Raw genomic sequence first — 251952 nt, 5'->3', positions numbered from 1 at the left:
TTGAGATCTTTTGATGCACTGTAGAAGAGCTGGGTAACTGCTGATGTTATTTCAGGAGTACTTGCTCTCCTAAAATGGACAGGGCACTATTGTGTGCTGCCAAACACTTACCAGGGCTCTTACTGAATGTTTAACTGGTGCTTGATGTTTTTCATCTCTGACAAAGAAAATCAGTCTCTCTTCACAAAGCAGTATATGTAAGTCTTTTTCTAAAGCAATTTGCAATGCTTTGATTTGAAGGGTTTGAAATACTTCTGACAGGAGGTGACTGGGATATTTTAAAAAGTATTTATTAGACATCCATCAGGGGTTTGATTTCTAAAACTGATATAATTTCACAGGATCATAATGCAGTTTCACCTTAGTGCTCTGGTCAAATATTTCCCTCACTCAAAAGTTACGGTAATTTGGTTTAAATTAATTAAATAACTGATTAAAACATTAAATGAAATGTATGTGCTCAAGGTTTCTAGGCACTACCTGAAAAAAAACCCCCACCTCATCGAAATGAGCTGTGGTACCTAGTGGTGTGCAATGACTTGCAGTCTGGATTTGACTTGCAAATCTTGCAAATAATCAGAATTGTTTCCAAAAGCTTTAATTTTTGTGAGGCACGGCGAATTTTTAAGTGGTTTTCTGTTTTCTTTTTGGCTCAGTTTTTAATCAGTTCAAATACCAAGTTACTCAAGGAATCATAGAATAATTTAGGTTAGAAGGGGTTTCAGTGCCATGCTCGGTAGGCTCTTCAGTTGCCTTTCTACAGAATAAGGTAGAGTCTTCTCAGTTTTCTTCAGGGGGACATCTGAGTTACTTCCATAATTTAATTACCAGTGTAGTCAAAGAAAATTGGCATATTCTTGCAGTAAATTATGCCGGGCAGAATTGGCAGAGCAAAAATGCAGTATACAAACTATAGGAAAGATCATCTGCTTAATTCACTCGTTTCATTTCAGAACTTTTGCCAGAAAAGGACACATACAGAATTTCTCTGCCTTCTCCCTGCTGCTCCCTCACCAAACTTCTGGGAGGGACTTTCTGTCCCTCAGCAGTGGACATCTTTCTCTAGGAACAGTATCTCCTCAGGCCAGGGGTCATTATTTCAGTCTTGGTTGTGATAGGAAATAGTTGGAACCATCAGGACAGGTGTAATTTTCATACATATGTCATTTAAGCATTGCTAGCACTTCTTCCAGTGCTTTCAAAATAAAACCTATTAAAGGGTAATCAGTGTAAAACTCTGGATTTGAAGGCAAATTATTCCAAAGAAAGAGGTGGTGGGGCGTGTTGCCCTTGGCCATATCTGAGTTTTTAAATATTTTACATGAGAATGGGGATTCTCTCATTGTAATAAGAAACCTGATGCTCTGAGGTTTTCACTTGTTAACCTGTCAGTTACACAGTTAGAGCTAAGTTCTCATAGTCAATTTTAAGTTTCCATCTTCATACAAGTGTGGCTTTGTTTCTTAGCAGACATACATTTATTTCTGTTTCTTTGTGTCCTTTGCTGACTGGACTGTACAGCTTTCATAACAGGAAGGCTGTTCTGAGAATGTACTTTATAAACTACTAAATTAAGACTTTACTACTCAACAAAACTGAATTTGAATAGCTGTTTCAGAAGTTTTCTAGAGCAATCTTAAACAGGAAAAATACTTTATGTAACAAATCTTTTCTGCACATGCTGACAAGCCTTTAAGTTTTAGAACTGATAAATAAGAAATCCTTATCTAAAATGTACTTCCAGCCATTGGATACTTCACACAAGTTGTTGGACCATGTTCAACTGGCTCTTGAATTTCAAGTTAATGCTGGGGCTGTCATTGCTGAACTGTCTCCTTGTCACGATTTAACACTGGCCCGGCAATGAAACCGAATAACAGACGCTCTCTATTAATCTCTCTCTCCTTGATAGGGAGAGAGACTTATGGGTTGGAAACTAAACTACACAACTTTAATGAAACAGTAATGATAAATAGGTAAAATTACTAAATATATACAAATATACAGGAAAATGGAAACCACATTCCTCCCCCCTTTCTCCCAATAACTCTCACGTCACCACCGAGGCTGTAGGGCAGCCCTGGGAAAGTCCAGGCTGGACTCCTGGAGTCGGCAGCAGTCGGGAACTGGAGGCAGGAACACACAGATATGGGCTGGCACGGATCAGGACCACAGGCAGACGAACGGACAGGATCCTTCCAGGATGCCGGGTGAAGGAAGGGAAGCAGGAAATCAGGAAAAGATCTGGCTCGGCCCTCGTGATGCCTCAAATTTATACTGAGTGTGACGTATATGGGATGGAATACTCTGTTTTGTCAATTCTGGCATCTATCTTGTCTGTTCCTCCCTAAAGGAGGGCTCAGGTGGGACTTCTGTATCCTCCTGGACGGTAAAATGTTTTCCTCAGAGCTGAGCAGTGTCCTTGGCTCTGCATACCAGTCTCTAGCAGTAACTATAAACATCAAGTGTTATCAATCCTAGAAACACACACTGTCTGAGAAACTTGCTGTTAATTTCAACAAGTGCAACTACTTACAAGAGACTTAGCTAAAAGTAAAAGTACAAAACAGAAAATCACCTTTATCCTGGCCCAAACCAGGACACTCCTCTAAAGATCCAAAAAGATAGAGACCACCAAACATTTGCAATACACAGGAAACTTGCTGCTCCAAGAAATCATCCTTGTGGATCCTGGCTCCCTTGCACATGTGCCCCATGATGGTTTTCTCAGCAGTAAGAGGTTTGTTTGCACACAGAAATCGAGTCCCAAGTTGGTGCTCAAAGAATAAGAAGCTGGACTCTGGCAGTCTGCTTGCCAGCCAGGCTGCAGGTGTGCACAGCTGATAACCAAGCATTAGTCTCAGCCCAAGGATTGTACCTCAGTGCTGGAAACAAGTTTGGTTTGCATGGGGTATAGCAAGGTGTTAACAGCTATTTACAAAATCCTTCTCTACAGCAGCACTTGGTGTGCCCCTTGAAGCCTGCCCTTGCTTGAATTTCTGACAAGGAAAGGAGGGAGTTGTCCTGACATAACTGTCTCAGGTGCTCAGATGGTCAGAGGGAACATCAGATCACTATATAGCAATACCTTAGATACTGCTAAACTTCAGACACTAACAACAGCTTCCATTTATTAGAATTTTAAAGTCTGATATTCCCCAAACCAATTGACTTGGTTCCTAGAAGTCTGTAAACAAGACCAGATTTCTTCAGAAGCAGGACTTATATAAGATGGCTGACATCCTCTCCTTTCTCTGCTGCACAGCCTGAGTCAATTGAGTGAATCCAAAATTTCTTATTCCTACAGTTTTACCAAGAGAGACCAAAGGGGGTGAGTGACCCAGTTTCTTTCTTAGATCTCACACTTGCGTTTCTCACTGAAGGTGGCCAGTCCTGCAGCTCCAACAGAGATTCCTTAGCACAAAGTCACTGTGGTGACCCACATGATGACTACTTTCACAAATGTGACTCATTAGAAATGGTTTTAATTCAGAGTAGGAACATCTCTCACTCTTGGGCAATCTCACAGTCTTATTTTCTGCATTACAAAAGGAAATGAGCAAGTCTTGAGCATTCGCAGCTTATTGTAAAGAAATGAGTGGGACCACAGCAAGAGGTCTGTTCAAGCTGGTTCCATTTCAGACAAACTCCCCCTTGCTTGGGCTACAGAAGCTGAAGAAGCAGCTGTGCTTACTCCAGTAGCTGGTAGGAGCAGCATTGAAGGTGAACCCAGCATCACATTGTCCCTAAAGACATCCCTAAAGACAATGTGACCATTGGTGTCACTCACAGGTGCTTGACACAAACTGCAGGTGGAAAGCATCTGGAATTACTGCCCACAACAGGCAGAGTACAGTCATTGTACCATTGCCCTGGAAGAAGTTCTCCTCCTAACCTGATGGAAAGACATTTCTGACCTGCAAGAAAGTAACTTCTCTCTTTTAGCCTAGCAAAAGTCATAGCAAACTTTTATCAGGAAGCTGTCTGGCTGTGCAGTGCCCAGGTGTTGCAAACCAACAGGAGAAAAGCCAGCAAAGCCCTTAAGCTTTGGCAAGAACTGATTCTGTGATTTTAAGTTGTTCAGCATGGAACCTGGTGGATTCACCACTAACTGCACAGCTTAGGCCCATGATCAGCAGACCAGAGCCATCCATGGGCAACGCAGACCCCTGCTGAGGAGGGACAGCCATCAGGAGCCAGGTCTGCTCTTCAGGGGGAGCACAGAGGTTACCTGAGCAGATTTATAACTCAGTGGAGTTGTGCTGGCAGCAGGGTAGTGTCTGCTGCGTGTCAGCTGAGGCAAGGAGCATCACCCAACAGCTTTGCATGCACTGAGTGTCCTCCTACAACTGAAGTGTTACTTCAACAGCCACAAGAGCTCAGGTGTGTGTTCATAATGCTGCAAGGGGGGTGTGTCCCAGAACAAGAAATACACGTTTTGCTTCTGAGGTTCAGGTCTTTAATTCTCCTCTTGTCCTGGAAGCAGAGACTGATGTGTGTTGACCCTGATGCACCAAAGCTTCTGAAGCAAGAGGTGATGGGCAATTGTGGCAGTCCCAGGCATGAGCTGAGCTGCTGTGGTGTTGGGTCCAGTTGCTGCAGTGCAGGTGGGATATTGTTCTATGCTCTAGAAACTGCATAGGCAACAATCTGATTTCTTACCTCAGCCTGGCACAGTTGCAGCAGCCAACATCTGTCTGGGCAGTGGGTGCCTGGTCTGGCACTCTACCCCAAGGAAAGCTGGGAATATTTTTCCTTGCAGTACAAGTCAGGACTGAACAGGCCATTTGCTTTACTCAGCATTCAGGTGCCTCAGCCACATCCATCTCAGGATGAAATGGGGCAGAGGTCTGAGCCATCAGCCTCCTCCTCTAAAGAGGTTTATGGGCCTTCTCCACAGTGTGTGCAGGGAGTCCCTGCATGGACACCACACCTTGCTGCCCACCAAGTAATTCACATCTTGGCTGCTTCCATCCCTGAGTGTTCTCAGGATAGGAGAGAGCAATCTGTAGTCTGGATAAATTATTGTGGATGGTGGTAGCAGTGGTGATTGTTCATCCTTCCTCATGCTGTTACACCAGGACAGAATTTGGGCTGAAGCATGGACAAAGAAGCCACTCTGCAGACCCTGGGTGTGGACATGACCCCAGTGGCTCTGGACCTGAATGCCCTTTTCCCCATTCTCTTTTCTCAGCCTTCCTGCCACAGCATGTTGCTTCCCAGCTATTTTTCAAGGCCCTTTTTGCCAAATCCACCCATTGCTACTCATGGCATCTTCTGCATTACCCTCTCACTTTCCTCTACATCAGCCTAGCTTCTAAGCATAAAACGATTTGGGGCCAAGAGGACCCCATGCCATGATTCATTTCAGTTGCTTCTGGGGAGATGCATTCACAATTTATTAGGCTCTGCTTTACTAACAAGATTTTAAACTCCTCTTTTCCCACAAGGACTTCTCCACATGCTGAGAAGGTGCCCTTCCTTATTCAGCACAGGTTGCTCCTCTTACTCCCTGCCTTCAGCAGTCAGGGAGTTGTTTCTCACAGTGCACCTTCCATGCAGATTTTTGGCTCCAGTTACCATAATGTCACCCATGAGCCACATGTAGCCATCTCAGGAGGTGCCCCAGAGTCTGTCTTTGACATGCACTCAATGACCAAATCTCTAAATGCTTCAGGGACATTTTCTTGTCATCTGGACTATTACAAGCTATCCCAGGAAATCCAGCATCCCTCACCCAGAACCAGTGTGTGGTTTTAAACCTTTCAGTTCCACAGCTGTGTGAAACACCAGACCCTCACAGACTCTACATACCAGGTCCTGGTGGTAGTTACAGTCCTGCTGTGCTGGCCATGAGGCAGACATGGTCATCTCTGGGTTTTCAAGTTTCAAAGGCATCTTCCCATTAAGAATATCCCTGAGAGCATGACAGTGTCTGTAAATACCTAAATGCGAGCACTAAATCAAGTGCAGCCAGGCTCTTCTCAATGAACACACGTGGCTGGAGGTACATCACTAGAGAAATGATTGATTAATTTATTTATTTTAATAATCTGGCTGTGAGTTTTCTAAAACGATGATTGACTGTTCCCACTGAGCATTACTTGAGCTTGGTCTTCCATATCCAAAGCTGTGTCAGTAGCTTCAACTCACAGCAGGAGCTTTTCCCTCTCATTTTATTTTCCTGCTGATCTTGTTTTTTGTTTTGCCACAACATTGGCTCATAACACCAAGTTCAGCACCTCAGTGGCACTCAGGTCCAGTAAGGACAGGGTGTGGGAATAACACAAAGGGTTGTGTTTTTTTTTTTATAATCTCCTGCAGCCTTCAGGCACTGGTCCTGCCAATGCACTGACACAGCAGATGCTGCCAAAATCCTTCTAAGTAGGATAATGGAGGGAGCTTTGACCTACTTAAAAAAATAATTAAAACAATATGTTTATTTTATTACAGGTCAGGCTGGCAGCAACTTCTTTAGTGTCTAAGCAGTTGTGTGTAGAGGAAGCTGGTGCAATAGGAGAGCTGAGATGGCAGAACCCTGCTCTGGCCTGGCAAGAGTAGTGTATGGGTGCCAGGCTCAGCCTCTTGGTGGGCTCTTGCCTCTCTGTCTGGGCTGCTGGACTCTCAGGGCTTTTTTAGGCTTTCAGTCCAGCACTGCCTGGCATGGGGCAGGCTGGGCTTACACTGGACAAGACTGGTGGCCCACTTGGTCAGACCGCACAGAAGAAGAGCCCCATGTCACCTTCATGAGTGATTTGGGGCAGAGAAGCACCTCCCTCCCTCTGTGCACCTCTGTGTGCTTTTAAATGCATCCACAGGTCAGTGCTTATCCCCCAAGCCACAGATCCTCTCAGCACCCGTTCAGCATCACGGCCACTGCATGGCCAGTCCTGAGCATCTGCTGGGGCCACAAGCCTGACCCAACCCACAGCAGAAATGGGAAGAGGTGTCCCCTCTGAGGGAGCAGAGGGCTGGAAGGGACCTTAGGAAAACTTTTCCTGTTTCCAGACCAAACTTATTCCTCATCAGTGTCTTTGTGATCCTGAGACTGTCTCCTGTATGTGGTTATAGCAGAAAGCCCATGGGACTCTGTTCATCCACTTGAGTCACCCTCTCCTTGGGGTCTCTGCAGGCTGCTGCTCCCTGAGGCTTTTTGCTGTCCTTGGGACAGGAGGATGGGCACCACCAGTGCTGTGGCACCACCAGTGCTGTGGCACCCACCACCTTCACCCCCTCTGCTGCACTCCATCTCCTTATGCACTTTCTCCAAGCATGTTGAGTCTGACCAACACAACCCTTTCCCATGTAGCCATCAGCTTTTAGATACTTTCTGGCCATTTAGAGGGCAGCACTCCCCTGCCCTCAGAGCCACAGTCACAGGGGCAGCTGCCTTCCTATTAAATTTACCTAGGCAGACTCACCATCTTGTTTGGACCTCAGCAGCTCACAGCTGTGTATTACTTGGTCACTCTTCAGCCTTGAAATCCCTTAACAGCCTTGTCCATGTGCTCCTCCTCCAAAAGACCACTTGCCCTCCTCTGCCCAAGCCCTTTCCCACCTACCCTCTGTCCGGGGAGCTGCACCACACTGGGAGGACACTCATGGCCTCTGCCAGGGGCAGGAGGGAGGGTTTCTGGGCTTAGGCCTCAGCCTTGCACACATTTACCTTGAGAATGTTTTTGGAAGTTGCCCAAAGCAGTTAAGGAAGATACCAGAATTTCATTTTGCTCAGTATCATTGAGCTATGTCCATTCACAGCATCATTACTTTAAGCCAAAATGGTTTGTTGTTTTTTTACCCTTTTCCTACCAGTGTCAGTTCACATCTACAGGATGTGTCCCTTTCTCCCTTTTGTATCTGTCCATCTGCTTCTTTTGCAGACACCCTGCCAGATGCAGCCCCCCTGATGCCCCCAGGCTGCCTCCAGTCCATCAGACCTGGACACCCCTCCCCAACTTCACCTCTGTGGCCTCCCCAGTGCTGAGCAGCAGGGCAGAAGCAGCTCCCTGGAGCTGCTGGCAGCACTGCCTAATGCAGCCCAGGACACCACGTTCTGCCTTCCCCACACAGGCACATTGCTGCCTCATCTTTAACCTGGGGTCAAACAGGACCCCAGGTTCTTTTTTTGTCCAGCTGCTTTCCAGTTGCCCCAGCATGTACTGGTGCACAAAGTTGTTCCTTCCCAGGTGCAGGACACTGTGCTTCTCCTTGCTCAACTACCCACAGGTGGAGAGAAGGCCAAATAAACAAGACACAGAACCCTCTCCTTCTTTTTCTTGAGAAAACTTCAGTGTTTTCTTTCACCTCAGCAGCATCTGACTCAGTGAACCTTTTGTAACTACCCTGTTCATACATGTCTACTTCTGAAGAGCTCTCTCTTCTGACAAGTACAGCCTAGAGACACTTAACTCCTGGCATTTTTATTTTTTTTTATGTGGTGCAGAGTATTTAAAGGACTTGAATGTGGAAGATGTTCTAATGGGAAATGTGCATGTAAAGCAAAAGAAGGAAAACATCCCTCCCCTACACTCCCATCCCTGTGGGCTATTCACCTCTGGGAAGCTCACACATAGACTTCATTTCTTGGAGTTTGCCCCTTTACAGTAAAAGCCACAAACCTGAGGGGTTTTCATGCCATTTGACCTGACAGCTTCATTCACACTTTATTCACAGATAAACTTCATGTTCAACACAGCTTCTGGCAGTGCTGTGAGGAGGTGTTGGGCACCACTTGAAGGAACACCTGGGCCTCTCTCTGTATCTGATATTTGTTCTTGAACCCTTGCATTTAGAGAAATCTAAGCCTGTGGCAAGGGTATGACTTCCAGTGCTCTTGCTGTGTTACTGAACAGGCTCATCTGCCAGGCTGTTCCTGACTGCTGTGTGGAACAGGACCAGCCAGTTCTAGGTCTGCTTTTTGAACCAAACTCCACTTTGGAATATACCTGGCTCTTGGGTTTTGGGCTGTGATCACAGCAAGGCGTTCCTGCTTCAAGGAGGCCACCTCATAGCCAGCTCTCCACCCAGAGATGTTTAACATTGGGACAGGAAGCTTTGCCCTGATACACGCAAGGGCTGCTCCATGATCCAGTAACAACTCCATGCCTCAGCTATGGGGAACTTCCCAAGCCTCTCCAACAGGATCAGCAGGAGCCTTGACTGCTCACCAGCTATCATGTGCTTAACCTGCTGGCTGGGAGAAGTGCTGCTTGGGGAAAGATGGAAGATGGGAAGAGAGCAGGGCAGAGAAAGCAAGGGAATGGTCCCTTTTCCCACCCCCCCATAAGAGCAGGGGGGGGATGAGCCAATCCCCTGCCCCACACCTGTAAGCAAAGGCTGCTGCACACCAGGGACTCTGGGACTCAGTCAAGGCTCTGGCGGCTCACAGAACATCAGCACAAACCAGCTTCAATCCTACTTTCCCCCCAGCACCTCCAGACTTGTTTTTCCCTCACCATCCCAGACAATCAATCACCCTTTATTTTCCAGCAGGCTGTCACAAACCCTCCTGAAGACTTCACGTATTTCAACACAAAGCAGCCACTAAGTGAAGCAATGTAATTTATTTGACATTATACCAGACATGGATGCTCCAGATCCAGACTTGACCTTAAAACAATTAAAAGTCCTGGGTTTGCTGTACTGGCAGTGTCAGAGTTACCTGCCTGACAGCTCAACGTGTCAGTATTACAGCTACCAAAACAGAAAATGAAGCATGGGAGGCATTGAGCAGGTAAGCACTGTTAGTCCATTTCAGTTGTGAACTTACTTCATTTCAGGGTGCTGGAAGGAATGACAAGGCTGTAGGACAACTTTGCAAGTATTTCAGTAAAAAGGAGCTCTCAGTTACTCACATCAAGTAGTCTCTTAACTACCACAGAAGGGAATACAGATAAATGTGGGTTTTTTTAGTTTTTCTACATTAATGGGCAGGCTCAGAGAAGCAGACACCACCACCCCCCTGCAGTAGTAGAGGGAGCAGGTGAGTGCTCCCTCTCCCTTCCCCTTAATGAACAAGGTACCAAAATACATCATCTCTCCTCATGATAGTAAATTTAAACAAACAAACAAACAAACAAAAATCTCTTATACAGCTGCTTTAACATGATAAAACTGCAGCACTACCAGAGCTGGTAGAGCCTGCCTGGAAACCTGCAAAATTCACCCCACCCAGGGACACAAATACACCCAAGTATGGGACACAGACCAGAAGCAGAGCATTAAACCCAGCTTCACAGCTCTGCTCCCTGCTCACAGCTTCAGCTGGGCAGACACAAGTCTTTCAAACTGCTTTACTACATCTAACAACCATTGAACAATGCCAAAAAAAAGTGAACAGTATGTACCGGTGGCAAACCAAAATATTCACCCTCTCTACCAGGTTCTTCCCACTGCCAGAACCAGCAGTGTTCCCACCTAGCAGGCTGTCATCTCCCCCTGTTAAGAGCCCACTGTAGTTTGCAAGAAGTACATAGTTTAAAATGCACAAAGAAGAAATAAGCATGAGCAGTGCTGGAAAAATCCAAAAAAACCTTTTTTTATCCACAAGTTACTGACCAGGAGTTTCTGCAGACACAGCCTCTGGAAGGAGACACAAGGTGTTGTATATGTATATATATATATATTATATATATGTATATCACATGAGGCAGTCCTAGTGAAAATAACACACACTTTCATTACACAGCTTATTTACACAATTTTCTCCTTAAATTGTTTTCATGTGCATTGATCCTCCCTTTCTCTCATTACTGACAGAGGAAACATACCGTGTGAACTCAGAACAATTTCAAATACCAGAAATAAAATGAAAGCTGTTTTCAGGGAAACATGCATTTATTGTTAAGCATTCCCAGTGAAAATCAACATCTTTTAAAATGTGTGTTTATTAAAAAAATCATTTGTGTACAAAAGTGTTTGTGTAGTTTTTATTTTCAAGACAAAAAAAACACTGATGCTGCATTCCAGCCCACCCGCTCCTCCTGTACAGGAAGGCTCATGCTCAGGAACCAGCCTCCTGCAGTATAGTTTATTGGTAAATTTTCTTTTTTTTTTTTTTTTAATTAGAAAAGTCAATTTAGGATGGAAAAGGTAAGTGAAAAAGCAGGGTTCTTCAACAGTTGACATCAGCATTCATATGATGGCAGCCTCCTTCCGACACCACACCAGAGCACCAGCGGTTGCCGCAAATGGTAAACCAGACAAGTACAGCATTTTCACAGTACATTTCCTCATCTGTGGAGTCACATATTGTAACTTACATCATCCACGAATGGCTCAGCACCATATGTGACTGGCTATTTCGATGCCTACAAAGCAGGTAACAGCAGAGAAGGAACATCACACAGTACAGTGCAAATGATTTGATAAAGAGGTTCTCCAGTGAGAACAATCCGAGAAGTCAAGTTGCTACCTACATAGCACTGCAGCTGGATAACCAAGCAAGAAGCAAAATGCCTGAAGGACCAACTGGTCTTGAGTCTAATGATGAATCAGCTGATGACACCAACACCACAAGTGAGAAGAGCAAGCTACATGATTTACTGACAGGTTTGGAATAGCTTAGAAAACTACCAAGAAAGCTGTGACTGCCCCTTTGCCTTGCCACAGGAGAAAGCTGTGCCTGGAAAATGAGGATGGTAACAGTGAAAAAGATTCTATGTGGTCCTTAGTTCTGTGGCTCAACAGGCAGCATGATGGAATGCTCAAAACCTTAGAAAACCAACCACCTGATCACAAATCAGTGACCTTGCTCATTGAGATGCTTCTCATCAACTCCACCAACAAAACATCACACGAGAGGAGCGCTCATCATCTCATTGCATCTGCTCACAGGCAGACATGAAGTAAAACTTTCACTGCTAAATTATTTAACATTTCCCCCGTTGGGCAAGGCTCCAAGCCTAAGCTTGCTTTTCTTGGTATTGAGGAAGGAAGCAAGGGACACACACACAGTGAGGTTTCTCCCTGCACTGAAAATGGAACACTTCACAGTGTATGACCAGTGTGGTAAACAAGAACTCTTGCTTGAAACTGTGTTTTGGTATTTTCCCCCCTCCCTTTCTCCCTTCCCCCAATAAATAAGCAATCCATATTCTCTGAAGTGCTTGGTCTGATTCACAGCTGTTAAGCTTATATTTGCATAGTTTAAATGTTTGTTACCCACACCATATAATGCAGATTTGGTATTACAAAGTAAGCTTCCTTCTGGCTACTTATTTCCTCCTTTCAGACAACAACAACAAAGATCCTATATTCCTTATGTCAGTGTTCCAGTTTACTTGACACTTTACAATTTAATTGAAAAACAACAAAAAAGAACAATAATTTTAAGAAAAAAAAGAACAAAATGTATTCCTACATCATTAGTACCTACTTGTTCAGATAAACACTACCAAACCAATTATAGTCAAGGCCCCATGTACTCTGTGGCAGGCTTTTTTTAAAAGAAAATATCAACAATTTAAAAGTTTGGAATATGCAGAACGAATAGCACTAAGTGCAGCATCTTTCCAGAATAATACACTCCTAAGTTTCTGTCTCCAAAATGTACCAGTTTGTCATACTGAGAACACAGCTTGCTTGCAGGAGCAATGGGACGAAGCTGTGAAATTGGCGAGTGGGGGTGAGAACTGGTTGAGGCTTTTGGCACTCATGGGAAAACAGAGGCTACTGGCAACAGGAAAGGGCATTTCTCTATCTTCAGACAAAGCTGTTGTTTACATTTTTTTGAGGAACTGGACAAGAAAGGAGTTTCTTGTTCCCTACCAATGAAACAAAACAAGGAGTAAATCACTTTGCTCAATTCATGTTAAACGTTCAGCAGTGAAATCTGACGGATGTTATCAACTGGTGAGCATCATGGCCAATACCTTGTTTGGAAAAACAGGGGCATTTAGACTTCAAAACTAGACTCAAGCTGTCTTCTGGTATGATAGAGGAAGACAACGCATGATTTATTTGTTGTTGGAAAGCAACTGTACCCACGTTTTATGTTCTTGTTGTAAGAAAGTGGTAACTGCAGCCTGAGCCTGCAGCTGCAGAGAACTGCATGGCAACTCCAGGTCTGCAAATGCTCAGGGCCCTGAATATTGTGATGTTCAGTCACACAGAAAACAGAACTACCATTTTGTATGTACAAACTCACAATGATAAACTGAACACTAACAGCAAAATTCCTAGGGCTCAGCCCTAGCTGCAGAAACTAACCTCAGACAACATTATCCCTATACTCAACTCTGATAATTACCAAGAATACAAAAACATTCCTTATAAAGGACTTGCGTGTCAAAATTCAGAGGGACTTAAGACACAGAGGTCTCCTTAATGCTGGGTCATGCTTCTTCCCAGTTCTTGAGAAACTTTCCTCCTCCCAGTGCCTGAGCTCGCATCAAGATCTCTTTACTACCAAGCACATGGATGGGAGGCAAAACCCAGTATCCAACATTGATACATGAGGGGAAAGGGGAAGATGAGTGCTCTGCCATAGAGAAGAAAATGAGGTAACTTCATGAGAGAAGTAAAAATGAACAGGGCATTGTTTCAGAGGTGACCATGCTCACCTAAAGCCATTTCCTCTTTCCTCCCCCTCCCCCTTTCCATGGCTTCCTTCATCCCTTTACATACCGGTGTAAAAACCCATGCTCCTCTCTTACCAAAAGACACCTTCAGGAGCCTGTAACTGAAGTTTTATGTTCCCAACAATGATTTCCAAGTTTTTTTGATAAATAGCAGCGAAGAACAAGGGAAAGTAGTCAGCAATTTATAATTACCACCAGGGTAAAAAAAAAAAAAAAGTGTTGATGTAATCAAGAAAATCTTAGCCTGTATAACAGAAAAGACAGCAACTTGATATTAACACAAGTGGCATTTTGCCATAGTTTCCTACTGCCCCTGGTTTTCACCTAGTAAACCAGCTGAACAGCAGCAGCTTCTTGTTAAAAAAAATAAATAAATACAAGGAAGGACAACACATCTCATTTCCTTTGGCATAACTGTAAATGATTTAACTCAAGAAACTGTTCACTGACTACACATTAAAAATAGCACGTATAAAGACTAAGCAAATGCATTTAGTATTGCACTGATACGAATTCAAAGTATTTACTGTCTGTGCCCTGAAACATTTTAAGTGTGGACACATCAGACAGAACAGTACAGGGAACATCCCTGAACTAGCTAGGTCTCTACAGCTCTGTTTTCTGGTTCTGTTCCCCTACCACTATGCTCCAAATATTTAACAGATACAATAATGTTCCTGATTTATTCTAACATGATTTATAAACAGACTGTCTATGAAGTGTGAAACTATTTCAACTTGTACTTCATATTTCCAGAAAAACCCAGACATATTCCCCCACCCCATTAATCCACAGTTCAGGAGAAAAAACATGTCATGGAAAAGGTGACTTATACAGTACTCCATTATCCACAATCCTCACTCTCTAGTCTCAGGATTTTTCTGACCTTCCTTGTCAGATAAGTTAGCATCATATTCACAAAGACATTATGACTCTCTTTAAATAGATGTACTAGTGTTTGAAGTTGCAAAACTAATAATTTTCAAGCTTTTGCACTCAGGATGAAATGTCCATTTTAATACGAATCAAAAGACTGACTGTATGTACACGCCAAGGTAAGATTTCAGTTCTCGTTTATCAGAAACATCAATCCAAAAGAAAGCTAAAATTGAAAACACACTTCTACTTCTATGTGCATTTGAAGTATGTACAGTAAAAACACCAACACAGCCTCCATGTGTCAACTAGAGAAAAAATGCAAGCAAGGATGTATTTTAATGTACCTGGTAAGCAATCCTTATATTGAAGCCCAAAATAAAGCTATAAAGTGGCTGCAAAAAACAGCTGATTGCATCATGTCAAGTACTCAAAGAAAAACTTTTAATTCTCAGTATGCTAGAGAATCAGCTTTTTCCTCCTTCAAACCCAGTCAAATCATATGATCCAGAATGTTCTGAAGAACATTTTACATCTACTTATGACCAAAAAACAAAAAGGAAAGAAAACCAGCTCCATCTTTTTGTGCTACATGAAGGCACACTCCTTACGAGATTGTGTAGAAAACACGATGGATGAAAATCATTACTGATAATCCAAAATATTTTTTTAAAGGGGAACCTAGACTACTGTAAATGGCACGCATAATACCCATAGATGATGAAACATAATCTAGTGAGGATTTTCAGCTGTATGCTGTAAGGGACAGGAGAATCAGGTTTCCCAATTAATAAGATAGAAAGAAACTGGTTCTGAACAGGTCACCATTTGGAACTTTGGGTATGTCTTCAAAGTCTTTCAGGAAAAAAGTTGCAAGAACACTCAAGTATTTCAATGGTGCTCTCTTCAGCGACCCTACCTAATATGTCTATTAAGTACAAGCATGCAAACATAGGTCAATCCACAGGCACATAGGATCTGTGTTAAAAACAGTAAGATAGCTGTGATGAGTGGCACCAAAAATTTTGATGACCAACACTCAAAAATGTTGCTTTCTGAATTACTAGATCAAAATCCTGAAGCAAGTTCCTGCTAGTCTTCGTCACACTGCTAAACACTAAAGTAGGCATGGTTTTCCCCCATTATTTTAGCTGAGCTCAAAGAATTTTTACAATATTTAGTAAGAAAAAAAATTAAAGTATTTCCCCTTTTTAAATTTACACAGACGTTTAATTAGCTTTATTTACAGAGCGGTTTGTTTTTTTTTCAGTCTCCAATAGTGCCTAGATAGCATCATCAGGCAAGAGTGCCAGTTTTAAAAGAGAATCTATATAGAATCCTAAAAATAACAGATGGTGATGCTCCTCCAGAAGGGGCAAGCTGGACTACTGAAGCAGCTCTCTCTACATGGCTCAGTTACTCAGGAGTAATTCTGTTGCAGTCTCTACATCCCATGATTTTGAAGACAAGGCCACTATTACTGCATTCTGCAATGAGAGAAAAAAAAAAAGCAATATTTTCAGTGTGTGAACCTGCAGCTGCAGTGGACCGAAAAGTTCAGATTAATCATAACACATCAGTTTAGCATTTGTTAAATCCCAACTAATAATTTATAGAAAAAGTGTTTAAAAAAAGGCAGGGTTAGCAAGATTTACTAATAAGGCAGTAGTTTAAAACTCCGATTCTTAAAAAAATAATTAGCAAAACAGAATCTACAAAAAGTCATGGAAGCATTGAGTCTACTTTAATTTAATAATGATTCCCTGTGTTTATATACATATACTTGTCCTGCCCCTCCTGAAAAAATTTTTAAGTTACATATACTTACCCTATCAAAGCCCATAGCACAAAGGTTTTCTATTTTTTTGGTGTATTCTGGACTAGAAACTGGTGCTCCAGCATACACATGTGCCCAAAGCCGAGCTGTCTGTTTAAACATTTCTGGATTTTGTTTGTACTACACAAAAGAGAAAGGGGGGGAGAAAGGGAAAGTTAAATCAACTCGGCAATCCAACCGAAAAGCAAACGGATACGGCCGGTTCCAATCCATCACTACTTTACCATCATCTTCAGCAGTGTTCACACTGATCATGCTGCTGTTTCTTAAATGAAATTTGGAGGTGAGGATTACAGAGTAAACCTATGCAAGCACTTGATTTAATGTGGCTGCCTTTAGGTTAAATTACACACTATAGGTATTTTATGTGTAGAATCAGGTACTGCTTGCTCTTAATTGCAGTGATCACAAGCAAGCAGCTGTATTTTGCACAGCTACTGAAAAATGATACTCAGTGTGGCAGAGCACAAATTATCTCTGTATTAACATCGTGTACATACCACACACTAATGCATTTCTCTGCTCACGTTAAAAATATGCCTGGTTTTATCCACTCCAGTTTTTCAGGCAGGACTGACATTTTACTACCAGGCTTCCCCCTGAGAACAAGGATATTGGTAGCATGTGTGACAAAAGAAGGGATGGAAAATGGGTATGAGCAAAAAGCTAGGAAGTTAGGAACTTTTCATGCAAGCTATAATTTATCAGGAAAAAAATTGTGCAGGGTATGGAAATATTATTTAGCACTACCAAGTTTCCTAATAAACAACAAAATGGACCTAAGAGAGTTTTCAGCCTGCGCCAAGAACTCAAAAACCAAGGAAGGCAAATTATACTCAGCAAACCAAGATGAGTTTCCTATTTTAGCAACTTTTGTGTGTAATGTTTTCTGTAAAAAAAAAACAACAACAACAAAAACCTACCTCAAAATAAACACCACCAAAACCCACAACTCTCCATTAATTATTACACTTCTAAAAATAAGGTACTCCTATTTTAAGATATATGTTTTAGCATCAAATAGTAAGAAAAGATATTAGAAAAAATATTGAAATATTGTTCAATTACTGAATACCCAGGGAAGTTGTGGTTCCTCCCTCCCTGGAAGAGTTCAAGGCCAGGTTGGATGGGGTTTGGAGCAACCTGGTCTGGTGGGAGGTGTCCCTGCCCATGGTAGGGGGGTGGAATAAGATGACATTTAAGGGCCCTTCCAACACAAACCATTCTAGGATCTTGTGATTTAGATGTATCTTAGGAACAAAACCATGGTTGATTATCATTCTAAGCATTTTGTTCATACATAAAACCAACAATTAAATCTATACCACTGTAAAAGCCCATACAATACTTTTTACTGCTGCACATTTCATTTTACCTCTCCTCCAGCAACATGCACCAACTACACTTCATTGGGTGCTTTGGACCTCTCCTACTAATTCTGCTCCACATGAAGTGGGTTATTTATTATCTGATTATTAATGGCATTAAAACAAACATAGAAGACAATCTACTACAACAGTAGAGAAACAACTCACTATGTTATAAATACACTGGTCTGTAATAAATTTCTTTGGCTGTAATGACAGAAGGAAGGATTAAGTCAAGCATCAGTAGCATCCTGAAGAATTATAGTCTTCTGCTCTTAAAATTTCCCCCATTTTTTAAAATATTTTTGAGAACACTACAAAAACTAGAAAGCTACTAGCTGATATGCAAAGGATTTGTCATAACTGCATAGCTGCATTCAGAACATTAAAGTAGTAGCTTTCAGTGTTCTATAAATAAAATTCCTTTACTTAGGTATCCATAAATAATCTACCTTCTCAGTGAATTCAGAAAAGCTTAAAGGCATCTTTTGCTGATGTCTCTATATCAGGAATCTGAGGCAGTTAATGTTGCTGTACTAAAAAACAAACAAAAAAACCCAAAACAAAACCAAAAAAACCCCAACCAACCAAACAAAAAAACCACCCTCCAAAATACCCAAAACGAACCAATAAAACCAGCAGCTAGCTGAAGTGGTTTTGACACCAGACAGCTGGTAGCTGAAAACACAGCCATGATTCAAACAGGACTTCTCCCTGGAATTCTGCTCCAGAGCTTGTAGGACACTGTCATTTACCTGAACAGTTGTGTAGTCTCACACGTAGTTTAGTAAAATAACATGAGAAGTATGAATGTGGAGAATAATTGCAGGTGAATTTTTGCTATGGAAAAACAAAAAATCAACCAAACAAAAAAACCCCAAACAAACTAAAAGAGATTCCATCACCAAATAAAACTCATGAAGGAATGTGGTGTTTATCACATCTCTCAAAGATGTTATAATCACTTTCTTTTTACATACACATGCTTGCAACCCAAGGACAAACTCCAGAGTTTTTGCACAGGTATTTGCATGGAACAGGAGGAACTGAATTCTCCCTGCAACAGCCATGCCATGGTCCCATCAGACATATGCCCAACAAAGACCTGAGAGCAGCCTGAAGGACTGCTCTTCACAATCTAGGAAGTTTCATGAAGTGGGTTTTTTGCCTGGAAAAAACCCTCTTTCCAGCTCAAGTACTTCTATGAGACTGTTACAATTCCCACACAAAATTCTACCAAGAAGGTCAAGATGGGAAACACTATTCTTGCCCATTGTAGGAGAGGTAATGGTGGTTTTGTTTAATAAAGAGAGTGTGACAGCAAGGGCATGCACCTGACAAGAAAAACCAGGGACTTGCCTGATGGCCTTGCTGGCCTCTGCAATAATTCTCCCTCCATAGAGCAATTCAGTCTGACAGAAACATTTGGGGACAATTAATCAGAGCAGCCTTACAGTGTAGCAGGATCCCAGGAGCAAGCCTGCTGGACTTACTGAGTATGGTAGCAGCAAACATCTCTCCCCCACCCAGCAGTGCAGTGGGCTACCTCTGATCTCCATGCTTCCCTTCAAATCCTGACAGGTTACAAACACTGCTAAGCAATCACCCTACAAGGGTTTTTAGAGGGAGGAAGTAAACACTTTGTCACCCTACCCTGGAGAGTACTCACTTGCAAGAGATAGTGCTGAAGTATCTTCTTGCTTTGCTATTTTGTTATAAACCCTTCCTACCAGTCACTGGGAAAGCCAGGCTTTCCCTCTCTTTCCTCAGGGCAAAAAGGAAAGCAACACGCCCAGACTTGGGACTTTGTTGAAAACTGTCAGACTATTTAAAGTTAAGGAATGACTGTTCCTATCTTTCATTGAGACCTGAAATAGAACCATGTCAGCACTGGTCTGGCATAAGATCCACCTGACATTTTATTGCTCCTGCTTTTTAAAAGCTATTGCTACTGTTGGAAGTACAAACCCTGCTCATTACAAAATTCTACTGATATCAATTCAAAAAGTGACTAAAATAATTATTCCAAATACTTGCAAAAGTAAAATACATAGGATGTTTCATTCAGATAAATTGCTCCTCAGCGTTAAATGCAAAAGGAATTAATCTGAAGTCATGATTCATAAAATTTTGAGATTGAACAAATACAATGCTCAACAACATCCATTCTTACCTGGAAAAGGAGCTACATATCAAGCCAGATCCAGCGAACATCAAATTAAAACCAACCCAACACTGCCATTCTCCTAAGGTTTCTAGTATATTTTAAAAATCAAGTTATACCAGAACTCATTTTACTACACTGTTATCTTCTGACATACTGACAAGCTAAATAAGGAACTAAGATTAAAAAAAAACAAAAAAAAACAACTCCTGACACTGTAAAATAATTGCTACCTACTCTGGAATCCGAAGAGTAAAAAAAACCACAAAACACCATAGTAACTCACACTTGATGTAAGGCAATTTTCCAATATATTTTCCAAAAATCTCCAAAATTTGTGTCTTAGCCAAGATTACAGAAATATTTCACATTGACAGCCAACTGAGTGTCTTACCTGGTTTGCCACTACTGCATCTTGTGGATCATCTGGTTCTGCAGCTGCCAACAATGCTTGCAGTGATAACAACACTGTCCTTAGAGTCATTGCTGCTGCCCTAAAATTAAAATTTTGAAAATTACTTTATCAAATTTCATGACTGTACTCACCTTTACTACTGTACTAGTATCACAGAAGATACAAGAGTACAAATACAGATTGTAAGTCAAAAATTGTGATTTTAAACTGCTACAGCATTTAGGTATTAGAATACCCTTCAACATAATTCTTTAAATAGGGTTTTACATGTGAACTTTGTTATTAACAATGCTTTCTTAAGGATATGGAAAATACAGTCTTTCACTAATACATTTCACCCACTTAACAGAATTCATGTAATCTGAAAAAAAAAATTAGAAAAAGGCAAATTTGAAGTTTGATTCATCCTTTCTTTCATCCTTTTCTTCTTCATGCTTTCTTACAGCACCTTGCATAAGGTCTAGGTACTGAGCTGGTAGCCAATATGTGCTCCCTCTGCTGGCACTCTTCATACCAAAACAGCACAGACATATGACCTATATTTTAAAAACTTGTAACAGACATGAAATTTTTTACATTAGCTATCTTTTGCATTGCATCAGTTTTAATGATATTTTTCAATAAAATTTGACAATTCACATAATTACTACTGCAATTTAAAAAGGTTTGGCAGTTACAGAATGCACAGCTGGAAACAATCTCAGCTTCCTCTCATTCCAATCAGACACCTCTGTTGGAAGAAGGAAAGCATGCTGTCATCATGGTGATGTAAAGTCACTCTTTTGCCCCTATGAAAGAACCTTGTCAAAGGTAGCATACTTCTAGAGTCATAACTTCTAAGTATATTCTCATAATTTATCTTGTTCTCAAAGTACATCTAGAGTAAGAGACTTCAGCAGTTTAGTAAGGGAAAACATCAAGTATGTTCATAAAAGTCAAACAGAAAAGTCAAAGTATGAAATTGTTACACATATAGAGTTGGAAAATACATAGTTAAATTTGATTTTGATCTTGCATAGCATCTCTGATCTACCATTTCAGCTGTCACACACTGGAAACCAAACAAAGACTCCAAAGAACGTGTGAAAGTTCAGTATTTCATCTGATTTGAAGAGGTAAGTAGACTCCTAAATGTTGTGACAAAGGCACAAGCAGATGTCCAGGCTAAAACATGTAGCTGCTTATTCTACTTAAGTATTACTGAAAAGGTCAGTGGGGAAAATGTCACATGATTATGGCACATGACATGCCAGAGGAAAGTTATGAAACACAGGCATCCAAACACAGAAAACTGCTCAATTTTCAAATCAACAGAAAATAGTTTTTTCTTTTCAGAAGACTGCAAGTAAATGCAGAGTCTGCTGGAGTGGGTGGGGGAGAGTTTGACGTGATGGTCTAGATACAAAGGCAATAAGCTTGCAAGTCTATTACCAGTCTCAGATTTCAAAAATTAATGCATTTTCCAGTACCAAGGCGCTGAACTGAGGGACAGTAGCAGAGACACTTGAATATTGTATTCCTAGATGCTTACAACTTTCCTGCTAGGTCACTAACCATTCAAATATGGCATTCTTCTCTAATTGTTTCTAATTCTGGAAGATTTTTCCTAGAAACGTACCTTTTTTTTTTTTTTTTAGCTTGCTAATCATCACTGAGCTTTCACAGTGCAGTGTTCTCTACATCAAAAAGCTAGTGAGAAACATCCCAAGTGACAAAGATTTTAATTAGCACATCTTGTCTCATTCCAACTGCTTCATCAGCTTAAAGTCCCTCAAGCTGAACTTAAAAATAAAAAACTCATGCTTTTAGGTCTGAATTCTAACAAATCACAAAGCCTTCACAACACATTTCTTTTCCAAATCTATTCCTCAGTAACAAAATAATCATCTTTTTAAAAAAAAATTCAGATTCTCTAACAGTTAAAGTTATGTATGTTAGGTCCCAAGCTGAACGCTTCTTCCAAGTCAAACATCATTTCTTTAAATTCCAAAGCAAGCTAGAAATTAACTAGTAAGATTTAATCAGATAAAGAACTCTTAGTTACTCAAACACACCCTCAGTTGCATGAAGAGAGCCTGGCTAACACAGTACACTCATGAGTACAAAGATTCTTGTTTTTCCACACCTCAATCACACACACAAACACCTCAGTGAAAAACAGAAATATTTTTGCTTTACATGTACCTATGCTATTTTTCTCTTACAATTTCCTGTTATTTGTAATCTCTATTGGTTTACACTGTGTTGAAACTAATCTATTTTATTTAAACATTGATGATCGAGTGGTATCTGCCAGCATTAAATGAATATAATGTGTCTACTCTTCCAGCATTCAGGTGTCAAAGAATGCAAGGTCTTTCAGGCCTTGCTATGCTCAAATAGATTTAGCATTTTTATTTTTGTGCAGGGAACCTCAGAAATTACCAGACCTACCACACATGCTAAAAAAACCCAAATACTTTTGTCCCAGTTAAGTAATTTTTATGCTACTTAGTGTATTTTTAAAGGTAGATATGAAATATCTATCAACTGTAACTGATACTGTAGTTATATTCACCAAATAAAAGCTGTTCTGCACTTTCCTTTATAGAAACCTTTCTACTTTAGGGGAATCTGAAAATACTGCCATTATTTAAAGCAGACACAAAAGGAGTTAGGGCCACATTTACACAACACCTTCTAGGAGTGAAAAACATACCTTGGGGACCTGGTGTCATTAACAAGAACCAAAGGTGCTATTGACACCTAGAATTCAAGTTCTGTGCTGGCTTCAGCTGTCTCTGACTTTCAAGACTGCCAGGCCCTTCCAGCCCCTGCTCCTCTGAAATGTATGAAGATTTTTATATAAGGAATACTGGGACTTAATGCCTTGTTCTGACATTCCTGTTTCTAAAGGTCCATTTGGATATGCAAATGCAAAAATCATTTATAGACGGGACTATTTCAGCTATGTATGGAAAAAGGTTTTAAAATTTAGCTTAGAATTTATTTTCAAGCCTCATGTCTCAAAATGCCTGTCACACCTCATGCATAAGAGTTTCCACTGGACACAAACATTTAAATAACAGAAAATCCTAACAGAAAACCAGCTACAGCATCAGCTGTTGTTTGTATTTACAAAGTTAATTCCAGTTTGTGATTAAGGGTAAAGAAAATCTGACACATTTCATATAAATGTTGTATACTCATGTAATATCTTCTATCTTTAGGACACCAATTATCTTTCCTGATCAAAGAAAGTAAAAAAGCCTAGTTATCTGCTATGTAACTTAGCCTCAATTTTCCAGACATAAATTAAGATTCCCAGAAGAACTGGAGGCATAGCTAAAAATAGATTCTTATTTCCCACGCACCTTAAAAAGCTCCTCTTCCTTTCCAGTACCTCCTTCTGGGAGAATAAACTGAATGGAGATGACTGCCCAGAACTATATTTACAGACATCAGGTAAAGCAGGATCCAATCCTCATCAGCAAAGAGCAGAAACAATTCCCATCACCAGTTCTGGAGGAAAATCTATGCTGATAGTGGCACAAACACTAGAAAACCAACATACACCCCACATGACATCCCCACAAGCTAGAGATTAATGTGCTGCAAAGAAAGAATTGTATTTCCATTACAATGAGCTTCCAGTGGAAAGATAAATGGTCTTCTGCACTTTCCAGTGCTCTTCAAGGGTTCATTTTTCCAAAATAGAACCCTGAAATAAAATAAGTATTTCCAACTCTTCTTATACATGAAGTTTATTTCTAGGTGTGGACTTAACACGCAACATTTCATGGAGTTCAAGCAATTCCCTTTGGTAGCTCAAGCTGGCTTAAATGCTTGGGGTTTAGGTTTTTTCTTTGCTCCTTGCCAAGGGCAAGGTTTTGATTTACTCCTGACAGACTTCTGCCTAATCTGTTCTTAACTGGAGCCTCACAAGTTTCTCAGAAAATCTACTTTACACTATATTCTGCACATTCAAAAGGCTTTCCAATCTATTTGCTTAGACTATCATTCTTGTTATTTTACTCTGTATTCTTCGTACAATTTCTTGGCATACAACACTCAAAGTGAGAACACTACTCCAAGTAAAGCCTGAACAGTCTTAAAGGAAAAGCAGGCAGTTTGGATCATGAGTTTTGCTAGTAAAACCTCCAACATCCCAGCATCCTATTTGCCTCACACATGACATTACTGGCTTCTGTGTTCTTCTAAAACTTACAATAACCCTTGATTAACACTCCCATCTCAAAGAGCTGCTTGGCCACTACGCAAGCTTGGAAGTTTGACATCCACAAAATGGGAGAAAAGGCCAGCAACAGGAGTGAGTTGCAGAGAGCTCACTACAGGGAAACACTGTCCCTCTGAGAGCTTCAAACTAAAAGCTTTCTTTCTGTGACTCCTAAGCAAAAAACAGGCTGTCTATAGGCATTGCATTTGTTAAGTAGCAAGGGAAACCTGAAGTGAATCACAAGAAAGCTGATTTTATATATGTATATAATTTTTTTTTCTTAAGGTGATATCTTGGGGCATTTCCATTTTAAAAAGCAATATTTAAAAGCCCAGCAAGCCAGCTGTGCCCAGCACGCCTGAGGTAAGGAATCTCTTACCTTTCCATGAGCTGAAAGAGTCCTAACAGGATTATGAAACAGTGCCAGATTTCCTTTTTCTTCTTCATTTTTAAAGGCTGAGTATTCTTCCACTTAGGAAGTTTTTACTTATGTTCTGTATATTTGTCTCTGGAAACACTCGCTCTAGTTACACTGAAAGGTAGCCCAGCAGAACAACAGCAAAAGCTGCAGCCAGCAGACTGCTGCTTCTCTCTATTTCTCTATCAAATAAACATTGGTCCACTAAAAAAAAAATCTGCAAAATTTATTCTATTTGTGAAATAACTAAGCTTGTTAATTGAAGAGAGAAGCTCTGGGAATTTGAACCAAGAGCTTACAGAATCTGGAAGGAGGGAGACAATGAACAAGGCCTTTGAGTGGAAGCCTGTTGTACAGTCACTATTTAGAGGAGAAATACAACACTGGGCACCCAGTAATGGAAAAAAAAATAAATAGAATAACAGAATAGCTTTCACATAGCACAAGGGGGAAAGATAGTCTGCTTGCTGAAGGGTTCCCTCAAAAAAATGTTAATATTCTCTGCATTTTTCTGAAAGCTTTATAGGCTCAGTGGGAGGCTCCCCAAACACCCTGAGCAAACCCAGCATTCTAGATATCCAAGACAATGATTAGTAAGAGCTGGCTGTTGTTTATGTATTTATTACAATTGTATTGTCTTGTATAATAAGGATTATTATCTTATATAATAAGGATCTCTGCATCTCAACTAGAACAGAGTGTGAATCCTCTAGTACATCCATAATTTTTCCATTATGAAAAAATTATTATTCATTTTTATTTTCAGAGTCAAAACCACAACAGCCAAGGGGTTTTGCAGACCTATGCACAGCTATAACACATTCACTCAATAATCACTGCTCAAGGGATTTATGCAGAACAGCTTTCAAGTAATTTAGTTGTCAGGTTTCAATGAATAGTAGATAAATTTAAGAATAGAATTTTGAGACAGAGTACTAGCCTGGAAGATAAATATAGGCTACAGTAGGCAAAGCCACATAATAAATATCAGATCAGCATAAAAACTATTCCTTCTACAAAAATCACACCCCCATTTTAATTCTACCAGCAAAGAGTAGCTGTTTTGCAAACAAACTGGCCTGATGTATTTACAAATCTAAACATGATGAAAATCCACAGCTGCAAAGCATTTCAGTATCAAGCATAAACTGTGGAGAAAGAATTAAAGTAATTTAAAAAATCATTTAAAGACATTACTTTGCAAAATGATAAAACCTCCTGCCACTATGTAGAAGAATATCTCAACTATGCTCATTAGAATAGAAAATCATTATAATGGGATGGGTGAGTGGAGACTTTAAACTACACAAACACATTCAAATCTTTGTATTTGTATAAAACTCATTTACATGTGGTGAATATCAGTTTATTAACTCTTTAAAAAACCCTACTAAGTCCCACAGGCCCAAATTCAGCCCTTCAGCTCCTACTAGGCTCACTGAAAAACCTCACAGGCATTGGAATTTGAGTTACGATTAAACACAGCAACAAGAGCAGCATTATTCAGTTAAGAGCATTACATGCCAATGAAGTGGCACTCCAGAAACAGCTTGTTACTAAAAGATTTGACGAGAGAGACTGCGGAACTAAATACATTTACTAAAAGACAGCTATTAGAATATTTCCAAATTACATTTGTCTCACTTACCTCTGAATACCTAGTAAAATCCATTAAACACTAAATTATAAAGGTTGGTGGGGTGTTGCTTGCTTTCTAATGAAGCTATAATTTTATTCAAATCATTGTTCAACCTAAACATGCAGAAGACTTAAACATGGTGATGTGGGCATTACTCAATTTAAATAGCTAAAGCAGCATACACTGAAGAACGAAAAGCAACTAATTTAAACAGTACCTAACCATTCATTTGGCTTAAAAAGTTTTAAGAAGCTACTCAGAAAAAATATCTGAAAAAATACTGAAACCTTTCAAATGAGAAAGCACAGAGGTAAGCCACAACAGTTTCCTCTTCTCCAAAGGACAAGATGCTTTGATACGCACTTCAACAATGCTCAGGCAATTTTCATTTACCATTTCATGATTAAAAAAAAACAACTTGTAGCATCACTAGAAAATGAAGGGATCATTACATAAAGAATCATTTGTAATGCGTTTATAGTCTATAGGAAGCCTTCCCACCTCCACACCTGCCAAGTTCTGTGACATTTTTTCCTTAGTGATTCCAAAAAAGTATTTCAAAGGAGGAGTTTAACAGTATAAAAGTGGCATAACACTGGTACTCCTTGTGTGAGCCCAATTAAATACACAGAAGATAAATTTTTGTTCCAATATTTCTATTTTGTGTAAATCTTGGTGAAGGAAGGTACTAATTCATTGGTTTGGGTTTTTTTGTCAGGCAGTACTAAACACACAGATTAGATCTGTGCAGGATCTAATTTTCCAAGATTACATGAACACAAGCCAAATCACCTCTCCTGTTCTTCCTTTTCACATCTCAATGGTTTTGACTAAAAAAAAGAAATAATTAAGTTGAAGCTTATTACTTCTTAATTCACAATGTTTGGCAGTGCTGAAATACTGTAAGACAACCTGTTCTGGGGTTGAAAAACTCTGGATAAATTATTCCAAGGCGAGTATTAATTACACTGGGATAAAGTTCCACATTAAGTACCTTTGCTTCTAGAAATAATTTTTCCCTTCCCAAATCATCATTACTTTAACCTTGTCCTGAGTAAAATTAGCCTAGCTGGGAAAGCAGGTTTGTGTGTCCTAGTAAAGTGATCCCTGTTGAAAACACTCTCTGAAATCCGTTTTGCCAAAAAACCTGGATAACCCAAAACCAACCCACAAAAACACCCCAAACAAAACCCAATGCACAAACCAGCCACACTCATGTGTATTTCACAATTTGGAGTATGGTCTCCCAGGAATCTGAACTCCTCCTCACATTGTTAGTCATTAAGTTTCAGTATAATTGTAAGATGGTAGGAGTAACTAGGTGCAGGTACAAAATTTAATTGACTTCACTAATAGAAAATGTATACCATGTACCATACACATGTATGTTGCAAGATTTCACTACCTGAGAAAAAAACAAGTGCTCTGAGACCGTAAGAAAAAATACGCAATTTCAAAAATGAAAAAAGACAACAGATTATTAGGATTCCATTTTAGTAATTTACGCTGCTTTGTGCTACACAATTCCAAAATCTTCTCATCCTGCAAAAGATTAACAAAGTGGAACAGACATAAAGGAAAATAACAAAAATTAATTCCACCTATGTTAGATATCACGTCTAACATACAATTGATGCGTATGATCTTCAACCCACAGGAAATGTGGGGAGAAAAAAAAGAAAACAGTTTAGCTGTTAAGAATCTATTCCACAGGTTTTGGCTATTAAAACTTTTTCAACAGCACTACGTAATCAAAAGTCAGCAGCTGAATAGCAACCAATAGGCAAAAGGTTTATAGAGGTGCAAATTATAAATATCATCTACTGATTCTGTCACACAGTTATCACAGTCAGTCTCTTCTCCCTTTCCTCTTGCTGACCTGTTAACTTTTATACTCCCAGGATAACCTCACACAATTGTTTTAGCTCTATTTTAAGTAACTTCTACTGGAAGTAGAAGTCAAGAATCAGAACAAAAGTAAATACCTCGGTTTTTTCTGCTTACACTTCAGGTGGCAGAAAGAACAAAAATTCAGGAGGCAATAGGTAGCATTTGCTAATGGAAAAGAACTAAATAAATTAAAAAAAAACAAAAACAAAAACAAAAAACCATCAACAGCCATGAAACATTCACATTAACCCTACTGTAGAATTTTTGGAAAAGCACTCTGTATAATATTTTGATACTTTCCAAAATTGCCACCTCATAATTTCATTTGCATCTTTTCAACTCAAAATACTATACTAAAACATTGTAAGCTTTAAGGACATCTCAAACTACAAGTGCAAAGTGAAAAGCAACATGAGCTGTTGCCTCCTATCCAACATACTGGTATATTTGATTCTGTGCATTTAAATCAACGCAGAAACTTACCACTGATCTTTCAGAATATCCAAACAAATGGCCCCAGTGACTGAGCTAATATTAGGATGCCATATTTTGGTAATAAACCGCACCTAGAAGACAAGACAATTTTAAAAACCCAAAAGGGTTATTAAATGCAGTATATTAAAGTAAGCATTTTAAATCCACAATTTCTAATCATATCACAAAGAAACACTAATTTAGGAAATATCAAGCTAGAAAAACAGAGCTAGAATGAGATACCACTCATTTTAGGAGGCTTCCAATTTACAAGGCCGTTTATTAGACAGAGCCTCGTTACTTAAAAGCAGACTACTGCTCAGCTCAGGACACCAAACTCATCCCCAACTTCTTCCACTATTATATATGCACATCCCTGCACCATACAAAGACTTTTAGAAATGTCCTCCAGCAGTACCAGTGTTTCAACATAAGCAGATGATCAAATCCAGACTTAAAAATTACAACATTGTAAATACCAGAAAGTCTACTTTTAATAAAGTTAAATAGTCCCTCAATGCTTAATGCAGTCACTGGATCTCTGTTAAGCTAAACTGTAGGTAGCTATAGAAGTATAAAAATTTCCTTGGTGGATACTATTACTTCTATAACTATTCAGTCTCATTACCCATCTGCAGAAAGCTTTTCAACAAAGAAAAAATTAGATTACTGTTATTTTTCTTTGCTGTTGAAAGGATCAAGTCCTGGCATTCATTCATTGATCATGTTCATATTTTTCCAATAAAATAAAGTGTATTCATGGTCACAAAGTATGAATAAAACCAAGTTTGTTTTGGTGTTTTTTTTAAGACACAGAGAGTTAAAAGGATTTTCTTTCAAAAGACTCAAAACCCAAAGCTGGCCTCTGAAAGGAATAAATAAATGACTTTAAAAACTTCTTCTTCATTTTCTTCAACCCCCTTATTTGAGGTTGCACTTTAACTGCCTTCTAGTGACTTTGACCTATCTCTTTGTTTTTCATCTCTACCTCTTCAGCAAAAACTCCTGACAAACATTTTACATGTAGCATAGACCTTTCAACTTTTGCCCCAATCTGCAAGCAAATGAGTGCAAAAGACATATTATTTGTCAAGCACTACAGCTAAAGACAGTGCTTATAAGGCTTTAATAAAATCAGTGCAATCATGGTGTATAAATACACAAGACCATAACAGTTTTGCTTTCCAGGACAGAAAATAAGAGATCATGTCAGCTGTGTCACTTATTAACTAACCCAACTGCCTAAATCTCTTGGAAAATGTAAAAAGCCATGTAAATACTAGGTAATTTTTCACAGTGAAAGAAGGCTAACAATAGCTGTCAAAGCACATCCTGAATAAGATAAAGAAATCTTTCAGATGAAAGGCAGAGCTAGACACAAGCAAGAAGACTACAGGCTCCAGAATAAGCAGTACCATGCTACAGTGCAGCTGTCTATAGGCTTTGGAAAGGGAAACCACCAAGCCCTAAAGCATCAATTAAACCATGGTCCATAGATTCATCTTGCCATGTCTATGACCTGTTTCAGCCCTCCTTATTTTAGCTCCTGCCAGAGCACATGCTGATGAAATAAGTGAAACAAAACATTTCATTAAGACCTTGCGTTTTTCACTCCAGCTTCTACAAAGTTATTCAAAAGATACAAGCCAAGGAGCTGTGAGCTACTGGCACCTCTCCATTCCTCCTCTTCCCAGTTCTTTCCCAGCATTACATACCAGGGTGAAAATAATCAGGATCTAAGACCTATTCTTAGTTCAAAGACACCTTTCAGACAAAAAGAAAGCCAATCAAGAAGTGAGTCAGACAACTCAGGAGTCTGCTGATTCATCAGAATCCACTAAAGCAGGACACAGGAATAGAGAGTACCAGTTGCACATGGCTGGGAAAAACACTATCCAGACTGATCCAGTTAGGACAGAAGCAGCAAAGTCACAAATTTAAAGTACTAGAAAGATACAGTGAAGTCAAAAGGGCAGTAAGTTGCTAAAGATGTGTAAGTGACAAAGCCACAGCCACTTCTCATCTCTCATCCACATGCACATTTTATGAAGTCCTTCAATAGAGCTGCAATAAGCCCATAATACTTCTGCATTGGTTCTTCATGTCTCAAACACCTTTACACCTTTTGATTTTATTATAGCAGAAACCAGAAACTTGGCAGGTTAGACCCAAGACTCTACTAAGCATAGGTTATGAAGCCCAAGAAATCAAAAGAAACAACAATTACCTATTACAGCGTTTCTTTAATGATATTTAATGGGAAGGAACATAGCCATACTGTCTACATTACATAAAATCATCTTAATAATTATATTGCCAAAAAGAAATCTATATAAAGGGTCCATAATAAGGCACAAGGTCCCATGGAGAATTTACTGGTTTGTACTTTAAGAAATAATCAGAGTGTACTTTTGATTAGATCCAGCTATGCATCCTACATTATCTCTACCGAAATATGACAGCTCTAATGAGAAGAATGAAAAAAATTGTAAAACAGGTACTGCAAAGAGACTGCACATGAAAACAAATAAATAAGAATACTCAAAACCAACTTCGTAGCTAATTTATTTTATCAAAAAAAGTGTTTACAGTACCTTAGGAGGATTAAATGGATATGTTTCTGGAATTTTTATTTCTAGCTGATACCGTCCACCTGTGAAAGACAAGAACATATTAGAAATTAAACAAAAAAAACTTCACCCAAGCTTAGCATTTCATTAAATAAAGCTTGTTTCTAAATGGACAATTTTTTTTCCGCTATGTTGTACACTACTGCCTGAAGTAATTACTTTTATTTCAGTTCTGCAAACACTTTGGCATACTAGTACTGTTAGCAAAGTTTGCAGGATTACAGCATGCAATAAAGGATACTATGAGCTTGGCAGACAGAACCACCTCTTACTGCCCTTTTCTAAATATTTGTTTTCTCTCCCTGTTTTAATATCTTTATCTATGTATATTTCAAATACAGTTTTGTTAACGTTCAAGTATACCATCAATACTTATGTCTTCTGGAGCAATCTGAAGCTACCTCTGCCTGCCCGCTGAAGATCACCTGCCTGGAATTTAATGACAAAAAGAACTGCATATAAAAAAAACCCCCATATATACCAGTTTAGGCATTTAGAGACACTGGAAGCATTTCTCCACACATGCAATTTTTGTCCTCATCCTACTGTTTTTCTTTCATAAAGAAACCTTCTCCCTCCCTCAATATACTTTGTTACAATTTATAAATTTCCTTGAATTAAAGTCAAACTACCTGCAATCTATTTTCTCTGGGATTTCAAGAGTTATTTACTCTATTCCCAAAGCACTCTATAACAAACCAGCACTCAAGTAGTCTCAACACAGACAGCAAAATTCACATGCAGGGAAAAACAACCAACCAACCCTCAAAAGGAATACCCTGAAGAGTTACAGCCTATGGCACCTTTATCTGTGCCAAAATGCATCTCAGCACCTACTAACAGCTCACTTTCAAAATGTAATTTAGTCTAATTCACTCCAAAATTATAATGGTTAATGTCTAAGCTGATTGCTTGTCTGTTTACAGGACAGTACACAAATATATCTGAAGACATGCATTGAAACCAGACCTTCAGTAAGTTTGTTTTTCATTTTGCCTAAACTGAAGCATAATTCAGAAGCAATTTTTCCTAAGAAACAAAGTAATTACCTGTTTCCCAGATTCCAAAAGTTCCTCAGTTCTTGTATGATGTTACTGACATAACATCTTGTAAGGTATTACAAAACCTGTCCTAGTTATTACTACTTCTGTTTACCACTAGAACTTGCCTTTAAAAGACAGACTGTTACAGCCTTCTGCATTACAGGCTGTTCAGTCAGAAATTTTTTCCAGCTGGAAAGTACAAGTCCAAATTTTTTTAAAACTGCAGCTACTGGTAATATTATTCATACAGTGTTGTTGTGCACTGAAGTTTACAGTTAAAAATAAAGACTTGAAGACTTAAACTGAACAAATCTAGATATTAAACTCCTTTATACTACATTGGAAATGCAAATGACTAACATACTATCTTTTGCATGCCAATATTTGTGACTTTTTTAAAAGAAGTATGCATATGTATGGCTTCTTCATAGCTATTTAATCCTTGAGATCTAACTATACAGTAATGGCAGAATATTTATTCTGTACTCTTACTGTAGCATATATTAGAGCAAGTTTTAACAGCCTCTCAAAGAAATATCCTATTATAAATTTAAAGTAACTGCAGCTCATGTGCAAACATGGCGTGAAATTAATATCATGATTACACACTGTTTAAAAAACAAACAAACAAACAAAAGCAATTAAAAAACTGCAGCCTATCTGTTGAAAAGCTCTTGAATCAAGTAAAACTCAGCAGCCATTAATCTAGATATACATGTTTTATCACAGGATGTAAATGTGTTTCAACTGAAATTTTGTCTTGGAATATTCTGATAATTGATCAATATGAGTTGACACTACCGACAAAAAAAAAAAAAAGCATGCTGTAAAATTTGACAACAGGTGATATTCTTCCGCTCATTCATACTTCACATTTCCCAGCATCACCTATGAAAGATTTTTTGCATCTGCAATTTGCTTTCAGATACCTTTCTAAGTGTGGCCAACAATAAAAATTACTGTTACTTTGCTTTACTATAGCCCTAGAATTCCCTCTTGTATCACAGAATTGTCTCACTTGAACTACTGCATTAATTAGCTTTTCTTCATAAAACACTTCTTAGGATCATAGAATGGCTCAGGTTGGAGGGGACCTTCAAGATCATCCAGTTCCACCCCCCTGGCATGGGCAGGGACACCTCCCACAAGACCAGGATGCTCAAGGCCCCATCCAATCTGGCCTTGAACACTTCCAGGGAGGGGGCAGCCGCAACTCCCCTGGGCAACCTGTGCCAGTGTCTCACCACCCTCACAGGAAAGAATTTCTTCCTAATGCCTAACCTAAATTTCCCCTCTTCAAGTTTTAAAACATTTCCCCTACCCCAGCTTTCTTGCTGTGTCACTGTTCAGACTGTAGATGACAGATCAGTCAGTAATTATGCAGCATGCATTACTGCATTAGTCATGAAATGTAAAGTACACACACTAGCAAACCCTTCATAATTATGTAATGGAATAAATGCCTAAAAATATGTTACCAGAATATTAACATTACAAAGTAAATTTATCAAGAGTCAGGAAATCCCAGAAATAGGGCTGCCAGTAACTTTGATTTTGCTCCTTGGTGCATATGCCTACTAGGTAAAAGTAAGCATAGGATCAAATTACTTGCCCATGAGATCCCTGCTATAATCAGAACAGATAATAGTTTTATCTCCCTAAAATGGATATTTAATACATCCTTATTGTTTAGTATACTTATTTGTATGTAGGTTTGTATACATGCATTTCACATCATCAAATTCTGCACTAAGCACATACTGCTGATTTTCACTAGCTGTATATGCTGATTATGTGAATACACAGTGCTTAGCTTTTGAAATTTTGTCTAGCTGGATTATCCAGTGCCACACAGAACCCAGTTCTGTAGACAGGCTTTCAATTCTTCTTTTACCCTCTTCATGAACTGCTATAAAGTTTTTAACTTCTGTGACACATGAATACATCTTTCATTTCAAATAACACTCAACACATACTTTAAAAAAGGTCCATTTTATAAACTGAGGTTTATAAAACTGAGGTTTGTAACTGAGGCCGTGCTGGCCTGGAGGGAAAAAAAAATTGCAAGCCATGACAAACCAACTCACCCGAGCAGGATTAATAGTTTGAATGGGAAAAAAAAAACAAAACACAAAACAATACTCAAAAATCTTTCAAAACAACACCCTCCCCACATCATTCAGACCAACTATACCTGCAAAAGAACTATTACACAAAACAGAATGATGCCCTTCCAAAGAGGTCACCAGCATGACTGTGTATTTTAGGTCCACAGCACAGTTACCTTTTTAAAGTGAAGGCACACGTCATGAAGATAAGAAACTACCTTCTTTGCAGACAATGTCTTCTGTCAATTAAACACTAGTGGCTGATGAGATGATACACAAGGGGGAAGAGAGGGAGGAACTCTGGGACTCAAGTTCTAGAAGGGAGCACCCCTACCATTACAGATGCCTCTATTCTACTCTCTTCTTTCCAGGCTCATTTAATTCCTGCTCAGCTTCTGAAACCACCGTCAACCTCTGTTAATCTTATTTCCCTCATCCTTTATCTGCCCTGGGCCCCAGTATGGGAAGGGGTGGAGGGGTAGGGTGCCATCGAGAAGACTTCCCATGCTCTCAACTCCAATGCTGCTGCACCAGCAAGCAGCTCCTAGCCTGGAGAAGCAATCACAAGAGATGTCCTCCTAAGCACAGGATTCAACAACCACATTTTCAGCAGCAGCCACTGACACTTTCAAATGCTTGTACACTCATACCTGCAAAACAATACTCAGGTATTTTTCCCCATCTGCTGACAATTTATTTTTCAAAATAGTGACAAACAGCATGTGTCTGGTCTCTGGACAATACTCAAGTCACACTGATAGCTCCAAGGCATGGAGCAACTAAAGCAACTGAAAGCTTGGAAGAATTTCCAACAAAACAATTTATTTTCCCTAAGATATTTTTTTGCTTACTGGAAGTTCAAATTCAAACAAAATATCCGGCATGGAAACTTGGAATAAAAGACCATTTTAAAGTAACCATTTTTTAAAAAAACAATTTAAAAATTACTTAAAAATAGTCCTCATCATTAAGGAACTTTAATAGAAGGTTCATCTAGTAACTCCATGTATACTACACACAAAAAAAGTTTACAACTACGGGCACTATTGAGTGATTTGGTATCTCTGATGAAGTATGCTGTATAAGCTTCTGTTAAAGCTTCTACATTTAATAAGTTATCTTTTCCAGTCTGGAGAGATGCACAATTACCTAATCAGCTTTAATAAACAAGAAAGCCAGTAAGGTGTAACTTCTAAGCAGGGCTAGAAACAAAGTTCTACTACATAGTCCCCCATTCAAGTATAAATTAAGTACTGAGACCTATGGATTAATGCCCAAGATTAATCACAAATTTCACTTGCAATGACACCTCTCCTTGACAAAGAAAAATATTTTTTTAACAACCACTACATTAGATCACAAAAATGCGTGTACAGTTACGTTAGATTCTGAAACTCAGTTTCTTGATGCTTAATGGCTAAGGAGCTTAAACTGTCAAGACTCCAAACAAAGAACTAAAAGTCAGCATTGTATCAATTATACTGCAGAGCTTGTGTGTGTAAATTAACCTTTGGTTTGGGATAGCCTGCGATACTCAGAGAAAAGATCTGTCTTCCAGCAACAGAGGTTCAACTGTTCAATCTTAAAATTATTTTTAAATAAATAGATAAATAAATCACGCTACTTCAAAACACATAGTTCTACATTTTTATGCTATACATTAACCTTACAAATTATCTCAAGACACATGATCTGAAGTGTACAATGATTGCATACACAAAAATATTACTTGCCTTCATATGGTGTGTCCGGAGGTCCTGCTATTTCTCCTCTTAATTCTGTAAAATTCTCATCTACAAGATCTACTTTAATTTGATTTTTGCTCGTCTTAAAAATAAAGAGAGAAACAAAGAGTCATAAATAAGCATTTGACATACAGATTTCCCCAAAAATACAGTATTCTATATTTTTGGAAGAGTTGTTCTTTAAAAAATATAGAAACAAAAATTTTAAAAATACAGTAACCTAAAGTTGAATAGCAGTCTTCCAGTTGGAATTCTACTTCATTAAAAATATACTACTTGTGAAGCATTAGAAATTTCAGTATTATTTATATCGTCACCAAAATAAGCCAAGCAACCCAGCAATGTAACAGCAAAAGTTCTGTTTTTAAGTTGATCACATTTAAAAAGACTGTGATCCTACAAATCAGTTATTGATTCTATGCATCTTTAACTATAAAATTAAATTGACCAAGTTACACATTGTGGGTTGTTTCCTTTTAGAGCAATTTAATTAGTAATAGACATGATTGTAACCTTTACTGGAATACAGAAAGACTTCCCCAAATGGAGTGTTCACTGGTTTTAAGCCATATCTGAAGCATGATCTGAATAGAATACAGTAGCCTTGTTTAAGATCATGTTTATCTTTAATATTTAGGCATGAGGTGCCATTTATTTTTACACTGGCATTTCATTGTCACCTCCTCAACAGTTGCACACACCACAGCAACTTGCCTACAAAATAAAAACTGTATTTTGATAACAAAAAACCCCATATGTTTTCCAGAAACTGATTCTCTGAAGCCTTCGCCAGAGCTACTCATTCCATTTAATTTGTTTTCCAAGTCCTGAGAGCAACATTTGTAAAATTCATACAAATACTCCACCTTGTAGCTTTTTTCCTGGGGGTATTGCAAAACAGAATCTCCTTTTGAAAAAATATACCATGAGGTTTTTAGAGGTAAGTAATTACAGGTTTGTCCATTCTGCCACTTCTGTACACCATGCACTCACTGGCTGCAATGCAGATTTCCCATGTTATTATTTTCAAGAACTCGCATCATCTTGCCAGATCCAACTATTACCACCATTCTTACTTCATGGTGTTAAGAATACACCATGAACCTCCAAAATCAAATGCCAGTTAAAAACTAAATGTGATGGTTCTGCTTACTAAGTTATATCTATAAACTACCTTTTTGTTTTCAGTTCAGCATCAGATCTTGTGTTGTCTTCCAAGACCTCAGGTAAGATATCAGGGCAAGGAAGTTACTAATAGAGGTTATAAAATTATGGTTTTGAACATATTTCAGATTTATTTTCTTTCCTGCCTGACCAGAGAGCAACCAAGACAATTATCTTTCACAGTTTTGTTTCCATAATACTGAGACAGAGAAGGACAGACAGTCCCAATGAGACAGCCCTCCTGACAGCCAGGCTGGTAATAAACTCTCTCTCTGTATCCAAACTCAATCATAGACAACACATTCCTCTTGCAAGTGGCAGCTCGTTCCACAAACTCATAATTGTTAAAAGCTTTCCAAGCTACAACTTAGGTCAAGTTATAATCTATTTACACCCACTTGTGATAGCATTGTTGCCCACTTGTGACAGCATCGTTTTTGAGCTTCAACAAATTTCTTTGCATCCCTAGTATTTATTCCCTTTGCATATAAGTGGTATCTGTGCAACTTCCACTTTCCAGATTCAATTTTGCTCTAAAGAAGCCGAAATTTTAAACTCACCATAATGTTTTTTTCTGAATCTCTCCACTCTATATCCATCCCACGATGACTTAACTAGCCCTACATAAACGAATCTAGATGAAAGCTCAAGAAGTATCACAGACCTGCTGTTCTACTCACTGAAAATACATCACCACCAGCATAACCTGAGATCAAATTTGCCCCCTTCCACAGCAGCGTGACACATGGCTCAGAACAAGTGACAGAGCCCCAGGAAAGTCTCCTATGGAAGCTTATGTCAACTTCAGGAGCCCCAGGAAAGTCTCCTATGGAAGCCTATGTCCACTTCAGAGACTGCACTGTGCTTTCTCAAAAGCACTGCACCTGTGCATTACCTCTTAGTTCACAATGCAACACATCAGCTTAAATAACCAATACAGCTAACGAGTGATCAAAACTACTGCTTGGGTAACAGTCATTCTAAGGTATTCAGGTTCTTCTGCTCTCCTTCTGTCACCTATTAAGTTGCCAACTCCACCTGGTAAGCTCCAAGTTGATGGCAGTTCTTGCTCTTTGCAAATAAACCTGCAACTTTCCATCTTAAGGACTTGAGCAATGACAAAAAGGATGAAATTCAATGATTGACCCATGCTGCAGCTTAACTTTCTGCAAAGCATTTTACTTTTCCTCAGTGCACTGTACAGTATTATAGCAGTGCTAACATTCGCCTTCACAATCAATTTCAAGTAGCTCCACACACTAGTTATTTTCACAACAAATCCTTCCTGACTGGATACATTTGGTAAAAACACAACAAATCAAACAAAAACCCTGCTGCTAAGCTCCGTTTCTTTCAAGAGTCAATGATCCTGGTTCCCCCAACTGAGATGACTGCTTTTAGTACTACAGCTGAAGCTCTCTCCAGAGCTTTATTTCCTTTGTAAAGCACCTTGAGGAAGAATGGCAGGCAGAATTATCCTGTTTCACTGTAAAGATCCTGTAAAGATTAAATTAATATCATCTTCATGCTTAAATTCTATCATGGCCTTCCTACAAACACATTTTTTTATTTACATAGCTGAGGAACCTTTTCAGTGCTTTTCAAGGTAGAATTAAGCTTGACCATGCCAATTCTTACTTTTTTCTTCATCCCTGGAGCAATAACAAATATTTAACAGTACTTAAGTGATTATTCGTCCAATTAAATCTGGAGTATATTCCCTTTAACGAGGATCATATAGGATAAAATCACTTCATTTTAGCAGCTCTAACAGAGTAATACTCTGGCTTCCACAGTAACCATCTTGACTGCCACTAACATGTTACCAACAGCACAGTTCTTCAAAAGCATGCCTCTGACATCAACCATCTTAGCACAGAACTTGTGAATCAACTTGTGATCTCACAACACAAGTTGATTTTCCAGAAGCAGTTCTTCCACAAATATCTCATTACATTTCCATACCAAGTCTAAAATAGCATCACCTCCTGTTGATTCAGTGACAATTTGGTGACTAAATCACTGGGTTAGCAATTCCCGAAATATGAGCCACGCCATCACTAGCAACATTTATTTCCACAATCTCAAAGTTAAATTCTGTAACAACACAATTCCCACTAGCATTTCTTGCCAATATAAAAACACTCTGCTAACAGCAAAATCCTTTTACAGGAATCTATAAATCCAACACTACAACATCAGAACTTCCCATCATCACACCTGAAAATTATTTTGATCAAGACTGACACACAAAGAAAAAAAAAAGTGTTAATGCAATGTATTACACAATGCATGATGCCATTCCTTCATCTTGTTTTTCTCCATATTCTAGTTGGATCATGCATAGACTTTTTTTTCTTTTCAAATGCATCCCCTGCTTCACACTAGGCCTCTAGTCAAAATTTTTTCATTTTGTAGACCATCCCAAATGCTGAGACTCTTTATGCACTGTTATAGCTATGCTTACCCAATTTTATTCTGCTGTGTTAAACCCAAGCGTGGATACTATAGAGGCAGAAAAGTTGGGCAGGTTTCTTTCAAGGCACTTTCAAGGAGAAAGCCTTTTCTCTAAAAAGAAACCTGAAGGACTGCAATAAAAGCAGCTAAGTATTAAAACTGGAGCCATTTAGTGCTTTAAGACTAGCAACTTACACATTAAGGAAAAAGTTTTAAGGAGGGCCAGAAATATTCAAGAATATACATGCCAAGATTTCCAAAAAGATTAAGGAAAAAAAAACTGAAAAATTGCTCCAAAATTTTGTCAACCAAGAACGAAGTCTTCTACCTGTACCTTGAGGGAGTGTGCATTTAAAAGAAAGTTTTCTATCACTAATTACCTGGCAATTGCACCAACAGTAAAACGCTATCCTTCAGACAGATTTAAGTATTGTTTGACTCCTCTATGAGATAAATTGATAATAAGCACTTTTTAACCTACCTAAGAATCTAAAATTTAGTTACTTTAATGAAGCTATGACTTGCAAATATAAAGTATGTGCATTTGAACATACAAACATTTTACACTGACATTATACAGATCAATATTTAATAAGCCAAAGTAAGAAAAAAGTAGTTCACCCTACTCTGAAGTTGTGCCAGCAAAACTAATCTATGGTACTATAAAATTAACAGTGTTTTATGAAGATTCTTTTTATCCTCCTCCTTCCCATTTTATATTCTACCACAATAGCCCCACTCTACATCAAATTCTGATATGAACATACCTCAGAGTTACAGAAAAAGATCATGTGATTGACTATCATACACCACTATTTTTGCAAAACTCCATGAGCACTCCAGGTCAACACCAGCACTGAGCAGAAAACTCCAACCTCTCAAATGCAGTTTACCCCATTAAACAATTATCTAAATGAATAATCTAAAAAACAGAAGCAATTTCATTCTTACCCTATTTACCAACCTCTTGCAAATCTGTGATATTCAAAGTGGGAAATACAGGCAAAAGAATTTCCTTATATTCTTTTGTTATGAAAACTTTAACTTTCTCAATTTAGTCCAAATCATTCAGCTCTCTCTATTCTACTACTATGCCAGAAAGGGAGGATCCTACCAAAAGCTCACTTCTTATGCTGCTGTCTAAGAAGTCAACTACCACCCTCTCCTCACCTCCATGGGCTTACTTCTTTTCAAACCAAAGACTCTTTCTTCTTAACCCTTTGCTGCTCCAGCACAGCTCAGGATTAGTACCTTGCATCCGCTTAGTTCACTCTTTTTGCAAGAAATGGGAAAACAGCAAAAAGGCAGGATACTTCACTGTACTAGGAAGTGAAGGGTGGGGACACTTCTGCAGCAAAATGCCAAATTCAACATCAAAAATATTGTTGTTACAATAATACTGTTCTAGGTTTTTTGGGTTGTTGGGTTAAGGGAGTTGTGCAATACTCTGGAAGTATTCCTTCAGACTCACACCAGCTTAAGAGTATCTCCAGAGCTTGAGCTTATTATTATTAAAAAGAAAAGCAGAGACATCACATAATTAACACAGTCAGGGCTATGAAGTACACACACCCAGGCACTGCACTATCAGTTCAATCAGTTCAGATACAGGGATCATATTTACATTCCCAGAGAGAGCCCTTGCTGACCTTCAAAGCACAGAGCAACACTCACTGGTGAAACAATCAAATATTTGGGGCAGAGTTAAGAGAGGAAACAAGTCTGCCTAAAGCACACTTAAGTACATTGTACAAGAGAAGATACAGTCTATATAAAGTAAAGCATTTTCTCAAAAGCACCACACTCTTTGACCCTACTATCAATTTTGGTCTTAAAGATCTTCCACATTTCACATTCTATTTCATCTCACTATAGTAAGACATATTTTCTAGAGTTACAATTTTTTGAGTAAAACCATGACTTATCTTTGCATTCCATATTATTAATTTTTTAGTTTACCAATTAATTTATGGTGTTACTATTAGGGACCTTGTACTTTAATATATCTAAGGAGTTACAAATTTGAACACTGTGAATTCCACAGTACTGGTAATAGACTCAAACAATTTTTTTCATTTCTCAGTTTTACTTATTAAACACATGCTTATAAGATTCTTTAATAAAATGTCCTAAGAGAATAAACCTGTGCCATGCTTAAAATTCTGTATTATTACCTGTGTTTATATACAAGAACAATACTGAGATTTCCTTTTTTTATTCCTGTCAGAACACAAAACATCTCAATTTTTTAAAATGTCCTAATTTTGCACAGCAAACATCTGAATTAAAACTGCCTCAGTAGCAAAGTTCTCCCATTTTAACCTAACTCCCTGATTTGATTCACCACAAACATCGCAACTAAGAGAAGGAGCAGAGAAGTGGGAAGAGGAGACCAGGCTCCAGGAGGAATGTGACACTGCTGCTTAGGACAACTTCAAAGAATTATGAAACTTCAGCTCTTGAGTCTAAACTATTTCTGATAAAATCATTGCAACAGTCACGCACACGCAGAGGTGTAACTGACACAGCTATGCTGGCATAAGCCCTAGGTGGTTATACAATCATTGCTTGTCTCACTAAGGGACAGTGTGATTAAACTAGTGATGCTACAACTCTGAAAGCTGTGCACAAAGCAGCATACTTAGTCTCATACTGGTGTACAAGCTCCTACACAGTCATAGGCTATGACTAACTACAAAAACTATTTACAGAACCTAGGTGCATTAATCATGGGCAAAAATTGCCCAAACCTGAAGTGCCACAGAGATATTCAACATCATAATGGGCACAGTGCAAGGGATTCCTGTTCCGGGGAACTGTTAAGAAAAGCCTAAGTGAACAACCAATTTTTCAGGGATGCAAGATGCATTTTCCTTATCTTTTCCTGCACAGTTCTGCCTTTGATGCAAAACAACTGAAAAACCCTGCAGATAAAGTATACTCTAATAATCAGTTTGAGCCATACTTGGAGTTGGGCATTCTAGAAACACACAAAATCATCTGATGCAGATTCTGCAGTCAATTCCCTAAGTCTACCCTACTTAGGTTGCTAGTAAATCCACATATAAAGGAATCACAGTATTCAGCTAATGTTAAATTGATTATGCTGACTCACAGTCGAAAAGCTTGAAGACTTGCTGATGTAGCTCAGACCAGTTTTTCTGTGCTCCCTTCCCATATGCACACCCTTATTCCATAGTGGAAGAGCGTACCTAAACACCATGAAGGCTCTAAGAGGTAGGGAGCAAATACAAGACAGCTGCATGATTTCCCTTTTGTAAAGGCTACTTTATTACTTTATTTACTTAGGATGTGTAGTTAAACACATCCTAACACAGCAAAAACTTTAGACGGCTTTCTCAGAGTTCACTTTCAGCAAAAATTATAATGCAATATAAACTAGGTTTGAATTAAACTAAGTAAACACGGACTAATACATTTGTGGGTTTGGTGGGGATTTTTTCCCCTTTATAAAACACTGTAAAAATATGTTTTAAAATCCAAAGACATGTCACCTTAAACTTTGATTTTCTTAAGTAACTAGACTTATACAATCACTAGTCTTTCCTTTCCCAGTGAACTGTAGATCTTGCTGGCTAATAATGAATAGGAAGGATGAAATAATAAACACAAATTAGCTTCCTATGTGTCTTGTGACAACAGACAAACGTAGACAGGATAATCCCAATTAGCATTCCAACAGAAGAATGACACACAGTATGAGCTCAGCTCTCTTAGACATTGCCAAACTGGAGTTATACTGATGTATGATTGAGTTTTCTAGTGTTCAATACAGTTTAAGGGCTGAATGAAGTTTCTTCTGTTGCCAGTGTTCCTCACATTGCTCTCCCATGCAGACACTTTGAAGACTAGAGAAGGAATCCACAGCCTTAGTACAGTTTGGCTACAACATAGCAGATTAACACTTACATATCTAGTCCTAAAATAAGATTATTTTTTGCTGCTCACAGAGGTATTTTATTTAGAATGTAGATAGTATCTTATCAAAATATTCCTGGTGAGTATTTAAGTGCTCCCAATTCAAATATTACAAGTATTAACACTGACATAATCTGAAGGGAAAATGCTACATCAATCAGGAGTGCAAAAGTGGACTATAAGCCTAGAGCACCTTACAGAATACTGTTTCTCAAAATATACTCTCCTTGCCACAAAAAAAAGAAATCACTTATTTTCCTATCTTAATAGCATTAAAGTTTTACCTAGTCAGAGACAAAATGATAGTCTACACATTAATGACAAAGTTTAAACAAACATATTTTCTCAATTTAATAGCAGCAGCAGTTATTAGTGTAAAAGTGATGTAGTAATGACAACAATCCTGCCTAAGATTATGATACCAGTTAGATACAATTTATAAAAGAAGAATAATTTAAGAACTACTTTAAGTACTTGCACTAGTTTAACAAGTTCAATGCAGAAAGAAAAAACTTGGGATTGGACAGTTAACCAGGACTTTCTTGGAGTTTATAGTTACACAGATTTGCTACAACAAAACGTTAACTTTATTTTAATTTCATACTGAGTAAAGTGAACTAACCTTAGGACTCGTACACTTCTTTCCTATTAAAGCCAAACTCCTGGAAACAAGCACAGAAAAATGAATGGGAGACTGAGAAAGTTAACGGATTTGCTAATTCCCACTACCCCTTAGCTCCATGAAGAGTTGTGGTCAGAGGGTCTCGTAGTGGCAGCCTAAACCCTAATCCTAAACTGACCAACCCAGTCCTGTATCCAGTGATTGCTCTCTTTCCTCTGTATAAGAGATTACCAAAGACAACTAAATGAGGAAAGTGGTAAGGGTAGAACATTCACTAGAAACCTGGACTCAACAGGATACATGTTAACATGAAAAAATGCCACTAACTGAACACAGGAATGTGCAACAGATCTTGCCTTTCCTGCACAAATAATTCTGACTATCTGTACTTGGCTAACTCATAGGTCTGGTCAAACAATCACTAACATTGAATCACAGACTTAATTCATAATACTAGTGCTTATTAGTACCCATGTAATACTACAAAACAGCTGCACTATTGAGATTTCATAGAACTTGAAAAACTACATAGTTTAAATTAGCAGGTGTAAAACTACAAGTAAAATAACAATTCAGAAAAAGACCTCAGAAGTGAGAATAGTAAGATGTTTTCTGAAAGCATCCTAGTAAATGCATTTTTGTTTGAGTCAATTATTGCTTAATTACCAAAAAAGTGACTTAGAGACAAATTCATTTGAATGCAAAGATCTACAGATCCATGCTGAACTATTTTCCAAAACAAACTGTAAGATATGACCAAACACACCATAGATAAAATTAAGAAAACCAAAGATGCACAGTCATGGCATTTCGGTATCCTTTTTACATAATTATAGGAAACAGCTATAAACCTTGCCTTGCCTAAAATACAGGCATGGCTTGAAATATGTAGTAGACAAAATTCTTACGGGCAATCTACAAAGGATCTCACAAACAACTACTTTAAAGTTAAGATTATCTTCACATTTCAGAGAAATGCAGCTTAAATAGGCATTATAGATCTAACATCTATTCTACCTTCAGGGTTCCAGCACAAAACTTTTTCAACCTAAAAACCCTGACAGCTTTGCATCCACCAGAAAAACCCAGCCTCTTATTTAAAGAGGATTGATTACTGTCTTCCAATAGTGGGAACTTCTTAACTAAACAGTCTACTTCAAAATTCTTCAACTTGTTTACAGGGGTAAGTTTTATCAGGTGTGGCAACAGAGTTGGAGACTTGTCTGTGAGTTTTCTCTCACAATCAGGAAAAAAACCCCAACACAGTCATTAAAAGAAATCTTATCCTAGAAATAGAGAATGTAGGAAAAGACACTTGGATGGCCTCTAGTCCTATGTCCTGCTCAAAGAGGGTACAAGGAGAGCAGGCTGCTCAACAATTTGTTGAGATTTGAACACCTCTAAGGATAGATTCCACAAGCTTACTGCTCCATCTGTTTAAATGTTTGACTACTATCGTGGTAATTTTTTCCCCAGTGTCTAGTCTGAATTTCCCATAATTCAGCTTGTGTCTGTTGCCTCTCATCCCCATGCACTTCTGAGAGTACTCTGGCTTTTCTCCAGAGCTTTTCATTAGGTATTGTGGATGACAGGAATATGTCCCTTTGAACAGTTCTCATAATAACACCAGTTCTTTCCTCACTTATCCTGTGCTCCAGCCTTCTAACCACTTTGGTAGTACTGTGATAGGCTTACTCCAGTATACCAATGTCCTACCACTGGACACAATGTCCACCAATCCCAAAACTGGACACAGTACACCAGATACAGTCTCACAACCATGGAATAGAGGTTAAGAATCAGTTCCCTGCAACTCACAGACCACATTTTTGCTAATGCAACCCTACATGTGGTTGGGCTTCTTTGCCACAAGAGCACTGCTGAATAATGTTCAACTTGCTCTCTACTAGGTCATGCAGATGCTTTTCTGCCAGCCTGCTTTGTTTCCAGTCTCCAGTCTGTATGTACTAGTGGTGGTACTTCCCCACAGATGCAGGACTTCGTACCCACCTCTGTTCAACAGGTTTCTGTCAGGCATTTCTCCAGCTTAAGATGCACTAAAAACCCCACCATCACCAGTTTTTTAGCCTATGCAAGCCTTCCGAGAGGTGGTACCAGTATAATAATGTCAGTTTAAAAGTCTGCATCTTTATCAGGTTTTTATCTTTAAGCCTTTTAATTATCTAGGCACACTCCAGCTTTATTCCCACAAACAGTCCCACTGCACTCAATCTCTACTGACTTCAATGGGACTATTCTTATTCATCAAAAGTTAAGCATATTTATTAGCAGAAAATGGACACTGCTTAAAAAAAACATGCTGCCAATTCAGAAGCCATAATAGAAGACATCTCATTCTTATATATCCGCATTGTTTCTACATGATTAATGGAAAGAGTAGATGCTTGCTTTTCTTCCTAATAGGCTTTTCCAGTAACACTAAAGCACAATAGCTACTAAAAGTTTCAGTATCAGTGAATTCAACTTCCACATGGATATAAACAAAGTAATGATGTTCCTCTGAGCCTGAAGATCAAATACTTATGGCTTTTTCAAATAGCAAAAAAAATTCAGAGATGTCACTTAGCACCTTACTATGAACTGACAAATCACAAAACCACTACTGGCAATGATAGAAGCAGACACCACAGCGACTCACTAGAATTTTTAAAAGCCTAAGAAAAATGGTATGGCAGACTACCATTACCTTTGCCTTCTCCCTTTCTCCTGTAAATAACAAAAACTCCTACTCCAAAACAAGTAACCACTTTCTTCTTGAAAATTAAGTGCTTCAAATTTTGCCATTAACCTACTGCCTTCACTTGAATGCTATTTTGGATCTGAGCAATTTACAAATTTTAACTGTTACTTCAGATACCTGTTCATACAGACATTCACATACCATAACAGCAACTGAGTTTAATTTATTCTCAGCTCTATCTAGGCTTACTTCCCATGCAGATAAACCCCCGCTTCTTGATATCTGTAAGAGAAAAGCGTATTGTGTTAGAGATACCAGCAACTCCCTTCTTGCTAGGATGAAGCTCTGTTTCTCAGTGGGTTACCTTTTGTACCAAAGCTGTAAGGTACATATTTTCCTCTGACTTTTAAAGATGGCCAGGAAACACCTTACATTTCTACATTAGAAAAGAAACTAGAGGGTAAATTAAACATTGACTCCTTCAGTGATAGAATAATATATTTAAGGCTGTATTAAAATATGAAAACAAGTCACACATTTTTAACATATCTGATGAACTAGAAGCACTGCTCAGCAGTCTTCAAATGACGAGATTTTAAACATTTCTCTTCATTGTTAAATGACAGGTTCTCCCTCTCAAAAGACAGATGTTTATAAACAGAGTAGCTAAGTATATGGCTACCCACTGCAGCATTCCAGTAACTCTTATTCTGAAATATCAGCTAACCTTAACCCAGGCCTTCTCCCACCTACCAAAAGTGGGATACTATTCTCACCACCTACTTATTGGTTTCATTATCATGCTGCAATCTTCTACTTTAGTTCAAAAAAACCACTCTGCAGCTTTAAAATTTCAGACCATAAAACCAACCAGACAACAGAATAATTAAATGACAGAACAAGAAAGGAGATAAAGTTGAGCTACCTATGACTTGCCTAGACTAGGATATGGAATATGATGACTTAATGTACTGTTTACTCATTTTGGAATTTTCATACAAGCATAGTGCAGTACCTTTAACACATATTTAAACATTAAAGTTATTAACTAGACTAACTTAACAGCTTCAACTTTGTTAAAGATGCAGTACCTCATCTAGCTTTGAAAATCCAAAGCTTTCTTCGCTCACAAAGCTACGTTTTATTTAAATCATACTCTGGAGAACACTTCTGAGAAATTTATGTTAGAATTAAATAGATGAGTAAACACTGAATTTGCAAGGATCTCTTTTAAATATACAATATATCACTTATTAGGGTAATGTGTAAGGGTCATAAAAAACTTAGAAAAGGGTAAAGCAAGCGCAGAAGAAAACTTCTGTTGCTCAAGTGAGAAAAGACTAAATGCTTTTTGAAAATATGCAGAATCCAAAACCCAATATTAAAAACTTAAATTTTTTTCATCTGTAAACCAGGAAGTAAGACAAGTCTAAAATTCACATTTTAGTGATTTCCCAGAAATGCCATTTAAGTCAAGGAAACAGCACTAAGTAATATGAAAGGTGTATTTGCTATGAACAGCAAAGATCCATATGGATCCATAAGGATCCATAGCATCCTTATCCAAGGATCCATAGATTCTTATCCATAGCAAGGACAAAACCATTTTTCAGAACTCTTTCTTCACTGGTATTTAGAAACGAAATTTGGTGCTTCCAACACACACTTCAAATGCAGAAGGAATTAATTGCTATCCAGCTGCTCCCTTTTAAAAACATTTCTGGTTCTGCCACTCCATTTCAGCCCAAAGGCAAGTACTAGAAGACAAGAAACCAAACTTCCTATTTATCTTTTCCAAGTGTGCCTGCCCCCTCCTCCAAGCACCTGTGCTCATACTGCATCTTCAAGGAAACAAGGGGGCTGCTCTTCACATTTAAGTGAAAGTCAAAGCATCGAAAAAAAAAAATTGTGCAGATAATGTGAGCCATTGTCTTCAGAAAGGGACTTAAAACTTCTAAAAGATAAATTTAGCAACTTCATTTATTAAAGTTTTCCTTTTTAAAAAAAAAAAGAAACCAGGTTGAACAATTATTTTAGAACACAAATCGCACAGAAAAACACATTTTCCCCCTGTGATTTGCAGTATGTAATTGCATACCTCCATTCACCATCTCACTCCATGTTTTCATTCTCAGTTGTACTGACACTATAGTTTGACTGCCCTTGAATGTACAAACATTCACAAAACAATTTGCTTTCAACTTTGACAACCAGAGTAATGCTGAAATTTTGCATTCAAGATGGGGGAGTTAGTATATTCTGTGAACAGCAATTCTATACATACTGCTGTACCAGTATAATACTCACGCATAGCTTGGGAGTGACAGAAATAAGACTTACCAAACTTTTCTGTATTATAATTTTTAAATTCCATAATTTTAGTTTCACAATAATTATTTCTGTGAAGCTTCAGGCAGCTTAAAGCTCTTTTGAAACATTATTTACCTCTAACATTTTGTACTTCAATGCACAGCCTAAACAAACAAGAATACTGAAAAATGTGCTTAGTAGATCCAATCATTAGAGTAAGAAAATTTAGCATGGATCTTCCCCAAATGCTTATATAAGTTAATGTTTCTTTTTTTCTACACAAAGCAAAGCAAAAGGGGCTTGAAGCATTTTAAAACACTTTGAAATAAAGACTTCTTTGTTCCCACAATATCAGCTACTTATATGTGGCGCGAGGTGTAGATTTTCTAACTCTGATATAAAGGTATCCACCTAGAAATTTCTCTTAGTTTGCATGCAATTCTGTATTTGCTGTGCAACAGCTTGGCAAAATCATCCTGGGCTTTGAAGGCATCTGTAAAACAAGGCCCTTATATTTTCTAGGGGCTAGTTCAAGCTGCATAGCAACAATGCTGTTAGCACACACTTAAATTTAAAAGCACATCAAATACTGCTACCCTAAACATGCTTTCCTTAAACCATAAGTATCTTTCAAAATTTATCCTCCCCATTTTTCCACTGTGAATACGTTCAGATTACCAGAACACCAGCTGCAAGAGTTACATACTCACATATTTCACAAGCATCTAACCTGCAACATCATCCCAAGTAGAACGACAGTGACGACACAGCCATTAAAATCTCTCTGGCTGACGTCCACCAACTCAGACACAGACACAGCAAAAGCTGGACTGAAGGAACCCTGCAAATGCTGCTGTGTGCTCCCCCACACTGATCAGAACTTCTTTCATGTCCCCCTGAAAGCACTCAGCCTCTCTTACTGACCACCACATCCCTCAGAACATACTGTTCAGGAAACATGAACGAAATTAGTGAGGCTTTAAAAGCATCCACCTGAAGGTGAGTAAGCATGCAGTAGGATAAACGAAGTTCTGTATAAAGTAACCTAAATAAACACGGGTTTACTTGCATCCTTTAAAAAGGGAAAAAAAAAAAAAAAAAAGAAAGCAGTAATCAAAACCACACTCCGCAGCCTCAGGCACTGGCTGACCAGAGGGGTGAGCTATAGGGGATGTGTGAGACCACATACCCCCTTCTCGGCCTCACCGATCCGCTCCATCACCTCCCGGCCCGCACAGAGCGGCCTCCCCCAGTCCCCCCACCACCGGAGGGGCGCGGAGCATCAGGCGGGTGCAGAGAAGGGGGGGGAGCGCAGGCTGGGGGCGGCGGGCGCCCCGCAACGGGCAGGCCCCACCCCGCCTCGCACCCTTCGGGCATCGGCCGCCCGACGCGGCGACCCCCGTCGGGGTCCGGCCTGCCTGCCTGCCTCCCCGGCCTTCTCGGCCCGCATCCCCCCCCACCGCCACACTTCCTGGGCCCAGGCCGCCGGCCCCGCTCCCCGTAGGCCACCGGAGGCTCCCGCTGCCCGCTGGGGGAGGGGCTCCGCGGCCCCCTCCTCCCTCCTCCCCCCTCCCGGCGGCTGGCGGGTCCCGTCTCCCCGGGAATCGCCATTCCCCTCCCCGAGGCCGTGGGACGGGCCCACCCCCAGCGCGGGGAGGTGGGGCCGAGGGGGAAGCGGGGTCCCCGCGCAGGCCGGCGGGGCGCCCGCACCTTCCCCCGCTGCCCACACTCAGATACATACACACGGGGGAGGGTAGCGCGGCACGCAGGGGGTGGGGGGATAGGCTCTGACCTCCTCGCTCTTCAGCACCTCCTTGAACTCCCGCTTGATCCTCTGCACCGCGATGTTGGCCATCTCCGCGGCAGGCACCCACTCACCACTGCCTCCGCGCCGGGCCCAGCGAGCTCCGCCGCCGCTCGCACTGATAACCCCGGCCCCACCAAAATGGCGTCCGCCACGAGCATGCGCGCTAGGGCGGTCGGGTCTGCCGCGGCCGCTGCTGCTGCTCAGGAGGGGCCGTCGTGTGCGCGGAGCGGAGCGGGCACCGGGGTTCCCGATGGGAGGGGGAGCGGGTCGAGTGCTGGCTGGCGCGGGCGGCTGCGGTACGCGGTCTCAACCGCCTCTCGGCCTTCTCGCCCCTGCCCTCGAGGGAAAGACTGTCGCCGCCTCCTCCTCCTAAGGAGGCACGGGGGGTTCGTCCCGCTCGCTGCTTGCCCCGGGAGACACCCGCCTGCAGCTGCCGCTCACCGTGGCACGGTCTAGGCGGGTCCCCGGCAGCGCCTGGGGAAAGCCTGAGGAGAAACGCCCGGAGGCAGAGCCCTGCCGCTGCCCCCCGCCACTGACAGGCCCCGGGGCAGGGTTGAGGCCCTTGTGTTGTCAGGCGGGCGGCGCGGCCCGCCCGGCCCGGCTCGGCCTTGTGCTTGCAGAGCGTAGCACCTTGGAGGCCTGAGGCATCGGCTGAGGAAGGGGTGACCGAGTGCCCTCAGGAGGTGTGAGCCAGTAGCTGGGCTGGGCCGGGGTGCTCCGAGGTAGCAGAGGAAGTCTGAGGTGTCCCTGAGGAAACAGCTGGCTCAAGGAGCAGTCTGGTGAAGCCCCTGAGCGAAAATAGCCAGCAGACCTCTCACATGCCTTAGGAACTTGATCAACCCGACCATACAACAGTTCCCCTTTATCATTTTCCTCCTTTATGCTCACTGGTGAAAACCGCAGTTCCTTACTGTCCTGGCCCAGCTCTTTGTCCTCTTTACACCCTTGTCCTTCCCCTGGAGATGCTGCTGTGTCCTTACACAGGACAGGGCCTGGCAGGGTAAGGAACTGTTTCTTTGTATGCATTCTGCTACAAGATTTTAAAAGGTAAACAGCAGTTCTGTCTTATAGACTGTTATATTTTATTACAGAAGCAAACATGGCAAGCCACAGATGTTCGCTATAGAAAACCGAAGGAGGATACCAATAACCATCCCAGCTATCCTGAGGTGCACAAAACACAGTATGGTATGGAAGAGTTTAGATGCATTTTCACAGGGGACTGTGAGATTGCATTTACAGCTGCTGTTTATGCAGGAAGAGAGAGGGTTTCAAGATGTTAAGATCCACGGAAAGATTTTATAGTGCCTCCTCTTAATGATGCAGCGCAGGACTATGCATGACATAGACATTTATCTCAACAAATGTATGGCTGTCATCTGCAAGTGTTGTTTATTTATGTCCATTAGTATGCACACAATTTTGACTGCCATATACACAGTAAAGAAAGTATAGGCCCAACTGAAAAAAAAACCAATCTGTCAACCAGATACAGATGCGAATGTGTGTTTACTTTCCCCCTGTGGTTTGAGTAGAAAAAGTTAATCTTTGTGTAAGAATGTTGTATCGTGTGCATCTGTTCATCAACTCAGATCTTCAGTCTAAAACTTTTAAATGCAACACACAGTGCAGGTTTTCTGCTGAGGTTTTTAGTACCTTTTTGAGAAGGATCATTTTGCATTAGGCCTTATTTCTTTTTAATGCCTTATAGTGTCATCTTGGGCCTTCATCTTCAGAATAACTTAGACATCTAAGTCCCACGTGTATGTCTTAAGTTCCTTTTGAGAAGGTAGGCCATAGCTTCTCTGTGCCTTAGGCCATCACCTGTAAAATAAGGGTAATAACTCTCTTCTCTTCCTCTTAGAGCTCACAGATGGAAGTTAGTTTTATGGTGTGATGAACTCCTATTGAGTACTAACGACAAAAATTACAAAGGCAGCACATAAAATCTCCACACCAAATGCCTCATGTCTGTTCAGACAGCTCATAGAAAGAAGCTGAACTAATAATACTCAGATTTTGCTCTGGCTGGAGTAGAAAGCTTGAAAATAAGTGTCAGAATCCTTTGTGTTCCTGTGAGTGTGCTTGTATATTATAGGTAGTACACATTCAGTAATAGCCATAGTAAAGGGCAATTATTTTGCCTGGTTTCTCTCTAGGTTAATTTTCATGTGCTCATTTGGATTACAAATGTCAGAGTCTGTTACTGCAAAAAGCAAAGAAAATTAATATGAATTACTGTATCTGTTTTTCTTAGTATACCCCACTCTTTTCCCTTGTCCTTAAATAGGCATCTTTCACTTATCTCACAGCTGCTCCATATTCACCATATGCTGTGTTAATTTTCTCCTTGGTAAAACATAGAGCATGTAGAAAGGCTTTTTGAGGGTAGAACAGAGTAATCACAAGTTTTACAAGGATTAAAATACTACATAAAATCAGTACCTCATCAGCATGCTGGGGTTATCAATGTATACCTCATATGCTGCTTTATGCTTTACTATAATTTCCTGTTTTACAGAAGACTCTACAGGGATTTAGGCCAAAACAGGACCAATCTTTGAATAGATGTTTTGGGGGTTGGTTTTGGTTTGCTTTAGGGTTTGTTTTAGTTGTTTTTTTGTGAAATACAAAAATGCTTGGAAAAATAAAAGAACGTATCTGCTGTGTGATTCCAGCAACTTCCGTGTCTGACTTCATAATATATTTTATAGTACGTTTTACTTATGGTACAGTCACCACGTGCATGGTTCATCTACCTTAGAATACAGATGCCCCTCTGCCCTGGTAATACTGCCCAGGGACTCTAAGATACTTATTAACAGCAGTAAATATGATTATATTTCTGTTCCTGAAGTTAAGATTCATCATGATCTTTTGTCTTTTCCATATTTTCCTAATTTTATGTTGTTCATATAGGAAATTTTTCTGGTACAGTTACTGGAGAGAATTTGAAATCACTGAGATTGTTCCCTGGCATTAGAAGAAAATGCTATTTTTGAAACCGTAAGTTTCCAGCATGCAACATTCTGTTCCTCTTTTGCTACTTTGTGTCTTGTGTAACAAGACTTTCCCCCTCCTCATATTGGCCTCCTTAAATTAGAGAAAATAAAAAATGTCATGCTTGATCTTCTTCCATTATTGCTGGAGAATTCCTTACTGGAGAGAAGTCTCACGGGATCTACATATTGATTTAAAACACTCTAGAAGTAGGGGCTGAACCTGTAACATTTTTAATTCTTATTTTATTTAGTTCATGAGGCATCCATACAAGGATTGACTTTACAGATGGTATTAGGAATAGATAGTATGTATGCACTTTGCATTTGAATCTTCATATGCTCATTTATAATAATGCTTTATTTTTAACAAGTCAGGAAGAAATAATATTCATAAAACCAAGTTATTTTAACGTTCACCCTAATTTTTCCACCAAACTTACACCTACAGCTCTCTTTCTGTCATCCCAGCTTTTAATGGAGAGGCCTACATGCCTGAAGTTGTCTTTTTTATCTGCATATCATTTAGCAAATTTCAGAGACTACCAAAATAGATTTAGCCTGCACGTTTGTTGCCTGTCATTTTGTATTCCTGTTGTGGCAGCATCTGGATGACTCAACTCATTCCGAAGATTAGCACTATCATAAAAATGAGTAACTGGTTGTGCAAGTTGACCGAGTGTTTAATTGCCACCTAACTTTCCTGTTCCTCCCCATCCATGTCCGCGTCCGGTTGCGTGGACAGGTGTCAGAGTGCCCTCTCCTGGGTGGAACCGGGCAGATTGGCTTCCCCTGCCAGGCGGATCCCTCTTGTTGGGGAGCGCTTCGCTTTACAAAGAGTGCACGGGATTGCTAGGTCCTGGTCCAAGCTTTCCTCTAGAGGCGTGGAGGAAGAACTTGTAGGAGTTCTGGAGCCAGAAATGCCTAACACAGCAGGACAGAAATTGTTGGCTGTTCTGGTAGAGAGGGGAGGTGTTCACTCATCATATCTGTACTTCCCAAGTCTCATTTTTTAATGTCACTGGCAGCTTCAGTACATATGCTAAAAAAGGAAGTAAGCATACTAAGTAAACATCAGAGTTATCTGAAGTCATTGAGTTTGAATTCATGTGATGAAATTCATCTGACTTAGTGGAGTTAGATCAGAAATTAATTCAGTTATTGATTTTTACATAGCTTTAAACAAGATTTAGCAAAGTTTTCATTCAACAATGTATGTGCTTAAATTTTTGATAGTTTAATAATAACACCATGTTGTTCTTCACTTACTGAAGGCTTTTATTAGAAATTGATGGTACACCATGGACTTTTCATCAATTTGGCATGGCAGTATCTCCTAAAATAATGTTACATTTGAACCTGATGTTTTTGCTAGGGAAACCTAGATACAAACAGCTCCAATGCTGTTGAGTCTGTTAGCAAAATTATTGTTTGGGTTTTTTAAAAACTGCTTCATGGTGGAGGAGTGATTTTCCACTGGTGGTACATATACCTTGGGGTGTAGGGGTTGAAGCTGGTTAAGCTGTGAGACAGTTCTTGTAAATTCTGCAGGGGGTCCCAACTTTACTAATACTCTTAATGAGTGGGCATCTGCCTTGAAAAATCTGGCATCATCGGACTGACAAGTTGATTACAAGTTGATTAGGAAACTAAAATAATTCCTTCTAAAGGAAAAGGTATAAAGCTATGCTCCTTTCTTTCTATTACAAAAAGAAGATAGCAATTTTTCTGAGGGTACTTTCAAAAGGAAAGCAAGCTGGAAATACCAAAATAAATATAACAATCTAATATGGCTATTATTAGTAGTTTTGTGCGCATTAAAGTGATAAGGGAAGAGATTTGGCCAATAATATAAAGCATATAATCACCATGTTACACTGCTGACATATTGCTTTCCACTCAGAAACATTTTCTGCCAGAAGTGTTTTTACCACATTAAGCATTTTGTATTACCATCTATTAATGTAATAACTTTTAATACATGTAATCTATGTAACTTTAATTAAATATGGCAGCCTTGCTTTCATAGACAGGTAGAAAAGGGACTTTGAGCTGCCTTAAAAGGGCAGCTGGTCAGCTTTTCATGGCCAGCTGGACATGATTTTCTTCTCTTGTCCTTAGGATTTATGACTGAATAACAATCCCTGCTATTTTAATGACTATAGGAGCTGAAATCAGACTCAGGCTGATTCTCAGAAAATCTCTGCTTCATAAATGTCGTCAGGGCCAAAGTATATAAGACCTTAAAGCTAGAAGATTAACTTTGTTGTTCAGTGTAGTGGTAGCCAGGGAAGTACCTAAATGCAGTGAGTAAGGGAGAAGATAAAGCAGCATCCATATTTTGGAACAATTGCTTGGGGGTAGACTTAGGGTCTGTCATTATGAGAGTTTAGTTCAGAATTAGAACTGGAACAGCAAATTATTGTGAAGTTTGCATTGGAATTAATATAGAAATTCAGAAGAAATAAAAAATAAACCCATTTTATTTTAGAGGAAAAGTAAATGCAGTCACAGCCTAATTGCATAGCATTGATAGTGGTCTTTAATTGCCAAAATATTCTTGTATTCCTACAAGTGTAGATAACTAGCTGCTGGAATGCTCAAAGTGGTCAAACTAACAGCTTGTTGGTCAAACTAACAGATTGAATCTAGGTCTCCAGGATGCTTCCACTTGACTTCCTGTCTTCTTTGAGAAGAAAGACAACATTTACTCAGGGAGTGGGTGTTGCAGACTGCCCTCCTACATCACTGCTAGGTCTTGTCAGGAGAAAGGGATGTGACTCGACACCTTTTCCTCTTCATGTATGTAACCTGAGACATACAGCCATCAAATGTAGGCTGCAAACAGATAGATGCAAGCTCAAACTCCTGGCAGGCAATAGGATTTACAGTAAATGTGGTCCCAACTCAAAAAAGTTTGCCATCCCTAAGATAATATAGATTAAAAATGTATGAATAACCACAGTATAATACAATAATATAAGCAGTAAAATCAGAAATTTACTAGAAGCCAAACCACAGAGAGAACATAGTGAAATGTACTTGGCATCATCAGTTGTCATGAATCCCTTTAATGGTCTGTGTTTTGTAAAGTGCAAGAGTTTTTAGAGATCTCAGCTGAGAGGTAGGAAAATACAATTCCTTTTAATAAAACAGAAATCTAGAGGTCTTGAATTCAGCTATTACTGCTTGATCTAGCTATTTTGGGATTCTGGGGATTTTTAAAGTTCAAATGCTGGTTAGAATTTTATTTCTAATTATGGCTGTCTTGCTAAACTGCAGTATAACCTGTCACAACGGACACCAAATGCACAATTGGTGGAAGTATTTTGGAACTATCTACTCTAACAATTTCCAAAACAGTGAAGTTTGTCAGAGATCATCTAGAAAGAACTCAACCATGACAGCTGGGTAATTTATCAAGCTGTAGTGCTGTTTATACCATCCTAAAATATCTGCATTTCAGAGACTAGAACAATTTTGTATTAAGAAAAAAACCCACTTTTCTATTGATCTTACTACAGCAGAATAATAATTTAGGGGAAAAATCATTAAGTTTAAATCATTAGTCACTGTTTAGACAACACATGTAAAAAAATTATTGAACTGCATTTCATGTCATATAAACTAGTAAGGACCAGTTGAAGAATATGAATGAAGACAAGCTGATTTTGTTGGTTTTCTAGCTTGACTGTGTCCAGTTTGACCATATAGGCTGCAAGATCTGGCAAGTTATTAGATTTAAATGTTGAGGATAAAGTCAGATTAAACAAGGCTCTATTAGTGTTCTGCTAGTATATCAAGTAATGTACAACTTCCCTAAATGCAGCAGAAATAAGCAATTTCTCTGGCCTTTTGATCTCTGTCAGGCACACAATGTTTCACAGAACAGTATCTAGAAAAATTATATTGTTTTGTGTGTCTTTTCAGTAGTAGAGTATGTCTTTTTTTGAGGTGGAAAATCTAGTTTAGATGTAGGGAGCTTTTTGTCTTGCATATTTTTCTCAAACAAGGAGCTGTTAGAGGTTTCACGTCTTCCTGACAGAGTTCAAAAAGATCACATGGTAAATTGGAAGCTCTCAGCTTTTAAAAGGCAGTATTCTAAACTGCATCTTTCTTTCCCCAGCTAGAGGTTAGTCATGCAGGGAGATACTCAGCCAAACCGTATGATGGTCTCTCAGGATTTTGTATACCCTAAGTCTCAGTTGTAGGAATGTTTTGATGTTACATTGTTAGTCTCCTCCAAACAAACATTAAACACAGAAGATCTTAACACTGAATAGTCTGTATATATATAAATAGTGTCTTCCCACAGAAATATTTCTAGGTATCTTACTATCCCTCTATTTTAATATCACCCATCCCAAATAATTTCACTCACACTGAAATTGTGGTGACAGTGCTCTGCAATGTGCTTCCTCCTGGCTTCCCCTTTGAGTGGCACAGTAGCACAGAGCCACAGCGTGGCTGATGTTCAAAGGGACTTCTAAACATGATGTAGTCCATCCCCTGCTGTTAAGCACAGTCAACCATTCCAGGTTGCTCAGAAGGAACATGTCCATTTAGGTTTTGAATATCTCTAAGGATGGAGACATCACAGCCTTTCTGGGCAGCCTCTGCCAGTGTTCAGCCACTCACAGTAAAGAAACATTTTCTCATGTTCAGCTGGAATGTTGTGTGTTTCAGTTTGTGCCCGTCCATGCTCTTGCCCTGTCACTGGGCGCCACTGTGGAGAATCTGGTTTGTTTGGTAGTTTTTCTACATAGGAGTTGGACTTCTGTTATAATATGGCACTGGCTTCAAATCTTACTGTCTTTCAGTAATTACCTCTAGTTTTAGAGACAACATCTGTGCCCAATTTTATCCTTAGTAGCTTAACATAATAACATAATTTAACCACTAGAAACTATTTAGACACTGAAAATGTAAATTCACACTCCTGAGCACTGAAATGTTTTCCTTTAGTCTGTGCAGTGTTTTTGCAAAAATTTTAAACCGTGACATGTGAGATGAGTACTTTACAATTTTTTTTTCCCCCTAACAGAAAGTGTTATCAAGTTCTGTAAATCCTAAGGTTGTTTCTTATACCAAACCACTTGTAAGGTTTACAGTTCCTGCTCAACAGGTCTGACATATTGTAGCAACCATTTAGCTGCATCATACCACATCCTCAAACAGCAAATACACACTAGCTAAACTCCTTGTACTATGTTCACACGGATCCTGGCCAGCTGAGAAAGCAATTTCTAGTTCACTTGTAAATACTCATGTTCTAAAATCCAAAATGGAAAGCATGGTTGAATGTGCTACAGCAGCCAAAGTGTTAACTTACAATGATAATAGATCAGCTTCTTTTCCAACGGTTTGATGTAGTTCTTTGTAGTCCATACAGAAATGATGCCATGTTTTATGTGATAGAATACTGATCTCCAAGGACTGATTGGCAGAGTTATGCCTTTTGATAAACCTCCTCAGTGATGCATGATATGTGTTCTCTCTTTGTTTGCTCTTTCTTCTTGGCAAATGATGCCTAGGATTTAATGGATGGTTACTCTTAAATTTCAGCCAGCAGTGGTTAATACCAACTGCAAAATTGCACATATCCATTTCGGATCATAGTAATTCCCAGTTCCTGAGCTGAAAAGTTTGAGTCTTTGCTGATTTTTTGTAGTAAAGTGCTCCAAAAAAATCCCTTGGGATCTTATTTTCATCTCCTTCTCTCTCATTCTCTCCTGGACTAACATTCATCAAATCTACTGGCTTGCACTTTGTGCCTTTGGTTTGTCTATTAAATATGGCTTCTTCTATTAGATGTTCACTTGGAAAATGAACAGGGATTAATTTTTTTTTCAAGTCTGTGAGAACTGTAACGGCTGAGGGCTCTGATTCATGTTGAGAGGCAGCTTCAGACTGAATGCTGAAACGTCTCTGAACACAGAGAGAGAGGGTGACTTGAGATGTGTTTTTCCCAAATGCCAGCAATTTTCAGATGAATATAGCAATGTTAGCTGCTGGTAAGTTTGTGGCTGCTGATAGCTTATGGCTGTGAACTACAGTTGCTTAAGAAGCAGTTCACACTGTTTCTCATCTTTTTTTTTTTTTTTTTTTTTTTTTTTCTAAGAAAGCCACCACAATCATCTAATCATCCAGCTGCTATTATGGATTCTCTCCCAGAGGAGAAAACAATTTGTTAAGGTTGTACCACTACTGGCTCTCTTAAACCACATTTTTAGAGAGAATTTCCCTGAGTATTTGCAAAATATGTTCCTGATACTGATTGCATAATTATCAATCACAATGAAAATTAGTGGACTGTTGTCTTATTAACTTATGTGGTTCCTGAGAAATTACTGTTCTAATTCTACAGATCCATTTCATTCTACTTCAGGTAGAATATCTTTACCAGTGAGCGTTATCATTAACAAGTGAGTGTTATCATTAACAGTTTGGTGGTTCAGATCTTTATTTTCTCTCTTTAAATATTTTTTGCAAGCTTGATCTTGTAAGCGTCCCAGTTGGCATTCTTGCATTTCATGTTTTACTCTAAGTTACTATTGATACTCTAGTTAAGTGTGAAATACTGCTTGCTGTCCTCCCCTGAACTTCAGACTTCCTTCCTTCATTTCCTAGGTTGGAAAGCTGCATTGGACAGTTGTGATCTGGCAGCATTGCAGCAGTCCTTTGTGATCATTTCTCCTGGACTGTGGCTAATTATCTAAAAGTCTTTGTTGGTGTGTTTGTGCTTCAGGATCACAACAGCTTTCCATAGATCCTCTGACAATTACAGTGGAGTTACTTCTTTCCACTAAGCCATACTTTCTCTGTGAGTCATGACAGCTTAGGATGTTAAGATTGTATCTGTATATTGAGAGAAAATCTGGCAGTGTAAATTTTGTTCAGTGGTGATCATGGGTCTATCTAAATTTCTGTTAAATTATCCTAAGTACACAGTACAGTCTTTGTGCCACCTAATTCACAGGCTTGCTGCCTAGGATCCCAAAGTACTTTGCAATTCTTCAGTGAGTGTTTTGTGAGATGCCAACATAGCTGAATTCTAGGAATGTTTGTGAGCAACTTTTCTAAGGACTTGGCTTCTTTTTCCCAAATTAGGTCCCTCTTTCCAAAATCCCAGCATTGCTACCAAAAGGCCACTCCTACCTTGCTTCTGCAAGGGTACTGTATTATCCTTCCCCTTCCACTTCCTGGATGCCATTTTCAGACCATTCTGCAGATGTCTTCCAAGTGGCTGTACAGTATCAAAATCTGCATTAGAATTTCATGTAGATTCCTTCTGGGAGTAGAATTATCTACTTATTATGGACTGCATACAAGTAAAAAGGGAGTCGAGGGAAAGGGAGTTACAGTAAGAGGATTTGCCCCATTTCTAGGTCATTTTTAATATCTGATGAAACTACATGCATTGCAGGTGAAAAATTTCCTCTTCACCAAGTGTCTGGATGTCAGACAATAATAATAATAATAATAATGTCAGACAATAATAATAATAATACAATGCCTGGTGGCATGAGTTATGCAGCATAGTTGAGAAGAACATCAGCAGAGAGAGAACGGGAGTTTTCAATTCAGAATAGAAAAAGTCATACTCTTGGGTATCTGTAAAGAAGCTCATCCATTATTTGGCAAGGTGGATCAACATGACTCCTGCTTCTTGATTGCCTATCAGGGCAGAGGAGTTGAAAGCTAGCACTAGGATGTGGAATGTGACATCTGCCTGTTGCTTTACAAAGTGCCCAATCCAAACTGCTTTCTTATGACAGATGTAGAAAACGTCATGGTAAATTTTGCTCAGCTCCCACCCTTCTCCATTGCACAGTGTTATTGGTGGAATGTTATCTTCTTCTGTCCTTCAAGCAGAGTTGCTTTCATAGTTCTAGTTTGCAGTGGGGCAGCACAGTTCTTTTTAATGTGCCAAAATCAATGGATTTACACTTCTGTTCTTGTTACTAGCCAATTGTGAATGTATCTCATGCCTTTGTTCATAAAGCAGACTAAGCCATCACTGTTTTCATTGTAGTTTGATTGTCACAAAGGAGACTTCATAGAATGAGTCTGTAAGCAGCCTCCATATCAGGATCTCATTTTGCTGCTGTATTGTGCACTAAATTTGTGAGTGTAAGGGGAGCAGATGGCTGAAGCCTGGGAGTGGGAAGCTGAGATAGCATCAGTGCCTGCTATGGCTTGTTCATTTGCCCGTGGGAACCAGGAGGGCCAAATTCTGAGGGATGCTCTGGCAGAACATTTTATGCAAATTACCTAGCTACTTTCTGCTTACATATATGTACTTGCTGATATGAAAGCATTAAGTTTATGCATTGTTTGTCTTCCTCGTGGTCTTTACTTCTGCAGCTCCTATTGCCTACCCCTCTTCCTTGACAGTTCATACTCTTCAGTTTCATCGATGAGAGTCACCCTTTCACTAGGCCTCCCATATTTCCTTAGGATGCAAATGGAAATGTAGGTCCAACAATAAAAAGTTATCAGAAAAACAATTGGTATTATGCTGTCAAAAAGGCACTACAAACAATGGAGAATACAATACTGGAAAGAAAAAAAAAAGAGAGAGAGAAACATAGCTTTTTACTGAGGTAATTTATGTAAAACTGTTTACAGATATGAGAAACTTTGCAGTAATAGGGGTAAAGAACGAGGGTAGGGAAGGGGAGCTCTCTGGGGTGAGTGCCTGCATCTCACACAGAGAGCTGGCGAGCTGGCTGGCCAGCCAGATAGTGTGGCTTGCAGACCTCATCAAGAGACAATTTCAAGACATCACCAGACATGATGTGAGTTCCTGGATTGGGCAGTAAAAGAAATGACCCAGAAAGATGTGATGTGCTGAGTTTTGAGGAGGCTGCATTTGATCCAAAATCAGAGAGGAAGATGTCAGAGCTTTAGCTGAACGTGCCATCACTGCATACTGCTTTCTTGTAGATCACTCAGTCATCATTCCCATCAGCTCCTGCCTCTTCTTTACAGACTCATATAGTCTGATATGGCCAGCATATGAGAACAACCTGGGTTATTGTCTTAGCTATGAATCGTTTTGGCTGGAAAAGACCTTTAAAATCAAGTCTAACCTAAGACCACCACTAAACCATGTCCCCAAGCACCCTATCTACATGTCTTAAATACCTCTGGAAATGGAAACCACTTCCCTAGGCAGCCTGTTCCAATGCTTGACAACCCTTCTGGTGAATTTTTTTTCTGATATGCAATCTAAACCTCCTTGGCACAACTTGAGGCCATTTCCTCTTGTGCCACCTCTTGTTACTTGTGAGAGAAGACTGACACCCACCATGCTACAACCTCCTGTCAGGTACTTAATTGTAGAGAGCTGTAAGGTTTCTCCTTAGCCTCCATTCTTCCAGGTTAAACAACCCCAGTTCCCTTAGCCACTCCTTGTAAGGCTGTGCTCTAGACCTTTTGCCAGCTCTGTTGTCCTACTCCAGCACTTCAGTGTCTTTCTTTGGGTAACGGGCCAAAACTGAACACAGTATTCAAGGTGCTAATGAACTTCCTTCCTCTGTAACTGCAGCATCTTTGTTGTTTTCTGGCTTGGAGGAGGTTAACACACCCTTGTGAATACTGGATCACAAGATTTTCTTCCCTGTGCAATCCCCGCTGCCTGATGTGAGGTGTCAGTGTTCCCAGGACAGTATGTGGTCCATCTTTTTGTACTGGACAGTGACACACCAGCTCCTTGGCTGATCACAAGTACACCCCGCTGCCTGATGGGTTAAACCATGCTCTGAAATTTTCCCTTCTAACTTCATTCTACAGCATCTAAATGCGTATTTTGAGGGATGCTTTAATTTTAGGGAACCCTCATAAGTCATGAGCTCCTAAACTAGCTTTAGGTTTCAAGGTGAGGAACTACACTGAAAATTCCCTCATACCTGGGAGGTGGTGGCTGGGGGACAAGCAGAGTGCTTGTGTTTCTGACAGGGGAGCAGAGCCCCGACCGCGGGGACCGTGGCAGATACACCCGCACACCAGGCCCCACAGGAGCGGAGCTACTTCCCTTGTGCCTTCTCAGCGCTGACTTACTCGGGGCTTTATTTTAAGGCCGAGCCATTGCTTGAAAATGACGCCGCCCGGTGTCCGCCTCTCCTCCCGCCCGCCTAGCGCCCAAGCCTGCCTCAGCGGGCTGGCGAAGGTCGGCACACGGCTGCCCAGCCAGGGGCCTGGAGGCGGCGGGGTGCGGCCAGCCCCAGGGCCGCCTTCGTAAGGTGGCAGCCACCCAGGCAGAGAACCGGGCCGGGCCCGGTCGGGCCGCGGAGGGGCGTGCGCGGGAGGCGGGAGCCGCTCGGCACCGCCCCGGCACCGCCGGCAGCCGGCAGATCCGGGTCTCGTGGCGCGGGCTGACGTGTGAGCCGGCCCGAAGCAGCGGGGCCGAGCCGCGGGGCCGCCCCTGCCAGCCCGGCCGCCCTGCCCCTGCCCCCGTCACCGCCCCGGCCGCGCACCCCGCCGCAGCCCTCCGCGGACACAGCACGGTGAGCGGGGGCGGGGGGCGGCGCGGCCGGGGGCGCCGCGGCGGGGAATGGGGGAGGTGCGGGCCGGCAGTCACCAGGCAGAGCCGGGAGGGTTTCCACGGGTACCCCCGCTCGTATCTCCCTCCGTCCGCCGGGCGCGGAGCCTGGGGAGAGCCTGGTGGGGGTGCGGGGATAACTTCAAGCCTGTTGAAGTGCTGAAACGACCCCGCTGCCGGGAGGTAAACACCCGGAGAGCCGGAGCCGTTCCCCTCGCTATTGGGCAGCACTCCTGTTCGAACCAGCGAAACGTCCACTTGTCTTCCGTACAGCTGCTCTGATTCGGGTTTTTCTGGTAGTTGCGGTTTTTAGTGCCGAATGACACGCTTCTGGTTTTTGTTTGTTTGTGTGGTTTTTTTTTTTTAAAGGGTCTCAGTCTGATACTTTGAGCCAAAGGGATTTAGTTTTCTTTTCTTTAAAGAAGCTGGAAGTGGCATGCTGACACCAGAGTATGTGCTCCCAGGCCGCTCCCAACTCTTTGGAAAGCTTGTGCAAATAAAGTGGGAGAAATCCGACAGTGTATTGTGAGCGATAATCTCAGGAAATCAGGACAGCGTCACACTGCCATTAATTTATTGAAGGATAGGATTCCTGCCAGGAACTCTTCATATGCGTGCTCCAAGATGTTATTCGTAGGGAAGGGAGTATATCGGCCTTGGAGACCACAAGCCTCCAAGTCCACGGTCATTCCTCTGCAGCTGTCACGGTGCCTGGTTCGCAGATGTCCTGCCCTGCAGCTCAGCTCCTGCCTTCCGTGGCAGTTCTGAGGCCTCAGCTCACCACCCCCTCTATGTGAATGCGGTGTACGACCTACATCAAAACTTTTGTTTCCTGGCAGACACCTGTTTGTCTGATCAGTCCTCAGGGTTGTCTTTTAGATTATAGATTTGCTGACCTAGGTACTGTTTTTTGTCGTATACTGGCTTGAACGTTCATCTCTATGCATGCAGATAGGTTCTCAGAATAATCTCCAGTTTTTAGAAGGGAGGACATAAAATTTTTTTGATGTAAATAGCTTATTATGGTAATGTTATTAATGTGCCTGCTGGGGAAGGTACATATCTGCAGAGAGCATTACTATGTTGTGTCTTAGCCTTTGCATGCTTAGCTGTTAGAAAATATCAAGATTAGTAAAAAGAAGGAATCAGTCTTACTTTTGATCTCTTTCTAGTGAGAGAATAAGTCCTTGATAGTTGCATCTAGTTATGACATGTCAAGATGAAAGAAATCAAGCTATTGTTGTCAAACAGTGATTTTTAAAAGTGATCCTGGCTCTCACAGTGTGCTTTGAAATGGTAGAAGCAGTTGGCAAAATGAAAGTGATTGTAATTTTAGCAATTTGTATATTTAGTCAGTTCAGTCCTGAGCAATGTCTGCTACTGAGGTGAGTGAACACCTGCTTCCTTCAGAAGGTTAGTATTTGGTTTTAGAGAAAGTTAGTTTCTAACTGACTTCTTGTTTCATTATTACTTTACGATTTTCTACTTTCAAATATTTAGACTTCAGAATAACTGATGTGTGAATGTGGTTTGCATAACAGATGTGTAATGAAACAGAATGTAATATTCATGTTTCAGAATTTTCCCTCCTAGCTATTTTAGGTATTTGACATCCATTCTTAAAGAATAAATTTTGTCTCCACTGAAGCTTCTCATAGCAAAATTGGGCCTAGCAACATCATGAGTCTTCACAGAGGCAATACAACGAAAGTAGCAAGATGCTCTTTCTCTTCTTATAAGAAGTGGATATGAATGGAGAAGGTGTACAGTACCCTGACAATGCCAACTATCAAATTCTTACTCTGTATGTGTTAAACATTTGTGAGATTACTCATTCCAACAAATACAAAAATATTTTGACAGATGCATTGATACATAAAAATTATTGTCACGTGTCCACATTCTGCTTGGGAAGCAAATCAGGGAGCCTGTGAGTCTGCTTTGCCTGGCTGTTACATATACAAAGTTGCAGTTGATGTTAAGAATGTTTTTTGGTTTCCTTCCTAGGTTATGGATTCCTTTCATTAATACATAAAGTTCTATCTAGTTGTTAATTAGGCACATTCTGTAAGATGCTGAGTCCTCTGTAAGGACAGTGGGAGCTAAAAAAATATTTTAAGTTTCTACCACAGAGCTGAATCTTGCAGTCATTGTTCAGGTAAAAAAAAAGACAAAAGAAAAAGGATTATTTTCTCAGAGTAGCTCCTTCACCTTGTATGCCTTGACTCACCAACAGCTGACTTTCACAGTTCCCAAGGAGCCTCATTTGCAGAAAGACTCCTTAGCTCCTCATTATGAAGGAATATAGTCAGGTGTACAAGAGGGATCAGTCTGTGATAGCTGTGTTGAATCTTATTTCTGTTGTAGCAATACAATGGAAAAGTGTGGTCCTACCCTCTTCTTCCTATCTAATCACCTGTTCCATGGTATTGGTTGGGGCAAGAAAAAGTTCTCTCAGTGATGACTGATATGGCTTTTCATGAAAGATTTGAAGATGCTTCAGGAGCAACCTCTGGCATGATTGAGAGGTTGTACATTTTTATGGTTATTAATAAAGCAAATATGCTTCAGAGGCTTTTGTTGAAGTGCCTAGATGGTATTTTTACAGATAATGGAACAATTAGTCCCATTTGGGTGGGAACAGACAGAATTACACTTGATAAAAGTTTTCCTCATTAAGATTATTCTGATTCCTCTGCAGCTTTGCATGCATTAAACCCCATGGCTTTCTGGAGCTGAATATAGTTTCATTCTTACTTTATAAAACTCCTAAGCCAGTGTGAGATCCAAGCATGAGGTTCTCCTAGGTAAGAAAAGATTTTTATCTGAAAGATCAGAATAGCTGTACAAAAATGTAGCTTCAGCCCTTTATATGGTATAAGTACCTGCAATGCTTTATTTGTCAAATCTTTGTCAAATACAGATCTCTAGAATTAGAGCTTTGTTCTTATTTGTTCATACATTCACATGTATGTTTGTGTATTTCCTGCTAGTTAATCGTGACAGCTTTATTTTTAGCAAGGCAGTATTTTTAGACAACTTAACAAAATGGTTTGTGTTGGTTTTCCTAAATTAAAACATCAGTTTAGGGGAAAAAAACATCTGTCTGAATGAAATTATATGAAGATGTCAAGAAAAGTTGGGGGTTAACTCTTCAAATAATTGGATTAAGTCAAGCGTGAAACAAAGCTTCCTGGTATGAGTGGCCTTGGTTAAGAAGAATTCCCATGCAAGTGAATACAGTGTCATTAGGGGCTCAGCACTTTGATATCATGGGTGAGACTGATTAGATGGCATCTGTCATTAAACAGCCCTGTTTGAAGTTTACCAGAGAAAGCTTTTATCGCAGAGCTTCAGGAAGGACAGAAATATTCTTATACATAGACACTTCTTGAGCCATGGAGGCTGTTGGGTGCTTCAGTATTAAGTTAGTACATAGAACAAAAAGTGTCTAAAGATGAAAAAGTCCTTCAGTCCTGTTGGACAGCTGTGGAGCCAAAGGAGAGATGTGTGTTGCAAACTAATCCTTATGAAGTAGTACTGTAGATTCTCCTGCAAAATAATGTAATAGATTTAAAAATCTGTTGCTAGTAGGTGCAGAGGAGGCTTGTATAATTTGCATAGCACTTTCTTTTTGATAATCTGAGCTAGTATGTGAGTCTGCTGAATTAGATGGATGTTATTTCTCTGGTAAAAACTAGGTCATCTTTTAGCTAAACATATGTAAATAACCAAGCCTAGAAATCCTGTTAATTGCTACAGATTCCCTCTGGTATAAGTACTGATTAAAAATATTCTAATTGATAAGCTTTAAATTGTTTACTGCAGGTAGGTAGAAAACCTGATTCAACTTCCATTGAAGTCAAAGACAGGCACTCGCTAGCTTCAGATAAAATTTGATCTGGCCTAAGGGGGTTAGGAGCAGGGCTGCCAGGGAATAGAGCTGCTTTCATCTGGAAATTGAAAATCCTGCTATCTTCCTCAGCATGCTGCTACCCTGCTAAATCTGTTTGCACAGTGGCAAGTTATTAGAAACATATGTCATCCCTGGAGAAAAAACAAAATGAAAACATTCCAAAGAATTTCTGTATAATTTTGTGTTTGTATGTGATTGGAGTAACATTAAGGAATAGTATATTTTTACAGCTCTAAGGATTTAGTAAGGTATTTTGTAATCTAAACAATGGTAGTCTTCTTAATAAATGAGTCTCAAGAAACTTCATAGCTTATGGTTTAAGGCTGCACTTGCTGGCTCAATATGGTGGAAAAAAATTTATTGCTATTTGTTTTGAAACTATACATTTTTGTAAAGGGGTTAATATGAGAATTTTTTAATACTTTTTTTTTTCCCAGAGAGTTGAAATGTCTACACATCTCTGATTGATTTGCTTTCCATAGAAATTTCTTCAAAATAATGAATTCTTGCAGGCCACCTGAGCTGCAGTAGCTGTATGGGTGTGTTCATGGTTAGCTCAGAGCAGCTCTGAGGGGTCTCAGCTTAATTTTGCTCTCTTCCAGACTAAGCAGTCACATTTGCACACAGTTCCCATGGGCTAAGAGCATGTGCAGGGATCATTTGTGACACCAGTGTAATTTGCTTGTGAGTTTGAGTCCTGAGCCTCACAGGATGAACTTTAAAGTTTAATCCAATCCTAAGTTGCTTTGATATATTTGAACATCTAAATCATAGTCTTATCTTGATTCATGAATCTGGAACAAGAGCTGAGACATTTTATGGGTAAGTTACATGGTTTGTTACAGGAGCATATTCTTTTTCCATACTTAGTCTTTTCAAGTAAATTATTAGTTTTGTATTACAGATCTCAAAGGTTAAGTGCAAAACATCTCGTGGGTGAGGTAACCAATAGCACAGTCATTTTCCCTGTTGTACTCCCATGGGGAGGCTGGTGCAAGGTGCTCACCTCCACCCTTTATCTGGTTTCCCTGCAAAAGTCTGCCTCCTGGGAGGCCAGCTTATCCTTCATCTGTAGTCGCTTGTTCAGAATCAGGTTTGCCAAAAACTTGCATGAGCCCGCAGCACAATCTTGCAGCCCTGTTTGGCACAGGTGTTCTCTCAGTGCCAGTGCAGAAGCGCTCTCAGCAGGGGTTTAGATGCAATATGTGTTGCTTCCAGCCATACTGCATCACTTGTACAGCTGCAGGGGTGCTGAATTGAGAAAACTGGCAATTTTTACTGTGGAATGGGAAGAGGAATGTCAACATAAGCAGCGGGCCTATATGTAGTGCCAGAGACACTAACCAAAAGCGGAAGAGTAAGCAAATTTGCCTAGGAGCTGTCTGTTCTACCTACCACTCAAGCTGAAAATCCTGTTAAAGCCGATGAGAGTTCGAACACAACAAACAAACAAACGAAGACAACAGGAGATGGCTCCCAGTTTGCTCAGTAAACTCATTGAAATACAATGTGCTAGTAGTTTTACAGTGGATAGCCCACCCTTTTGCATTGACATATGTCAAACAAAATTATTAAATGGTCATTAGTAATTCAGTATAACAGAAATAATTTTTTTTTCCTAGACCATTGTCATAGTCTTCTACACTAGAAATAAATGTTAAAGTGAAAATGAAGCATTTACTTAGCAGAAAGAGGGTATTATTCTTGGATGATGTTCTGTGTTATTAACATATCTTAATTAGCTTGCATATTCCAAGAGATTTCTTTCAGAAAAATAACATTTTAACAAAGGGATGACCAAATGCTGACAGCTGGAGTTTGGCATTAACATTCTGTATCAAATATCAGCAAATGAATTCTAAAATAGCTGAAGTCCTTTTTTGGTCCGTGACTGGATGTGCGTAATTAACTCCTTTTCAAGTGTTTCACCCAGAAGAAATGTTAAGCAACCTGCATGGGAAATAGCTTTTTAAAATCTTAGTGGGTCTTTTTAGCTCCATTGGGGAATTCAGTTTTGATCACTGACATCAGTGATTTAAAGCCTGAAATGTCTGTCCTCTCACACTGGGGACTGGCCATGCAAAGGAAGGGGGGAATGGTGTTGGAACTGTTAGGGGGGCTTAATATATGGGGTTTTGCCCTCTGAGAGTTGTACTCGACACTGACAAACTTAATTAAAATGAAAGAAGCATCAATGTCCTCTTCTATGTTTGCCTGATACACTGTTCTGTGTTGAACCAACACACCTCAGCATATCTGTAACCTTGGTTAGCCTTGTCCACAAAAAGTATGTTTCCTACCAGGTCCCTACTAGATTCTTCCAATTTTTTAAAGTAATGTAAACTTTCTCACTTAATTCACTGAGAAAAGTGTTGTGATGCTCGGCTGTGAAAGGGCTTTGATCATAATTGTAAGTCTTTTAAGCTTTCATGCTCTGGCTCCTGCTTCACATCTCCGTGTGGTAGTGCTGTTGGCAGAGTTGCCAGAAGTTTCCTGAAGCACTCAAGGGAGTCCAGATGTCCACATCAGGGTGAAAGTGCAGCAGCACAGTGTTGTGGTGGTCAGATAGTGATGTACTCATGCTGTGGGAACAAGTGCTCCAGTAGTCTTGTGAGACCATCAGAAAAAACATCAGGAAGATTCTGAGCACTAATTTCTCAGTTCTGAGCCTGTCCCTGCTTGAAATCTTCTTCCCAGATTTCAGCATGTCTCTGTAGTATCCTTCAGTGGCTGGCTCAGCACTTCTTAGTTTCTTTGGCTTTACTTCTATTTTTAAGGAGTTGTTTTAAATCAGCATTTGTAAGAAGCACCAGATAGTTGACACCAGAAAATTAATTCATGATTTACTTACATCATAAGTGATTTGTGGGACAGTAGCAAAGCTACCCACTGTTGTGCCTTGAGCAGGATGTAGCTGAGTGGAATCTTTTCTGGAGCTCCTACTAGTCTGGATGTCCTTGTTAAAGACATCCAGAAGAACAGAAAGACAACAAGAAGAGCACTAGTGGCATACATCTGTGTTCATGGCTAAGGATTGAGTTATGAAGAAAGGAACTGGTTTAGCTTAAACTTTTAGCACTGAAAAGTTCATCTTAGATCTTGTTAATTATCCTAAGAATAGTTGCAGTGCAAAAATATACTTGCCAACTCATTAGGCTACAGTTGGAAGTTCAGGGAGACATGTTCATCCTTTCAAGTACAAAATCAGCTCCCCTTGCCTCCTGGAATTATAAGGAAATAGCGTGGAAAGTATTGCTTTGTTCTCTGAAAGTATTACCATGTCTAGAAACCTTCTTTGGCTGTTGTATCAGCCATCAAAATCATTGCAGCTCTTTTCCCAGAAAAGCCAAATTGATGAGCTGAACTGGGACAATTAGTTGGAGAAAGTGGTAATTTTAGCCACACTTTACTGTGGCAGAACTCCTGGCAGGACGCAAATTTATATCCTGCTGGTTTGCTTTTGCTGCCCAGCCAGCCAGTTGGTTTTCTTTCATCCTGAAAACTCAAATTTATTGCCCAGGAGGAGGCCTGGTAGAAAGAGATCATCAGGAGTCCCCTAGAGATCTGTGATCTTGCAGAGCTACTGGAACCTGGTTTTCTGGAGCCAATAGGAGTGCTGGTGTTTGCTTCAGTAGAAGCAGGATGGAGCTGTAAGCATGGAATAGGTGATAGGGGAGACCTTCTCTTGCATTGTTAATTAAAGGGATCATAAATTACCATTATAAAAAAGACATGTAATATGTTGCAGTGTTTCAGACTGAAGTTCTATGAGGGTATATTTACTTGAACTATTTAAGTTACACTAAGAGAGAAGAGCTAGTTCCTGAATGTTTTAATTAGTATATATTTGTATACAAGAAATCTGTTTTGTTTTCTTTTTCTTTTTTTTTTTTTTTTACAGAACGTATTTTTAGCCTTGTTTGAACAGAGGAAGTAGGTTTTCTAAAGGAAGTTTCCTTAGAAATCTTCAAGCTTTTTTTGACCAGTTCTATAACCCTGATTTAAATTTAAAACTCCTGCAAAAAAGTGCAGACCACCTCCACTGAATACTGGTGTCAGGCCCTTGACTTCTGGATTAATTTCTATTTAGTGCAATGTCCTGCTCTCTTGCCTGAGGAACCTGCATCCATTAACTTTAGGCAGAGTAGCATTTGTTTATTTTAAAGTACTATTGATTTTTCTCTTTACTTTCTCCCTATTTCTCTAGTTCCTTTTGTGATGTTTCTTCCCTATTCAACTACAAACACTGTTGTTTTCTTTGTCCATCCTGTAGTTTTATCCTGTGTTTAGTTATTCCCTTCCTTTGCTTCTTCAGTGGCACTGTTACCATTTCTGCCTTGTTCCTTCAAGGAACATTTGATGCAGAAATCAATGGATAAGATTCCCTAGACTTTCTTATACACAATTTTTAGCTGTATAACAGAAATAAAAGAAAATTAAATAATAGACTACTGAGCTGGATGAAGGCAGTTCATCATAAAAGTAACACCACCTGCAGGATTCTGGGGGGGGGTGGGTGTGAATGTGCATGGAGTACAAATGTTATAGAAGGTGGAAATCATCAGGAAAATGTGGTATATAGCAAATAAAGAAAAAAAAATCTGAGTTTGGCTGGATTTCACTGAATTTGAATGTGTAGGCTCCTCTTTGTTGACTGGTCACTAGTAAGCAATCTTGCCCTACTGAAGACACCTGTAGCTGTTCTTTTACTCTGTACCAAGTTGATGTGGAACTGGACTGTGTGATTCTGTGGGGTTCGTGAGTCCCGGTCCTTCCAAGAGGCAGGACTGGAACCAGATTTTGGAGTAGTCACTTGTACCAGAGGCATTTTGAAGGGCCCAGTAAGGAGTCAGCTGAGGTGTCAGCTGCCCTGATGGTAGCCAGGGGGACAGAGTGGCCAAGGTGAAGAAAGAGTCCTGTAAGACCAGTGATCAGGAGCTTTATGAGGATGTGATTCCTGCAGTCTCTTCTTGTGGAGCAATATTACCCCCCTTGGGTTAGTGGGTACTTTGGTTACTGCCAGGGGGTCACTGCCAGGCTGTTGCCCCTGTGCCTGGTAGTTTCTCTGGGACAAGACTTCATGTGCAGGATTGCAAAGGTGTTACACTACATGAAGCCAATATACAGGATGTTTTAGATGCCAGAAGAGAATACTTGGAGGTCTTTTGGATATGGATAAGATTATATGGGAAAAAACAAACTTTAGGCATGCTGTGAAGAAAGTAATTACAGAAAGGGTAAGATTTTGTAAGAAAACATGGGTATGAAGATGGCTTAAGTGCAAGTAAAAAGGAAAGAGACCAAATCATTTTTATTTGAACCTGGATCCTTTAGAAGATCATGGAGGAATATAGGAGAGAAGGTTTTTTCCTATGACAGCAAGATAAAAATGAACATTTTAAAATTTGGGGCAGTGAATTGTTCATGCTTTGTGTATCACATTTGCTAGTTTAGCCCTTTACCATTTTTCAGGATGTCTGCAGAGGCATAACAAGTCATTTGCTTTCTTTCTACATTTTTCTTTTGAATTTTATAGATATTTTAATTTGTTCTGCCACACCTCTCAAACTTAACTCAGAAGCAAAATTAACTTTATGGCTTGTTAGAGATATTTGACAACTGTGTTTTGAGTTGTTGCAGTTGTCTGAAAAACAGTCATGAGGAATTGAACAGGATTTTGTTTCTATTTAAAGTGATTTGAAAAGATTCTGTTACTTGTCTGCTGTACTGTGAGGTATTTTGCTCCCAGGGATTTCTTACTTTCAATGGTCAAGTAAACAGCAACACAGCAAAAGCAGTTCATAGCAGAAGAGATCTTCAGACATTATATGTACTTAGTGTGATATTCCACATTTTTAAAGTGCCTAGATCCAGGAAAGATAAGTCCAGGAAAGATAAGCTCTAAATGGGCTTAGAGTTTTGATGTGAAGATCCCAGGTTAGTCCATGACAAAATCTGCAGTGACTCTGATTTATGTATCTTAAAGAGTAGAGTGAGTGTTTCCTTGAATACTAGAATTATAGATATATTTACACAGTCTTTTATACCAAGGAGTAGAGATCACCAATATGTGCACTTTGACAATCTTGCATCATATTGGAGACACATTTGCGGGCATGCAGCATACAGAAAATTGACAAAACTTGTTTGTGTTCATGCTAGAAAGGAATCCAGTTTTGTAGTGATTAGGGTGGAGAGAGGCAGAGTATAATTTCTGTCTCCTAGAGCTCACCAGCTGCATGCTGTCTACCCAGGAGAGGTGGTGCTGAATTGAGAAATAACGTATAGGCATTGCAATACTTTAAAATACAGAGGAGTCTCCAGGTACAAAAAAAACCCAGTCAGATTGTAGCCATAGAAATGGCTTCTTTGATAGTAGGGTGTATAAAATATAATACACAGCTGTACAGTTGGGATTGGGGTATAAGATAAAAAAGAAGAAACAATTTACAATAAACACTATAACAGAGAATGCTATTTTTTTTTTTAAATCGTGAGACAATAGATATATTTTTCAATATGGCTTCAGCACCTACAATGTCAAATAGCTGCTCAAGTCAAAAGGTAAAGGTGGGCTTTTATTCCTGTCTTAAGTAATCAGAAACCATCTTCTATTTTGCTGCCAAATTACAGGAATTCTGGCTCTGACTACAGTATTTGCATTTCAGTTATACTGTTTATGGTTGCCTCTGTGGGCCCTTTTTCACTGTAAAGATTATGTTGGCTCTGATGGTACATCATATTTGTTCTAGTTTACTAATTCCTTTATTATGCTTTCTATTAGTTTTCTTAGTCTAGAGGCCATAACATATACCTTCTCAGCTGTTACCAGTCAGAGCTTTAGCATATTTACCAAATGTATCTTCCAGCTATTTGCAAACCCTGTGAATTAAATATAGTATAAGCAGTAATATGGCCAACCCAAAATCCAGTTATTTCAAGCAGAGTAAAAGTAATGCTTTCAGAGTACTTGCAGGGATTTGACATCATAGCCTGACCAATTGCTGTGATCTTACCAGCTGGTTACTCTGTAAATTCCAAGAAAAGGAAGGTAACAATAAACAGGAAAACAGACTGAAAAGCAAGTCAAGTAAAAGAAAAAAAGGCTGGCAACTTTTTTTCTTTCTTTCTCCAGGTCATGAGGAAAACAGTGGAGCACATTCTCCCTTTTTCTGTAATAGATTGTATATAGAGCTGTATTTGCAAAAGGTGGAGGGCTGGTGTGACTCAACAGCAAAGAGGTCAGAGCTGGGCAGAGCAAGTTCACAGCTGACGTGGGATCAGACAATTGGAAGTAGCAGGAGGCAGGCAGGAAGCACATTGCAATTCTGGAACAGGATTTTGATATCAACGGGCTGCCTAAGAGCATGCAGTGGAGCCAAGGAATCCTGCTCTCTGAGACATAAAAAACGCTAGCCTGTTATTATAAAATCTTACACAGGGTCACAAAACTTCAGGATCTGATTACAAATCTTAGTTGATATTTATTACTTTATGCATTTGAAGTGTGTTACAAGTAATACGGTTGTCAAGCTGAGAATATTTTAATGAGAAATACAGACATTAGAGTGATACTTTACAAGTGAAAATAATGATATAGTATAGTGTTCTCTCTTGTTTATGTGGGTGGCTGACATGGTTCTTTCTCTCTCATATAATGTTTCCTCCAGTTCCAGCAAACAATATTTGCATAAAGGGGGATTAGTTTGTTGTTTTGTTTTTGTGTTGTTTTTTTTTTTAGTAATGACCTAAGTGTGGCGTCTTTACCAGGGGAAAATCCAGCCCTGTTGCCAAAATATATGGTCCAGCTTCAGTCCTTTGGCAATGAAAGAGCTTGTTCTAAGCTTTGAGGAAGGAAATATATAGTTTGATTGCTTTCAGCATCATGTGAAGATGAGAAAGCTTGTAAGGGATCTTCTCATTGAAAGCTTGGATGACATTTTATTTGGTGACATGCGTTCTGCTTTATTTTAGGTCATTAAGATAATTGGTATTGTAAAATTCAGATGCCTTGGGGTAAATTCCTTCTAGTGCACTTTCGCTTAAATTTATCATGATACATGGCAGATTAATTTTCCACATTTATTGTTTAATATTATCTAATATTTTTCAGTTGTATACTCTATGAAGAATGTCAGGCTGGTTTGATTGGTGATGACTTATCTGGCATTTGATTTCTTTTAGTCATATATAGATTAACACTCCTCAGTTGGTGTGACATTACTGTGTGTTACTGACTCTTAAATTCGTTCAAGTTACAGTTAAATATTATTGTGCAACTTTGCTGTTTCAAATACCTGTTTGGTTTTTTTTTTCATTATGTCCAGAGAAACCGTTCTGGGCTGTTCAAGCAATCACTGCTTTTACATGTTCCTTGTGCTAAAACAGTTTTAGAAAGGCTGTTCTGTCTGACATGGCCTATCATCCAGGGACCTTGGGTAGTTAAAAAAATTCTTCTATTGCTGTTGTGTGGTTCTAGTGGTTCTGAGATAATTTCACATGAGCTAGTGTAGTAGCTTTATAATTAGCTCTCAGAAATAATTAAATAATATGCTGGGATGTCCTATATGTTGGAGAGCACTATATCCAAACTTGAATGCTTCTGTACTTTACTCAGTAACTTGTGTTTTGCTGACACACGTCTGAATACACTGAGATGGGAAATCCACCCCTTTGGAAGTTTGTTGCACTACTCAGTTACTTTGGTGGTGAAAATGTATGACTTGCTTCTCTTGTGAGCTTGGTTGATGACAGCTTCCAGTCCTTGCTTCTTGATCATCTCTTCACTGAAGAACTTCCCTGTACTCTGGTTTATTTTTCTATGCCAAGATACTTGCACATTATGTAATGCAGCAATCTCTCAGTCTTCCTATCCATACATTGCCAGATTACTCTTCCTTAGTGTCTAGGCAAAAAGACTTTCTACCATCCATTCAATTTATTAATTTTTTTTTTGCTCTTTTTCAGTTTTCAGTATTCTTTTTTAAAATTGGAGACCCTAGCAAGTTAAGGGCACTGATGTTCATAATCCATAATGAAGATCCAGATTTCTATTACCTTCTTTTACTGGCTCTCTTCATCATGGCAGAGGATGATACAGAAGAGTGGTAGGAATTGATAGAGATGCATTTTCGTTTTTCTATCTCTTTCTTCCCCAAAAGGGAAGAACTATTGTAATGATACAGTCTGTTGAATGAAGCTATGCTATAGCCATATAGGTTATTACTCTTTCTCCTAGTGAGGTTAAAACACTAAAATGCTTATGCGTGATCAAGGCTTGTAAGTTTTTGTAGATGATGGATGCAGAGCACATCTGTTGATTCAGCAAACCATTATCAAGTGTCTTGCACCTCCATGACTGACTTGTTTTAGGATTGAGAGGATGTATCTGCCCTATGCTGCTGCATTTATTAAGCTTGGCAGGTATCTCACACTAGGGCCCCAGTGTGTGCAACAGAAACACAGGCTGAACCAGCTTCATTGATGCCATGAATAAAAATATATTTTTTAAAGTATCATAATGCAGAACTGATCTAATGCATCATAAGAGTCCTCATCCAAGAGAAATCAGTACCTGATTTCACCGCAAAGGTAGGAATGACTTGCAATCTGCTACTTGTTTTGACCATCAATTGGTAAATAGTAAAAATAGCCTTGCATACACATGACATGTCTGTTGTAAATGGTTTTAGCAGGTGAATAACCTAAAATTGATTCCCTACCATGTTTATTACAGCTTCTTTGAACTTTGTGTATTGTTAAGTGAATTACCTACTTCTTTGATCTGAAATTATTGTGTATAGCTCCATTTTTCAAGTGTTTCCAAGTGTATCCACTTCCACACCTCTGTTTGCTTTCATTATACAAAAAGGATGATTTTCTCCCTGTGGGAAAGATTTTAAATTATTTTCCTTTACATTGATCCAGAGGGAGAATGCCAGCAGTTTGTTAAAGGGCTTAGGAGAACAAGTTGCTCTGAGTTTTCAAATTGTATTCATACACTGAAGAGTCCCACTGTGCAGACAAGTGACTAGAATTTAATCTTTGTAATTCTTGTTTGTTAGGATGTATTTCATAGTGGTATGTTGGACATCCCAGGGGAGACACACAAATTCTTGAAAAAAAACTATTTGGCTCTCTAAGAAAGCCCATGTGAGACACTGCTTTCAGCAACAACAAAATGTTACTGCACGTACCAGACTTCCTCATTCATGCTGCCAAAGGAATAATAGGATTACCCTGCTTTGTTTTGCTTTTTCACCCTGGCATTAAATGAACTGAAACTTGATATGTGAGCCTTTGGAAAATAAGGTCAGTTGAAAACGAGTTCATTATCCTTTTTTTCTTATTCTTCTTAGGTGTTCACAGGCAAGTTCAAGTTTATCCAGACAGCCATGGCAGAAGGTGGATTTGATCCTTGTGAATGTATTTGCTCACATGAACATGCAATGAGAAGACTGATTAATCTGGTAAGGATAACAGGAGGATATTTGGAAGGGTGATTATTCAGACATGACTTAAGCTCTTGCAGATTTGCAGTTACCAATGGTTTTGATTCTGCTTATTCATTGCATGCACTGTTAGAGTCTGTGTATCTGACTTTCTGATGAGCTTTTGAATAGTTAATAAAAATGATAGCTTTCTGTTTATTTTCCAAGGCAGCATTGACATTGTTTCTGTTGAAATGTTTATTTGTAACTCTTTTTTACTCTGCAAAAAACCAAGGATACTACCCAGCAAACTTTTTGAGATCAGAGTGATTTACATACTCATCTCACAAGATAACAATGTTTGAATTTTTAAAAGTAAGCTTCAAAAAAATTCTGAAGCTGAGAATCCTGTGATTTTTTTAGTTCCAAGTTTTGTTTCTTGAGATGTCATGGGTGTGGATGAGCAACTTCAACTTGACAATATAACTTGAAAGTTATATTACCTTTCTGTAACTGCAACTTGTAAAATAGAAATGATTCTTTGCTTCTATATGGATCATAGTTCACTGTTACTTAAAGAAAAAGCTACAAAGTACTACATTATTTTCTAAGCATTTATTTTTTTTAAATAACACAGTTGTTAACTGTGAGAAATTAGATGAACTTGGTTACAAGTTCGTTACAATAAACATTTTTAAGATCACATTGTACATCAAATTCATTTAATGTACTTCCCCTTGTTGATTTGTATAAATTTGTTTATATCCCATTTTCTTTCTTCGGGCCCAAATTAATGTCCTTTTAAGTTACTGGGTATATCAGCTGTTCAAGGCAGTATGTGTAAAGAGCATCCTCTCTAGGATCAGGCTCTACTTCAAGAGGTGTTTTATCAGTGTTTTAGGAAGGTTATCAGGCAAATATGGTCCCAATAACCTATCATAAGAGTAGGGCTAATGTGCAAGTGCCCAAAGATTGTATTTGTGGGAATAAAGAATCAGTTTGTGTGCTTGCCCTTAAAATAAAACCACTTTCACGTGCATACATCCACAAAACAAAAAACTTGTTTCAAATAGCACTTTGTAAGAAGTATATATAGGTTGTACATCCAAATGTATGGCTCATATAGCTCAACTTCACCCTGAACATAAAATCCTGAGTGTCCACACTTTCTTGGCCTTGGAGTGCATTGTTACACTAGCTCATCTGGTGTGCCAGGGGAAGAAGATAAAGCTAGGCAGATGCTGTACCTGTGCATGTTCTCAGGGGGCTTCAATGATCTTATTTTCATGAACTACTCTGCTCAGAGTGGGCAGAGTTCACCACCCATGTCCATAATGTGGCACTGCAGAACCTGTGCTGTTCTGTTCTCACACTGTGGCCCTGGGCCTGTGCACACAGAACACCTCCTCAAGAACACACAGGTCACACTGGAAGCCTCTGTCCTCTCCATAACCTCCTTGTCAGTACTGGGGCTCTGCTGCTAGATCCACCCAAAGCATTCTCTTCTGTAGGGGAGCCCAAGACTGGTGCAGTGCTCAGATAGGGGGTTTAAAGTGCTGGGTAGAGAGGTGTAATCCTTCAGTCTACTTATGCACTGATTAAAGGTCAGGGCTGTTGGCACAAAGGTGTAGAAAACAGAGGTTTCTGTGGAGAAGAGTTTCTCCTCTGTGGAGCCTTTTATGCCAGGGCCCATCATCATGTTCCCCAGTTAATTTAAGAAATACTCTGAGCTCTCCCTGCTGCCCCCGTATGGACGCTCATACACGTGTTCTTTCCCAAGAAGGATTTTCCTCTTGTCCTCAAAGTGGCATTTGTGCCATATCCCACATTTGTGCAGATTCTGGACACAAGCTACAGTGGTGACATAGAAACCCCCAGGACCAAGCTTCAGGAAGTTGGGAGGGGGAAAGGAGGATGTGTTTTGCCTTCCTTTCCTCTGAGGCTTGTGCAATGCAAATCTGAACCAGATTTTTGACCTCCATTCCTCATTTTGTATCTTTCCATTTTTTGCTACAAGAGAGTGACAGTAATAGCAGCAACCAGGCAGTCCTTTTTACATTGTGGCTGAAGGATTGTAGGTGTGAATGAGGTGGGTGGGTTGTGTCAGAAGCTAAAAAAAGTGCCACATGGGTCTGTGAGATTTTGTTCCTGGGCTGGTCCATGCAGGATAAAGTGGGTACAAATGGATCATCTGGAGGCACACTTGTCCCCGTAGTGTAAACAGAGCACATCATAGGTGCACCCTTTTCGGCAGTCATCAAGACCAGTCTAACAGTGTTCCTGTGTAGTTGCAGGAATGGAGTTTATTGCTCAGTGTCCAGCTTCCAAAAAGATCATAACAGTTAGTACTAGAAACTGTGAGAAGTGAGGAGAAATGCTAGATTTAATCTGTTCTAAAAAGCGAAACAGATGCTCCTAAATATTCATAAGAGCAAATCACCAACTGGGATAATTCAGCAGAATCTAGAAAGGAAAAGTCTCAGTCAGCAGCCAGACTGTCCTCAAGTAACCTGTTGCATGGTTTTAGCAGAAGACTTTAAACCTTCATTATCGCAGCTGTAACTCTTACTTTTCAGAAGGGTTTTGCTTTCTAAGCTGCTGCTTTGTCACTCAGTCTTGTGCAATATAAGCAAATTTTACTGTTTGTTTTAAGAGGAACCCTTGGACATCAGTTCTTAAAGTTGCTGAACCCCAAAAGTGTCAATGGAGACTGGGTGCCCACTATGTCTAGAAGCTGGATCCTCAAAACCTTTACTCCAAAACCATTATGATATCAGAAAGCTAGGCAAATTGTAGTTATCCAGCCTGTGGGGGGGGGAAATATCCAGACATATTGTATGTCCAGAATGGTTCCCTTTTCTTCCTTAAATATTGATCTTTTTTAAAAAACTAGATAGGTATAAAATACACCAGGGCACATTTGAATGTGGTTACAGCTGGGAGTGCGTGTCAGGATTTTGGAGCAAATTATATGTCAAGGTAGTTGTAATTATCTCCAGACCCAGTGTTGTAAATCCAGAAGTTCAGAGTTAAGATCAAATTTAGCAGAATGACAATGTAATTATAAGACATGCCCAAGTGTGCAAGTGTACTTTTAGGATTCTTCAGTCTAGTAATGACACTGTGCCAAAACCCTATGATCGGTGTAGACTTCAATAACTTGCATTTGGGTTACAGTAAACTAATTCTTACTTACTACTTTGTTAAACCTGCATAGAACAACGTTGGTAAGAATTTAGGATTCTGCAAATGAAGAGGTCATGATGTAGTAACTTATGACCATTACATGTGGAGGAAAAAAATGCATATTCAGATATACAGGATTCCTCTTAGAGTTCACAGTATGGGAGATTTGAATGACACTGCCTATTCCATGGTCAGGAGAGTGAACTTTGCAACATGAAATCCTCATTTTAATTCCCAAAGTGCCATTTTTAATTTCTAATTTAATTGGTGTATTTACTTTCAAATTCTTAGAAGATTTATTTGGTATTCAAAGTACAATTTATGGGTGAATACATAATTTCTTTTCTATATAGCATATAGTTTAAATCTCTGCTTAAAAAGCAGACTTCATCTTGTCAATACAATTATTGTTTATACAATGAAAAAAAGTTACTGTCATTTAAACTCTTCTTCCTCTCTGAGGAAAGAAACACCACAGAAAATTACAAACAAGAAAGCTGTTTGTTTTTAAAAAGCCTAATTTTTATTAAGCTACACAGCTTGATTATTTTTCTGTCCCTCATCCTGCTCGACTAAGCAGGTGCTTGTTTTGCTATTTTCTTCTTGATCATAATATCATGGAGATTTTATAGACAGTGGACTGTACCTAATGTAATTATATATTTAAAAGACTCTGCAGCTTATTAGGTTAACTGGGAGATACTATTCATGCCCACAGTTTTTCTGAGGTACATATACATGCTTAAGTGGCACTGAATTCTCTTGTGCTGAATGTTTTGTTTTCCTAAAGTGAATTTTTCAGGGTTCTCATTGGTGTCTAAGTATGAAAATTTTGCACGTTAAGCTTCTGTAGTGTGGCCACTCTAAATAATGTGCAAATATTATGACTTCCAGATACTGCTAGAAAGCAACAGAAATCTGAAGTCTTTGGCTATAGCTTAATAATTATCGTTTCTAGTATGTAATACCCATGGCAACATCTATTATGATTTGATGTGGTTGTGTAACAACTTGACTATTGTATATTCAGCTCACTATTTATTCTATGGATATAGCAGATAATTGGGAAATTCTGTAAGAGGACGTAAGCATAAAAGAAAAATACCATCAGACTTTCCATCCTCTGCAGATCCACAAGAGTTGTCAAGAGACAATGACAGCAATGTCTCTTAGCTTGTATGACTTTATCTCCTGTTCAGTCTCCTCCATCTTCAAAACCAATTTTGACAAGAAGAGTCAAAGTTCAAGAATGAAGAACAACAAATGACATCAAGTACTTTAATGAGGGGGACTCTGTCAGACAAGGAGCCAGTTGTTTTAAAGAATCACTGTGAGGGTCCTTGTGTGGTATCCAGAGCAAATAATTTCTGTCTTAGTTGTGGCAGAAGATAGCAAATGTCTGGATTTCTATATTAAATTTAGCCCTTTTTATTTCCCTTTTTTTCCACTTCTTTTGTAAAAATAAAAATCTGATTGCACTGTGTTATTCTTCCTAACTTTGATGCTCTCTGAATAAGCATGGCTGATCCATGGAGTATCTTAGCTCAGTTCAAGTGTGAAAACTAAACTGTCTGAAAATACAGTGTACGTGGTGGTGGAGGATAATTGTATAGAGAGCATCTTCCATGATGATTCACACTTTTGTATGACTACTTAGAGAGGGCAGAAATGTCAAAGCAAACCAGCAAAACACATAACTTTGTGTGATGTAAACATCCTTTTTTTTTCCTTTCTGATACAATATTATTTGATTTATAGAAAGTCTGTCTTCAGAACTGCCTCATACTAGTTTCTATGAAAATGAAAAATAGGTTCTTCAAACCAAAACATTTCTTATTCTGTAATACAGAAGGACTCATTTTGGTGAACTGTCACCAGTTCTAGAGGGATTTGATGGCCTTAAAACCACTTGATTCGATGGGAATTGCAACCTTGTGTTTTGTTCTTCTGTAGCTAATTGCAAAGTAATGGCCCATGTCTAGTTCTGTTGCTACACCAGAAGGCTTGACTGTCTCAAAAACTCAGGAATACAAAGCAAGTAATTCTTCATTTTAATTGCTCTTGTATTTTGAGCTATAACTAGATTTTGATAGCAAAAGTAGCAAATTCTTTATTTCAATGCAATTGTTACAAATACTGTTTTATCAGCCAAATTTCCATATAATTTGTTTGACCAGGTCAGTTTAGAGTCTTATAAACTGGCATAGTCTGCAATAGTATCCAGCACAGCCATGGATCTTGGCTGAGGGAGACCTTGTGCAAACCACACAGAATAAACAGAGATGACTAAAATAGATCTGCATTGCGTGCTGCAAAGAGTTGAAAATCTCTTGAGATGTCAGCACAGCTAAACCTGACTTAAATAGTCCCTAAGGCCACCAGCAAAATTGAGTTACCCTACTGATGTGGCCTTCTACTGAAAACACAGCAGAACAAATAAGTAAAGAAAGAATAAAACACAAGGTCAGAGTAGCAGGGTATGAGCATGTGTCTGAGCACCCTTGCTCCACTGACTTCCATTTCCCCACCTTCACTGGGTGCTCAAGGTGCTCTTGTTGTACAGATTGAGGCCTTAAAAATGTATCACTGAATTCCTGTGCTGCTAATGGTCTTTAAGATAGAAACTACTTCTAGATCAAGCAGATTAAATAGAGACTGTTTTCTAGACAGATAAATGGATGTTTAAACAAATGGTCCACTCAGATCTATGTCCCTTGGGGACTATTTTTTCCCTCGAGGAGTTAAGGTATCAGGACTTAACTGAAGGTTGAAGATGCCTGTCGTTCTTTGGGTTTCCCATTCCTGAGCTTTGTAGTGTGCTAGAAGCTACTGCTTCTTAACCAGTATATATTTTAAAAAGAAACAAAAAAATCTCAATCACACTTCATTGCTGCCTCGAAACATGCAGAGTGTGACAGTATCACAAGCAGTGTAGAAAATCATGCATTGAAAATTCTGACAGGTTGGTATTCCAAAAGTAATTAATAGCTACAGCCTGTATTATGAATGGCTGAACTGTGCTTGATAACCAGAGTTGTGTTGTAGCTGTCTCATTTGAGGAAAGAGGAAAAAATTGTGCTTTTTCTGTCCAGCCACATAATGGATGTAATCAACATGTAGAGCTCCTAAGTTGGAACTCATTAGTTGGAACTACTAAGTTCTAAACTTTTTCCTCAAGGTTGTCCTTTGCACGAGATACTCAACTGGTCAAAAAACCCCACATGTATTCTGGTTTTGTATTTTAGTTCTAAATTTGCTAATACCCTCTTGGGAGATGGGTGTATGTTGTTTCTGGATGTTTTCAGGTGCTTCTGTGGTAATAATGTCTAATATTCTATCTTGTCCATTTGTTCTCTAGTATTTTCTGTAGTCAGAGGTGCTGTGAGCTCCATGTAATGATCCTGACTATCACACTGCTTCATCTTTTCCCTGACTCCCCCTGACCTGCTGATTCATTCTGCTTTGCACTCACTAGAAGTAGCATTCCAGTGATATCCCAGGCCCTTAAGGCCAGCAAAATTATAAAAATAAGTACCAATAAAAGCAATTGAGTTTTAGGAAAGTGAAGGAGGTGTGGAGAAAGGGGATACATATGATGCTGAGGCTAAACAGTAATTGCAGGAGAAATGTGAAAATAAAGGGAAGAATGATTTCTTGCCTGAATCAAGGTTCCTCTTTGCACAGGGATCTGTCTGACTGCTGCCACTTCTTCCATAAAATGTCATATCTTTCAGTATGAAAGTTAATGTTCTCCCTCTTGTAACTGGCAGATGGGTCTTAAGAGTTGGTTTGTAATCTAGGGTTATTATTCTGAAAGGTACCAACCATACTTCTGTCTCATTTGCCATGAGAGGAAAACCGCTTGTCACCTACAGAACCAAACTCTGTATTTTTGTTGCAAACTGTTATTCTGTCCCCATGTGAACAATCATTTGTTTTATTTTAATCCTGCATATGCTCACAGAAAATGGAGATGTGAGCAAAGCAGTGTTCACTTTTCCCTTGTTTGTTAATCTAAGAGAAGGTAATGTAGTTTAAGAGACAATTTGATTCCATTAGCATGTCCTTCTTTTCCCCTTATTTTTCTTACTTCTCTTGGCCAGCTTGTAGCAGAATAATGCATGTAGGTCTCATTTTTTGCATCTTTAAATCTGAACTATACAGATAATGATACAACTCAATTTGCAACCTGGCTTGTATTCAGGCTTGGCCTATCCTACCACAGGAATTTATTTATCATTTTGTTTACTAAATCATTTATATACTTTAAACAGAATAGATGTGGCTGCCAACAAAGCTTAAACGGTGATTTCATTACTCAGAAGCATGAGAATGCAATCAGGAGTATGCCATCGTGTTGTCAGCTTTTGGCATTACTGGAGAGAAAAAGCAGAGTTTACAACTGGTCTAAGCTGCTGGTATTTTCATAAGGGATATTTTGCCCTTGCTATAAAAAAAAAAAAATTCTATCAACAGTCTTTATAATTCAATTTTAAATTTAGCTTTATTCATGGCATAAATGGTGATATCAAGCCAGTTATCTGTCCTTGCTTTCCTGCTTATCTATCCTTTTCTTTTCACTGGCACCATTATCCATTTATGCTCTCTTATCTTTGTACCTAATTTATCAGTTTCTTTCACACATTTCTCTGGGCTTTCTTCCATCACAAATTTTTTGTATGGAGGTCTTTTCCTGACCTGGCACACGAACCTGCTAATCTTTCGTTCGTGTCTTTTCTGAGGATTTCTTTCTGCTTTGAGCTGACTCAGAAGTTATTCTAAAAGGCAGTTATTTTAACTATCACTACATAAAGAATTAATTTTCGTCTCATCTGCCATTCACATTGGACCTTATTGGATGTTGCACTTTGTTACTGGCACTTGTTCTGGTTTTTTTACCTCTTTATAACATGATTTCTGGAATTGGAAGGTGCATTTGGACAAAGGTTATGCCATTATTTGTTCTGAAAATGGCAAGACTCTATCTTCCTGATATGTCTCTGCTTTGTCTTTGGGGTTTGGTTTTCATTTGGTTGGTTGGGTTTTTATTTTAGCTTTTCAATAATATACTTAGCTCTTAAAAAGCATTCATACTGGGTAGGAACTCAGTCTTTTTTCAGGCAAGGTGCCACTGACTTTTGAAATTGAAAAAAAAAATTTCTGAGCAGAGGTTGCAGAACCAGTCCAAGTATTTGTGAACTGTTGAAGTCTAGGGTGGCAAATTCTGAAAACTCACGTGAAAGTTTCAGGAAACTTCTCAGGACAGGAAGTAAGGAAATTGACACAAGAATGAGTTCCTGGGAAGGGGTGCAGAAGTCTGAATTTCTTCTCCATAGCAGCTATTTGTGATGAGCGAGACATGCAAGCCATCCTAACTTGATTCATGGGAAGACTGAAATGATCCCAGTGGCTGAGGTCGTTGTATTAGAAAAACAAGTTCTCTGTTTAGCTAGATGAAGCTGGTTCACTGGGCTTACTATTTCACTTGGACTTAAGTGATTTTGTGGAGCAGCTAACATGCAGTAAAAGTTCACACCCTGTTTTCACCACACAGTGGCACATTTGTGTGCCCGTAGTAGGTTTTCATGAAAACACAGACATTACTTGCTCCAGTGATTTCACAGAAAAGTTTCCAGATAGTGATGTCACTTTACTGTGACTCTTCACATTTTGCTCAAGGCTGGGGATTCTGAAAAGTGGTTGGTCTCATTGCTAAAATCTATGCAGACTCCTGTCAGAACTTGGCATCTGTAATCAGAGTAGCAACAAGGCACAATCACGTTTCAGGTGTGCTTGATGGGTGGATCCTCTTGATCCACAAGGTGGCATGTTGAACCTGAACTTAATACACAGCATCAAAGGAGCAGGAGCTAAAACACTGTTGTGTTAGTGTGAGGTAGGGCTAAAAGCTGGGTCCTGGAAAAAGAAAAAAAAAAAAGCTGTTTTAAATTTGAACTGGGAGACATTTTAAATGTGCTCTTCTTTCTGCAGTGGAAAATTTGAGTGTCACAGGGAAAGAGTGAAGTAAAGCCCTTTTTGTTCATACCTCTAGAATTACCTTGCTTTCTTTTTTTCTTGGCATTGTGTTGGGTTTACATTTAAAATAAGTCAGTGAGTGGACACTGATTTGCTTTAATTCAGCCTCATGTGTCTCCCAGTTCCAAGAATTTATGTGAAGCTTCATAGAAACCAAGCACTCATATTGAACAAATGTTCCTGTGGTGTGGGGATTATTAATTGAATTTATTTTAACTTAAGCTTATCAAGATTCTAAATGTTCTTGGAGGTAATCAAGTTCACAGTTGCATTTTGAACAATATGCATTTATAATTAGTATTATTACTTGTATTGCCTGTAAGTTTGCACTCCATTAAACCAGAAAATTTTGGAGCCTTTTTAGCTCCCTTTTAGCTTTAATATGGTTTACAATTTGTGTTTTACTTCAGTTTGAACCGTAAAAGATAAACAGTTCATTTTTTGGCTCACATGCACCAAGCCATTTATTGTAGTTGGATGACAAACTGCACTGAGAATGTTAAAATTCAGATATAATCTTCTTCATTTACATGGAAGAAAGTAATAATTTCTACAAATATTTAATTTTGTATCATTTTTCACTCTCTGTTATTTTTGCTGAATAAGCATTGATGTTTTGTTTTATTCACCTAATTTCTGTGTTCTTTTTAAGGGCTTGCTCCAGAACATACTGGAATTCATGAAAGGCTGTTTCTGACTTTAGAAGATGTCAGATCATGCAGTCAACTATTAATCTTCCACTAAATTAATGTTTTTGACAGCACAATCTCTGTAATGCAAATAAAGCCAAACCCACCATTAATAAGCTTTTAAGTATGTAAGAGTTAACATATTTTAAGAATTCCTTCTCTGTTCAGAATGTTCTCATCAGCTCTGTGGTGTTTCCACTCTGAAACTCACAGAGTGGGTTTGCAGTGAGTGCATTTGACAAGTCCATTTGAGGGTTTTGTTGAGAAGAGGGAAGGTCTGGTTCAACTTTTTATATTATTCCAGAAACTTTCCTCTAAACTTCCCCTCCACATTGTAATAGAAAATCTAAATACAAAGGACTGTTTATTTCCAATCCCTGATAACTTCTCTTTTTTCAATTACCTGATGATTGAAATGTCTCACATTAATATTTTTCCTAACAGCTGCTATGTCCCCTAAGGGTGTAGTTATCAAGAAAGAGGTAATTGGTAGAAGGGGCATTCTTCTTTCAGCAAAAGGCATTACCTTTCCCAGACATTCAACTTATGTAAGCGTTTCCCATGCGTGCCAGAATTGTTTCTCTGCTTTTCACTAATTGAGTGACCATAAGGGATCAGATTTGTATTGGGTTACAGAGTTAGGAACTGGTTCAACCAAATGAATTGAGAAAAACCTGTTTTTACTGCTAATTGCTTTCCATCTTCTGCCATGTTTCATCCCAAAAGAACAATATGCAACCTGCCCCTGAGCTGTTAAAAACAGATTTGTAACCTGGCTCCCTGGCTTACAGAGCCCTCCCTCCTATTATTTCTAATAAATATTTATATTGCTGGATATGAACGTAGCAGTAACTATGAAGTGTAATATTTTTTTAAGGTGGGGTCTTTAAATCTGTGTGATTATATGATTATGTTTTGTTTTCAGTTTAGAGGAATTCTACACAAATTCTAAAAAATTCAGCTCTTCCATACTTTTTTAACTGTTTCACAGAATAATTTGAGGTTTCTGAACTTACCAATTAGTTTCTAAATCCTCATTAAAAAAATAGAATACTTGATGTCTAAGCCCTCTGGAGAACACAGCCCTATTTATTATCAGACAAAGTACGTGTGGCTCTCTGACCTTTGTAAAAGTTCCTTTGTACATTGTTCTTCCATACATAAGCAGACTCTTTTCCTTATTGGCAGGATGTGGTCTAATACAAGAGAATTTTTTCAGCAGAGCTCGGTAGAGCAGGTCCTAATGGTATTTTTCTTAGGACTGCTTGCTTACTGTAGTATTTCTGTCATTGGTGTTCCCAGCAGTACTTTTCATTCTAAACTCTTGGAGCCTGTCCTGTCTTTTGAGAAGCCACCAAGGATGCCCATAGGATAAAGTTCAGTATCTGAGTGCATCCCTTGGGCACACAAAATCTCAGGTATTTAATACTCATTGTGTCTTAATCTAGTGGCTTACAGCATCAGGCATTTCCAGTTGGTAGACTTTTCATGATGAAATAGTCAAGGGAACAGTGAAGGACATGTCATGGTGTGATCATGGCTACCCCTGAGACCTCTCTTGACGAAAGGCCTAGCTGTAGCCAGAACACTTTTCTGTTGTTGTTAAATGAGCTTCTCTGCTGGTTAACATATTTGTGTCAGTCAAAGCTGGAGCTCCATCTGTTTTTGGGGGTTTTTTTGTGGTAGCAGTGGAAGTCTGTCTTGTAGGCAAGTGAAGGAACAGGATGTAAACCACAACATAAAGTACCCATACCATTTTTTGAGATAGCTTTTTTAGTAATGTCAATTGCATGGTTTAGAAAAGTTGTATTTGGACAAGAGTGTAATACTTAGAATGAGAGATAGATAATATTGAACCCCTGAGGGCACTGCTGCCTGGCTGGCAACACTCCATGCTGTAGGAGTGAGTGCTGGGCATGCAGGGGACAGAGGGATAACAAGATGCTGTGTCCTTGTAGATCTGTGCAATGCTTCTTACTGTATGCCTATTACCCATTTCCATTCTGGGCATCCTTCTGTGTTAAGAATATCTGCAAGCTGTGTTTTACAGAGTAGGGACTATAAATTAAACCCCTTCCAGAATTAAACCCTTGTACAAACAGAAGGTAGGTGTGTTGCTGATCTCCTTAAAATGTGAGCATAGTGATAGCCAGTTTTCCCAGTTCAAGAGTCTCTCAGTGTCAGATATTCAAAATTGGTACTATTGTTGATGTAACCATCCCCCCACCACTCCCCTTTGAGAATGACTTTCAAAGTTTCCAAATAAATGAGCTTTTACTTTTATATAAAAAGGGTAGGAAATATACATAGTTTGATAGATTTTTTTAATAAGGTAAATAGAAGTCTTTTTTTGTTTCCACTGCTGTTGTTCTTAAGTATAAAAGCAGCTGAAAGGTTAAATCCAGCCTTCCTAGTACTTCTTAAGGAATTTCTTTGTCATCTCAGTAAATTTGCTAGCAGCTAGTAATATATTAAGGAAAGAATTAATGTGATCAATCTCCATTTACTTTTTTTTTTCTTTGTCAAAAGCATTAGTCATTGAAAATCTTCATGGTAATGGAAGGAGCTTAAACTTTTCCAAATGTCTTCCTCCTTTAGTGGCTCATCTGTTTCCTTGATGTGCTTTGCATAATATTATTACTATATAGAGCAAATCAGTTATGCCAGTGCAAGGGGAAATTGGATTTCTTCTCTTTTACATTTGTATATTTATGCTGACAATAAACAGATTAGCCTGTTGTGACAAGAAACGTTGGGATATTTGACACCACCGTGACATAAAACCTGTCAAAAAGCAAATATCAGTTCTAACTGAGGCATTGTAACAATTCTGTACTTTTTTACAACTTTTATCATTAAGCAGTGTAATTTGCCTGAGGAAGAACCTATTTCCATAATACAGCAGATTAAATCCCAACCATTTAACCTCTCCATGCCCAAGAAAGAATGTGATATTTATCTTTCTTTTTTGAGTCTGTTATTTGTAAAATAGTTGTACTGGTTTGCAGGCTATCCAGTGCTGACTTTTCTTGCAGTTAGCAAGCTTACCCAGTCTGTAAATACAAACAGTCATTACAATTGCTAGCAGTTTGCTCACCAGTAAAAAGAAAAAAATAGCAAAATATATCTCAAAATCTGCTTTTAAGAAAAGATTTTAGGTGTAAAGATTTTACTTAGTAAAAATAGTAATTACTAAGTTTAAATATGAAATTTTAATTCAGCTTCTCTGATATGGTACATAGCCATTATCACAGTCTGATCATTTATTGTTATGTAATCACTGTATTTTTAAGTTACTTGATGCAGATAACAGTAGTATCACCTACCTACTCATTATAAATCTCAAAATGTGTGTAGTGAGTATATCTGTATCTAACAGTGTCTATAACACTATAGATTTTTAACTTGAATTTTAAAAGGCATTCAGTGTTTGCAACCTGTGTGAAAACAGCAGCAACTGAATCAGGGAATTTAAAGGTATTGTGTAAATAGTGTCCTCCATACCTGGGATTCTTCACACGCCATAAGCAAAGTGCAGTGAAGTAAAGGATTAGTTAGAATCTTCCTTATCTTGAAATTGTGCTCTGACATTATATTGAATTATGATCTTAGTAAAAGCTGACCAAGTCTCGTTGCTAAATGTCATGTCTTTCTTTTTCTGTTTCAGCTGAGACAATCCCAGTCATACTGCACAGATACAGAATGCCTTCGGGAATGTGAGTAACACTTGAGATCAGATGCACGGTAGTAAAATAAAGAGTAGTAATTAAAATACAGTTAGACTGGTCTTTAAAATGCAGCAGATGATATAGTGTTGTGGGAATGTATTATGTGAAATCAAATACTACAGTTCTAAACTTATTCTGTGGTGAGGTAATTTCTGAGCATCTGTGATGCAGATTAACATTTGTACATTGGAAGCATTGTATGGAAGCAGCATTGTATGGTGAGCAGGTTGGATGTATCAATATGCCAGCATGACCATTGGTCATGCCTCTGATCTTTCGAGGTCCCTTCCAACCCCTAGGATTCTGTGATTCTGTGATTCTGTGATTACTGAATCTTACCATTAACCTCCAAATAGTATAATCTGAATTTTTCCATAAGGGGAAAATTTGGAGGGGGCTTTATTTGTCCTTACAGCCATAGCAGCCTAAGCAGTGAAGACTGGATATTCAGCACAGCCCCCCCACATACACCTGTTCATGGCTGAGGCTGAGCAACTTCTTATCAGGCCTGTAAAACCTCTACTCCTCTGTGAGAGACAGGAGATTCCCCTCCAGCTCTGACTGATAAGTTGACATACACTGTGACTGCATTTCTGTTGTGTAGTTAACGAAGCAAAGTATTGATGGGTGCATTTCCTTGAAATTTGTTGTGAAATACATCCAAAAACTCCCCCAAACAGTGAATGTAACTAGGACAGTCAATCACTACCAACAGAGAAGCATAGCTGTGCAGAGGTTATACACTGATGTAAGCTTGCCCTGAGGCACTCTGTTTACACTTTTCATGGTCTAGAGGGAACATTGCCAAATGCTTATAAATAAAAATGAAGTGGATCTGTTTGTCCTATATTGCTTTACCAATTGAGCATATGAACACTCTCAATTAGCCTGCATCAGCACAGCACTACGGTAATGCTCAGAGGGAGCTAGGAGCATTTCATTAGTGTTCCTGGAAGAAGGAGCTGCTGGTGCCTGTCTTCTACAGGTCCAGGAGCACTGCAGTCAGGGTTTCCAGGGTGTTAGGGAGAGGGTTTGACTTTGTTCACTCTCATTTTCCTTCCTCTTCACTCCCCAGTAAAACTTCTTTAGAGATAGGCATCTGGCTTGGATTTGCCCTGTGCCCTCCCAGTATGAAACTGCCAGAGTCATTGCCATGTTGGGCTGAAGGTGAAAAGCAATGAGCTTTCCCAGATAAACCCTAAAAAAAAGGCAGGTGCTTGGCGCTGCTGGCTTTACTCTTTATGGGTTTCCAAGTTAGGCTGTGTGACTTCCAGCACCTCCCCTCTGCTAAATGGACCTCTCAAAGGGCAGACTTGATTTCATCTCCCACACCTTAGACATCTGCATGTGGTTTGTTTGTTTTTTATAAATCACGGGCATGTAGGAAAGGGAAAGAGGCAAGTGACAGAGTATTTTTTGTATTTGAAGTAGACACAGATAGGCTGTGCAACTTTCTGAACTTCAGTCAAAACCAAGCAATCCGTAGGTCATTCTCATTCAAGCCTTGGGAGTCTTGGCTCACCAAATTTATGAATCTCTGAGGCTCAAGACTGTGTAAATGAGTAAGTTTTTTTTATGTGTGGGCACAAAGCTTGTGGGATACCTTTCATGCTACCAGGCTATAGTATGCTGGGGATGTGAATTGTTTGTGGCAAGTAGCTTTCCATCCTGAAAAAGATCCTTGCAATAACTGCCTGTGCAGATGCAAGCAATTTGGTAGCAATTGTTCCAAACCAGTGGTTTGTTTCAAAAATCAAAGCAAAAATTACAGAGTAAACCGTATCCTATGTTATTATAGTGCCTTAAATTTGGTTCCAGCAAAGGTATTTTTCTAGTGATGCAATGACACAGACTGCCAGTTTGTCAGATTATTTTGTGATGCTTCTCTTGTTCTGTACTTGGGCCAACATGAGCTCTGTAAGACTCCCAGCAGTCAAAGGCAAAAACAGATCGAGCCTGGAGAAGATTCAAGAGATGTTCTCAGAGACAGATTAAAACAATTCTGGGTCAGTCTTCTGTGCATTGCTTCATCCTGTTCTGATGAGCTATACTGTGATAAGCTTATTTTTGAGGTGGGTCTCCTGTTCCCTAGGTCCCACAGTATCATTTCCTGTAACTTGCTGACTTCGATTCCTCATTTCAGGACCTTTGTACAACGAAGCTGTTTCACTCCCACTTGTTTGCTCATTCCCAGGATTTGGTATTCCTTCTGGAAGTGCAGCTGGGAATGTTGTCATACACAGATTCTTAAGTTGCAAGGTTGTGGAATAACTGATGAGATGTGTGTGGTTTTGTTTTGGGAAACGTCAGGGCTGTGGTTCAGCCAGTGTCACAGCAGCATCATCTGTTACGCTATTGGTACCAGCTGGAAGTTATCAGAAACACCCTGCATTGATCCTTCCTGAGCACACTTTGCTTTTTCAACCCTTGATTTCAGATCTTTTTTTGATTTTTGGAGGCAGATCAAAGCAGTATCATCAAGGCTTCCTCATTCACATTTTTGTGTTATTAGCTCCAAATTCTTATTTATGGTTGTCGGCACCATCATACTGTCTGACTACTCTTCAGAGAGTTTACTGCCAAGGTCAAGATCAGTGCTTTTGGATTTGTAGTCCTGCATACAAGCAGGATATGAGCACCACTTCAGAGAGATTTGGGCATTCTGCTTGGTAGCTGTTTGCTTATTCTCCATCTGACTGACTGCTGCGATGGTAAAGCAGCAGGTAAAACAGTCTGATGACTGTTTCTTCCATTTCAGTGGGTGCCTTGGAGGAAAAAGGCTGCAAGTTTTGAATATGCAACACATCTAATATTCTGTTGGGATTGTTTATGCACAGCAAATCAGAAGCTCTTACAATTTCCCTAGAAATGACTAATAAGAGATAATTATTTTCTGAATTCTGGCTAGTGCATAGCAGGGAAGATTTCTCTGAAATGTGTTGCAGTTGCAACATCAGCGGTTCATCCAGCCCAGGGAGGATCCCCAGCTGGTACTGAACTGCTTTGATGGCTCATGGCCCTTCACAGTCAGCCTTCCATGTCAAAGGAAATGAGATGCCACAAGCCTGAGGTTTTTTCCTCCATATTCTAGCAATTCCCAGATGTTGTGACCTCGATTTACCACATTCAGATTTTCAACGCTATTCTCAGTTATGTACTCAGCTTGTAATATGGTCAGAGATTACTATCTCAAATGTTGTCAACTCCCAAATTTTTATGTATTTCTAAGTGAATGCATATCTGTGATTCATCTTGAGTTGTACTCATTAGGGGAGTCACAGCAGCCTAACCTAACGGCATGAAATGTCTGCCAACTCTTCCCTCCCTTTTCTGGTAATTCCCTTCTCTGTTCCTCTGCTCCAGTTCTTTCTGCCTTTCTTCAGTTTCCTTATCCCTGCCTTTGAGAGTGTCAGCTTGCAGGGATTATCTGCTGAAGGTTCTGTAGCTTCTTTGTCTTCCCTGATGATTCACCTGCAAGATACCTCTCTTCATGTGGTTTTCTACCTTTCTTTCATAGAACAGACAAGGCTAAACACACCATGAAAAGGAGAAGGCACAAATCAGAGAAGATGCTTTTACTGTCCTACAGACAGTAAAAAAGTAAAGATCCAAAAGGAGATTCATCCACCATGAGAGGGCAGACAAAAAGCACCACGTAGAATATACTTTTACAGTAAAAGAAAAGCAATTTTTCCTCTTTATAGTACAACCTGAATGAAAAATAGTACTTTAAGAGGAGTACTGTGTTCATGTAAGGAGTAGTTAATTGTGGCATTTATTAATTTTAATATTGTATTCTTGATATTTCAGTTGCATGCCAGGTGGTGATTGACCTTTAATCTTTAAAAATTATTTTTAACATTCATCATTTTAGTAGCTTTGTCAGCCTTCTAGTAGAACATTAAATGAAGTTGCAAACATGTCACAGAAGATTATTTTTTCCCTTATCTTTTCTATCTGAGAGAATGCTAGTTTATACAGCCTAGTCTCACTTTCTTTAGGAAAAAGCAAGACAAAGATCTGTATCTTGTATGTGGAGCAACAGATAGGATTCACCACAGTCATTACCTCCCATGGGAGTTCATCCCACAGTCTTAGACCAGCTCCTCATAAAGCTTTGTCTTGCACAGAAATAATTCACCCATGATGTGAAAACATTCCAGGTAATCAAAGAGGCAAAACTGTTCACAGGCTTGATTCAGAAGTGCATGGGTCCAGGGAAGATGATACTCTGAAAATAAAGATTTTGGGTGTTGTGTGTAGACACTGTAAGTTTTCTTTCACTTAGTGACACAGAGATATGTACTGCTACATTTTGTATGAGTTGGTGTCTCCCAGGCACTGGAGATTAATAACCAGATCCATCCATCCAGATGGATGGAGGCAGGGACATTCATCTCTGAGGTCAAAACAAGACAATTTTCTAGCCATCTGGAAATACTAAAAAATATAATCCGTGGGTGCTTTTATAGGATAGCCTTTGTGCTTCACAGAATAAAGAAAAGCACTTCTAAATTACTTGCAAAAAAACCCAACCAATTTTAGGTAAAAGCACTGTGGCTGAGAACTCTTAAAAATAACATTTTTTTTCTTTTGCCCATCATCATAAATTCCATCCTATTTGGCTTCAGCTTCACTCAACTGTTCTTTATGCATAAGCTGGTTTTATCTGATTATTTTGTGATCTCAGTGATGGAGATCCTTGTAGCTAAAGATTGTTATCTTCTACATATTACTGCTCTTAGTAGCTGAAACAGCTGCTTGTCCCTTCTCATGATTTGTGATGCAAAACTTTAAAAACTGTGATTCACCCCAACTGTGTGAGATTTTGCTTATCCTCATCTCATAAGAGATCAGTGTAACAGAATCTGCAACATCTCAAGGCTTTATTAAAACAAATGCTCATTTGCAAGAGATGTGGGTTTCATGGCACTTAAATAGTGTTAACAGCATTGTGGCTGTTTCAGTATCTGGCACGCTTTGGGTAGATAGCACAGGGCCAAGCTGTTGTCTTGTTAACATTAATTTAGAACAGGTTTCAGCACATTTGGGTCCATCCAGACTGTATTACAAAGCAGGCTGGGTAGGAATCGCATCCTGCACAAACACCTGTGGTTCCCTCTGCTCCCTTCCTTGACCTGTAGCATGAACCAACCTAGAAACATTTACTTAGCCCAACTCTTGTTTAACCACAGACCCTAAGTGTGCTGTGGTTCAGCAGAAATTCCAGAAGGAAGGCTGACTACTCTCTGTTTCTCTGCATTGTGTGGGGAATCCAGCTTAACAGGTGATCTGAATTTTCAGTGTTCTGCTGAACAGGTCAGAGCAGGGACCTAAGGCTGTCTTATGTCCCGCTGAAAGTACTCTCAGGATGGCTATTAATGTTGTCTGGAAGCCCCCAAATAAAGCAGTTCTTATTTCCATGATGAATTACTTGCTAATTTACTGGACAGCATATATAAAGGCCATCCAAGATTTAAAACATTGATATATCATGTTGAGAACAATAATGCTTTCCCTCAACACAGCTGCAGGTCTGAACTCTTATGTGCACAATTCCATATGTTTTCGAATCCATTATATGATGGTTTTTAATGAATTAGAGGCTGTATCATTCTCATTTATTTTCTTCGCACTATGCCTTCTCCTCATATACAGCCCTTTATTCACTCAGATCTCCAAAAGAATTGTCACTTGTATATATTTCTAATCATAAAATTCCTCTACATTAGCAACTTCTCGAGTTTTGAAATGTCTGTATTTGGGACATTTAAAAGGCAAGAGCTGTATGTCAGTTTCATTTTTTTCATACAAGTTATTGGTGTTGTTTGTGCTTTGACAGGCATAAACTTATATAATACATGGTTTTTTCTTCTTTTACACTTTTGAGTACATGTTGTGTCATTTATGTCAACTCACAAAGTCATATTCAGAGAGCAGCAGTCTGTGAATGGCAAAGCTTTGAGCTTCCCCACGGTGCCCCTCTGCTGTGTCTTAGCTGTGGTAGGAAGAAAACACATTCATAAAGAGCCTCTCTTAAAAATGCTGCCTTGTGGGACAGTGATGAGGATGGTTCTTTGGTATCAGCATTAACCTTCAAGGAAATTACTGACTCCAGCAGTTCACTAGATATCTAGCAATATTAAACAAGAACAACTTCCAACTGATACTGAATCCAGACGTGACTGAATAATGGAATGATCCAGATGAGGTAACTGAAAAAATCTGGACATGAGTGTCTCTGTGGAATCTCACCAGATGTTAAAGTTTTCAACTTGAGTAATAAAATAGAATAGTTCTTCTCTTTCTGAAGGTTATTCATTATACTTTGTATTAATGGCTTTGGGTTAATTCATAGTCAGGATCACCGATGAAGATGTTAAGTCTTTAGATATTATTGTGAAGTATACCATGTAAGTACTATAGATGATTAACTATATATTGATTTACACTTCAGCTGACAACACTAGTTACAGTTTGATTATTTTAAATTGTCTTAAGAGAAAAGATGTTGTTTTCAAATATGCAGATGCTTGCAAGGGTTTCTTGATCCAAAAAGATTAACCAGACATTTCCAGCCTGATGAAATTTTCTCAGTTTTATTTCCATGCTTTGATGTCTCAAACATTCTGCGTGGAAATTAGGTGTAAAATTTTTCATATATCTCCTTAGCACTTTTTCTGCTCCTGGCAGATATGTTTTCTTTGATGCTGTCAGATGGTGCTGCCACATGACATGGATGATCAGTCATGGAGATCTGGCATACTGACTCTGATACTTGTTCAAACAAACTCTCAATAAATAACTTACTGTAAAAAAATAAAATTACAGCCATTAGTTTGCTCCCTTCTCATTAGAACTAGCTCCTCCGTGGAGGGGCTTTCAGTGGAGCCTAACCTTTTATCTCTTTGGTCTTACTTTCCTGTTAGTTTGAGGAAAAAAACAGACACCAACATACAGATGTTTCTCCCCCCCACACACATAAATGTATTTTGCATTAAGTTTGATTTCTTAAAAAAACAGTTTGATTTCTTAGACACAAAAGGCGTGTTTGTCATCTCCAGTCCATTGGGAGTTTATGTGAACTAAGAAATATTTGTTAAAATTCTGAGGATTCCTGTGAAATCTTATGAAACAGATTCTCTTTCCAAAGGGATGAGAAACGTGAAAAAACCCTCAATGTAACACTGAGTGAAAATTACTTTTCTCAAAGCCAAAAGGAAGGACCAATCAGATAACTCAATAAAAAAGTATTTCAGGGTTGTTGGTTTTTTTTTCTTTTCTGAAACATTGCATTTGTGTTTTCATTTGGGGGAAAGGACTCTGCTGTCACTCCGAGTTATAACTTGAGTTTTCCTTGTCTGTAGTGCCAGGACCAAATTCCTCCAGTGACAATGGCATCAGCTTTGCCATGATAATGATGGCCTGGGTGGTGATTGCACTTGTCTTGTTCTTACTGAGACCCAGTAACCTGAGAGGATCCAACACAGCCGGGAAGCCAACCAGCCCACATAATGTAAGTGCATCTGAAAGGGCCCTGCAGAGAGACTTGACAGCAGCTTACATGGATTTGCTTTAATACAGACTATTTTATAGTCATTTCCCCTGCATTTTTTCCCTTTATTTTCTTTAACAATGAAAATAAGTAAAACTAAAGGGTACAGGTGACAGTGTGGTCATAATGTCCTCCTGAACACCAGGTGTACCTGGTTGGAACTGCATCCTTCCTTGTGTATAAGAGGGAAGTCACAGCTTTTAAAGAACTCTGTAAACAAAGCTACAGCATGAAACTAGGAAGGTGATCTTAAAATACTGAAAGATCTTAAAAGAAAGTACAATGTAACTGTTCTGATTTCTTTTATTGCTAAATCCTCTTACTTGAAGGACTGTTTCTAATCCTGTACATGGGTTGTTTTTTTCTTTTTCCTCCTTTCTTCACCCTAGGGACAAGAACCACCAGCCCCACCAGTGGACTAGAGCGTTCAGTATTGGAAAAGTTCAGCAGCCAAAACGTTGCACGACCAAATGAACGAAGTGACCAGATTACTCCTAAACCCCATTCAATACTGTTTTCTTTTTGCATTTATATAGAGCAGAAGTACCATTCAGCAGTTATCTTTATGAACTGCCCTTAGCGACTTCAATTTTAAGTTAATTTTTGCTATCACAATTCCTGGTAGATAGTAATTTGAATGATGATAGGCATTGCAGGGGTTTTTTGGTTGTTACTGCTACTGCGGACATTCCACTCAGTCTCTCTGTTACAATGATCTTAATTTCTTTGCAGTGATTTCTGATATGCATTGAAAGGAAAAGAAAAACCCTGTCCTTCTATAATAATGGAAGGTTACTGACCTTTCTTCAGACTAATTCTTCAGACATGTTTTTTTCTCCAGTGTGCTTTTGAGAGTTATATTATGGTTGCAACTGCTAGCATAGTTATGTGGTGAAAAATTGATACTATTTTATATTTGCCCTGGATTCAGAGCTGTTTTTAGTCTGGTCTTTGGACCACTAATATAGTTTTCAGGGTTGTTGGCAAAAGCACGAATTGTCCACTAGAATTATACTCTGTGTGTGTGTGTGTGTGTGTGTGTGTGTGTGCAAAGAAGTGAAAGTTATAATTGCCACTGTCAAAGCTTTGACATATATAATGGGAACTTTACACAAGAGATTATATCACCAAAAATAAATTAACTTAGTCTTGTTCGTTAATAAATTATGCATCTTATTCAATATATTATTAAAAAAAATTATTCCAAAAATTGTTCTGTTTACTTATAGACTTTATGAAAAGATAAACTCAGTGGGAAGAACCTGGTAGAATTTTCTGTTCTGGTATAGTCCTTTAATAATAGGTATCTTAACAAGTTTTTAGCCATGATGTAATGTATATCAGACAGGATGAAATAATTTCAAGAGGTTACCAAGGTTACCAACTTCTAGCATTCAACAAATACTGGATATTCAGGTTTTTCACCTGCATGTTATCAGCAATTCTTAACATTTCACCCTTATCTACTGGTTGTAATTGTAGAATAACAAACTTGCAGGTGACTACATATGGCATGTCTTGTCCCTCTAATATTTGTGTGTATGTGTGGTGTGTTTATGTGTGCGTATGTGTGGCTGTGCACCTCTCTGTGCACATCTCCCATTGTAGCAAATGGGAATGACTTTTATATGTACATTAATTTAAGAACACTTTAAAGATGTACAGAAAAGTAACACTGTATATTTTTCTTGATCAATTTGAAAAATTGATGAGAATAATGTAAACAGCATTTTTATGTTACCAACATGGAGCTTCTTTCCGAACAGGTCAGTAGAACAGACATGTGAATTCAGAGCCTTACTTCACAAACCTTTATTTCATGAGGACTTTAGTTACAGAGCTGAAAGGACTGACTGTTATGATGCATAAAGGTTTGAATTAATGGGCTCCAACAAAAATCTCACATCAGATGTGATGGTTGACAGGTGCAGGGTTTTCCTCCTCAGGGTAAATGACGGGCCAGCTAAGCCTCCTTGTAAAGTACTGCATAGACCTGAAGAAAGGCCTCTGTAAATGGATGTAATTGCCCTCTGAATTTCTGTGGAATAGTGTGCTCCTAAGCACAGGAACATGTGTTAAAAAAAAAATAGAAAAAAGAAAAAAATAATTAAGATTGGGCCAGGTGCTCTCAGTGGCATCAGAACAGTGCCATGTAAAGCAGTGGAGCTGCAGCAGACAAGCTGAGAGAATTTGTCCTTTACACCTAATGGTGTACAGGCCATAAACACTGTGTAGAGGTGTCACTGGGACAAGCAATCTGACTGTGCTTGCTTTTTGCCTTCTGTGTACATTTATGTTCAGGATACTGTTTTGAAAAGAATGATTAATAAATACATCCAACCAACAAAAAAAATACTTATAATATCCTACAATGACCTTTTCTCCAAGAATTTTTGGCCAGAATTCTTCACTATTGGATGCATAAAACAGGCTTCCAGTTGATTAAAAAGCCAACTGAAAATGGCTTCATTTCAGACAAAGCACCACTACTCATCCTTTTGGAATTTGGTGAGGTTTTCAGCACATGCTCTCACTTGTGAGGATCAGTCCTGCTTTACTTGTGTGTATTTATAAAACTCACCATGTGCACCCAGCTCTAGCAGCCTCGGCAAATGAACTTTCTGTTCAGAGCAATGCTGTGTTTTACATTTGAACAAACTGTCTTTGCTTGAAATTCCTCTTAAGTAATTGTCCCAGTGATTTTATACATGTATGTGTTCCTCATGTAAATTGCTATTTTAGATTTTCTATGGAAAAGGAAAAACATTGGAAATATTTTATTGTAAAATGTTTTACTAAAGAGCCAGGCCACTATCCCATGTCAAAATGTATGCCTTTTAATTTCAGATAATCTCTCCAAGATACAATTAGAATTAAAGTAACTAATTTTAGGACTGTATTTTGCCACTCTTATTCATGTTAAATAGTGCCTTACTCATCAAGTAGTTGCACCAAAGTTTGTGGGACTACTCTGAGATAATGTACTAGTAGCAGCTTTAGTAAGGGTGGCAGAAATCTGGCCTTTAGTGATGTAGTTTGTAATGAAATAATTGTATCATGGTTACAGATGTTTATGATAAATTTTGAGAAGAAATGTGGAAGATATTAGTGGTATGTGGAGCTTCAGGATATGATTAATTCTGTAATGACGATTTTAAGCTCAGTTAGTAAGAGACACAAGTTGTAGCAACTTGTGAAATACGGAAGGAAGTTTACAATTATACCTTAGTGTAGAATTTTGTTTAAAAAATAGTATTTTTAGAGTCTGCTTAACATAATTATACTCTGAAATGAGAAATCATATGTATTCATGCATTGTCTGCAGATCACTTAGCCTTGTAATGTTTATGATCGAAAAGGAAGGGTGATGATGTGACGTACCTAATGTAAATCGGTGGTTTCAGATGTCTGAATTATGCCAAACAAAAAAATAATCTGTGCCATTTGCATTTTCTTAGTAATCTTTTACTGAGTACTTGGATTGGGATAAAGGGCTTGTACTATGCACTTTTTATTGACTTAACAAAATAAATAGCAATCATTAGTAAGCTTTTGTCTTTGTCTCAGTATTTATACAAGGCATAGGACTGTGCCAACCTATCAATTTCTGAGGTAATCTGAAATAATCTAAAAATGTGTCAATAAAAATAGCTTGTCATCTATGTAAATTTTAAAACTTAAATTCCAACTTTTCAGTGGCCGCTTGCCTTCAGTATGTATCTGGAGCAAGTCAGAATGAATTTTATATGTGTAAGATACTTTAATAACCAACTCAGGTCTTTGCTTTTTGCTCCTCAGAGTAATTATGCAACCTGGGAAGTTAGAAATACTACTGTAAGAAAATTAATGATAGAGGCCAAAAATGCCAGTTATTTCGCTTCATTTTAGATTAAATCCTACTACTTCGGGATTTGCAGTCTATTTTCTAGTCCCATTCCTTGGCAGTGTTGGACCCAGAGCTGCTCTGTGAAAGGAAGATGCTCCAGTGGATCAAAGGCAGAATGTAGAAATAATAGAATCCTGCTGCTTCCTTATGGTTCCCATGGAGTGCAGCACTCTTCTTCCTCCAGCAGTAGAGGATGAAATGGTGAGCACTGCCTTGTCAGCAGCTGAGACCCCACTGTAAGGATTCCTGTGTTAATCCAAGGGAAAAAAGAAAAATGCCAAAGGATCATTAGGGATAAAATAATATACAGCTATCTAGAGATAGCAGTAATAAATACCAGAGAATCAGAAACAAAATCTGAATTTATTTTTAGTAATAATGATTTTAAAAGAGTCATTTAATAACAAGTGCCTTAGGCATTTGAGTTAGTTTAGAAATTGCATGGTCTTAATCAGAGATATTAATTTATGCTCATCAAGACTTAGTGTTTTATTTGAACATGAGGTTATAAATAACCCCTAAAACTAAACCTAAACTTAATTTACAGCAACATTTGTTGAAATTTTTGCCAGGGATGCACTTTCCTATTATCAAAAGTGATGCAGAAAGGAAAGAAAAATTAACTGATTTAAATTAACTAAGTTGAATGGATTTCCAACGAGGCCTGGCTGCTCAAGACCACCAGGTAAGTGGGGAAGATTACTCTGCCCCAAAGACTGAAAAAAAAATTTATCCTCTTTAGGATATTCAGGAGAAATACATCAAATTATCACAGCAAAATACTGCATGAGGGCAAAGTGGATTCCTCATGAAAACTGACAACTTACATTCATTTTTCATTCTACCCTTACTTGTCCAGTACCAGCCTGCAGCCTACAGTGCAGTTCACTGCAAAGATACAGACCTTGGGGTGGGAGAAGAGTCTGCCTGTGCCACAGTGAAGCACATCCTCACATGAACAGCACAACTCTGCTGACTTACAGAGGGTTACACTCCTGGACATCAGCTGGAGATTTCTCTCTTCTCATACAAGAGTAACTGAACATAGGTTATTTGATCTTCTATCAAAATTCTTGCCAATTCACTTAGCAGACACTTTGTAACTGAGTATCATAACCAGAAGAATCTGGCTTTCACATGAATCTTTTAACATCTGTGGGTAAAAGTGTTGGTCAAAGAGGGTGTCTGAAAGAAATGTATTTCCATACATGACAATAAATATTAAGTCATTTGAAGCTTTTTAAAGTTTTCACTCTTCTTGCTTGAACGTAAAGTGATATAAAATATTTTCTACAATGTTAATTGAAAATACAGCAGTGATTCCTAATCAAATACCACAAATAGCAAGCTTTAAAAAACAGTATTGCATTTATTGGTTTTGTTACTGCATCTTCCAAGCTACAAATGACGAAACTGAGGTAATAATTTCTGTGACTATACAGTTTTCAGACTCGTTTTAAAATTCTGGAAGTTTATCATCTTCTGATGCAAAAAAGTATCTTAAAATGTGAGAGAAGATACTAAAGTCAGGAAAACACGTTTCTTAAGCAAAAACAATTTTAAAAAACAACATTTTGAAGGTCAGAGTCATTGCTTTGATATAAAAACTAAATCTTAGAAAATGTGTAGGAGCTCAGTTTAGAGCTGAACTTGCAGATGAAATGGGAAAGGATAATCTGAACAAAACTGGCAAGAAAATAATCTACAAAAACCCCCACAGGACTGGATGTTGCACCAAGGTCTACATATAACACAAAAAAATCTGCTTTGTTGTTGTAGTGATGGTTACCTGGTTTCTTCAGCTCTCCTACAGATTTTACACAGTCTTATTTTCCATCCTCAGTTTCGCAGAGGTGAAAAGGAAAACCCAAATAATCATTTTTCCCACTTCACCAAATGTTAGCTTGCAATTTAAATCACAAGTGCATCTTGTCTCTGACACCCCCTCTGGCTCTATGGTTCTTCTGGGCTTCAGTATGTACAGGGAAGAAATTAAGCCAAATTCGCCTTTAGCTATTCTGTAACAGTGGATCAAATCTTCACCTTATTTTATGTGAACAACTCTTGTGGCAATAGGACAACTCAGATGAGTAATATCCTTCAAAGAGGTCATTCTACAAGATTAATTACCTCCAGTGGGGCTGTTGTGAAAAGCAGTGTTAGTTTTATCATTTGTCTTCCTTCCTGGAAATGGCTCTTATGCCTGAAATGGTTCTCCTGCTGGGAGACAAGAGTGTTCAGAGACCCAATGCTGCTGCCCACAGCACTGCCCCTGAAGGAACAGCTTTACCTCTGGTGTCATGTGTGCAGTTTCAAGAAGAACATCAGAAGAGGGGAGGAGGGAGAATGTAAAACAAAACCCAAACCAAAACAAAAAAACACACACACACACAAAAAGGAAAATAAGTGGCATTTACTAAACCATAGATAAGGCCATCAAACATAATCATGCCTGGAAGGAAGAGTAAATAATTTCTGTGTATGCTGAGAGATTTAAATAATCTAATTAGAGGAAGATCATATACTGGGAAACAAAACATTGCGCAGGAATGAAAAAAAAATGTTTGAGAGAACATTCTCCTCAGTTTTCAGGGTGGCCTGCCTCTGATTTTTAAAAGTTTTAATCCTGCATGGCTTTTGGTTTCTATTTATACTGCAATATTGTTGGTGAGTCCAGCAGAAATTATTGTTCAGATGTTTTGGGGAAATACAAATAGGCTTGTTGAAACTCACTGCATTTGGGGACAAATTTGACCAGTAATTGCAGTTCAGGGTGCTAGATGTCACTAAAAGAAATACTGTCTTAGATTAATCATAAACTACTTTAGGCAAACTGCCAGACCAAAGAGTGAAGTTGAAGTTCTGGTGAGCCAGAGAGGTAAAGATGAGGAGAAGGCTCTAAGCAGGGATGTGCCAGGTGTAAAATATATCTTGCAATAACTCATAACTGTGGCTCTGCACAGCTCACTGCTAGAGTTGGCTCTGAGCACACATAGGAGCTCGGACACTTGGCTGCCTGTGTCCGAAACTGGCACATGGCTTTCTCTATGCAGCTGTTGGAGCATTTTCTAGAGGAACACGCATGCCCAGTCCCACATGTCCCTGTGTAGTCTCTTTAGCTGCATCTCCTTCCTTCCTTAGTGTTGTAAAATACAAAGCATGGATTCAAAACTGATCCAACTGGTCCCTGGGCAAGTCTTCTGGGCACTTTTTGTGCCTCGGCCTGGGAATGTTGCCAAGTAGCTCAGATTTCCCCATTACATGTGAGGTTGCCTCCTGGTTTTGCTGGGTCAGAAGGTAAAGAAAGGCTTGATAAACAATGATGGTTGTTGAATCTGTGTCAAATGTAAGTGTCACAAACTGTCACAAACCAACACAGCTGCCTTTAGTTAATGATCAGCTAAATCTGGTGGGGAATTAGCTTGACATTAAACACTCCCTAGATATGACACACACCACCTTTCATATCTGGGGTTCTTTTCTGGCTTTGCCTGTGGCCTCCAACATCAGGGTGGTGGCCAGGAGGTTATGCAATCATGAACTCACTTGCTCTCTTCTCTTCTCTTCTCCTCTCTTCCCCTCCCCTTCTCCTTCCCCTTCCCCCCCAAATCCTTCATAAATCATAAATCATATGTTCCATAATAGAACAGCTTGTATATGAGAGGTGCTCCCTCCACCCATCCCATCTTTGGCTGCAGATTCCTCTTCAGTCAGTGGTTTCTGGAAAGGCCAAGGTAAGGTCTTGAGCCCACTCCCCTATTTTCCATGGAAAGGAGGACATAGGATCTGGAATGTGCTTTAGCCATTAAGCTCTTGTAATAAAAAGCCCTTACCACTTTCCTTGGCCAGGCTTTTTCAGTGAAGCAGTCTTAAACCTTTGGATTGCTGCTTGATCCTGCTGGTGTGAGCCTTTGCCTCAGCACACATTAAAGGTCAAATCTGTGAGAACATATAGCAAAGGGATTGCTCATTTTCAGGAGCAGATAGGAGGTTTAGATATGAGGCAGGCAATGGAACTGCACAGCCCAGATTAGATTGAGGCAGAAGATGTGCTTTCATATACCTAAGGAAATGTATTGTTAACACTTGAGTATCTTGATTTTATATACTTTTTGGAGTTCATCCCATAAGGCTAGGTTATTGACAAGTTGTTGACTAGGTTATTAACTGTTCCCTGTGTATCTGTAGCCTAAAACTTACAAGTACCTCTAAAAAAAGCCTATTCTCCTCAAGCAGGTGTGTATGAATTGTGATAATCACCTTTGTTGGACATGGTTGCTTCCATGAATTACAGTTTATATCAGGATCTGGAAGTGTAGATTACTTATAGGTAAACTATTAAGTGAAGCACAGTCTTCAAAATGTAGAATCATGGATGAACGGAACAGTGACTTATCAATTCTACCAGAAGCTCTCTCAATTTTTTTTCCAAAATAACACACGTATGAACTTACCTGAAAGAAATGAATACTGAGATGAATCATGTAGCCAGACTTCTGACCCAGGCTGCCATGCACAAAACTTAGCTTGAAGAGCAGCAATCCCCCACTGATGCTGTTCCACTGATTCAGTTGTTTAACTGAATGGATGCTGTGCCAAGGTACCTGTGCCAAGGTAGCTTTCAGTGCTCTCACCACCAGAGTGTAGGGAAACAAAAGCAGCACTCCTCATCCTTTCTGAAGAAGTTGTGTGGTTCTGCAAGAGACAATGCAAGACCCACATCCCAGGGGGACACACAGGAGGTGTGACAGTGTGGTCTATCAGTGAAGGCCCTTTGATAAGGGCAAAGAGATGGGAGTTCATTGCCTGCTCTGAGGACTGCTCAGAACTTTGAAATGGCTCTCAAATCATAGACTACAATCCAGACCTTGCTCCTCCCTGGCCAAAAGGCCATGATTACCAGATCCATAACCTATTGCCTTCCTATCTCTTTGGCACACTAGCATAGCTGCAGGTGGTAAATTATGCCCCTTTATAACCCAGATGAGGCAGTGCTCTCCTGAGATGGGAAAGCCTCAAATTCTCCAGCTAGGGAAGGCTCTAATGCTCCTGCCCTCGTTCTCAGAAAATGCCGTAACTAGGAGGTATTTGCTGACTTCAGTGAGCTACTAACCACCCATACACACCACAACATGCAAAGGGAACTCCTTCTCAAAAAGGTGGATACACACGTGGTGACTACTGCTGTGTCAGGCACACACTAAGCACAATTACCATGCCAAGGCCCTTTGGGGACCACGTAAGGAATGTGAAGTGGATTTAGCCTTGCCAAGAGAGCAACAGGCATGTACAGAAGGACCAGACAAAGTTCTCAGTAGTATGCATTGATGGCTATTCTGAGACCTAAGGGGGTTGACAGGGGTTTTGAAAATCACAGTACAGGTAAGACTGACTCAGTAGTGAGAGCTCATGGAGCTGCTATTTGCTTTGCTTAGGCTCCCCTGGAAAAAAAAATAACATGTTCAAAATTGAGACATCTGGGAATTAGTAGTAAGACAAGGCATTACTTGTTCTTACTCAGGGTAAACACAGTTAATGCTGCTCCTTCACCTGGCAGTTCTTTGGCCAACACACTGACTCCGTGCCGATCCCACACAGACACTGCAAACCTCAGCAGGCTCTTTCAGTGAGAACACACACCTTTCACAGTATAATTTATAAAGGACTAGTGAATTACAGTGCATACTCACTTAAATAGGCGCGGATTCTACTAGGGAAAGTTCATACCTTCCAGAAGAAAACAGTAACACAATGAAGTATAAAACAGAATCAGCAATTCGAATTTCTTTTTTACATACTTTAACACCTATGGACCAAAAGGACATATAAAAGCTAGGAAGTATTTTTTTCACATTGTTACCTAGGACATACCTAGGTGTATTATCTGCCTAATTTGGCAACATTTAACATAGAAATTGTGGTCTGCTGAAATTATAAATGGATAAAGTATTGCAGATGCAGCAAAAAAATCCCAGCTTTTAGGAGATGCTGAGTAAGTGTCTTCTGCAAGGCAGAAGACAAGAGAACAATTTCTCACAACTCTTCTGCTCCCAAAGTCAGATGAAGTATACTGGTATCACATCTATACAGAAGCAAAAATAGTATCTGAAATCTTTGATACAATTAAGCAGGATATCCCTAGGCAGTGCCTGAATAACAACAGCAAGAGACATCCACTTGTTGTATTTCCTTACTTAAGCAACGTTTGGAGTTTGGACTTTAAACCTGTAGTTTACTGTTACCTATCCCTGTTTCTTGCCATCTTTGTTGAGTCGGTGCTACACTACAGGAGGGAGAACATACGATGAGTTTTGTATTTCCCAGCAAGCACACCTGGAGGACCCAAATAATTCACGTGTATTTGACCACCCAAATGTGGCTGCTTTATAAAAATCGTTCAGTGAAGGATCCTGCACCCCACTGCTGGCACCTCACCTGGAAGCCCAGGCCTGGGGCACCGGCAGTGTTCAGGATGGGTCCCGGAGGCACAGCTGCTCCCTCGGTACCATGCCGTCTCCAGTCCCTGGGGACGAGACCGTCTGGGGACCCTTCCAGGGGCTCTCAGGGACCAGGTTGCCACCCAGAACCCTCTCCCTGCAAGCGGCAGCGAGAGCAGCCATCGGCCCAGCCGCTGTGACGCAAAAATTCCCCCAAAATTAGGGAAATGGAACGAGGTGTAAAACCCCCGGAAGCGACTCATGGGAAAGGGGCCCCGCGGGTACAGCCCCGCCCGTGTGCGGTGACCGCTCCCGGACGCGCCGCTCTCCCTCCACTCCCTCCCTCCAGGCGGAGGCAGCTATGGCAGGGCCCGCCCAGGCCCGAGGTCCGAGGCCGGCACACAGAGACCCCAGCCGGACCCGGGAGCCCTGCGGCCCCTCCACCGCCCGCGTAGGGTCGGGGCCGGGCCTGGCCGCCGGCAGCGCCTGAGGTGTCCTGCGCCCATTCGCCGGTGCGGCGGGGCGGGGCGGGGAGGGGAGGGGAGGGGAGGGGAGGCGGTGGGGCGGGTGGGCTCCGTGCCGGACTCCGCCCCACAGGGGAAAGGAGGAGTCGGGCCCGGCCCCGCTCGGCGTCCGCGGGATGAAACAGGAGGCTCAGCCCCGCGGCGGCCCTTTAAATAGCCGGCTCCGACACCGCGGTTCCGCTAGAAGCGGAACATTGCCCTGAGCTCGCTGGAGCATCATCGCCGCAGCCCTCCAGCTCGATCCGCGGCGGCGGGGCAGGACCGCGCCCTCCCGCAGTAAGTCTCCGGGTTGCGGCTTCGCTGCCGGCCGCGGGTCCCCTCGCCGCCTTCCCCGGGGCCGTGGTGGCCGTTCCCGCCACTGCCGCCCGCCGGGGCAAGGGGCCCGGTTGCCCCCGGGGAGCCGCTCTCCGCCGCGGCTGGCGGGAACCTCTGACTGGGCGCCTAGGGATGGAGCCCGTGGGGATCGGCCCCGACCCGAGCCGCCCAGGGGAGGAACGGGGTCTCTTCCCGGCCTGCTCCCTCCACTGGGGAGGAGGCGGGGGCTGCGGCCTCCACGCTGATGGTGGCTTTCCCGGCCGAGGAGGGGCTCCGTGGGCTGGGCCCGGCCCGGTGGGGTCCGGCCGATCGCGGCCTGGCGCGGCTGTGCCCCTCGTGGGGCTGCGGCGGTCCCTCCCCTGCGCGCTGCCCGCAGCGGTGTGGTCCCTACTGGTGCCTGGAACCATCGTGGCATCCCCGGTTCCTTGGCCTGAGGGGGTGGTATTTAGGCGGGCGGGCTTCAGAGCCGCCACACAAAACGCTTCCTCTGTGGTGTGAGAGTGCTGGGGCAGCGGGGCCGGCTCCGGAGCGTCCCCCGAGCAGGAGGGAGCAATTGCAGAGCCCGTTTCAAAGGATCTGCTGTAAGAAAATGTTTCTCCCTGTGTCTGCACAATGAAATCTCAAAAATCATTAACTCTTTTACGTCCTTGAACTGTCGGCCAGTATTTTCACTTACAGCTCCTGATTCTCTCCTTCCCTCTTCTTCCTAGAGCAATCATGTTTGAAATTAAGAAGATTTGCTGCATTGGTGCTGGTTATGTTGGTGGCCCAACCTGTAGTGTGATTGCACAGATGTGTCCCAGTATCAAAGTCACTGTTGTGGATGTCAACGAGGCCAGAATCGGTGCCTGGAATTCAGATACGCTCCCAATCTATGAGGTAAAGGTGTCTCACTGCTGTCTCCTCTTCCGGCCAGTGTTCTATTTGCTTCTATCATACCACACAGAATTACGACATGGCCCACTTCTTAAGATTGACACGTGTAGCACAGCAATGTCCTTAAAAGAAAAAAAAAAAAGGCGTATTCTGGAACAAGCTGCTTGTCACTACTGATAGTTAAACCAAATATTTGAAATAGATTAATATGTCTGGTGCAGGCAGGTATTTGAGGATTTAAGGACTTCATAAATATATGAAGGGTAAGGGAAAATGTCTGTATAGTGAATTCTACTAAATAATGCTGTCTTTATTTTGGGACACAGCTTAATCATAACATAGTCCTTTTACTTGGTTATAGATATTATCTGGTGTGTTGTAGCACCATATGAATGTGTAGTACTCAGTGGAAGCTTTATTCCTATTCTGAATGCTGCCCAAGTCCAGTCTGTGCTGCTCATCTTAACTATGTTGTAAGACAGGGACAGTCATGTTCCTGATTCACTTGTACCATAAATCTCCAATTTGACCTGAGAAAACTAGGATAGGGGAAAAACATTTTAAAATGTATTGCACTGGCACTTCTTCATCACAGAATTACTCTAAATATTTATGACTCTTTTTTCCATTTTGCCTCTCATAGCAGTTGCTATTTTTCACTCTTTTTCACCTGTAAAGATTAAGGTTTTTTTTTTTCCTTTTTTCTTTTTGTGGTAAAGTTTTTATAGATTCTTTAACGAGAGTGAAAACTTCACTCACTCCCAAAGACAAGGCTTGTTGCCTCGTATTCACAGTTACTCTTTTGCAATAAGAAGTCATCTGAATCCTGTCTGTGCTGTAACATTAATATAGTTTGGGTTTTTTTTCCCCCTTCTTGATTCAAACCTTTACTGTCACTCTTCAAGTGAAGACAAATAGACCTCCTTTGTCATGCTTAAAGGAAAATGTGTATAATGCTCAGATAAGCAGGTAAGACCTGAGTAAAGGTCATGAAAGCAAGTACTATAAACATTTCAACTGAGAATTAAAGTAGAATTAGTGGTGGCTGTTGGTTTTTTTTGTTTGTTTGTTTTTTAAACAAAACAAAATGTCAACATCTGTTTCCTGGAACAGTGTCCCTTCCTTATGAAGAATATCCAAAATCTGCCAAGAATTAGTTCAGACAGTTACTAAACTGAGTCATGGTACAATGAAGGTTTTTTGTATTTTTTGTTTTGTTTTTTTTTCTTCCAGTGTCAGAAATTGTCAAGTGGGCTGCCTTTTAATTATATCTCAGTAAGACCATAGTTGGAACACCTGATGAACTGCATAAGAAAGCTTCTGTTTTGTTTTCTTCTGTCTCCCTTTGAACCCTTTGCCCTTCTGGCACATACTCAAATATTTCATGTCATGTTATGTGTCTCTTAAGTTGGAGACCTGATTGCCAGGTTACATTGTATGACTTAAGTTTTCAAACAGAAATTAAAGGCTGTTTACTTGTGTTTACTTGATATACTTGTGTATATCAAGTACATCTCAGTCAAATAATTTTGTAAGCCATTCTAATTTGGAGGACTGCTCAGTTACACATGGCCTTCTGCTCCTCTGCCTGGAGGTGTTAAGGCAAGGGAAAGTCTTTCAGCATCATATGTGTCTCTAGAAAGAATCTCAACAAATTGTGCCTGTGATTCTTCCATGCTGCAGCTGTGGTGCCATGATAAGATTAATCTGTTCCAAAAATGAGTGGCTGCCAAGAGTAGCAGTCTTTATCTCCTGTGTGTCTCCACTGCCTTTCCTTCAGTAGATATGGGCTAGCTAATTTGGTGGAAAACTTATTTTGTCGTTGAGTTTTCTTGATTTGTTTTTTTGGGCTCTTTTTGTGGAGATTTTTTTGTTTGGGGTTTTTTTTAGTGTTGAATTAGTTTTCGATCTGATGTTGAGGAGATCATGGAATGTATAGCTGAGGGAGAAAGTGCCCCAAGCTCTCCTCTTTTTGTTTGCAGCCTAGGAAATACTGTAAAGCTTTACTTCTTGAATCTACTTAGCATCACTCTGTAAGGTATTTCTTTAAGTGTTGCCTGCCCTGTGGTAATAGAATTGAGCATGGGAATAATTGGAGCCTAAACTCTGGTTGTGCAAATAATAATTCAGTGTGGCTGAAAGCTGTGAGGCAGCATTTTGAGTATTTTGAATAAGAAAGGGCTTTATTTTTCTCACTATGGAAGCTTTACCTTGCATTGGCAGACTGCAAACGTGCCACACTGAGCAGGGAGTGGGGGAAGACGGACACACGGACATCCTTCTGTATCTCAAATAATGTGCTGTTTGTTTGGGCATGCAGTTGACTGTTCTTCTGACTGCAGTAATCTGAACTGCTTTTTTTTTTTCCCTGTTTTTCTTTCAGCCAGGGTTAAAAGAAGTAGTAGAATCCTGTCGAGGAAGAAACCTCTTCTTCTCCACCAGTATTGACGATGCCATTAGAGAAGCCGATCTTGTATTTATTTCTGTGAGTTTAGGGGGAGAAGGTGGTTGTGTGTGGTCATTTTTTTTTTTCTCTTTCTTTGTCAAATCAATATGTTGCTCTTATTAGGAAGAGGCCTTTGTTTTGTCATACAGGTCCAGTTAGCAATGTCATGTTAATGTGTCACAGTTTTCTCCTTGTCTTTGTTTGTACCATGGTAAAAATCTTAAGTAAGCTTTTAATTACATTTTCATTACATTTTTCTGTTTCTTATAGAACAATTGACAAATGAACAGTCAAAATGATGATGTTGATCTTTAGCTTGGTTAGACACATGGGGTCTTAGAGCAGAATATAGTACACATCAGTCAGTGCAGACTTCTACTGAAATCTGTGGGACTCTAGTAATTTTGATATGGCTCCTAGATAGGGATGCAAAATCATATACTGATTACTAGGTTTACAAAGATGACTTAATTCTAGAAACTTTTAAGAACAAGTGTATTAATGGGAGAGGGATGGACTTTAATATATTCTAGCTTTAATATTTTTAAGGTGTTGACACCACTAGGAAAAGGATCCACACACAGTGTGACCTTTTATAATCTAGAAGGTTGTTCCTAATGCAGAATACAAAAGGAGTTGTTGCTATTCATCTTGGCAGGCCACAGATGAGTTATTTTTTGTTACTTATGTCCTCTTTTCTTGAGAGCTCCTCTTTGTTAGGGCATCTCAGCACAGAGCTCTCTTTCTGGTAGTATTTGCCTCCATTCATTAAGTCTAAAATAAATGCTACTTGACTGGATGACTGCCACTAATATAGGCCATATATTGCACCTGTCCTTGGTTTAAACCCTGCTGTTGTGTTTTACATGTCGTTGCCATTTCTTCTTTCAGTTTGTAATGAAAAGGATCCTCTGTCTTAATCTGAAGGACGTGTTTTCCCTCATGTTGGCTTTTTTGTGTACTTATGTGTGGCAGTTTTCAGCAGCTCTACACATAAGTTTCACTGCAAAGTGGGTTTAAACCATAACTAACTGCACAATTCTTATGAATTTTTGCTGTCCTGCTGTGTGGGACAGGAAACAAAAAGTGGCTGGCTGTAATGGAAAAATTGTTTTTCTAAAATAAGGGCTTAAGTTTCACCAAAGCTTGCAGTGCTGCTATGAATTGCTCTTCTTAAAATTCTATTTGAATAGAAGCCAATGAGCTCTCTTTAGAGGACAAAATGGGTAATTGAGAAGGCTTATAGCAGTTCTTCTCATATGTAACCAGAATTATTCTGGGGTAGAAGGAAGCTGGACTCTGTGTCATTTTTTTACAGTTTCACCTCAACAGGATCTCTTGTGTTAAGAGACCTGTAACATTTCTTCCCCTTCCATATATTTGTAACTAGGTTAACACTCCAACAAAGACCTATGGCATGGGAAAAGGCCGAGCAGCTGATCTGAAATACATTGAAGCTTGTGCCAGGCGAATTGTACAAAACTCAAATGGCTATAAAATTGTCACTGAGAAAAGCACAGTTCCAGTACGTGCTGCAGAGAGCATTCGTCGGATATTTGATGCTAATACTAAGCCTAACTTGGATTTGCAGGTAAGCATAAACTTTGAGTTCTGTATTTAAAGGCTGGGTGTTGCTTTGGACTTTTATGTTACTCTTTATTTCTGTTCCTGTAGGTGCTGTCTAACCCAGAGTTCCTCGCAGAAGGAACAGCCATCAATGACCTGAAAAACCCAGACAGAGTGCTTATTGGTGGAGATGATTCTCCAGAGGGACAGATGGCTGTCCGTGCTCTTTGTGCTGTTTATGAACACTGGGTGCCCAAAGAAAAAATCCTCACAACAAATACCTGGTCATCAGAACTTTCTAAGCTGGTTAGTATTACTCACTGCTGCTGTCTGCAATGAGCAAATGGTGCAAAGGAGACAGAGCTCAGAAGCAGAAGCTCTCTGACACTGAGCAATGCAGCCAGGGAAGACAGATGACATTGGGAGGACACAGTGTATAAGTAAAAGGATATTAATCTTTTCCAGTTATCACAGTTGGGCTAATAGATGATACCAACTTTCCATTAAATCGTTTCCTCACTTTTATTGCTGTGTAATTTATAGATAGTAATCTCCCAGTGCTTCAGAAACTAGTTACCATCATAAAATGTTTCAGACTCTGCAGGTTAAGCGTGACATTACTTTGTGTGGATCCCATGAACTGGCATTGGTTTATTAAGTTAGTTATGTTACCATTTTGTATCTCTGTGAAGTTACATAGCTACTGAAGTAGTCCTTCCAGGAGCAACTCACTTCAATCTGAGCTTCTTGCCGGAACAATCAAGTTCACTGCTTTTTTTTTTTAATTTATTTACAGGCAGCTAATGCTTTCCTTGCCCAAAGAATCAGCAGCATTAACTCAATCAGTGCTCTGTGTGAAGCTACAGGAGCAGACGTTGAAGAAGTAGCAAGAGCTATTGGAACAGACCAAAGAATTGGGAATAAGTTTCTCAAAGCTAGTGTTGGTAAATGAAAAATCCTTTTTTTGTTTTGTTTTTGTTACTTCTGGCTGTTTCTTTAATAGTGCAGTAGCTCTAGTAGGAGTGTTTTGAAGTGATTGATACTCTAAAATCTAGAGCATGAATGTGTGAAAACATTGCTGTAGAGCATGAGTAGTTTTTCTGGTAAAATGTTAGGACTGAGGTTGCAGTAGACCCTGATAGTCTGATACCTGGGAGATTAGAGAGCATGGTTTATCCTGCCTGGGATGCTGGAAAGAAAATTGCAACTTTATTTTTCTGAAACACCACTGATGTTTGTGCTCCCCAACATGTCTTCCCAAGTGTAACTGCTGCAATTTTGTCTGGGAGTTGCTGCCAGTTGCTAGAGGAAGGTGATGCCTCTAGATTAGAATGTGTGATGGCAGCTCCTAATTTGTAGGATGAATTCAGTTGAGTTTTAGCAGAGACCAAGATGTGACCAAGTCGTGATCACAGAACAAGACCTAAAGCCTGTCCGTATGGCTGACACTCCATGTTAGAAAGTGTGTCTTTAAAATAGCCATATTAAATATTCTTCTAAATATTAAAATAGCCATATTAAATATTCTTCTAGAGTCAGTGCAAGAGTGAAAAGTAGATAGCAAATACATTACCAAAATCCCTGTTGGGTTATTATAATGCCTTCTACAATTCTTTCACTATGTTTAGCACTGGTGCTGCCTAAACTTGAGAGCTGCATGCAGTTCTGGGCCCCTCAATTTAAGAACAATGTGAAAGTCCTTGAATGTGTCCAGAGAAGGGTAACAAAGCTGGTGAAGGGGCTGGAAGGAATGCCCTATGGGGAGTGGATAAGGACTTGGGGTTTGTCTGTTTCGGAAGCTAAGGGGAGAGCTCATTGCTCTGTGCAGCTTCCTGAGGAGAGGGAGTGGAGAGAGAGGTGCCTATCCCTTTTCCCTGGTACCCAGTGATAGAGGACACTTGAGAATGGTTCAAAACTGCATCCAGGGGAGGTTTGGAATGGACATTTGGAAGCACTCTGTACCAAGAGACTGGTCAGACACTGGAACAGACTTCCTAGGGAGAAAGGTGTTCGGTGTTGAAGAGGCATTTGGACAATGCTCTTAATAGCGTTGCTTCAGGTTTTGGTCAGCTGTGAAATGGTCAGGCAGATGGACTAGAGGATTACTGCAGGTCTCTTCCAGCTGAAATATTCTATGCAACAGCATGTGTCTTCTGGAATTCTGCTGAGCAAAGTTCAGGGATCAGAGATCCCTCCATTAATTATCTCTGTTCTCCTTTAGCTGTGTTGATCTTTGCTTCTTGGTAATGATTAGATATCCATTTGGAGGTGGGGGAGGAAAGAACCTAATCTTAACATACTTGTGAGAAATATTAATCTAAATCTCTAGGTGGGGGCAGGGCAAACCCAGGAGTTTGTCCACTCACTTGTAATAATATTAAGAACTTAAGTCTGTTACATGTTTCCCTGAGACTGGGTTAAAACTTACATGGACTTCAGCAGGACCTTAAGCAGGTTTTAGGGCTTCTGTAACTGACAAAGTGAATTAAGTCCAGGAACTCAGTTTTGAGATTCTTAAGGTTTTCATTTTGCTAGCAGTGAAATGCTTCAATTATACTGCTATGCCAATGACTGCAAAGAACTACTTGATTTCAAAGACTGCTGTTAAAATATTACCTTAAGTCACTTGTAAGATAACCATTTCCTCTTTCAGGGTTTGGAGGCAGCTGTTTTCAGAAAGATGTCTTGAATTTAGTGTACCTCTGTGAGGCACTGAACTTACCTGAAGTAGCCCGCTACTGGCAACAGGTACAAGTTCTTTACTCATTTTTTTGAGGGGGTGGTGTTTCTTCAGCATGCAGTATTTGGGCATGGAGCTTTTCAGCATTGTCCACATATAATTTATGTTTCAGCTTTACGGAGCAGATGCCTTAATGTTGACCATGTTTATGTTTTAGAGCCTTCACCCTAGCACTGGCATTTGATACTTATTTGATACTTACTTTGATGCTTAGGCTTTTTTTGGGTGAGTTAAGTTGCCAAAAGGAAATAGATTGGGAAGCTGTCTAGAAGCAGCAGTAGAAAATGTGAACTACGAGCAAGTCTGGACTAATGTTTTCCTCTTGCACTTGGTTATCTCTATACACTTTGAATCTGGAGCTTATGACCTGTTTATCAGGGTCTGCGTTTAAATTTTCTTTTCTGAAAGAACTCAGCAGAAGTTGCTGTTCTTTTAAGTAAGCATGTTGTTCCATGCTGTTCCATTGTTAGTGCTGGGAATGGTTGAGAGGATGTGGATGCTTTCAGGCCCAGCACCAGTGCAGCAATACCAGGATGCTCAGTCTGTACCAGCAAGTGGTTCCCTATTAACCAGTGAAAACACTTGCCCCTCTTCCCAGTCCTGCCTGAGGAAGCTACTTTGACATGTGATATGGTCAGAAGAACAGCTTTGGTTTACTGTTCTGATCAAGTACAAGGTTCTCTAACAGGTACCCCCAGAATACCAAGCACATGATCTGCCTATCTTATTAGCAGCTTTCCTTTTGGCTACTTATTTTCCCCTCACTTTCCTACATTCCAGTCTGCTGACAAATAACTAACTTGCCTGTAATTACTTTTTCATCACTGGTCAGTTGCGCCATGCTTGTAGAACTCTGCCATGCCTCACAGTGCTATTCATGACTTCTCTCAGTTTCTTGCATTATCTGTGATGTCCAATGGCTTTTTACATCCTGTTCAGATATAGTGACCTCCAGCCAGAGCATAGTCAGCTGCCCAGTTACTTAGCTGCAGCTAAAAATCTTAAATCAATTGCTTGAGACAGTGAAGATGTGGGGTTTATGCTGTCTGCCTCTGAAGACGTGGAGTTCAACATCTTCCTTAAAAATGTACTCCATTAGGATAGTCCAGTCCATGGTGGAGAGGCTTGCAATCCCACCAGTGAAGGTGAGACTAACATACTGAGTCAACCCTGTGCACACATCCAGGAGGGGTTTGATTCAGTGTAGGACTTGGATGCATTGGCAAAGTAGGAAAGAGGAGGAGCCCTATATTCTGATATTTACTTTGAGGAATACTGCTTTTCCTCAGTATGAATTATAAGGAGACAACAGGTAATCCCTGGAGCCAGGAGCTAACCATGTTACCATAATGATAATTTGAATAAGAAAAAATTAATCCTGTCTTGTAAAAGACAAATTGGTTTTGGCTCTGTCCTTTGAGATCACAGGAGTCTTCCTCAGAATGCAAGTTACTTGGTATCTTGGCAACAGAGGCATAAGAACACTTACAGTTTGCTCTGTGTGGAAGTTGTTGGGTTGTTTTTATTGAACAAAATCCTAAAAGGTTGCATTGTTAATGTAAACAAGTTAGTTTAAAGTTCTTTTAATGCTTTTATGCTCTCTTACTTGGTTTTAAGAGCCATTCTTTGCAGTGTTTCTTTGTGGCTTATTAAGCTGTGGACAAATTAGATAGTAAGAGAAGCCTCTGCAGTGTGGATAAGGTCAAGAGTGCTGTGAACCCCTTACCTCATGCCTCCTCAGAGCACTGTTATCTTGAAGAGGTCTGCCTGCCCCAGCCCACTCTGATCAGGTCATAAATGAACTGATGTGCACCTGTACAAGCAAGTGACTGTGTGAGCCCCTTCTCTGTGATCTGAGCACTGCACTGTCAGCAGCTCATCCAGCACATGCATAGAGGAGACCTCAGACCAGTCTGAGGACGGGATGCAAATTCTGGAGGAAATCCTGCTCAGAGTAGCTTCAGAATCTGAATCTGTTCTCTCTGGCCTCTAGATAGAACAGGGCTCTCTAATACTGAAATCTTAATTGCTTGAAAAAAATACCTAGAGAAAGAAAAGTGTTTCTCTTATCCTGTCATTTGCTACCTTTGTTCCCCATCACCACCCTGCTGAATTGCATAGATCTTGCTAGTTTTATTTCTTTTCTTCAAATAAATCTAATTCACTGATACCTTTCTACTGCATAGTTCATACCTTGTGCTTCACAGTCTACTGCTGTTAATTCTTGACTTGGGGTGAAAGTCTCAAAAATGAGAGGGAAGTGTAGTTCTTTCCAGTTCACATTGAACACTGACTAGATGTGGAAACCATCTTTCATCTGCTAAGTGATCCAGTGCCCTTTGTGTGTTAAGGGCTGGAGATCAAAGCATGAAGCAGGCTAGAGCAAAGTACAGGAATAAACAGAGTGAATGAAGCCACCTTCATGTAACAACATCACTGAGGCACTTAAAAATCTGGTTTAACCACAGTGGTTTTGGGTACTGAGGTCTATTTTTGTGAATTTAAAAGGCAAAAAATATTCTCGTAGTTATTACATATAGGATGTAAATGAGAGTAGATCTGGCATGTCCATGTGACATTGAATACTCTAACAGTGAAATTGCTTTCTGTGTTTCTGCCTACAAAATTTTAAGTTGTAGACACAAAAAAAACCCTGCAAATATCCTAGCCTTTGAACTAGATAGTGCATGATAGTATATGTGTATATGTATCTACAGCCACTGGTTAAAATAGGATTTGTCTCAGAATGTAATAAATTAGCTGAAGTTATCTTTAGATTACTTATGATTGTGAGTAAGAATACTTAGCTTTCTCTTTTAAGCTTTTGTTAAACTTATTTATGGCTGGTTTGGCTTTATTGCTAATACAGTCTGCTCATAGTTTAAAATGTCTCCCTTCTGTACCATCATGTGTTATATAATTTCAGGTAATAGACATGAATGATTATCAGAGAAGAAGATTTGCTTCCCGCATTATTGACAGCTTGTTCAATACTGTCACTGACAAGAAGATTGCTATTTTAGGGTTTGCATTCAAAAAGGATACTGGGGACACCAGGTAAGAAAGTGAATTCAGTTTACTAAAGTAGATTCCCTACACTTGTCACCAGCTGTGCAGCTCAACCTTCCAACTGATTTGCATTAATAAAAATGTCAGATATGGGACTCTTAACCTCTTCTGACTGAATTAGTTTGCAACAAGCTTTATTCTTTCTTAAATGAGTGAGACAATTGAATCTTGACCTCTACAACATACCCAAATCATTCAGAAGCCAGAGCAATTAATCAGGAAGCTAGTCCTTATTAACTTGCATGACCAAAGATAGATTTTGGCAGACTCTTTCCATTCTCCACTGAAAGGAATGCAAGCTCTTCTGCAGCTGGTTCTAAATTGCCATGTGAAGTCATAGTTTCAACTTTGTTTCCCAAAGGTGGTTAATTCTGTTCTCTTGTAAAGCTCAAACTTGAAATAACTCTCCAACTGCAGTTTGTGGGGAATGCTTGTAAGCTTCATGCCTTGTAAATGATGGTCAATAGGAGTCCTGGGGTTTAGTATCTCTCTTGCATGATTCATCAAAAGAGATGCAAATTTGGTTTTCATATTACTGTCCTTGGTGCCCCTTAAGATTTCAAGGTTGATGCTGGCATGGATTACCACTAAAATATTTAATGTAAAACTGGTATAAAAGCTCTGGCACAGCATATTGTGACACGTGAAGACTTTCATTACTTAGAATATACCATTTGCTTCATTAACTCATTGATTCTCTTCCCCAGAGAGTCATCCAGTATCTACATTAGCAAGTATTTAATGGATGAAGGAGCAGAGCTCCATATCTATGATCCTAAAGTACCTAAGGAACAAATTATCTTGGATCTCTCACATCCGGGTGTCTCAGAAGATAACCAAGGTAAGAATGCTCATGTAAAGCTTATTTCTCCCCCTCATTTCCCACCCACATTCAAAATGCACCAGGTCTGTTTAAGTACTATAAATCCATTTTTACATTTTCCCCATGGCAGTGGGGTGCTGTTGGTTACACATTGGAGGGTTGTCATAGTTCAGAGGATTACCCTAACTCTTCTGCCTTTCCCTGTGGCTTTTAAAGATAGATGCTAATTCTGTACAATTGCATGATTTTCTTTTCATAAATATTTATTTGAATACATGCAGAGAATTTTCTCTCTGCATAATTGAAAGATCAACAAGCTGTGATGAAGAATGGAGGGTGTACATTATTTAGCAATGCCCTTGAATTAGAGGGGGAGGAGAGGGTTGCCTGTAGGCAGCTGCTGGAGCAGTGGAAGGATGAAGGCAGCCCCTGGTGAGCTGTGTGTATTTTCTCTGGTGTGAACTGAGTGCTACACAGAACTGTGATGTACAGGCAAGGACCTTTGTGAGACCTGGCCTTTGAACACTCCACAGCAACTTCTAATTCTAGAGATGCTCTTGACTGTTTGAATCAAATTTGAATGCTTACCTTCAAACGTTTAAGTGCTCTGATTCTATTCAGATGTGGGACACAAGCTGCTGTCACTTAAATTAATTAATTAATTACAAGTGACAAATGTCTTGATAGAAAACATCTCTAGGAGAGTGACTTGAAACTCCTTGTTTGTGTAGGGCAGGGAAGGAGACTCATTAGCCAGTAGTGCAGCAGATTGAGGCTAAAGACGTGTGCAGGATTAAACTTTATTTTCCTTCTGTTACAGTGTCTCGGTTGGTCACTATAAGTAAAGATCCCTATGAAGCCTGTGATGGAGCTCATGCCCTTGTAATTTGCACTGAATGGGACATGTTTAAGGTAAATGTTACCTTCATACTAAAGAAAAAAAAAGAGGAAGTGTTATGCTACTTACTTATTTTATCTGCTTTAATTGCCCTTTACAGGAGTTAGATTATGAACGTATTCATAAGAAGATGCTGAAGCCTGCATTTATCTTTGATGGCAGGAGAGTGCTGGATGATCTTCATAATGAGCTACAAGTCATTGGCTTCCAGGTAATCAGCTAGGTGAAGCTGCTGCTTGTGTTTTTTCCTTCTGCTTCCTTGCCTCTTTCTGTCTCTCTCTCTGCAATGACTGAGTAGCAAGGGAAAAAAAACCTCTTCAGGTGATTTAAATCTAAATTTGACTGTGTTTAAGTCTCTTCACTAGTGCTGTCTTTCCTCTATTGCCTCTGTATTTTTGCAGACTGCTCTGCTAAAATCCAAGCTACAGCAGACTATGCCATCACCACTCTGCAGTACAAGCATACCTTGAAGCACTCTTAGGCAGAATTTGACTAATACTAAAATCGTCAAATTCCTGAATAATCCAATAGCAGCATTTTGGCCAGATAAAGTCAGAACAAAATCTACAAGCCAGATCAAATTGATATTTCATTTGTGTTTCACTCTCTGTTCCTGAGTACTGTGATTACTTGTAATGGCTACAGGCTTTCTCTTTTGGTATTTTTTATCTATCTTGAGCTACAGTTATTTACACGGTGTGTGAACAGGGTTAAATAAATTGATTTTACCAGACAGTTGAAGCTTGAAGTTGTTACAGGCAAATACGGTGCATATGGCTCACATGACTGTTTAAACTACTCTCTTCTCATAGTTAATTGAGATGTCTGTCCAGAATATATTAATAAGAATTGTTAAATTTAAAATAGTTGAAGTAATTTAGCTTTTGGTGCTTTGCATCTGACCTACACTACTTAGACAAGAGGAAAGCTGCAGCTCCACTTTTTTACTGGGTGTCTGAGCTGTTTTGCTAGTTGGTATTTTGTCCTCTACAAGCTCTGTCTTTAGTGATTTATATTAGTTTGACCTAGAAGCTATGGGAACCTGTCTCTCTCTGAATTTTGCAGTACCTGGCTTATGTCTATGTGTGTTGCCTTTGTTACATGCTTCCTGGAGGGATTTAAAAGACTTGTGGTGCTTAGGATTATGGTTTAGTGGTGGATTTGGTAGTGTGCTAGGTTAGTGGTTGGACTTGATGAACTTAAAGGTCTTTTCCAACCAAAACAATTCTTTGATTCTGTTCATATAGAGTTGGCTGCCTTTAGCCGTTCAGTGCTGTTTGTTTCAAAAACAACCCACTGCATTAAGGAGGGAAAAAAGCTTGTAGCCTAATTTACTGGATATAAATTTTTAGACAAAGGCCACATTTTCTGAATACCCAGAAACATTTTTATACTTGTACTGATAGTCCTGTGGAAGCTGAGGCACCTGAATGATATTCAGATTGGCTAGATGCAGTTTCAAATATGCAAAGTGGTGGCTGTTTTTAAAAAACTCTTTGCAACTCCAATCCCAGAAGCTGTTCCTGAGCACACTGTGCTTTGTGGCTTATATTATTCTACTGTTTATGGAATGTGCTCATGGTCCTAGATTTGGTTTGTAGATTCCTCCTAGGCTGATGTGATTACGTTAGGTTGCCACACTCACTTGTTAAATATGTGTTCTCTTTCAGATTGAAACAATTGGAAAGAAGGTGTCAGCCAAAAGAATTCCTTTTGCTTCTTCATGTGAAATTCCCAAGTTCAGCCTGCAAGACCCACCTGTCAAAAAGCCCAGAGTATAATGTTTAATAGGTATTGAAGGAATTCTGTGGACCTTCATAGTGATAAAAATTGTAAGCCTATGCTTTTTTTAAAGAGAACTATTTTTCATAAACTGAAAACCAATTTTACACTAGAACTGGTACCTGGTACATGTGAATTCAGTCTATTTTCAAATCTCTATTTTTATAGTAATTTCTTTTGGTTACTGAAGATGGTACAAACCTGTTTTTAATAATTAATCACCTTTTAAGTGAAAAAGTTACCTTCAAACTGCAGATTTCTGCTTTCAGAAATCTTCCAAAGCAGCACTTTAAATGTTTCAAGTGATATGAAGCAAAATAACTAGAATATCTTTTCTCTTTAGTCCAGTTATGGACAGGGATCATGAACTTTGGTTTCACCAATTTTTAACTTTCCTTTGGGGTAATTCTTTGTTCAGTTAAATGCTTGCTCTAACTGGCATTGAAGTAAAAGGATAAGTTCTTAAATTAATTTGGTGAGATTTGGGCTGTGCCCTAAAATAGAAATCATTGTGACAGTGATATCCTGATCCTGGTTGGGATCAGTGGGCACTGGTGGACTCTACATCTGTTGGGTGGCCAGATGGTTCTGCAGGCATCTATCATGTAACCAGTAACAGTGGACTAACAGCTATGATCTGATCCACTGGCAAATCCTCACTTGATTCTTTGGTTGTCTTGCTTACATTCCATGTGCAGCCATATTAATTATTGATCTAATCAGATTCCCGGGGCGAGTTTTTCCTAAATTACAGCAATACAACTCATCTTCAGCAGAGGAGCATTCTGCTTGTTTGAACATCAAATTTAAGCAGAGCTACTTTAATTTGGTCTTGGTAGCAATAGAAAGTAAATGTTGGGTTCAAACCTACCTTATGGTTATTTTTCTTCTTTTCTGCTTACAAACTTTACTGAAAGCAGTTTCCTTAATGAATCTGCAGAAATCATTCTCTGCTGCTAAGAAATTATTAACAATAAAAAATTCAGCCCCGTAAGTTAGTCAGCTTGCTACCTCATTTAATTAGTAGGAAATTATACTTCTTATGTTATCTTGATATTTTTGCCTTTACTATTACTTGGATTTATTTCTACTTGTTTTTATTATTCTCAAGTGACCAGTGCTATTAAAATCTGTGAGATGAGAGTTTGTGTTTGGCTTGATCCAAGGGGTTGTAGAGGGGAGGATAGAGGATGACCATCAACAGGTTTCAGCCCAGAAGGCATAGATGTCTTGGTTGAGTAACAGTAGTGTTGGGATGTTAGAGAATTATCCTGTAACCAATCACACAATACCTTTTGAGTTACTCAACAGGTGTGCCTTCAAGTAACCTTAATTGGGAGTAAAAAAAGAGCCTAAGTTAGTGTTGTCCTGGTGATGAGTGCTATTATCATAATGATTTACTCACAGAAATGTAGATAGGATTTAAGCTGTAAGACAGATATCTGAAGATTTAAGGAACTTGTGTAACAACTTGGGTAGACAAAACAAGTCACTTAGCTGACCAAAATAGCTGCATCCTTGGACCAGATGTTTTCAGATTCTGCAGTTAATGGCTTCCACATAGGGGCTTACTATGTAGCAATCACTCATCACTTTGGGCAAATAAGCCTTGGGCTTCTTGTCCTGTTGCACAATTCTTCTGTGAAGAGCACATCAGAAGCCACTCAAAGTGAGTTGAGAATTATGGGGACTTAAAATCAAGTTGTCATCTTCTATCATGCCATCTCCTCTTCCTGATTCACTAGCACTGCATTCCTACAACACCCACAGAGCAGGGACAATCCTGTGATACAGTGGTGGCATCATGTAATCCAGCTGGAGTATCACCCTGTCTTTGCAGGTAGACCTCATCTTAGCTACCTCTGTCCCCATAGCACCCACGATGGCAGGCTGGTTGTTACTCCTTGGGGATTAAGAAGGGTACTGACAAGTTGTGCTCCAAGAATCTCTTGTCCTGTGCTACGTTCAGGGTAGCACAGCACTGCTGCAGGGCTTGTCTTAACAGGGAGGGTGAGTAGAGACTTGGAAAATCAGGATGGTTTTCAGAAACTCACACACAGCTGGAATAGCAGTGCCTCTGCATGGGACCTGATCTTGGTTCATGTCACGGTTCAAAATAGACAGATAAACCATTAAACTCTTGTGTCAAGTGTTGCTCCTGTTAGGAAGGTGCAGGAGCAAGAAGGCTTAGAAAAGGGGGAGCAGCAGATCCTTTCTGAAGAGCAGCAAGGGGTCAAAGGGTGTAAAAGTATTTCCCTTGCTTTCCTGGAAAGCCAGGGTGTTTTATCAGTCTCTTGGTGGCTGCATTCTCTTAGTGGGATATGGATTCTAGTATGAATCCAGTCTTAACAGCTGCTGGTGGGCCATGCCTTCAGGATACTGAAGTACTTGACCTTACATAAATGTAAGAAAATCTTACCACAGGCCAGAAGAGACGTAACTGCAGGGTTTTGCAGTATCCTGAATCACAAGCCACCATCTTCACAGTACAGTTGCCAGGGAAGTTAAGAGTTGGAGTTGACTTACATTCCTGCTTTGAAGGCTTTGAGTAGTGCACATAGTAAGAGATGGGGGTTAATGCTACTGAGTGTCTATGGGAATCTTACAGCATGTAATTCTTGATAAGAATTATGTAATATGAGTTATGGACTCCTGTGCTCTGAAATTCTTTCCTACAGCATTATTAATAAAATGCAATCCCACAGTAACACTGCTTTTCACTTCAAAATTGTGAATGCAACAGATGAAGCAAATCCATTTTAGTACAAGCCCATGATTAGTATGGTATAGACTGCATAAATTAAGATGTATATAACAAACTGCAAATGCCAGGCAAGCTGTACAGGATTTCTGTACGTATTCAACACTTTGTTCCGGAAATATGATAGCCAAAAATATTTTAAGTTAATAGAACATGTTTGACCAACACTGGTTAGCATGGGAACAGTTAGGGGTGAGATTTTGTACTGGCTGAAAAGTTTGCACTTCTATCACTTGGGGTTCTTGTGTTGATGTGGCATTTACAGTGGTGCTACAATCTTGCTCAGCATCAGGAAATCACAGTGGGTGATTGGGCAAGTTTATTTACTTGTTTTATCCCAAGTGCAAGTTGAACATCTGCTATAAATTGACATGGTGGAGTAAAGAAGCATAAACACGGGATATTTTATTTTTAAGTGAAGGGGACAATAATGTTAATTCTTGATCAAGTAGGGGAAAAAATAAAACTTCTTAAATGAACACTGGCTTTGTTGGTTTAACCTGAAGACTTGAAGTCACTGCAAGATGCAGCAGTTCTCTATTCAGCTAACATTTAATTGTGCCTTGCACAGTGTAGGAGATTGATGTAACAATATTTAGAAAGACTATTTGTTCTTTTAAAGTTTGTGTCAACTTGAAATCATATTCCTGAAACTCAGGTTGATGTTTTTCCCAATTGTAAGAAGATTGATGTTTGTAATGTGAAGTATTTTATGGCTGCTCTGTGAAACAAACCAACAGAATGAGGTGACTGACTTATTGAAAGAAAATGTCACTTAACATGAAACTTCAGCAACAAAATTGAGATATTTGTAAAACCTGTGCTGAATTAATAACCAGGACTTTTGTGAGAGTTTGATGCTGTTAACAAATACTTGAATTTCCTAACCAGGAAAAGAACTCTAAAGAAATTACCATTTTTATAGTACAAACTGTGAGATGTCAAGGACTACTAAAACAAAACAGATTTGTGAAGATACAGTATGACTACTTTTCTTGGAAACCACAGCAAAACACAAGTTAGAAAGTAGGTTCCATAGCTTCTGAAACTTGGTATCAGCTGGCCAGACAGTTGTGTAAAGGAATGAGATAATTTCCAAACCACCCAGCAGCAATTCATAAGATAATTCTAACACTAAATAACATTACACTGCTTCTAGAAGCGTTCTCTCACTGTAAAGAAGTCATGGAAAATTACTGTACAATGGCTTCTTTTTCCAGTTTGATAATAGCTGTATGGCTCACAACTCCCTTTCGTGTATTTCTGGTGTCAATATGCTGAAAGAGCAGGAACTTGGCAAAAGCTATACTAATATTCTCTTAACTCTGCTCTGTAGGCAAGGCAAAACCATTCTTTATATTAGCAACCTCTAATAAAGGATGGCAGCTGTTACATGTGTGGATCTCATGGAGTTAATGTTGAACCCTCCCTGCCTGCTGCCGTGGAGGGAGTATTGACTTTCCTTACCACAGCCTACACAGCTCTGGTGTTCGGTGTACTGCAGCTGAAGCATTTTTGGCTTAAGAGTATGCCTGGTCTTTCCAAGACTAGTGGGCAGGCCTTTTTTAATTAAAGTTATAAAATCTATTATTTTAAATTTTAGTATTTAGTATTGAAGGAGAAAAGTGGCCTTTCTTTTCCTTTACAAAGCGCAGCTATTAAGACTTCTGTTTCTCTGTTATTTTGCTCTCTTCTTTGTGGCTCAGGTTTCTCTTTCCCTAATTTACAGGTCCATTATATTGTTTAATTAGTACCTTCCTTCTATCTTAAGGCTATTTGTAATACTTTAAAACTGCTATACTTTGTGAAGTTGTCAGTTGTTCATCACTGGCCTCAGTACTATAACCTGATCTCATTGTTTATGACAATACCAAGTTTCTCCTATACATTAGTGTGCTAATTATTACTTCTAACATCTTATTGAGCAAGGGGCGGGATAGAGGGTCCACTCTTCTTCATATAGACTACAGTAATTTAGAGAAGTACCATGGGCAGCCACAGAATTACCTGTGTGATGAGAGTTTGGGCCCAGGTAACAAATTCCTGTCTCTTTTCCCAAATAACTTTGCTAAGATAGAGCTTAAGTTAGTCCAAAAATTGTATCCCATGCCCATAGCATCCAACTGTGACACACCAGGGAGAAATGCATGTTGACTGTAAAAAAGAATTTACAGATGCTAGTATACCATAAGCCATGCTTTTATTTCTGTTTGAGCTTAGTACATCATGGATTTCACATTTCATTTATGGTGCATTCACCTCTCTGCACTCAGATCTAACAGGCAGAACAGGTCTTAAGGGGCAGGTAACCAGACCCACCAAGCACAACCAGACCCTTACACTGGGTATTTAACTGTCCTTTCATGTCAGGATGATCGCTGTGGAGCAGAAGCACAGTACACAACAGCAGGAGCTCTGCATACCAAATACCACAGAAGCACCTGTGCAACTCAGTGGGGTTTGTTACAGCTGTGCACCCAAACTAGGGGCGGCTCTATTTCTGCTGTTACGGTGATTTTGATTTTTCCATATGATTTAAATTACATTGAGTATGTAAGGTTGTCTTGACAGAAAGGGCTGTTCAGCTTGACACCTTGTTTACTACTTTGAGACATGCAGACACCTGAAAAACACTAGCTATTAGAGCTTATTTTCTTAAGATGCAGGTAAGAAATACCATCTCTTAAAAGAGTATAACCCATACTTTCTCAGGTGTGGTTCAAGATAGCCCTAATATGGTCCTTTGTCATGTACACAATTTTTACAATTCCTCTATTTCCCAGAGCCTCTGTGAACTTGTGTCACATAATAGCAAGAGACACCAAAATATCAGTACCTTTCAAATTACCTGCTATTAGCATCTTCACAAGTACCTACCTACAGCAATACTGATGGTAGTATCAAATCTGTTTACTCAAATATGTCCTTTTTTTATTTTCAGCTTACATTTCTCCACCTCAGTTCCACTGCTCTTTCAGAATCAGTTCTATCTTTGCTGAACACCACAAGTACTATGGCAGTTGTAGCCTTGCCAGGGGGAATTAGGTAAAATACTGTAAAGTGTTTCAGAGAGAGAAAAGTGTTCTGGACATATAGTAAATTTATTCATACATCCACCATCTGGTCTTCTGCATTTCTGGAACTGAGTATGATCATATGCTGAAAAAAAGGATCCTAGGAACTGGCTGCTTTAAATAGGTTCACTTTCTCATTTTCAGATGGCTTTTGTCTTTCTTTTTTCAACCAAATTCTTCAAGAAGAATTCACCTAATTGCAAAGCAAAAAAAGCACCAAATTACTTGTAGGCATTTCAGTGAAATAATGGAAAACAATACATATTCTCATTTAAAGTGAATATTCTATTCTACAGCTGTTCTTACCAGTATTTTAACAGTAATTAAATTCTATACAACAGCATGTTCGATATATACAGCAGGGATGAAAAAAAAAAAAAAAAGCAAAAATACCAACAAACCCCATAACCCAACAAATCCCTCCACCCCCAAAATCCTGATTTCTCCTCATGCCCATTTTTGTGGAATACCTCCACTTCTTTGTGATTTCCAATAGGCAGAAGTGGAGTGGTTTAATTAAAAATTAATTCCTACCTCATAAAGTATCAGCAACTGGTAGTGAAACCTGCAATAAATCTCATTTGAGCTAGCATTAAAGCAGTCTGAGAAGCAAGGTGCCCAGACAAGCCTTCCCTGTTCCCTCCTCAGGAAAAGCAGGATGCTGGACCTGCACAACAGTTCCTCTGTATCAGCTGCTATTAATACCCTATGTTTTGTCAGAAAAAAGCATTGCTGTAAATGTATCTATTGGTAAGGCACTGAAATAAATTCTGCCTAAAGCAACCAAATGATATCACAAACAAAAAAGGGCCCCATTAATCCCTGAAGTGTGCAAGAGGCAGAATGTAAAGGGAAACTCCAAACTGGGTACACTTTACCCTGCCTCACACATATACAGTATGAACTAGGTTTGGCCAAAAACCAGATTAAGCAGCGCAGGAACCATACAAACATGAATTACTGTCATACTGATGCACTTAGATGACATTTAGATTTACTGGAAGACAGTAAGTGTAAACAATAACTTTAAAAAGGATTAATTATATGAGGTGTCCTTGAGCTAAGGTGATCTCTGTAGCATATTACTTCACATTTTATTAAACTATTATCTGCTAAAAGATCTGATGCTTTTCAGTAATTTACCTGCTTTGTAGGAGGAGCGCACCAAAGGCCCGCTAGCAGTGTAATGGAATCCAAGATCATTTCCTACTTTTTCCCAGTACTTAAATTTTTCAGGAGTTATGTACTCCTCAACCTGAGTGTAAAGAATTCATTTAGATCAGATATTAACACAGGAAATGGCTATAGCTAGCATGTAGGGACATGAAAAACAGTTATACCACAGGCTGAAAATTTTACAGTTGAAAACTTTCAGCAGCCAAGTCATAAATAGAATTTTCTCTCTGCTTTCTACCAGAAGAATGCACTTTATTTGCTTTACATGTTTAGCTGAAAAGTTTCAAATTTAATTTCTAGTTGTTACTAGAACAGCTTCTTCACATCACTAGAACAACTTCATCTTCTTCACTGTTTTTGAATGGCCCTTTCAAGCAAACCTTTTATTTGTCTACAGGAGTGGGAAAAAAAATCCCAACAATAGTCCCACTGATCTCTTCACTAACAGTTATTTCAGAGAAACACAGTAACAGGACAGAGACTCAAGGTCTGGACAGATTACAGAAGGAGAAAATGGTAACGTGGCACCAGTGGAAGAGGCACCATTAGAGGACAGCCTGAGACAGTGAAGGGGAGCTGGCCTGAGCCATCATGTTTGAGACGTACACTGAGACTCCTGTTTTCCAGAATCATGCCTCAGCCCCAGCTGTCCCTCCAGCTGATAGCAGCAAGTGGAAGTAGGAAGCCTGCAGAAGACTGAAGGGATTAGATGGCTGAGGCAATTTTTAGTGAAGAGTCCATAACAAGACTCCTAGGGTTAGGGTCCCGATGCTAGGAATCCATAACAGGACTCTTAATCTATCAGGTTAAACAGCAGATCAGATCTCCTAACAGCAGGGTTATCATCTCAAAACAGATCAGGTTAAACAAGGAAGGAAATTCTTCCCAGTAAGGATACTTATTGAGCCTCAGATTAGAAAGAAGACACTTGACAGTGCAAGAGGCAGACTGTAAAGCTGCCTGTCAATAAAAGGCCTTTTTACCTTTAGGTGCCGTTTTGTTGGCTGCATGTACTGTCCCAGGGTCAAACAATCTACCTCTGCTTCCCGCAGCACTGCAAAAACAACATTCTTTGTTATTGGCAGAAGGATCTCAAGGGATTGTCAGTAATTACAGAACATCCTCCTTCCAAGGAGAAGAAAGATCACTTCCCAGCATCCTGCAGGGGTTACATTCTGCTCTCCAGCAGAGAACTTACAGCCTGCACGAGCAGTAGTCAGGTAACCTCATTCTGAGCTGTGCTGCTGCAAGACCTGAGCAACCTGGTTTAAAGCTGGAGAAGTCACCACTGCACAGCACTCACTGCAGTCAGGTGTCTCACTGCAGAGACAACAGGCTCTTGTCTTTTATCTTACTGCTTTTCAGTGGCTCTTTAGGTCAGAGCCTTCGTTTGACAAAAAATAGATGTATCCACATACACTTGGCAACTCTCCTCTCTACCAAGAGACTGAAAAGATGCAGACAGTTCTGAAGAGCAACAGATCAGGGGAAATTCTCTGCATCTTCTGCCAGTTTTATACACTTAGGATATATGTTTCTCTTAATGCCTGCAAAATCTCCTAAACCTGGTCAGCTAACATTTGAGTGTATATACTAGAATCAATATACAGCAAGCAAGGTCAGGCAGTCTACTTACAGTGGGAAATCCTGACAGACTGCTTGCCTGAAGAATTATGTTCACTGCAGCTAGTGGGGTATTCTGAACAAAGGAATGGCTGAGGAATCAGATTTTGCATTAACACATTTTCTGACTACTTGGGCTGATTGCCCCAAGTCAAAGAGAAAGAAAAGAGAGTATTTTGATTCCTGTATTACATTCCCTGTTACCCCAGAAGCTGTGTTTAGATTGATATAGTTCTATAAGAAACTAGTTCACTATCAGCACATTTACAAGTTCTTTAACTCACACGCAGACGAGGGAAAGGGACCAAAATTAGAACAACTGAGTAAATGTGGTGGGCAACAGTTTGTCTCTGGATACACCCATAATTTTTTCTGAAAACAAACAGCACTAGATCTGAAATTTCATATTCTTGTGGCTAGAAAATGTCAGGTAGGAAGACTGGTAATTGTAATTTTATGGTCCAGACTGTGGGACACTTGCAGAAGAACTAGACTGTATCCCTGCATTCTAAATATGGATTGATGTATACAAAAATAAAAGTATTGGGTAGACATTCTTCCAGGATATGGGAGAAATGCCATAGGATTTCTGAATTTCCTCCTACAAGTGCATTGCATCCACTTACCCCTGTGAACATTTTTCCTCTTAAAAATACATTTAAATGGAAATATAAGAACATGCTACAACTCCATGTATAACAACTTTTTAACATCTAAATAAGCAAACCCAAATTATTTTAAACAATAAGATCTGCTATTTCTAAAAAGAAATAAGGCAACTATGTTGCAAGCCAATTATTTAAGAACTGCAAAGGTAACAACAGTCACACAAAGATATTCATAACTTCTATAACAATCAAAAGGTCCTGGACCTTCCCATCAAATTGTGTCTGAAAACCTAAAAGTCATACAAAAGTAAAATATTTCTGAAGTTCACTCTTTTTTAACCGATCAGGTTTGGCTTTTTTTCCATAAAACTCATAAAACATTTCCTGCACCAGCAAACAGATCTGCATGAGGAGACAAAGACTCTCACAACTATCTTCCAGCAGAGTAAAACTTCACACCCGTGAATTCTGCCATGTATTTCAACACCAACTTACATTTCATTGTAGAATATACTTGTTCATCTGTCTCGCCTAACCCCAGCATGATGGAGGTTTTAGAGATGACTCTGGGCTGGACCTTTTTGGCGTGTTTCAGCACACGTATGGACTGCTCAAAGTTGGCACGGGGGTCACGGACCTTCCTTTTCACAGTTTCAGCACAAGGGAAAAAAAACAAACCACATGACAGAGTGCTCAGAAGTTCAGAGATGTCGAGAGCGGTGCGTTCTGTTTCTACAGAGTGAAAACGGACCCGTAGTGGGTTTACCAGCACGGTTCGACACCCTATGAAAACGCCCGAACCAGACCTGGTTTCAGTACCCGAGCCGGGCTCCCCGCAAAGCCGCAATACACGGCGGGGCGCCCCGGGCCCTGGCAGGTGGTACCTACCCAGCTGCCGGGCCGGGTCGGATCGGGTTGGGTCGGACCGGGTCGGGTCCCGGTAGAGGCGCGGGCGCCATCTGCCGGCGGGCGGTTCGGCGCGCGGGGTAAGCTGGGAGCGGTTCCGGCCATTTCGCTCCGCGCCTCAGGGCCCCGCCTGCCGCCCGGCCCGGCCCAGCTTCCAGGCGGGTCTCAATAAAAGCCTCCTGTCCCAGAAAACCCTTCCCTGTTTACACTCCGGACCTGCCGCTGTTCCGTACCTCTGCAGTTCGGGCACCGTCTCCACGTTGTGGGCATAGACATCCAGTCCCGACAGAGCCACTTTCTCCACAGCTTTCAGGTCCCCCCGAAAATCGGGAGTTAGGCATTCCACCAGAATTTTTGAATTCCTGCAAAAGGAGATATTAAAAAATGAACGCATCTGTGGGATTTCTGTCGCTTTTGCTAAAAAAAAAAAAAAAAAGCACCTCAATATAGCAAAACCCCCCAAACATGACTAAGTAAATGACGCTGTGATAAGCAAAGTAAATTCGGGATGCACTTCTAAAACAACAGATTTCTGCAAATCCCTGAACTGCAATTCAAACAAGCATCATGTGTTCAATTTCTGATTTTACTCATGTGAGCTGAAACAGAATGAAAGCCAAATAATAAATAAAAAAGCTATTCCGCCAGTCTCCTCAGCAATCACATTCACTGTTCATCAATCTGTCTTTGTCGCAGGTTAACTTCACAGAAGTTTAATATCAGTGCTCCAAAATACAGAGGAGTTATAATCCTGCCTACTGGGACATGAAGTTCTTGCCAGGAACCAGATGTCAGCTCCAAAAAGCAGGCAGGGAAACCTGGAGGAACCCTTTGGGTCCTCAGATAAGAGTGGGTAAAGCCTCAGATGAGGTTATGCAAACAAAATCTGCAGGAAGGTAAGTGTGCTATTTATTGAGTGGCACAGGGCACTGGTGCAGAGTGGAGAAGGCATGGCTAGGGAAGGCAGGAAGGTACAGTCACAGATGAAGAACACACCCACAGTGGGAAAACTCAAAGCAGATTGATCACTGATGAAAGGGAAACCTGGCTCCTGCCATCCTGTGGTGACACCATTATCTAAACCAACTGTGAGCTCCAAGCTTCAAGAATTAACATAGCTCAGAAGTATGTGCTCAGTTCCTGGTAAACCAGCCACATGGTTCAAGAAATAATCCAGTGCTTAGCTTTAAATAAGCCTGGGCCTATTGGAAATGCATCCAAATTCAAAATACTCTGGGGACACCATAGAAAAAGATGAAAACTTCAAAAAAAGGAACCACATACAGGCTAAAGGCAAATTTTTGTATTTGCATCGTCCCTGGAATAATCCATCTGAAAGTATTTTTGACCTATGTGCCCACATTTTAAAGTTGTAATAATAATAGGAATACATTAAAAATATACCTTTCTTTCAGATGAGAGACTGTCTTTGCAAAGTGTTCTGCTCCACCATCAGGCATATCTAGAAGCATTTCAATCATTCAGTTAACCTTTATGTTCAAGAAACGTATTTAGTTATTAGCAAAGCCACAAACTCCTGCAGAGTCAAATTTAAATGCAAACAAATAAAGCAGCTGTTAGTCAAACCCCTGTCTTACTGCTCACGTCAAAGGTTTACAACAGATATTCTACCAAGCCTTATCTACACAAAGTCTGATTGTCCAGGGCAGACTTCAAATGTTTACTCTGAATTTACCTGTCTCTAGGTTCACTGTCAGCCTGAGCAAAGAATGGCTTTATCTATTTCTGGTTTTGGTCTGAGAAACAGTCCTACAAAAATTGAAATATGTATTATTGCTCTTATATTGTAAGCCACTTTGAAGCTACTGCTATTCCCACCAAAGTTCACTGAACAGTCTCTACAACTGCCTTCCCCACCTGCATGATGCCACCACAAAGCAGCCTTAAAAAAAAAGCAATTTCAGATTTCTTCAGTATAATCAGTTCAGGTTTCTTAAGTATAATTTATTGCAGGTTTAATGTTTGGAAGGAAAGTCTCTCGTGGTATTATATATATTCATGGAGTTTGGTGTTTTTTTGCTATTAAAATAATAGAACACAGTGCATAAGTATGCATTTGGGGGGAGAAAAGGTTAAAATATGTAATAAAATACTGTAATCTTTAATGCTAATTCTGTTACATTTTACCAGACAGAGAAATACTAGGAATATGCAGAAACTGTTTAGCACTGCTGACTCCTCTAAAACTGCAATCCTCAACAACTGGTGACCAATGTTTATCAAGGTCTGTGTCTACCCCACATAAGGCACAGGAGAGCTTAGAAAGCCAGGAGAGACAACGCACTGACCGTCTCTGTCGACAGATGTCAACACAACATAGTCCAGGCCCCACTCAGCTATGGCCTTTGCTGTGTTGTAAGGCTCCTCAGGATCCAGTGGAGGTGGATTCTTTGCTGTCTTTACTGAACAAAATCTGCAACCTCTAGTGCACGTGTCACCCATCAGCTAAAATAAGGAAGATGTTTCTTTATATTGTACATACTGATATTGCTAAGAAACAGCTGCATAAGCTAGATCAGATAAATCCCAATAGTAAACAAAACCATGATTTTCTCTGCATTTCTTGTAATACACCCACACCACCACAGTAGAGATCCACTACAAACAGCTCAGACATTAATAGAGCACTTAAGCAATGGTTAAAGGCTTACCATAATAGTAGCTGTAGCTGTAGCATATTCACCACCTCCCCAGCATTCTCCAATGTTGGGACAACGTGCTTCTTCACATACCTGAAGGTAAAAGACAGTCATGTACCTGACTTTTTTCATGTACCTTTTCTTTTTATGATTATACTAATAAACAATTTCAGTAATAGCTACAAACACAACATAATTCCTTCTGTGATGAGGAGATTAACAGAGTAAAGGGAAAGAGCTCTCCATGCATACCCACTGCTTTTTACCACCTGGAAGGTATATTTAAGGCACTTGAATTATTTCTATAATTTCTTTTTCATGCAAAACATGTATGGAACCCTAAAATTATGTGTGTTTCCATTAAAAATAGTCACTCATAGCATCTTCTGATCATTTTGGTGATGCAAGTAGTAAACCCTAGTATTTAAAAATCACAGCAGGAAAACCACAAAATACGCTTTGGGGTTTGTCTTTATTTTTTATGGCTAAAATTCACCACTGGCAACAAGGATCACCACTGAGGTTGGTTTCAGTTTTGAAGATCATGCAAGACATGATTTCTACCTGTTCTTCACCAAGAGATAATTTTGTAGCTGTAAAAAAAAGCCTTATTTCTACAGAAAAACTTGGTCAGCACGAGATTTACCGTATGAAGATTTAAACTTCTCAAGGTATTCTTTAGTTTATTGTAGTTCTTTCCCATGGGAATGCTAGTTTTCAGCCACGGAGGAAGATGCAGCCTGAATAACATCATGCAAACACAAAGATTACTAAACTATTTACATGGTAAGTTTCCATTAATTTCATAGAACTGCTCTCATTTGTTTGATTGTGACTAGGAAAGGCTGCTTGACAATTGAGGCAGCTCAGCAATCAATATTAGTATCATTCACAGCCATAACAGCCTCCTCTGTTCCATGTCTGTGACCATACCAACATGCAAGAGTAGGAATTTGATGTAATCTAAAGGTTTAAAACTTCACTGCTGGCATTTAAGAGTGCCACACTGGAGACTGCAACAGTTAAGGGCAGTATCTGTTACACAGCTTTTACCAAGTCTTATAAAATTAATAACTGGCAATATGAAGGTTTTAAGCATTTTTAAATTTAGCTTCATTTGTCAGTTTTATTTTATCAGTAGCATTATTTCAACACCAAAGTAAGGTACACTCACGTACTTATTTATATTAGAAATCTAATGCAGGGCATGGCACAGACATGAGAAAATACCACCATGTCTTCATGTTTTGTCTCAAGTTTGAAGTTAATAGTGGTTTTGTTCTTTCTTGAAAAAATATTAATTTTTTAAGCCAGTCTGACAATTAATAGAAAAACATTGTATATATTTCATCGTTAAAAATAAACATGCCAGATACTGCACAGAAACAACTACAGCTGTTAAAAATCACAGTTACCTTTCTCCTTTCTGACGCTTTAAATTGCCTTTATACTCAGCCCATGTGCTCTTGTCTGACAAATCTCCAGACACAAAGTCTTGCAGGTCTGGTCCCTTCTGCAGAAACTCTTTTTTTTCCTCTGGCAAAGACCCCGATGTTGTGTACTGGTTACACGCGTGGCTCCCAGACACCTAAGAGAAGCAACACTGTAATTTATTGCATCTCAAATGTACCGGTATCATACACTAAATAAATGCTTGTCCTTTTGGTTATTAATGTACACTTGGTAGAGTTTGTGTAAGGATTTTCCCAACTGTCTGTATTTAAAATATATAATGCATGCTCTTTATCATTTTAAGTAACGGGAAACAACCCCAAAGCATGATCTCTTCCACGATATCCTCGCAGCACACTGAGTTATATGGGGTTAAGATATAAATAACACTGTACAGAATAATCTAAGATTTCAGGGCCGAAAAGCAAGACGTCGAGACGATCAGCAGCCAAACCCTTGGGCACGGAGCACCGGTCCGGGCTCCCGGAGCGGGGTTTGAAGGGATGGAGCCCGCACCTCCGGACCCCCTCACCCTCCCTTCCCGTAACTCCCCGGTCTGTGGGTGCCGGGGCACCCCACGTCCCCCATCCCCGCTGAGGGCCGGGGACAGCCCTTCCCAGGGTCAGCCACCGCTCGTTAGGAGACGCGCTCAGCCACCGGCATGGCACCGACCCCTCACCGGGGCACCGGTGCCTTCTGCCGGGCCGCACCGCCCACCCCGGTACGCTCCGCCGCCGGGCACCTCTCTGTGGCACACAGCCCTGACCGGGCACCGACTCATCCGCCCTTGAGGCCCCAGGATCAGCCTCCGGGCGGCCGTGGCGGCGGTGGCAGCCCCGCAGGAGCGGCCCCGGGGCAGCAGCGACATGGCGGGGCCCGAACCGGATCGCCCGATCGATCCTCTCAGTGCTCGCCCGCCCCGCCTGCCTGCCCGCCCCGCTCACCCGCATCGGGGCTCGGCTACTCTCGCCTCGCGGACAGGCTCCTCGCCGTGATGACGCTAGGGGGAGACCGAGCGTCTACTTCTACGTGATGACGTCAGAAGCGTCCTCTTTCCGCTCTGCCTGCTGCGAGGTGAGGTTTGGGCCGGTGGCGGCATCCGGGACCATCCGGGGCCATCCGCCGCGGGGAGACCCCGAGCGCCCCGCCCGGCCGCCCATGGCCTCCCGGGGCGGCGCCGGGCGCGGCCACCGCTCTCTATCCCCATCCTTTCGGGAGGGACCCCCCCAGGATGGTGCCATCCCTCCCTCCCCCTTCCCGGTGCTTGTAGGCCCGAGCTGGGCCTCGCTGCCGAGTTGGGCGCTGAGGCCGCCGCTGCGCTGGGGCCTGGGCGGGATGTGTCGGTGTTGGAAGCGGAGTCCGGCGTGGCCGGGGCCCAGCGGTGGCAGAGAGCGGGGGTCTGGGGCGTCGGTTCGGCTCCGCGTAGTTGCGGGTTCCGGGGAGGAGTGGTAAGGGCTCAAGCGAAGCGCGTTGCCGTGAGGGTATGTAGCTTTGTGGGTTGTCCTTTGCAGGATGAAGACCATTCTCAGCAACCAGACCGTTGACATCCCCGAGCAAGGTACGTCTGTCTGTCTGTCTGTCTGTCTGTCTGCGTTGGGAGCACGTTCCGTGGCGCTGACCCCGCAGCCTATTAACGCGCGTTTCTTTTTGATTTCCAGTCAGTGTTTCACTGAAGGGCCGGACAGTCATTGTCAAGGGCCCCAGAGGAACCTTGAAAAGGGATTTTAACCACATCAATGTGGAGCTCTCCCTCCTGGGAAAGAAGCACAAGAAGGTGAGTTCTGCGGAGGTCCTTTCTTTGCCCAGAGAGGGAGGGTAGGTTTACGAAGAGCTTCTTGGTACTGAGGGCCATTAAAGTCAAACGTTTAACTGCAGATGGGCTGTTTAAGTTTTTGTTTATTTCTTTGTTTCCTGAAAGAGAGATAGCTTGTGGAGCTCTGGGAAGTCTTGCAGTTCTGTCATGTAGAGGAACAATTTGTTCATTGATTTCTTTTGTAGTTAGTCAGTTGCTGGGAAAGGAGTTGAACATTGTATCCTGTGCTTCACAGACCGGCTAGTTTTAGCTAAATTGACCTAAATCTCTACATTCACTATCCAGAATTGGTAAGTGACATTATGAGAGCAGATGATCTCTGAACAACTGCATAAGACTTTAAAACCTACATAAAAAGGGAAGGAGCTGATTTCAGCTAATTTTTGACAAGTATCTTCAAAACACTGGAGCCACATCGCATTTCAGTAAAAAGTGGGGGGATCATACACAGGAGGCTGACTCAGAAACTTCAGTGTTTAGCATCTGAGAGCACATCCTTCAGCTTGAGATGTCAGAGTATTTATCCCAGCTTCTTTGAAGATTTGTTAGTAATGAGACATGAAAAAAATAACTCTTTTCATGCGTCTGGGAGTCAGGAATTCCCAGGCTTGAGCTAGGTGGGCCTTTAATAGCCTTTAAAAGAAGTAGTGTTTATGCCTTTGCTAGGTGGGGTCTTAAATGTTTTATCTAAACTTTTCATGCTTGTTTCATCAGAAAAACATAATTTTTAGTTTGGAAGTGTAGCTGAGAGCTTTGTTAATTGTACTTAAATTTCTTTTACATAGCTACGTGTTGACAAGTGGTGGGGTAACAGAAAGGAGCTGGCAACAGTTCGCACGATTTGCAGCCATGTACAGAACATGATAAAGGGTGTCACACTGGTAAGTTTTGTTTTGAAATAGAGTGACAATAGACAGCCTTTTACTTTTGTGTAGCTTTCCAGAGCATACAAGATGTAGCTTTCCTTCTATTATTTTTTTTCTTGCACTTGCTGTCAAATTGAATTCTGTAGTTGGAAGAATGCATGAGTGTCTCTTGGACTTGGTGTCTTGCTCTTGTTAAGAAACTATTTTCGATATATCTCGGGTTTAGATTTCTGCAGTAAGCTAAATGCACCTGGTTTGCTTTTTGGGCCTGTTCTGTTTTCAGTACCTAATGATGTCCTTTATCTCACAGGGCTTCCGTTACAAGATGAGGTCGGTGTACGCTCACTTCCCAATCAATGTAGTTATACAGGAGAACGGATCCCTTGTGGAAATCCGGAACTTCCTGGGAGAGAAGTACATCCGCAGAGTGCGTATGAGGCCAGGTGAGCATAGCTGGAGGTGGACTTCACTATTTCTCACCAGGGTTCCTAAACTACTTTGTCTGTACTGCTGCTGTTACAAGAGGTGGTGAATAATGAAGCAACGTTTGCTAGTTTTAATTTATGTAATCTTCCACTACCTTTGTCACTGTTCACATCTATAGTTAATAATGCACTTGTAATTGTTTTTAATAGTGAGAGCAAGCTGATAACTAGTTCAGAGGTAGTTACTGTAGCATGAGTTACAAGGAGGCCAGTGTTTACTTTCATGATAGTGAGATCCCAGCAGTGTTCACAGTTGGTAGACTGCAGAACTGCAGATGCTCAGTTCTGGAGTTGTGTTTCAGTTTTAAATGTTGTGCATGATCTAGTCTCACCTCACATAGTACTTTTGGTCTCGAAAGTGTTCTTGTATTGTGAATTTCTTGACTGTTTAGGAGCACATGTGATAAATTTCAAAATTACTATCTTGGCTGTTGCTCTTACATCTTGCATACTTGTGAGTTTTAGCAAGATGTCTAGCAGAGTAGGCATTTGGTAGAGCATGGTATATGTTAAAAGGAGGAGACAAGCCATGTCACAAACACAATCACCTGTAGGAAAACCTTCCATGTTGATACTTCTGATAGTTCACTTCTGATGAGGGTGTGGGTGAGGATATTTAGTGTGACTGATGGTGTTTTTAGTGGCTCTAGATTAAGCCTCTCAGACATGTCCAAAACCACTGGCAGATACAGTGTGGGCTTACTTATGTGGGTTTTGACTGATCCACTGAGAGATATTAGGAGTGGGTTTGATTATTGTATTTGATTTTTGTAAGTCAGCAGTTACTTCAAAGATAGTAAAGTCTGATTAAAATCTTAACATCCATTCACTAAGATCAAACTTTAAGGATTCACTTGTGTAATGGAGTTCCAGTGAGACTCTTGAATGGCCTAGTGTTTACTCCTTGTGAGTATTTGCAGTGTTGCTAGTATAAACATGGTGGTTAACAATGTTAGGGAGCTTGGTTTTTTAATATGACCCAAGATTAGGGTTAATCCAGTTTTGTCTTAATGAAGGTAAGAATGTGGAAAATGGCACCACCTAGCTGACAAAGCCATGCTGGCAAAACCTGGTTTGTACATGGCATTGGTCATTAGTGCTGTAATACAGTCACATTACAGTAGGAGTATCACTTAGTAGCTTTGAATCCAGAGGATGTCTTGCAGTTACCTTTGTTTGCTGAAACCGAGAGAGGACAATCTTGGGAGGGGTTTGAACTAACTCTTAACAAAGTCACAGAAGTTATTTATTGCTCAGAATACAATTTGCTGCATCTGTAAATTGGGAGAGGACATAAGTACTGTTTCTTTAGTACACTTGGTGTCTTCATCAAGGTTGTGTGTGATAAAGGTTGTGTGTGTTTTCCTTTCTATAGGTGTGTCCTGTGCAGTATCTCAGGCCCAGAAAGATGAGCTGATCCTTGAAGGAAATGACATTGAATTGGTCTCTAACTCAGGTCCGTGATGTACATGTGTGAGCATATATAATGATACAACCATTTTTATCTGAAAATGTTAGCTCAGCAAATTGTCTCCTTTCTCAAAGTCTGCAGTAAATGCCAGCTCAGTTTTATTTTTTTGTTCTCTAGTCATTGTGATTGTTTTTCATAGTCCTCAAACTTTTTCTAAACTTGAAGATACCTTTACAAGTGCATGGAAGCGTTTGAACCTTTGAGTCAGTGTTGATGGGCTTCTTGGCACCAAACCTTTTCATCTTTTCAGTTGCATGACTGTGCATTAGTAAGCTGTGTACTGAGTTGCCAGGGTGGGCTCAGTGAAATGCATCTTGTTTTCATTATAACTGACAGGATTTCAGGTTGGTAAGTCCCTTCTCCAGCTGACAGTTTCATTTGTTAGGTAAAATACTGGAGACTAAACAAAGGCTTTGGTCCTCTTACTTTGTGCTGATGGTCTTCCTTTGTCTGCAGCTGCCTTGATCCAGCAGGCCACTACAGTCAAGAACAAAGATATCAGGAAATTCTTGGACGGTATCTATGTGTCTGAGAAAGGAACAGTGCAGCAGGCAGATGAGTAAAACTCAAGAGGTTGGTGTCATCGTACACAAATCATAAGATATCCATGTAGAGATGGTTACTCAGTCTGGGGACTTGACAAAGTTTCTCCACTTTACCAAGGCATTGGTTAAGCAGGATTCTATCTGGGATGCAGTTGTGCTTGTTAGAGGTGTCCTTAGAAGTATCATAAAATGTAACTTTAGTTGGGTCCCTTGCAGCAACTTCTCATCTTGCATCAGCTTTCCTAGCATGCTGCTGTTTTGGGAAACACTTGACTCAAGTGCTGTGTTCTGCACTGTGTTCTAGTGATGGTGGTGGCTGAGAATTCAAAACAAACTGACATGGGCAGACAGACAGGTTTACAGCTATTTGCAGGGAAGACTTTGGGCACTGTTCCTCTTGGTTGGACACTGACTTAACTAGAAAAAATGGTCAGTGCATAATTTCTTTATAAAGGTCTTCTGTGTAGTTTGGATGTAAATACTTGTGATCAAAGGTCAGTTTAACAAGGTTAACTATTTAACATTGTGTTCATAGATTTATTAATAGAGTTGTGTGCAAGGATTTTGGGATAATATTACCTGATAAAGGAATTTGATGCATTTCAGCTATGTATGGTTCCATACATGGTACAAAAGAACTTATGCAGAATGAGGCAGGCAGGCTTTCAGATAAATAGGTGTTGTGTGCCTTTTGAACCTAAGCTCAAGACATGATGCAAACGTAGTTCCATAAAATAACTTTTTTTATCATCAGACAGGTACCAGATAATTGCAGGCTACTGGAAAAATACTTTCTTTCTGTTTTGAGTTCCTTGAGAGAGAGAATAACATGATACTTTCATGTTAAACACTCATGAGCTGTTGTGTTTGAAGGCATCTTTAATCTTGTCTGAATAAAATTAAGCAATTCTTCAAGCTAATAACGTGTGTCTTGGTTAAAAGTGTCAGATTAATTGATTCGTTGTCTGTCTGTAAACTTTAGTTTTACATTTGCAGTGCAATTACTGTTCTAAAAGCTTCTAACTTTTTATTTACAGATGACTGGATCCTGAACCAAACCACCATGAGACATTATATCAGCAAGTACCAAATAAAAGAATGTGGTACATAACCTGAACATCATGAGAAGTTTAATAAAGTAAAACCTATTTCATATCTTGGCCTTTTTTTTTTTTTTCCAAAAAAAAAAAAAAAGCTTAACTGTGATTGTGTGAACCTGTTCAAGATCTTTGGGAGAAGCAGTTTGCCACAGGGTAGCACAAGGTAACGTTAGGGCTGTGTACACATTGCTCACTGCTCGCTGAGAACATTCAGTGGATAAAGAAGTCTGATGGCTTGGAAACCTCCTGCCAGTGGAGTGCAGAGCCAGCATGTAAGTCATGAAATAGCTTTCAGTCTTGCCATTAAGTAGCAAAAGCATTCTCACAGAAAGGAGAGCAGTGTTCTTTCACACTTCAGAACATCAAACCAATGACTGCAAAAACTGATTTTCATATGCAGTTCCTGGAGAGGAGTTCAGACTTGTGATGACAGAATCTGAAGTAGATTTCTGAAGCAGACTAAAAATTGGAAGAAGTGGAACCAAATTTTTAAGAGTTTAAACTGAGTACAGAGATGGAAGTGGAGATCTGAAGATGCAAGGCCTTAGCTGTATTGCTCAATTAAGGAAACCAAGGACTTGACCTCAGGGTTCATGCAGACACACTGCTGAGTTTTACCCACAGTAATTTGTGTCATGGGGGGGTAGAGCTGGGTTTCACTTAGTTACTAATTTGCCATGCAGCAACATCAAGTTGGGATTTTGTGGTATTCTGTGCTACAGTAAAGCCCACGTTGCATCCAGCTTTGAGAAAAGATTCACAGAAAATGCTGAAGTGATGCAGAAACACAGCAAGTGGCTAAAGCTTCATGTTGAGGACAGCATCTGTGCACACATATAAAAATCAGAAAATCACCCAAAGCACCCAACTGAATGATTCTGCTGAGTTCAACAGTGGTGTGTGACACCAGTGTCTGAGTCTGGAGAAGTTCAACTGTACAGGCATGGGCTTTGTAGATAGCCTGCTTAATGTTTTTAAGCTGTGCCTTTGTGCTATTTGAATTGTGTGGCTAAAAGAGTCTTCCCAAATTCTCTGCTCCTGCAATGCACGTGGAATTGAAGAAGAGTTTCCCTGTACAGGATTCAGTTTGATTCCCTGGTTCTGTGTGTGAGAACCAGTCAGTGTCTTGGGGCGGTGGAAGCATGCACACACCTCTAACACCTCTGTTGCACAGGTAGACCACGTAATAGTGTAAAATGGTCCAGTCTCTCCTTTTAGTCCTTACCTTTTGGATTAATGAACTTTCTGTGATGTTGACTGGTACTTGAAATACAGTGGAGAAAGTCTTGTGCATTGATGAACCAATGTTCAAGGCTGGGTAAAGTATTGGTAGTTTGGTATTTGGTTGATGGCACTTGTTCTCAAAGCAGCACTTCCTACGAAGTTTCTAGTAGTGTGCAAGTGGCCACTAATGTTTAAATTATGGAAATAATTCACGTTGTGTTTGATGCTATCTTGTTTTCAGATGCAGTTGGAGAAGACAGTACTTATATGCCCCATGTCTTCAGAAGCCCTGGGGTGAGACACAGTGCATCTGTTTCAGGGACCCTAAGACTGAGATAACCAGCTTCTGGTAGGAACAGGAGGTTTTGTTCTGTCTTGGAAATGGTACTAGCCATTGGAAAAATAATATTGTAAAGTGGAATAAGGCAGTAGGAATTTACTGATGCCTCCTTTTGCTCTTTCCATTTTTTGGAACAGCCTCTCCAGAGGTGCATGGTACCTGCCTGGGTAGGGATGATCTGTGCAAGTGATTTGGTCCAATAACTAAAAAGGCTGGCCAGTGTTAATTTAAAACTAAAGTGCAGCTCATGGGAAAACCTGATTTGGCTCCTTCTGAATTCACCAAAACCAGACAAAGGGAAACCTGGGTGTGGTGCCTGAGAAGTTCAAGAGAGATCAGCAGGTTCATTTATTCTCTGAGAGCATTATGCCTGGGTTGGTGGCTTTTGTTTAATGCAGCAGTAGCAATAAACTCTCATGGTTTTATCCCATTCATGGCTTGCACTGGCAAGTGAAGATGATAGTATATTTTTAAGGAAAAGTGCAATTAAGGATTAGATTAATAATTTTCTTGAGTAGAGAGTAATAATTTTCTTGAGTAGTGACTGTTTATTTGGATATTTTCTGCTAGTAAAAATTTTTACAGTTGCTCCATTTTGGAGATGATAAGTGATTTTATATTGAAGTGATTTTATATTTATATTTATATTTTTTTATATTGTTTTGACTTGGATCCATTTTTTGCTTAAAATATAAACATCTGATTTCTACTTCATCCAGCGTGTAAGGGATACAGGTATGTTGGCTGATAATGGAGTTAGGTTGGATTTTTTCTTTTCACAGTATCTGCAGAAGCTGGCCCAGCACATTTCATACTCAGTGTTGTACTTGAAAGTTTGTGGGGTTTAAGAACAGTTTTATTTGTAAACCTTAACAACTGCAGTTTCATGCTCAACAGCATTCATAACATGAATATACATCACAAGATGTTTTCATCCAAAGAAGTTAATAAAAAAGTGCATATCAGTTCTCACAGTTAAGTATCTCTTCAAGTCTAACTGAAAGGTTATTCCAAGGCACAGGAGAGTCATAAAATTTTCTGCCTGTTTTTTTTAAAGTAGATGCATTTGACTGAAGGTCAATTATTGTTACCAGACAGAAATGTCATCATAGCTCTTCTTCCTGTGCATGCAGTTACTTCCCGTTTTCCAATGAAATGCCTGGTGTGTATGACTGGAGTGACTCACGTAGTGCTTTCCTACAGTTGCATTGACCTCTGTAGAATGCAGACGGGGATGGATCTCACTGGAAGTGGACTTGTGCCCCCTTTTTAAAACACAACACAGATCCGCTGGGTGCTTTTTGCCCTAAAATGTTTTCTTCTTTTTCTTTTGTGAAAAACAGTAATGGTTAAAAGCAAGATAAGGGTAGAGAAAAGGCAGCAGGCAAAGAAGATTAATGGCTTCTTCTGAGAAACAAACAAGCAGAAGCTGCACTGCTTTTCTTGGTTGGAGGGATGGCAGGCTGAGTAGTTGGCAGGGAAGCCGTTGTTGCTTATCAGGTTATTGTAAAATTTTATTGAAGGCTTTCCTTTTAAATCTGAAGTAAAGAATCCAAATCTGGGTTTAGATTTTTCTTCAGTCATCTTAAATGCATAGTAGCCTTTAATCTTGACTTTATCAATGTAATACGCTGCAAAAGGGGGGGAAAAAAGAAAGAGATGTTAATAAAACCTTGCATGACCTGCAAACCTGGTAGTGAGTTCAGATTTCAAATTATTATCAATTTAAAAAGCACCATTGTACCATAAAATCTTTCCACTTGCTGCTTCTAACAATGCTCAGCTCCCACTGTTTAAGCAGAATCACAGAATTGTTTTGGTTGAAAAAGATCTTTAAAATCTGAGTCTAGTGCTAAACCATGTCCCAAAGAAGAAACAGTTCATCAGTGTTTTTTTTAAAAAGTTAGAATTTGGGAATTTTCTGCACCTACTCTCTGAAAGCTGGATTTGAACAGGGTTAGAGCTGGGAGCTTGCTTATTTGGGAAAAGCCAGATACAGCTCTATTATACCGATCTGTGATCACTCAAGGGAGCAGCTGCTCATCTGTGCCATGAGTGGAGCTTTTTGAAAATGCCTGTCATAGATGCTGAGCCCAGAAAGTACCTGAAAATTTGAAAATTATAATGGGAATACTAGGATGAAGAAAACTTTAAATGACTTTTTCCTTTAGTAACTTCTTTCCTTTAATAACTTACTGTTTTTTTGTTTTCAGTGTGAAATTACCATGGAAAATAAATCAGCAAATGCTCATTAGTCCTATAGTAACTGAGAAACAGCTAAGCACTGGAGGGGGAATGCTCTGGCTCTTGCTAGTGTCTAAAAGCCTTTGAAGCAATGCTTAGCCATGAGTAAAACCTGTCTCAGAGTTTTTTTACACTCCTAGAGATGAGAAACCAGGATGCATTGATTATGTTTGTGGACAGGTGTCTCTGAAGAGGTTTTCAACACCCCAGATCCTGATCAGGGAACTCTCTAGTGCTTGCCAGTAGGGAATAGTGAATGCAAGGAAGCATTGCATGTCTAATTTGACTCAATCTTCAGAAGCAACTCTAAAAACTGGTGACCTGCTATATTTTTTCTGTACATCCCTCCAAGTCTTTGACTTTCTTGTGCTTTCCTGTTCAATTACTTTTAATTCAAGAGCAATTAAGGAGGGTCCCACCTTGCTTTGCAGAGCTTAGAGTTGTCTCTTGGGAGTTGTTAGTTTGAAGTGCCATCTCCTACTAAATTCTGAACTATTCTGATGTGTATACCTGCCCAGATGGCTTCTCACATGGTTTAAACTGGGAGCAGCTGTGGCTGTGTTCATGTGAAGGCTCAATGCCATTGCTTTGTTGCAGCTGTGTTGCATCTGCCCCGAGCCTGCCTGAAGAATCAGGCCCTGCTGTCTGGTTCCCTGCATCTCAACCAGAGCTGCTTGTGCTGGCTGGAGCAAGTCTTATATGCTTGCTTAAGGCATACCTGGGTCTGTGCCATGGAAATAGTTCTGGGGATCATCAGTCTATCATATACTCACCTTTTAAAACCTCTTGTATGTATTTTCCCAAGTAATAACTTCTAAGTTCATCGTTTTCTAAGGACTGGTCATCTATTCCATTTGCTGTGATGTAGATGTCAATGTCGCCGTAGGTTTCTTTAATCCACTTGAGAACTTTGCGCAGTCCCCAGGGCACCACAGCCAAACGGGAGGGGGAGTTGAGGCAGGTGATATCCTGCAGAAATTGGATGTCACGATCATATTCATACTGGCTCCCATTCTGAGGTTCATGGACCACAAATCTGGTGGTGAAATGATTCAGCGCATAGAAGTCAGCTGCACCTTTGACAAGCTGCTTTTCCTCACTCGTGAAAGAGGGCAACAAAGAGTTTGAGAGGCCTTTTCTGTTTTTAATGCTTATATATTCCCTCATGGTAGCTGGATAGTCCCCAGTCTTAAATATAGGGTCAGCAAACCAGCCTATTTCAAACTGAAGAAACCTGTTGGCAGCTTTTGAGTGAGATTCAAAGTAGGGGTTGGCAGGTTCAGCCCAGTCTGAATGCAGGGACAGGGACACTTTGCCATGCTGGAAGGACCGGTACTGCTCGTTGTATATTTTCCAGGCCATGCCATGTGCTATTAACAAATTGTGTGCTGCTTGGTAGGTGTCATTGCTGCTCCCATTGTAGACGTCAGTCAGCCGGTTGGGCTCGTTTATTGTAATCCAGAGTTTAACCAAATCCCCAAGTTCCTGAAAGCATAAAGCAGCATAGTCTTGGAAAGCATAGGCAGTCGATGGGTTCAGCCACCCTCCTGTCTGCAGCAAGGGACCTGGCAGGCCCAGGTAGGCATGAGTTGGGTGATACAAGGTGACCATGGACTGAACGTTGAGTTTCAGTGCTTCACTGATCACACACCTGTAATACCTGAGAACTTGCCTGTTGACTGTAGACAGATCTCCATTGGGTAAAATCAGCGACCAGTCGAGTGCAAATCTGTAATGAGTGACTGTCATTTTTTCCAGGAGGTCAAGTTGCTTTTTAATACTGACAAAATCTGTGCACTGTGCTGGTCGGGTTTTTAGCTTCACCCCTTTAACTTTATGCAGGAGCCCATCTCCTGTGACGTTCCAGAGGTACAGGCTGGAGTCACAGAACTGTGGTGAGGAAGCCACAGATTCCGCCTGTGAAAATAAAAATGTTACAGTGGGGTTCAATTAAATGACTGCAGGCTCATAGTCTGCATCTCTGCCTGTGGGTGACTGTGGGATTAGTGCTGGATGTCAAATGCTCCGAGGGGAAGACGATAACTGACTCACCTTTGCCTGCGCTAGTGGTCATCTCTTATATTGCTTCATCTACACAAAACATTAAAATTACACTCTATACAGCCACACACTGGCATTTACCCTACTACCAGCTTACATGACGTATTTTTATACAGATAATCTCCTGGGTGGAGTTCACTCTGTGGTCATGCAAACAGCAGTTCTCAGGCAGCTGGCAGGAGAGCTGGGTGGTAAGAACAAGGACTGAGGGGTATATGAGGCAGGCATGGATTGTTTTGGCACTGCTGCTGAGATCAGCCTTGTGAAACTGTGGCATAGTGCTCCCTGGTTTTATTGGTAGTCCTCCTGCCTGTGCAAACATCTGACACAAACAGCTTTTAGTGCTTACTATTAGTTGTATCTTTACTTTCATATTAGTTGACAAGGTTAGCAGAGGATCTATCTTGTGTAGCACAGGGTATTTTTTTACTGTTCTAATTTTTTAAAAATATCTTTTACAGGATTTGTAGTACAATATAGTGAAGTTCAAGCTATTTAGATTAAATATGGGTTGGTTTTTTGTTTTGCTTTTGGTTGTTTTGTGGTTTTTTTTAAGGAAAATGCACTTTTCCATGCTACATATTTCCTCATTAATTATTTAACAATCTATAGAATAGCTTTGCTTGGGTTTTTTGTTGGGTTTTTTTTTTTCCTATGTTTGTCAGTGAATAGGTGAAATTATGGAGTTTACTGTTATTTTCTGAGGCTGATGTTGGTCATTGGACTCTATGCAATGACAAAAAAGAGTAAAGAGTATGCCAACATCCATATGGTTAGCTTATGTACCACATTTAAAGTAGAAACAGATACTGTTGGAACCAGTTTGGAAAAAGTGATACATCTGTTTTGAAAAGGGAGCTGACACTGGCAAAAGCCAAATGCACTGATGTTGGTTATTTTTGCCTGTGGTATAAGTGTTTTTTAAGAACTGCTTCTTGCCCACTATTCTAAGTGGCATTCAGAGCCAGGCTCAACCCAGGAATCTGTTTCTACCTTGTTCAGTAGCTTTAGGGAAGACCTTGAGCCTGCAGGTATCTCTGCTGCCACCAGCATAACCACCCTGTCCCTGCCCTGTGCCACCCTCTCCACCATGCTGTCGTAGGCATCCCTCTGGCCACACGCTGAACTGGATTGGGAAACTTCCCCTGGTTGAAAAATAACCCAGGAAGAATTGGTCGGGGTCAGCTTCTTAGTCTGAAATTTCCTGATCTGATCTGATCTGCCACGTGGAGATGCAAGCAGAGGGAAGGTGAGGGAAGGCCCTGCAGATGGATCTGCCATTGGTGCCAGGCTTAACTTCTATTTGCAGTGTGCATTGGGATTCCTGAGTGAATGTTGCCATGAGTTATTCCCAAAGTAAAGCTGTTGATTGCTCTGCATCCTGCAGTCTTCCCATTATTTTACACTCACCTTGAGAACAGACTCGGTGATACCCCAGGAGAAGTCACAGGAGAACTGAGCTTGCAAGCTTGGCGTAGACTCCTTTGGGAAGAAGCCATTTTCCTGGATGATTTGTTTATAATAAAGTGCAGATGACTTGGGAATCCTTTCCTTATTCCCGCTTTTGAAGTCTACATAAAATAATCCACGCCTGATGTTGTAAGCATGTTGCCATTCAAAGCCATCAAGTAGTGACCAGGCTGTGTAACCAAACACATCTATGTTGTCGTATTTAATAGCTGTGTGAGAGAAAATAACATCTGTGAGTCTAATATTTAGGATTCTTAACATATTCTTAACATAAGGGATATTTATGGAAAAGGTCTATTCACTTTTAAATTCTTGAAGGTTTTCTCAACAGTCATGGTTACTGTCCCACTGTAATTCATTGCAAAACAGTGACTGACATATATCTTGGTCCTTATTCATTAAAAAATATACATGCACCAGTGTTTCCTTGAGAAATTACATTTCTGTAGGATGCTTTATTTCTGCACTGAGCAAACAGGAAATATCAGACTACATCCAGATTTTAAGTTGCATTTGATAATTTGCAGGTAAGACATACCAATAGAAGTTGTGAATCATGACTAAAAATTAAGGGTGCAACAGTTGATCTAGATTGTGACTTCCTATTTGTTGTGAAGCTGAAACTCTCTACATTTATTTGGAAGATCTTGGCAAGCTCTAACACTCAGGAATGTCTATTCAGCTTCTAAGTTTAAAAATTAAAAGTGTCACTGTAGGACATGTAATGCCTTTAGAAGAAGATGGGTAGATCAGCCCAGAGCCTGAAGGCTTGGTTTATTCACAGAATGGGTACAGTCAATCTTAATGTCCCTCCACCTTGCAAAAGAGTATACATTTAATCTTTTACATGTACATATAACTGAGGGGGATGATAAATGACTGCTTTCTTGGATGTGGAACCCAATTCACCAGGGAGGGCAGCAGAACTTCCAAAGCAGCTTCTGACTGGACACAACTGACAACAACATTCATTACCCACCTACAGCTTGTGCCAGCTGGCAGCATGGATGTAAAAGTCCAAACTCCATGCTCAGCTATGTCACCTGCCTGTTGCCACCTTTAAGCTAGGAAAGAATTCAGGAAAATGCCTCCCAGTAACCTTATAAGGGCTGGAATACCAAGGGCAAAGCAGTGACCTGAGGATTCCTGAGGATTTTGACAGCAAACAATGTCTTACCTGTAATCCATTGACAGTAAGCCAGGAATAAAGATCAAGTTTTGATTTAAAGCTCTGTTCTCACCCAACATTGCTTTGCCTTATTTTCTCAGGATATTTAACTTTGCATAATTTTATATTTCCACTCTACTTTTTGCCTTAGTCACCAAGCTGGAACTTCAGCAGAAGGCAGTTTTGGGTACTACTTGTATTCATGCAGCAGAGTAACAAGGTACCAGCAGTACTGTCTCAGTCAAGCATATTTTACCAGCTGCTGGATTAAGAAGTCAGAAAGCCCAAGAGCTTGCAATGTAAGTATATGAGAAGTTGACAGACAAGGTCAGAATACTGGTAAGGAGGTGAGGGAATGTAGCAATGAGATCTCATGTATTTTCAAGAAAAGCAGCTTCTAAATATTAGGGAAACAATGGGGGGGGAAGTATAAAAATGTTTGAAAAGATCAACTGCAAATTTCAGAAGTGGAAAATGGTGTAAAAGATAAAGAGGTAAACTATGAAGGCCTTGCAAGTAAAGATGAGTACTTCATGTTTGTGGTGAGGAAGGTTGAACAAATGAAAGTAAATATATTGGGACAGCATAAGTGGCAACTGGAGAAAAGTATTTTTTTTCTAGAAGCATACTGAATTAATGGGCATTAAGTTTAACTGTCAGAGCAAAAGATGCTGTGGTACTTGAGATGGTGCATGCATTGATGAGAATGTTTGCCTGTTTAAATGTGTAACAAAAAAGCACTATTTTATCTATATATTATGGTAGGAAAATTTAGTAGTTAGGCAGGTGATAGGGAGGGGTCCTCTGGATGAGTGTAAGAGTGTTTGTAATACTGTCTGCAGTGATGCTGAAAAGTGAGGGCAGAAAGAGAAGCCAGGGTCCTTACTGAATATTAGAGTGGGGATGAGAAATTCCTACTAAAAACCCCAGGGATGGCTGGGGACAGGAACAAGGAGGTGAAGGCAGGAGAGGTCAGGAGATTATTAAGCTCCCTGTGTCACCTGAGGCGACTTCCATGGAAGCAGATCTTAAGATACTCCTGTGTCTGCTGTATGTGGAGCCTTGGGAGTCCTTCTGAAGAACTGCCAGTTTCAGTATCAATGGGCATGTGAATGCCACCAAGAAGCTGCAGTTTCAATTGCATCCTTGTATCATCAGTGAGGTCAGTTCACTGCCACTGAGTGTTAAACTTCACATGTTCCTGTGACTCTCAGTGCCGTAAGATACAGACAAAGTTTACAGCACTCTCCTTGAACACACGTAGAGCACAGCTCCTCAGCCTGTTACGTGTTAACAGCCACCATCAATCAGTTTGGACTACAGAAATTATGCTTTGAGGTTAATATGACCTAATTGATTTTGCTGCACACAGCAAATTTATACCTGACTTCTCTGTAGGAAAAATAAATACATGTAAATATGTTCCAGATTTTATTCCCGGTCAGACAAATTGAAGTTTGCTTCACATAAATTGCATTATGTAAGAGATAACCCTCTATTTTAAAGCAGAGGTTGAAGTATATGGATACGTTAAAAAAGATGACAGTTCTTGAGAAGTGGTTATTGGTTCAACATTGACCAAATATTCAGTAGGTGTGAATCCATGGGTGGTTATCACAGCCAGGTCTGGTGTAGATTAAAAAAAAAACACACCATGGATTGTCTTACGTACATGTCCAGAAATCTACCTGTTCCACACCTCTAGATCCAGGCCCACAGCTAGACCCCTCTCTTGTGTCAAGGCAGTATCTAAAATACCATAAACCAAATCTTGGAATATAGCCTCCTCAAAATCTGGAAAAGGCAGACATGGCACGTTGTTGTACAACGTGAAATTTACAGGTTGAACCAACTTTAAATATCTGTGGATAAGCTTAATTAGAAGCTTGATTATATTTGTTGAAGATACAGTGCTTCCTGCCTTGGTGTCAGATTAAGTGATTACTCATGTTTTCCTTTTTCTGAGGATAGGGAAGGTTTTTGTAAAGGGATGCAAGCCAGCCCGTGATTGCAGTGTGGCACTGGCTCAGAGGATGGCTCTCAGGCCAGCTCAGGTGTCCCTCTCCCAGAATCAAACATTCAAACTGACTGAGAGGGAAAAGAGACACTGTTTTTGCAGACACTTTAGGTATTAACAGCATTTATATTGCATGCAAAATTAAAGCTTTTGCCTTCAGAGAGCACCCCTGTATGCTGGCTTTATGAAGGGAAAATACCAAGATTAAAAGTGTGTCTTCGAAACATAATATCTCTGTTTGGCATGTGATAATACTGCAGTATGATCTCCCTTCTCCTGCTGCTGCCTTCATGCATTTTGCATTGGAGTAGGACCCCAGCATGGCACTGGCAGCATGTAGTCATGGTCTCATTTTCCTGCTGCTGGGATCTGTTCCTTCACAAAGATTTTCCAGGTGGGATGCCAGCAGTGAAAAGTGGTATCCCATAGATTTGTTTTCATTATTTTCTGACTCAATTTTGCACTTAAAATTTAGTTTTAAAATCCAATGCAGATGTTGGACGTTAGCTCTCTGGGACAGGATCTATGTTTTTTTATTTTGCTTATATAACACCTAGCACCAGTAGATCCTGATCCATGACTTGTACTTATTCAGTATAAACAATTAATAATTCATAGAATCATAGAATTGGCTGGGTTGGAAGGGACCTCAGATATCATCAAGTCCAACCCTTGATCCACTACTGCTGCAGTTACTAGACCATGGCACTGAGTGCCACATCCAGTCTCTTTTTAAATATCTCCAGGGATGGAGAAGCCACTACTTCACTGGGCAGCCCATTCCAATGCTTGATCACTCTCTCCATAAAGAAATTCTTTCTAATATCCAACCTAAACCTCCTCTGGCACAACTGAAGACCATGCCCTCTTGTCTTGCTGAGACTTGCCTGGGAAAAGAGACCAACCCCCACCTGGCTCCAACCTCCTTTCAGGGAGTTGTAGAGAGTGATGAGGTCTCCTCTGAGCCTCCTCTTCTCCAGGCTGAATTAACTTGGTTGACGTTAGCTCATTTAAAAAAAAAAGAATAAATCATTACAGAGCGAAACATCCAACAACTAATTTGTGTACAAACCTTGTAAAGCCTTATTAATGAAGTTTTTCATCATATAGATGGCTGTGGTGTCATCAGTTTTCACATGGCTGTCAGTGAACCAGCCGTTCTCTGCAATCAAGATTCGAGGACTGTTGTATTCCAGTTTAATCCAGTTCAGTACTTCTCTCAAATTGAGTGATAAATTTTGTCCCATTTTTGGTAGTGTGCTTGGAGGTTTAAAGTTATCAGGACCAAAAGAAAAAGCAAAGAAATCAGCTGTTCCCTTTATGTAGCTTTTCTCATCCTCAGTAAAGCGTGGCAAAAATGCAAATTCATTTTTCAGTTCTTTTGGATAATCGCCGTCTCCATGGATGGGTTTAGCAAACCACCCAAGAACTTTCTCCATGGATTGCTGACATTTAGAGATGTCCAATGCATCTTCTGATTTGTTAGGTTCAATCCAATGGGACCCCAACACAATGGACATCATCCCCTTCTGATACGGTTGAAAGTGGGTTTTGTAGTTATGCCAAACTTGTGCGTGAGCCTGATGAGAGAAAAATAGTATTAAATAGCAGTAAATATTAGCATATGTAGGCAGCTAGACAGGCAGCTATCTGGATCCATTTTGTTGTACATTTCTATGGCAATATTAACAAGCATACACTAATTGCCCTGTAATTGTGTAATGGGCAGTGACTCTAACACTGCAAGGCACCTTGAGATGATGGTAATGCTCAGCATCTCCTATGAGCTGTTTCTATGGTACCCTAGGGCTGTGGCTTGTTGCCTTTTAACATAGGTGTTAATTTCAGCAGAGGTCCCAACAGGGGTATGAACAGCTGCTACAAGGTGGTGGGATTTGGACACCATGATCTAGGCAGTCCCACCTAGGTCTTTTTCAAGCAATGATTGCTGATACAGTTAAAATTTTAAGTCATTGTTGCAACTGGTACATAAATTAGGCACCTCAAATTAGGTTCCCTTTGTCAGTGTTGGCTCTGTGCTACATGATGCTCTGTGCTATGGACTGTACCTGCATTTCCTCTGATCAAAACACATCCGCCCCATACTCTTAATGGGATACACTTGTTTCAGTTTGGCCTAATCATGTAAGTATTCTGCTTTTGAGACTTGAACAGTCCCTAGATGTAAAAATATGGAGAAGGGACCCAGCTGCAAAGTTGGAACCCAAATCATAGAATCATTATGGTTGGAAAGGACCTTCATGATCATCAAGTCCAACTACCAGTCCTACAGCACTGTAACCATTAAATCATCTCCTGAAGCATCACATCTGTTTTCTGAACACCTCCAGTTCATAGTTTTGTGTGAGAACTTTGATCTAGGATTTTAGTTCATTCCTTCTTTGAAGTTGTTTTAGTAATAATAATTTTTCTGACGGTAACAACAGTACAGAATGAAGCTCATTCATTTTAAGTATTAATTTTAAAACCAGCTGCACCTTGGTTTTAAAAGGAAATTTGGCAGCAGTATCTCAAAACACCTACTGGATACAGCATGTTTTAGTAGGGATAGTTGGCTGAATATCGACTTCTCCAGGAAAGACAGAAGTTTTGCTATTTGTGTTAGTGACAAGGAAAGCCAACCATGTATCACATCATATTTAATTTTTATCATCATGTTTTAGAAAGCTTAACATTGTCACACAGCAGAATTACCTTCAAATGTCATGCTGTTAATTACTTCAGTAAGAGACCACAGCAGTCAAAATTACATGGATAAAAGGAGACTGAGGAGCCACTAGCACTGCTGAGTCCCTCAGGAAAATGGAAGAGCTTGGGTGTCAGAGAAGGGTGGCTCTGGATTGCAGCATGAATTATGCCAGAGGACCTGACACAGGGGAGGGGAATTGACCTCTCCCAGCTGAGGAGCTGTCAGGTAACTCAGGGTTTACCTTATCCTTGACATGTGGCTCTATATTCCTAAACTGGAAAGAAAATAACTGTTTGCACCCAGAAAAAAATGTTGGAAAGCACTGCGAAACAGGAATGCTGAGTTAGACTGACACCATTCCCAAGCCGAACAGCATTGCTTACCTTTGATGATAATTTTAGTTAATTTATCTGAAACACACAGCCTTGACAGTTAAAAAAAAACAAAAGACATGGTGTCAGGTAGATACTTGGGTAAGCTAGGGAGCACCAAAGAATTACAGTTTGTGAAATTTTGTGTATCAGTTGTTTATGGTTTCTAAGGTCATGCTCGTAACATTCGTTCAAGGTCTGGCTTTGAAAATACTGATAAAGTAACATTAACCTTTGAAATGCAGGTTCTGTAGCTGAAAAGGGAAGTCAGCAGAATTGTACTCATTAGGCAAATTGGAAGACACAGTTAAAATATTATAAAATCTATTTCTTAGCAGTCTCATCAGAAAACTTCAGTAGGCAGTGCTGTTTCCTCTCTTATACTCACTGTCCTCTCCCGAAGGTTCCTCTAGCCTGGAGTGCCTGCTGGATCCAGCCTTGCTTTGCTCTCTGCCTTTACTGATTCCTCACCTAGTAAGGATATTTTTTTCCCAGCCACAGTCTGTTAACACCACTGTTTAGTTAAAGCTATAAATTTGTGTTGGGTCAACAAGAAAAACTCTGCTGAAATAATCTGAATTATGCACAGTGCAGATCAGCATAATAACAGGACCAAGTAAATCAGTGTAATCACACATTTCTTGGTGAAGTGGAGAAAGATGGCTTTGCCAAAAAACAACTACTTAGAATTCAGTACTGAGATGTGAAAAACACAATTGAGGACAGTTCCTTGCATTCATATGTATCTACAGGACATTGATTAGAAGGAAGTGAAATCACTGTTAAAAATACCATATGCAGTAGAGAATACAGTGAGAGGTATAATTCTACAGGAGTAGAAATCAGGTACAAAAAAGTACCTTTGATCTGAGTCAAGATAGGATCCCCATACACTAATTCCTACGTGTCACTGATGTCTCAGTTCTGAGAGTTAATTCTATAGAAAAAAATTGTTACTCTGTCTGCAGTAAGGATTTTTACAGACATAGTAGGGGGAACAGCATTTGCTTCCCTATAATTCTGTTTTGAGTTGTTAATTTCTGTGAATCAGTTTAAAACTCTCAGATGGAAAGTGCTGGCAAAGAATGAACTACTGTTGATGGATCAACTGATTAATATAATTAGTTTTGTAAGATGATATATGAAACAAACATCAATTTAAAAGCTTTATCATACATCAAATTGTCTATTTTGAGTAAATGTTGACTTACCTTTTTTTCAGTTACAGTTTAATCCCTAATCTTTCACTTTCCTTGTTAGATCAAGGACAGATGTCAAGGCTAAGTACACAGTGACAGCAGGATCAATATTGTATATTTATTCCAGATATATACGACACATTAATTTCAGCATATCTTCCTGGTATTAATATAGAAATTATTCCATAGACTTTAAAGTCACAGAGTGTACTAAGTCAGTTAGTATTAATCCTTTAAAATTGCAAGATAAGTCAATTTAATAAAATAGAGACAACAATGTTGTTCTCCCCTCTTCTTGAAATATTTTCATACTCCTTCCAATTCTGATCCTTTAACTTCTCCTGTATGTACAAAAAAAGCTTACTATTGAAAGACAGATACTTTAAAATTCTTAAGATATGTTAAAGTCAAACAGTTTTCCTGAATATCTCAGCAATGACCACACAAAACAAATGCCATTGTGTTTAATTTTGTTTTTTTAAACCATGAAGAGGTAGAATAGAGAGGCTGATGATGATGGTGTTATACATCACTTCAGAAGAAGGGCGGTCGTGTGTGGCTCACTTGGAGAGTATATTTCGGTTCAAGGCCAATTTGGTCTGTGATAAAGATTAAATGTTGTCAGTAGAGCTCAAGCCCTCATTTTCCAAGCAGGCTCTGAAGCTCAATCTTTGCGAAGGAAAAAGGGTTTTTGGGATTTGGCAATTAAATTTCTAAGAGTGTGATGTGAAGTCTTGAGGCTTTAGTACCATAGAAGTATAAGAAAGTTAACCTGCAAATAACAAACTGTGGATCCGTGCTGAATTTGCATGTCATCACATCTACTGCTAGAAAAATTTCCTATCAAAGACATTTACAAGCATAGATAATTCTGCTGTCCCTCCCTAGAGCCATACTTGATGGAAACAGTTTTCTCTCCTCCTGTAAGAAGTACTGGCACTGGAGCAGCTTTGTCTCTCTAGATCCTGAGGAAAGGAGACCCCTTTGGATGAATGGAAGCAAATGTATAGTTGGACATAAAGGTAAGAATTATTCCTCTTTCACTCAGCAGAAATTTGGTTTTTATGGAGACTGAATTATGGGACTGCTCTTGGACATGCTCAGCCAAAGATCCCAAAGGCAGCAGTGTTCATGAATTGATCCTGGTATAGTGAGAGCTCCAGGAGAGGTGGGAGTGATGCAGCTTGGGACAGAGAGGAACCTGATCTGTGACAGATCTATAGGAGACACCATGTTTGAAAGGGAATTTATTGCTTGTTTCCAGCATGGGATATGAAGGTGTGTCCATGAAGAAAATTTTTAGGGAAATCTTATTCTGATAGTTTTCTCCGGAGCTTTTCTGCCAGATGGAAAGGAGTGTGAATGATCTTTAACAGGGGAAAAAAAAAAAAAAAAAAAAAAGAGCCCCTTTCTGCCTGCTGAATAGCGAAGCCAGAACTGCCTGTAGGGCACTGATACAGAGGACAAGTAAGACAGCTTGTCTGCAATTTGTGATCTTTACAGGCCTCAGTCCAAGCATAAAGAATATAACTAGATCCAGAGAAAACGGTAACAACATGTCAGGTATATATCTCATTTAGCTCCAGCTGCAATGATTTGCCTGATTTATATTTTCTTGCTTCATGTCTAATTTATTTACTGTTAAATCAAATAAATCCATCCAATTGCTCTGTGTGCAGCTTTCGTTTCTCTGCCTCAGTATACAGCTGCCTCAGGCACAAGCTTATAGATTTTGTATCTTTCTTGATGTGCCTTTCAAATATTGCATGGCAAGTTACATGTTATCACCAAATGCTTTCCATCTTGCTTTTGTGAAGTAACAGTCTTCTTCAATGAAGAGAAGAGATACCCTTTGGTGGCCACCCTCCATCTGGTATAAGATTTCACATGTTCCTTGTGTTAGTGGTAATGATCATACAATTGAAGAGAGAGCTTTATCTAAGTTAACCACTTTGCAATTTATAATTGATAAGCGCCAACTGATAAGCATCAATGGTTGGTTATAGTTTTTTGGTGATTCTATGAAACTTAGCTTCAGTTTATGATTGCTATATCAGATAGAAGTTATCCTTTCAATAAATGGTGATTTATTAAGTGCACCAGTAAATGAAACTAAAAGTAGGACTTGTGATAGAGCCTTGTTTAGTTTATCCAAAGTGTAACAAAAGGCTTTTGAGAATGATTACTCATCAGTGTGCTCTGTAACAATGGTGGCCAGAGTGATGAACAGTTTAGACCTGTTTTTCCTGCTCAGCATATTTTCATGGGCGGACCTGGTAATGTACATAGGGTGGTGTGGAGAATATTGTCTTTTAACAACCTGTTCAAAAATGATGCCCTGTCATGGACAAGAGTGTGGCTCTTCCTAAAGCCACTGACATAAAAATACGGGAATCTTTTCAACAGCTTTCACAGACTTTGCCTCACACACCTCTTGGTACGTCAAGACCTTCCATTCCAAGTCCAACACCAAACATCAAATTCCAGTTCCTCAAATACATTACTACAAATTTAAGATTGTTCATGGACATCTAAAATCTTCAGAAATTTTATAATGCCACAGGATAAAGCTGCCAATGCATGAGGTAATGGTCACAGAGTGAAAATATTTTCTGCCCAAGAGTAATAAAATACAAGTAAATGGATTGTGTGCCACTCAGAGTCTCATTACCTATTTAATTGAAGTGATTTATTTTATACTCAGCTTCACTGAGTTTAAAACTAGAAACAACTATCAGATCAAATCTGAGAGTTAAATGATATTGAATTAAGATCTTAGGTTGGTAATTTGTGTATCAAACCCAGCTGTGCTTGGCTTCATGGAGCACCCAATCAATTCTCCAGCAGAGGCATTGCTCTGCATGCTGATTACACAGATTTTACAGAGTTGGAAAATGCAGATATTGCCTAACTGGTCCTTGATTGATTGTGCCACTCTGAAATGAAAGCAAGAAATGCTTCAAACTTGTGTTGTATCTTTTACATTTATTATAGAAAATATATTTTATATAGCACTTGGAAATAAAAAGAATAATTGAGCAACAGTTCTCTTTGAGATGCTTCACAAATCTCTATAGTTAAATTTATCTTGTGCCAAGGCTGAAATCACTCAGTAACTCAGAGTGCTTGATGAATTTTCTGTGTATAAAACTTCTATTGACTGGAGCATGATTTCACTGAAAAAGGAGATTCTCCAGGTTCTAGCCCAGGAGCAAATACAAGAAATAGAAATGGTCAGTGATGAATAATTTTTCCCACAGGCATACTTCTTTCTGTGGGACAAATATATTCAGATGTTTGTTAATTACATTTATAATGTATGATAGGTAGTAGAAAAATTCTTTGTTGGGAATAGTTTGAACAGGGACAATTATACTGACTGATCTATCAGAGACAGGATAGTGACCAACTCTGTAAAGTACTTTGAGCATTACAGATTAAAAAAGTGCTGTTTTGCTATTGTTAATTCTTATCCTAAAGTGCTGTTATTTGAAATTGTTTTAAATTATGGCTAGAGAAAATAAGGATACAAGTTACTCTGTAGAATGAAATTAATAATCTATCACAGGGGATGCTGTCAACTCTGCAATGCTGTTGAGAATATCAGGAACATCTGCACTTTCTTTATAGGTCCTTAGTCCACTTCAGACTTCTCTTTTTGTCCTTCCCAGAGAAAGAATATAATGAACTGAGGACCCATTTTTGCAGCTGCTAAAGCTGTTGATTATGGGATCAAAGCTTTTGGATATTTCAGTAATTATGTAGAAGACAGATGATAAATAAAATAAGGCTGACATAAAAATTTAAATTCTGAGAACATAATGGAAATAAGGTAATCTCCAAACTCTCAAGTATTGAAGGGGACATTTGTTTTCTTCCAAACCCAAAACAAACTTTTTGCGTTATGATCTTACTAAGCTAGAACTTTCTAAATAAACTGTACATATACATACTCTATTGCTGGTAGAATTGATCCAATATGCAAATGCAGGTAATTTTACACTAATAGAATACTCGTGCCAGTATAGCCAAGTGAATGGCCATGACAGTGCATTTAACTAACTGAAAAGAATAAAGAAGGAAAATCATACTCTTTATTAGCCAGATTTTGTAGGCAAAACATAGTTTAAATGACATAACAAACAAGGACTTTAAAGCAGTTACTGAGTCAGCTGTTGTGACAACAGCAATAAAATAAACATGAGGATTTAAGAAAGACTGTCTTACCTAAGGATTATTTCTCTATGTTTTCATATTCCTTGATTTAAAAAAAAAAACATTTACTACATGGCTGTTTTCTCCTACCAGTTCCCACAGAGCTGAAAGATCAGTTTGTAAAATCTTACTATACTGTACCTTGATTAGATTGTGTCCTACAGAGTAGACGGTTGTTAATTTCCCTTTCTCTCCAGGAGCATGAATACCTGTGCCATACCCATGCCAAGCTACTAAGTATGGATTGTGGATTGTAATCCAGTACTTTACACGATCCCCAAAGGTCTGGAAGCAAAAGGTGGCATAATCATTGAAGATATCAATTACTGATTCATTTTTCCATCCCCCATATTTTTCTTGCAGCATCAAGGGTAAGTCCCAGTGGTACAGTGTGACCACGGGGTCAATATTTCTGTAGAGTAGAGAGTCAATAAGGGTGTTATAATAATGGAGTCCTTTTTCATTGGGAGCTGTTACCTCTCCAGTAGGAAAAATCCTTGACCATGAAATTGAAAACTGGTAAAAAGTTACTCCCAAAAAATCCAAAGCAGACAAATCTTTGTCCAACAAGGTGTAACTATCACTGGAGGCATCTGTGCTGCCAGCATCCTTGAACTCCGAGTGGACGAATTGGTCCCAGACAGAGGAGCCTTTCCCATCCTTCTTCCAACTGCCTTCCACCTGGAAAGCCCCGGTTCCTACACCCCAGCGAAACTCCTTGGGGAATGTGTCATACAAAAACATCTGTGTTTCACTCACAGGGCTGAAGTGGGGATCCTTTTTCCATACAGATCTTCCCTCTCCAGCAAGCCCAGTTACTACTCTAATGAAAACTAATGTCCAGAAAGCAACAAATTTCTCCAGTTGTCGGCCATACATTATGCTGGTTTATATCTCCAGTGTTAAAAGTCAAATTTCTTGCACCAACACTCAAAAAAATCCATTCATTTGCTGGAGTCCCCGTTGTGCAGGCTGTCTTCATGTGCCATGAACTGCTGGAGTGTCTTATCAGAGCTTGACTAAAAGCTTGTGATCGTAAATGTCCTGTCAATGATTAGCCTGAACTGTGAGACCTACAACAGGTCAGAGAACGGTGTCATTTTTAGGCAAGTGACCTCTAAATGACTACTGAGACACCTAGCTGGCTTCTTACTGCAGGAAAATTGGTTGTCTGAGCCATATTAACACTAGTAACCAATTTATTGTTATTTAAACCTTGGTCATTCGGATAGGAGGACACAGGTGACAATGCTAAGAAGCTATCACATCCTTTACTCCTCAAGCAGCTGTATTCTGAGGAAACATGGCAGAAATATAATTCTGATTACTTAGTATCCAAATAAAGGGTTATCTATTCTTCTGTATAATAGGAAGGCTGGAATGGCAGTGCACCATTCCTTGATCCTGCCCTGCTCAAACATCCTATCCTACTTCTGCTGAAAATATTTCTCCTAGACTTGTGGGAAATTTTGTTGTGGAAAAGAGATACAGTATAACTAGATAAAAATGCAATGAAAGTATTTATTTCTAATGTATGCTTTTCTTTTTCTATCCTCTAAAAAAGTCTCCTGTACAGCAGCAGAAAAAAATTAACAGGGGGCTGTTATAGTCCTCTAGCAATCTCCCTGGATTTCTTCAAATAAACACAATTATCAAAGATAATTAGCCCCGGAAGATACTCTTTCAGTACCAATTAATTTGATAATCTTGGTATACACAACTGGGGCATCAGTACAGTACAGTACAGAGCAACTATGCAATATAATTTAATTTTTTACCATACTTCAAATTACATCAAACTACATGTGTTAAGATACATTCAATTTACTAAATACAGTAAGATTAACACCTGCCATTTTTTCTTCTCTTGGAGTATGGTAACTGATGTAGACATAAAATGTATCCACACTTAGACCACAGCTGATGAAGAGATTCATGGAACATGACAACAGTCTGAAGTAACCTCACGTGTAAGAAAGATACGCACTGAAATCTGAACATGCAAACAATTGACCACCTAAGTATAGCACTGGATTATCTTGGATTATTTCGCCTTGCTGACATGTAGGACGTGAAAGTCCAGACAGACTGCTGGGCTACAGCCACTTTACAGCTCCTGCTGCCTGTCAGTGCATGCTTGCATCCTGCCCAGGAGTCCATAGCTAGCATAATGCCCCTCAGACACACCTTTATGTAACAATGAAGCTGATTAAGCAACAAAAGATGGAAGACATTTTTAGGTATTTGTCTCTATGACACACAAAAAAAGTTGTACCTCGATGCATGTTCACAGCATTTCTCTGCAGCACCTTTACATGAAACTGTTTCATCATAGATGAAGAAGAAAGCTCCCACTGACACCTTCTGTATGGCAGATCTCTGCTGGTGGGGTAGCCATGCACCTAATATGAGTCTACCCAGCCTAACAAACCCAACACTTCCTAAGATATGGAGATCCACAGTAGTCAGTAAAGATCCTACCAAAGGCAGCTCAGGAAAGAGCAGAGTATACAAGAACTGTGTACCAAGTTGGTCTGCACTATAAAACTGATGTTCTTCTTTTATTACATGGAATAGCATTTTAAAATATTAATTGGGATTGCTATGACATGAACGTAATCCTTCTGCCTTAAAATTTAAGAGCTTTAAATGTATGCAGTTTACTTTATGAAACAAAATCCAAATACAAGTCATGATGGATGCTGCTATACCTCTAAAGCAGTTGGTCACCATGATTACCAGATGCTTGAGTTCAAACCGCCCACAACAGCTCTGTAACACCACAGCTTTTGGTGCATAGTGACAAGGAAAATACAAAGGCTTTTCCCCACCAAATACAGCAGATTTAGTACCACTGGCATCTTACTGCAGACATGGTGTTGCATCTGCATGAGACAGGAAAGGTGCAGCAGAGCCTTGTGCTCTCAGATGCTTGATCTGTACAAAGTTAAGAACTGGATTTCTTTCCTTATTACTGCTAGGACTGGGAGCAAGTACGAGACCTTGAATCCAGTTTTTTACTGCTTTGTCATATTTAACTTTTTTTTGTTGGCTATATTATTACTTGATTAAGGAGGAAACAATTTAACTGATGGAAGTCACATAGTGACTTGAAGTTGGAGGGAGGTTTTGATCAGCTTGGGAAAGGAAACACTATGTTAATTTGGAAAACAATTAGCACAGACGGGTGAGATGTGAGCAGGGGCTCCTGACAAGTGAGGGTGCAAAGGGAGGGGAAGAAATTAATTATTCCTCTGGCTCAAGCAGCAGGGTTGACACTGGCTCCAGCCCTGATGCTGTACTGGGCCATCAGTACCATGCTGCACAGTGGAGTTTCCTGCCTCGGGCCATGCACCTCATGAATCTGGTTTCAGAATGAAATGAGGCTGGGAGAGGCTGAGGTTCCCAGAGCACCTGTCTGCTACAATAGTTAGGAAAACCTACTGATTATTCAGTTCAGTTCTTAGCTATAAAATTTTCTATCTTTACCTCTGCCAAGGGAAGAGATTAAAATTATGAAATTAGCTTTTTCCCTTGACCTTTGAACATGTTTTAGGGTCTTGGATTGTAACCTGGGGTTTGATCTGCAGAACTGCTGAAGGAGTTTTGACTGTATGCAATGTTGGACCAAGTATTCCAGTTAAGACCTTCATTCTGCCTAGATATGCAAATAAACAGAGAGAAGAGACCTGAAGACAAAGTTCACTCATATCTGCTAGTGTTAGGTGCTCAAAAAAGCACAACTTATGTAATTGCCCTCAATGCTGTGACGCAAGCCAAACACTTATCTTTACCTATACCTTGACCTTACACAGCAAAAACTGTTTGAGGTGGGATCAACTCTTTTCTGAAGACACATAATTGAGAAGGATACTAGAGAAAACCTAACGTAAATAGAAACTAGACCACAGATTTTCAAAGAATTTTTGGAATTTTTATTCTGCAACGAAATGCTAATTCCTGTTTCTACAATATAAAAGAAATTTTATTTTCTTTACTAGAGACTCTAGTAAGCAAAATATTCCCTACAGGATTCCTCCAAAATAGAGCCTACCATCTAGGAAAGGAGTATTTTAGTGTCTCTTAATGCTATGGAAAAATACAGAATGCAACCAGAAATTTGAATTTCAGGGGACATATTGTGTTTTCCTAATAATCTCAGCATTACCATACTGTATTTCTCTAGGGCAATTCTTAACCTCAGAAATCCTCTGGATACATGCGAAGCTCAGAACATCTTTGTCCCATTTTAAATATTCCTTAAACAATGCAGTGCATTGTTGCCTAAAGCATGAGAAACACCACCTCATGGACTCCAAAAGTACCTCAGTATTAAGTTACAAGTATCCACATTATACCTCAATTTAGTTTCAAACAATTCAAAATGCAATTTTTGCAGAGCAGTAAAAACATTTCTTCAGAGGGTGCAGTAAAGGTTGATTTCAATTCCAAATTTGTATCAACAGATAAATATACAAAAATTTGAAAGTAAGATACACAGGAAAATATTAAGAAAAGAAATAGATCAGTTTTTATTTCTCAATATAAGAAAATGTATTTTTTTCATAAACAACCCCCTCAGTAAGTGAGACAAAGTCCTCTCTAATAATAAGAACAGTAGGACTGGTATTGTTCTAGAAGGAAAGAAAACTGTTTTGAGAGTTTGTATCTCACTTTTTTCACGTACTTTGGAAAAAACATAAAATGCCAAATAGTCTGTGATTTTCAAAAAATTAGAAAACTAGTCTGATTTTTTATTATTAGTAATATCAGTTGTAAATAGAGTGATGATATGGAGTGTACTTCAGCAAATTTTTAAAAAGTTGTACTTTTAGTTGTGTAATAGACCTTTAAAACACTACCCATGATCAATTATAGACTCAACAGGGGTATTGCCTTTGTTTTATCTTGCAAAGCACATCATAACACAGAGTAGTCAGCTTTGTTCCCTGTGGCAGATCAAGGTTTTTCTTACTTCCAGGGATTTCATAGCCACGTGTGTAGAAGCAGGAGGTATCCTCTTGTCTCCCTTCCATAGCCACTGTGGGTATCAAGTCTGATCTCTTCATAAGGGTTAAACTTTTACCTTCCAAGAAACGTGTCACAAGCCCCCAAGCAGATACTGCTCTGCTGGATGTTATTCTAGGTAGCTTTATCAGCTACAAATAGAGATAACCACCTGCAATAATTGTTTTAGCATTATTTAAACAGTTTGTCTGGCTACACGTCAGCCATTGTAACTACTCATTAGTTCTGCTATCAGGAGTAGGCACAGCTTTAAAAATTACATAATGAGAATCAAATATGTAAATAAAACAGATCACCACAGATGTTTTTAAAAGAGATTGCAGTTTTGCTTGCATAGACATTACAGTTCAGTCCATATGGAATACCTTGCAAAACAGGTGGAAAAAGCTGTGGGTTGTCAGTCACTGGCTTGCTCTGTCGTGTGTTTCTTTCACAGAAATCCAAACCCACGAGCTCTGCTAATGTTGTAGGAGACTCCACCTGACCATGTGTGTTCATAAAAAAAAGTTCTACACAAATAGGGTGTTACCACTGATAAATGTCCAATTTAAAGAATTAAACAGGAATGGTTAATAGGTATCACTAGTGTTCATGTTTTCTCAGATCAGACTAAAAGATCTGACTTTTATTGCTATGTAATTATTTTTGCTGAAGTTTGACCATGCCACCAAGACAATCTCTTATTCTTGGAAAAAGCAAAGAAAGAAAATTAAATGAATACAGACATATAGAAATGACAGCACTGGAAATTGCACTATCAGAAAAGCACAAATTGAGTTTGTAGTTTTGAGGGGCTTTTTATAAGTGATAAAATCCTTGATGTCAGAAATTCTCTTTGGCCTCTCCATTCTTCTCTAAGATTAGCAATCAATCATTGGTGAGTCAGCAGCCTGGCAGAATCCAAACATCAGACAGGTAATTACTGAAGGGTATTGAAAGGTAATTATTGCTTTATTCGGTTTGCCCAAGTTTATTCCCTCCTAGTGTTTGGCGAGTAGAGTGGAAAAAAAATAAGATTTAATGAGAAACTGATTGGAAATTCAACGAGTGAGTGAAGACAGAGTGCAACTTTTATTTTCTCTTGGACTCCTCAGATGTCGACTCCGATCTCTCCCAAGCTTTAATGCACGGTAGAAACCACCACAGAGGAATCCAAGCCTGACACTTCCTGCACAACCCGGAAAGAAGAGGGAAGGGATCAGCGTATGTTTATTAACAGGGAATTCCTTCCTGTACCGGGTCAGACCTGCCTGACGGTGTCTGCGCTGCGTTATTAGCTCTCCAGGTATTCAGGATGCCCCAGTGCAGTAAAACCCGACAAATCTCAGGGTGCCCGTCCTGTTCCCTTGTTCGTTAAACCTCCCCCCAACTCCGCCAGCTCTCAGACCGGACACACAGCTGCCCCTTGGGGACCCGCACCGCCTCGAACCCGACTCATGTTGCTCCCATTCCCTTTCCTGACAAGCCAGGCTCCTCACTCGTCGCCCATGCCCCCAGCCCAGGTCCAAGGGAGCGGTACCAGTACCGGTACCGGGCCTGGTTCGCAGGGAGTTCCGGCCCCGCCCGTCGCGGCTGTGACGGCAGCGCCACGCGCCGGGCTGCGGGAGTTGGCGCGAAGGCTGCGGGGCGGGCGGCATGGGGACGGAGGCGTCCCGGTAGCGAGGTGACCCGCAGCCGGCAGCATGGTGAGCCCGCCGCACCGGGGAGACGTGGGGCCGCCAAACCCCGTCCGCGGTTCCCCCCCGGGTAGGGGAGGGAAGGGGTCGTTGCGCAGTGTCCCGTGGTCGGATGGGCCGCCTGACGCGGCCTCTGGCTGCAGCCCCGCGGGCGGTGGGGCCGTTGTAGCCCGGCGCGGGCTGAGCGGAGCCGAGACGGAGCTCTGACCTCCGGGAGCGGGGGCCCTGAGCTGCCGCGGAGCTCTGTGCGGAAGGGAGAGGCGGGGAGGCGGCTGAAGAGAGGCCGGCCGCCCGCCCGCCCTTCTGCGCCTGCCGGGTGCTCCCACGCTTCCCGCCGCTCCCGCCCTGAGGGGCCGCGGCCCCGCTCCGCACCCGTGCCGGGAAAATAAACTCCTGTCCTATGGCATGTCCGCGATTTTACCCTTGTCCCGGTGCAGAAGCGTCTGAGCCTCTCCATCAACCCCCTCACCCTCCTGAACCCGCGTGGTGAATCGGGCCGTGGGGTTGCTCCGGAGGTGCGGAGAAAGGCGGATAGGTTGTTTTATCTCTAAACACAGTCTGCCCAAGTTTTAACTCGTCTTTTAATTTCAGTAAGAGCATACACGAAGCCGTTTCTGCTTCTGAAATGGATGGTGTGCACTATTTTCAGGAGGACAATTCAGTTGGGGAAAAAAAGAACTTGAAAATTTAGAAATAGACACTTGTTTGTAAAGGATAGAACTCTCAAGAGGGTGTAAAGAGTTTGTATATATAATTATATTCTGTAAATATAAATATACAAATGTTTGGCCATGTACTATGCAGAGGGATGCTCACTTTTGCAGTCTGTATATAAGATGGCATCCACCCTTCATTCCTGGCTCAGATAAGTTTGCTTCTAGTCAAATGGAGTCTCTGTGCACATGTTTTTGTGGCTTACAAATGCCTTTCAAAACTAGTTAGGTTTGAGTGCAATTTTGGACTCTCCATAGAGTTTAAACATTGATGCTCAGCAGTACAGTCTGAGTCTTTCACTGTACTGGCAGAGGTCTGCCAGCACTTAAGAATGCTGAAATGATTAACTAATATTTTCATAAATCATTAGGGTGGCTGATGACTTTAAATTTATATAAGAGGATGAGGTCTGCAGCTCCTGTTCCCCTGCCATCACCTCTTTAGAAAACTGATGTTAGTGGAAGATTTGCTTCTTCCTGTCACACCTTCCTGGGTTGAAGAGTTTCTCCTTTTATGTAGTCTTCTGAAAGTTATACATCTCCAGTATCTGGCATTTTCCTAGGAGGGAGGAAGACAACCACTGTTTGGAGAAGAGTTTGAGTTGCTTCAGCTCATACCCTCTGAAGAGACTGTACAACTATCCCTGCTGCAACGACACAGACAAAAGTACAGTGGTGTTGTTAACTATTCAGCCTGTTCTGTGTGTGCAGTTACAGGACAAGCATATTGGAAATTAACATCATACCTTGCAAACAGTCTTTTACCATGTAGTGCTGGATATAAGTAATCCCTGTTGGGTTGGTTCTACAACATCTCAGCTGTACTGAAGTGACCTGCTTAGAGTTACACAATGAAATGATTTGTCTGAGAAGAGACTTGTTACTGGATCAGTGGCCTGACCCAGTTCCCAAGCAGAGAGCTGTACTGGTGAGAGCTGTACTGGTACAGCTGAGAGTGAGTAACTGTGAGTAGTGGCTACTTGAGTTGTCTCTAGCTGAGAGAGATATTCTTATGGCCAGAGCTGTAGCATCAGCTGGTGTGTACTTAGGACTGTGATACTGCTCAAAAAGTACTGTGTAGTACCTTTGCTGCACTTACCACTATAAGTAAACATTAAGTTTATCCAAGCAAGTATTACAGTCTTCACTGAAGTAATACTATGTTTTATTTCAGTTAGTGCAATTCTTCTGGACACACCAGCTACCAGAACTGGTGTATGCACAGAACTTGCACTGAATTAGGTAGACTGTAAACATTTACATTTTTTAAAGTACATTTACATTAGTGGACACTAGTCTTCTAAAACCAGTGTCTATTATGGTTAGGTTGAGATGGTACTATCATCAAACTGTTGGAGTAATTTATTTTTGTTTTAGGATGCTTTTGAAATGCAGAAAATAATCAGCATGGTGTATTTATGATTTTATACCTGACTTTTTTGAGTTGGGTATTTATTAAAGTCTTAAAAGTCATCCTAACAGACTCATCTAATACACTAGTCTTTTGTACTACCTAACAAATAGGTTTCAGCTTCTGTTTGTGTTGTTTTCCTCAGTAAAATAGATCAAAATCTTTGAAGAGAAAACCTGACATGAGTAATCGCTCATGTTACTGCATAACATGAGGAGGATTTGAAATGGTAGTCAGAATTGGCAAGAACTGGATGGCACAGCCATCTCTGAGATCATGCAGTTGCTGAGATGGTTCAGCAGGAACCAGTGCACCTTAACACAGCTTTTTAGGCTGTTCAGTTTCTGTGTATCAATTACCCCCTAATTCAGTGAGAGTGATTGGAAATTCTTATCAGTCCCATCTCTTACTTAGATGGAACTGCTTAAAGTTACATGTTTTGTTGCTGCTGCTGAAGCACCAGTGGGGTGCCATATTAATAGTGTCTTGCCCTGTTACTTTTGGCCTTCTGGACAAGGGGACCAGCTGGGGCAGCCCTGCTGATGAATGTATCTGCAGGATACAGAAGGCTGATGACTCCTTTATTTTGGGGGAGAATGTCCCAGAAGGAAGCTCAGCAATTACATTGGTGCATGCCTTTCCTCATTTGAATGAGCACAAATAAAAGCTGAAGTTTTTCCACCTGGGGAAAACTCATATGTGTGTATGGTATTACATACTAGTGAAATGATCCATCAGAGTTTGTTAAATAGATAAACCCAGACTGGAGGCAAGTGATCCTAACTGGGGCATAAGCTTATATAATTATTCAGAAGTAGTCGACAAACTTGTCTGATGGGAATCAGTCTCAGAGCTACTTACATTGTTTCATTCTGCAATTAGTTATGTAAGGAATTAAGGCTTTATCTTTCATCTCTTACTAAATGGCACCAAAAATCTGTCTCATGAGTCTTGGATAGGAGCTTCATGGAAATACAGTTTTGTTGTGGCACTGTGGCAGACTTTTCTCCCAAGCAATTCTAAATGCACCCTCTGTTACAGTCCAGCAGTGGATACCTGTTCTGAAGAGCGGTATGGCTAAAGGTCCAAGAATTTATAACTTAAAAGACTGTACATAGATGCCAGTTTTCCTCTGTAGGTTAGGGCACTAGTAGGTTAGTCACTCAAAAGTAGATTGTCAGTATGGGAAATTAAAGTTTATTACCCTAGTACAAACTTCTGTTCTGAAACCTCTACTTGACTTTTATGCTGATAATCACAGAATTTTCTGAAAAACTCCTTAAATAAAAACATGTAACAATAAAAGAAAGAGAAAAAGATGCTGTTTCTTGAGGACTGAAGTGCAGTTTGTGTGAAAGGAATAGAAGGAGTTAACTTTAGGAGGCAGTTTTGGAATAGGTACCTGCAGTATCACCACAGTATTTTCAAAGCAAAAATAGTATCTGTGTGTGCAAGGTGCTTTCTGAAGTAGATGCTGCATAGAAGATGCTGCATTGAATAAGACAAATTCTTTTGAACTGTTAATCTAATGAAATATGGCTTGCATTATAAAATATAGTAGCCTTAAGTCTTAATTACCTTACCTCTTTAAAGAGGTCAGTAATAATGACTGAATGATTAAGTCCATGAATCTACTTTTTACAGTATTTTAAGTAGATACTTTTTTCAAACCTGTTACCTATAGATGTCCACAGTCAAAATTTCAGAGTTTATGTAATCCTGCATTTATATTGTAGGAGTACCTGTAAAATAGTAGAGTCTTGAAAATTTATGCCTCAAGGCTTAACTTCCATAGATGGAAATTATTTAAGTCTCACTGAATAAGCTTGCTTCCTGGTCTACTGTTGTCTGTTTGCTGAATCCATGTGATTATATTCAGGTAAATAAAAGAATCTAAATTTTTCAGGAAACAACATTCCTGATTCTACAACATTGTTTTAACCCAAAAGTACTAAATAAATCTTTATACGTACCACATTTTGTGTATGCTTACAAATTAGATACTTTATTGTAATTTGATTTTTTAATTGATTTTTAAAGTATTGTAATTCGATTTGATTTTAAACCCTCTCTGATAATCCAAATACAAACTGCCAGGAAACTGCCAAAGGAGCCTGAAACACCCTTCCTTGTCAATTGGACTTTTATGAAGATTACTTAAGAATTTGCATCTTTAGTTGTAGTTCCCTTTAAAAATGAAAAACTCCTCAGCTGAACTCTATGATGGGGAATAGCTGCCACCTGGATAGAATGTTGTCCTGACCCACACCCTTTACCTGCTGTATATTTAGGACAAACGAGATACTTTTTTGTTCTCTCTAAAATGGCTGCTGCCCCTGGAGGTAGTGATACTAAACAGGTACATGTTTTCTTGATTTTTAAAGTTTTTTTAATTTTAAAAAGCTGAAATACTAGGTTTTTTTTTTTAAAGAAATCAGATTTGAGTTTGTGTGCTTTTTTGAAACTGAAGCATCATCTGATTATTTTATATGTTTAGATTTTGCAGTTGTACTGTGGTCAGATAATATGGTTACAAAATAGACTTTTTAGAGCGCTTCCTATCAAGCCATTTCTATTTAAATTTTAATATGTTTCCTACTATTTAATTTTTGTAGTGAGAGGAGACTTACTGTCCTAAGCATCTGAGAAAGTCAAGAATGCAGTATGTCTTGCTGCTTCATGGCCCTTGGTGCTTTTCTGTTTTCCTACTTTGGATGCTGCTTTATAGCTGAGTTGATAATTTTTAAGTTGATAACTTAAATGAGTTGCTGTTTTGTAGTGTGAAAAGTGTTATCTGTATTTAAAAATTCATACGTTTTCCCTTTTACTAGGATATCCGAAGGTTTTTTGGTGTTGTTCATCCTGGAAAGCGACAAGAATGTGAGACTGTGAAAAAGAGTGAAAAAATTAAAAATGGTGAAGGACCTTCAAGTGGGAAGAAAAGGGAAAAGGAGACTAAGGTTAGTGTTGTGTTTTACTGTGAAATTGTTAGCCTGTACAACCTCTGTTTCTGGTGGGACCATGCAGTTTCTTTTTTGATGGAAAGCTGGCAGTGCTTGAAAATCTGTTGATTTACTGTAGTTGGTAATAAACTCAAATATTTATCCTCACTTAATTGTTTGTGGTTTGTTTGGAGCATGTTTAGCTTTATTGCTGCAGTTTCTTCCTTATTTTTCCCTGCACTTTCCTGAGTCAGCACAAGGCTGTTTGTAAATGTCATACTGGGTAAAATAGTATCTGTTAGAGTTTGTTTGGAACTTGTAAATTTGAATGTGTAACTGAGTGAAGCTGTTTCCTGGTTGAACTAATGGACTGTTACTCTTAGGTGAATAGTTCACCCGTTGAAGATGATGATTACAAACCAAAACGAACAAGCAAGAAAAAAAGAATAATCTATGATTCAGGTAGTGTTTACAATACTCCTTTGTATCTTTTGCATCGTCTTTCAAAGTCAATTAGGTAAATGGTACATATGAAAGAAAGCTATGGTTGGTTTCTTTTAGTAAATGCATTAAAAGTATTTTTCACAGTAATTATTGCTTGATAGCTAAATGCATTTGATAAGGAGTGCAGTGTATGCCATGCATGTAATATATGATGCAAAGTAACTTTAAAAAATACCTGTTAAACCAAAAAACAAAGCCACAAAAAGCCCCCAAACCTCAAAAGCCAAGCCCAGATAATAAATTCTGCAAAAAACGCAGGATTCTTGTTATTAAAATATGTATAAATTAGTGGGATTTTTAGGTTTCCCATTCTGTTGGGAATAAGTAACATCCTTTGCTGGGTACAAGAGGCTAATAATTTGCTACAATTTCACATTTCTGTATTGTTTGAACATAAAACAATGTAAGTGATTGTTTTAAAAGGCAAATCTGTGTTTCCACATGTGTCTTTCTCTGAAATCTAGTAAATGTTCATCCCATAGTTATAATATACAGTATGGAACATACAATGTAACTGCTATTGCATTCAAAAATACTCTCTGGAATGTTATAATAAAGGAAATCCCTTTTATACCACTTGCATCTGGGAAAAAACCCCAACATCCAAACAACAAAAACACCTCCTCCCAACAAAAACAAGTCCCATTTAATTTAAAAGCTTGAAATTTATAATTCAGTCTTGCTGAGCTTTTATGTCAATTAAACCCACTGTAATTGTAATTTTAATCTTGAATAATTGTTGTGGAACTGAAGATTGCAGTGGTTTCTACAGTTTATGACTCCTACTGAAAGCTTCAGCTTGAATTTTTAGAAGAGATCTTTTTTACAACTTAAAAGATTGCTTCTGTTGTAGAAAAAATGATTGCACATCTGTCAGAATAATATGCATAGGAAATTTGTTCAAATCTTCATAAGCTGTTTTATAAACAATTAGCAGTGAGGAGTAGCAGTAGAAATATTTCTGCATTAAAAGTCAGCAGAAAAGCAATTAAGCTCAGCTGCTACCTTTAAAGTACTGGTATCATCTGGAGGTTTTGCAAATTCTAGGCTGTTAGTAGTAGAAGAGGCAGAGAAATCCTGCTTTCAGTTCTGAAGATGGAAAACTGTGCATTTATGAGGGAAAGTGTGGGGATGTGGGTGTTTGGTTTTCTTTACAATATATATTGGTGATGATAGTGGAAAAAGGTGAGCTCTGAAGTGCAGCCCCCTCAGACTTGTTAGTTACCACAGTTTCAGTTTGTCCTGCTTACTCATTTGGATGTAGGGTTACATAATCCACAGAGGTTTGGCTTTGTCATTTTGATAGCTTTTGGGATATGAAGAATGGTTGGTTCTGAAAAATCAGTGTACAACCTCAGTGATCTATTTTAGCCTGTTAGCTTTTGATATAGGTGTTTTGGAATACGCCAGCATAATATAAAACCATATAAGCTTAATTTGGCTAATTAAGCTATGTTAAATTTTGTTGTTGTGGGGTTTCTTGTTTAGTATTTTCTTAGTTGTTTTGGGTTTTTTTAAATAATTTGCTGTGGTACTCTTTGTTTGCAAAAAAGTTTCCTTTTTGGAAAACTTTTCGTGCAGGCATAGCAGTTCTTGGAATAAAGAACAAAATATTTTTTATGTAAACAAAATCCACTGTCTAGACAGAGTTTTCACCAAATTTTCTTTTAGTCATTTATATGCTGGAATATTAAATGATGTCTAGGCCATTAGCTAATGGAGGAAAATGAAGCTTTGCTCTGATTTATCATATAGTATCTTTTTCTCAGTCAGTTGGATGTATGTGAACATGTTAACTAATGCTGTGTGATAATGTGATCTGTTACTTAAAGCCTGTGTATGTTTCTGTGTGGTCAAAATACAGATTCAGAAGAGGAAGTGCAGTCAGTGAAAAAACCCAAGAAGCTACCTGAGAAAAAACCAGCTGCTTCAAAACTTGGTAAAGTTCTAAAGCAGGATCCTGTTGTTTATATTTCAGAGACAGGTAATGGAAGAAGTGTATCTCTCTGTTTCAAGCTGTAGTGGGGTGGATTTATTTTACAAATGGGCTAGATTATTGGGTTGATCACTCTTCAATATGACCATGAAATCTTACCTTGAGGAAGACTTATGTTGTCCTTGAAAAACATGACAGAAGTTTAGCCTCAAGTATTGTGAAGTCAGGAGCAGGATGAAGCTGAGGTGATGCTGGGTAGTGGCTTAGGCTGGTTTAAATAGGCATCTAATTTTAGGAGCTAACACTTGCTTAGGAGTATTGCATAGATTCTCAGTCTATTTTCAGAATCATTGCATCTCAGAAGAATTGTGCTTATTGTTCTAGGTATTTGACATGGCATTTAGCTGTACTATGTCATTTGTTCAAGTAAGCTCAATTTTCCAAAGTACCTGACCACTATCCATCTTATTTCTTTTCAATCAAAAGTTTGTTTCCCTCCACAGTTTTTAACAACAATTTTTTCCTAATTAAAAGGATCTCAAATAGCATTGACCGTAGGGCAGTTAAATGATCAAATTCCTGAGGAATAAGCTGTACGGGTTTGGGTTCATTGTGCAATTCAAGGTGGTAATAGTTTTTCTGCATAGGGGTACCATGGGAACACTAGTCAAGGAATTAGTGAAATTCCTGAAAACCACAGCTCAAGGTTACTCTTACTGAGACAGTGTTAAGTACACAGAAGTTTGATTCAATAGTCTGTGACTAAAACAATGCCTTTATAACCTTGAGGCTTGAGATGTGAAATTTGTTTAATCTGTATAAATTGTTTCTTCAGTTTAATGGAGCTGTCAAGTTGGGTATGTTTTAGTGTTACTGGTACAACTATTGGCTTGAGATAAATGTGTTTTACAAGAATAGCAATCTAGAAATAGTAGATAGGAAAAATCCTAATGAACTTTGTAGGCATTTGCCTCTCTCTTGCTTCTAGCCTAATGTAGCTGCAAATTTAAATGAAGAATATGCATGTTGGACTCCAGAGTCAGAATCTCATGCTCAAGGGCTCTGTCCCTGGCAGTGTGTGTTTGAAAGAGCCTTTTTGCATTGAGCCGTCAGGAGAAGCTTGGTAGTTAATTGCCTCAACCTATTTTCCATATTAATTTGAAATTTTCTTCCTGTTGTTGCTTGAATTTTTGGCAGCTCTTCTACACAACTACATGGGATACAGCTTTCTTGAAAATTGTTGGGGCAATTAACTTTTAGGTTTCTGTGAGAGTGTACTGATGAGGTTATTGCATTACTTCTTTTTTTTATCAGTTTGTGAAGTTGCCTTTTTTTAAAGGCAAAAAAATCAAGAATAGTTGCTTTTTGTAATTCTGTAAGAATTATACTTTGAAATTATTGAAACAAATTTATTTAAATAAGTGTTTAGCTTAATGATGGCTAAAGAAATGAAGTTAGTCTGGCAGGTACTAAGGGAAAAAAGAGCCTTTTTTTGGTTTGTAGAACAGTCTTAAGTGGATTGGGAAAAAATCCAAATGTTTGTTGTACTTGTAAAATAACACTTTGTTTGACTGCTTAATGAAGTGTGGAGCCTTGAGCTTTGTTTGTACAAGATGACCTGTTATTGTAATTTATTTGTAATCTGGTTTCATCAGAGGTGATTATTTGGCAGGAATTGTGACTTCACTTCTAGTGAATACCTTTTATATACATCATGTAGTCATGTAATCTACATGTGATTATACATATGTACCAATTGCCTTAGTCCCTTGAGTATTGCAAAATATAACTTTTTATAGAAAAGCCTTGTTTTAGTTGTAGGGTGAATGGTTTAAATCTAGACAAATCAAAGTGGTAGAAACTGTAAGGATTTCAGATTACTGGAAAGCTGTTCCTTGAGACCTTAGAAGACAGAACAAGAAGAAAAGCTTGTGAATGTGTTTGTAGAGTATAGGCTCTATATTAAAAGAGAATATTGAAGGGGAGGAGTTAAGGAAACAAACTCTCTAAAACCCACAGCAAAAAAAATCGGGAGCTAATGCTACTGAAAAAAAAAAAGCCAGTCAGTTTTTCAAATGAGCAGCAGATTGTTGAGTAAGCCTGTCTTAGATTGAAACCTTTCACAGGGAAGTGAAAAATTGTCACTGCTAGTGCCTGGGCAATGCTTGCATTGTGTATACTTGTATATATACTTAGATGAAAACAGGTAAAGGTGATAAATAGTGGGCTGTGTACCACCTTTCCTCTGAAGTGTTTTCTGCAAAGTCAGTTGAAACCATTGAGTTGAACCTGAAGGGAGTTTGATTTAAAATGCACTTAGAGGAATGAGTATAGATTCTGGTAGAAATCCTATGAAAAATAGGTAGTAGTGTTGCAGAGGATAATATAAAAGGTATTTATGAGTGAGTGTTGTTAAAATAGAGTGTATCTATAGCAGGACTGGAAATCATGGTGTGGGGAACAGCCTATTTCTTTTCAATTAAGTAATGCCTGTTTTTCATCTCCAGCATTTCCTGTTGAAGATTAGGTAGATTAATCTTTAATTTAATCTTAACCAGTTTTTAATGTTTTTAGTCTTGTAAGTATAAATATTTTTTTCTTCTATACTGTGTGTCCTACATAAGACAGTGCATTTTTAAGGTAGGACCGAGGATCATAAGACAGAGGTACTTCTTAGTAATTTTTGGAGTAGAACTTTATGAAAATAGTGACTCGCATAGATTTCCCAGTCCCATTAACTCACACTAAAGTGAGATTTAACATGAAAGTGGTGTGTTAAGGAAACAACAGAACCTGTTTTTTTTAGACCACAGTAAATTGTTTTTTATAAGCAAAATGAAGTTAATTCCCCCTGACTAACCCTGAAGCAAAATAAAAAGATTCTATGCTGTTAAAAAAAGTGAAAGACCACCAGAACCACTCCAGCTTTTCTCTTCTGAATTAAATTTACATCTGTTTTAGTCTTTTAATTTATCAAAAATTGTTTGGTTTTTGTTGTATCAGCCTTGTTTCATTTATAATTCAAAGGTTCTCTGAAATTTTTATCATAGTTGGTACTAATTGTTGTGTTCTAAATAAATCATCTTGAACATGAATGGAATGTCTTGGAGTCACTTGGCAAATTCATTCTTCAGAAAAATGGCTCTGCAGGCTGTAGTTTGAAGATGATATTTCTGCTCTCCTCTGCTTATTCCTTTTTAGTTGCTGAAGATCATCTTTCTCCCTTTCAGACTTTCAGCTCCGCTTACTGAGACTCTTCAGTAAGTGGTCTTGACTCAGTTAATCTGCTGCATTAGTTAGTAAGACACTACTCTCTTGTGTGTTTTTTTTTTCTTTTTTTTTTCCCTAGATTAATTTAGATCAGAACATCCTCTCCTGAGTGGCTCAGTAAGCTGAGCTGCCTAAGCTGCAGCTGGAAAAAATGAATGTACTTATACTTGCCTGGATTTTTGCCAAGTTACTTTTTTCCTGTGTCTTAATTATTAATTTTTTGCCACTGAATATTCCTATCATGCAGGTAACTTTAGGCAACTAAACGAGAACGTGGAGTTCCATTGTGTGTTGAGGCTTCAAAACTGCTTTTGTGAAATGATAAAACTGCTACTGTGATGAAAGTAATCAGTTCAAGGGAATAAAACTCTGGAATAAACTGGAAAGAGTTAATGTTTGGCAGTTGCATACATGCAGCACTTGATATGCCAAGTATATTTCATTTGGAAGGAGTTGCTATAATTAGTGGTTTTGCAGATAAAAGTAATTAATTTCAATTTAAATATATTCAGCCTTCTTATATTTTAATGATCCCAAACTTATTTTTAAAGTTGGTTCTAAAAGATAACTGTACATGTTTGACTAATAATTTCATTTGGAATGTACTGGAAAAGAAGAGTATTAGAAGACATAATGTAGTTTGGTACTAAAGTGTATAATTACAATTAGATATGGCAGTTCCTACGTTGCGGTTTTGGATCCCTGCACCTTTTCCTCTTAAAGTGAAAAACATGACAGAGGCAACTGCTTGAATTTATCTTTGATAACTGGAAAATCCACATGTAAATTGATTTCAGGGCAGTAAAGCTGGAATGGTTCTGGTAGGCTTTACGTATTTTTAACAGATTGGAACCTTGACTTGTCGATACAAGCAAAGTGCTCGCAGTTGTGGTCTAAAGTGCATGTTTGTAGTACATCTAAAATCAATTAAGATTGTTGAGAAAGGACATTAAAAATCTAAATGACTGTACGGAACGTTTTTTGAAATGTAGGTTGCAACTACTGTGTTTCTAAATGAGGAAGAAGGTAGAAAAAAATGCAATTTGCTAGTTATACATAACATCTGTTTTTTTTGGGGGATGGGTCACAGGGTTTGAGTTTGAATAGACTGGTTAGCTGGTTTGTGGGATTTTCTTGGTGGTTTTTTTTTTTTCTTTTCTTGAGAAACAGTGATTGTCTTCAAGATAATGTTCTTAAAGATTTACTTTAGCAAAAGATGAATACAAAACTGAAGCCTGCTAAGTTCTGGGACTGCTGAGTATTGACTGCTGATTTAAAATAATCAAAACCTGATATAACTACTTTTTGTACAAACACTTGCTGCTCTGGGCTGCACGTTCTTTAAGACAGGAGCTGTTTTCAGTACTTGTGCAGGTGTGTTGCCATTGAAACGGAACAATTTCCAGCATATTGTAATTTTATACAAGAAATGTAGATTTAGTGCTTTTGCCTGGGATATATAGTTGTTTAGCTCTATGTAGAAATCCTTAGTAGTAGTCTGCAATTAAGAATTTAACATACTTTTATCATAATGAGTTATTTGGAACCTGTAGATGCTCTGCTTATCTTTGAATTTGGTCTTGCAACATCCTAGTAGGAGGTTCTCTGCCTGATTTTGCATGTTAAACAGAATAAGAAATGGGAATTATGGAATTATGTTCTATACTGATGGGTGTAGCCAGAAAAGAGTCTCTTGTCCGGGATCGACGCGTTGATACAGTGATATAGACTCGTAGGATGTGATCTGAGTCTATTGCCCACAGTGTGGAACTAGCAAAGACGGTCTGCTGCTAAGGAAGCAACCAGCTGCTCTCTCAGCTAGCTCTAGAATGAGCTGCCTCGGTGGGTGTGAGCCTCACTATTTATTGGCCCCTTGGTCTTGCACATGCTCCATAGGGGCCCTGCCCTGACTGGGCACAGGTGGAGTTGATAGCGGCTCACACCCACTTCTTGATGATCAGAGGCACCTGGTTGCTCTGTTCCACTACAGATGGGGAACTCGACAGCACAGAAATAATAAATGAAGATGAATAAAATATGTTGTTCTTAAGGCCATCTGAGGGTGATTCTTTTGCTGCTTGTTGCTGTGGTCTCTTCCTCCAATAGGTTGCTTCCTTTTTAGACTTGCTGAGGTCATTGCTGAACCTGAATGTTTTAAAATTACCTGAATTTAAACAAATATTTAAAACAGCCTTGATAATTTTGGCACAGCTGGATCATATGTGCATAGGGATATGGATATGATATGGACAAGTGCATATGTTACTCTATAATTAGCAGATGAAGCTAGGAAGTGGAAGAGAAATAACAAACAGTTACAGGTGGGCTGTAGGCATTAGTTTATTAATTGTGCTGCTGCTAGAACACTATGTAAAATGAAAGCCAGATGTGCTTTAATGTCCTGGAATAGTTCTTACCTCTAGGATTTAACTGTTGTTTGTTGCTAGGGAAGTTTGTCCTTGTGCATTGCCTGGCGTACTAAGTCCCTGTTTCTTCTGTAGTGTTTGCATCCAGATTAATTAAAAGCAGTCTCCTGGTTGCCATGCCTGCCTATTCCATTAATCACATGACTGTATTTCTTTTTATCACATGTACTTAGTTTCCAGAAAACTCAACTAGAATACATGGGCTTGGCTTTTGTTTGTAATTCTCAGCTAATCCTGAAAAAAACCCAAATCTGTATGCTCAGAGTGCTTTTTTCATGGTATAGCACACAAAAATATGTCAGTGTAAATAGGAGGTACTGTTCTTGAAATAGTCTTGTTCTTCTCTACAAAGACTTTGCATCAGAAAAGTAATCTAGTTGATGTTAAATTGATTCTTCTTCCTTACTTGTGAAGTCCCTACCCTCATGTAAGGCTGTCTTAACCATTCACCTAGCAATTCATATAAGAATACAATTAACCTACAATTTTTATAAGCTGAAATCCAGATTTTCACTTATGTTTTCCCACAAATTCCTGATATGCTTGATGATGCCTCTCTCCTTTTACAGATCATATGTTAAGAAACATTGACCTGAACAGTTGAGCAGCAATACTATGGCTTCTGATGTTTTCAAAGATGTAAATGAAGTTGCCTGCCTGTGAGGGAACTGAAAATGTACATCTTATTAGCCTTGCTGGTTACTTCTGTGGCCCTTAGGCATGTGTGAGCAGTTTGGTTCAAGGAAAAAATGTTAAGATTTTACTGAAAAAGTTGATGTTCTTGAAATACGGAGAGTGCTCAGAAATGAGGTGGATTTGTGATGAGTTTATGAATTTCCTGAACCTGGGGTAAAACTGTAGTCAGAGTTCCTTAAAGCATCTTTTGAAACCCACATAATAGAATAGGGGTGGGTTTGTTTCCCAATGACCATTTCCATACTCTCATTCTGCATTTTCTTTATTTATAGCTATAGATCACTGCTCCCAAGTGCTGTCAGTCTCTTATCCTTCTTCAGCCACTGCTTGCAGTCAATAAATGCTTCTAATCCTGTTGCTTCTCTGAAGTTTCTAGGAAGGATGTAATTAAAGCAGCACTCTTACTTATTGGTAATAGTTAGTACTGGCATTATAAATAACTCAATTCCACATCCTTTTTAATTAAAATCTAATTATATTTACTCTGCTTCTTTCTTCTTGAGAGAAAGCAATATCCTGTTGGGTGTTTTACTGTTGGGTTGCTACTTAAATGATTATGAGTGAATAATGATAAAAATCAATACTGCATGGAGATATAACAATAGTCATGATAAGATTCTTTTCTAGCATGGAACAGTCCTTAGCTTAAGCAAAGTTGGGGGCAAGGAGACAGAACAGAATTTGTGCCTTCTTTCCAAGACAAATAAATGCATTACATTTGCATTAACATAAATCAACATCTGTTGATTTCTGTTTCCTTCTTCAAATGTATTTTCTTGTTAAACTGAAAGATTTAGAAGAAGCAGAAATATTTCTGAAACTGCATTTGACATAAACAGTCTGCTGTTCAGACCTCAAGGTATTATAAATTATGTGCCTATAGCATGTAGTGTCCAAATCTCCCAACTATGTAATAGTGTGTTAAATTCAGCTTAATGACAGTAAGAGACTTATTGCTGGCTAAGGAAAGTAAATCATGTTGAGAATAGTAAAGCTTTTTTTCTTTACCTCTGAAATTTCTCTCCTATGAATAGTTAGGTTCCCTCTTTGTACTTATTATATTCTGCTTAGTAAGTGTTCAGTAGCAGAAAGTGCCAGCTCATGCCTAAGACACTTGTTGCAACCATCCATGGAGGAAAGGCAAAAATAATGTTTTCCCTTTATCTCTGCCTAATATATAACAAAAACTGATTGCAGACATGACATTGTCTACAGTTAGGAAAGTGGTTAGGAAAAGAAATTTTTGTATTTAAAAAATCTTTAAATTGGAGTTAAATTGGAGATGACTGGAAAATGAACATTTTTGTGAAAATACTGTCAATTTAAGTTCAGTTATAAAATGCATGTTAAGGAAGTTCTGTGTTTATGATACGTTGAGGAGAGTGTCTGAAAGGTCTCTTATTTTGAGAAAATTAAAACCAGACTTCAGTTAGAGGCATGTAAATGAGAGAGCCTCTGTTTCTGTTCCTCTTAAGTCTTTGTGCTTTATTCTTTCTGTGTCTCGATTGTGGGGGTTTTATGGCAGTATACTTCTTAGCTCTTGCACACTTTTGAGTTTTTAGAAGATTTCATGGAGAAAGTGCTTTTATCACTAATCAAGAAGTTTGTCCAGTGATGTTTGTCTTGTGTGCTGTCAGATTAATGTAATAATTTGGTAATGGGTTTGGAAGGTTTTGTATGCTTCAGTGATAGGGTTTAATTTGTGTAACTGCCAGTAGAACTTCACACCGTGGCACAAAACTCTTTGAAGTCTTAGGTAATGTTTTCTGTTGGTTGACTGGTTGAAGAGTTTGGGTCCAGATTGAATAAATGGCTATCAAACCCTTCTTCATCGCTGGGGAGACCATGTCTTGGCTATTATAGAAGAGTCTTAAAAGAAAAATTGAGGTTTTGTTTAGTGGTCTGTGGGCTATTTCTTAATGAAACTGCATGCCATTTTTTTTCTCCTTTTAAATTGCAAAATATATTTTGTATGCTGACCTCTGTCAGATTTGTCTGTTCTGTGAGATGACTGCATTTCTTTGAGGCTTTGACTGTACTAAAAGGAGAGTGTATTTGAGTGCTGAAATATTGAGCATGTAGAATACCTCATAGACTCTCTGACTAACAGCGAAAAAGTAATGTTGAAATGTTTCTGCTAAAAGATTCATAAGCCAATCAGCAGTACCTTACATATAACTGGTAATAATTCTTGAAGAATAAAATATTCAAGAAGCTTCTTGAATAAGCTTCTTTGTAAATATAATGTTGTACTATTTTCCTCTGGCTCATAATGTAATGTTGAGAGATTCTTTAGAATATGCAAGTCTACAAGCCTATATTAGCTGCTCTGTTAATGAATACTATAAAGTAATAAAATAAATGTAGATTTGTATTGCACATTTTATGTGAAGGTAGAGTTGTGGTGTCCAATTTAATATTGCATTCATTAAGGAAAAGGTTCACATATCAGTGACCTAGATTTTCTCCTTATCTACCATACAGAAGAAGGGAAGGCATTCTTTTTGAACTTCTTCTAGATGACAAGTTATGTGTAAACAAAAGTAATAAATTTTATGCATCTTTATCTCAGTACTCAATCTATTAAGACTTGAACTGTGCTATTAAAGATGTTAAATACAATGTGTTACACAACTCAGACTTTTTTTTTAAAACAACCTCTAAATACCTGTATTTTTTTTCTTAAGATATTAGTTGATGTAATCAGCCTAAATAGTTCTCTTGACAGTTCCATTATAAGAATTTAAGTTCCATGTACCAGAAGTAAATGAATAATCTTCATGTTCAGATGAAGAAGACAACTTTGTCAGTGAGAGAACTTCCCAGAAACCAAAGGAGAATGGGACATCAGCAGTCACTTGTGCAGGAACAGCTACAGTGAAAAAGGAGGATGCAAAACCACGAGCTAAAAGCAAGCCATTATCTCCAGTGAAGCAGACTCCCACCTCAGCACTTGACTACTTTGGGACAAGCAGTGTCCAACGATCAGAAAAGAAACTTGTAGCAAGTAAAAGGAAAGAAGTGAGTATGTTTGGGTTTTTTTTTAAGACTGCTCATGTGTCTGATAGATCAAAATTAACAGTTTAATGACTAGTTCACTTATTCTGCTTCATGTTACTTTTAATAACCACTCGAGTATGAGTTCAATTCTGATGATATGTGAAGGTCTATCAAGGCCTCAAATGCAATTTTAAAGTAGCATTTCATGTTTGAGAAGTAGCATGAAGTCGAAAAGATTTTCTCTATTACTTTTTCCCAAGTGATTTTTCTTAATTAATTTTGTGAGATGAGTAGTTGATGGGATAGCTTACAGCTAGGGGGGGAGAGGGCAGGGATGAGAGGAGCGACGTCGTTTTCCCAGGCTTTGTGGCACATGTATTCATGGAATAACAAAGCAAATGCAGTGTAGAGGATATGAAAAATTCACACTGTAGTTGTTTTCTCTTTCAAGCTGGCCAACTGGGATAGCTTCAGAGATGTTCAGCATTGTTTGAAGAAATGAGATACTTACATTGCAGCGTGGTTTGCTTTGAGTAGTAAAATCTCTTGAAAACAGCCTTGCTTTATAGTGTTAATGTTAGAAGGCTATGAATAAAATGCTGCCTCTATTATTCCCAGTCCTTTTCTGGAGGCATAAAAAAAAGAACTCATACAGATTAAATTACAATTTACACAGTATTGGAGAAGCTGAACTGTTGGTTTTCTGTTCTTAAATACAGCCTTCACAAAGCAGAGAGAGCACCACGGATGATGAGGCCATTGCCAGGCAACTGCAGCTTGAAGAAGATTCAGAGGTGAAATCTCAATAAATTTGTTACTCAAGAGCAGTTTGTTTAACTTAAAATGTTTTTCCATAAGAAATTAAGATGGACTTCCCATGTACACTACAAATAAGTGTAATAAAATTCATCTGTATATTTAACTCTTGGAAATATGTGCAAACATAGCCATGTAGTTATTTTTATGGGCATTATTTCTGTTCCTTAAATAGAACATCTCTCTTGATTTTCTGTCTATCCACACTTTCTTGTCCTATGCAGTTAAATGTTTTTAGTGTAACAAGTCCAAACCCTATCAAGAAAAGTAGGCTTTTTTTTTTCAGGGGAGGGGTAGTGGGCAAGGAGAACCAGGTAATTCTTCAGTGGCATTTTAAAAAATTTATTTGCTTTTGGTAGTATGTACTTTTTCTAGCTATGTGCTGTTGCATTTGTATATTATTTTAGATAAATCTTTTGTCTTGAGTTCTAAAAAAATTATCGTAGAATTAAAACTTGTCAGATATGAACCTAAAAATTTCTTAATTTGTTTTATTCTTTCAGCTGGAGAGACAGCTGCATGAAGATGAAGAATTTGCTAAAACTTTGGCCATGTTGGATGAAACACCACAGAAGAAAAAGGTTGGATTCTTTTTAAACTTAAGTTTTTGGAAATTGTGTTGCTGGGAGTGTTCTTATTTAAACACCTACCCTTTGTTTTGAAACTTCCATATAATGCATTAAAACCAGCAAGAAAGTGTTTCTATAAAAGTTACATACCCACTTCTTATGCTTTCCTCTTGGCTTTTTGTTGTTCAGTAAATAAATTGTCCTTACTAATCAGGCAGCAAGCATCATTGTATCTTTGTTCTTCTGCCTCTGGTGCTTCTCCCCAAGCAGGATTTTAAGTTCTAGTTCTGAGTGAAATGTATTGCTGGAGACTCATGGTTTAGATAAGCTGTGGTTCCATTGCTTCAGGAGGACCAGGTCAAGCAAGACGAGTCAGTGGCACAACTTGGTGACAAGTGATGGGAGGAAAAGGCAGGAGGATAATATTCTCCTTTGAGTGAAGGAGTGAGCTGTGATCTTGAATTTCAGACTAAAACCAGTGGTGGGAGTCTTCCCAGTACTCATACCTTGTGGTGTAAGGCATAAAGATATTTTCAGAGTTGCACATCAAGGCTCTTAAAATTTATTTGAATATAGCAACTATTTTTACTTCTAGAATAATCAGCCTGGAATGGAATAGAATAAAAATTTACTGTATCCTGGAAATCTGTGTGGTCTCTGACTTAAGGAATGATTATGTGCATGGCTGAGAGGTGAATTTGCTCATCTGCTTGCCTTTGATAGAGGTTGTATTCTGATGTGTGGTAGGGATCAGCTTTGTTTGATGTCATTTAGTCTGCTGTACTTAACAGTAGAAAACTGGGATCTGGATGTAATGGTAGCTCAGGACATGCATCTCTGACTTTGGCATTGTGTGTTCATTTAGGCTCGGAAAGATTCAGGAGGTGAGCAAACAGTGTTGAGCATCAAGAGCAGTCCTAACGTGACAGAGAGATACAAGCAGCTGGAAAGAGGTATGAGACAGAACATAGAAAACATTTTACCAAGTCATCGTGTTAATGAGATACATTCTTATATATGTGCTCTCCTCCCTCTACCTTCTATCAAGTGAAAGCAACAAACTCAGCAGGTGAAGCAAAGATTTCCACTCCAAAGGAGCAAGCTAAATCTGAACATTCTACAGGGTCTCGTGTATCTCCACAATCATCTGATGGTAAAGGAGCCAGGCAGTTGATGGATAAGACCTTACCTTTGAAACCGAGCTCTAAGCTTGTGTCTCTGAAACATAAAGAAGACTTGGCTAAAAAGGAAAGAGGTGCTCAAAGCTTCGTATCAAAGGGGAAAACTGCTTCAGGGAAAGAAGAGAAGATAACACCAAAGAAGGAGAAAATTTCTCCCAAGAAGTCTGAGGTAGGACCTATCAAAATTAATCTAGTGGGCTTGATGGAATTAGCAGGAAAACAGCTTTCAATTATAATTGTTTCCATGTCACTTTTGTACCTTGGTACTTTGAATCTTCTCAGCAAATTTTAAGACTTCAAATTTTTGTAAGGCAATTTACAGTTCCTGGCAACTGTAAAAATTATAGGGAAAAAACTGATCTGGAAAGTGTAATTAGAACTGCATGAAAGAAATGAGTGTTCTTTATTGCTCATGAAGGTATGCATATACACTGCAAAACCAGTTTGATGCTTGTTCATAGCTTTCTTGGAAAAATGCATAATGCAGGAATTCTGACACAGCTAGTGAGTGAAAGCTTATTGCTTGTGTGAGCATGGTAACCCTGTGGGTCTGTACTGCTATTGGACTGATGAATGGTACTGTTGGGTGGGTTTTTTGCCCTTCCTTCTCCCTCCCTAGTCTCCTTTTTCTGCAGTATATTTCTTACAGTTGATGTATTACATGGGAATTTAATTTAGTTTTAAGTGAGTAATTATTGAACACACAGTTACTGGCAACCTCAAAACATACGTTTTAATCATAAATCAGATTTGACACTTAACATTTGTAATGGGGAGGGAGAGACTGCAGCTTTTTTTGGGCAAGATGTAAATAATTTCTTACAGACTAAATGTCTCTTAAAAGTAGAAATCCTAAAAAATACTTGATGGAAGGTGTAGATGTTGTCTATACCTGGTCATCAATCTGAAACAAAATAGGATATAAATTAGAGCAACAGTTTATGAATTGAGCGTGTACATGTGGAACATAGCTGAAGCTACAGAAACTTGACAGTAAACAATGGGTACATTTTTTAAACTCGGGTGCTTTTTTTCAAATCTTTTCAACTATTTTTGCTATTCTTTTTAATAAACAAGTTCCAAAACCAGAGCAAGCTTCCCAATGTGTTGCATGTTAATAGATTAAAAATAAAAGTGATAAAACTTTTCCTTTGGTTCATAAAAATGTTTTAATTGAATGTCCATGTTTGGATTTATTTTGTTGTTTTTATATATTCAATATTTGTATTGATTTTTCATCTCTTGCCCAAGTCTGTAAGTCCTGAGGACTCCGAAAAGAAGCGAACCAATTATCAGGCCTACCGAAGCTTCCTCAATCGTGAGGGTCCAAAAGCCCTGGGTTCCAAAGAGATACCTCAGGTGAGATTGGCTACAGCAGAATTCTGTGTGTAGAAGTGGAATTTGTCAGATGTGCTGCTGTAAATGATCTAACCAGCATCATAACTAAACTGTTTAAAAATTGGTATCATATTCTATTTCAAATACGTATTTCATGTGTTTGAAAAAGCTCAATTGTCATGCAGAGCAGTGACTAAGGAAAAGTACTAAGAAATTAAGTTCAGTACTTGGTTTATGAAGCCATGATGGTGAAAAATAGTTACTGGTCTTAAAAGTGTAGATTAGTGTCATTCATTTAACTGACGTGGTGCTTGAAGCATGGAGTGTTAAGAGGATGATCAGTCAGGTTAACAATGTGTGAAGTTTTGTTGGTAGCTGTGCCTTTTGGTGACTTTAGACATTTAGATCCATTATCTAGCTATATACTACATTATCTAGTTAGACTTATTTTTCTAAAGTTCCATAGGGTACTTGGTGTCGTAGGGGGCTAAAAAAAGCTGAAGGTGAAGATGTATTTAGGAAAATCGTATCATGTAATGGCATTTTCTGTAATGCTGTGGTTCTCAGGGGGCTGAAAACTGCTTGGAAGGCCTGACGTTTGTGATTACGGGTGTTCTGGAGTGTATTGAAAGAGATGAGGCCAAGTCTCTGATTGAACGTTACGGAGGAAAAGTGACTGGCAATGTCAGCAAGAAGACAAACTATCTGGTTATGGGGAGAGACTGTGGTCAATCTAAATGTGAAAAGGTGAGTGCTCCTGTCCCTGAGCAGAGAAGTGAAACTGTAACTTGTTCAGAATGATTCATAGTGGTTTTCAGTACCTCTGTCAAAAGGAGACAGTACTACAATAAAATGCATGTTAAGAAGGGAAAGTTGCCTAATGTTTCAGGGCTTTGTTGTTTTTTGGGTTTTTTTATATACACATATAATTTTAATAAACACATATATTTAAAAAATCTTGTGTTTCTAAACAGTCTTCACTGGAAAGCACACTGAAGTGAGTTAGGTAACTCCTTACTTTTTCTTGACCTTTTAATTCTTTCTTTGGCTCCAGGCATCAACTTTAGGGACAAAAATCATTGATGAGGATGGCCTGTTTGATCTCATTCGAACTATGCCAGGCAAAAAGTCCAAATATGAGCTGGCTGCTGAAACAGAGGTTTGTTTACAATAAACTTAAGCTTTGTTGGGTTTGATTTGGTTTTAGTTGAATTTTCCATATTCTTTTCAGTTGCAGTAATCCTGTGATAGTCAGTTTGACATTCTAGCTTAAAAGCTAGAGTGAAAAATTGCTATTTGTATTTAAAGAGTTTTGCTTGGGGGAGGCTATGGACATTTTCTCCACCTTTTATTTTTATACTCTGACTCGATTATTCTGTATTTATATATTAATCTGTATATCTGTATCTGAGTGGGGGGGTAGTTGTATTTTCTCAGATGGTTTAAGTTTTAAACTTTGAGTAATTGTTGGTTGTTCAAATCAAATAATCATGACTGATGTGGTGTGGTACCCAGACAGGCCCAATACAGAATTGCACTGTAGACATGGGACAACTATATGTAAACCACGTGTATACATAGCAGATGTTGTGTTTAATGTTCTTAGTTCAAGAACCATATAAAGGTAACTTTTTTCAGGGACTGCTGTACAAACAGTAACAAGTTTGGGTTTTTAATGTATATTTAAATTTCATCTGCAGTAGTTGATAGAATATTGTTAATCTCCCTTAGCTCTAGCGTGTTGTACATTCAGTATCAGCACTGCCTTGGTATTTCTCATGTGGGTAGGCTTGAATTACTGCATGTCAAGATTTTATTGATGTTTTAAGGAAAACTCTGGGCTTACTAGCTAATTACTTTGTTACGAATTAAGGACTTTTGGTGGTTGTGATTTTTTTTTTTTTTTGAATAATTGGTTCTTATTTTTGAAAAATTGTGTGCTTGAGAGGAGTGTTCTCTTAGTGGAAACAAAGTTATTCTCTGTCCCTCCTCCTTTTAGCCATGTGTTCTAAGTTTTGGGGTTTTTATTGTTTTTTTTTGGTGTGTGTGTTCAAACTTGAAAGTGGTTTTTTTTGTTGGTTTTTTTTTTTGTTTTGTGAGAGCTGTGCTTCAGCTTCATGAGTCCAGTGGCCCATTCATTCCAACCTGACAGTCACCAGTTTTTTATTATTTTTTTTAAGGATGTATCAGTCGTAGTGACTTAGGAATGCTCTTGCAATGAAGAGAACACTTCTTGCTTCTTTTGTGGGTCGTGCTATAGAACCAGGTGGTACCGTGTTTAACAGTAGCTCATTTTTCGGAGAGGAGTGTTTCTTTATCTGCTCTTGAAGTTCATCAGTACATAAACTTTGTTACTTAAGCATTCCTGTACACGTGTTCAAAGGCAGTGTGTTTGTTTACTGTACATTGTTTTTTAGTTTCCTTTTTAACTTTCTTACCTTTGCTTTCCTAAGGCAAAGAAAGCAGACTCGAGACCTAAGAAATCACCACAGAAAGCTGGAAAAACGAATTCTAGCCCTTTCAAAAGGGAAGCTGATAACAAAAAACATCAGTCTACTCCTGAGAAAGGAGGTGCTGTCAGATCTGATAAGAGAGAAGCCGGTGTTCGGAAGCTCACAGACTTCAGACGGGAAACTGCGGAGAAGAAAGAAGCCCCAGAGTCCAAGAGGAACTTGGATCCTGAGATTAATGAAGATGGAACAGAGAGATTGCTATGGGTAGATAAATACAAGCCTGTATCTCTAAAGGCAATAATTGGACAGCAGGGTGAGCAAAGCTGTGCCAATAAACTGCTCCGCTGGCTCCGGAATTGGCACAGGAATACCTCGGATGATGGACAAGGTGACCAAGTGTGGTTAACTTCTCTCTGTGTTCTTCCATGCCAATCACACTGCTTGGCTCCTGGGACTGATAAGGGTCATTGAGAAAGCAGAGCAGCTCTAGAGCAGGAATGAGGCTGAAGCTGGGTGCACTTCTAGCAGCAGTTGAGCCTGAGTATGGTAGTTTTTGATTTTTTTTTTCTTTAAATGAAAAAGTAGTTGTTCACTTTCCACTGCACTGTGTGTTAACCCCAGCTGGCAACTAAGCACCTCACAGCTGCTCACTCCTTCCCCTCACAGTGGATGCAAAAGAAAATAAAAGGTAAAAGTGAGAAAACTCATGGGTTGAGATAAAGACAGTTTTTAGAATTAAAGCATAATCTGCATGCCCACTCAAGTAAAGTAAAACATGAAAATCATTCACCAGTTCCTATCAGCAGGAACTGATAGGAGTTCAGCCATCTCCAGGAGAGCAGGGCTCCATCACACCAAACAGTTGCTTGGGAAGGCAAATGCCATCACTCCAAAAGTCCCCCCCTGTCCTTTGTCATCCTCTCAGTTTTTCCTGCTGAGCGTGGTGTCACATGGAGTGGAATATCCCCTGGGTCACATAGGGTCAGCTGTCTTGGCTCTGTCCCCTCCTAACTTCTGTGCTCCCCCAGCCCACTCACAGGTGGGGTGAGGTGAGGAGCAGACAAGGCCTTGACTCTGTGTAAGCACTGCTCAGCAGGAACCAAAACATCCCTGTGTTGTCAGCATGTTTTTCAGCCCAGTTCCAAAATGTAGCCCTGTACCAGATACTGAGGAAAATTACCTCTATATCAGCTAAAACCAGCACATGCCTGCCCACCTCCCAGAAAAACCCCAAACAGCCAAACCACCCTGAAAAGCAAATTGTCTGAGGATATTTCTTAAATCTCATGGTATTTTTTCCAAAAGAAACCAAAATAACTTAGCAGTAATATATATAAAAATGGCCTGGCTTTTGGCCTATTGAATTCTTTCTTACCAAGAGAAATGTTAGCCAGTGCTAACCTGCATGTACATGTGATGAAAATACAGGATAGGAACATGTCTAGAGTGCTGCCATCCTGCATGAGGAAGAGAGAGAGTCTTGAAGTCCTGGTTGTACCTGACAGGCCTGTCCATAACCTGGGGTTTGTATAGTGTGTCAACCTATAGACAATTTTTTTTTTCTCTGTGTAAAATACTGGGTAAGTTTAACTTCAAACGTAGTAGGTAGTGGATTTTTTCCGTGTGGTGTGTTTGGGGTTTGGTTTTAGAATCACTGCAAGTCTTAAGCTAGGATGGTTTAAACTGCTTTTCCCCAAATGGTTAGGATACAGATGTGTATGCATTTTTGATATGCATATCAAGCCCTACGTAAGAAAAAAATCTTTAATGATGCTTGGAATCTTTAAGGATTTACATGAAGTCTGCAGTTTGTTTTGTAATACATACCTAGGTAAAACATGCTGTCTTCTTTTACAGCAAAGACCAGTAAAACTGGAGGCAAAGATGATGGTACTGGCTTTAAAGCAGCATTACTTTCTGGTCCACCTGGGGTTGGTAAAACTACTACAGCTTCTTTGGTTTGTAAGGTGAGTTCATATGAACAGTTGTTCCCAGCACTGTTCTGTATTGATTCCGTATGTGGCTGCAGATGGGTATCCCCTGAATGACTGGGGTCTGTTCCCAGACAAGTTCCACCTGCTTGAAATGGTGAAAATTCAGGGGTGTGTAGATACCTTTCTGAGGTTTGGGTGAGAATTTAGCAGTGAGCTTATGTGTTTCTTTCAGTTATACTGAGAGGAAGCACATCACAGTATGTTGAGCAATTGGAAATGGCCTTCAAAAATTGTGCTTAATGGAAGTTGGAGAATATTTGCTCTGAATTTAGTGGGAGTAGCATTCTGGCAAGCTTTTTGAATGCTTCTGTGACAGACTTGATTATGGCTTTTATGTGTCTAACGATATCTTTCCCAGAATAATTCTAAATTCAAACACTAATTTAGGATAGAAGAAGTTGAGGGGGTATGTGTTTAATCTCTGAATTCAGATTCAGAAATTTTTTTTCCTAGTTTAGCTGGAACACTGTGTTCCACCAATTGTGTAATGAAAATCAACGGGGAGCTCATTATTTTAGAAATACCATTAAAGCTAACTTACTAATACTGTTACTGTAACAACTTGGAGATTATTCTGTTCTTTGAACTGCAAAAATTTTCTTAGAATATAATACCAGCTTGGAAGGGTTGAGAACTTAGCTATCTGATCCTTGTGCTGGGAAGAAGTGGTTATTTAACTCAGTATCTGAGTTTTATAGAGTAACTCCCAGAGTTTCCCCCCTCTTTCCCTCCACTTCAGAGGTTTTTGCCAACAAACTGATGCTACATCCAAGTCTGGACATGCAGATAAACTGAATATGCTGACCTGGACTTGTTTCTACACTACCATGGTCTCTTCTGCTTCTGGTTTTTGACCTAGCTTGCTCACAGCTCCTTCAGGTCTCCTCAGAGCATTTCCCTGTGCTCCCCAGGAGCAGCCAACAGAACTGGGTTGCTCAAGCTGCAGGAGTGAGGCTGCGCAGCTCACTGCTGTGCTGTGGCATGGCCCTGGCAGGGGAGTTCCCTGATACAAGATCAGTGGGGTGAATGCTTTCAAGCTCAGCTTTGTTCTGAAGTGTTAGGACTGCTGGGGGATTCTGTTTCTTAGCTATTAAATATTTAATAGCTTATCTTTCTTTCAGCTTTCAGAGGGATGTGGCATGTTTCTTTTCCTGACTGTGCTTAATGCACAGCTGGAAATACCATGGAGCTTAGCCAGCCTTGGCACATTGTTCTTTTTCTATCACTGGTGGCATTTCTGTTAATCTTTAAGAACTAAATCTGCCACTGACTTTTGTGGAGTGTTTTGTTTCGGGTTTTTGGGGGGTGTTTTGTTTCTTCTCCTTCCTCCCTGCCTCCCTCTCCAAAGTTCTTTTGGGCATATCTGTTCTGTGTCTGGTTATAAGTATTTTTTGGAGTGCGAGAGGAAAGGAGTGTGAGGAAGGAATCAAACCCACAAATTTTGTGTCTGAAAATGGTGTCAAAAGAGCTTTCTTATGGAACTCTGAAACACTTTTTCCAATTCTGAATATGTGTGTGCTGTCTCACTGATCTGTGTTCTCATTTCTTGTGTGGTTTGTGTGTTTTGGTCTAGGAGCTGGGGTATAGCTATGTGGAGCTGAATGCCAGTGACACTCGCAGTAAGAACAGTCTTAAAGAAGTAGTTGCTGAATCACTGAACAACACCAGCATCAAAGACTTCTGTTCTGGTATGTCTGTTGTTGGAAAGAGGATTGTTGTTATGAGTCTGCTTACTGGAGGGACATAACTTCCTTGTTAAACAACAGTGTTAGGAATGTAATGTGATCATGTGGAGGGTTCCAGCTCTAATAGGCATGGCTTTATTTAGTAAGCTGTTTTGTTTCATCTTGAGTTGTAGAATGAAATCCTGCTATTGTGAAAGTTGGGTGTTAATCTGCACAGACTACTCAATAACTCTGGAGCTGCTCTTCTGCTGCATGGGACTTGTTTCTTGGAAGGTGATGTGGGGCTTCAGGCAGTTCAGTTCTCTCAGTATGGTTTTGTGTCATCAAGTGGCAGAGCAAGGGGTTCACCACCATCACCTCAGTTGTTTCAGACTGGGCTTACCTAGTTTATAAAGCATTGGATGAAACTGAGCAAGACCCTGTTTTATTCCCATCTCATTTTCTTGTCCATATTCATTTTCAGGCACATCCTCATCAGTTAGCGGGAAACATGTATTGATCATGGATGAAGTGGATGGTATGGCAGGCAATGAAGACAGAGGAGGGATTCAGGTGAAACTGCTATAGTTATTAGTTAATGCCATTGCTAAGAGTGCATACCACATACACCACAGCATATTTCAAGCCTGTCTGCTGTCCTCAACACGTGGTCTATAAACAATCTTTGTAGTACAGTATATCTGACTTATTTTAGAAGTCTGCGTAAGAATAATTGTACAATGGTAGCAGGGGAAGAAGAACCTGGAGTGATGAGCGTGGGTGTGCATGCTTCAGCTGTTCGTTCTTGGAGAGGTGAATTCATTGTCAGGTCTCTGCAGCTGACATCTACCTGCAGTGGGATGTTTGTAATCTGACTGGGACAGTTGCTCTCCTCAGGAGAAAAATAATGTGGCATAGGCAGTGTTATATTCTGTTCTCCTTGGCAGCTCCATCTGCAACTTCTGGAGATTTCCTGTGGTCACATGCAGTGCTTTCACAATAGAGGGCAGACAGAACTTTAGGTCAGATGCAGCTATTTGCATTGCAGGAATATGAAATTGAACTGAATTTCACCTTCACTGGAGCAGGCAGTTTGATGTGGTAAACCTTATAGTCCTGAAACCTCAGGGTTTTTGCTCTTTAGACAGGGAAGTACTGATCTTTTTACTTAGTGCTGCTTCATTGTTTGTGGCAGGGTGCAGTCAGAAAGACCTGAGCTCCCTCTGGGCATAGGCCAGGTCAGACTGGCCTCTGAACAAATGGATCTAGTTCTGTGGGTTGACAGCTCTGCTCTGGGCTATTGGTCTTAATTGCTTCATGAAGAATGGTCAAAAGATGATTGGAAGTGGGCAGACAGATGTATGCAGCTGCGTAGAACAGCAAGTGGAAAAGTTAAAAGAGGGACTTGGGTTTTGACTGTGTGGAAACATGGTTACAGTAAGGAGGAGGTTTATATACCAGCATCTGTCAAGGATCTGGTTTGAGGCAGGGATTTGTTCTGCTTGGTCTGACATTTTAATAATTCCTGTTTTCTGAGGTATGTAATGAAATTGTTGTAATGTGTTTAAACCCCAGGAGCTGATTGGTTTGATTCGACAGACGAAGGTTCCCATCATCTGCATGTGTAATGATAGAAACCACCCAAAAATGCGTTCCTTGGTGCACTACTGCTTTGATCTTCGTTTTCAGAGACCTCGTCTGGAACAGATTAAGGTAAGAAGGCTGTGGCTGTATGGGCTGCACTGAATTATCATCAGTAAATTCTGTCTTTGTGTGGCAGAATTCACACAGAATGGGGAAACACCACTTAATACATCACCTCAGAGCATTACTCTGATTTTCAAAATGGGTTGTCTGAGGTTTTTATTCCCACAGAATGTAATATCCCAAAGTATTTCAGATTTAGGAGTCTGTCTTAAATATATCCAATTTTTTTTTTAAATGATCATGTCCTTTTTTTTTCCCACCAATGTCAAGTGATGACTAATGTTTGAGTGAAATTTTGAATTATTATATGCTGTAAACTATATACATTAATGCTCTGTCATAGTCAGTGTGTTCTATAGGAGGAAGAATTCATAGGAATTCTCTAGTGACATTTCCTCAATTGTGTGGATTACAGGGTGCCATGATGTCTATTGCATTTAAAGAGGGTTTAAAAATTCCACCACCTGCTATGCAAGAGATAATCCTGGCAGCAAATCAGGACATCAGACAGGTGAGTGTCCATTCGGAGAGCACATCATGTACAAGTTCTTGACTTCAATGTCATCTTTGAATAGTGTTGTTATGTTTATGGTAGAGATCAGGCCTGTTTTCTGATAGTCTTCCTTTAAATGCTATTATGTTACCAAATTGTCAATTTTGTTCTTTAGGTTTTACATAATCTTAATATGTGGTGTGCAAAAGATAAATCGTTGACTTATGATGAGGCTAAAACAGATGCCAGCAGAGCCAAAAAGGATATCAAGCTGGTAAGTGTGAATAGCAAGTTGGCTTTTACTGATGTATGCTGATACAGTCAATAGGCTTTATCACATCTCCTGAGGTAAAGCCTGACAGCCTAGGAGCAGGGGGCTGTTTACCTTGTACAAGTAATTCAAGAGCAGTAAATCCAGGACTGAGTATATTTAGGAAACCAGTACATCAAAATATAAGATGCAATTATGAATCTAATCCCAAGTCCTCTGTTTAGGAGAGAAATCTCATAATATCAGAAGTAAAACTCAATTTTCAGAACTGGTCAAGTACTAAGAAGGAAGCACTGAACTTGAACTGATGTTGTTGGGTACTATCACTACAGTAATTTTGTTGATACTGTGCTGTGTCTTACTGTGTTGACCTGCAACCCACTGACTTCTTGAAATATAATTTACTTAGGGCCCTTTTGATGTTGTCCGGAAGGTTTTTGCTGCTGGAGAGGAGGCTTCTCGTATGTCTCTTATAGACAAGTCAGATCTTTTCTTCCATGATTATTCCCTAGCACCTCTCTTTGTCCAAGAGAACTATGTACACGTGAGACCAGCTGCTGCTGGGTGAGTTATTCCATACCCTAAATTGCCATAGGATTTTGTGTTGGGGAATAAAACTAAAATAAAACATACCTGGATATTTCTGCTTTGTAATACAGTCAGCTTTGTTTTTTTCCAGAGGAAATCTGAAAAAACACTTGGTGCTCTTGAGTAGAGCAGCTGATAGTATATGTGATGGCGATATAGTGGACAAACAGATTCGTACCAAGCAAAACTGGAACCTTCTTCCAACACAGGTGAGCACTTACCACTCTTTGGTTGCTTTGTGGATGCCCAATGTAAAAGCCCTTGAAATTGATGTTTCAGTATAATTTTATGACCTGTACAGTTCATACTTCATATGTGAGTGGAGCAGTTTCCTGGATTCATATTGTTGAGCCCATGATCTATCATGACTTTGTCTTCTGAAACTTTGAGAAGCTTGAACCTTCTTTATGAAGCACAGGAGCACACGTCAGTTCTGACATGCAGTCACAACCCCCCTGTTCTCTTTATGGGCTTCCTCTCCTGGCTTCTCACCAGGCCAGGATTTCTTGCAAAGCACAGAACTTTGGCACTGCACAGTGAAACTGATCACTTGGATATATTACAAGACTTGTGCTTAAAGGACTGTGACTTTCATCAGAGAACTTACCATGGATGCATTGGAAGGCACCTCTGGAGGTCTTTTAGTCCCCCCTGCCCTGCTTAGCACAGGTCCAGTCAGAGAAGTTGGTTAGGAGCTGAGCTAGCTGAGGTTTCATAGGTTCGTGGTGTTCTTAGGAAGTTCCTCCACCATCTCCATCTGCTGGAGACTACAGCACTTGTTTGTGTGAAGTCAGTCTGTGTTATGAGCAGTGAACGTACTTGGGAGTTTTGTTGTGTGTGTTGTGGTTTTTTGTTGTTGCTTTTTTTTTTTTCCCTTTAAATGGCTTTTAAGATCCAGGTAATTTCACAGATATTTTGTACCACCTCACGTGTTACGTTCTAAGAACTGTAAACTAAAAGAAGTTGGACAGAAACAAGCAAGGATGAAGGAGTTCTGTTAACACCTATTGATATGAGCTGTTTCCACCACAAGATTGTATTCTCTACCCCTTTTCCTGCAGATGGGTAGGGCAATATGTCATGGTGTCAGACCAATTAATTGTGATTTGAATTTGGCATGTGTTCCTTTTTCAGGCAATTTATTCCAGTGTTCTCCCTGGGGAGCTGATGAGAGGTTACATGTCCCAGTTTCCTGTCTTCCCCAGCTGGCTGGGGAAATTTTCATCCACAGGCAAACATGACCGCATCATTCAAGAACTGGCAATGCACATGAGTCTCAGGTAGTACTGACATTCCTCTTTTGGATTATATTGACGTGACTATTTAGTTCTCATGTAGCTCATTACAAACTATTAATTCCTTGGTGGGTAATTAATACCTGTGCTTGGTACAAATGTCAGTGTATGTTCTGTGAAAATGCTCAGATGTTGTTGATGGTTTCTTGGCACTTAAACTGGACAACAATCAGACTGCAAACACTTTTAGTACAGTCAGCGGTACTGTGACTTTTTTCACCCCCAAGGTGTTTCTCAGTTGGGGATGTATTTCCCCAGACTGCTCAGTGTTTGAAGTCCTGGCATCCATTATCCCTGATGCAGGTATGGTGCAAGGAATGGCACAGTACAGCTGCAGTTAACTCTTAAGGCAGCTGATTATCCATTTGCTGAGGCCTTACCTACAGGGTGCTCGTGTTTAGGAGTGAGTGGTGGTGGTGGTGGTTGTACACTTTGACTCAGTACTTTCTGTTTGATAAAGAACTCAGGCATGCAAGAGGACAGTAAACATGGAGTATCTGTCCTGTCTGCGGGATGCGCTTGTCCGGCCCTTGAAAGACCTTGGTGCAGAGGGTGTGCAAGAAGCTATAACATTCATGGACTCTTACTGCTTGATGAAAGAAGATATTGAAAATATAATGGAAATAAGCATGTGGGGAGGCAAACCCAGTCCTTTTTCAAAGCTGGATCCCAAGGTAATCATCTGTGGTTTTTTTCCTTATGTTGAATCTCTTTGAAAAGAAAACCTAGAATAACAGCTGTAGTATGGACATGTTGCTGAAAGGCTGAAGTTGGTGCAGCTGAAAATGAATAATTTTATTAACAGTAATCAATGTGATACCACAGCAATCTTTGCCAAACATAGTAAGGGTTCGGGGTATGTCCTAAGGGATACTCAGGCTGTGCTTCATTCAGCAGTCTTACGCCTGTTGTTCAGGTGAAAGGATCGCTGGGAATCAGCTGTGGCTGGAGCACAGAAGTGGAACACAAAAGGGACAGGGAAAGCTGAGACTTTTTTCACTTGCAGGCTCCTGGCTGCATGCACAGGAGCATTCTTGTTGAGTGCACAACCATATTTGTTATGATGTGGGCACAGGAGGCTGGCTTGCAACTTGCAGCTTCCTCAGTCCAGGTGACTGGACTGCCAGACCTGGGGTCTGTGTGTGGTGCTTCCCCAGTGTCTCCTGCATTTGGAGGTGACTTCACTGGTTACCTTTTTGTCTGGTATAAGGTGAGCTTAAACTCAAATCTCTGTAGACTGTTCTGGGTGACATTGGAACCATGATCTCCCCCATCCCATGTCAAGTGCTCAGGGAGAGAAGAATCTTTTCTGATACCAAAACCTACATTTACTGTCCAGTGTACACCCCTTGTCTGAATATGTTGCTCTAATGGTGTGGGTGTCTGGTGCTGCTGAGGGTGGCTTTGGGGTAAGTGAACAGAACAACAGTGCCAAAATGATTGAAAGCCTAAGAGGAACATCTGAGGATTATGTGGAACTTGCTTTAAATGAGCCTTCATCATGCAACAGTTGGATGCTTCCTGCTTCTTTCTGGGATTGTGTCCTTTTCTACAAATCTTTGGTCATTCCTGAAGGATGATTGTTAATAACTCTAAATCCTGAAGGAAAGATGATGTGGAATCTTTAGCCAAGAGTTGGTTAGCAAACACTGTAGTACTTAAGCTGGTGCTTGTTGTGTTTCTGTTGAACAGGTCAAAGCAGCTTTTACACGAGCCTACAACAAAGAGGCACATCTGACTCCCTATTCACTTCACTCTGTCAAGACATCAAAAAGGCAGTCAGGATCTGCAGTGACCTCAGAACTGACTGAAGACTTCAGTATGGAAGAGATCCAGTCTGAGGATGAGCAAGAAGATACTGTTGAAAGTGATGCAATGATTAAGGTAACTCAGTGTCCTCAGTGTTAAACTGCCACACTAAAATGTTTGCTTCCTTTTATCTTTCTGGGACTCATATCATCATCTGAATTTAAAAAAACCAATCATAGTAGATATTGAATATATAATTGCTGAACTTTTAAATTCTTAACTAGAATTAACACTACACTAGTAGTTGTGTAAAAAAGTCTCAGTTGTTTCCACCCAACTTTGTTTGAATGTGGACTGAAGCCAGACATCACTGTAATCTCATGAATACTGAATCCAATTCCAAAATTTAGTAATATTTTAGGTGCTGGTGGGGCTGGTGCCATTGGTAAGAAGCAACTACAGGCGAAGGGAAAGATGTTTTTCTTAGCACTGATCCTATTTTGACTTCTGCTTTTGCCATGTTGCGGTTGGATTTTAAACTGTATGTTCTATTTGTAGCAAAAAAAGAAGCCTTCTAAGCTGCCAAAAGGAGAGAAACATGAAGAAACAACAAAGAAAGAAGGGAAAAGGAAAGAGAAAACAAGACATTAAACAGAATAAAATCTCTTTCTGGATCCAGCTTTGCTTCTCTAACTTCTGGCAGGAACATGAAACAGCAGATGCAGTGATGGAGCTAAGGAAGCAGAACCAGTGCACTGAAAATGCTCCTCTGGTAGAGGTGATGCTGTTCCTGTGCTCTCTCTGTGCAGCTCTGTACTTACCCATAACGTGCTGCAGCATTACCAGCCATAAATACCCTTGTACAACAAATGCCAGGGTGCCTGAACACTGAAGATGTGCTGTCCTTACCTGGCATTTATACGAAGTCTTCCTAGGATTTCACTTCTGTTTTTTTAATAAACCCCCTGATACTGCGTGGTGAAATCTTGTAAATAGTACATGAGGCAAAACAAACCCCAAACATAAATCGCGCATTTGTACCACAGAAATTGAGCAGTGTATAAAATTACAATAAAAAGTTTCACAGGAACCTCTTAAATTAAATTTTGTTTAAGTTCAGGGGGCAGTTTGTCTCTCTCCAAGGTTCTGCCTTTCTGGCATGTACAGGATGCAGTGTTTTTCTTTTCCTCCAATTTTCCTTTTGTTCAGTTAGAGACAGAAAATCAGTGAGGGATTGAATTGTAAAACTTGAGGAGCCTGTGCTTAGGACTTGTATCTCTAACCAAAACCAGACAAGAAGACTTGGAGTAAGAAATCTTTAATAGAAACTCATAAAAGTTCACAACTAATTTGAAAAAGAGAACTTGAGGGCTTGTTTTTTGCCACTCATGTAACACAGAATGCTCCTTGCTTTGTCTCTGTGGACAAATGCAAATTTTGCTTGGTAAGAACCATTATTCATCAGTTTTATAACTCGAAGTACAAAATTTATCAAAAGCAGAGTATTTACAGGCTCTCACAAAATAGCAGTGATGTTGTGGTTGTTGGTAAATCCTAGTGGAGAAAAGATGAGTAATGCGAATGCTTTTTTTGCTGCTTCCCAGACCACACATGCAGTTCTGAAAATAAACAAGATATAAAGATTGTGATAGTAAATGACAAAGTTTTCTCTGATTGAAAAAATGAACAGAAGTTACTGTGGTGTATACAGAGTTGTATACTATCACTTGTGTATTTCTTTAACCTATAGCTGAGGTGAGTTTTCACATAAGGTGTTTGCAATAGTAAATCTGCCTTCAAATATTAAAATTAATGAAGAACTTTAACACATTTTCAGTTACCAGCCTCCTAACAAAACTGAAGTCTGGGATGTAAGTGTGTTGTATAGACAGAGAAGTGGTCTCATTCTTTGAAATCTGAATATTTGAAGCCATTGGTGTGTTACTGGTTTGTACATACCTAGTAGTATGCTGCTCTGTCCTCTGATATATTTAAAGTCTGTTTAACATCAAAGCTAAGATCATGTAACCTGCATTTGAGATCTGCTTCTTTCAGTTTTTATCTCTCTCTCCCTGCACTTAACACTCATGATATGTAGGATTTGATGATGCTGTTGTTGTAGGATTTGATGTTCAGACTGTTCTCTGAGCTACTCAAGCACAGCTGGTAACTCATGCAGATGATAATGTGATCAAAGAGATAAACTGGTTTAAAGCCTTAAAACTGGAATGATTTAAGAGGGTTTACTTGCAGTAGCAAAACAGCTGCTGGTTGCATGACTGAGGGTGAGCAGGCGTTACCCCTGAGCCTCTGTTGGCTGAGGGAAGACTCAGGCTCTGAGTTCAGTCCTTGAACACTGCATTTTACTTGATGGGAAAAAACTTACCATGTCTTCTACAATGAGCTCTGTTAGGAAAAAAATACAAGGTCTGGTACATACCTGAACTTATTGGTCCCCAACTTCTGGTTTGAGGTATTCTGTGCAATCATTTATTTTTTTAAGCTGAACAATGTTGATCCTTTCAGAACACATTGGACATATGTTTTCTGTCTGTAATATGCTGTATTAAAAGAAAGGTGATCAGAAGATAATTCTAATACTTTTAAAGGAAGAGCTGGGCCTGATGCAGAAAGCATAAGGCAAAGATCTGACCTGTGCTGTGTGGCACAGCAACAGCTGCTTCTGTCTAGGTGTGGAGCAAAGGGTGGTTGGTTTGTTTCTAACACTTGAGACCTCAATACCACAACAGGAGGGCTGCTGCTTTTCACGTGGGCATGAGGTAAATTTGGAACTTAAACACCAAGGAGCTTAGGGCTGGAATACAAACTTGCTGCAGCTTTGCAATTCCTGCAGCCTGAACAGAGCTATCCCAACCTGTTCCCACACAGGTGATTACTGGGGACATTATTGCTGCACAGGACATACCTGTGCCTCTGTTCCTCCACCTGCCCTCACCTTGGGTCATCTGCCTGGAAGGAGCTGGGAACTTCCAAAGCCCCCCATCCATCTGCATTACAGCTCTGTTGTGGGAGCCCTGCATCCCTGGCTGGGTCTTTCTTCAGTGTAGTTTTTGATCCAATTCAAAGTAATATTCTGTGAGTATATTGGATTAAACTACCAAGTACAGGGTATTACTCTCCAGCCTCCCCAGCTGTTACGTTTTTTTGCTGCTAAATCATGAACACATTGGAATCCTGCAACAGAGAAAAAAAATAAATCCCAGCTTACTTCTTGAACTCTGAATAGAGGGCAGGAAAGTCACAGTGTGGGCAGACTGTCCAGTCATCTTGAACCATATGCCGACCCTGCACACAAAAGCCGTAAGAAAATAATTAGATGCAGTGTCCTACAGCACTGGGCATTGACTTCTCTACCTTTTATGGTGAAAGTCTCAGCAATTCCTCAGATCTTAAGGAATGAAAAGAAAAAAAAAAAGAAACCATAATAGTGATACTGTAGTTTGATATCCTGTGTAAATTCTGTAAGTAGAAAAGGAGCTCTCAGTGAGATGCAGTTTTCATTGCTATTTGCATTCTTTTAAATCTAAGAATGTATTAAATTACAGCTTTTAAAATTCTTTTAATACGGTAATTCTAGAATGTTATCTATAGTTTTATATTTAGAGCTTTTTACATAAATCTTACTGGGATTTTTGGTGTTGCATATGAGCCACTCAAAATATGCCCCCTGAGCCCAGGAGGTTGCATTTAATGCTGTCAATTTTGTGATTATTGTGACTGCTTGGTACTTGCCTCTTTAAACAGAAATTATATCCTCTGTTTTGGTATAGCTTATGAATTTGCTTTTGACAGAATTCATTCCTTTTTAAACTGTAACTGAGATTTATGCTCTGATACACAACAACAGACTTGTAAGATATTTGGAAATGCTGCATTCCTAATGATACCTGTGACATAAAAGAGCTATAACCAAGATGGAGCCTGAATTAATAATGTGACCTATACACTGATAGCCACATTATGTTTGGCTCAAAGCTAAAACTATATTTAATAGCCTGGGGGTTTTTTTGGTGTTTTGTTTTTTGTTTTTTTTTTTTTAGAGTAACATTTTAGAAGTATTACTTTGGTAATCTTACTCTGCTAAACCAACAGAGTAAAAAAAATTATACTTTTTGTAAGATTTAAAGTTACCTATTAAAACTAAAGAATTAACTCCATTTGATTCCTGCTCAAATAGATTTTTTTGGTAATTCTAGTGTGACAAATCACTTGTACCTAGTAAAAATAAAGTGTTAGTAATGCAATAGTATAAAGATTTTCTACTGATGCTGGGACAGTGGTAGGCAAAGCTCTTCCACTGGGAAATGTACCCCATCCCTACCTTTTCAGTACACTCTCATGTATTCTGAGATGGAAATATTAGAATTTCTCATTTCTGTTAGGATCAGGAATACAAGAAATGTTGAGGGCACTCACTGAGCCTTGGAAGTGCCTAAAATGTCAGTTACATACTGGGCATTCCCCAAAAGAGAATTTTGAAGTGTTTTATTTATGTAAAGTGAGAAAGCTGGAGGTTACAGGAGGAAAATTGTGCCTACCACAAGCTCCTGTCCATAGCAGCAGAAAGTGGGGACTTGTGTCTCTGCTGTTACTGCTCTTAGCACTGGAGCAGCTGAGCAAAGGGTGGGCTGGGCAGGCACCAGGAGCACCACAGGTGGGTGGGCTGGGTGCCCAGGGGAGCCCTGCATTCTCAGGGATGCAGAATCACTTGGTGATTTCACTGACCTTTAAGTGCCTGTAATTTATAGGTAGCAAGTATGGTAACTACTGATAGTTAAAGACAAGAAAAATGCTTTTTACTTATTAGGTAACAGCTTGGAAAAAACCCCAAACCACCCCACAAAACCACCTAGCCTGAATCTGCTAGCAAAGCAAAGCTGTTTGGATGAAGCAATTTTTAGAAGGAAAGCAAAGCTTTGAAGTTCATTCTGACACAGCAGAAAAGAAGGCAGACACTCACCGTGGCAATGCAATAGGGGAGATTGTTTTTACAGCTGGGACAGAGAAGTTCACACTCTGGGAGCTGGAATGCACAGTAAGGACAGGCTGTTGTTGGCTCCTCTGCCTCCGTTGTGTCTGGACGTCTGGAAGGAAGATACAAATGTGGGCAAAAACCTAAAATGCTTTGAACTTGAACAAAGATATTTGGTAATGACTTATACTTTGCAGGTGTTTCTCCATTCATTATTTACATAGCTGCCAGTTGCTAGGTTATATTCTAACATAACTCATGCATCATCCCAGTTACTTAAATTCCTAAGTAATTTTCCATCAACTTTAAAACAATACAACTTTTTTTTTAAAGCTGTAAGAGATCATAATATTTATCAACACCCATGGTGTATATGTAGAGAATATAAAGTTATGGGTGGTCTATTTTGTTGTTTTTCTGTGACAGGCGTGACCACTAAGCTGAAGTAAGAAGACATGAAGCTGGCATCCTGCTAGGACTACACAGTGTGTAACTCTGCCTTTCACAGGCTTTTTCATCCAAGTGTCTGTCAGAATGAGGGTCTGGGTCCAGACATTACAGCACCAGGGTTAAGGCCAAGGGGAGGCCTTTTCTCAGATTTCTTGTGTGATCTTAATATTTAATCTCAACAAAACATTTCTAGATTAAGAGTTTAGATTAATTTTTAGCATATTTTTCCAATGAGGAGGCTACATCCTTTCTTAGTAACCTTAGTAACTTAGTAACAAATAGAAGGCTTCCTTAGTTTTCTTGATACTTTGGAAAAAGCCCAGTTTCTCATTTTATTAGCCTAGGCATGTAGGCTTCTCTTGCTGTGGCCTTTGTTTCTGATAACAAAATCTAAAAGGGATAATCATGACAGATTAAGAATGAGTCAGCTTTGCTTTTAGCATCAATGTCATATTTTAGACATTTACTGGAACATTCTAGAAATATTAACAAGCAGATTATAGGGAGGAATGTGCTTGAATTTAAAATGGTTAAAAGAGACTGAACAGAACAGGACAAACAGTTCCACAGCACACATCTGGGGTAAACTACTGCTGGTTTGCATGCTCTTAAAATGTAAGTGAAAATCATGTGATACCACAGCTTGTATATAATACTCAGACTGACATGGGCCAGACCCAGCTTTAAAGAATTCCAGAACTTTGTGACAAGAAAATAGAAGGGTGGGGGTAAGCCAAAGTCTGTTGGAAAAAAGTTTGTGTTTACAAAGATGGATTCTAAACAGCTGTAGCTTTGAAGCAGGATCTTGCAGTTGTAAATACATGCTATGAAAACATCAGCTTGCTTTAAAAACACTCCAAGCAAATCAAGTGGGGTGGGAGAAGGGCAGTCATTCTGCTACTAAATTCACCTGTTGCCTGCATTCTAAGTGCAACATTTAGTTTTGGTTCTGCCTCCTCCAAAAAAGTTGTAAAAGAGTTTCAGAGAAAGGCCATAAGGATCAGTATCCATAACAGAATAGCTATGTCAGCTGGGATGCTTTGAGTGAAAAATGACTGATAGACTGGGGAAAAGGAAAAAAAAATAGGGATCTATAAAATAATAAGTGACACAGAAAAAGCTACTGCTCTCCCAGGGGGAAAACTACAAGGCATGACATTAAACTAGCTAGGGACCAGCCTTGAGATAGTGGAACTTGCCTCACAGCAGTCACCTGGTGCTAAAAAGGGGAAATGGTTCTTAGCCTTCCAAATTTAAGACAGTGAAATAATAATAAAATCAAGATACAGCCCATAGCTTAATGAGCAAAAAAACCATCAGAAATAAAGCCCTGATTCTGTGCATATTTTAAAGTACAGATTGACACTGCTCACCTGACCATTGCTTCAATTTTCTTCTTGTATTTAAGATCTATTTTATTACGATACTCAGGTCTCATCAACATAGCAGCAAAACTGAAAGCTGAGTTCTTCAGTCCTGCTCTGTGACACTCAATTACAGCTGAAGTCAAAATTGGCACAATGTCTGTAAAAGAATGAAACAATGATGTAAAATATTTATTTACTAATCCTAATGTTGAAAGCCTTTGAGCTAATACAGCTAAGAAGGTATTGATGGAAACCAGCAGCATTTTTATGCCACGTTGTGCCACGTGTGCAATTCACAAGAAAATCATGGTTTTGCCTCTCACTGCCTTGCATTCCTCAAGCTCAGCACAGCAGCTGAATGCTTTCATTAAAACCATTTCTGGTCTGCACTGTTTAAAGTCTACATTTTAGTCTACATTTTCTATGTACCCAAAAAGTATTTTCAAAAGAAGATCAAATTAAATTCTGTGATAAAACCAAAGACCCCATCGGTTCAACACATGTGAAGCTCAGACTTTTTTGTGTGGTTTGGGCAGCTGCAGCAATGGTGAGTGAGGACATTAAACTGCTGGTGAGGAACCCATCCTAGTGGAGACCTTATCCCAAAGAGCTCCCCTGTGCAGGATGATGGGCAGAACACACCCTGTATTTACACTTTGTTTTGAGCCCTGTAGGATCTCAGGGGGAAAATGCACTTTCTAATGCAACGATTAATGAATTGTCCCATAGAACACAGCATCATGTCCTCCTGTGCTGCCAGCACTTACGTGATGGGAATTTGCTGATGTTGTTGGCTACACGTATGAGCATCCGTGCTCCCTTCACGTGGTCTCCGCGTTTCACGTGAGTCTGGAACACACCAAACATCAGATTAACTGCAGCCTCCAGAGAGCAATTCCTGGAGCCACCTCTTGGTCTTCCTCCTCCTGGGAGCTGTGTGTCCACAACACTTTTGCAAAGCTGAGCAGAGGTGTATCCTGTACCAGGGTTTACAGTGGCTCTCTCCAGAGCAGTCTCTGGCATTCTGCCCACTGCTGTCTTCTCTTGACATGCAGCTGATAGAGAGAGAGGCCAGAATCTGGCTGCAGGCTGGATGGGTATCCTGGTGGCCATGGGTTAACTACCAGAAATCATTTGAAGCCCTCTGCTTAATTTAATTTACAGAAAAGCAGTGATCTGCTTATGGATAATAATAACAACAACAGCAATAATAGCAATAACAACAACAATAATAAAAATTAATAATTGTACTACAACCATAATATTTGTCAGTATGAGTGCAAAATAACTACAGGAAACTATATGTAGGTTTTAAATTGTTCATTATTTAAAAAGAAAGATTATGCTAATCAAAGAGGCAGAAGCAACCATGGATTGCCCTCCTGTAGCTTGCTGCTAGCATGCTCTTGGTTGCTGTGATACAACCTATAGGACAATGGCATTTATGCATATGGAACATCCATATGTACAGTTCAGTAAATCCAAGGCTGTGCAATTTACACATAAATTCAGTGTCTCAATTCTTTACCTTCACTAAAATGTAGCTGTGTAGAATCATAAGGTTTGTAGCCATCTCTGAAGGAATTTTTATCTTCTGTGCCTTTAACTCTGAATACATACTGAAGAGAACATCATGTGCATTTCGGTAATTTCCTTAAAAAAAACCACAACAAAACAATGGACAGTAAATTTAATTTTTCATTAAAATTTCTTTACTAATGACATACATGGGTGCTGACCAGGGAGTTATGTTGTTTCTAACAGCAGAACACTTGCACGACAATTCTTTTGGAACACAAAAAGCAGTTGTTTGTCACAGCATCCTAAACAGTATCAGCTAGGGAGTTAAATAAAAAAAAATTAAACTTGCAGAAGTCGTCTAAACATGAGCAAACTGTGTATGTTGATGACATTTTCATATAATGAAACTTTAAAACAGAAGATTCCAATACATTGCTTCTACAATAAAGAGGAGAAAATGTATTCCTAGAGCATTTAGAGATCTTACTTCGTTTCTTCTTTAATGTCATATATTCAAAAGTGGTTGTTTAAATGTGCATTTAACATACATTTACTATATCATTTGCTTTGGGAACTCCTTGCCTCTGAAACCAAACCCCAAACCTATCAGAGAGATAATTAAAATTTGAATGCTATTTCACTAGACTATACTGCTTCAAGGCTACTATCAAGGATTGTCTAGGAAACCACAGGCTTTAGTTAAATTACCAATGCAGTTGAAAACAAACACTATGACATAAATATTATTTTAATGGATTTTTAAGGAAAGAACAAACTATATTGGTGTAGACTTCAGAATCAAACTTGGGGAAATCTGAAGGAAGAACGAGACAAACACTTGCCTCTGTGGAGGAAACAGTTACTGCAAGATTGGTGATTTTAATAAGGAAAATACTGTGCTCATTATTACACTTTTGCAGAACATCTGTAATATTAAAGACTATGAAATACAGTACTGAATACTATTTTTTAGGCCTAGGTTTTCAGGTTCAGAGAAACTAGTAATTTTTTTAAACTCTTGAGCTTTACATTTCCTTCTTGCATAATTAGCACAGCATGCATTATTCACTGCTGTGATGAACTGGGAGATCATGCTTGCCAAGGACTGAAAAGATTTTCCACTCCCTAGGCCCAAGGCTGAGGAACACTCCATAAATGTTAATTTGTCTGGGCTGTTCCTGACACTGCTATTTTTCCTTTATAGCTTTTTCTTAACTGACTTGAAGTGGAAAGCAAGCATGTTATAGTAGGGCTGTTGCCATAGCTACAGAGGATTGTGAATAATGGAAGTGATTTTTGCTTCTAGCCCTGTCTCCTATTACCAGTTTTTTGTGTTTCTAGCTTCAGCTACCTATGACAGGGGAAAACAAGGCTGAAGTAAGTAGGTATCTGATGCTTCAGCAGAAATCATCTCCTCTGCACATCTCCCACTGAAAAAGTCATGTGCAAAGACTAGAGGATCAGTATCCAAATCAGAAACTGCATGTAGAGAATGCAATTCTAATTCTGTGATATACAGAAAAGTTGCAGGCACTCTTAATCACTGTTTACCTGTATGCAATAAGTAGTGTTGATACCTTCCACAATTTTATTTTTTCCCAGTATATAACATACAAGTATCAGCCCCAACCTTTTCCAAAAGCACTACCTTCAAACTAAAAATTTAACTTGAATATAATATAATATAATATAATATAATATAATATAATATAATTGAAAGCACCAACACATGCCTTTTCTAAACACAATCCTGTACAAATAACAGTACCCTGAGCACTGCAAGGATGCAGTGTCAGATCTGCTGCCACACCAGAGAGCACTCACCTGAGCGCTGCTCCTCCCTGGCAATGATCACAGCAGTCCTGGCAGCCTCTCTGTATTGCTTCAGGGCCATGTACAGGCGGAACAGGTACCTGGCATCCTGGATTAAATCACACAAAGGGATCAATAAAGCCTGAATACATGCTGCTGCATTTCCTGCCTTTACTCGACCTCTTCCTCCCCCCTCATTCTTCAAAGAAAGCAGACAAGCTGCCTTATTTTGTAAAGAGCTCTTTGACATAACAACCTGCTTTATCTGTGCTATGTTCACCTTTGACCATTAGTAGGGTCAGATAAACACCCACTAAAGAGTGGCCATTAAAAAGTGTATTTTTCTGAGGTGAGATGTTAGACATCCAAAACAGCTAAAAAATAGAAAATTAAGGGGTCAAGCGCCTAACCAGATGCATAAAATTCATAATTTGCTATACTATGGACTTTTGCTATATTACATGGTTCAAGGATGGCAAATGTAGCAGAGGGTTCATCCAAGAATGGGCAATCCAACAGCAGGAAAATTAGGAAAATAATTTTAAAACAAAACCTCAGAAAACAAGATTGCAGTATTGAAGAAAAATACTCAAATTTCTAGCAGATTAGTAAAAAAAAAAAAAAAATCAACATGAGAAAAGAGAATTGGTCTTTCATAAAGAATCTAAAAATATCCTGAGAAGTAATTCCTGAAAATACAGCTAAAATACAAAATAAAATGATCTTTCTTATGACCAAAAGGAACTATTAAGTGTAAAAAAACCCTGAGCTCATGTCACTACTTTGTATAGTTAGCAGTGATTTCTAAAATGTGATCAACAAAGAGTAAAGTCTGTACATTATAATCTTTTCACTAGTAAATCAAGATTAAATTAAGCTGAAATATTATGTGTAATAGAACTGTCCCAACTTTCATGTAAAAATCAGAAAAAACCCTGACACTTGCAGCTTTACAGGAAGCTTAGAAAAACACCAAAACTAACTAATTCAGCAATATCAGTACCAAACATTTACAATGTGTATTCTATGTTAAACTTGTGTAAGGTTTATTTTAAAAGAATTGTACTAATCAACATTGTGCTGTTCTCTGGAATATTTTGTGGGCCTTGTACATAAGTCTCAAACACATAGCTAAAGAAGCAGAAATTCAAAGGAATAGAAATATGAAAGATATAAAGACATTTTCTTATAAAGAAAATGACTGCAAAGATCAACTCCCTACTTGAGAGGCAAGGAAAAAAAAGATGAAAAAAAAATCACAGAAATAAAAGCAAGAAAGCCTGGCATACAGAACGAAAAAAAGCAGTAAATTTCTTCTTTTTAACTCACAATACATGGAGAAACATTAAGTGACCAAAAATAATTAATTTTAATTGATGATGGAATTTTAAGTTACACATGAGCAAAAGAGTGAATTTCATATAAAACATAATGTAATAATAATGAAATAGTTATCCGGATAATACAGTAACCTCAGCTACTTATATTAGTAGCCACTTATATTAGTATATATTATTTAGCCACTGTAAACTGCCTTAAAAAGAAAAACTGTTATTCCCTGAGTGGGCTAGAGCAAAAATTATTATGACTGGTAGACTAAGATGCAAATCTTCCCAACTTCTGACACCTCCTAATGACCACAGCTTCTTCCCATTTAGGCTGCGTCTCTCTTTCCTTCTGTCCCAGCACTGAACTGGTGATTTTATCTATCTGCCATGTCCCTAATTATATAGTTAAATCTTACATGGCAGCCATATGTAGAAAAATATGAAAGTAGGAGGCATTTTAGAAAAATCAGTCTGTTTTACTTTCATATTCTTAGCTTTCAAGTCAGCCATTTTAAAAATAAAAAACGCAGGAAGGAATTTTCAACTGTCAACACATTTCCTAAGGGATTTGGAAAACTTCAGTATTGCAGTATAACTGATCTTAATATTAGATAGCCATGATTTCAATTTAGTTTTGCTTTCTAAAACACATGTACTTAGAAAATATGCACACAGAAAACAGCAGAACCTTGCTAGTTAATGCTCCCTGAGAAATTACAAAAGAACACACAGGACATCTTAAGTACTTTTATATATTAAAGTTAACAAATAAAAGAGTTGACACAATAGCACATTTTAAAAGCTTCTGATTAGTCAGACAATACTGTAGCAAAACTTTGATAAGCATAATAATGTGATAATATGGTGCTGCATATTATATTATGCCACAAAATTGTCAGCTATGAAAGATGTAAAGCAATCAGGCTGCTGTGAGCTGTCTGGATGGAAAATCAGTGCATAAAAGGATTAGCAAGTTTCTGCTGCATGGCTACTTTAGGTTCACTCTTACGTCAGCTTTACCACCACAAAAAAGCTGCTATTCTCTAAAAACAACCCCACTTGCTTGATAATTTAAAAAACATTGTCTCCATAGCATAGCAAGGATAAAGATAGATTGTTTTTTGAGTAGATTTTTAAAACAAATATGTAAGATTTGATAAAGTAAAATTTTGTTACTCACTGAGAGAGACTAGCAGATTGGATTAAAGCATTCAGAAGAACAAGAGAGAGCTTTTAAACATGGGAAAGAAAGCTCTACACTGAATTTCAAAACAAAGTTAAATATGGCAGTTACAGCATTCACAAAATTCCCAAGTGTTTTCTGAAATTTTTAGAACTTCTTAACTCTGGAGATCATACTGTAGCTCACTTTCCTCCTCCAGTCCCATGAAAATCTTCCAATCAGATGGTGAGGCTGCTGCTCTTAGAAGAGACTGGATTCTACAGTTTCTGTCCACCCAACTTTCAGCATAAATATGAAATTAATTTTGTTTACACTGATACTGCACAGATTTTTCATCTAATGCCTCCAACACCATTCTCTTCTGATCTGTTGCAATTGAATGATGCTTGTTTCACTATGATTTGCTTCTCTCATAATTTTATTAAAGTTCATATTTCAAATAACAGGTAAATAATAAGTAAATATTAAAGAGATAGAGGTGGTCTTTGTTTGGTCTTTTTTAAAAAAATAATCTCATTAAAGCAAAGTTGCCCTGGCCATCCACTGTCCAGTGTCTACAGAAGCCTAAAATACCAAACCCTTAATCTCTAGGCACCATACAAAGAGGAGAAACAGAATCATAAACCACACTTAGAGTATGAGGGATGAAAAAAATTTAACTGCACCAAGACCACCTCCATCATTACCAAACCCTACTCCCCTCAGTAAGGCAGAACTTTTTCTTCCATACATAGTTTTGCATCTGACTGTATTGTGAATTTGTATGAGAACATGAATTCCTTGACTAAGGAATTAACTGCAGACTGCAATGCCTGCACCTGAGGTCTGGCTTTCACAGTAGGAAAATGTGTAATTTCATTCTCTTTTCTTTCAGAAAAGAAACTCTGTGGTTTAGTTTACAGAACTACAGCCTGTATCTGCAGATGAACTGCCTCTGTACATAATCAATTTAAACTTAAAAGGAAATACTTCTACATCATAAGAAATAAAAAGAAGAGACTTTTAAAAAATAAGATATAACTGTGATATGGACATTCACATGAAGCTGTTACGTTCTCAAGTGATTTCAGTGGCAAGTTTTTGAGTTGCTTTGGGCTGTTCTGAAAACAAGGTCATTAATCACTTCAGAAATCAACAGGGAACTAATTTTTTAAATTTGTCTGCTACTTTTTATGTCTCATTTTGATGTGTGAATTCAGGAAACTAATGTAGCTTTTGGGTTCTGTCTGTCATCTCCTATTTACTACCATACTTTCTTCCTCTGCAACAACTCCCCACAGTATAAGAAGAGATGAGTGCTGTAGCTAGTCCTGACAGGTACATACATGATGACAGCCCACCTGGGAGAGGCAACAGCCAGCTGGCTAACGGGCATCCATCACCAGATAACTTTTCTCTCTTTCCCTCAGCATGAGGGTAAATTTGAATCTCCCCTGTTCAACTACCTGCCTTCATGAAGTGTGGAAAAAGTTGATTACATCTAAGACAGTTCCTTTCTTATCTTTCTGAAATCGAAGTTACTGGGTGAACGATCATGTAAGTCTTGCTTCTTAATGAAAACAATGTAAAATACAATCTGTATACAAAAACTTTAGGACAGAATGAGCTCAAAAGATCTTGTGGCACAGCAGCATGACATAATAGCAGTGATAAAAATACAATACCTTGGGCATGCCATCACTCTCTCCCATAAGATAGTCTATCAGCTGATTTGTTAGGGCTTCATCTTTTGCCCGTCCCACCTATTAAGTAAAGACAGAAGAAATTATGATATGAAAGAGAAAGGAAAAATACCCCTAAGGAAGCTTTCTATTAAAACATTAAGGCTAAAAGCATTTAAAGCATCATTTTTGGTTTTTTTAGTTCTGTGTGTTTAAGACAGATCATTACTTGGTTCATCAGCTTTGGCATACAGTAGTTCATATTTATTTTCTAATGTGTTATATGTCAGGGGATTCTAACTAATAGGTCTGTACCAGCATGAACTGTTCCTCTGCTTCAAGTTGTGAAAGAATCCAGGGACAATGAGCTGAAGCCTGCTGTCACAAAGCTATGTCTATCACCCAGCACAATTTGTGTTTCAGATGAACACTTAGTGCTGGTCACTAGAACAGGGCCAGCACTATCCAGTCAAGTTGAAGAGACAGCCTCAAAAATATGGCTGAGATGCTGAGAGTCTCCACATGGATACATATGGTAAAACAGCAGCAACAGTCATGGTTGCAAAGTCTTTGGTTTATTCATTTGGGCTGAAACATTGAGATCCAAAGGAAAGCATTAGACACCTCAAACTTCAGTCTTACAAGTTCTGCCAACAGCTCTAGGAGATGGAATGCCTCAAGAGTGGCTGTGCTAGCTCTATGCAATCAGGTCTAGAGACTGACTCTGAAAAACCTCTGGTGATACCTAAGAAGATTTTTCAAAGCTGTGGGTGCTTCAAGGGAACAGAAGCACTGAGAATGGTTTAGTCACAACGGATGTTTTCCAGCATATTTGTCTAGGAAGGAATCTCAAGAAACAGAGCAGTGTCACATGCCAGGACCAGATGCAATGGGCACAAGCTAGAACATAGAAGGATCCATCTGCAGCTCATGAAACATTTTTTCACTGTGAAAGTGACCAAGCACTGGCACAGGTTGCCCAGGGAGGCTGCAGAGATATTTAAAAGTCTTCTGGACATGGTCCTGGGCAACTGGATCAAGGTGACCCTCCCTGAACAGGATCAGATGAGGTTCATTTCAATCTCTACTATTCGGTGACAGCAAGCCAGAATAGATGCGTATTCACCTCTAACCATGTGCAAACTGGAAAAATCAGCAAAACTGAAAAATCATATATGAATATTACTAAAATAGAAAATCCCAAACTTAACGTGTATCTGACACAGAATGACAAAAATCTTGATGAATTCATAAAACCTCCTTTGAAGACTGAAAACACATTTTGCTCTGGTACCAGTAATTACTTATTCCACTTTTTTAATGTTTCATATCACCTTTACTGATACAGTTTTCCTCCTATATGCAATCTGTCCAAATACACTCAATGACATTAGGAAAATATCACAACACTGAAGATAAAACTTCTGTAAGATATGAAGAAATTTAGTTTTATCAAAGTTGCTTACTGTTTCAATTGCCATTTCTATAGCCAAGCTGTCTTCCGTGCCTGGACTTTTCATAAAGTGCTTTAATGCCTAAAAGGATACAGAAGAAAAGTTAAAGCTGAGGCACATGAAATTAACATTTTCCTAATTTGTATCAAGTTGTTTCTCTCTGTATTTTGACAGACAAGTGGTAGACTGAATGCTTATCCTGTAAAAGTGTGTTTTACAGCCATAAGGATAACCACATACACTTTAGAGGTAGCAGCTGTTCTTTCAGATACTCCTGCTAGAAGAAAGAGTACAGTCTTTGCCAAATTCTAGTGTATACATTCACCTAACTGTGAAAGATGTTCACAGAAATATGGTAAGAAGAAATGAATGATTAATGTTCATTGGATCCCCCTCCTACACCCTGGTTAAGGAGTGGTCACCTCCAATGGTTGTAATTTGCAAAAATCAGTAATATTTTGTGTTCAGCATGCCAAAGCCAAATATTTAATAAGCATCAGTTCACTAATTTGTAACTGATCACAAAGAAGTGTGCCAACTGACATATTTTCTTTCTTAAAAAAGGTTTCATTTAGTTCATGCTACAGTATTAATTATCTAGCCAGCAACCAAGTCTTCGTTGGTCAAGATAATAGAATATAAGTAAATTCTACTTCTGTGTTGATGACATTTAGAGATTCATGGAGAGTAGTATATCCTTGATCCACCTGGAGCCTCTACTGCTATGAAAAAGTTATGTGCATGGCAGCGTATAATCCAGAGAACACAATGTACATAATTAAAAATATAAATACTTTAATTAAGTTCATTATACCTAAAAAAACCATCAGTTGACCATCATTTAAGACAGCTAAAGTCTACTATGAACTTCCCTGCTTTTGAAGTATTATATTTTGAACAGTTTCTGCCACTTGTTTATGCTTTAAATACTGACCCGTCCATATTGACCACAGAGCAAGAAAAATTTCCCAGCCTGAAAATGTTTCTTTTCACCTTCAAAATACAGTGCAATGCTCTGATAGTCTTCATTGGTAGTACTTTCAGAACCTGCAAGAGATAAATAGCAGTGTTAGCTGAGCACTGTTATTAAGGAAGATAAAAGCTCTACTGAAGAATTCCTATTCTATGTTGTTTTGTTTCTATTGATATTTTAAGAAAACCAAAGCCAGACAGACTCAAAATATGTCTTAATACATTGTTTTCCTATTTATTCATATTAAATGTCAGACATTAGGCTAAAAATACAGTGAAATAATTGTTTCCATAGGTACCATGATGGTATTTCTTATTTTTAAATAGGCATAATAAAATGGCATAACTATGATGTACTAATGAAGTTTTCCATTATGTCTTGGCAGCCATAAAACAGAGCAAGTGACTATGGGATTATCACCTGAATTATTTTCACAGTTTAAGGATATATGAGTATATCTGTATCACACTGAGCAAGACTACCAAGACCAATGTAACTATGTGGTAACAGGAATATTACTTAGTTTTCTAATGAAGACTCCATTTTACTGTACACATCTAAACCAAAGACAGTCACTACTCTAAAGTTAGTTTTAAACCCTTTTTTCATCCACTTAGATTACGATATGAGACATCCTATTTTGGATAGAAAGAAGAAAGCATAAGGAGCAGTAGAACAAGAGTGGCCACCTTGACAAGCAGTTGCAACAGTAGGTTGGCTGTTCTCAAGTTTTTATAACCTTCATAACAAGAATGTTTTTTTAATTAAGAGGTTAGCTGAATGTCACGGTTTGACACTGAAAATATCGGATAATTTAATAGATACACATGTGGAACTTTTTCCACAAATAATGGTGCCTGACACAGGTGAAAAATATGAAATTTATTGCAAATTGACAAGCTGGCCACTGACTGACTTGATGGCCTGAGGTAAAAGTTACTTCTCAGTAAGGTCTCCTTTTTGCCTCTCACTGAAAAAAGAGGAGGCCACGAAGGGCCTGAAAGGGTAAAACATGAAAGACAAGTGACATGCACATGTAAGAAAACAGATGAAACCAAGAATAAAGGAGAAGAGGGGATAAAAATAAAAAACTGTACCATTTTGGAAATGCAGTGCTACATGGATCAGAGTCAAGAAACAGACACAGGAAAATAGTCCAGACAAATGTTTTATCCCTATGGGTAAACAGGAAAGGCTCTGGCACAGGCAAGATTTAAAAACAACCTGGACAGAAGACCAAGGGAGAGTAAAGCTGAGATGAAATGAAAGCCTGGCTTGTAGGCCTGAATTAGACAGATTACCAAATCCATCCATGGTGACTGGAAATGGAAAAGGCCAGGAAACAAAACTTCACTTCCTTTGTCTTACAATTTTGAATTGCTCAGAAACGATTAAAAGAACAGCAAAACATATTGAGAGCAAACTATTAACCTGGAATACTCACTGATGATATCAGCATAAATCTCCATCTTGTTGTGCTGTTGTGCTAATGTGAAAGCTTCATTATTGCACTTGGACATGACCAGGAACTGGATGGCAGAGCCATAGTCACCAAGTTCCAGAAAGAACCTAATCAGAATGACCACATTAATACCTTAGTACAAATAGGCATATTGAATACACCAAATGTTTTGGGAAGAGAGTATATTCTGTGGTATACAATTATGATACATTTTTAGTTAATCTTATATCTTGATTATTTAAAGAGTTTACTAAAATTAACAGCATAAATAGTACAGCATGACAATTTTTATTATTGGCTAAACTTATTCCTTCAGGTTAATATAATTTTAATCAGAAAGTTAAAAGAAAAAACAAACTAAAAAAAAAATCAGTAGCTGCTTAGCTGTCAAATTTTAGAGAACTAAACATATAACCTGAAATTTATAGTCACTGGCCAAATGCCAGTAGCCAGAGTCTGATATATGTTAGCAAGCCTCACCAACTTCCAATAGGCATGGCCTCTCTCACTTTGGTTTTTTTCAACTGTTGTAATATGATTGTTACCTGGCCACCATCTTTGCTCCATCAAGAGACTGTGTTTCTTTCACAACATTAACAGCCTTTTCAGGATTATTCAAGTGATCCAAATATAGTCGAATTACACTGTCCCATTGTTTGGCTTGCTCATAAGCTATCACAGCTTCCTTGTAACTGCAAAACAATAGTTCCGCATAATTTTTTCTTACTTCTAAGGTGTGAAAGAAACATGCATTATTCTATGTAAAGACAGGAAAACCATCAATGAGAAACACATCTTTGATACTAGCAGAAGGTCCTTATAATACATTTAAAATCTTTACACCTTAAGTTTACATATTTCAGAATTCATTAAATTTTATGCAAAATTTATTATCTTTTAATTTATTTTACAAAAAAATTAATGTATAATAACAATAAAAACATTTTTAGAAGAAAATATAAGCATTCAAACACACCTGCCATCTGCTTCTTTGGCTTTTGCATATTGTAGGTGAATCTTTGGAGATGAAACATGAGTAAGAAGTTCACCAACTTTTGCCCTAGGAAGGGATGATCATAGTTTCAGTTAGTTAATAAAGGTAACTGGTTTCAAATTTTCTCCATTAAACCAGGCATATTTCTATCAACACTGAAAAAGAGGATTAAAAAAGAAGTAATTGAACAGAACATATAAGCTTTGAAGGCTTTAGTATTTAAACACCACCCCTTGTACTTTATATTTCTAAAAACTGGAAATTATGGACTGCTTCATGAACATGAAGTTTGAGAGGTATGAGCATAACAAGTGCCAGACCAGCAATTTTTAACTTTAGTGTTCTCCAATTAATGTAGAGGAGCAACACAGTATTAAAACTGAACCTAAAAGAATGTGTGAAAGAGTACAAAAGGCCACCAGTGCAGGTGCAGTTGGGATTACTCCCATGACTGTGTGCTTAAGGCCAGAAGCTGTACAGAGAACTCCAAGCAATTAGAACCAGATTCTCTGAGGGATTAAGTCTGTAAGAGCAGAGCATGAAGGAACTCTGAACTATGTCAGTCCTTCTGTAACTACAGCTTCAGAAGCTGCACACAGGGATAGGATCTATAAAAGCCTGAAAACCAAGCTGTGGGCCTCACAAGAAAAAGGATAAGACAGACTGAAGCGAGGCTGACCTTACATCTCACCTCTGCCTAAAGGATAGAGCACTCCCCAGACCAAGCCTCCTTCTGCTAGAGTAAACAAAGCTTGCTGTTCCCCCTTTCCACATCAAAGCTATCACTACATGCAAGCTACCATACTTAAGTGTTTGTTGTCTTGGTCTGTTCTGATGCCACTGACGTTTCTGTGATGGAAAAAGTTTCCAACCTAATGTTTAGAGCACTCATACAAAAGAAAAGGGTTTATTTCTGATCTCTGCTCCATTTAGTTTTTTATGGACTTTATGGAATAAAAAAAATGGAACTTGACAAGAATTAATCCCTTAAATCTCTCAGTAAATTGTACTTTTCCTCTGGAAATGTGAAAATAGTCCAATTCACTATTAAAAATATATATTGAACATAATGCCAGTGATTTTCATTATTCATGACACAGACGCCACTTAAACCAGGAGTTTAATACTCAGACAGTTGGAAATCATTCTGTCTCAGCTGAATTCTGTAAATGAAGAAATTTAATGAACTAAACGGTAGCAGCATGAATAAAATCATCAAATTCAGTGTGCATATGCTTGCACAGACAAAGGACTCAAAACTGCAGGTAACCTTAGACATAACACAAAAAAAGAAAAAGGAAGATGATCTCCCATTTACAGTAAGACTATATTTAACACAATATAAGCCTCTGAGAGAACACAGTTTTTCTTTAACCTTGGCAGAGGGAACAATAAAATCAATGAAACAGAATTAATGAGATGTTTGTGCTATTCAGAGAATCATTCTTTTCCAAAGAAATTTTCCTTAAACCTGTACTTACCAGTTTTTACATCGGATGTATACTGATGCTGCCTTGTCATAATATTGTCCATTTTCAAAGAGCTGAGCAGCTTCTGGAAATTGCTACAAATATTGAAAATAATTAAAGTATAATTTCTAAATTAGATTACAAATAAATAGATAGCTTAATGAATTCACATACTCAGCCTTAGCCTCATTAACTCTTTTGAATACCTTCATAGTCTCCAAAATATCTCCACAGTCTCTTTTTAGTAATCTGCTGGGATGTTTAATGGCCTGGTTCACCCCTCGATGGATATCTCCCATTCGAATGGCCATCCGAGCCACTCCAGCAAGGCAAACTTCATCATGTTCCTGGTACTGGCAACCAAATGAAAAGCAAAAGCAGTAACTATACACTACACATCAGAACTACCAGGTCACAAAAGCCACAGTAACCAAGAACTGAAAAAAATTAACACAGCATTACATGGACTTGTTAAACCAATTTTGTCTCAAAATTCATGCTTAGCTGCAGCTATCACTTATTTAGAAGAACTAGGTTTACTCTTCTTCCTAAGTTTTTTCTTTAATTTTAAGTCACAAGATCTGCCCAGGCTAAGCATACATGGGAAGAATCTGTTTTACAGACAGCTCAGTACTACTGTCCTCTTTTCTCCAAAACCAAAAGTAGAAAAAAAAAAGAGAAATTACTAGTAAGATATTTAATTTTTTTTAAGGCAGTAAGGCCACTAATGTTTCATAAAGCCAAATGGCATGAATTGAAAAAACTTTGCTATTTCCCCTATTATGTTCCTCTATTATTATTTAAGCTGAGCCATAACAGACATTTTGCAAACTATGGGCAATAATGCCAGCACAAGGGAGGATCTACTGAAAATTATATTTATTTTCTAACACAATCTTTGCTTTTCTATGCACAGGTAACAAAGTGAACTGAAGAACAATAGTGAAGAAGAATAAAAGTAAAAGCAAAGAACAACAGAAGTATAATTAGGACTTGTCCTGTAACAATGAAAATCCTAGCAATGTTTTCTCTGACTTTTGCACATTTATTATAAAGCTGCTTGAATGATAAAAACCTAGCCTTGTTTCACCATGCTAACACAATGTCAATACTGCTTTGTGCCTAGATACTGCTTTGTCTCTATAATTCTGTATATTAAAAATTAAATAGTAAAGGCTACCACCCCAAAAGCAAGTCATACAGATTTAGAGCTGAATAAAACAATCTGAATTCAAATGAGTATGACACAAAGGAACTACCTCATTGTTTCCAGTGATTCCTTTCTCATAATGTGCCAGAGCGTTAACATAATCACCCCTAAAAGAAAATCAAAAGTTATATGGAGGAATATTTTTGATAGGAAGAGATGGTTACCTTCCAGTCACACAGATTATGAATGTACCTGTCTTGCTTTAGACATAATGACTCCATACAAAGATGCCAAGTATGCAAGAGATGGACAGTTCCCCAGTATGTGACAGCACTTTTACAACCTATTACTCAAAGCTGCTATACTAAGAAAAATACATCTATACATCTCTCTTAAAAGACAGGCAAAGAAACTTTCCACACAATATGCCTCAATAATCTCATCTCTACTTCCACATTTTTCTGGAAGATAATAAAATTAACCTTCTAAAACTATTTAGAATTTTTGCACCATAAAAATGAAGGCAATTCTTTTTTCCTTAAGAACATTCAGAACATGTTGCAGATGGCTGCATTGCTCCAAGTGCCTCCGTTCCTTCCTTTCTGTGACCAACAAGACCAAAAGTGCCAGGGGGAAGGAGTTGCCAAAAAACTCTATCACAAGAGAAATGTTTTTCCTTTTAGTTTAGACATTAAACAAACAAGGTTTTATCTGGGAAAAAATAGCTATAAAATAGACTTAAAATCATGGCAAATGATTAATACCATATCTCTTCAGGGACTGGCAGCCTTGAAATTTGATATTCCTCTGTCTAAAATACATAAGAAAATGAAGGCTACTGGGTATTTAAGGAAGTCAGGCAAAAGACAAAGCTTTCATCCAAAGAAAGAGGTGTTAAATGGTGCAAACCTTCTCTATTTTCTAAGCACTTGCCTGCAACAAAGCATTTATTTAGTAGATTATATTATTATGTAGTGGACCTACAAGTTGCAAAGAACCCACATACACTGAAATGAATCAAAACTACTAGTTTTGATTATCTAACTAATTATTTAACTACTAGCAACTACATATGTTGCTAGCAAGAAGTACTCCTTACAAAACTACTCTCCTTGGACTATAGCTGCAAGACTCATGAAGTCCTCTCTCAACAATGGAGTCAGATGGAGTATCTGAGATCTAAGTACATCTGAGAAGCATGACTGTTGGGTTAAATATTCTTAAACAGCAACTTTACAGAAAAACTTACAGGAATTCAAGCTGCATTGCATATTCCTTTGATATGAAAGGGATCTGGTCTGGGGCCAAACGCTTTGCCATCTGAAGTGCACTGTCCCAGTGCTGCAAGTCTTTGCGCATCTATTAACAAAGAACAGTAACATTTTCTGATGCAAATATCAAATTCTGAATTCTTATGAACTTTGGATTATCTTAAATACAGAGTTCGTAAGAGTTAGATAATTTTTGAGTGAGACATTAATCCTAAAAGAACGTGTCAGATGCACAATGGTGAGAACAAAACCATAGAATTAGCAAAAGGTAAAATATTCTAACATTAAAGTTGAAATAATATCAGCAGAAAAAAAAAATTACACATCTTAAATTAATACCTCAAGTGCAGCAACAGGACAGGAGGATGCCAGATATAAATCCTGAGCCAGATTAAAATCATTAGTAAACATAGCAAGATGTCCTGCTAAAAGGTTGTGGTCTTCTATTCCCTGTAAAAAGATGTGAATAAGCGCAAAGGTAGTCCAAAACAGAAAAGTATTAAAACCACATGTATTGGATTCTACAAACCAGAAAAAGCCCTCACACTTTCTTACTGTAGCTGAAAGCAACTACAGTTAACACTGTCTAAAATCAGCACTTTCAATAAATACATTTTAAGGTACTATTTCATGCACACCTTTACTTGTATAATTGCAATATAGTTTGGTTTTTTTTTTTAATTTAAAATAATACTAGTGGCCTTAAGTATTTTCTCAAAAAGAACAATGGAAAAAACAGCCTCCAAATGCCCGAGATGTGAATATATTTTGCTGCTCTCAAATGCAAATGCAGAAAGGAATGTTATGCATTCCAGTAGAGGCTGCAACCACTTCAAGGGTCAACCAAGCAAGACACGTGTGGTTTGGACACTTCCTCCTCTGTAACTGTTAACCCCCTTGAAAATAATTTACCTACTTAAAAAAAACCCATAAGTATAAGAATTTAGCAACTTTTAAAGAAGCATTAAATCACCATATTTCCTATTAATAAGTGACTTTACATTTTACCTTTATTTGCTCTAGTGATGTCACCATCCCAGCATTCCCAATTGTCCGATAAACACGTATGGCAAAATCCACCTCCATATGATGTAAGGAAGCTTTGGCCAGCTCATTCCAACCAGACTGGCTGTTCAGAAGTCTGCACACCTCCCATGCTTCAGAAAACCTACAGAAGGAAAAATACACTTAAAACTAGTATTACTCATACTTAAAATTCCCTATTAACATTTTATGGGAGGGAAAACATAAGAGGCATTTACTCCCAAGCCATGAGAGAGAGAGATGTCAGGAAGAGTGGAGAAATACAAATGATTAACTTACAGCTCTGTTTCTACCACACTTTTTCAGGTAAGCATCTGCTTTCCCTACTCTGCTATTCAATTATACTAATTTTGCATTGCTTCATTACAGTGGGAGTGGAATATGCAAGAAGCACCCTTAGCCAGTTTTGGAAGAGCCACTGTCACAGCAACCTGAATCAGTCTTGAAAAAAGTTACTTTAGCTTTTCCTTGACAGTGGAAAAGCAAATAAAGCACCACTAGGTCTCTTATTTCACTTGGTCTACACAGACAGACTCATGGATCAATCTAATTTATCAATATTCATTCTAACATTTTATAATCACCAGGATACGCTATATTGCACAGAAGTAAACAATTTAATTAAAATGCAGATGTACCTTTTCAACATTAAAGTCTGAGTAAGCATTTGTGCCAGCTCATTAGGTCCAAAGTCTTTCAAATTGCCAAGGAAATGGTGAGTGCTTAGATGGATATTATTTGTTTTCCCACTCTGAGTCTGACAAGTTAATTCTCCATTATATAACAACAAAGGTTTATGGGAAAAGGGGACTTCCGTACCACCTGCCAGAATAATCTTTGATCCTAAATTCAAAGATCAGGAAGAAAAGAAGGCATTATTTAAAAAATCTCTACAGGGCAGAAAATGTAGCAAACAATCCCAGAGGAAACAAAACAGATTTGCAGGGCATTAGTTCAAGGTGTCTAATTCTGGTAGTCACCATCTCATGTACAGTGCATATTTTTCAGTAAAGTAAATATATATAACTCAAATCTTTCAAACTACTATGGTCATTTCTCAGATATCTGTAGGAAATTTTCTTTCTGTTTATCTGTCATAAATACAGAAATTGCTGTGATTATAATTTTATTTAAGAATGCATGAGCATACAAGTTTTATTACTCTGATCCTAAGATTTTGCCATGAACATTTCAAAACACAATTGAAGTACAATGTGTAAACTTCAGGTGGAGGATTATAATAGCAAGAAGCTCAGGGAGTTAAGACTAAAATGCTTTATGCTTACACGGAAACTTACAAAACAATTTGTTTTCTATTTATCAGTTGCACTTTAAAGCCTCTATAGTATTATTTATTTTTATATGGCGTTATGAACACATTTAAGGCAAATAGACTCTTTACATGTTTTACTTTATTAACTAAAGCAGTGAATAATTTTTTTAAGCATCTACATACCTTGAATGGTATTGTTATGAAAAACATAAGTGTACACTTTATCGTCATCAAAAGCAACAAAAACACCTTTATCCATTGGCCAGTTTTCCCACAGGATACCTTTAATAGTTGGTGAGAAGTTTGGAATCTCATACAATTTATCATTTATCTACAAATAAAGCAAAAGTAAAATTATAAAAAGTAACTAAGGAGACAAACTAAATATGTATACAAGTTATGATTTAAAAAAAGGAGTAAATAGTGCAGAAATATCAAAATTGTATTTAAAAAGTCATCTTACAAGCAGTGACTGAATAACAGAATAGTTTAATTTGGAAAGGAAATAAATAGAGAAAATTTATATAAATGTTATTTGCTTGTCTTAGGAAAAAGGCATGGGGATAGGCAATGAAACTAGCAATGTTTGCTAATGGGCTAAAATATCTGTGCTTGAATACACAAAGTCACATATTTCTGAAAATTACTGATCAGGAATTTAGTATAATGAAATTGTCCTGATCTAATATGACAGATTCTATTTCTTTATATTACCATTAAATTATTGTTGAGCTTCACTGGTGATTTCTTCAACCAGCTTACATATTTGGAGTGACAAAAGCTCCCTCATGCTCTATTAAAATCACTATATAGTTGAAGACTCTCCTTGTAAATACAGTTGTATGCATATCTCACACCAACTTACTGGACAATAGACAAAGCCATCACTTTTGTCATCTATGAAAGCCAATCTGGTTCCATTGGGGTCTGGAAAAATTTTTCTCACACTGACAGGATGCCGATACTCATTCACATACTGCCAGTCCTCAATGTAGAAATAATGAATAACTCCAATCTAGTGAGAAGGAACAGGAAAGATTAATCAATTAAGTGGTGAGTAGATAATTAACTTGTTTGTAGTTTCTCCCAGCTTAGAACACTGAACATGAAGCACATTTAAAGAAAAATACTACCAGGTGAGTTTCTTTGGCTTCCTTCTTCATTCAGAGCTGGTTTTGGGAGGACAGGAAAACCTGAGGCTTTCTGGGGGATGGGGAAAGGAGGTGGAAAGTTTAGGGGTTTTCTGTTCTTTTTTGTTGTTTATCTCACTCTGCTTTGTAGACACAAGATGTATTTATTGTGCAGTTCCCTAAACAGGGGAAATGCTTGCATTATGGGTGACAGAAACCTAAACTTCAAACAAAACTGAAAAATTTGCCTCCAAGAAAGAACCACACATTCTTAAGAACACGTGTACCTAAATCAGGGGAGAAAAGCAATCAAACTGATTTGTGATTTAGGCTATATTTAAGGCTATACTTGAAGCAAATGTAAAATTTGCACGCATCAATTGAATCACTTGCAAATTTAGTGCTTCATATTTATCAGAACCAGTTCAGTTACTGAGGAGGTCGGAAAGCCCTCAACTGCTGCAAACCCACTCTTCATCAAACCAATGATTAACATCAAAAGTAGTGATTCTGCCTTTTGTCTGGAAGGTCAATACATCAGTCTGTCTCACAAAAAGCACAATACTACAATGCCAAATGTGCCCTGTATTCCCAGTGCTAGAAAATACTAAAAGGAAAGAAACTACCCTTCATGCATGGGAAAATATCTGGAAAAATCCATAAGCACATACACATCCTTCCTTGGTGCCATCCTCATCCTGTCTTTGTTGAAATACCTAAAAAGATTTCTCTTCAGGCCAAGACTTTAACAGCAACTCAAAACGTTCATTTATTCTATCACACTTGTTTATCTAAGATTCCTTTTGTCTAGCACATCACCACTTAAATCAACACATCTGCAAAGGCAAGTGGCCTACTTTATCTCACATCTGGAAGACAGTTTGATTGCCAACCCTCTCATTCAGGCAATAGAAGTAAATTCTGCTTTGAAAATCAGTGTTTTGCAACAAACATTAGAAAAAGCAAAACCTAATCTTCCTGCCAATGCATCTTATATAAATGCAGCAGAAAACTGGATGCATTTTTTACTGTACTTGCATCAAGTTACTGTGTAGAAAATAATCCACTGTAAACTTCTCAGAAGCACGGGTTTTTTTCCTAGAAGTAGAAGTAATAATCCAAACAATTCAGATGGAAATGCATTCCATCTAAAAAGATCTTCAAAACCAGAATACTCACATCTGTACCATATATGAGGAAGTCACTTGTTAAAGCATGGCACAAAATTCGGTATTTATCATCATCTGATGGGAAGAGTCTAGTTTCTCGTTCTTCCTGAGCATCCAAACCTTCACTTTCTATCTAAACATGAAGAATAGGATGAACTGAAACATTCTACTATTGAAGTTTTTGCCTGTATCAAACTGTGAGTAAATGAGATGAAGCCAAACATGCACATGCATACCTTAAAAAGCCAGCGTCTGCTTCTGCCACATTCCCACAAACACGTTTAAAATTAAACTTATTAAATAGTTCACAAGAAAACATTTTTTCTTCACCTGTTCTAGATTAGGCTGTATTTTTTAAGTCCACAGGAACTCCCAGTAATAAAATTCTAAAGAATTTTAAATTTTTATCTCCAATAATTGAACATCGCTCCTTTTTATCTCATTTTCAAAATTAAATTAACTTGTTCAGCTTAGATCAGCACATCAGTTCAGCACTTTAAATTGCCAGAGCTCTTACCATGTGCAACTGGACTTTACCCTCAAAGAGGGCAGCAGCATAGTCGGAATTAAGGTGCATACTTGCTACTGTGCCCAGGTACTCCATATCTTTAAGCTTTTTTACATCTGAAGAATGAAAAAAGAAAGAAAAGGTGAAAATATCTTGATTTTTTAATGGGTCTTAACTTACTATCTAAATTTGCTGCTGAGATTTCACCAGATGTGAAAAACTCACAACTAGAGATGGAACAAGTTACATGTAAAGGGACTTTGTTCTCTGACTTAGCAGTTCTCTGACTGCTAAGAAAGCACAAGAGAAGCACACATCCTGTGCTACTCTGACTAGTGTTCTTACAGTTTTCATTAAAGTTATCAGTCAGAAAAGGTGATGCTTAGAGAGACACGAAAGCTTTTAATCCAGTGTAAAATTTGGAAATAGCCTAGCCAATTTTACCTTACCCTACACAAACAACACGAACATCTACCAAACTAAGAATTTAAGCCCTCTGATCATATAGCCAAACTTGATACTTAAAGACAGCCAAATTACATCTCAAAAGCCTAAAAAGTTCCTTCATTACTTAACAACATGATCTAAAAAATACAAAACAAAAAAGAAACATTCTACATTTTGTTACCAACACCTTGAATCTAAAGTTTTATTTCTATTATTTTCAATGTCTTGTCTCGATTGCCTCAGTTTGCAATTCAACTTGTTATTGTACCATGTGGAATGTCCAGAACTGCTAAACACAGTATTGAATTCATGAAGTAAGACAAAATGATGCAGTAGTTGTAAAAGAACTGAATTTATGCTTACTATTCTCTCCAAGTGCATAAAACCAAGCTCGATTGTTCATTCCTACAGCCAAATGATAAACACCAATAGCAACAAAACTCGGCTCTACTTCAACAGAGACTCTGACTGGCAGCTCCTGTAAGAAAACAAAACAAAATACAACATTTTTCATCCACTGTTAATACTTACTTTACTTGTATCTACAGGAGGTTTAAAAGGAAGAGGTTATCATACTCTCTCCACATGATTTGCTACAGTAACTTCCAGAAGAGAGGTGAGGCATGCAATCCGTGTACTGCAAGTATCTCCAAGGATTGGGAGCTTTGTCAAGAAAACGTGGAGGGATCCTCTTCGTGTAGACACTGCCAACAACTGCCCATCATCTGTCCAAGAAATCTGATCTACACCTAAAACAATAAAACAATTAAAAAAAAACAACTTTAACTGGAGTATCTACAGTTACTACAAAAGTACAAGAGGAGTTAATGGTGATAACTTATTACCAAAGAACACAGATAATCTTGTAACTGTGTTCTGGGAGCCACAGGCTCCTGTATATCAGGATGAGAACAAGTTAAATATTATATATCAGTACAAGAGACACTAAAAAGCACCAAAAAACCCCACCAAAAATAAACATGGAAAGAAGCAGAAACTAGTTATGTATATTATTTTAGTAACCTGAATTTACTGTATTACAGATTCAAAAAACCAAAACACTAACTGATCAAGTATGATTCAGAGGGCCATACTTCTCTATACTTTGAACAGATATGTTCCCATTGTGCTATGGGTCACCTAATAAATACAAGTTGGAAAAGAAAAAATTTACGATAAAGTCTATTTTTACACATTTTCTCTAAAACCAGTACTTTCACTCATGTAAACAGTCACCATCAAAATTCTGCTTTTTACCTAATTTGTAAAAAATTCTGTCCTCTTGACTGTTAGCATACCTTTGCTTTCATCATCCAAGTGTATTATGGCATACATTTCTTGCAAGTCTGACAACTCATGGATTTTAATGCTAAAACAAAAAAATAAACAGTCATTCTCACTAAGAAATCTCACTCACCATAAAATGGAAGAAATCTAACTCAATCAAGATACCCTACTGGTGCAAAAAATAGAGTACAAATGCAAAATGCCTTCTGTTTCCTAAAGAACAATGCACACATTGTTATCCATCACCCTAAATATCTATGCACTACCAATGTACAAAAAGACTTGCTCAGAGGACTGAAATTTGAGGAAAAGGCACAAATCTAATTTGAAAGAACTCAGGGATGGCAAACACAGGCTAATATTTCCTCCTGACCTGTTACAATGCTGGTTGAGTTAAAAAAACATTTCATTTGATGGACAAACACTGCTTGAAACAGATACAAAAAACTACTTCACATAAAGAAAGGCAGAGTCAGAGTTTACTTGTACTGCCATGTAACAATATATGGTGAAGAAACTCTTGAAGAAAGAAGACTTCTTGTATAATAGCTCAAGTGCTTGAAGTTACACCATGCTTTGCTCATAGTTATCCCACTCTTGATGTGCAAGTGTCATAGATCAGCAGCCTGTTAAGGTCACACACAGAACTAAGGACAAACAGACTCCCTGTCATCACTCCACTCCTTTTCCATTGAAAAGAAATTCAGGCATCACAAAATAAGGAAGAAGCAGATGAGGAGCTAAAAGAGATATTCTGTCATGTACACAATGTATTTTGGAAAAACTCCAGTCTCTAGTTTTTTTTTTCCTAAATTGCTTACACATTTATATTGTTGTCTAGACTGCATGTAAGACCAAACACCAGGGAAGAAGATATCAGGACATCAGCATACTCAGTACAGCCTTACATTAATAGTTCTCCTATTGCTAAGCAGATGTTTATGTTCAATCAATAAATTACAGTGAAGAAATTTGGACATTTTTGTGGCCAAGAAACAAAGTATAAAAGGAGAGAATCAAAAGGAATAATTTATACTAAAGTTTAATTAAATTTTATGTGTTTACAATTAATTACAATAAAGTTAATTATAATTGCAGATATTTTATTAAAAGTAATCTTCTCCTAACTTTAGGCAAAGAGGTAGCTTCTCAGAGCAATTCATCTCATCTTATCTGCACTGACTTCTTGAAGCATCAGGGAGCCTAGGTTTAATGCCAAACAGCTACAGTTTGTGAGATTAATTCCATCCTTTATGTACAAAAATATTACTTACCAATTGTCTCCACATGATGCAGCTTTGTTTAATGACTGTGATATAGCAATGCTGCTTAGATTATTCTTATGATTATGAGCTTGAAAGATTTCTTGACCTATCTCACTCCTGTGTGTAGAAATCACTACAAAACACCCGCGTGAGAAACCAATCATAATGTAGCCATCACCATACCTGTCACAAAAAAACCCACAACAATTAAGAGACCTGCTTATGCAATAAGTGATATGCATTTTCTGTCAGACTACTAGGGTAACTGTTAATGCCACTCTTTAATAGAAAAATATAAAATTATGGGAATTTATATATATAATGTGTAACAATACAGCATAAAATAAATCAAGGGGAAAACCAACCAATGATTCTTGAAGGACAAAACCATTTTTGTGCCCAGAGTTCAGTCATAAGTCATCTTTATTCTCTTTTCTACATTCTATTATGCCACTTTACTTTCAGCAATCTGTATACATGGAAGTGATGGCAAGAGAAAGACCTCTGGTATCTTCATTGGAATAAGCCTTCCAAAAGACAGAAACTTCCATTTCAATGTTCTGGATGACTTGGTCCATCAGAGCTATGCTAAATATAATAAGGCCACTCATTTTGTCCTTAATGCATACTACTGCAAACACAGTGGAAGCATCAAAGCTAAAATCTCTATTAGTGAATACAGAGTCTATTTACTTTTCATGGTGTAAAGAAGAATTAATGAGGTTAGGGCGGGAATAGTTACAGCATGTAGGGATGAATTCAAACAATATCTCATCAGTTTAGATACAAAAAACAATTGCAAGGGAAATAGCCCAGGTATTCCTTGTTAAGAAACGTGACCATAAATTAAGAAGCACATAGCTATGGGTTTTCTTACACAGTTGTACCATAAAGGGAAAACTGCCAATTCTGTGTTGTCTGGACAAGTATTAAGACACTGTGTCATGATTCAAAGATACAGAAACAGTAAAGCCACTTTTTGGGTACAGAGTTGAAACTTCTATCTTGGGATTCTTGATTCTTCAAAGGAATATTACCAATTGGATTACATAGAAGGGAGGCTTCAAGCTCTCTGCACAGCTTTGTAAACCAACAAATCACCTGAAGGATACTACTCCACCCCTAGCTCTTTCACCAATCACTCATTTACACAGGAAACAAACTGTGTAAATCCCTATTAAATCCTCAGTTTAGTCTACTGTTTAAGCAGAAACAGTGCTAGTGTTCCAAAGCTAAGAGGACCATCAGCATTAATATTTGAAAATACTGTTTTTATGGCCATTGAATTACCAAGTAAACAATGACACAATGCAGGCTTCTTTTGTATTAAAAAGGCTACAATCCATCCATTAAAATTAATTATAAGTAAGGGATATATTATTTAATTTCTAGAACTACTACATCAGAACTACCTGGAAAATCTACAGCTTCTTAATACTTGAATACTTCGTTAAGAAAGTTCTGCTCACCATCTGTAGGTTACAATATTGCCATAAATCTGCTGAAATGTCACATCAATTGGGTTATCAGGATCATTCAAATCAAAAAGAAAGAGAGTCTTCTTGCCAACCACTACACTTACCTGCCAATGAATAAAAAGAAAAATTAACTTGGTAAGAATGGCATAACTTTAAAATAAGGCCCTGCATCTTCACTAAAAGATGCAATTTAGCACTTTCAGTAATCCTTAAGAATTGCATGGATCTGAATTCTGAATGTTAACCAACAGTGGAAGAGTTTTTCAGGATATTCCCCCAGTGGTTCACAGATCCAAATACAAGCCCAACAGAACACACATCTCAAATTCAAGGCTTTATACCACAGAAACATTAAGTTAGCTCCATTTCCTCAGGGGAAAAGGCAGCAGATCACACGGAGTTATCCTGTTGGGCTCACCTGAGTCACACAAAACTATCGCAGGTAACTCGCTGAGATTTCAAAGACAGAAAGGTAATTGCAAAAGAAACCACCTGTTCATTTTGAATTAAAGATGCAATAGTTACACTCTGATATCAGTCTAGGTAAATGCATTTTATTTGATGAGGCCCACAGAGACGTTGGACTTCATATGGAAAGACAGGTTGAACTTTGGGGTGTTTTTTAAGATTATTTTCGTTATTAGAGTGTGCGTTACTGGCAGGCAAGAGCAGAACACTCATTTGAGAAAAAACAAGGAGGAAGAGCTGGTTTCACCTTATTTTTTGATAAACATACCTAGAAGGGCTAATTATAAGTTTACTTCCCATTGCTTTCTGTTACAGCTCTCCTTGTCTAAAAAGACGACAATGGTTTATTCCTAAAAAAGCCCTGGAAGAATGAAATATAAAGCTAGTATTTTCAAATGGAGAAAAAAAGGGATTATGTTGACCTAAAAATCCATTAATTCAGAATTACAAACTCAAAATCTGACCTATAATTCCTAAAGCTACCTTAAATATATAAATAATGTTCTCTGCATTTTAGAACATTTTGCTTATAATTCCACTGCAGTTTAATGATGAAGTATTACTGTTTCTTAAAACTGTTCTAAGAAATTACAGGAATAATTTTATGTTGCAGATCTAGATACTAACTCAAGAAACACTTACCTTGATCCATCTTATTGGTTGTTGCTTTATTCTGATGTCACACCTAACAGCTTTGAAGTGACCATTACCAAACCAAGCCCCCTGCCCCAGCCCAAAAACAGGCACCAGGACTGTAAATACCATGTGGTTTAGAGCTGCTGACAGACCATCCAAGCACAAACACCAAGAACTAGAGAACTACAGGATGTTCCCTAACATTTTACAGCAAACTTGAGAACGGTAATAAAAAACCTGCAAAGCCTAGGCTATGGCATGCCCCAGGAAACAGCACAAGAAATCAAGGCCCCCAGTTGCTTCATTTTCAAAATTAAATTAAATTTTAAATGTTAATTAAATTTCCCAAGGAAGCACAAAATATTTCACACCATGAAGAGAGACAAATACTCTTACAGATCCTTGTCAAAGTAAACATAGTAACATCTTTTTTCTTGACAACTGTACTCCATAGATTAAATCTGACTGTAAGAATTATGCTGTGTAAGGGTATAGATTTAGACAAATTCCAATGCAGCCCTACCTTTCTATCCATGGATTTTCTATGTCTTGTCTTGGTATTTCATTGCTGATGGTTTAAGAATTTGAACTGCTAATAGTTATCATTACCACATTTTTCTGTACTACACCATTGACTGATCTGCTGAAAAATGAATCTGTGGCAATTTAGGCAGAGACAAGATCATGCTCATCCCAGAGATGGACACCTCAGAGTCTTATTGATGCTGAGGTTTGCATAAGATGTAAACCTAGCAAGCAGTGATCTGTTCTCAAAACCCAGAACTGAACATCTGCCCTCTGATAAGCAGCATCTCTGCAATGTTATCAATAATGCTCTCTTTCCATCTGCCACACACTGCAAATACTGTTCTGTATTTATACTGTATGCATTTCTTAAGTCCCTTCAAACACTTTCATCTATTAAGTACCACCACTGCAAAACTGCTCTGTCAGTTTTGTCATACTGCTCACCACTGCATTTTCACAAACACATCCTTAATGAACAACTTTCCCTAAAGGAAAGTTTTGGTAAAGAGAAAATAGATCTTCAATAGCCAATTTTAAGTCAAGGAGGAACAAATGGCTTCCTGGCTCACACTGGTTGGCAGCAGAAACTCTGAAACATCATATTACGACTTTTTGCTGTATTTTGTTTTATTGACTTCTTACTGTGCTTTCCTTGGTTGATACTCTTCCATCAGTCTTCATAACTGAGAACTGTAAATCACTGGGATCTGAGCTCACTGAGGTCTGCAAGAAAGAAGTTCAGATTGAGAAATCAACAATTGATGTAACAAATACTAATTATTATTAACATAGTAAATAATTGCATTATTTCTGCCCTGTACATTTTAGGGTTAAGGATGGAAAGATAGATAGATAGATAGATAGACAGACAGAGACACAGACACATAAAGCTGTTATTGCATTAAGTACCAAGACTAAGAAAAAAGCTGGAGAAAACATGATCTCTGTTTGAATCACAATGACATGTTATCATGGAGCATACTGAAAAAATATCCAGGAAAGTAATTGGAAATACAAATCCAAACAGAGAAGGAAAAAATCCAGATCAGGAAGAAGACTTGCAAGATGGTATTATACAGACAGTACTAACTGGAGCAGTACAAATACAATTTGCTCTAATGCAAATTTAAAGAAAGACAAAAAATAAGGCATACAGGTTAAAATGCTTTGTACCTTATGTGGTTTTGGTAGTGATAGCAACCTAGTTGCTTTTGTAGCCAATATGAGATTACAAAACCTCATAAGCAAGCCTTGCTTAGGTCTCTCCTTTCTCAGCTACACTGCTTCCATTGCCTAAGCACAGATACACTCTCATAACTACATATGTAAACAGAATGCTTGATTAGAGACCCTGAGGGTACTTGGAGGAAGCTCTGGAATCAGCCTCTCCGTGTTGCAATGGAGGTGCAGCCTGGGAGTAATTCTTGAACAGAGGCACAATTCAAACCAAAATAAAAAAGTATTCCTAAAGACCTTAGGAACAGTCAAGTGAGAGCTACCCTCTGTTGGTGCTGGGGAAGCAACCTTTACAGACTGTGCTCCAAGGATCTGCTTGGAGCAGATACAAATCAGCATCAAGGATGAGAAGAAGCATGTACAGACCACAGCAGAACTGCAAAGAACCTGGTATCATAAATCATACTACATAACACAGAGGCTCAGATGCTTAGCTCTGTCCCCATGACACATGAGGTTTCCCAAAGGCTCCTTGTCCTTGAAAGCAGTGGAACTGAGAAAGCATAAGCTCCCGAAGGTCCCAGATTTCTCAGGAGTATTAATGCATGTCTTAAACTCAAATGGAGGTTATAAATACTACCTGTCTTATAGTATCCCCTTCCTGATTGCTGATAGTAATCATTTTGTCTTCACCACCCAGAGCCAGAAGGTTTTCAGTACTCCAACAGCCACAAGTAATCCTCTTAGTGTGCTTACCTGAAAAAGAAAGAAACCTGTGCAACATAAATAAACAACCACCAAGAAAGAAGTATCTGGGAAATATGTTCTGTTTGGTCACTCAAACAAAGATTGTCAGAATCTGAGACAACTTATCAGACAATTACAAATTCAAGAGTCTTTTTTTTTAAAAATCTTCTCCCAGATGAAGTCTTGACCTTATAGGAACTTGCACAGCCCCTGTTCTTCCATTTCTTTGCATCACATTTCTGGGGACTGTGCAATATCCTTAACCTTTCTGACTAGAGGTCCTCTAAGCAGATAAGAAAAAGTAACTTAGCAAGAAAAACACACACATCCTTTGCAAGAAATATAACACAAGTTTTCCATAAGACATATACAGCAGGTATGTGTATATTTATTTTTAAACTTACTATATATTATAAAAGCATGCTGGTAAATACAACAAAACAGAAGGTGCAAGTTGAATATGAGTACATTTTTTACTTGTATGTTCATATACAAAACTAAAAAGGCATCTGAGTAAATAAGCAAAATTCCAATTTCACCTATGCAAGCTTAGTTTAAAAGTAATGCATACCAAGAACAGAAACCTTGCGAGAAGTCTGACGGTTATATATAAATAAATTTCCTTTTGTTGTTCCCACAGCAAGCAGAGTTCCAACTCGAGACCACAACAAGAAAGACATTGCATCCCTAAAATAAAGAAAAAATTCACTCTGAATGGAATTGGAGAATACTTTGGGTTCTAAAATTCCGTAAAGATCATCTACTTCCGACTGCTCTTCCATGATAAGGACACAGTAGAGATTCCTTTCATGTACTTACATATAAAAATATTTTAATTTGTTTTGAAGTTCTATGAAATCACACGGACCAGGCAGAACTTTTAAATTTAGCAAATATTTCATATAAGATGTATCAGAATTATTTGTGTGAATGAAATAGTGACAGGAATAAAAAATTATATGATGCAATGTAACAAGACGTACAAATAGAAATAGTCTTTGATAGAATCATGGGTAATGTGTCTTAACACTTTAATGTCAAACAATCTTCAAAATATAATTTCATTAAATAATGTATACATTAAGCCACTCTATATTTAGTGCAAAGCTGCAATTCTTTTAACTTTCCAGGAATGGAATAAATTATATAGAAGCTATTTTTTTGTTTCAGTACTGTTTAAGTTCAGTTTCAAAGTACACATTAAATATCAGGCTGTAATACACAGAAATATCTCATAATCAAATATGAAATATTCCAAATGAACTTTACAAAGAACAAGTGTATATGTTAATGGAAATTTAGAATATTACCATATTCCAGACATGAAGTTTTCAACATAAACCTGGAAAAAAGTCACCCTCACAGAAACCTACATAACCTCCACCCCTCAGTTTTTCCAGCTGAACTGATTTTTTTTATTTAATGGATAAAACACTCCAACTTTGATATCTTTTACTACTTAAAAAAAAAACAAAACAAAACCACATAGCAACACAAAAGCAACCCCCCAAAACATACACTTAAATCAGGAGGAATGTTTGCCTCAACTCAGGTAAATAAAATAGCAGTACTATAGAAAATTAGCTGTTTCTCTGCTCAGATGAGTGGCCTAACAAACATGGGACAAATTTGTTTTCACTTTTCTACAGACACAATGTTTATGTAGACTGCAATATCTTAGTGGAATAGATGCGAAGAAGCTGAAAGTTTAATTGTTAACCCAAGCTTATTTGTTAACCCAATGCTTAATTGTTACATAGGCCTCAGAAGAATTTGAAGTCTGGAGCCAAATTCAGAAAGGTAGGGATTTGAGCTGTAGGGTAAGGATTGCCTTAACTACCTCCTCTCATCCTAAACCAGTCTGTTTTGTGAATAGCATTTTAGTCCCTTATAAATGTAAGGGGAAAAAAATTCTAGCATCACTGAAGTCTCCCTTACTTTTAAGCTCTCTTGAGTGCAATACTTTGGAGAAAGTGTAGCTGATTCACCCATCTTTGTTGCTACCACAAAGTGGAAACATTTCGGAAGGGAATCTCCCTAGGGATTTGTGCACTGTTCACAACCGAGAAGAAACAAAACCTCTACAAACCCAAACCTCCAGCCACAACAAACAATTAACCTGCCAATAACACCAGACAGAATGTAGCAACATACCCTAGGGTATCAGTCTAAAAATATAGTTGCCACAGGGACTCCAATAAAAAGATGATCTTTGCAATAGATCTTCCAGATAGTAAGTCACAGTGGTCCAAGTCTTCACACACTTAAAAAAATAACCCAACCCATTCTTACCTTATGCTAGTGTCTACTTGGCTTGTTTTGTTTGTGTTCGCATCCCAAAGGAATATGGCACTAGATTTGTCTGTGATTATGGCTAAAATATCTCCATCCTTATTCCAGTCCATACCAACACACTTCCTGAAGAAACAAAAAAGATTTTCACTAACAATATTAATATGTGCTTTTAAGTGTAGAGAAACAGCCACAATTATTCAGTTGAAGTTCCTGTCCTTCCTTTCTTCCCCAAGACAACCCGTGGCAGATTGCAGATTCATCTGCAAAGTGTACTTGGACAGAAACCACACCCTTGCTCAAATCCCATCGAAATGAGGGAGGGCTGAAAGGAAGGCCATAAAAAAGAGACTGCTACCTACCTGGTAGTACTTGAAATACTGCCAACTTGGTTTTCAAGAGACAGTGAAAATCCCCTGAAAGGTTCTGTCCTGTTAGAGGCTGTTTGGTGTTGGGATTATTCTTCTCATAGTTCAACAAGCATTAACAAATTTGGACAAAAAACTTATGCAGAAACAGATAAAACCTCTATTTGCAAATAGGTCCCAGAATGATGAGGAAGTAGACTTGTACTTCCAGAAAGCTGGAAACAGTGTTTGCAATGCTTATTTAATGCACCATATACTTTAGACTAAGAACCTGTATCATCTGGTACCACTTTTTTCTTTCTAAAGTTGATAGTTCAATGTAAAAAAGTATCTCTATTTAAAAAATCACTCATAACCACTCTAATATTGCTTTCTAATATTCTGATGAAGAGTAAGTTTATTACTAATAAGTAGTGTTCTGGATAGGAGAATCTATTTTTCTGACTGTCCTGGTTTGGACCAGGATAAAGGTGGTTTTCTGTTTCTGTGCTTTTGTTTTCAGCTGAGCCTCTTTAAGTAGTTGCATTTGCTGAGGTTAACAGTAAGTTTCTCAGACAGTGTGTGTGCTTTTAGAACTGATAACACTTGATGTTTATAGTTACTGCTAGAGACTGGTATGCAGGGCCAAGGACACTGATCAGCTCTGCATGAAAACATTTTACTGTCCAGGAGGATACAGAGGTCCCACCAGAGCCCTCCTTTAGGGAGGAACAGACAAGATAGATGCCAGAATTGACCAAACAGAGTATTCCATCCCATATACGTCACACTCAGTATAAATTTGAGGCATCACGTGGGCCAAGCCTGATCTTTTCCGGATCTTTTCCTGCTTCCCTTCCTCCCTGGCATCCTGGAAGGATCCTGTCCATTTTCGTCTGCCTGTGGTCCTGATCCGTGCCAGCCCATATCTGTGTGTTCCTGCCTCCGGTTCCCGACTGCTGCCGACTCCAGGAGTCCAGCCTGGACTTTCCCAGGGCTGCCCTACAGCCTCGGTGGTGACGTGAGAGTTACTGGGGAAAGGGGGGAGGAATGTGGTTTCCATTTTCCTGTATATTTGTATATATTTAGTAATTTTTCCCTATTTACCATTACTGTTTCATTAAAGTTGTGTAGTTTAGTTTCCAACTCATAAGTCTCTCTCCCTTATTCTCTCTCCTTTCTTCATCGAGGGGAGAGAGAGATTAAAGAGAGCGTCTGTTATTCGGTTTAATTGCCGGGTCAGTGTTAAACCGTGACAGATTTATTGGCGCCCAACGTGGGGCCCGAGCTAATTGGCTCGAGTCCAGTTTAAATTTTGACTAAATTGCCTGAACAGTTTGAATTCCAACTCCAGTGAAAGAATGGCTTTCCTGAGCTGGAATCAGACCTTGTTCTTTGAAAATTTCACAGGGTTGGAGATTAAACCAATCATGCCGTACCTTTGGAATGTAGGGAATGTGATGTGTGGTTTTGCAGCTGGAATGAGTGTTAATATGTGGCTTTCCTATCGTAAGAGACGCTTAAGGACCATCGTTGCAATATGGTCCTCAATATTGATGTATATCATGGTGTATGGTGCAGTGATGTATCATAGAAGGATTAAGAACTTCGTTCGTAATTATGTTTTCAGAGTTCTTTTGAGGAAACATACCACCCTTGGGCTGAGTTCAGTGGATTCTTGTCCAAATGGCAATATGATTGTTATAGTTTTGTGCCTCCTGATTTTTGGTGTTCAGGTGTTCATTTGCTACCATATATTGGTGAGGAGTAAGACAACTACAACTAGGGGAACGAGCACACCTCGTAAAGAGAGCACCCCCACTCCTGCCTCTGCAGCCGCTTCTCGCCCCCCCTCACGCAAGGGCACAACTCAGATAAAGCCGGCCAGCATTGCCAGCTTATCGGCTACAGCTCCAGTTGCTGTGTCTACTCCCACAGACACTGCCGCTGCTCAGAAAGCAAGCCCTGTTGCTGCTACTGCTGCAGATGCCTCAGCCTCTCCCCCTCAGCCCACACAGTTACTTGTTAACCCTGTAACTAGGAAAAAAGGAAAACAAGGGAAATCAGAAATTAACCCTTCCAAGTCTGAACAAGATGACCAGGTGATAGAGGAAACAGAGGAAACAGGGGATACTGCCTCTCCTCGTACAGCATTCCCTAGAGCAGAGTCAGATGAGGACTCAGACTCAGAATCTGCTCAGCCCTATTCCATGAGAGACTTGCGTACTCTGAGAAAAGATTTCAGCCGTTTTACAGGTGAACCACTCCTCTCTTGGTTATTCCGATGCTGGAATGATGGGGCTGCTACCATAACATTAACTCAGAAGGAAGCTAGGCAGTTGGGCCCTGTAGCCAAAGATGCAGCTATTGATCGGGCATTTGGGGAAAAGGCTGGAACTACTAGCCTGTGGAAACGACTCTTGTCAGCTGTCAGGGAGAGATATCCCTATAAAGAGGCAATAGATTGCCCACGAGTCAAAGCAGCCACACTTGGAAAAGCTATCAGGTATCTGGAAGAATTGGCTGTACGAGAAGTGATCTATAATGATGATGACATTGAAGACCCTTATCACGTACCATGTCCTAAACCTATGTTGCAAAGGTTTGTGCATGCTGCACCATCACCTTTTAACCATACTCTATCAGTACTGCTATGGGTTCCTGCAGAAGTGGATACAACTGTGGGTGATGTGATTAAAACTGCACGAGAGTGTGAAGAGGCTGTCACAGCCCCTCATCGGGCCTGGGTCTCAGCTATCAAGAGAGCATCTGAGAAACTGCATTCACCCCTTTTTCCTCAGACAGACGGAGGACGCCCCATTGCCACCATTAAGAGGAGACGCCCTCCTATGAGACAGAATCGAGGGAAACAGAATATCCCAAGAGGAATTCTATGGGCACTCCTGTGTGAGTGTGGAGAGGACATGACAAAGTGGGACAAGAAACCTACTGCTGACCTACAGGACCGAGTGATTAAGTTGATGAGTAAGCCGAAGGCAAAAGGAGGTCCTTCTAAAAAGATGGCTGCTCAAATCTCCAGTGTGGAGCTACCCAATCCAAATATGCTGGTGACTCAAGATCCCTGCACATCAGGTGTGAGTACTGGGGATGCAAGCTCCAGTAATGCACCTACTGACAATGCTGTATGTGCTCAAGCTTAGAGGTGCCCTGCCTCCAGCCAGGTGGAGGAGAGGGACAACCGAATCTATTGGATTGTGTGGATTCGATGGCCTGGCACATTAGAGCCACAAAAGTATAAAGCCTTGGTGGACACTGGTGCGCAGTGCACCCTAATGCCATCGAATCAGAAAGGCACAGACTCCGTCACTATTTCTGGAGTGACGGGGGGATCTAAAGAACTGACTATTGTGAAGGCTGATGTGAGCCTCACTGGAATAAAGTGGCATAAACACCCAATAGTAACTGGTCCAGATGCTCCGTGCATCCTTGGCATAGACTACCTCAAGGGAGGTGATTTTGAGGACCCGAAAGGGTACCGCTGGTCCTTTGGTACTGCAGCTATTAAGACTGAGAATGCAGAATGGCTGCATACTTTGTTTGGCCTTTCAGATAAATCCTTTGTAGTGGGATTGCTGAGGACTACAAACCAGCGTCTGCCAACTGCTACTTCAGTAGTGCATCGTAGACAATATCGTGTCAACAGAGATGCTGTGATCCCCATTCACAAGCTGATCCGGCAATTAGAGAGCCAAGGAGTGATCAGCAAGACTCATTCACCCTTTAACAGTCCTGTATGGCCAGTGAAAAAGCCAAATGGAGAGTGGAGGCTGACAGTGGACTATCGTGCCCTGAATGAGGTTACACCACCACTAAGTGCTGCTGTGTCGGACATGCTAGAACTTCAGTATGAGCTGGAGTCAAAGGCAGCCAAGTGGTATGCTACCATTGACATTGCTAATGCATTTTTTGCTATTCCTATAGCACCAGAATGCAGAGCACAGTTTGCCTTCACCTGGAGAGGTGTCCAGTACACTTGGAATCGACTGCCCCAGGGGTGGAAACACAGTCCTACCATCTGCCATGGACTGATCCATGATACCTTGGAAAAGGGTGGAGCTCCAGAACATCTACAATACATCGATGACATCATTGTATGGGGTGACTCAGCAAAGGAAGTCTATGAGAAAGGTAAGAAGATAATTGAAATCCTTCTAGAGGCTGGTTTTGCTATTAAAAGAAGCAAGGTCAAGGGACCTGCACAAGAGATACAGTTTCTGGGAGTTAAGTGGCAAGATGGACGTCGCCACATCCCAATGGACGTGATTAACAAAATAACAGCTATGGCCCCACCAACTACCAAAAAGGAAACTCAGTCCTTTTTAGGAACTGTTGGTTTCTGGAGAATGCATATTCCTCTTTATAATCAGATTGTGAAACCTCTCTATGAGGTTACCCGGAAGAAGAAAGACTTTAAATGGGGCTCAGAACAACAAGCTGCTTTTGAGAATATTAAACAGGAGATTGTACAGGCAATGGCCCTTGGGCCAATTCGAACAGGGCCAGACATCAAAAATATTCTTTACACCGGAGATGGAGGTGATGGTCCTTCATGGAGCCTCTGGCAGAAAGCTCCAGGAGAGACTCGAGGCCGACCTCTAGGATTTTGGGGTTGAAACTACAAAGGCTCCGAAGCCAACTACACAGCTGCTGAAAAAGAGATATTGGCTGCATACGAAGGAGTCAGAGCTGCTTCAGAAGTGATTGGTACTGAAGCACAGCTCCTCCTAGTACCACGATTACCTGTACTGGGTTTTATGTACACAGGTAGAGAATCTTCCCATCATGCTACTGATGCTACCTGGAGTAAATGGATTGCTTTAATCTCACAGAGAGCTAGGATAGGAAGACTCAATCGTCCAGGAATTGTAGAAGCAATAACACATTGGCCAGAAGGCAAACACTTTGGAATGCCACCAGGAAAAGTGGTAAAACGGGCTGAAGAAGCCCCACCATACGACCAGCTCCCAGAGAACGAGAAACAATATGCTCTTTTCACTGATGGATCCTGTCGTCTGGTAGGAGGCCATCGAAGGTGGAAAGCTGCCGTATGGAATCCTACACGACTAGTTGCAAAAACAGATGAAGGAGATGGTGAATCAAGTCAAGTTGCAGAGGTAAAAGCTATCCAATTGGCTTTGGACATTGCTGAACAAGAAAAGTGGCCAAGACTTTATCTCTATACTGACTCATGGATGGTAGCAAATGCCTTATGGGGTTGGTTAAAGCAGTGGAAGCAAAACAACTGGCAACGTAGAGATAAACCTATCTGGGCTGCTGAACTCTGGAAAGACATTGCTGCTAGGTTAGAGAAACTTGATGTAAAAGTGTGTCACGTAGATGCCCATGTACCTTTGTATCGAGCGACTGAGGAACATCGAAACAACCAACGAGCAGATGAGGCTGCTCAAGTGTTCCAAATAGATCTGGACTGGGACCATAAAGGTGAACTGTTTTTGGCCAAATGGGCCCACAATGCTTCAGGTCATCAAGGCAGGGATGGAACATATCGATGGGCTCGTGACCGAGGGGTGGATTTATCTTTGGACTCTATTATGCAGGTTATCCACGACTGTGACATATGTGCTGCAATTAAGCAAGCTAAAAGGTTGAAACCTCTTTGGTATGAAGGGAGATGGTCAAAATATAGGTATGGGGAGGCCTGGCAAGTCGACTACATCACACTGCCTCAAACTCGCCAGGGTAAGCGCTATGTGCTTACAATGGTGGAGGCAAGTACAGGATGGCTGGAAACATATCCTGTGCCTCATGCCACAGCCCGGAACACTATCCTGGGCCTAGAGAAACAAGTCTTGTGGAGACATGGTACACCAGAGAGAATTGAGTCAGATAATGGAACTCATTTCAAAAATAGTCTCATAAATAACTGGGCCAAAGAACATGGTATTGAGTGGATATACCATATCCCCTATCATGCACCAGCCTCAGGTAAAATTGAAAGGTACAATGGTCTGTTAAAAACTACCTTAAAAGCAATGGGTGGTGGAACTTTCAAAAACTGGGACAAGCACTTGGCAAAAGCTACCTGGTTAGTTAATACCAGGGGTTCCATCAATCGAGCTGGTCCTGCTCAGTCAGATCTTCTACACACAGTAGATGGGGACAAAGTGCCTGTGGTGCATGAAAAGAATCTGCTAGGGAAAACAGTTTGGATTTATCCTGCCTCGGGCAAAGGTAAACCCATTCGTGGGGTTGCTTTCGCTCAAGGGCCTGGACACACTTGGTGGGTGATGATGAAAGATGGAGAAGTACAATGTGTACCACAAGGGAATCTAACACTAGGTGAGAATTCTTAATTTCTGCTTGTCTAGCTTAATCAGTAATGCATAGACTTTTTGGGAGTCATGAACTCGTATCCCACCATAACTACTGCTATGTGAACTGTTGCATAAACTAACAGTGTTCTATGAGTGTTTTTCAGGATGATTTTGTGGTGATGAAACCAGAACTAGGTTCATCGGCTGGCATCCAGTAACTTCCTTGAAGTTACCATCTGCAACCTGCAACTTGTAGACCATGGACATGAACTGTTAAGACTGGTCCTTCTTTTGAGAATCTGCTACAATAGATGAACATCTGCAATTGTAGACTGAATTACTTAGTGAATTTTAGCACTGAGAGATAGTAATAATTTGTGTATAGATATGTTTAAGGATAAGGGATAGTAATGATTGGAGCATGACGCAAATGGTATGGAATAAGGGGTGGAATGTCCTGGTTTGGACCAGGATAAAGGTGGTTTTCTGTTTCTGTGCTTTTGTTTTCAGCTGAGCCTCTTTAAGTAGTTGCATTTGCTGAGGTTAACAGTAAGTTTCTCAGACAGTGTGTGTGCTTTTAGAACTGATAACACTTGATGTTTATAGTTACTGCTAGAGACTGGTATGCAGGGCCAAGGACACTGATCAGCTCTGCATGAAAACATTTTACTGTCCAGGAGGATACAGAGGTCCCACCAGAGCCCTCCTTTAGGGAGGAACAGACAAGATAGATGCCAGAATTGACCAAACAGAGTATTCCATCCCATATACGTCACACTCAGTATAAATTTGAGGCATCACGTGGGCCAAGCCTGATCTTTTCCGGATCTTTTCCTGCTTCCCTTCCTCCCTGGCATCCTGGAAGGATCCTGTCCATTTTCGTCTGCCTGTGGTCCTGATCCGTGCCAGCCCATATCTGTGTGTTCCTGCCTCCGGTTCCCGACTGCTGCCGACTCCAGGAGTCCAGCCTGGACTTTCCCAGGGCTGCCCTACAGCCTCGGTGGTGACGTGAGAGTTACTGGGGAAAGGGGGGAGGAATGTGGTTTCCATTTTCCTGTATATTTGTATATATTTAGTAATTTTTCCCTATTTACCATTACTGTTTCATTAAAGTTGTGTAGTTTAGTTTCCAACTCATAAGTCTCTCTCCCTTATTCTCTCTCCTTTCTTCATCGAGGGGAGAGAGAGATTAAAGAGAGCGTCTGTTATTCGGTTTAATTGCCGGGTCAGTGTTAAACCGTGACACTGACTATCCTTGACAGTTTGCTGAGAGTTCAGCTTTTACTGTCTCAGATTCCATACAGGCCTATCAGTTTGTCTTCCTTTCCAGATATGCCCACTACACACAGCATCTCCTCCCACAAAGTTCTCACACTGTATAACCAGGCATCAGCTGAGAAGCACTTTTAGAGAAAACATCAAAGAAAACAATTTAAATCCATCTTAGTACCTACCCTGGTAAGTTGATTTCATTTATCTTCTGACCATGACGATCAAAAATTTTCACAACACGTTCATCTCTAAAAAAATTAACATAGAAAATAATGGCCTTTTTTTTCATCAGTGATTTCCATGGAGAAATACAATAGATATTTATAATCTTACCCTGATACAGCAAGAAAATTTCCCAAAGTTTTCTGCCAAG

General features: G+C 39.3%; 8 protein-coding genes across 15 annotated transcripts; 4 read left to right on the top strand and 4 right to left on the bottom strand.

Annotated features, from left to right (window-relative positions):
* Positions 1-14576: 14576 nt before the first annotated feature.
* UBE2K (ubiquitin conjugating enzyme E2 K) lies at positions 14577-51962 on the bottom strand. 6 transcript variants are annotated; one of them, XM_030449728.1, is made up of 8 exons: positions 51388-51467; positions 44585-44624; positions 36391-36484; positions 31471-31529; positions 28886-28968; positions 20219-20318; positions 16285-16413; positions 14577-15943 (listed from the first exon to the last, which is right to left on the bottom strand). In XM_030449728.1, the coding sequence occupies exons 6-8, from the start codon at positions 20306-20308 to the stop codon at positions 15869-15871; spliced, it is 294 nt and encodes a 97-aa protein (XP_030305588.1). In that variant the 5' UTR covers positions 20309-20318; positions 28886-28968; positions 31471-31529; positions 36391-36484; positions 44585-44624; positions 51388-51467; the 3' UTR covers positions 14577-15868. The 6 variants fall into 6 exon arrangements, with proteins under 6 accessions (XP_030305588.1, XP_030305591.1, XP_030305586.1 ...); XM_030449731.1 differs by lacking the exons at positions 44585-44624; positions 51388-51467 and adding an exon at positions 51844-51962; XM_030449726.1 differs by lacking the exon at positions 44585-44624 and having other exon boundaries at positions 51388-51828.
* A 12801-nt stretch (positions 51963-64763) lies between these two features.
* SMIM14 (small integral membrane protein 14) lies at positions 64764-104035 on the top strand. The gene is made up of 5 exons (XM_030449900.1): positions 64764-64912; positions 79222-79332; positions 92872-92920; positions 100300-100448; positions 100877-104035. Exons 2-5 carry the CDS (start codon positions 79258-79260, stop codon positions 100907-100909), a joined length of 306 nt encoding a protein of 101 aa, XP_030305760.1. The 5' UTR covers positions 64764-64912; positions 79222-79257; the 3' UTR covers positions 100910-104035.
* A 7368-nt stretch (positions 104036-111403) lies between these two features.
* On the top strand, positions 111404-128724 carry UGDH (UDP-glucose 6-dehydrogenase). The gene is made up of 12 exons (XM_030449487.1): positions 111404-111610; positions 112360-112528; positions 114909-115010; positions 116362-116562; positions 116646-116843; positions 117334-117481; positions 119191-119285; positions 122204-122334; positions 123054-123187; positions 123990-124081; positions 124168-124278; positions 125738-128724. Exons 2-12 carry the CDS (start codon positions 112367-112369, stop codon positions 125846-125848), a joined length of 1485 nt encoding a protein of 494 aa, XP_030305347.1. The 5' UTR covers positions 111404-111610; positions 112360-112366; the 3' UTR covers positions 125849-128724.
* A 2069-nt stretch (positions 128725-130793) lies between these two features.
* LIAS (lipoic acid synthetase) lies at positions 130794-141008 on the bottom strand. The gene is made up of 11 exons (XM_030449488.1): positions 140891-141008; positions 140073-140245; positions 139304-139397; positions 138670-138750; positions 138307-138463; positions 137402-137459; positions 136231-136359; positions 135587-135732; positions 133844-133914; positions 132828-132939; positions 130794-131877 (listed from the first exon to the last, which is right to left on the bottom strand). The coding sequence occupies exons 1-11, from the start codon at positions 140975-140977 to the stop codon at positions 131825-131827; spliced, it is 1161 nt and encodes a 386-aa protein (XP_030305348.1). The 5' UTR covers positions 140978-141008; the 3' UTR covers positions 130794-131824.
* A 118-nt stretch (positions 141009-141126) lies between these two features.
* On the top strand, positions 141127-146444 carry RPL9 (ribosomal protein L9). The gene is made up of 8 exons (XM_030449662.1): positions 141127-141183; positions 141621-141667; positions 141768-141883; positions 142708-142803; positions 143099-143231; positions 144649-144729; positions 145201-145317; positions 146327-146444. The coding sequence occupies exons 2-7, from the start codon at positions 141622-141624 to the stop codon at positions 145305-145307; spliced, it is 579 nt and encodes a 192-aa protein (XP_030305522.1). The 5' UTR covers positions 141127-141183; position 141621; the 3' UTR covers positions 145308-145317; positions 146327-146444.
* Positions 146445-148627: 2183 nt separating this feature from the next.
* Positions 148628-166383, bottom strand: KLB (klotho beta). Its single transcript, XM_008491893.2, has 5 exons — positions 165550-166383; positions 157986-158493; positions 153669-153937; positions 150971-152114; positions 148628-149584 (listed from the first exon to the last, which is right to left on the bottom strand). Exons 1-5 carry the CDS (start codon positions 166285-166287, stop codon positions 149223-149225), a joined length of 3021 nt encoding a protein of 1006 aa, XP_008490115.2. The 5' UTR covers positions 166288-166383; the 3' UTR covers positions 148628-149222.
* A 5649-nt stretch (positions 166384-172032) lies between these two features.
* Positions 172033-209300, top strand: RFC1 (replication factor C subunit 1). Of its 3 annotated transcripts, none has more exons than XM_008491892.2 (25): positions 172033-172121; positions 177068-177196; positions 177562-177640; positions 179547-179666; positions 188799-189031; positions 189730-189804; positions 190330-190407; positions 191261-191348; positions 191444-191745; positions 192828-192935; positions 193482-193661; positions 193969-194073; positions 195368-195755; positions 197225-197334; positions 198935-199049; positions 199510-199598; positions 200601-200738; positions 201148-201243; positions 201401-201499; positions 201906-202060; positions 202176-202293; positions 203219-203364; positions 203840-204053; positions 205072-205263; positions 205687-209300. In XM_008491892.2, exons 1-25 carry the CDS (start codon positions 172119-172121, stop codon positions 205777-205779), a joined length of 3453 nt encoding a protein of 1150 aa, XP_008490114.2. In that variant the 5' UTR covers positions 172033-172118; the 3' UTR covers positions 205780-209300. The 3 variants fall into 3 exon arrangements, with proteins under 3 accessions (XP_008490114.2, XP_030305509.1, XP_030305508.1); XM_030449649.1 differs by having other exon boundaries at positions 191519-191745; positions 205687-206335; XM_030449648.1 differs by having other exon boundaries at positions 179547-179621; positions 205687-206334.
* WDR19 (WD repeat domain 19) lies at positions 206665-241326 on the bottom strand. Its single transcript, XM_030449647.1, has 32 exons — positions 241266-241326; positions 240092-240172; positions 237809-237921; positions 236349-236522; positions 235075-235156; positions 234364-234525; positions 234151-234265; positions 233350-233456; positions 232843-232965; positions 231399-231548; positions 230717-230864; positions 229899-230103; positions 229225-229384; positions 228556-228666; positions 228195-228304; positions 227055-227112; positions 226002-226142; positions 225808-225890; positions 224309-224392; positions 223878-224024; positions 223315-223439; positions 221832-221944; positions 220910-220978; positions 219447-219524; positions 215284-215380; positions 213467-213591; positions 212706-212787; positions 211945-212095; positions 210110-210233; positions 208358-208434; positions 207569-207689; positions 206665-206747 (listed from the first exon to the last, which is right to left on the bottom strand). The coding sequence occupies exons 1-31, from the start codon at positions 241305-241307 to the stop codon at positions 207575-207577; spliced, it is 3552 nt and encodes a 1183-aa protein (XP_030305507.1). The 5' UTR covers positions 241308-241326; the 3' UTR covers positions 206665-206747; positions 207569-207574.
* Positions 241327-251952: the final 10626 nt, after the last annotated feature.

Source organism: Calypte anna, chromosome 4A (assembly GCF_003957555.1).
Source record: "Calypte anna isolate BGI_N300 chromosome 4A, bCalAnn1_v1.p, whole genome shotgun sequence".
Taxonomy (NCBI): Eukaryota; Metazoa; Chordata; class Aves; order Apodiformes; family Trochilidae; genus Calypte; species Calypte anna.
This window is presented reverse-complemented; position numbering and strand designations above follow the sequence as displayed.

Excerpts from the sequence above, each read along its gene's own strand:
- UBE2K (XM_030449726.1), bottom strand. The coding sequence starts at position 51,450 with ATGGCCAACATCGCGGTGCAGAGGATCAAGCGGGAGTTCAAGGAGGTG. Across the intron at positions 36,485-51,387 it reads AGGTGCTGAAGAGCGAGGAG|ACGAGCAAAAATCAAATTAA; the intron begins GTCAGAGCCTAT and ends TTTATTTTTAAG. Across the intron at positions 31,530-36,390 it reads TCCGGACACACCATATGAAG|GTGGACGGTATCAGCTAGAA; the intron begins GCAAGTAATATT and ends TGTCTTTCACAG.
- SMIM14 (XM_030449900.1), top strand. The coding sequence starts at position 79,258 with ATGGCAGAAGGTGGATTTGATCCTTGTGAATGTATTTGCTCACATGAA. Across the intron at positions 79,333-92,871 it reads TGAGAAGACTGATTAATCTG|CTGAGACAATCCCAGTCATA; the intron begins GTAAGGATAACA and ends TTTCTGTTTCAG. Across the intron at positions 92,921-100,299 it reads TACAGAATGCCTTCGGGAAT|TGCCAGGACCAAATTCCTCC; the intron begins GTGAGTAACACT and ends CCTTGTCTGTAG.
- UGDH (XM_030449487.1), top strand. The coding sequence starts at position 112,367 with ATGTTTGAAATTAAGAAGATTTGCTGCATTGGTGCTGGTTATGTTGGT. Across the intron at positions 116,563-116,645 it reads AGCCTAACTTGGATTTGCAG|GTGCTGTCTAACCCAGAGTT; the intron begins GTAAGCATAAAC and ends CTGTTCCTGTAG. Across the intron at positions 124,279-125,737 it reads TACAAGTCATTGGCTTCCAG|ATTGAAACAATTGGAAAGAA; the intron begins GTAATCAGCTAG and ends GTTCTCTTTCAG.
- LIAS (XM_030449488.1), bottom strand. The coding sequence starts at position 140,977 with ATGTCGCTGCTGCCCCGGGGCCGCTCCTGCGGGGCTGCCACCGCCGCC. Across the intron at positions 139,398-140,072 it reads AAGCGTCAGAAAGGAGAAAG|GCTGCATCTTCCTCCGTGGC; the intron begins GTAACTGTGATT and ends GATGTTATTCAG. Across the intron at positions 138,464-138,669 it reads CAGCTACAGCTACTATTATG|CTGATGGGTGACACGTGCAC; the intron begins GTAAGCCTTTAA and ends TCCTTATTTTAG.
- RPL9 (XM_030449662.1), top strand. The coding sequence starts at position 141,622 with ATGAAGACCATTCTCAGCAACCAGACCGTTGACATCCCCGAGCAAG. Across the intron at positions 141,668-141,767 it reads CGTTGACATCCCCGAGCAAG|TCAGTGTTTCACTGAAGGGC; the intron begins GTACGTCTGTCT and ends TTTGATTTCCAG. Across the intron at positions 141,884-142,707 it reads TGGGAAAGAAGCACAAGAAG|CTACGTGTTGACAAGTGGTG; the intron begins GTGAGTTCTGCG and ends TCTTTTACATAG.
- KLB (XM_008491893.2), bottom strand. The coding sequence starts at position 166,287 with ATGTATGGCCGACAACTGGAGAAATTTGTTGCTTTCTGGACATTAGTT. Across the intron at positions 152,115-153,668 it reads TCACCGAGTCTGTTCTCAAG|GCGGAATCTGTGGCTTCCTC; the intron begins GTGAGTGTAAAA and ends TTATTTTCACAG. Across the intron at positions 149,585-150,970 it reads CATACAAGAGGTTTTAAAAG|CGTATTACATTGATAAAGTC; the intron begins GTGAGTATATGA and ends CCCCTTTTGCAG.
- RFC1 (XM_008491892.2), top strand. Across the intron at positions 190,408-191,260 it reads AAACACCACAGAAGAAAAAG|GCTCGGAAAGATTCAGGAGG; the intron begins GTTGGATTCTTT and ends GTGTTCATTTAG. Across the intron at positions 192,936-193,481 it reads GTTCCAAAGAGATACCTCAG|GGGGCTGAAAACTGCTTGGA; the intron begins GTGAGATTGGCT and ends TGTGGTTCTCAG.
- WDR19 (XM_030449647.1), bottom strand. The coding sequence starts at position 241,307 with ATGATTACTATCAGCAATCAGGAAGGGGATACTATAAGACAG. Across the intron at positions 232,966-233,349 it reads GTAAAGTCCAGTTGCACATG|ATAGAAAGTGAAGGTTTGGA; the intron begins GTAAGAGCTCTG and ends CTTCATGTTTAG. Across the intron at positions 228,667-229,224 it reads CATCACTAGAGCAAATAAAG|GGAATAGAAGACCACAACCT; the intron begins GTAAAATGTAAA and ends ATCTTTTTACAG.